Source organism: Hibiscus syriacus, unplaced genomic scaffold, assembly GCF_006381635.1.
Source record: "Hibiscus syriacus cultivar Baekdansim isolate YM2019G1 unplaced genomic scaffold, ASM638163v2 tig00113719_pilon, whole genome shotgun sequence".
NCBI lineage: Eukaryota > Viridiplantae > Streptophyta > Magnoliopsida > Malvales > Malvaceae > Hibiscus > Hibiscus syriacus.
In genome coordinates, this window is record NW_024063467.1 from 377,412 (window position 1) to 628,275 (window position 250,864).

Below are 250,864 nucleotides of genomic sequence, written 5' to 3' on the forward strand. Positions count from 1 at the left end.
TCAAACTAAAATTAACTGAGAGTCAAAACAAAAGCAGCGGATTGACCTTAATTAAAGCCTTAACAAACAAGCTAAACAAAGGATCACTTCAAAATGAAACAAAATTCGAGAGAAAAAAGAAATAGTAAATTTTCCTGGTTTCAGAGATCGATCGAAGCAGAATCAAGCTATGACAATTATGAAACTATTTCAACTAAATGAAAAATCGAGGAAGATCAAGCTACTAACCTCAAATAGCGAGCTGGAACCAAACAAAAAAAAGCGGAACTTTACTCTTTCTCTCTCTAATTTGTACACTTGAATTGAAAACCTGGAAGAGAGAGGGATTTCGAGGAAATCAGTTTATATACCAAGCGGGAATGGCCTCGATGGTATTACCGGCAGCGCCGGTAATTTTACCCTCTTTCAACTCAACGACATGTGTACGTCCAGTGTTGTCCCGATAAATCGGTGTTAGATCTCGCAGTGGCGAAGCGAGCTCGTCGATGACGTGGCAAGACTTGATTCGTACGATAGACCGGGTAGCATCGTTTAGGGAATGGTTAGCTGCAGATATGACGTAGAGTAAGGATTTTGGTTTGGCACCGTTTAATATATATTTCTCGAAATGGCACCCTTTCGGTTGAGCTGGCGAATCCGGGGACGCGTTTTACCCGTGTTTTCGTTGAGTTGGATGCCACGTGTGGAAGGCGCATCCCCGGGGACACGTCTTCACAGACTCGACTGCCACTTGTGGAAAGCGCATCCCCGGGGACGCGCCTTCCATTAAATACCATAAATATCCCCATCCGTTTTCCCTAACTACCCCCTCCTCCCCTATATAAACCCTCTCAACACTCCCTCATTCTTCACACCAAAATCATATTCTCCTCTCTTATATAATTCAAATTCTCCAACTATTTGAGTTTTAAATTTGTTATTAGTGGTAAGAAATTTATTTTTATGTTAGTATTTTTTTAAATAGTTATTATATTTTATATTAGAGAAAATAACCTCAGTGACCAAAAATCCCATATAATATACGATTTTAACCAACTTTTTTCGGATTTGCCAAAATGACCAACAAAATCGCAATGTGATCGCTAATTCGCAACGCGATCTCCATTATCGCAAATTCGCGTTGTGATAGTTGAAAATCGTGTTGCGATTGTCTACAGTGTCGTTGCGATTTTCCCAATTCGCAAGGCGAATAAGTAAATCGCAACGCGAATTGGGAAAATCGCAATGCGATACTGACTATCTCAATACGATACTTACTATCGCAATGCGATAATACAAAATCGTAACGAGATACTGACTTTCGCAACGCGATACTGACTTTCGCAACGCGATTCTGACTTTCGCAACGTAATAATACATAATCGCAATGCGATTTTCTAAGCGTCATTAGTATCCTGGCCAAGTATTTTATTTTTAAATTCCAAACACGAATATTAATATATTGGAACACTGAACACTCCACAGTATATCCCGTAATCGCAACTCATAACCTAAAACCTAAAATCACAACTTAGTCCCATCTCCATCTCTCACTCTCTCACCCATCTCCGACGAAATCCGTACCCATCTCAGGCGAAATCCGTCTATCTCCATCTCTCAGAGCCACCCTCACAATCAGAAATGGAAAATCAACCAAATCAACCAACGAGGGTTAGTTTTTTTAATTATTTTCTTTTTGAAATTTTTGCATTATTATTAGGTTTTTCATATTGAAATTGATGATAAGTTTACTGGTAATTTCAATAATAGATTAACCATTTCACTTAGATTGCTTATTAAATCAACTGAGAATCGCAACGCGAAACTAAAATCGCTTGCGATAGTCAAATTCGCGTTGCGATAGTCATTTTCGTATTGCGATTTTCATTTTCAGAAACTATCCTTCTTCTGCAAATTGAAACTTGAATGAATTGCATTACTTCAACCAAAAAACAAAGACAAATACGAAATTCACAGTGTTGCAAATTTAAGTTTGAAGAATAAACTACTACTTTATGTTTATTATTGTTTTTGGTATATCTTCACAGTGTAGTTTTTGGTATATCTAACTTAGTATGTTTATTATTTTTGTAGAACTTTTATTCGGCTCAATTGACCTTAAGAAATAAAGTCAGCCTTGCCAAAACAATTGCGTCGAAGCTTTCACCTGCACAAAGAAAAATGTTTGAGGATACATGCTTCGGGCCATGGCTGAAAGTACAACATCCCGGTGGAGATGCGATGTTGACACACCTGTTTCTTCAAACCATGACTAGCGATCTACCAGAGACTATACAACGTCGTGAAGAGAATATGGTTTGATTTTCCACCGGCATATATGTGTTTTGGGCGGGAGGAGTTTTGCTTAATCACCGGTCTACGCTTCAGACACGATGATGTAGGTCGGTATACTAGACACATTACCCGCCTATCATGGCTATCCCGGGTTTTTCCTGAGCTGGAGAGGCCGAATCTACACGTAGAAGACCTGATAAGATTGTTGAATAAGAAAGATGGTTTTACTCGGATGGATGACGTCGACGTTGTCCGAGTATGCCTTCTAATTCTTTTGCATGCCGGATTTTTAGGCAGAGAGGCCAGACAACATATTCCAAATGATCTAATCAAATTGGTAGAAGACCTAAATGCGTGGAACCTGTTTCCGTGGGGCTCGTATTTATGGAAAGCTACATGGAATAAGTTATCGTCTACCTTGGATGATCGAAAAAGTTTGCATGGCGATGGTTCCAAATACACTTTGACAGGCTTTATTTGGGCCTTTAAGGTAAGAATTTTTATATAATGTTTCCAAAATTATAAGTAATTATTTAACAATTACTAATGTTTGTTATTATATTGTTTGTAGATTTGGATATATTAGGCCTTTCCCGCCATGAAGACATATGCAATAAAAACTTCAAATGATATTCCCAGGGCTATTTCCTGGAAGAGGAAACGGGCCTTGCAATGGGAAGATTTACTACGGTATACGACAATAAATAATGTAAGTTAACATAAATACTACCATATGTTTATAAACAGTTATTACTAGTACACGTTTAACTTGTTTGAGCTTTTATATTGTTAGGAGGCAACACTCCTCTACAGAGGCTGACACCCACGGAAGCTGAGCTTGCCACTGATTGGTGGTAAGCTAGTAAGCGTTTTTTTGATGGAACGGTTGATGAGCAGCCTCCACTTCGGGAGCCATCACCTCACCCAGAGCCATCATCTGATCGACCCGACTATACACCTCCACAACGACAGCCATCACCTATTCTGTCACATCATCGAGCCTCTTCTCCACCATCACCACAAGATAGGCGATCGGCAAAGATGCCACGACGTTTATTCTCCCTATTCTCCACCTCAACGGATGAGTTAGGGAGTTACGTGATGAGTCAATGCCTTGCGTGAGGAGGTCGGTACTTTACGCAAGACGATGGTGGCGGGTGTTGAGGTGTCTACATTACGCGGTGAGGTAGCCGCTCTACGTGAGATGGTAGCATCGTGTAAAATGAGGTTCATACTCTACGCAACGAGGTAAGTTTAAGATTTTTCATACTCGTAATTCATTCGGTTGCTGCCAATACTGTTAAAACTGTTTTGTTAGTATTTGTTTTTGGTTTTGTTTTTGTCTTTTGGTTGAAGTAATGCAATCCATTCAAGTTTTAATTTGCAGAAGAAGAATAGTTTACTTTCGCAACACGAAAATGACTATCGCAACGCGGAAATGGCTATCACAATGCGAAATGAAATCGCAACGACAAAATCGCAATGCGAAATGAAAATCGCAACGACAAATCGCAACGCGAAATGAAAATCGCAATGCGATTTGTGTTTCGCGTTGCGATTTTGTCGTTGCGATTTTTCATTTCGCATTGCGATAGCTTTTCCGCGTTGCGATAGTCATTTCGCGTTGCGATTTTAAGTTCGTGTGCGAAAGTAAACTACTCTTCTTCTGGAATGTTTATTATGTTGTCCTTTTAAATGTTATATAAGTGCTTACTTCTGGAATGTTATCTGAGCATTTTGTGAACTATGATAGAATAATGACTTGGGTGAATACAATGCTAGTTTGAAACATATTTGTCTTTGTTAATATCATGTCTGTTTATTTACTGATTTATGTATTAATTTTTTAGCGGCCCGATAAGGTGGATGCTTTACGTCGGGTTTTCCTTGCACGACGGAGTTCACGCATCAGACGGCGTGGACGTGCTATTACGTCTCCGTTCACCCCAATGGTGCGAAGACTCCGTAGAAAAGCATGACTCACCTGTCATCCCTCAAGAGTCCCCTCCAATCGTTCAAGGGCCCCTATCCTCCCTCAAGAGTCCCCCCACCGTTCAAGAGGCCACGTCATCGTTGAAGAGGTCCCTCCCACCATTCCAGAGCCCAATTCACATGGGGTAATATATCGAAGTATTGAGAAACCCCCACCGGTTCCGGAAATGATGGATGAGAATTGGCTCTCGTATGAGTTACCGGCTAGTACCCTTCCGGTATCTAAAGTGGAGATGAGACAACTACCGGAAATAATTGTGGATAATACCCTTTGGGCTAAGACCGCAATGATTTTTATCTACATGAGCGGAGCCAAGGGTGTTACACTGACATAAGCAAACTCAACGATGAAATGTTTTTGTTGCTTGATCGGTCGGGTGGGGTGTGCTATTAGGGGTTGAAGACAGTGGCTATTTCGATGGGGAGGTAAGTCTTATATTTGTCTTATATATGATTTTGATTAATTTTTTTAAAAATTAATGTAATTCACTAATATATGTATTTTTTTGTAAAACAGCATATCGATGCGTGGGTGTCACGTCTAATAATAAGGAAGCTTAGGAAAAATAAAAAAAATTCGCGATATACAATAATGTCGGCGGCTTTTCACGCAGTTCACTTGAAGAATCAACGAGATGAATCATTTTGTGGGCAATGGACAAGCTAAACTTTATCCTGCATGGTGGGAGGTCGATAAGGTTAGTGTTTATTTTTTAAATTTTTTAAAGGTGTTCATAAATAAGTGCGCAAATAAATGATTTATTACTTATGATTGCAGGTGTTTATCCCTGTTTTGGAACGTCGTCATTGGCTTATCGTCCAACTTCAGCTCCCATCCCTGAAGATAATAGTGTATGACAGCATGATAAATTACATATCATTGTCTGATTTGAGAGATATGATCAAGGGATGGAGCTCTCATTTGGCTAAATTCTTGGATGGGATTAATTATTGGACTCATTCTGGACACAAGAAGCCAAAGAAGTTCAATGTCACAGTTGTCAGAGACGAGATCGCGCCACAACAATCGCCGGGAGCCAGAGGGGATTGTGGTCCTCTCGTATGCTTGTGCTTGGCGCGTTTGACGACGGGAAGCACAGAGTTTCTACCTCCCACCGATAGAGATAGAGCTGCAGTAGGCTTGTGGTTTCGGTATTATATGGCTAGAGCAATATATTCGAGACGCTGCCTACCTGCATCCGCCTTATGAAAGTGTCCATTGTTAATTGGTAAGTCAAATGCAAGTTTTGTTAACATATATACTCCTTTTGGTTTGAAAATGTTTGGTTAAGTACCTAGAATTCAATAATTTGCTGTTTGTAGGTTTTAGATGTGTAGGAAGTTTTGTTTGAGCAAATGTTTGATTTCTGCAGGTTAATCCTTAAGTGAGCTGCGTGAAATGGATGTACGGGGTCACAAAGTTGTTGATTCATTGATTCAATTATTTATGAAGAAATAAGAATTATTATTTTTTTTTGATTGTTTAATTGATTTGTAAAAGATGATTTGTAAATGTTAATTTGTTTAATTGATGTGTACATAATTCTTATTTGTGCTTGTTTAATTGATTGAAATGTAATAGTTGATTTGTTGATTTTCAATCCGCATTATGTTGAAGGCAAAACAGACTATCGCAACACGAAACTGACTATCGCAACGAGAGAATCGCAATGCGAAATGAAAATCCAATGCGAAATGAAAATCGCAACGAGAAAATCGCAATGCGATAGCCATTTTCGCGTTGCGATAGTCAAATGAATGTCTAACACCATGAACATTCTCCCATGACCCTCCAAAATACAAATCTATCCAAACATGATCAACATTAGATGATTTCATGGTTGTAAATTAATTTACTAAACAAACGAGCTGCGAAACTAAAACCTGTTGCCGGATGGGGAAGGATGTAGGAACGGATATAGGAACGGATGTCGCCAGAGAGAGTGAAAGATGGAGATGGAATGAGTTGCGATTTAAGGATTTAGGTTATGAGTTGTTGCTGCTGCGTAGATATATACCCAAAAAATTTGTGTTGCGAAACTAAAACCTGTTGCGAACTTTGAAAATCGCATTGCGATTCTGTATTATCTCGTTGCGAAAGTCAGAATCGCGTTGCGAAAGTCAGTATCGCGTTGCGATTTTGTATTATCGCATTGCGATAGTCAGTATCGCATTGCGATTTTCCCAATTCGCGTTGCGATTTACTTATTCGCATTGCGAATTGGGAAAATCGCAACGACACTGTAGACCATCGCAACGCGATTTCAAACTATCGCAACGCGAAATGCAACGGGAATTTGCGATAATGGAGATCGCGTTGCGAATTAGCGATCGCATTGCGATTTTGTTGGTCATTTTTGGCAAATCCGGAAAAAATTGGTTAAAATCGTATATTATAAGGCATTTTTGGTCACTGAGGTGATTTTCTCTTTATATTAATATATTTATGTAAATATTATTTTTTTTATTAAAATAATATTTATATAATTATTATTTATTTAGAATTATTAATTTTTTGTGCTAATTATATTGTTTTGTCTACAGTTATAATGGAAAACGAAATGCTGTTGCGATTGGATATTGATCATATCTCCAGACATTTTAGCGATATGGTAATATTTTTTATAATTAATGTTAATATTTAAATTTATTTTTATTTTAAAGTTATTATGAATTTATATTATTTTTTATTTTTTATAATGTATATTATTTAGGATACTGATCGTATTTTAGAGACTTTTATTAAAACTCCACGTATACCGACACCGGAACATATTTTGCCATATTTGGCTTCTGCCGGGTTCGGGTATATTGCAACAATTATTGGCGGTTGCAAACTCGAACATGTCCTAATTTCTGCACTGATTGAGAGGTGGAGGCCCGAGACACACACTTTTCACCTTCCATGTGGAGAGGCCACAATTACATTGGAGGATGTCTCTATGCATCTGGGGCTTCCCGTTGACGGAAATATGATGTGTGGTATGGCGGATGGTGATTGGCAGTCAATGTGCATTGATTATCTTGGAGCTGCTCCACCAGAGTTTAATGGAGGTAGAATAGTTTTTATCTTGGTTGAAAGCTAATTTTGAGGTTTTAAATGAAAATGCTTCAGAGGATCAAGAAAGGCATGTGCTCGGACATATATTCTACGAATAATTGGAGGAATATTGATACCCGACAAATCTCGCAATCAGGTTCATTATATGTGGTTGCGGCATCTGATCGATTTTGATGAAGCTGGAAGATATAGTTGGGGCACTGCAGTTTTGGCATTTCTCTTTAGAGAAATGTGTCGGGCGACGAATTATAAGAAAACTGCTATCGGTGGATGTCTTCTGCTTCTACAATCATGGGCGTGGTTCCGCATGCCTTTCTTATGCCCGATCATGAATGAACCATACGTATTCCCCTTATTATTGAGGTAATTTTTGAACTAAATTTTGATTTAAATATTTTCAATTAAATATGGTGATATTTAGTTTATATTATATTTCATAGGTGGTCGATGAAAAGAAAGGACCATAAAAGTATACCTACTGGTTAGAGGAAATTCGTTTACTTATTAATACGAAAGCTGGGTCTGAGGTATATTTTTAAATTTGTTTAATTATTAATATTTTAATTTAAAAGGCTAGATATAATTAGAATATTTTATTTATTTTAATTGTATATTTATATTTCAGTTTCAGTGGATACCTTATGCGAGCGATGAAGTGAAAGCTTGCATCTCACCCCACCTTAGTGGGTCATTAGAGGTATGGATATCGGTTATACCTCTTATATGTTATGTTATTATTGAGTGGCATCCAGTTGATCGCGTGCTCCGTCAGTATGGTTGTACGCAATATATTCCTGGAGCACCTAGGAATTTAGACGACGTGCATAACATAGATAGACGAGGAAAGAAAGATGTTAACTGGGTGGTGAGACACAGAGATTGGATTGCGCTTTGGGAGAACCGATATACACTGTTGGCCCCTCGACAATATTACGCTGAAACTGGTCATATGGTTATGGATAACTATATGGACTGGTTTAATGAAAATGGGAAGTCGTTTCTACTTTCGGCGGAAGCACGAGGGGTTAACATTCCTAGGCGCCGAGAAAGACATCAACCGTCTCAATATCATCGTCCCCCGACGAGTGGACGGAGAGAAGGCGCTACCGGTTTTGCATCAGTCCCACCACAACATCCTTATCCGTCGATGCCGCAGGGGTACATGCCCAGCCCTCCACTTCATATGTCAAACCCACCAGTTTATATGCCATCTCCGCAGGGTTACATTCTGAGCCCGCAGGGTTATATTCCGAGCCCGCAGGGTTACATTCCTAGCCTGCCAGGTTACATGCCTAGCCCGCAGGGTTTTATACCATATGGAGATGCATATACGACTATGTTTAATGATCCAGCATATGGTTCATATGCATCTTATTTGGCTGGTGGTGCTTCTCTGCAGACACCTCAATCTCCATCAGGATCACAGACATTGATGCCAATGTTTCCACAGTTTTCACAGTTCCCGGGGAGCGGTAGGATTGTTACTAGCACTCCTCCAGGGTCGTTATTTTATACAGACCCTTCAGCCACTTCAGCGTCATCTACACCAAATGAAGAAAATGCTGCTGATGATGATAGTGAAGATGAGGAGACTGAAGAACAAGTTCCACGAAGAAATCCTCCACGAAATATACAACCACCGCCATGTAGAACTCATTCGAGAAGACAACATCGGTGATCCAGTTGTATTTTAATGTTATTTAAATAGTTATATTTCAGAATTTTATGTAATTTGGTTATGTTATTTAAATGTTTCATGGTTGTTACATACATATTTTTAATGTTATTTTTTATTCACATTTAACATTAAATGTTTGATAAATGTTTTTAAAATACAAATTACATTATTCGAAATTTAAAATAAAAATAAAAATAATATTATTCGAAATTTAAAATTAAAATATAAATTATAGTATTCGAAATTTAACATTAAATTTCAACTTAATATTCCAATTGTATTCGAAATTAAAAGTTATATTCCAATTATAGTTCACAATACTTAAATTGAAATTAAATTTATCCATACATATGATTTTATCATTAACATATATATTAAAACGTATACATTAAAATCAACTTATCACTTCACATTTATTCATAAAAACATCTCGATGCTCATTCCATACAATTTCAATGTCACAATCAACTTATCACTTCACATTTATTCAATTTATCCATAACATTTTATCTAATTTATTCAAACTCCACATAACGTTTTAATTTAAGTTATTCTTAACTTACTGAACTTTCAAAAGAAGTTAAATTTTGGTTATAATTTACCTGATTTCACAATCCATCTAGTGTCCCCGAGGGACATGAGTGACATAATAGGGCAATGATAACATATTATCTGACAAAATAATGGAAGGCGCGCCCCTGGGAACGCGCTTTCATGTCCCCTGAGAAATAATAGGTACTGATATATCTAGTGTCCCCGAGGGACATGAGTGACATAATAGGGCAATAATAACATATTCTCTGACAAAATAATGGAAGGCGCGCCCCCGGGAACGCGCCTTCAAGTCCCCTGAGAAATAATAGGTACTGATATATCTAGTGTCCCTGAGGGACATGAGTGACATAATAGGGCAATGATAACATATTATCTGACAAAATAATGGAAGGCGCGCACCCGAGAACGCGCCTTCAAGTCCCCTGAGAAATAATAGGTACTGATATGAATAGTATCCCCGAGGGACATGAGTGACATAATAGGGCAATGATAACATATTCTCTGACAAAATAATGGAAGGCGCGTCCCCGGGAACGCGCCTTCATGTGAATAGTACTCCAATTATAGACACTATTATATGCAACATATTATAAACTTTCAAAACAAACTTCAGTTCACAAGCTTTCAAATTCTCAAATTCTCTGAAAATGAGTCGTCTTTCTGTTGTTGTTTTGTATGATGGAGAAATTAAGGAAGCTGAAGAGGGGGTTGTTTTTGAGTCAGATCATTATATCCCCTTAACCTTGAAGAGAAACATCACAATTGAGGAGTTAATCACAAAAATTTCGTTAAAGATTCATGTAGCAGGCCAGAGAAGATTATCTTCACTTCAGTACAGATTTCCTACTGAACGTTTTTCGCTCACGTATACATCATTTCAGCTTTCAAACGATGATGATGTTTCTATGATGGTTGATGCTCATATGGGGAGTTAACAATCTCTTATTGAAATGTATGCCACTTTTATTGAGGTTTGTGCAACTCGTGGTCTCTCATATTCCTCTCACTTTGGCATTGCATATCAAGCTGATCAAGTTGATAGCCCGACACAACTGATCTGTAATGATTTCACATCATTAATGGCAGATCCAACGCCAGATACCATGCCATCAAGTTCAATAGGAAGGCATTCATCTGCAACTGCTTATGATCTCAACCCACGTGGCTTCACCAATAATCCATATGGCAACATCTCTTCTACTTAAAGGGGCAGATATTCATCTGCCAATGTTTTCGACTTACATATAGAAATGCCAACGAGACGACAGTCTATCCACATCCCACATGATACAATGGCCTCAAGTTCAAGGGGAGGACACGCAAGCGGGAACTTATTTGACCTCAACATTGGATTATCGGATGAACCCTCATCTCCACCAGAAGAACCTCTTCGGGAGCCAGGTGCAGATGGTGCTGAAACGAGATTATTCGTTGAAGCTGACTCACCACAGTTTAACATACATTCTGATGATGACGAGGATGACGTTCCGATAAATACAACACCAGCCGAACTTCCTGTACATATGTATGAGGCTGATTATGATGCAATGTATGAGCCTGAATTTCCAGATCTTCCTGATGTTGGCAACTATGGACTTCAATCATTAGTCAATGACGGTAATTTACATATTGGAATGGAGTTCGCATCGAAGGAGGAAGCAATGATGGCAATAAAGAGTTACAATATTCGTAACTTAGTTAAGTCTCGAGTTGATCGATCTAACACGGAGAAATATGTCTGCTACTACGTCCAACGTGACAACGGATGTCAATGGATGGTCTGTGTATCAAAGAGGAAGAGGAATAACAACTTATGGGAACTAACCAGATACAACGGTCCTCATACATGTTGTGCAACAGGTATAAACCAGGATCATCCCAACTTGGATCCAACATTATTTGTCAAGCAATCATGCCCATTGTGAAGCAAAGCTCTCATATAGCTATTGCAGTGTTGATTTCTGCTATACAGTCACAATATGGGTACATTGTCTCATATAAAAAAGCGTGGTCGGCAAAACAGAATGCCATTTGCAAACTTCATGGCGAATGGGATTCATCTTACAACGAGCTGCCCAGTTGGTTTTATGTTGTGCAAAGACTTAATCCCGGGACAATTGTTGAGTTCGAAACTCAACATCATTACGTGAATGATCGAATGGTTCGCGATCGCTACCAATTTTACCGTGTCTTTTGGACTTACCCTCAGTGTATTAATGCAGTCAAGTACTGTAAACCAGTTGTCCAAATTGATGGTACTTTCTTGTATGGGAAAAATAAGCAAGTTTTATTATTGGCTGTGGTCCAAGATGAAAACCACAATATTCTTCCTGTTGCGTTTGCCCTCGTTCAAGGACAAGACATGAGTCTTGGGCTTTTTTCCTTAAAAATTTACGTTTACATGTTGTCACCAGGGAACGAGTATGCATTATTTCAGACCGAGGAGCTGGGATAAAAGCAGCAATGGACTCTTTGGGTACAATGTATAGACCTCCACATGTTCAACATCGTTATTGTGTCCGTCATATTGCTGCAAACTATTACGGAAAATACAAGAAGAACAATGAACGTCAGTTAGTCGTACGGATGGGTATGTTACTTTTTCCCAAATTTTCTATCAATTTCTTATTACTTATTTATACTTCATATTAACTATTACATATTCTTAATGGCTTAGGTTACGAACTCTTACCTCAAAGGTTTGAGTCGATGCTACAAGAGTTGTTTGGCAAAAATAAGAAGGGGTGCGAGTACATTATGGACATCAGCAAAGAAATGTGGACAAATGCATATGACGGGGGGTATCGCTATGGTCATATGACAACAAACTTGGCTGAAGCAATAAATTCAACCTTAAAGGGGGGCGTCATTTACCAGTCACGGTGTTGGTTAAAACGACTTATTTTCGTTTGGGTCAACTCTTTGCAAAGCTCGGTGGACAAGCTCTTACTTGGATGCAAAACGAACATATTTACCACCCAAGACTAGTAGTTGATTTACAGAAAAAAATGGTTGCGTTAAATGGGATGTTAGTTACAAATTTTTCTCGCACCCGTTAATTGTTTCGTGTAACCGAAATGCCACGTCCGCTGCAAGGGATTGGAGCTAACTCTTTCAGAGTTAATCTGCAAGAGAGGTGGTGCGATTGTGGTTTCTTTCAAGCTTTCAAATATCCATGCTCTCATGTCATTGCTGCTTGCTCACATTCGCATTTGGACTACAAAAATTATGTTGATCCCGTATACCAGCTTTCACAAGTATTCAAGGTATATGAATTTGAGTTTCCGCCCATAGGAAACGAAAGAGACCCAAATGAGATTCAAACTTGGCTTACAATTGTACCAGATCCATTGCTATTGAGGGACTCAGGTCGTCCAAAATCTACTAGAATACATTGTGATATGGATATTCGGGAGAAGTCAACAGAACAAAAACGATGTGGGCATTGTAGAAACATCGGGCACAATAGAAAAAAATGTCAATCTCTGTTATCATCATATAACCGTTAACTCTTATGTAATTAATATTGTATTTAAATGAATGTTTTTATTTCTAATAATTTAATGTTATTGCATTTATATAATTTGTCAATGTATGTACACCTAAATAATTTTTTTTAACTTTTAAATACATAAATATTTTTAATATATTTATTTAATATAATAATTAATATTATTAGTTATACTTTTTTTTAAATATAATAATAATTCCGCCTTCTAAGTAGAGAAAAATATTAAATTAAGCAAATTAAAAGTTATTAAAAAATTTATGTATACGATGACACATTTCATGTTCTGATTGGAGGATTAAATTTATTAAATTAAATTTTCAATAAGACTAATTTCATAAAATATGTAAGTCTTGAAGATTAAATATGTAATTATACTAATTTATTAACTTATACATCAATATTTTCGTTAAATATTGATAAGAGATGACTAGATTGATAACATTTAAATAATTAACTGATAAAATTAATAGATCGATAATCAAAATCAAAAATAATAATATAACCATATGTGTAATATTATAATTTCATACATTTTTCCTATAACTACAATAAAGTCGAAACTGGTTTTCATATATTGTTCTATCATATTAATGTAGATAATTCACTCCACCTTTAACACACATTAACAAAATACATTTGATAATTCTTACATTATAATTGAAACACTTTACATAATAGATTATTAATTTACAATAATAATAAAAATAAAATATTTATTATTAAACAAAATACGTGGCAGTCGAGCTGGCGAAAGGCGCGTCCCCGGGGACGCGCCTTCCACACGTGGCGTCCAACTCAGCGAAAACACGGGTAAAGCGCGTCCCCGGAGATGCGCCTTTCGCCAGCTCAGCCGAAAGGGTGCCACTTCGGGAAATATATACTAAACGGTGCCAAAAAGATAAATATTCATTAAAATGTGTCAGTTTGGTCAAATCGCCATGATTTTGTTTGGTATGATAGAGTTAAAGTTAGGGATGATAAGTGAACGATTTGATTTGGTAGAATTTTATTTTTTGAGAAAAAAAACCTGTTTTGAAATGGGTCAGATCGAATGTTTTAGGAGATAAAGTCGGATCGGTTTTCGATGAAGAATGAAAAATTTTGATTCGATATGAAAATAATAATGTAATTTTTTTAAAAAAAATTATTATTTTAAATTAAATATTTAATATATATCGGGTCATGTCAGATTTATACACACAAAAATTGGGTTGGAGTCGAAATCCAGTGAATGATATATATTTTTTGGGTCGAATCAGGTCAAAAGTATAATATAAAATTTTCATGTTATATCAAATTTGGGTGGAGGGTTTATATTTTCAGGTCAAGTAGGATTAATCAAAAACCTGATCCTAACTCAGTTACCTAGGTAAAGTCATGAGAAAATATTGCGTGGCAGTATTTGATTGGAACGTGAAATTAGGTGTTTTTAGAGATGTGGAACTGTAGGATCGTGAGCTCGGGTTTGACCATAGATATTAACAAATAATTAATTTATTAGTAATAATTAGTTTATTATACGGTTAAGGATAGGGATGGATCCTGATACCGTTATGTGTAACAGAAGGTTCGCAAATAAAACAAACAAACCCTGTGGGTTTGCTGGTTTTCGTTAGAGATTATAACGGGTCGGGTTAGATTAGGTTTAAGATTATTTAAAGATAAAAGATGTCATATAAGTTAGTGTACTTTCGAGGGAAAAGCAATGTGATTCTTGTAATATTTTTTTTTAATACAAGCCTCTAGCTTAGAAAATAAATTCATTATAGCCCTTTGACCAACGTTTTTCATCGTTGACTGTTACAGTATCGACGTGGTAGTTCACGGTGTTAACGAGTCAGTCCATGGTGACATATTAAAGTGACATGTGATATGGTGGATGAGCTAAATTGGTAACTTAAACATAACAGACAGACTGTCACATCAGCACTGTGAACTACCACGTCAATACAGTAACAGTTAACGAAAAAAAACGTTTGTCGAAGGGCCACGATGAATTTATATTTTGAGTCACGTTAAAAGAAAAAATAATATAAGGGTCATTATTTTTCTTTAAAAGTACATGATATCTGATGACTTTTTTTACCTTATTTAAACAGTTTGAGTATAGTATACTTTTATTTGCTATCCGATTTGATTTGAGTTTAGGGAAGTTTAATATAACTCGATTTTCAAAGTAAAAGTTTTGTACTCAATCATATATGACCCTACACAAATGTTTATAAAAAATATCACTTTTATCAAATAAAATAAGTATCTAATTAAAAATATATAAAGATAGGATATTATAAAAATTATTTATCAAATCATAAATGTCGATTATAATATTATTTATGGATTAGAACAATATTTTTTTTACTGTAAACTCAAATATTAAATGTATATTCATCTTTAAATGTATATTTGATTTAGCTTATATAATGAATATAAAATTTATATATGTATAGCCTGATATTGATTTATAATGAAGAGTGATATTAATGAATATGAATGTACCAACACGGATTGATTCAAGTGGTAAGCAATTTGATATCACTTAAGTAATGTCTCATTTTTGAGTCTTTGTGTATGCAGAAAATCCCTACAAACCTAGGTGAACGAAGCGGTCGATCCGGATTAGTCAAAATAAAATATTAAAATCGGGAGAGAAACCAAAAAAAAAATAGATGAAGGTGGTGTGGGACAATCAATGATCCTATTTTTGTATAACTATATGAGTTGGTGAAACCTTGAACAAATGTCTTATTGGATCTATTGACCCTAATGTCCAATGATGCTCAGTTGGTATGGTCCCCTTTACACCGTCCAAAACATGTCCTCGTTACCAGGATGGTCTGCTGCATAAGGGGATTGTTATTGATGTGCCCTGTCTCTTTTAATTTACTAATATGGTACATGAGTTTAATATTTTCACATTTGAGGACATGATAATTTACTTATTGAATCAGGGATAAACCGAGAGGGTCAATTATCATATATATTTTTTTATATTAAAAATCTATTTTTTTCACCCTAAAATTTTATAAATTCATTCCTTTCGAAAATTTTAAAAAGTTGTCCTTTACATAAATTCATCTGTCCCAAGTAGGGCTGTAAATAAGACGAGACAGATCGCGAGCTATTCGAGATCGACTCGATCAAGGCTCGATAAATACTCGGATCGAATGGACTCGACTCGAGTTCTTAACGAGCTGAAACGAGCTACTCGATATTCGACTCGAAAAGCTCGTGAGCAGCTCGAAAATATAATATATTAAAATTTTATTTAAAAAATAAATTAATAATAATAATAATATTTATGTTTGATTTTTTTTTAAATACAATAAGATTTCATGTATTTAAGGTTCATGTTCGAGTTTGAGTTTGAGGCTTCAATCGAGTTAAGTTTAATTTTTTTTTTCATTTCGAGCCTTGGTTCAGGATTTCAAGTTCGAGTCGAGCTTGAAAATTTTAAACTCGCGAGTTTTCGAGTCGAGTCGAGCTCAGCAATACTCGACTCGTTTACACCCCTAGTCCCAAGACATGCAAGCAACCCAAATCAAACCATGGACAGGCGGTGGAAATCCAACATAAAAGTCCACAGAACCACAAATGAAAAAAAAGCCTACGATTAATACCCAAATTTGAAACCCTAGTCAATAGGGTAGATTGGGTTAAGTTTTTAGTTCATTTAAATTAGATTTAAGTGTAATATTCTTTATATGTTACTCGATTCAATTCGAGTTTAGAAAATTTATATTCGACTTAAAATCTGGTCTGATTTTTATGTTAAAATTTACTCGATTCGATCTATTCTAACTCAATACATGTATAATTTTTATTTTTATAAGGTAAATTAAGGAGCTAACTAAAGTATATATAGAGATATATGTATTACAACAATTACCTATCAATATATAAAGTTCGGTTATGTTTATTATTCTCAAATTATGTCGAATATTTTTACCATAAACTATAATATAATACGAAAATAACCTTATCATTCAAAAAAATTACCCAATTAGACCTAAACTCAAAATTAAAAAAAAATCATATGTCCATCCCTGTTTGAACATACATTTTACCAACTCGATCGAGACTCGATTGATCTAATGAAAGGAAATTACAATCCAATCCTTGGTTAGAAGGACTAAATTCAAGGCCAAAATCTATAAATATCCTTAAAACTCACTAATATAATTTAATTTAATTGTGGATGTCAATTATCACGTATTTCAAAGTGGTTGAAAGAGCATTGTCAATGGCGACAAAAGAAAAGCTGGCCTAATAATATGAGTTGAAAACTAGTAATACATGCACTTTATGTTCAAGAGCTGCTGTCAAATTACATTTCCAGTCCCTCTGAAATTTAATCTATTTTCCTTTTAACTATTGAGGTTCACTTCATTTAAGTTCGATCGATAACATTGTTAATCGAGTTCCGTTAGATTTATATAGCTTATACAATATTAAAGTTTGAATTTTGATATTATGAATGGAATAAATTAGATCAAAAAGGTCATTTTAATAATAGACATCTACGTAACTTGAATTTAGATTAATTAACTACTTAATCAAATGTTATATATTTATTAAAATGGGTAAAGTACACATATGATTTATAGATTATAATGTATTGTTTTATTAAGTTTTTTGACTATTAAAGTTATAAAATAATCTTTCGATTATAGAAGGTTGCTTTATTAAGTCACTCGACTATTAAAAGTTACAAGATGATCATCAAATATTTATTATGTTCGAAACTCGTCATTTTACGTTAAAAAATTTATGGTTGTCTAAGATGGATGTTAACATGATGACTGAAATATAATAGTCATTTGAGATTTTGAGATCATATTTTATCATATCACAATCAATAGGCTAACATTCACTCGTAATACCATCAATTTTTAACAAAAAATTATGAGTTCAGAATATAATGAATAATCAGAAGTAAAAAATATATGAATAAATTTTAAAAGTACGAAAAGTACGAACATTAGGGACATAATTGATTTTTCCCCTTCATTTAGACAAATAATGTGTGCCGATGCTTATAGGCTGGTCATGTGTCGGTAAATAGATCGGCACATTGTGTTGGTTGTGAGCCATTTGCGTCGGCAGCACCCCATGGCCGGTCCCTGCCACTGAGTTAACTCATTGCCTGGCTCCGAAAACCTTAGTGAGTAGTGTTCCATCTTTTTCATTGGCCCTATTTACCTTGTATACCATACCATAAATCATTTGACGGTGGGATCGAGTTTCACGGTGGGCAATTCATAATTTGGAGGTCTCCCACGGAAGCTGCTCTCAACCTGGCGTTGAGGTAGCTTATTATCCTATCTCCCCCTTACCCCATTACATATGGGAATAAGGGTCAGCTAATTTTCTACATCAATAATTTAATATTATTTTTAGGATAAATTACGCATTTAATACCTAAACTATAAGTTTTGATCATTTTTAGTACATAAACTTTTAATTTTTTCAAAATCATATATAAAGTTTAGTTTTTTGTTTCAATTAGTATACTGCTAAAAAATCAACGTTAAGTTTTGAAGAAAAAAATAAAAGTTCAGGTACTAAAACATACCGAAATTGATAGTTTAGGTACTAAAGAAGTTAAGTTTTTAACGACGGAATACTAAAATAAAAAAAAATTAAACGTTAGATATGATTTTGAAAAATAAAATAAAATTTTAGATACTAAAACGGCCAAACTGATAGTTTAGATACTAAATTATAATTTACCCTATTTTTTATTATATTTTCATTATTATTTTAAAAGTTAGGTCAAATACTCATTCACTATATACACCCAAATTCCTATTTTATTTATTGATAATTTAAAAAGTGGTTAGATTTTCATTTCATAAATTAATAAAATTAAGTTGTAATAAAGTGACCTTCCACCACCCCTTAGTTCTTTGGTAAGTTAAAGGATTGCCATGTTTAGAAAATATAATAAAAATAGGATAAATTACACATTTAATACCTAAAATATCAATAATTATGTGATTAAGTTATCTATTTATTGTATTTTAAAATTTGCATCAATTAAATCTTTTAACTAACAAAAATTATCGTTAATTGTTATTGTGTTTATGTGGCAGTTAACGAAAATTGACATAAATGTTAACAATATTGTCACGATCATCAAATGTGAATGATACGACAAAGAATTTAAATGATTTTTCATAAATTTTGAGGGTTAAATTGATTTTTGTTCAAATATTAAATGGATCTCTGAATTTTCTAAAAATTCAATGAAGTTATTTTGACACATAATCATTCACATGTGGATAATATCTTAATATTATGGGTTATCACGTTAATACAATTAGCTGTCATGTCAGTACCGTAATAATCAACAATAATTTTTATAGGCAAAATATAATAATAATATAATTCGAGAATCAAAGCAACATTAATATAATTAAAAATGAGTGACAAAATTAATAATTTTTTATATTACAAACTTAACTATAATTAGATTGAAAACAATGAAAGCTATTATAATTATAAATAGCTAAAGAAATATTCTTTGTGAGTTTGGACAAACCGATACAACAAGAACAGCAACAACCGCTCCTTTCTTCAACTGTTATTGGTTCGGTCGAGAGTCAAAACCAAGTGGGTTGCACCGTCCCAATCCCAAACCTAAGCTACTAGGCGAGGATGGTAATTTAATCCAAAATCAATCGGTTTCTATTCAATCTAATTTGATAGGGTCGGTTTTCTTTTAAAAAAACTAAAATTCAAATCGAGTTGGATTAAATTTTTTAAAAGAATGAGATCGGGTTATATGATATTTGAGTAGAGAATGAAAAAAATCTCGATTTGACTTAATTTAGGTATAAAAAATATAAATTTTAAAAAATATTATTTATTTAATCAAATCATTATTTTACACTAAATTGAGTTGAGTATTGTCGGATTTATACTCTAAAAATTTGAATTATATCAAAGCCAGATAACTGATATATATTTTTCAAATCAAGTTAAATTTAAATTTATATATATAATTTCAAATCGGATTGATTAAAATTCGACCTATCCATTGTCTTCCCTAAACTAAGGGGTTGTTTATTTGACTCTGAATGGAACCATTCAACGCTGAATATTGAACCGTTCATCATTCAGCGTGTTTTTTTCTTACCTCTGAATGATTCAGTGCTGACTGATTCAGTAAAACAATGTTGAATGATTAAACATCAAAGTACATTTTGAATGATTCAGAGCCATTATCAAACAGTATATCAGCTAATTCATACAAAATCTTTGAATCATTCAATATTTAAATCATTTAACGCTTAATCATTTTGAAATAAACAAATAATCCCTAAATCGTGCACCAGAATATCCCCATTCCTCACCTCAAGCTCACACGTTCTACCACGTGGGTATCGGCTTAGAAAACGCCACGCATATATCTCGCACTCGCGATCCTCACACGTGTGAAGAGGTGTCGGTGGCTAACAACAAAGTCAGACCTCATCAAATGGTGGCAGCAAAGTGAAAAAGCTGCAACTGCAGTTTGGGTAAGGCCATTAATTTGACACGTACCGTAACCTTTTTTTTTACCGCGAGGGGTTGTTTTAAACGTGGTGAAATATTTTTTTAAGGTGAATATATATAATCGAAGAAAATTGAAATATCAAAAGTGTGTTCATTTTTATCAAGATGTGACTTTGAAATTTGTGATTATAAAATAAAATATATTTAAAATACTCTTAATTATTTAATATTAAATATTTAATCATCTTATTACAATTATTAACTCGTAATATTTAGAAATAATAATATTTTTTTAATCACTGAAATAAGTTAATTCGTATCATGGGTGGGCATTTTTAGTCGAAAGAACGACGTCGCTTTGATTTGGTAAGAGTTTCTCCTACGATGCGAGACAAACCGTTTTGGTGAAATTTTGCACTTCTGGTAGTAAATGACAACCCCAATTCCCACTCGGAAAGCTACTTCCAATCTTCCTTCATTTATGGTGCTTTTTCAATATTAGTATTTTAGGTAAAAAAATGTATTACCCTCTATAAAATAAATAGATAAGTCTAGTTAGGTTTTTTCCCATCTTTTCCCCCCATATTTTGTTTAATAAATCACTTCATTTTTAGTGAAAAATAATAGATGTTTTAAACAATATAACTAAACTAAAAATATCCTCCTGATAGTAAAATTGAGAAGGAGAGCACCAGCACGAATTAAACGATTTCAGTGATAAAAGAATTGTTGTTATTTCCTAAGATTTCGAGATTAAACATTAGGGATGTTAGAGGTGTGAACTTTCAGTTATCTATGAATAAATAATACTTTATAATTAGTCATACTAATTAAAAAATATAGAGGGAGAGCACCACAAGTAGAGATGGGCATGGGTCAGGATTCGATCAAGTTTCAGTCAATCTAATCCGGCCCAAAAAATATACACTCTCCATCTCATCTGAAATCGACCCAACTTTTTGAAATAAAATTTGAACTCGACCCGACCCAAAATAATATATTTTATTTAAAATAAATATTATTTTATTCAATAAAGTGTTTAGCCTAAACGTCGGTTAACTGTTATATGGTTATGATATTTTTTTAAACATAACCTAACTATTAAGAAACTGTTAACTGTTATTAACAGTTCGGTTAACGGTTAAATTACTACAATTATTTGTAAAAAAAATTCATAATTCATACTAAAAACAATGTAGCACTTAACACATGGTTACATCGATGTAACCATGTATATGTCTTAATATCTTGATACCTAACAATAAACACATAATTATATTGATGTATGTTTTCGTATTTACATAGAAATAAAAAATAAAAACAATAAAATTATTTATTAAGTTATTTGTGTACAAGTTTATTATATATATATATAATTAATTTATTAACATTTAATAGTTGGTTAACTGTTTATGAAGATTTTTAATCGTAACTTTAACGATTAACCCTTATTTTTAACGATTCGAATAATCGAAACCGTTTAATATTAACGATTCGATTAATTAACCTATTAAATATGACAATTATATCAATTAACGATTACGGTTTTTCTAGCACCCATGATATGATCCGATTAATATTTGTATTAATACATATGTTCGATCTTCATTTTTTTTTTTTTACATAATATTTAACTATTTTAAGCCAAATATACCGGTTAATAGTAATACCATACGTGTGACGTGTCTAACCACCAGCATCCAATCCCATGCTTTCATTCCCTAAGCCACGCCGCAGCCGAACACTACCCCAGATCCATAGTTGATAAAAACCGAAAGACCTAAATTTCGTGTCTGTTTTCCCGTCAAAATTTCACACGCTTTGGCGGCTTCCTTTGTTTGTAATTGTTTCCTTTTTCAAAAGATTATTATTTTACGTATTAAAAAAAATAAAATAAACTTCTCATTTCGGATTTTTTATATAATAATTTTGATTCTTAACTCACAACAGCAGCTGAGTTAGTTGTCCACTCGTTTTTTTCTTCTTAATTCAATTTCTCCTCTCCTCTTCTTCCCCGAGTTTTCCAGAGCTTCAACGGAGGGGACAGAGAGAAGGAAATTAAGGTTTCTGGTTCCTTTTGATTGTATATTTTCCCTGTGATTTCTCGGAAAAGTCGCGAGAAAGAATCACAGATCATTGGAAGCATTTGTTTTACGCTTGTTAATTTGGAGATTTTTTTGGTTTACATTACGGTTGAAGAGATCTGGGAGTTTGCGGGAAAAGAATCAGAGATTTTGCGTTTCTTCTTCTTCTTTACATTGCCTTTGGTAAGGCGTGGTGAAGGTGAAGAGTTTCCGTTTCTTTTTTTTTTTGTTCATTTCAAATTTATTTGTAAATCGCGTGAACGTTGAAATCGGGCTCCTGTAATGCTGGGATCGGAGTCGTAGAAACGTAACGTTTTGTGTGGAAAAAGGATACAGATCGCCGACTTTTCTAGAGATCTAAAACAATCCTTCATAAATATTCAACGTCCTTGTTGTTAGTAAAAAGATAAGATGATGAGAATGAGGACTAAAGCAACAGGGCTGTCACCGGTGACGAATGGAGGAGGCTCGGCTTTTGGCGGTGGCGGTGAACCGGTTGCTCAAGATTGGGAGCTTAGGCCCGGAGGAATGCTGGTTCAGAAGGACTCCGGTCGAAACTCCATCCCGCCACAGACTATTCGAGTTAGAGTCAAGTACCGGTCCATCTATCATGAAATCAACATCAGTTCTCAAGCTACATTCGGTGAATTTTTATCGAACTCTTGTTTATCACTGGATTCATTAAAATTTGAATTATTGACTTCGGGTTAATTTTGAGTGTGTGTCAGGGGAGTTGAAGAAGATGTTGACAGGGCCAACTGGACTACACCATCAGGACCAGAAGCTGTTGTACAAAGACAGAGAGAGGGATTCCAACGCGTTTCTCGACATGGCTGGTGTGAAGGACAAATCGAAACTCGTTTTAATCGAAGACCCGATTAGTCAAGAGAAAAGGATATTGGAGACGAGAAAGAATGCTCAAATGGAGAAATCTTCTAAATCTATCTCTGAAATCAGCTTGGAAGTCGATAGACTTGCCTCTCAGGTACACACATTATTCAAGTTTTCTACTAATGAGATTCTTGATTCGTGCTTTGAATTTATGTAGTTATGGGATATTGTGTTAGGTGTCAACCCTTGAAACAATCATTTCTAAAGGTGGGAAAGTAGCAGAGAAAGATGTGATTAGTTTGATTGAGCAGTTTATGAACCAGTTGCTTAAATTAGATGGGATTATGGCCGATGGAGATGTTAAATTACAAAGCAAAATGCAGGTATCTGAAATGAATATTTGCTTTGCTTTGCTTTGGTTTTTTGATAGTGTAAAGAATCATGTATTTATCTGTCATTGTTGTTGCAGGTGAGAAGAATTCAAAAATATGTCGAAACATTGGATATGTTGAAGATAAAAAACGCTATGCCTAACACCAATGGAGGACAAACAGAAACTCAAAATCAAAATAAGCATTCGAATGCTCGGAAACTAGCTCCGGTACAAGAGCAGCAATCTAGGCGCTTTAACGGACAAAAACTGACACCAATTCAAGAGCAGCAATCAAGCAATTCAGTTGCCCATTTGCCTGTACATCAGCAATACCAGCAACAGCAGCAGCAGTCAACATCGGGGTCGGTCGTAGTCACCACGAAATGGGAGACATTCGATTCAACCCCGGTATACACATCTACATCAACCGCCAATAATTCAGCCCCGCCGAAGTTCCCTTGGGACTTCGACTAAGCAGTATGCTACGTCTATGTTCTTTTCTTCTTTTATCCTGTGTGAATGTGCTTTGGGTTTGCTTCTTCCTGTACTTAGATTTTCTCGAGCAACCCTCTATTTTCCACCCTTTAATCTGTCATTAAGTTCATAAAAATAAAATGGGGGCTTCCATCATTATAATTAAGAACCTCTTATTCGTATCCTATTGTCGTTGAATTCATTTCCCAGCTTGTGTACTGCTCTCCTTTTGATGGTGACAAAACATATGTATATTCTGTAGGCTTTGTTATTTGAAATGATACTAGCCTCTAGGGTTTTCAAACCCTTGTTTGCCGGCTGAATTTACGAGATAATGTTGTGAGAAAAAAAAATTCACGAGGTAACGCTTTCCAACAATTAATTGTTGAGATAAAGTATTTATTACAGGTCGAATGAAGGTCGCCGGGTGGTCTGGGCGACTAATGTTGGGCGTCATGTGGGTTTGGGTTGTTTTCACAAACAAAATGTAGTGTTCTCATCTTAGTCAAACACTAGTTGTTTGGGTTAAATGCAAATTTGGTCCTCACAACTTTACACTCTCATACGTGTGTTTTAATATTTAGGGGATAATAGTATTTTCGATCCCCTATGCTTTGTAATCTATTTGTTTAATCATTTAGTGACATTTTTAATGTTTTGTTTCAGGCATGTATATTTTAATAATTATATTTTAGTCACTAGTTGTTTATTCTGTCAAGTTTGTGTATGTTTCATTTTGATCATAATATTTTTAGTTATTTTATTTTAATCACTGATTTCATGTGTTTTATATATTTTCCTTAATTTTCGAAATTGGCCATGAAATTTGTAAACATGTTATTTTAGCCACTGTTTAGTATTTATGTTTAATTATAATTTAGTCATACATGTTTCTTGTTTATCCTATTTTAGTATGTATTTATTTCTCCCTACCAACGATATTATTTCGCAAAATTTTCCAATATAAAATAAAACTAAAAAATAGTGAAAAATACTCGAAATAAATAAACGTAGAACAAATAAAAATTATTGAATACAAAACAAGATATCCCAATAATCAATTTTAAAATAAATACATACTAAATACAAAACAAGATATCCCAATAATCAATTTTAAAATAAATACATACTAAAATAGGATAAACAAGAAACATGTATGACTAAATTATAATTGTTTGTGACTAAAATAAATACATGTATGAGAGTGCAAAGTTATGAGGACCAAATTTGCATTTAACTCAAACAATTATTGTTTGATTGTTTCTCCCAAACTGCATGGCGACCTTCATTAGTCGCCCAGACCACCCGGCGACCTTCATTGGTCGCCCAGACCACCCGCGACCTTCATTCGACCTGTAGCAAACACCATATCTCAACAATTAATTGTTGGAAAGCGTTACCTCGTGAATTTTTTTTTTCTCACAACATTATCTCGTAAATTCAGCCCTTGTTTGCCTAATGAATAATCTCCGTATCTAGCCAAATGATAGCCTTTGATATTTATTCATTACAAAGAGAACTATTTTAGGTTATATATATATAAATATAAATTGTCTCGTATTTATCTTATATTAATAAAAAATGTTATAAAGAGAACCACTTTGGGTTATATGGACCTTGTTTATATTTGGAGTCAGATTAGGTTGAGCCCTTGAACCAAAAATAAAACTAACGTTTTCTTGTCATAAAACTCGAACCGATTTAACAAGATATTTGTAGTCCAAGTCTATACCATTGCTTGATGTGGGGTCTAGTCCACTTGAGTAGCTGGGATTTGGTTCAAGTGTGTGTTCTAAGTTCAGTAAACCTTCTTTATTTGGTTCAAATCGCAAGTGTTTGGTGTTTGAGGCTATGATATTACCCATTACCAGCCACAATGTATAGGGTAGATTAAGATGGAGTAAAAAACCACAACACTGAGCTTAATGAAACATGATTGGGATATGATTGAGTACTGTACTTTTTGTATTTATTGGTTGAGGAGGGTAGATTTTGATTCATCGTTGGAACTTGGAATGTTAAAGTCAAAAGATGGTTGATTGGGCAAAAATGTTCAGGTAGAGCGGTGGAAAAAATTATTGGCTCGTATGGTCATGTGTAATTTATTTTCTGATCTAGTGTGAATATTATAGTGCTCGTTGGGAGACGTTGGGAACACAAAGCATTTTCGAGAAGACACGGCGACCACAATGCGTCTTCTACTTTGTTCCTATGGTAATAATCTAAGCATTCCATCTTCATGAAAAATAGAAGAAAAAAAACACATTGTGTTCATGGTGTCTTCCCGACACTGTAATGATCATACCATCTCCAGAATAATATGCTTGAATATTTGAATTATATATATTTAAAATGATAAAATCAGATAATATGAATTAACTCTATGATTTACACATAATATATAAGTTTTTTTTGTATAATCATTGGTATCCTATCTATTAATTGATTAATTCGGATTGAATACTGCAGAGGTAAATGCGACATTTCCAACCCAGTTTGCTCAATTCGCAATCGTCATGATTCAAACCCCTAATTTTATTTAAGGTATCTAATGTCTTATCGCACTAAGCCAACTGGTTGTTGGTCGCATAATATATAAGTTAATAACTTAATTTAATTTAATAAATTTAATATTATTGATTAAATAATGATAAAAAAGTTAAGTATGAGTAAATTAGAGTACCTACTTCGATACCTTATTTTATAGGGTTAGTACAAGGACTAATACAACAAAAAAATGGTGTTGGTTTAAAGTAGGTAGTTGTTTTATTCGTATAAGATAGTTGTCGGCAATAGCTTATGTTCCACAAACTTGAAAAATGAGCGCAAGTGCTTAATAAAGTGTATTTTTTCTATTAAATTAAGGTGACTATAAATAGGGATGGATTGACGGGCACGGTGAGGTAGTCGTTCACCCTAAAATTTTAAAATTATTTATCTCTCTCATAATTTTAAAAATATAAGTTCGCCCTCTTAAGATAAAATATTGTGCCCGTCTCTGATTATAATATAGTATGTATTTTAAATACACACAATCATTAGACAATGAACAGTTAATCACTTATATTGTAATCTGCTCAAAGTTGAAACCTTTAAAGATTGCAATAATTTCTTTAATTACTGTAGTAATTTGATTCGTTTCATTTTACGATGATTTAATCATTAGAACAATAGACAAAAATAAAAGCCTAGTCAGAGTTGGTGCCTGGCAACTCATCTTAAGCTGCATAGACGTAGACCCAAACCTCTCCCCATAGAAAGGGATGAAAGCAACACAGGGCCCCTTTGAGTTGTAGATATACACATAATTTTATATTAAGAATAATGAATTTGAATTTATAAAATTTTAGGGAGCGAACTTGAAATTATAAAATTCTATGAAGATAACAACACAATATACATATATAGTAGCGTATTCATAGCTTTTTGAAGCTTATCCATAATATATTTTTTATAAAATTTGAAATTACAAAAGATCTACGAGAATTTTTTTTATCAAAATTCATTATGAAAAACGATTAAAGATATTGTCAAAATCTACGTTTATAATTTTCTAAGTAATTTTCTTAAGAATTAAATGAAGAGTTTATCTTCCTTTCGAATATACATATCGTTAGATCATAAATATTATATATGAATGGATCTAAATGATATTTATGTATGAATTTTTAAAATTTTAAAACTCGTTACAAATTATATTCTACGCTTGTTATTAGACAGATACGTGAACATAATTTATAGAGCACTGTATGATCTGTGAGGTGAACAGAGAGGGTGTCAGATTCAAAGATGGTGGGTTCCATTGGTCATAGTTTTATTATTGCCCACTAGCAATGGAGGTCCAATTAATAATGGTCAGGCCAACAAGTTTTAATAAAAAAATAAATTTATTTTATAATTTATTAAAATTTATATAATGATTTTTCGACTATAGAATGTTGTTTGGTTAAGTTATTCAACTAGTAAAAGTTACAAATCGATCACTCGACTATTTGTTATGTTTCAAACTCATCATTTCTCATTAGAAAATTGGCGGTTGTCCAAGTTGGACGTTAACACGATGACTGAAATATGATAGTCTTTTGAGATTATGAGATTAAATTTTATCATATCATAGTTAGCAGATTAACGTTTGACTCATAATACCGTCAATTTTTAACGGAAAATGATGATGTTGAAACATAATAAACAGTCGGATGATCATTTTGTAATTTTTAATAGTCGATGGACTGACCAAAGCAATACTCTATAAGTTATAGGACCATTTTAATAACATTCGATAGTCGAAAGACTTACTAAGACAATATCTTATATAAAATACATAAAAAAATTTAAAATATATAGTAATTTTAAAATTCAAGGCGACTATACCACCCACCGTCTCGGTTCATCCCTGTGAATAACAATTAGGTAATTGTAATAAAAATCTTAGCTTTCAAAACCATCATCTATGATTCTTTTGCCATCTTTCCTAAGCCCATTCTTTTAATTTGTTTCAGGCCCTTAATTCTTTGTATATGGACTTCAACTTCAAACCATCTTGACTAGGGATAAGCATAGGTCGGATTGGGTCGAGCCTTTAATCAACTCTATCTAATTTGAAATAAATATATTTATAAAAGTTATTATTATTTTTCAATAAATATAATTAAAAATATATATACATACTTGATTATTATTGTAATTATTCATAAATATATAAGGTAAATTTATATTATTTTTCGGGTCAGGTTAGATATTTTCATCATAAATCCGAACTCATTTTTTTTAAAACTCGATCAGGTCAGAACCCATCTGGTTTGGATCCCATGCTCATCCCTACTATTGACAGTAGCGCTTGACTAAGGCGAAAAGAGTAAGATCACGAGACATGAATGGGCCAAGAAAGAACAGGTGGGAACAATCTTCTTTTTTTAAAATTTTAAATTATATATTTTAGATATTTTTGTATTTTCTATTAACAATTTATTTTCACTTCTAAATATTATAAGTTCGTTCCCTTAAAATTTAAAAATTCAATCATTTTGACATAAAATCATATAGAAAAGTAATAATTAAAATAAAACAGATTAGAGTTTAAATTAATCAGGACAAAGCATGCATGGCTTCTTGCTGTAAGAGGATATTGCATGCATGGCTTCTTCGTAACGTAAATGCATGCATGCATGGATTGGCCATGCTAAGCAAGCACGCCCAGGTAATCTTAAATACATCTAAATTTAGATGGTAAAGCATATAGACTACACTTGAACAAACCACTGTAATGATAACTGATTTGTTTAAGTTTTCCCATCTCATTTTTATATTTCCTTTTATTTTTTTATTTTTTTTCTTACGTCGAAAAACAACTTGAAATAATTATTTGGGTAAATTACGTGTTTAGTATCTAAATTATCAGTTTTAGTCTGTTTTACTACCTAAACTTTTTTTTAAACCACGCCTAAACTTTAGTTTTTGTTTCATTTTAGTACACCATTCAAAATTTAACGTTAAATTTTGAAAATTTGAAAGTTTAGGTCCTAAATAGGACCAAAATTGAATGTTTAACGTGTTTAGTACCTAATGTTCAAAGTTTAGGTACTAAAACGCGTTAAAATTTTAATGACGGAGTACTAAAATGAAACGAAAACTAAACGTTAGGTACGATTTTGAAAAAAAATAAAAAAACTTAAGTACTAAAATGAACCAAAACTGATAATTTAGATATTAAATGCGCAGTTTACATTAATAATTTATTAAACCTACTTTTTGGATTTAAAAAATTTACCCTTAAGAAAGTGGAAGAGATGAAGTTTTCATGCAGGTCTAACTCATTGAGAAATTTAAGGTTTTAACATTTAATATAATATCTCTAATCAAACCAATGTAATTAATTAATTAATTTTACCCTAAGTTATGTTTGTTGATGTCACGACAAATTTCGCATGTTTATGCATTAATACGACACAAATTTTAAGATCTCGTGAAGAATTTTCCAGTTCTAGGCTCAATAAACTATATACATTAATTCTTCATTTAATTATGGATTTTATCCTTTTATATTATGAAAATTAAAAATTGGTCCCTTAATCATAATTTAGGGAAAGATCAAGGTAGTAATTAGACGTTAAATCTTGCTCTAATCATAATTTTCTTCGGAAGACTTTCCCTTAATTGGCCCCTTTTTAGCTCAATTTTTGGGGCATCCTAACACTTCTTCTTCCTTCTTTTGAGAGACAATTAAGGGCTTAAACTTAAAAAAATAATTCATTATGGGCCTGTTAATTTTTCATGTTTATAGATCGTATGACAGTATTGGATACAAGTTGTGCGGCTGAATATTTAGAAAAAATGGCAAGTATAATAGTGACGGATCCAAATATATTTTTGGGCACATATGTTAATAACATAAATTTTTTAAATGAATAAGTATAAATAAAATTTCAGGCAGTATCTTTCGTAAAATTAGTAACTAATCGAATAAAACTTAGATTTTAGGGTAGATATTTAATAAAATAAATAATTAATCGAAAAAAATTTCGATTTCAGGATAAGCATGTACCCACCTAGATCAAATTGTGTCTCCGCCACTGCGTAGAATATGCTTAGTTAATGATGGTTGATGGTTGATTAATATACCGAAAATTCCAAAACTAATGAAATTGGATCCTAATCCTCTCTTAAGCTATATAAGATAAAAAAATATTAAACTCGAAGAACAAGAAAAAATGTTGATTAAACGAGGCAATAATGATCCAAATCACCTAATAAAGAAGACGAATCCTCCTTGATTTCTGCTTGGATTGGTGTTTCTTTACTGTCATCGACGGCCGGTGGAGCTCCGGACAGCTTCTTAGCCCTTTCGGCCTCAAATTCTCAATCCGTTCCGATCAGAACCACTAGCATGGTCACCATACACGACACTTGAGCTGCCAACATTCCGAGCCATAGTCCCTTGAAATCATATCCAGCGAAGAAACCAAGCCACACCGCCACCGGCACACCGACGAGGTAAAAGCAGCCGAGGTTTATGTTGGCGCCGTCTTTTGGCCTTCCCGTGCCTCGTAAAATGCCGCAACCGGTCGTTTACAAGCAGTTCCCCAGCTCGCATAACCCGATTATCGGCAAAACAAGTGATGTTAATGCAATGATCTCTTTGTCTCCCGTGAACATGCTAGCCCACATGTTCCTCACAATTGTGGCAAACAATAGTTCTGATAATCCCAGTATGAATCCACAACAAACGCCTACGAAGGCAGCGAGCTTGGCCTTTTTAGGCCGGTTTGCACCGATCTCGTTCCCGAATCGAGTCGACACACCGAAGCTTAGAGATGACGGAAATATGTAGATCAACGCCGTCGTTTGGATCAAAATCCCCATTGAAGCGACGTTCACCGTCGAGTTTGACAACAATCCGCATAGGAGAATCATGATCTCGTACCACCACCATTCGAGGCAGACCGAAATGCAGCTCGGGACGGCCAAATTCAACAGAGATCTCCATTCTTTAAAACACTCGACGACCGAGAACCCTCCCCATGTCCTTTTATGTACACCAAATAGAGTACATAGGTGATCAATGAGGCCACAATATTGAAATTTGTCCACACACCACTAAGAGCAACACCCTTGATGCCTAGTTTAAGATATGAAACTAGAAGATAATTGATGGGTATGTGGAGAAGAATCGATAACATGGCACAACATGTTAAAGGGAGAGTAATGGATTGTGTTCGAAGATAGATTCTCAATGGATGTAAAAGTGATTGGGCTAAAAGATCAGGGACCGAATAAGCAAGATACCATTGTGCTTCCATGGCTATAGTTTCATCCTGGCCGTATAGTATCAATATTCTCCTCATGTTGATCCACAGGAGAGAAATTGGAACCGAAGCAACGAGAAGCAATAGCACCGTTCTCCGCAACGTGATGCCGAGAACGGTGTGTCGTTTTGCGCCGAACGCCTGACCACAAATTGATTCCATTCCCATGGCGAGACCGGAGAGGATGGAGTACCCGGTGATGTTAGCGAAGCTGATGGCGAGCGATCCAACCGCCAAGGCTATTTCACCGAGGATACCAAGAAAAAGCATGGAAAGCAACAACCGGGAATATACATGAGCCCGGTTAGTATCATAGGGACAGCGATATTGGCTATGGCAATGGCTTCCTTGATTGCAAGAGAAACAGAAACGGCCTTGTCTACCTTCTCGTTAGGGATGAATGGTTCATAAATATTCGACGACCCTTTCGGGTCGTCGATCGGTAGAAGGTAAGGGACGTCGGAATCACATTTGCGGGAGGATTTGAACTGGCACATCTTGCTGTATATGAAAAATGATACTAGTGATTGAAATAGAGAGATTGTGTTAGGGAGGGTTGTGGAACGGGGGACCAAATGGGTTTTATAGTGAATTTTGAATGCTTATAAACACGGCGAGAGAAAAATTATTACATGAACCTTTTATCGAAATTTTCAGTACTCGATAATTGTATAAAATCTCGATCGTATTCGTATTCGACACCCTCAAGGGGGACTTAAAGTTCATATTAAAGATGATATCGTGTAGGGCAAAGGACAAGGAAATTGTGGCATGTACTTGGAACCCATTTTAGGTTGTCTTGTCTCTCAATGTTTGGCAAATTAAACCCAAAGTCAAAGTCAGCTTTATGTTGGAGGCGGCCCTGGTTTTTGCACTACAAAGATCCTATAAACCAAAGAGCATTGGTCACATTACCTTGGCAGTGACAGTTCCACATATAGGGATGGGCACGGGCTGAGGCCGGCCGGTTTTTTGCCGACACGATCTCGACCCGAAAATGTATTGCTTATATCTGACTCGTCCCGTCTCGAGTTTTAGACTAAAATCTTGATCTTGACCTGACCCGATCGGAAATATCTATATTTTAAAATAAATAAAATAATATATTTTATTTATTTACTATATTTTCTAATAATTAAATAACATATTTTAACATTATAATGGAAATCTTAGAAATTATATATATAATCGGGTCGGGTCGGTTCAATGATTTTTCACTTAAACCCGGTTCCGCCTATCTCAAATCTACCAATTATGTAACCCATCTCGTCCCACCCCACCCCGTTCTAGAAATTAAAAAACCATCTCTATAAGATCGAGTCGGATCAAAATCTATCGAATTCGGGTTACTATCCCTATCTATGTATAACTGGGGTTGGTTTGTTTTAGTATTAAATGAGCAAATCTCAACTTTTAATTTAATTAAGATTTTGGATCCGATTCTTCATAATTTTGATAATATTAATTATTTTATATAAATTAATTTCTTTTATAATATTATTTTATTTAGTAAAATAAATCTTTATTTAAATACTTAAATGAATAAATAAAAGATATCCGTAATTCAAAAATACGATTAGAGCAAAAGAAACACTACGTGGTTATTAGAAAACGTGTGGAAAATCCTTTGAATGGGAAAATTGCAAATTTTGCATGTGTTTAGCTTAATCTTTCTTTTATACCATACTTGACTATGCGAGAATCGAGTTCCCAGTTCTTTCTGCGTTAAATCATTCGACAATGAACGTTCAGTTACCTATGTTAGTAGTTGTTGGTGTTCGAACCCAGAATCTTTAAAAACAACACCATTCTTTGTCATTGAAATAATTTGGTCAGTGCATTCATAATTAATATCTTAATGTGTTGATTTATTAAATCAGTAGTGTACCGACAAAAGATATTATTTTAATCGTAATTAACATTTATTTTAAACTCGATTCAAACTCGATTTTGATTGATGAATTAAGTGCTCGGTTTGAACACTTGGGTTTTTTTATTTATTTATTCTTGAGCGTTCAAATGAAGGATGCTATGGTTCCTTTTTTGTTTTCACTTTTTGAGTGATCTTTGTTAAAGGCCAAACCATTCTTTACTTTGTCTTTGCTTAACTTTATAAGAACCCATATTCCCATTTGGCCTCTACTCCCAGCATGGAACACAACATACATGGTTCTTTATTATTTATTAAATTAAGGGTTACGACCCACAGTAAATTAATTTAGTGGGACGAGATTTTGGATTATTTGAAAACATTGAATTCAGATATTATGAATAGAGTAAATTAGATTTAGAAGATTACCTCCGGAATAGACTTTTACAATACAGGTCCATGAAATTGTATAAAATCAATGCAACCATCCATTTGGGATCCTTCGTAAGCATCCCCAATAATGCATAACATCAGACAGATAAACATAAAGACTGCTTAGGAAGCACTTTCAAAGATTCAATTACCAAGCATGGGGACAAAAACATCAAATCCACAGTTTGTCTACAATTACAAATATTCATTGAGATCAATCGCAGAGGAAGATAAGAACAAAATATAGATGAAATACGGCATCCCCCAAGAATTATCTTCCAGGGTAGTTAAAGAAAAATGAAAGGAACCATAATTCATAAGCTTACTATAATGCAAGCAATCATGGAAACATTATAGATATTAGATGTACTGCAGTAATGGTGTAAAAAATCAAACTTTAAGTAAATGTGTTCAGTGAAAGGAGAAGAAGGGGAAGGTACCCTTCCGTTTGCAGAGAGAGAGAGAGAGAGAGAGCAAAAGAGGGCATAGATCCAATGATAAGCTAGGACTGACAATTCTGAAACCCTCTTTTTAATAACCTTTCTTCAAGTGATGAATGTAATGATTTAGAACATAGTGACTGAATCTTAATTTATTTGAAACCTTTTAGATGCCATAGTAGATTTCAATCAAATGAATCGACCATCCAACAAAACTATGCCATATTCATTAAATGTTCATTTAGAGGCCACGTATTGGGCCAAAAGTGGAGTAAATGGGAGTTATTTTAAAAGGGTGATAAGAAGAATGATCTATGATGTTTTATTGTCTTTTACTAGGGTTATTTGGTACAATGACTGAACATGTCATTATCCATCTTTTTCATCATCATATCCTTCTCGTTCTTACCTTCATCTTCTTCCTCATTTTCCTTTAGTTTGAAATCTTTTCAAAGGAGATGTATTTCTGAAAACCATTGCTCCTTCCATTTCTGTCTCTTTCCCTGAGCTTCTAGATGAATTCAAAAGCTCTAAAAGTGAGGATTTTTTTACCAAAACTAGATCTTTGTTTTGTTGGTGTAAGAAGGAAAGTTTTTACAATACATTTTCTTTTTCATTTAATTCCTTAGTTTGTTTTCTCGTTCTAGGGCAGGCTGATGCTGATGCTGATGACGCAATGAGTTGTGGGCAGTGAAACATGTAAACATTCTATTATAAGAAACAGAATATGTTCCCAAAGTTTGTTCAATAGATTACATTTGCAAGGCTTGAAACTGAAAATGCTTAAAAAAGAAAGCAAAAAAGAAAAGGGGAAAAGGAAATTGATAGCTAAATCCCTACTGAAAGCACAAAGCAAGTGTTGTCACAACAATGCCATATTGAAGTGGTCGAGAAAGATAAAACAATGGGAAGAAAGGGCAGCAGCTATGTCCAATGCTCTATACAACAATTTGCTCCATTACTCACCGAATGGGAGAGCCCTTAACTGGGCCACATAATGTTAGTCATGCCTTCCAGTCATAATCATCGAGTTCACTGTTAAAAAACCCACTATCCAAGAACTCTTGAGCTATATCCGAAACTATATCATCCTGCAAATGGAGACTCCGAGGAAAATCAGGTGCTCTCTGGTTGCCACCAGCGGCTGAGGAGTCGCTGTTTGAAGCGCCTTTAAAACTGTTGCTTCGACTCGGGGCAGCCCCAGCTGCACTTCCTGATACATTAGAGGTGGCTGCAGCTGGTTGAGCAGTGGTGTTGCTACCAAAGCCCAATAAGTTTCTTCCCGAATTGGTATTCTCATTCTGCCCACTCAGGGACTGCTGTTGCTGTTGCTGTTGTTGATCTCCGGTATTGTAATTAGACATCTCATGGTACAGCTGTTGAATCATTTGTTGTTGTAAAACCTGGTTACCCTGAGAGGGCTGCGAATGGTTCTTTTGGATTATGTTATTACTGCATACTGTAAGCTGCTGCTGCTGCGGTTGAGTTTGTAAATGGGGACTCGATAAGCCACTACCAGGCAGGATCTGCATGGATCCTGATAACAAGGTAGCAGGTCCTTGGAAATTTGAAGATGGACTCTGGTTATAATTATTGAAGGAAGAAGAGGCTTCCTGATTGAGTGAGTGAGGGTTTGAATTCATCGAGTTCTGCCTACCGAGCATATTCTGGTAGTTAGAAAGTGCCATAGCAGCTTGTGCTGAACCGCTTAAAGCTCCTCGACCAACCATCTGCTGCTGGCTGCTACCCATTGGGTTGCTTATTCCAGGATGTAGTGCCATTAGCTTATTGAAGGTATTCCTGTCAGTTGGCAGACCCTGTGCATTCGCTAACTGCTCCATTTCCTGCATCTTTTGCATTTGGTGCTTGGCTGCACTGGCATGTCGAGGATAGTTTTTCAAGCCATCTGCAAATATGGTTTTTAAGAAAACAGATGGTTAGGATCAAAGCTATAAAGTTTCTCCCATTTCATATAAAATAAACTGTTGTCCCCAACCAATAAATAGATGATTAAAATGAATCATTTTGACCAACACCAAAAGTAATTTTTAAAATAAATAAATGGTGACATGATACGTGTACAATAACCAATATTTGCATGTTATCATTTTGACTAACACCAACCCACAAAACTGGTATAATTAAGGAGCAAAATTTTTGTATTAACCCAAAACAAATATGAAACACTAGCACGAGGCAGCTGAAGATCATCTCATGCTACATGAGTAGAGTTAAAAGCATGGAATTATTATTTTCTAGACATTAATAAAACAAGAGAGCATGCCATATCATAGTTAGAATTAAAAGCAGTTGCCAGTTAAATACAATTCCATAATTGTGACCACTTGATGTGATTTTTTTTTTTTGATAAAAGACCACTTGATGTGATTTTTTTTTTGATAAAAGACCACTTGATGTGATGAACAAAATAAAACTATCAAAACGTCAGAGGTCAGTAAGGCAAATGCACAACTTACCAATAGGCCCAACCTTGTGTTCTCGACAAAAATCTATTAGATCTTTCATGCTACTTACAACCTCGGCAATCTATAACAAATTATGCAAAAGTTGTAAGGAAACTCAAAATGAATATCTATTTACTGCAAGTTCAATGCACAAAGCTAAAACTGTACCTGCAAACACCGGACATATCTTTTCGAAAAACCCAAGTCATTCAGCGACTTTAACTCCAAACTCTTCACAAGCTGCCGTCCAGCTGTCAGGACCCTAAGAGAAAGCAGCCATGTAATCATGTTGAATCAGCAAAGTTCTAATAAGTAATAACCATGTAATAGCAAAACTACTCACTTTTTTTGGTAAATAACAACTCAATCCTTGGTTAAAAAAAAATAAATAAAAAGTATAAGGTCTCGTCCTACAACCAAAATTTCAACTGAAACAAACAGTAATATTTCAAGACCCTGCAAAATCACTTTTTGGTGCCTCTCTGGCTTAATGGCACTCAAGGGGGGTAACTATCAGAAAAATCGTATTTCCACAGTTTCTGAAGCAAGTAATCTCTTGAAATCTTAAGGGCCCTAACAAAATGGATCTGATACGTGACATTAGTTTCAATTAACTCACATATTGCTGTTTGTTTGCAAGTCCTGCAGAGAAACCCCCTCAGATCCACCTTCAGAAATTGTGCTCTGGCACTTCTGTGCTATCTGAAGTAACTGGTTTACCTACATGATTTACAAAAGTCAGGTTATATCAGGTGTCGTTAAAGAACTTAAAACAAACAACATATGATCAAATATGTTAAACCAAATATGATTTATGAAGTTCATTTTCTTTATTCTTTTAAGATAGAATAATTAAATTTCATACACATGCCAAAGGAATGTAAACTTAAAGATTAAAACAAAATGAAAGCAATGTCGACCAAGCCTGTGGTGTATTGGCAAGGGACATCGTTTTAATCATTAGGCCTCAGGTTCAATCTGCGGCAACCTCTCCCCCTCATTAAAAAAATGAGGAAAAAGAAAAAAATGGAAACAGAAAAAACACTTTATTTTTACCCTGTTCTTTAAAGGATAACATCAAGTGGATAACATAATTTTGGCCTTCCTTGTTATGATCCCTAATACTATCAACGCATTCAGAGCAAAATTTACAGCATGTTGGGATGTAATGGGGATAAAATAGAGTAGAGCAGGAAGGAGTAAAGGGATTAACCTACCTTGTTTGAATTCTATTATCCCTAACCTGCAATACATGGTCAAAATCCTCATTTTGGAAGTTACCTCAATTGAAAGGGTTTGTATTAGAGTACTTGTAATCCTTTCGCGACTCAAAAACGTATTTTAGAAATGATTTATATGCAATGTAATAGCACATAAACTCTCAAGTTTTCACTACTTCACTCTTCAATTCTTTCACCCCATTTACTCCAATAACTTTTACCTTCAGATCCCAAACAAGTTGCAAGGAAACTTCAAAAACTCTTCATTTTACTTTTCATAGGAATTAATTACAATTGAATCTTAAAGGTTAATTTCCCCAGGGTTTCCTCTCTCAATTTCCTTTGTTCATCCCTAAATGTTTCTGTCTATTCTCTCTCATTCCCTTACCTGTTCTTCTCAATTTGGTATCAGTGCTATGCAAATCTAAATAAAGAAAACAAGGTGGGAATAAAATAACGCCACTTGTGGATTACTTGAGTAAATATGTCAGCCATTGTAAGTGACTTTCAGTTGTCCTAAATGATCTCTCATCTTTCATTAAAAGTGTAATACAATTGTATGTACTATCATACATGATACAACCATAATTAAAGAAATAACATTATACTCCTTACAAAATGCAAGGAAATAGCAAAGGAGTGACCGTGTATTTGCAGAAAAATCGGCAACAGGAAGTTAGAGCTAATAAGGTGCAAATTTTAGTACCTGAGGAGCAATTAAACGGCGCGGAAAAAGTTCTTCATGTCTACGTGCACAAAATTCCCAAGATAATATCTGCAAAAGAGAAGTGGCAATAGGTTATTCCCTAAATAGAAGAAATAAAAACTGCAAAATGTGAATAAACTTTTGTTAACCTTCAAGTCCTGAGTGAATATGACACGAAGCTGCCCCTCACGAACAACACGAAGCTGCTCATATACACTCTCCTGGACTGCTTTTCCATACTCCAACATCATTATTCCAGAAGGGAATCTACACTCACGTGGCAAGTCCAAAAACAGAAGCTCATCAACCACTCCACTACCAAATTTGATTTCATTAAGTCTGGGGAGTACTTCAAAAGTTGCTTCTGTAAACATGAGAGCATTTAAATGGGTTAAAATCAAGCGGTCAGATGTCATGTACCATTCGATATGTCAATATAAGGAGAGAGAAAAAGGATACTATACAATCACGGAAGTGTGACTGAGATAAAAATCAAAATCAATGAAGACCATCTTTTTTTTTCATACTGTACTTTAACATGTAATTCCTACCAAGATGAATATTCTATACAACAACGCAAAAGCTCATAAATCTCTTACCAAACCCCCTTCCAGATTTAGACCCACAAATATCACAATGCCAGGCATCCTGAAATTTACATAAAGAAAATCAGAATTATACTAATATAAGACGAGCAAAAAATCAAGAACCCAACTGATGGATATTATTATTCATGCAGAAGTATGCATGCAGGATACCAAATCAGTGCAAACAATTCAAGAAAAAGGCCTAAACTTCATGATATTAAGATAATTTTCATATGCTACAAACTAGAGAAAATAAGCATAAAGACTAACCTTAACAGCTTGAGGGAAAACACCAAGTGCATGACTCCCAGCATTATCATACAGTGACAAACACCATCTTTTCTTTGCACGAGGAGAATAATACTCTGCAACAAATTTCCTCCAGTATGCAAAAGTATTATCCTACAAAATCAAGGAGACATAACAGGATTCTCAGCGATAACCAAGTTGAAAATGAGTTGATGTCAAGTCTGTGACGAGAAGATAGTCGAGCATTCATAGGAGTATATGGTAGATTTCTATACACAAAAGGGGGGATGATAACTTCATGACTGCAGCAAGGTAACTAAGCTTACATATTTCCACAAAAAAATGCAATCTTCAAGAGCAGCGAAACCATTAACTGAAACCAATTCAGATTCGAGATATTTTGCCACAAGATGTAGAAAATAAAAAAAAACATAAACTCACAGGAGGCCTTTGCCGTTGGTGATATAGGTGTTGCATTAGGCGGTTAGCACATACACCACCATCAAAGGGACGCTTCATTCCAGCTACTTGCTGCATGCCCTGTTGTTGCAATTGCTGCCTCAGCTGCATTTGATACTGCTGCTGCAACTGTGCTCTCTGCAATGGTGCCATTGACTGCAAAATTTGTTGCTGTTGCCTAAGTCTTTGCTGCTGGATCAAAGCTTGTAATTGGGGGTTTCGAGATTGCAACTGCATAGAATCCTGTCTTTGCACCAACTGTTGCAACACCTGCTGCTGCAGAATGTCTTCTTGCTTGATGTCTAATCGAGGTTTCTTCTGCACCTGAGATAGATTATTAGGATCTTGCATGAAGGACCCTAGAACTCGTGGACCCATGGGAAGTGAAACTTGCCCGGTTTGTGACGCAGGCAAAGATGAAGCAGTTGAGGCCCCTTGCTGCAGCAGCTGGCTGTTCTGCATTTGAACACTTGGGTCTTGATGAGAGCCCTGCTGGCCTACAGAAGATCCATCAGCTACCGATGAACCTGATATGCTTATATTGTTGGAGGAAAAAGACATGGGCGACGCTGGTAAGCGCACATATGACTCGGTATTAAAGCTAGCACTTCTCTGCAAGTGAGGACCTCCTGACAGCGCCGAATTTGCATCTGTGACCAAAGAACTTTCCCCAACACTAGGTCCTGAGGTTGCCACACCATTCAACACCGCACTGTTCATATCGCCCAAAACAGGGCCAAGAATAGGATACCCAGTTCCGGGAACTAAATCAGATGAGTTCTCATAAGGTGATCTCAAGCGAGAATTAACAACAGCCTGAGACTGCCAATCTCCTTGGAAGAAAATTCCAGAACTCGAGGAAGATTGGGTTAACCCCCCAGTCACCCGATAAGGTGCCATTGGAGGTACTGCCCCCTGCTGGCTGGTGTCTAAATAGCTATCCAGAGCCAGACCTTTATAATGATAAATACACCCTCAACAATTTGATTCAGATATCGAAACACGATATAAGTTGGGAAAACATTAAAAAAAATTGAATTGCACTACTTCAAGAGAACAAAGTTACAACCTTTGCTAACATTACTCCACTCAGATAAGTCATTGAATACTAGAAACACTGTGCAAACAAGTCCCAAAATCTTGAAGATTAATAAACAACCAAAAGAAAACCTAATTTTGAAACCAACTCAATAAACCAATAATGTCTAACTAGAATAGTCAAAACCTAAAATCTTTGCACTTTAAGAGCACATATCAGCTATCAAATCACTAAATACGCAAAACAAAGTGCAAAACAAAGTACAAATCAAAGTTCGCCCCAACGTGATCACACGCGTACCCATATCCCGAAGTGCAATCCAATTCAAATTATAAACAAAAATGAGGGTCCAAACAGGAGCAACTACAAATTGACCTTAATTAAACCCTTAGTAGCAAGCTAAACAATAAGATAAGAAAACATCAAGCAAGAATCACTTCAAAAAAGGGCACGGAAAAAGCAGTAAACTTCCCTGGCTCTAGAGATCGACCAAAGCAGAATCGACCAGAGAACTTTTTACACTATTTTAATTAAACAAAAAGGATTAAACAGATGAATAAAGAAGAAGAAGGGAAGCTATTAACCTTAAATCGCGAGCTGCAGACAAATAAGAAGAACACAAGCTAAACTTTACCTTTGTTTACTTTTTTTTTCACTTAATTTATAAAACTGGGAAAATGGTAGATAAAGATAGAGAAAGGGAGATTTCATGGAATCTGTTTTTATACCTAGCGGGAACGGCAGTGAAGGAGTTACCGGCAGCGCCGGGAACTTTATCGTTCGTTTTTCGAGTTTGTGTCCCTCCGGTGAAAGCCCGATGAAATCGATGTTAGATCTCAGTATTGCCGATGCAAGCTCACGATTAATGATGTTAAAATTATCCGGTTTTGATAGGTTTATATTTGACTTAATTTTTTAAAAAAATGATTTTTTTATAGGATGAAAATATTCATACTTATTTATGTTTTATATAAGGAAACAAAAGTGATAGAGATGAACATGGGTCGAGTCGGGTTAGATTTTCGGTTAACTTGATTTGATTCAAAAAATTTAAATCTTTCATCCGACCCAAACTTGACCCTAAAAATATATATATAACACTCACAACCCGTATTCGACCCGGATACGAGTCTGAAGTGCCACATTGACTTTTCAAACTTTGACTCTTTAAGAAAATTAATGAAATTTTAAACTTTCATTAAGATAAAAAATTTTATTTTACATAAGTTTACCAAAATAATACAAAATCGATTAGAGCATTCGTAACTAACACATTTCTTACATGTCAACACACTATATACAACAAAATACATACTTTATCAGTTACTTTTTATCTGATTTCTAGTAGTGATGTTGTCCTTGTCACTCCTATTTTTGCTCTTCTTGTTTCTTGGTACCTACGTGTAAATCACTTACACGCTAAGTCATAGACTTAGTGAGGCATAATAATAAACACATAGCAATAAAATCATGAACATGTACTACTTTCAATCTATTATGACATTGTAATGCACATGTAAATATCACATTATGACATATATAAACATGATATGCACGAATGAACATTTACGTCTTATAAGAGTTTTCATTCAATTTATCTTTGGATGCCCATGTATATTATTGAGAACAAAAGGTACGTGAGTACACTGATGTTGTGCACAATATTGTCACCACAACTCGAATAAAAATCCCACTAGAGGCACTGAATATTTGTCCCAAATGACCACTATGTCCCGAAGGACCACTAATAATTCCTCGACTCTTGGCATGCCAATTATACCTACAACTATCATATTAAATAACATGGGCTTAAATATGAATCTACTTCTCATTTTCATATCTACTTTATTACTTTTCATATAAACACATAATTCACTTCACATGCACTCTTATTATCACTTCCATTATTTCACACATCTGGATTGATTATCTTATCATGGCATTCATTCATACAATATCTTATTAAAACATGTATGAATTATGCATGAAATCACTATAACAATAATATACATATATATGCATGTGCATGAATATAAAATCATAAATTCAACTATAAGATATAGACTTATCGCAAGTCTTATCTCCATACAATTCTACCTAGGTATGCACTCACCTTAGCCTTGTTTGATTTGACTCGATCCTAATCCTTTGATTGTTCCAGAATATGATTACATTTTATATCTACATAATAATACATAGATACATATCAGTATTCTAATTGGTATACTTTAATCTTTCATTTATTAGGCTAAAGGAAAGGTAATCTCATCGCTTATTTAAAGTAGGTATCGGTACCCTCTATAAGGTATCGATACATCCCTCAACTGAGGTATCGGTACCCCCTAGGTATCGATACCCTAATTACATTATGTAAAATTTTACTTTTGAGGTATCGGTGCCTATTGAATGGGTACCGATACCCTTAGCCCAGAATTCACATTTTCAACACGAAAATTACTTCATTTCAGCTCAATACTTCATATTTCACCCCTTTAATAATCCTAACTTACATACACATGCTTAACCTCACTAATATTCATTTATCCCATCTTTAACCTCAATATCCTCTCCTCTTTATGAAATTCAAGAATCATACTCAAATTTCAACATGTTCTAAATTCAATTATAGCACTTCTTATGTCTTAACTAGATTGACAACAAGTCAAATCTAACTTCCAATTCTACTTATGAACTCTATTTCAAGATTTCATTCAAGAACTCCTAATCTTTCATCTTTCTTAACTCCATCATCTTTTGATCTTAAGATAACTTAAGCTTTCCTTAAGCTTAGTTATCATCTAATGATCCTAAACCAACCTTGAATTCAACAAGAAACCAACTAACTAGAAAACTCACATTTGTTTTTGGCTCTTACGCATGAAGAAAGAAGAAGATGAAGAGAACTCTGGAAGCTTGTTTTGCTTCCTTCATCTCCACGTGGTTAATATATAACCACAACCCAATTAAATTATTTACTTACAAATGACCATTTTGTCCTTCAATTCATCATTTCTTATAATTTGATCCTACACAACCTTTCCATATAAGTCCTTAACTATTCAATTATTACACTTTAATCACCAAATTCTAAAACTTTACAATTTAGTCACTAACCCGATATTGAGGATATTACAATATCATTTCCACCTGATCTAAATCCGATCAGATTTTTTGAGATAAAATTCAAACCCGGTCCTGCTTGAAATAATATTTTATTAAAAAATATTGTTTTTATTCAATAAAAATAGGGACTTAATTGAAAGAAAATAATATATGAAGGGGTATTATTGCAATTATCGATAAATATATAAGAAAGAATTATATTTTTTTTATTCGGGTCAGACATTTTTCACCATAAACCCAAATGAACACAACTTAAAAAAAAAACTTGACATGACCCGACCCAATTTTTTAAAAAAGATTCGACCTGATCGGATCGGATCGAAATCCGTTGAGTTCAGGTCTCGTACCTATCCCTGATTAGGGAGTTTATTTTTTCATGTATGATAAATGTTACATTATTTTATAAAAAACGATAAGAAAATACGACATCTTTAATTTTTATATATACTTTTGAAATTGTAATTTCTCTAAAAAGCTGAAAAATGTCGTATCTTTTGGATTTTTTTTAAAATTATCATATTTCTTAGGTGACTTCTATATATCACTGTAATATTTATTATAGATAATAAAATAAATTTTCTCAAAATATTGTCCGATCAAGTTTATCATTATAATTTTTTTATTTTTATATACTTTTTAAATTCGTTCCAACTTTTTTTCAATTATTCTAATTATTATTTGGCTCAATATTATTACACTCCAATAAAAAAATACACATTTATTATTTTTTAATTATAAATATTCAGAATGTGACTCAACTTTTTGTCCATCAATTTTATATGTTTTTATAATTATTTTATTGTTCAAACCAGGGATATTTAAGATATATCAGTCTTAATATACGGTTAAAGAAATACACTATCGGTAGAGATGAGCCTGAGATCCGAATCCGACGAGTTTTGACTCGACCTGACCCATCTAAGTATGTATTTTTTTAATGTGATGTTCTGGTCCGGATGGGTTCGGTTGAAAAATACACGACCCGACCAAAAAAATATATAATTTTACCTTATATATTTATGAATAATTACAATAATATCATCTATATATTATTTTTTTTAAATCAAGTCACTTTTTATTGAATAAAGATACTTTTTTATTATTTTGGGTCGGGTTGAGTCTCGGGTGAAAGATTTATTGTTCTCTGGTGGAAGATTCTTTGTTCTCGGGTGGGGTCGGGTGGACCAAAAACCCGACCCATGCCCATCCCTAGCTACCGAAAATGTTAATATTTTTCTAACATTTTCGATAAAGCGCTACCTAAAACATTTTTTTACCAGAAAAATTAATATTAGGCGCTATTTAAAATACTATTTTTCTACTGGAAATTAGGTAGTAATATTTCGGTAAAAAATAATGTTTTAAGTAACACTTTATCGAAAATATTAAAAAATATTAATATTTTCAGTAAAATCTTTTTAATCGTATATTAAGACTATCGTATAACAAAACTACCCAATATTTGTCTCTATCAAATTTATTTTTCTTACAATTCTTATTTTTCTTCTCTATATTTGGATGTTTTTATTTTTGATTTTTGGATATTTTTACAGTATATTGGTCGGATTGGCGGATAGTACTACTCATCCTGTTTCAGCTCTTTGTCTTTGTGTTTTGGTAGGAAGGATTATAAATAAATCGAGTTTGAATAAATAAGATTATATTTATGTTTGTTTATTTATTTTTAAAGGTGTTTATTTATTTATTGTTCACTATCGACTTCACTGAAAACTTAGTGGATTAAACCCTAAATCGATTATATATTGTCTCTATAATTGAAAATTGAGAATTCAATTTTATTTAATTGACGGTTATTTTGATTTTTTTTCAATTCTTTTATTATTTTTTATCATTTGTATATTAATGTTTGTATTTGAGTGATTTTCAAATATTGAAAATTTGGATTCACTTTAGTTCAATTTTTATGTAGTTGTTTGTCAAAGGTTTGATAATTTCTCCTCACACACGACACTTACATTATATAACATAAGCTTTATACTAGAGTTCTTTCACCTTTAAGTGGTAGTGAAAACGACATCTTCGTGAGAAATAAAAAATATAAATATACACATGGACTAAAAACAATTTAAGGTGTTTTAACTTTATTTTACTTAATAAAATCTATACATATATTTTTTTAAACATGATATTTTATTTCGTTTGAAAGCCTCATAAGCATAACTCAACCGATTACATAATTTGATTAAAGATAATATTTATTTATTTTAAAATATTAAGAAGGGACAATCTTAAAATAACTAGATGTCATTTTTTGATGTTTTAAAAAAAATAAATATCCCACTAGGAAGACCAAAAAAATTGATTGCATTAAAATTAATTAAGTTTGAAGGGAAAAGGAAATATTCACTTATTTAAACTTCTCGAGACAATTCGCCTAATTTTATTAGGGATTAAGTCTCGATATTTTTAAATAATTGAATATATCTTATCTTTTCTAATGATGTAATTTGGATTAATTGGCTTTTTTTTTATTTGGTCGACTAAAATTATTTTAATCTTAAATTATTGGAAGAAATTATTATATTCTTTTTATTTCAGTTGGAAAGATAAATATTTGTCCTAAAGTATTTTAGGAATTATTTTCTATTCGATTTGAAATATTATAATATTTTCTATTTCTCCTTAGAATTTCCCGTTAAATAAAAATTGTATGGTTGAATTTGGAGTAATGAGATCGTAATTTAAATTTATATTTGAATTATTAGATTTTCACTATTAGAGACAATTTATAATCGATGGGGTACCAATTTAGGGCGTTGTGGGGTGTTTATCCTTCCCACACGTAATCGATCCCCAAATCTTTTTTATTAAAAAACGAATCTCTGATTATACATACGCATACTGATTTATCTTTTAAAATGATGTTTTCTTAAAAATACTTTTAAAATAAAATTTGTAGGTATTCGACATACCTAACCAAAAAGGTCGATGACGACTCCAAAATATATCAAATATTTTCAAAGAAAACCCTTAAGTCTTACTAAGTTTTTCCTCGCCCGGGTAAAAAACGATGTCGACATTCACCAACGTGTTTGTTTATATGTTCGTGAGCATATTTGTTTAGCGTTCGTTTAATGTTCGCAAACACATTCGTTTATAATGTTCACGAACATGTTCATTTAGCATTTATTAATTGTTCGTTTAACGTTGTTTTAATGTTTGTTTATTGTTCGTTTATATATTAGATTTTTAATTTCATTTGCTAGCTAAAGAAAAATAATAAAATTACGCCACTGATACTTAAATTCCTTAAAATTAATAGTTTCAAATGTAACTTTTATCATGTGTTATATTTAATCCTTATATTCATTAATTTTTAAAATGTAAGAAATAAAAGGAAAAGGAGAATAAAGTAAACGAGTTTGTTCATGAACATAAATAAACGAATTGATAAACGAGTTTGTTCGTGAACATAAACGAACTGAACACACCTATATTCGTGTTCGTTTATTTATTAAATAAATATAATTTTTTATTCATATTCTTTATTTTACTTAATAAATAAATATTATATAAAAAATTCATTCAACGCTCTATTCATTTACGCCGGCCAAGACGTTCCTATGCATGCTAGTTCTCACTGGTCCTATTTAGTCTTTTCTCTTTCATTAATTTTTTTTTAGAGATCCCACACCGACCACTTTGGGCTATCAAACGGGGGACACGTGTCGTTGAACTCTAACGACAAAGGGTAAAGCTACCGGCGCTGCCGGTAATTCCGCTAGGTATAAAAACTGCTCCCATGAAATCCATCTCTTTCTATATCTACCATTTGATAAATTAAGTGAAAAATTTTGAAAAAAAAGAAGTAAAGTTTCGTTTTTTCCCCTTTTTTCCCCCCGATTGCAGCGCTCGATTTCAGGTTAATAGCTTCCCTTCCTTTCTTTATCTAGTTCGATTCTGCTTCGATTGATCTTTAAATCACTCTGTTTTTCTTGTTCGTTCTATTTTGAAGTGATTATTGCTTGCTGTTTTTTGATCTTCTTGTTTATCTTGTTATCAAGTCTTTAATTAAGTTCAATTTGTTGTTGCTCCTGTTTGGACCCTCATTTTTCATTTGTTTCTAATTTGAGTTTGATTACACTGCGGGATATGTGTATGCGCGCGATCACTTTGGAGCAAACTTTGATTAGTAGTTTTCTTCTTCTTCTTTTTATTATGCGGAGTGATTTAATAGCTGATTCGTGCTCTGAAGGTGCAAATATTTAGGTTTTGATTATTATATTTAGACAGTATTGGTTTAATGAGTTGGTTTCAAAATTAGGTTTTCTTTTGGGTGTTGATTACTCTTCGAAGTTTCGTTTCTAGTTTTGATTAGCTTATCTGAGTGGAATAGTGTTAGAAAAGGTTGTAACTTTGTTCTCTTGAAGCACGCGCTATTCAAATTCTAATTTGTCATTTGGATTTTGGTCTTCCTATCGGATATTATTTTTAGATATCTGCATCAAATTGTTGAGGGCGTATTTATTATTATAAAGGTCTGGCACTGGATAGCTATTTAGACACCAACCAGCAGGGGGCAGTGCCTCCAATGGCACCTTCTCGGGTGGCTGGGGGGTTAACCCAATCTTCCTCGAGTTCTGGAATTTTCTTCCAAGGAGATGGGCAGTCTCAGGCTGTAGTTAACTCTCGCTTGAGCTCACCTTATGAGAACTTATCTAATTCAATTCCTGGAACTGGGCGTCCTAATCTGGGTCCGATTTCGGGTGATATGAACAGTGCACTGTTGAATGGTGTGGCAAACTCGGGACCTAGTGTTGGGGCAAGTTCTTTGGTTACAGATGCAAATTCAGCGTTGTCAGGAGGTCCCCACTTGCAGAGAAGTGCTAGCTTTAATACTGAGTCATATATGCGCTTACCGGCATCGCCCATGTCTTTTTCCTCCAACAATATAGGCATCTCAGGTTCATCGGTAGTTGATGGATCTTCTGTAGGTCAACTGGGATCTCATCAAGATCCAAGTGTCCAACAAATGCAGAACAGTCAGCTACTGCAGCAAGGGGCCTCCACTGCTACATCTTTGCCTGCATTGCAAACTGGGCAAGTTTCACTTCCCATGGGTCCACGAGTCCCAGGGTCCATGCAAGATCCTAACAATCTATCTCAGGTGCAGAAGAAACTTCGATTAGACATCAAGCAAGAAGACATTCTGCAGCAGCAAGTGTTGCAAAAGTTGTTACAAAGACAGGATTCCATGCAGTTGCAAGCTCGAAACCCCCAATTACAAGCTTTGTTCCAGCAGCAGAGACTTAGACAACAACAACAAATTTTGCAGTCAATGCCACCATCGCAGAGAGCACAGTTGCAGCAGCAGCAGCAACAGCAAATGCAGTTCAGGCAGCAAATGCAACAACAGGGTATGCAGCAAGTAGCTGGAATGAAGCGTCCCTTTGATGGTGGTGTATGTGCTCGCCGGCTAATGCAATACCTATATCATCAACGGCAAAGGCCACCTGTGAGTTTATGTTTTCTTTTTCTACAGACTACATCTTGTGGAAAAATATCTTGAATTTTAAGTGGTTTCAGTTATCGGTTTCACTGCTCTTGAGGATTGCTTTTTATTTTTTGTGGAAATATGTAAGCTTAGCTAACTTGCTGCAATCATGAAGTTATCCCCCACCCCTTTTTTGTGTGTAGAAATCTACCATATACTCCAATGAATGCTCAAGTACCTTCTTGTTACAGACTTGACAATAACTCATTTTCAACTTGGTAATTTCTGAGAATCCTGTTATGCGTCCTTGATTTTGTAGGATAATACTTTTGCATACTGGAGGAAATTTGTTGCAGAGTATTATTCTCCTCGTGCAAAGAAAAGATGGTGTTTGTCAATGTATGAAAATGTTGGGAGTCATGCACTTGGTGTTTTCCCTCAAGCAGCTATGGTTAGTCTTTATACTTCTTTCCTCTAGTTTTTAGCATATGAAAATTATCTTTCTATCATGAAGTGTAGGACTTTTTATTGAATTATTTGCACTGATTTGGTATCCCTCATGCATTCTTATGCATGAATAATACTATCCATCGCACGGGTTCTTGATTTTTTTCTCGTCTTATATCAGTAGAATTCCGATTTTCTTTATGTAAATTTCAGGATGTCTGGCATTGTGATATTTGTGGGTCTAAATCTGGAAGGGGGTTTGGTAAGAGATTTCTGACCTTCTGCTTTGTTGTAGAGATTTTTTTTAGTTTATTTTGATAGGTATTACATTTTAGAAGCATGGTACGGGAAAAAAAAGATGGTCCTGATTTAATGTTTGTTATAGGATGCTATCTGCATTATATTCATTGCTTTCTTTTCTTTGATTTTCATTTTTATCTCATTCACACTTACGTCATTATAGAATATCCTTTTTTTCTCTCCTTACTTCAAAATATTGGATGAAAGAGAGAAATGGAATTTCTTTAATTTTTAGGGTTATGGATTTCCTGATATTCTTTTTCCAGCTAAAAACTCTACTCAAATAAGGTCTTACCATTTCTTATTTTCTCAATTAGACAATATATTATATTCAAATGGCGTGAATTTAATATGTATCAACTCATAATATCTATGGATTTATGGACTCCATTGTTTATTCTTGTTTTGTCTCACTAGTTAGAGAACATAGGCTCCATGCCTGCAGCTTGAATCTAAATTTTGCACTTCAGAAGTCACTTAATCACTTTTTCTACTTGGCATCTGAGCACTTGATTTTAACGTAAGTAAATTGTCTCATGTTTGCAGAAGCAACTTTTGAAGTACTCCCCAGACTTAATGAAATCAAATTTGGTAGTGGAGTGGTTGATGAGCTTCTGTTTTTGGACTTGCCTCGTGAGTCTAGATTTCCTTCTGGAATAATGATGTTGGAGTATGGAAAAGCAGTCCAGGAGAGTGTATATGAGCAGCTTCGTGTTGTTCGTGAGGGGCAGCTTCGCATCATATTCACTCAGGACTTAAAGGTTAACAAAAGCTTATTCACATTTTGTAGTTTTTATTTCTTCTATTTTTCTGTTGCCACTTCCCTTTTGCAGATATTATCTTGGGAATTTTGTGCGCGTAGACACGAAGAACTTTTTCCCCGCCGTTTAGTTGCACCTCAGGTACTAAAATTTGCACCATATTAGCTCTAAGTTCCTGTTGTTGATTCTTCTGCAAATACACAGTCTCTCCTTTGCTACTTCTCTTGCATTTTGTAGGAAATATGATGTTATTTCATTAATTATGGCTGTATCATGTATAATAGTACATACAATTGTAGTTACGTTTTCTATGAAAGATGAGAAACCGTATGAGTAGGACAACTGAAAGTCACTTACAATGGCTGACATATTTACTCAAATAATCCGCAAGTGGTGTTATTTTATTCCTGCCTTGTTTTCTTTATTTAGATTTGCATGGCACTGATACCAAATTGAGTAGAACATGTAAGGGAAAGACCGAAAGAGATAGAATAGACAGAAACACTTGGGGATGAACAAAGGAAATTGAGAGAGGAAGCACTAGGGGCCAAAACCTGAAAGATTCAATTGTAATTAAATCCTATGAAATGGAGGAGTTTTGAAGTTTTATTGCAACGTATTTGGGATTTGAATCCTGAAGGTAAAAGATTTTGGAGTAAATGAGGTGAAAAATGAGAAAAGTATAGCAGAGAAAACTTGAGAGTTTATGTGCTATTACATTGCATATAAACCATCACTAAAATAAGTTTTGGGAAAGGATTACCAGTACTCTAATACAAACTCTCTCAATTGAGGTAACTTCCGAAATAAGTATTTTGACCATATATTGCCAAGTTAGGGATAAAATTCAAACATGGTAGGTTAAACCCTTCACTCCTTTCTGTGCTACTCTATTTTATCCACTTTACATCCCAAGAAGCTGTAAATTTTGCTATGAATGTGTTGATAGTATCAGGGATCATAAGAAGGAAGTCCAAAATAATGCTATCCAGATGACGATAACCTGAGACCTAATGTCATCCAGGATTAAAACGGTTTTTGCTGCTTTCATTTTATTCTTTTTTTATATGTACGGAGGAGGGGTCTCCACAGATCAAACCCAAGACCTAATGTCATTCAGGATTAAAACTATGTCCCTTACCAATACACCACAGGCTTGGTCGACACTGCTTTCCATTTATTCTAATCTATAAGTTTGCATTCCTTTGGCATGTGTATGAGGTTTAATTATTCTATCTAAAAAAATGAACTTCCTAAATCATACAAGGTCATATGCTGTTTGTTTTAAGTTCTTTAAGGATGCCTGATACAGCTTTACTTTTATAAATCATGTAGGTAAACCAGTTACTTCAGGTAGCACAGAAGTGCCAGAGCACAATTTCTGAAGGTGGATCTGAGGGGGTTTCTCAGCAGAACTTGCAAACAAACAGCAATATGTGAGTCAATTGAAACTAATGTCACGTATCGGATCCTTTTTGTTAGAGCCCTTAAGATTTCAAGAGATTACTTGCTTCAGAAACTGTGGAAATACGATTTTTCTGATTGTTACCCTCCTTGAGTGCCATTAAGCCACAGAGGCACCAAAAAAGTGATTTTGCAGGGTCTTGAAATATTACTGTTTGTTTCAGTTGAAGTTTTGGTTGTAGGACGAGACCTTATACTTTTTATTTATTTATTTTTTTAACTAAGGATTGAGTAGTTATTTACCAAAAAAAGTAAGTAGTTTTGCTATTACATGGTTATTACTTATTAGAACTTTGCTGATTCAACATGATTACATGGTTGCTTTCTCTTAGGGTCCTGACAGCTGGACGGCAGCTAGTGAAGAGTTTGGAGTTACAGTCGCTGAATGACTTGGGTTTTTCGAAAAGATATGTCCGGTGTTTGCAGGTACAGTTTTTGCCTTTTGCATTTAACTTGCAGTAAATAGATATTCAATTTTGAGCTCCCTTACAATTTTTGCATAATTTGTTATAGATTGCTGAGGTTGTAAGTAGCATGAAAGATCTAATAGATTTTTGTGGAGAACACAAGGTTGGGCCAATTGGTAAGTTGTGCATTTGCCTTATTGACCTCCGACGTTTTGATAGTTTTATTTTGTTCATCACATCAAGTGGTCACTATCATGGAATTGTATTTAACAGGCAACTGCTTTTAGTTCTAACTATAATATGGCATGCTCTCTTCTTTTATTCATGTCTAGAAAATAATAATTCCATGCTTTTAATTCTAACTCATGTAGCATGAGATGATCTTCAGCTGCCTTGTTCTAGTGTTTCATTTTTGTTTTGGGTTAATATGAAAATTTGGCTCCTTAATTATACCAGTTTTGTGGGTTGGTGTTGGTCAAAATGATAACATGCAAATATTGGTTATTGTACACGTATCATGTCACCATTTATTTATTTTAAAAATTACTATTGGTGTTGGTCAAAATGATTCATTTTAATTATCTATTTATTGGTTAGGGACAACAGTTTATTTTATATGAAATGGAAGAAACTTCGTAGCTTTGATCCTAACCATTTGTTTTCTTGAAAACCATATTTGCAGATGGCTTGAAAAACTATCCTCGACATGCCAGTGCAGCCAAACTCCAAATGCAAAAGATGCAGGAAATGGAGCAGTTAGCGAACGCACAGGGTCTGTCAACTGACAGGAATACCCTCAATAAGCTAATGGCACTTCATCCTGGAATAAGCAACCCAATGGGTGGCAGCCAGCAGCAGATGGTTGGTCGAGGGTCTTTAAGCGGTTCAGCACAAGCTGCTATGGCACTTTCTAACCACCAGAATATGCTCAGTAGGCAGAATTCCATGAATTCAAACCCTAACTCAGTCAATCAGGAAGCCTCTTCTTCCTTCAATAATTCTAACCAGAGTCCATCTTCAAATTTCCAAGGACCTGCTGCTGTTTTATCAGGATCCATGCAGATCCTGCCTGTTAGTGGCTTATCGAGACCCCATTTACCAACTCAACAGCAGCTTACAGTAAGTGGTAATAACTTGGTCCAAAAGAATCATCAGCAGCCCTCTCAGGGTAACCAGGTTTTACAACAACAAATGATGCAACAGCTGTACCATGAGATGTCTAATAACAATACGGGAGCCCAACAACAGCAGTCCGTGAGTGGGCAGAATGGGAATGCCAGTTCGAGAAGAAATGGATTGGGCTTTGGTAGCAACACCACCGCTCAACCAGCTGCAGCCACCTCTAATGTATCAGGGAGTGCAGCTGGGGCTGCCCCGAGTCGAAGCAACAGTTTTAAAGGTGCTTCAAACAGTGACTCCTCGGCGGCTGTTGGCAACGCTGGATTCAACCAGAGAGCACCTGATTTGCCTCAGAGTCTCCATTTGCAGGATGATATAGTTTCGGATATAGCTCAAGAGTTCTTGGATAGTGGGTTTTTTAACAGCGAACTCGACTATTTTGACTGGAAGGCATGACTTAACATTATGTGGCCCGGTTAAGGGCTCTCCCATTCGGCGAGTGATGGCGCAAATTGTTGTACAGAGCATTGGACATAGCCTGCCCTTTCTTCCCATTGTTTTATCTTTCGCAACCACTTCAATATGGCATTGTTATGACAACACTTGCTTTGTGCTTTCAGTAGGGATTTAGCTATCAATCTCCTCTCCTCCCCTTCTCTTTTTTGTTTTCCTTTTTAAAGATTTCCAGTTTTCAAGTCCTGAAAGTGTAATCTATTGAACAGACTTTGGGAACATAATCTGCAGGACGTTTGAAAAAGATTAGAAAAAAACACTTTTCGGAGTAACTGGTATTATCTGCCTTGATTACTTAAATCTCATCCTAAACTCACTGGGGTATATCAATACAGAATCTACACAAAGGCCTCCTTTTGTATGCGTACAATCTATTTGCATCATCGAAAACTTGATTTTCATCGAGGAATTCGAGCTGTTGTCGACAACAAAATCAGCCATGTGGTAATGAATCCATTTACCGGGTTCATACAGGTAGCACTCGGATGATGCTTGTTGGCTTGTCGAAGTCGAGAGTTGGGTCCACCCATGAACTTGATCGATGTTGCACACCCGTCGACCGAATCTTCTCGAGGGTTTGCCTAGGTGCAGCCCAAAGAATACACTATATGATCCCAGTGGAAACTCAAACTCTAATTCGCCGACCACCTCAAACCACCAAATTTGTTGAAGATATACAATTGTCCCAAATCTATAAACACATTGAATATAATTAATATTTAATTTTTTGTTTAAATTATCAATTAAATTTCAAGTGTAGTGACAAAAGTCCATTACATTTTACTTTTTAAGACTAGACAATGTTAGCTATACAAGATACTAGGGGTCCATAACTTTCATACATACATACATATATATATTACCCCTAACATTGTTGTATTACCTGGATTCTTCTGTTGGAATGTGATTCCAGTATCTCCGATCATCTATCCCTGTTTTTTTCAGTGCCTTGGCCGATACCGACGAGCAAAGCTCGCCGCTCCTTTTATCCAACCACACGTACACGAAATAAACAACAATCCATTTTACTCAACAGGTTTTGATCGATCAACAAGCTAAGAAGAAGGATCAAAGCTACCTTGGTGCCGCCATCAAGACGATTAGGCCTGCACAGTCTAGCAAAAGTCTCTTTCTTGCTCAAAGTATCCGGACTCTGACCAAGAACATTCTCCACCAGGTACCTGTAATTCGATGGCAGCTTCTTTTCCCACACGAAATCGGCCGACGAAGCTCCACGGAAAGCCCTGTTAAGCGCCGCCAGTCTGCAAATCTCCGGTGGATCCAAGTGTATGTATATGGACGATAATGCAACTCTCGGGCACATCATCAAGACCGGTCCTGAACTGAGAATCTGCAACTGCAAGACCAGAAGCACCAGCCCCCATAAAAAGGAAAACACACGTACAGCTGAAGAATATAATTGACGAAAGCAAGTGTTGTTGTGTCTCAAAAGAGGGGAGAAATCAAAGGAAAGGGTACCAGTTTCTTCATATTCAAGCAGATCGAAGAATTTGGAGTCTTCGAGGAGAGAAAAAGGAAAGGGATAAAGGTGGAGTGATCAATATTAATATTCTCCACTTGACGAAAGGTGAAAAGGGTACGTTTTTATAACGAGTGTGCATGGATAACGTGTTTGCGTATATATATACACACGTTATTCCAAATACAACTAATAAGATTGTGTTTAGGATCAAATATAAAAAATTTAAGTGTAAGGATTCAAATAATTAAAGTACGAATCAAACGATTTCGATGGTTAAGGGGATAATCGTTATCTTTAGAGGTCATGTGTTTAAGTACATATCTTTAGGGGTGTTTGATCATTAATTATCAAATGGTCGAGTCTTTCAAATTGATATCATCTTATAATCATCTTAAACTGATAAAAAAATAAATTGAAGTATATAAATTAAAGGTTTAAGGGTAACTTTTACTCCTGTAGTAAACTTAATTTATTATTTTTGCCCATATTGTATTTTTACACCAATTTAGCCCTCAAAATTGTTTAATTGCATCATTCTATATCTTATTCTAACTTAATATAAATCTCAAGTTAGAGTTTAGAGTTTAGGCTTTAAAGATTATGGATTATATTTTAGGATTTAAGTTTATAATTCAAAGGTTTAAGTTTATAATTTAGAGTTTTAAGTTTAGAGTAAATATATAATAATACAATTGAGCAAATTCGAGTGCTAAATTGATGCGAAAATACGATAGAAGTGAAAATGATAAATTAGGTCTAGTACAAAGTAAAAGTTACCCTTTTGCCTAAATTAAACATATATCATATGTATAGTGCAAGATTTGAAAGAATAAATTGTCTTAAAATGTATATTTGATAGATTGATTGAGACTCTAATTATCCAACAAAAACAAGTTAAGGACATTATTTAAATACTTGAAACTTTAAGTATTGTCATTTTCAAATATAACCCTTTTTAATTCACTTTTACTAACAATTAGAGTTAAGGCCTTACACATTATTCTCATGTTAATGTTAACATGTGTCCTTTTTCTTTAAGTCAGACGCTTTTCATGAAAGAAATTTTTTAATTCCAACCAAAATTATATCCATGCAAAACGTATTTATCAACTACAATAAAATTTAGGGTAAGATACGCAAGGATTCCCTGACTATATGATACCTTAGATATTTAAAGTTACAAAATTGCCCTTCAATTTATAATATTATTTTGTTAAATCCATCGACCACTAAGAATTACAAAATTATCAATTAACTATTTATTATATTTTAAACTCGTCATTTTTTATTAAAAAAATATTGAGTGTGATTTAAATTAGACGTTATCATGATGACTATAATATGTTTATACTATTATGATCATTTGAAATTCTGATATCAAATTTTGAATTTCACATGAGTTACAATTAATAATAATTCAAATGAAATCCAACGGGTTGACGGGAGAAGATACATGGGGCATCCTAGTCCCTTATAAATTGAACCAAATAAGGTTGACCACATAAACCATGTTCAGCAACAGTACAAATCCCCGAGGATGCAGCCCTAGACCTGGCACTGACCCATCATTCAACAATACAATATAATTAAGACCCACAATTTATGTTCACATGAACAAATTTTTATTAATCTAGAAGTAGTTTTGATCTAAAAAATCTCAAACATTTATTTCACAATGATTGTTCAAATACCTTACAGCCATTGGTGCTCGAACCCGAAACCTCAAAAGATAACAATCATCCCTTTAATCACTGAGGTCGTTTGATTCATATATGAATTGAAATACCTGTCGTGCTTTACATTATATATATATGGTCTAAGATCCAATTACATAGTGTAAAACTAAAGTTTCACCTTTTTAGGATCATTATATGAGAGAAAATCAATCGCTGAGATTAACAATAGTAAATAAGAAGATATTCACTAGAACAAATAAGTTAATCTCAACCTTTTATTTCACTTCGTCCAACTATCCTTAAAGGGTGAAAAAACAAAAAACTAAACATGTTTTTGCTTATCAAAAATCAAAACCTAAACAAATATTCCTTCTAGTGAGAACTAATAAACATGCATTCATTTAGTCTGAAATGACAGCCTACATATCTTTTAATATAATTGTCCATATTTGACTTAGATTGGATGACCTTCCCAACTAAAGATGACAACGGGGAACAGTCGAAGCAGATCTTTGATCTGTCCTGACCTAATCTGACACTAAAATAATGAAAGCCAAACTGATCCGGCTTCACCTACAAGCATTTTAGTAACACCACCAAATAATTTAACTGAGAAATATTGGTCATTTCGAATATATCCCTAAGCATACAACCCCATTAAAGAGCACAGCATAAAGGTATCTTAAGCATGTAACCTCATGTCACTGGAAAGCATAAAAATAAGAACTAATTTGCTTACGAACTTCAAAATGCCATTAAAACCGGGTTCGTTTTGTTTCGAGCCAAAGGCAGAACAGGCATTTCAACCAGTCGGATATATATAAAGTTTGAAAGCCATCATGCAAACACTTTTTCCCCTTTTTTACATCTAAGGACCTAATATAAAAGATACAACACCATGGCACACCAAACCTGAAAATGAGACATTATATTCCTCCATTGATGGATGATCGATAATCAATCACCTCCAACTTGTCTCTTCCATGAGTCTTCCACGATCAACTCATCAACTCCCCAATCTTCATAACTGAAATATTATACTACCAAAGGTTAATCCATCATAAATGCATCAAAACACGGTGAGTAAATGAAAATACTATCACAACCCAACCTCTATGCCCCAGACCTTAAACTACAAAGCAATAGCATCAGCTAAAGCCTGATGATCAATTATATACAAAGTAAATACTAAATCCCACCTTCCATCAGGCAAGTAGCGCCTAATAGTGAAGGGTATCTTCCGCTCTCTAAGTTCTTTCATGGCAATCTATTATAAAAGCCAAAAAGAGAGTTATAGTGAAGTAAAAGCAATATATAACAGGATGTAGGATAAATAATAGAGAGCATTAGCACAAATCATGCAGCTCAGTATGTGTTACAGGAATGTAAAAGTAAAAAAAGAGTACAAACTGCTTATGACTTTCAAATGTAGAGGTGATGAGGAACAGCAGTGGAGTTGCGGGTATTCTAAGAGATGAGGAAGGTCTTATTCTAGGATCTTTTAAGGAGGCCACGGGTCCAGGTCCACCTATTATGATGGAGCTAAGGGCTATTCAGAAGGGCTTAATTTTCTTTGATTCAGTGAAAGGAGGTATTAATGGTCGTTTGTTGTTAGAATCAGACTGCAAATTGGCAGTGGATTGGGTTAAGAATGGAACTTTCTGCCCTCAGATTTTTGTCATTCTTGTAAGGAACATAACAATTAAGCTAAAAGAAGTTGAGGGTGTTATTAGATGGGTTGCTCGGACAGCCAATATTGAGGCTGATGGGTTGGCTAAATCCGCCATTGGCTAATTCCAGTGTGTCTTAGGGGTATTTTATGTTGGGATTTTCAAATTGTTGTAAGGGGCTTATCTTCTTGTTGTAATCTTATGTATTTTCATTAATGAAGTTTAAGGCACTCTTTTCCTCCTTCCTCTGATGAAGGAACTCATTATAAGTTCCTTTTTCAAGAAGGGGGTTTTTAATGAGGCCTACAATTCCTATCAAAAAAAAATGTAGAGGTGATGCAAGAAGTGCTGATATTAAACATGACACGACATGATTAAATAATACACAGCACAAACAAATAACTAAAACATGACAAAGAAAAGAACAAGACAAAATAGACAAAATTAGCTGACCCTATTCTCATATGTAATGGGGTGAGGGGGAGGTAAGGTAGTAGGTTGCCCCCAACGCTAGGTTGAGAGCAGCTTCCGTGAAAGACCTCCGGCAGTCAGAATTATGAAATGCCCACTGTGGGACTCGATCCCACGACCATAAGGTTAAGAGCCTTGCGCTCTACCAATTGAGCTGGATGGGATAGACAAATGTCTCTAAACTCATACAACACAAGAATTAACATATCAAAATTATATGAACATACAACATCTTAAATGCAATTATAACACTATAATACACGAATACAATATGGATATACAAATTGTCAAGTCTAGGTGAAGCAGGCGAAGGTGGAAAGAAAGCAGGCAAATGAAGTAAAAGAGATAAGTAAAAACTTGTGAAAATCAAGGAACTGCCGAACAAGGAATAAATAAGATGCAAAATGAGATCGATAAAACCAGGGCCAAACCATTAATGTTTACCTGGCTAAGGGATTATGATATTTCACGTCTTATCCCATTCAGCATGCAAAGTGTTAAATGTAACATGCATCTAGGAATCATACTCTCATATACAATCTAAAAACTTCTTTAGACCATTATGAAAAGAATGAAAAAGAGAACTAGGTCCAGTTTACAAATATCTTACACATAATATCGATCGTCAAACAGTTGTAAGTGTGGCAATCTCATATAAGTATTCAAACTGCTAGTGCTTTAGCATCACACTCGTGCATAGTTTGATCGATTTTTCAGAAGGCAGAATATAACAAAAAGAGCATAACATATGACAAAATAGTCAGAGTATAATCTTACCTCGAGCGGGTCAGTCTCGCCCTCCAACTCAACCATAACTGGAGCATTCATACTGTTCAGGGAAAAATCATTATACATCATATAAAACAATTGAAACCATAAACCCCACCCCCTTTGAAAATAAAGAATCTAAAGGTTATCAAGTTAAACCTGATTTGCAGGGCGCGGGTGCCCAAGATTCTAGCACGCTCATATTTGGTCATGTATTTCGATGTTTTGCGAGACGCTTTGTTTTTGCATCCTGGTCATCTTTTTCCTCAGTCTCAATAGGTTCCAAAGGAACATCATCATTGTTATTGTTTCTAAATCCTCCTCGGCTCCTTCCTGTCCACCATAAAAACAACCAATCACACAACAAATAACTTTCATCACTTACAGATGATTTCTTTCACAAAACAGAATTACTTACTTCAATCTCAGGCTCCGGGGCTCATCCTCGTAACTGTAGCAACAATTTCAACAACCCACAGTCAATTTTTGAGCAAAAAAAAAAACAAAAACAAAATGCTTCAACATTAATATTAAAGACGAAAGCAATTGAAAAAGAAAACCCAACAGTACAATCGAAGAACTAACCCTAAAAACCCACTCTTTGAATTTCCTTTATTTATCACAACTTTAACAGAAACTGAAATATAATCCGATTGTCGAACCAAATGCATTGAAAAGAAACAAAATACAGAGAAAAATAATATATAAAGAGGGAGAGAAAGAGAACCCCATATCCATATCATTATAGTCATCATCCGCCATTGGAAATTTAGCTGAAGGAACTTTGCTGACAGTGGATTCTTGAAGGCTATTGCTCAAAGCTTCACTTCCCGCCTCTGCTTACCGCGCTCACAAACCCTAACCAAATAAAGAAAGAAAGAGGTTTTCTAATGTAGTAGAAATCCCATTATAACTAGACTTGCGTTTACTTAATAAATATAACTTACTACCCTTGACTTCTACAAAATATCTTATAAGACCCCTGTTTAATTTTCTTTTTCTCAAAAAATATTGAGTGTATTTAGACACCATAGAGTAATTACAATAACCTGCGAGTAATTGTTAAAATAATAATTATATGCACGAACCAAACAATTTTAGTAGTTAAAATGATGATTAATATTTCTAGAGGTTTCGGATTTGAGTATGATGTTTACAAAGAATGTTTTAGCGTTTATTGTTGAATAGTTGAAATCTGGACTTGTGGTTGTACCAGCCTTCGATTAGAACTTAAATAGCTAATTTGAAGTCAATTTTCTTTGATTTTGATACTAATTAGCAGATGCATGATGAACAAAAACCAGGGTCCAGAACTGAATGCTGATTCTAAGTTCTTTACTGGATTTGGCCACAAATTACAGGTAAGATGAGTAATTAAGATATTATTCTGCATTTAATGGTTCGACAAGTAGTAGTATTGTACAAATCACAACAGTGTTTAGTCGGACGGTGACAGGACGGAAAGGCCGCTAGACAGCCGGGACCGTTGTTTTCAGAGGGCTTCCATGTTCGAATCTCGAACAAAAACTCCAATGAAGTTGCCAGCGCTAGAGTACTTTGTTGGGAAATAAACCGAGTACAAGTAATTTCCCTATAACCAGATTAGTGAGAATGTGAAATAAAAGATGAAAAATAATACCCGAAATTGATAACGGAGTTCAGCCAATTGTGCTTATGTCTTCGGACTGCTGCAGATCTTTTACTAAGAGATAAATTTTACAGGTGTTTAAAAAACACCCACTACTCACAAGAAAACTCTCTAATATTGGGAGAAAGAAATGATTTTTGGGATTTTGGGATGATTTTGAAGCTAAATGAGTTAGGGTATTTATAGTTGAAACTTAGGGACTAATCTTTGAAAATACCCTAAAGTGCAATGACGAAAGTGAATTTACCCATTCCTATTTTCAAGAAACATCTACCAAACTTTGAAAATATTTTTTCAAATAAACATTTACCAAACTTTGAAAATAAAATTTAAAGTTGGTTGCCAAACTTTGAACTAACTTTTAACAATCTCCCACTTGAAGGCTGATTTTAATCTGTCTTCACACCTCGATCAATATAGCAAAATTTATGGTCTTGTTATTCTAGCATGCCAACTGAAGCTGAACACAACTTCAGTTTGTCCGTACTCACCGTCTTTGTCAACATGTCTGTCGGATTTTGAGCTCCACTAATATATTCAAGTTTCAAAATCCCATCTTCCAGAAGAGATCGGATAAAATGATATCTCAATTGTATGTGCTTCGTCCTAGAATCAAAAGACGGATTCTTTGCTAGATGGATAGCACTTTGACTGTCGCAATACAAGACATTGTTTTATTGTTTCTTGCCTAACTCTTCCAAGAAACTTTGGAGTCAAACCATCTCATTGCTAGCTTCCGTAACAACGACATATTCTGCTTCAGTTGTGGAGAGAGCAACTATCTTCTGTAGTTGAGAAACCCAACTCACTGCAGTTCCTCCTAGAGTATAGACATACCCTATAGTGCTTCTTCTGATGTCAATATTTCCGGCTAAGTCAGCATCTACATAGCCTGTCAATATCGTATCTCCACCTTTGAAACAAAGTGCTTTGTTTGTGGTACCTCGCAGATATCTGAGGATCCATTTGACTGCTTCCCAGTGTACCTTGCCCGGATTATTCATGTACCTGCTAACAGCTCCCACTGCATGAGCAATATCTGGTCTGGTGCATACCATGGCATACATCAGACTTCCAATTGCTGAGGCATACGACACCTTTACCATGTGTGCACGTTCTTCCTCCGTCTTTGGTGACTATTCTTTAGAGAGTCTAAAATGAACACCTAAAGGTGTACTTACTGGTTTAGCATATTGCATGTTGAACCTGGAGAGTACTTTGTTGATGTACTCAGCCTGTGATAACATCAAAGTCCCCGACTTTGTGTCTCTCTTGATCCTTATCCCAAGAATCTGCTTTGCAGCACCCAGATCCTTCATAGCAAATTGCTTCGACAATTTTTGCTTCAAGTGTATAATCTCTTACATGTTTGAGCCTGCAATCAGCATGTCATCAACGTACAACAATAAAATAATGAAGCTATTGTCGAACCTCTTGATGTAGCAACAATGATATGCTTGGCATCTGGTAAAACCACTACTACCCATGAAGCTATCGAACTTCTTGTACCACTGTCTAGGAGCTTGTTTTAAACCATACAAGCTCTTCTTCAACCTGTATACCAGGTTTTTCTTGCCTGCCTCTATGAAGCCTTCTGGCTGCCTCATATAGATTTCTTCCTCCAAATCACCATGAAGGAAAATTGTCTTTACAGCTAAATGCTCAAGATGTAAATTTTCTGCAGCTACAATTTTCAACACTAATCTGATTATAGACAGTTTTACAACTGGAGATAAAATTTCATTGTAGTCAATACATTCCTTTTGCTGAAAACCTTTGACAACCAATCTTGCTTTGTAGCGTTTGCTCCCATCGTGCTCTTCCTTGATCCCGTAAATCCACTTGTTGTGGAATACTTTCTTGCATGGTGATAATTCAGCTAATTCCCACGTCTGATTTGACATAAGCGAGTCCATCTCATCTTTCATGGAAGACTCCCACTTGACTGGATCCTCCACATGCATTGCTTCATCATAGTACTCTGGTTCACCATTGTCAGTCAACAACAAGTATTGCAAAGAAGGAGAATAACGTTAGGTTGGTTTAGGAATTCTGGAGGAGCGTCTTAGTTCTGGTGTGCCTGGTTCTTCTTGAACTGCTTTAGGACTGATCTGAACATCATTTCTAGAAATCTCCTTGAACTCAGCAAATTCCTTTGTTTCAGCTTTGGTATTTGTTGGGATTTTCGGAAGCTCGAATCGACAACCGAAACGGTTTGCAAAGAGGGGTCGGAATGGTTTTGTGTTTAGGGAGTAAGGAGATTGAAAGATAGAAAATTGCACAGCGATTTAGAGTGGTTCGACTTTATCAACCAAAGTCTACATCCACTAACTTAGCTCCTCACCAAGGATTTTCCAACAAATTCACTAATTTGTTCTTTCTTTTGAGGAAAAAGAGATAACCTTACAACTCCCTAGTTTTTCCGGGCTAAACTAGAACCTTTCCCTAGCTTTTACACGGGCTAAGCTAGAACCTTTCCCCTTTACAAAAGGATAAAATAAGTAAACAAGAAAACCTCTCTAAGGTAGGTGTTTACAAGATTGAGCTCACAAGAACAAAATATATACAAGAGAAAGATGAAATAAGAATGAAAAATTCTTCTCTTGTGTTTGATTGCTTGGATAGTTGTTCTCTTTCTTCTTCAAGTGTCCTCAGCTTGTATTTATAGCTTGGAATGAGTTTGAAGTCGTATATAGTCGTTAGGGATGTTTTGGAGCCGTTTGGGGATGATTTTTATACTCAAAAAGGTTGCCCAGAATAGAGGGAATCAGTACCTCTTCATAGGGAATCGATACCCCTTCATAATATTCAAATATTATGACCGTTGGGCTGTTGAACAGGGGGGAATCGGTACCCCTGGGGGGAATCGGTACCCCCTGGACATTCTGTTTTTGAGCTTTAGACAGGGGGGAATCGGTACCCCCTGGGGGGGTATCTGTACCCGGGGTATCTGTACCCCCTGGGGGGGAATCTGTACCCCCTGGGCAATCTTGAAACCCCTTAAAATATTTTTGGCTCAAATCAGAATTTTAATTGACTTTGAATTATTTTTGAAACCTTTTAAAAACTTTGAATAAATTCAATTAAGTCCAAAAACATATTGTAAATTTAATTCAAGTCCAAAAACCATTTTGTCTTAAATTGTTATATCAAAACATAGTTCAACAATCTCCCCCTTTTTGATATAACAAAACATTTGAAAAATTGTTTTTGACAAAACTCCCCCTTAATAAAATGTTTAATGAAAAAGATACTAATTGTTGGAAAACATATGAAAATGTTAAGCTCCCCCTTTTTCATTAAGAAATTGAATTTTTCAAACCAAACTTCTCCCCCTTTTTGTTATATAAAAAATAATTCGATCTTTGAAGTTTAAAATAACTTTGGAGAGTAAGTAGTAAATTTTACATTTAAAATCATTTGAAAAATCAAAAGCTCCCCCTTAATAAATGCATTCCAATCAAAATTTAGCTTTTAAGAACTTGACACTTAAACAAAATTGAATTTCAACAAAGAATAACAAACAAGTTAGTAGTACATGAAATTCAATTTATCCAAGACTAAAATACTTTATGCAATACCAATTGTTGAAATTTGATATAAATACCAATTGTTAAAATTAAGTGCATTTGCATAAAGTTTTCCAAAAATGTTATGCATTTAAAAAAAAATTGATATCAATTGTTAAAGAGATATCATTTTCATTTAAACCACATGCATAATCATTTAAATTTAGGTCAAAAATTAAAATTTATAAAATCAAAGCATTTTAAAATTTGATATCAATTGTTAGAGAGATATCACTTGCATTAAACCAATTTTGACCAAATTCATTATGATGAACTAAAAATTATGAAAAATCATTAAAACTTTAAAATGTTCATCATAAAACCTTCTTAACATACATGAGATTAAAACAAACCAAAATCATTCAATATCAAAACTCATGCATGCTTCAAATCAAATGAGCAACCAAATAATCAAAATCAAAAACATTAAGCTTAGAGGTTACCCATTCCTTTTCAAGTGTGGCTAGAGCATCTTGAATATCATCATTTTCATCACCATTGCTCCAACACACCTACAAGAGACATTTATTTCGATTTTGGTATCCAAATTGCTTTGGATCCTTGAATGTTAGTTTCAATGCCCCTTGTTCCTTTTGGAACCCATACTTGCCTAATTTAAAACGTTTTCCTTTCTTCAAAGGACAAGTATGTTCCTTATGACCATGATAATGACAATGTGAGCATACTGTCATTATTGAACTAAATGAATTATTTAAAATGATTTCTTTTTCTTTTGTTAAGCATTCAAACTTAACTTTTAAATCAAAATTTTCTTTTTCAAAACTTTCAATTTTTATTTTTGAAAGCTCTAAATCCTTTTTCAAAATTTCATTTTGGCTTTCAAAATCTATTTTTGTTTTCAAAAGAAAATCATTTTCGATTTTAAATTTTGAAATCATTTTCTTATATTTGGAGTTCATGGTCTCAAACTCCGAATATAACCTATTAAAAGCATCTTGTAACTCATCAAACGTATATGAATTAAATTCATTTGAGTTAGAAGATACCTCGGGCTCTTCATAAGCCATTAGAGACACCACCTTTGTTGGTTCTTCTTTCTTGTTTCCATGGATTTCCTCGAGCTTATTCCAAAGCTCCTTGGCATTTGAACATGAAGAAACCCCTTCATAGATTTCATGACCAAATGCACAAAACAACATGTGCATGGCCTTGGCATTAAGTTGAGCTTTCTTCCGTTCTTTGTCACTCATCTTCTTCTCCTTCTTCTTTGGAGAAGAGTAGCCGTTCTCGATTATCTCCCATGCATCAAGATCATTGGATTGGATGAATACTTTTATTAATTTCTTCCAATGATGATAGTTGACTCCATTGAAGTATGGAGGTTTGTCGGTTGGTAGGGAGTCTTCCATGTGGAACGAGCCGGAAGTGGAAGCCATCTTCTCGGTTGTGTCGGGAATTGGTAGAGCTTCTTCGAGGATCGTCTCAAGGTGGTTAAACCTTCTTAACGAGTTAGGCTCTGATGCCAATTGTTGGGATTTTCGGAAGCTCGAATCGACAACCGAAACGGTTTGCAAAGAGGGGTCGGAATGGTTTTGTGTTTAGGGAGTAAGGAGATTGAAAGATAGAAAATTGCACAGCGATTTAGAGTGGTTCGACTTTATCAACCAAAGTCTACATCCACTACCTTAGCTCCTCACCAAGGATTTTCCAACAAATTCACTAAATTGTTCTTTCTTTTTAGAACAAAGAGATAACCTTACAACTCCCTAGTTTTTCCGGGCTAAACTAGAACCTTTCCCTAGCTTTTACACGGGCTAAGCTAGAACCTTTCCCCTTTACAAAAGGATAAAATAAGTAAACAAGAAAACCTCTCTAAGGTAGGTGTTTACAAGATTGAGCTCACAAGAACAAAATATATACAAGAGAAAGATGAAATAAGAATGAAAAATTCTTCTCTTGTGTTTGATTGCTTGGATAGTTGTTCTCTTTCTTCTTCAAGTGTCCTCAGCTTGTATTTATAGCTTGGAATGAGTTTGAAGTCGTATATAGTCGTTGGGGATGTTTTGGAGCCGTTTGGGGATGATTTTTATACTCAAAAAGGTTGCCCAGAATAGAGGGAATCGGTACCCCTTCATAGGGAATCGATACCCCTTCATAATATTCAAATATTATGACCGTTGGGCTGTTGAACAGGGGGGGAATCGGTACCCCCTGGGGGGGAATCGGTACCCCCTGGACATTCTGTTTTTGAGCTTTAGACAGGGGGGAATCGGTACCCCCTGGGGGGGTATCTGTACCCGGGGTATCTGTACCCCTTGGGCAATCTTGAAACCCCTTAAAATATTTTTGGCTCAAATCAGAATTTTAATTGACTTTGAATTATTTTTGAAACCTTTTAAAAACTTTGAATAAATTCAATTAAGTCCAAAAACATATTGTAAATTTAATTCAAGTCCAAAAACCATTTTGTCTTAAATTGTTATATCAAAACATAGTTCAACAATATTGGAGCTGCTTGATTCTACGGTTGATCTGTCTTTGTACATCACATTCTCATTGAAAATGATATTTTTGCTTCTGATTATCTTCCGATTTTCATAGTCCCAAAACCGGTAGCCGAACTCATCACCACCATAACCAACAAAGATACATTTGTTGAACTTGGCATCAAGTTTAATTCTTTCAGCAGAGTTTATGTGTACATAAGAAATACAACCAAACACTCTTAAGTGTGAAATACTTATTTCTTTTTTACTCCAAACTTCCTCTGGTATTCTGTCATCCAAAGGAACTGGGGGCCCACGGTTGATCAGGTAAGCTGCAGTGTTGATAGCTTCAGCCCATAGAAATTTGGGCAATCCGGCATGTATCCTCATATTTCTGGCACGTTCATTCAGAGTTCTGTTCATGCACTCTGCTATGCCATTATGCTGCGGTATCATGGGAACTGTTATCTCCATCTTGATCCCATTGTTTGCGCAGAAATCTCTGAATCTTCTATTTTTGTATTATCCTCTGTTGTCAGACCTTAACCGCTTGACTTTCAAACCAGTCTCATTTTCCACCATGGCCTTCCATTTTCTGAAGGTATCAAAGACTTCTGATTTTTTTCCAGAAAATAAACCCATATCTTCCTTGTAGAATCATCGATGAAGGTGACATAATATAATGAGCCTGCAAGAGATGGAACTGGAGATGGTCCCTATACATCAGTATGAACCAACTCTAACTTTTCAGCCTTGGGTGTCTTACCAATCTTTGCAAAGCTGACTTTCTTTTGTTTGCCAAAGATGCAATCCTCGCATAGTCCGACATCTACATTATTTAGATCCGACAACTTCCCCTTTGACAAAAGTGTCTTCATCCCTTTCTCGCTCATATGGCCAAGCCTTTGGTGCCATAGGTTTGATTTTCCATCAGCATCTACTACTGTAATGATATTCTCTAAATTTGATGTTACATAGAGAGTACCGACCTTCTTACCACGAGCAATGACGAGTGCTCATTTGGTAATCTTCCATTCACAGCCTGAAAAGGTTGTGTTATATTATTCTCCATCAAGTTGTCCTACAAAAATAAAATTTCTTTTGAGGCCAGGAATATGTCTCAAGTGGTCTGATTTGGCAACTTTAATCGGATGTCTCCTTTTCCGACGATTTTCAAGGTTTCATCATCAGCTAGATGAACATTCCCAAAATCACCATTGACATAGTTCTCCATGATTTCTCGGTATGGGGTGGAGTGGAAAGATGCCACTGAATCCAATATCCATGATTCAATCAGACTGTTGACGCTTAGAATCATGGCATCACCTGTCTCCTCTGTCACGTTGGCAGATTCCTGTACGTCGGTATTTTTCTTCAGTGCTCGGCAATCTCTTTTAAAGTGACCATTCTTGCCACAATTATAACAGGTAAAATCTTTCTTTCCCGTTCTGGATTTTCACTATCTGGACTTCGATCTGCCATGATTTGAATTTCTGTCTGAAGTTCTCTCTCTAGACTCCGTGTGCAAGGCTGAGGAGGTTGATGCTTCACCCGATTCTCTTCGTCGAATTTCTTCGCTCAGTACCAGATCTCGAACATCGTCGAATTTCAATTTACTATTTCCCGACGAGCTGCTAAATGCTGTAACAGTAGCCTTCCAACTGTCTGGTAGAGATGATAAGAGAATTAAAGCTCGAACTTTATCATCGAATTCAATTTCCACTGAACTCAACTAGGTTGTGATTGTGTTGAGTTCATTTAGGTGTTGTGACATCGATGCCCCTTCCGTCATCCGCAAATTGAATAATCGCCTCATCAAGTGCACTTTATTTGAGGCTGATGGCTTCTCATACATATTGGAGAGAGCAGCCATAAGACCCGCCGTGATCTTTTCCTTTGCTATGTTGAAAGCAACATTGTGGGATAACGTCAGTCGGATAACTCAGAGGGCTTGTCTGTCGAGAAGAGCCCAGTCTTCATTCTTCATGCCCTCTGGTTGCTTTCCTGAGAGAGGTTGATATAGATTTTTCTGGTACAGAAAATTTTCAATCTGCATATTCCAAAAGCCAAAGTCCGTACCATCGAACTTTTCAATTTTCACATTCTCTTCGTCTGCAGCCATCGCTCCCACTCGAATATGGTTTCGTTTGGATCGTTTCTGACAATTCTTGCGAACCACCGTGCATTAGAACACCTCCGTCGACAAGCTCGTATCGCCGACAAAATTTTTACTATTCATGAAATTCACTATTCATGTGAATAGTAATGAATAGTTACCTCGCAAAAAATTTTGACAAAATTTACAACCAAAAGCTCTGATGCCAGTTGTTGGAAAATAAACCGAGTACAAGTAATTTCCCTATAACCAGATTAGTGAGAATGCGAAATAAAAGCAGAAAAATAATACCCGAAATTGATAACGGAGTTCAGCCAATTGTGCTTACGTCTCCGGATTGCTACATATCTTTTACTAAGAGAGAAAATTTACAGGTGTTTACAAAACACTCACTACTCAAAAGAAAGATCTCTAGTATTGGGAGAAAGAAATGATTTTTGGGATTTTGGGATGATTTTGAAGCTAAATGAGCTAGGGTATTTATAGTTGAAACTTAGGGACTAATCTTTGAAAATACCCTAAAGTTCAATGACTAAAGTGAATTTACCCATTCCTATTTTCAACAAACATCTACCAAACTTTACCAAACTTTGAAAAACATTTTTTCAAATAAACATTTACCAAACTTTGAAAAAACATTTTTTAAAGTTGATTGCCAAACTTTGAACTAACTTTTAACATACTTGCCATCATGGAGTTCTATATATATATATATATATATATATATATATATATATATATATATATATATATATATATACAACTGGTGATTATCAAATGTTGGTATCCGGTAATCTAGCATTTATCATAAGAGATTAAAAGATATACGAGTTGCAATCGGTATCCGGTTCGATGGTGAAGCCGAGTGGAACGCCACAAAAGCCAGGCAACATAGCGATCGCAGTGGAATTGGGTTTGTTAGCGGTGATGAGCCCCATTAAGCACCCGCAAAACGATCTCCGGTCATCGGTGGAATGAGTCATCAAGCTGAGGTTGGTTATGGCCTCGCAACAGGGTGAACCGTAGGTGATGAAGGCGGTGCAGACCGAGATTAGGTACGTCACGGTGGTGCAGTCCACTGCTGCACCTATTGAGGCAGAACATGAAAGCAACATCAACATTGGCATGATAAATCTGAGTCCTCATTTATATATGTTTTTTTGGACCTTATCACTGCTAGTCTTGCAGGTAAGTATATCCTTGATTTAAATTTGGGTCGTTGTGCAATGAAAAGCGTGTGTGGTTCATAAAGGTTGAATGACTATCTGCATAATGAATTTTTGGGCACATTACACATTTAATACCTAAACTATCAGTTTTTATCCATTTTAGTACCTAAACACCAAAATGCTGCAAACAGATACAATATTTAACATGTTTTTTAGTTGGATATATAAGATCACTACTTTAATCTATTGTTTGTGAATTATTACAAACTAGTATTTGTTTTCTTTGTTTGTAATAAAGGCTCCATCATATACAGACATAAGCACAACATCAATCCAGTGTTCTGATGATCAAACAAAGCCATGATTGAAAAAACACACAGCGCCCCTAAGCTCTGACAATGAAATGTCAAATTGAATGTAAAAAGAAGATTGAAGAAGATGAATGTTATCCATCGGCCCGGTGTTAGTTGTTTCGGTCGCATTCCCATCTAGACGTGGGGACACAGCTGAGGTAATGGCACCAGCTGCAATATTTGTTTCCGTCTTCTCGCCGAAACAGCACCGTCAGTGCAACTCCGAGCCTGGGTTATGAAAGGACACATGACAATATTAGAACTCATCATATCGAAATCATGTTCAATCTTAAAGTGACATGATTATGAATGTTTGGTTGATTTCTTACCCTGCAAGCAACAGCACCATGGAAGCCACCCACAGGACATATTGGTAAGGCTTGTACTTCGATTTCAAACGAGTCCCGACCGGAACATTCCGGCTCTCAAACCACCCTAACTGAGGACGAGGTAGTAGGACGAACCCTAGTAGAAATCCAGTTAAAAACCCGCCAATATGTGCGAAATTGTCTACGTGTGGCAGAATCCCGATCGCGAGGTTAATTGCAATGATGACCAGAAGAGTAAGCAAAGCTGAAGCCTGCGGAATGCATCAACAACGGAAGTAAGGAATAGAAAAGGCCTAGTGGTTTCAACATTGTACTTTACATGTGATGAAACAGTTTATAATGTGCCACCTTGTTTGTGTATATGGCCCAATTTGTGATTAGCTCGGAAAGCATCGCGCCGAGAAGTCCAAAAAGAGCACCGGAGGCACCGACGGAGATGCTGTTTCGGATAAATAGAGACGATAACACGCTTCCACTGAATCCCGACAAGAGGTAAAGGATTCCAATCCGAACTGCCAAATTGTGAAGTAATAACAACAAACACATATCAGATATGTACAACTAAGAACTAGCCTTGATGTAAGGTTCAAACAGAAGACGAAACATACCAAACCCGAACTGCTGTTCGAGGCGAATTCCGATGAAGACGAGGCTCAACATGTTCGCTAAGAGATGAATGACACCGGCATGTAGCCAGATGCATGTTATAAGCCTCCATCCCTGATGGTTTACCACAACCTTGCTCCACTCAAGAGCTCCCAATTTCAGCAATCTGTAAGAAAGTGAAAAACAAATCTTCATAGAACAGAAATTTCAACAATTCAATCCAATAAACATTGCAGGGTGACCAGAAAATTTACGTAGAAGAAGAGGGACCGAAGAGAGGGTTCTCTCTCAAGGGCTGAAAAGAGAAACGACCGAGAAACCTCGCCACACAGGGGCCGCTGACAGGCCTCGTTCGACTGTTCTTCGGACAATCGTTGAGATACATAACGATTATAAAAACAGCAATATTAGCCACCACGAACATAGGCACCAACCACGATGTCCATTTACTCTCGCCATCTTCCATCATGTAAGTCGATGAAGCTACGTTAAAGCCATTGCTGTTTCTCTTCGCCCTTCCTCCTCTGTTCTCCACATCATCCTCTTCCATTTTCACCCCAAACCAATACAAGAAACAGTAAAAGAACAGAAAATAAAAAGCAGGCGGCCTTTTGGATTTGGGGTTCTTCTGTATATCTAGAAACTGTAGCTATATGATTTGTTTAACAAAAAATATTAGTTTTGTATGGAGTTGGTTGGGTTGAGAGCAATTGGGAGGGACACCCTACTAGTTTTGTTCCTTTTCTGGTCTTGTGTTGTTTTTGAGGTTGATTTAAACTGTCCCAGTTTGCAAGGAAATCGGGTGTCGTAGAAGACTCCATGTGATCATGTTTGATTGGCACGTAAAAAGCGTAAAGTTCGGTCATTTACGAGAAGAGAGGCGATTGGTTGTTGGGGGCTCCTAGTTAGTTGTGCACGCTAGCTTTGACAGTTACCTCATCTTTCGGTTTTGGCAGTTATTTTAACCCAACCCTCCTCTTGTCATGTCTCGTTTGCTTAGGGTGTTATATGTAATTATCGAATATATATATATATATATATATATATATATATGAAGCTTTTGTCGAAGAATATGATGCTTTTAGTTGTTTCGCACTGATATTTTCAGTGCTCAAATTCGTTGACGACAAAGATATGAAAATAAAGAACTCGGCTTTCACATTAGTAGATTCGAACCAATCCAAAACGCATCATTCCCCGTCATAGCTTCATCGGAGATGAAACGATTCGATCCAAATACCGACACTCTACGAGCGGATCATCGATTAACCGAGGTCAACAACAGTTGGAACTCGACAACGGTAGAATCGACGGTGAAAGTCCACCACCTAACCTACTTATGGATCACCAGCGAAGCTGGTGTATTGGTTGCGAGCGTAAGCAATAGGGCCTACATGAGGCAAGTGATGGAGGTGTCAGCTTGCCTACTCCATCTGCTATTTCCTACCAGCAGACGCAAAGCATACAATATTTAGAATGAAAGCAATATTTTTCCTCACCATTTCACAATTTTTATGGGCAAATTATGCATTTAGTGCCTAAACTATAAATTTTATTCCGTTTTGGTATATGAACTTTCAATTTTTTTTAAAATCATACTAAAAGTTTAGTTTTTGTTTTATTTTAGTATCACCGTTCAAAATTTGACGTTAATTTCTATTTTTTTTTAAAGTTTAGATATTAAAACGGACCAAAACTGATAGTTTAGTACTATAAAGTAGTATTTTATTGAGTCATTCAACTATTAAAAGTTACAAAATGATCTCTTGACTATATGAAGTTACTTTATTAAATTCATCGACTATTAAAAATTACAAAATAGTCATTCGACTATTCAATGTGTTATAAACTCGTCATTTTTTATTAAAAAAATTGATGATAGTTTGAGATGAACATTAAGTTGCTGACTGAGATATGGTAGTTATTTGAGATTATGAGTTCATGTTTATCATATCTCAGTCAACATGTTAACGTCCAACTTAGTCTGACATCGATTTCTTAAGGGAAAATGATGAGTTTGGAACACAATAAATAGTCAGGTGATCATTTTGTAAATTTTAATAGGCGGAAGACTTAAAAAAGCAACGTCTTATAATTTAGAGACCACTTTATAACATTTAATAGTCAAATGATTCAATAAAGTAACACTCGATAGTTGATGAACCGTTTGTATACTTCATCCAAAAAATAAATGATAAGAAAAAAAAGGCAATAATGGGCTAAAACATCTGCCCGACCACCATCGTCAAACGAAGGCCATAGTAGTTGGTTCATAAGAGACAAGCTATTTTGGCCCATTAGGGCAGACGGGTTAACTGTTTAGTCTAATATCGCACAAAGCAAATATTTAAGGATTTACGGTATTTATTATCGTAACGTGTAGGGATGGTAAAAAAATTCGTACCCGACGGGAAAAATCGAAAATCGAATTAAACAGGGACGGAGAAAAATCGTTTATGTTAAACGGGGATGGGGAAAAATCGTTTATGTTAAACGGGGACGGGTTTAGTAATCCCCGCCCAGATTATCCGGCCCGATAAATATTAAAAATAATTATTATATATATATAATATTAATAAATTTAATTTAAATTAAAAAATATATAATATTTATATATTTAATTTAAATATATATACCCGGCCCGATACCCGTTTAAATAATCGTTTATGCTAAACAGAGATACATGTTTCCCCGCGGTTTTCCCTGATTACCCGATGGGGATCCCCGTTTAAATCCCTACGGTTTTTTAAGCGGGGACGGGTACGCGTTTTTTAAATGGGGACGGGGACGGGGGACCAATACCCGGCCCAAACCCGGCCCGTTGCCATCCCTAGTAACGTGATGAGTTTTTAAAAAAATATTCAAAAAAATTATTTTGATGTGACAAAACCTAATAAAAATATATTTTACTAAAATTCGTTACTTCAACGTGACGAGTTCGAATAAAAATTATTATTTTAAAAGTTTATCATAAGGGCGTGATGAGTTTTTTCTACACCGTAAAGTATATCGTAAATCCCAAATTAATTTATGATATGACTAAATAATTATCCCGTCTGCCCCGATGGGCCAAAAAAACCTCATAAGAGACACACTAAAAACCGGCCCAACCGCTACCGTCAAACAAAGGCTGTATAGGATTGTAGGAGATATAATGGCCCATAACCCATTTACGAATCCCCAAAAGTCCCGCCAAGACACACGCGCACAAATTCAGCGCGTGGGAGTAAAGTAGGGCGGGCATCCCGAACGCCGATTTTGGGGGCAGCGAGTGAGGCCCACACCACACTGTACTAATATTGAAGCTCTTCGATTCTTCTCTCTAATCCAGTTCTCCGACATGATTAATTTCTTGTAAGAAAGAAAATTAATAAAAAAAAACCAAAGTTCAATACTTTATTATATAGTTTCCTCTGTCCTTTGACTCTGCAACAGATCCCAACAATTCAAAGGAGAAAGAGGAAGAAAAAGGTGGAGAGAAAGAGAAGTTTCCAAGGATCTGAATACCATGTAATCTTTTATTATTTTTTCACACACTGTTTAAAAAGGGTAACTCTAACATTTTTTTTTAATCACTGTCAGTCCCTGTAATGGGTTTCGGGTTCTTGTTTATGTGCATTTATTGCTTACAGCCTGTTGTTTTTTCCTACCTCCATTGCCGAAGGGAGAGAAAGAGGTCAACTGGGTGTTGCTTTTCATTGGTTAGGAGTGTACAGTGGTGTGAATGAGAAAGTTGTAAGCTTTGCCTTTGTTGTGTTCTTTGTTTTTTTCATTTTTTTTCTGTCAAACATATTGACAAAGAGTTGGTCAAGCATGTTGCTGGGAAAAATTAGGGTTTTTTCTTTGTCGTTTTAGTCATAATCTTCTGGAGTTTTCAGTGATTTTCCCAGGTGAGACTTTTAGCTAGAAAGGGGATCAAAAGAAGGTGTGAACTATTTTCGACTCTTTGTTTATATTATAAGATAAAAAAGTGGACTTTTTTTTGTCTTGTTCCACCGCTGTTTTTTTTTCTCTTTCTTACTTTCTTTAGAGAGAAAAACAGTAAATGTCTTCTAGAAAAAGAGAGATACATTGCAGTCATGCATGGGCGTTAACGAGGAGAGGGTTTTCTTTTCTTTTCTTCACCATTTGAAGAAGATGAAATTGTTTAAAAAAATTGGGACTTTGTAGAGAAAGAGAAACAAAATTCAAGAATTCTTTTTCCTCTTAATTTAATGAGTTTTGGAGGTTTGATCAAGAGTGGTAGTACTACTGCCAGCTGCGACGGTTTTGATATTGTCGCAAGGATACTTGTGGCTGATATTGTTCCGTACAGCAACATGCTAAGTGCTGGTGGTGGTGATGCCATTTTTGAGCTACCACCACCTCTTCTCACCCAACATATTCCCTTACCTATGCAAAGTTCCCCTTCCCTATCTCTCCCCTATGTACTCTCACTCTCTGTCCATGCATTCTTCTTTTATTTAATTCATCACCTACTTTATTATTGTTTGTGTTGATCTTTTGCTTTGTGACTTTGTTTTTTGTTTTTTTTATATTTAAAGATGGGGTCATCTAATTCGGGGTGACTTGGTTTTGGTGCAGAGAACAATGGATCAGTTGGGGGGAAATTTTGATCCTGGTTTAGTTGGGAGGATGAGGGAAGATGAAAATGAGAGTAGGTCCGGAAGTGACAACATTGAAGGTGCTTCCGGTGATGATCAGGCTGCTGATGGACGGCGGCCTAAGAAGTACCATAGGCACACTCCACATCAAATACAAGAGCTTGAATCGTATGGTTTTGTGTATCTTTCATTTCTTTGACTGAATCTTTTATAAGTTATCGTACTTTAAATCTCTGTGTTTATTGTGTTTGTTGTCTAGTTTCTTCAAGGAGTGTCCTCACCCTGATGAAAAACAAAGAATGGAGCTTAGCAGGAGGCTTGGCTTAGAGATCAAGCAAATCAAATTTTGGTTTCAGAACAGGAGAACTCAAATGAAGGTCAGTTTATGATGAACTTTTTTGTTGTGTTAGTGTTGATGTTGTTGAGTTCTAATCTTCAGTTTGAGGTTGCTGATGATGGAGTTTATTGTTTAAATTAGACCCAATTGGAGCGCCATGAGAATGTGATTCTTAGACAAGATAATGATAAACTCCGAGCCGAGAATGATTTCTTGAAGCAGGCCATGATTAGCCCGGTATGCAGCAGTTGCGGTGGTCCAGCGGTTCCTGGTGAAATATCGTATGAGCAGCACCAACTCAAGATTGAGAATGCTCGATTGAAAGACGAACTAAGCCGGGTTTGTTCTCTAACAAACAAGTTCTTGGGCTGGCCAGCCTCTTCCTCGGCCAGTCCTATTGCTTCCCAAGGCTTAAACTCCAATTTGGAGCTTGCAATGGGAAGAAATGGTTTTGGTGGCTTGAACAATGCAGGCACTTCATTGCCAATGGAATTCAACTTCTGTGATGGGGCTATGTTACCGTTGATGAAATCTAGGTCCAATGAAATGCCGTATGACAGGTCAGCCATCGTAAATGTTGCTTTGGCGGCTTTGGATGAATTAATTAAGTTGGCACAGATGGACAATCCTCTTTGGATCAAAGACCTGGATGGTGGGATCGAAACGTTGAATCTCGAGGAGTACAGTAGATCTTTCTCGTCTTGCAGTGGCATGAAACCAAGTGGCTACACAACTGAGGCTACAAGGGAAACTGGCCTGGTTTCCTTGGGTGGCTTGGCTCTTGTTGAGGCATTAATTGACACGGTATGCCACCCCATTCACTTGTTCCAAGGTTTTTATAGTTTTGTTGTTAAGCATAACTTCCCATCTATCGTTATGAACAATCAAATCTTAAAGAAAGTACTATTGTTTGAAAATTGTTGTTTGACACGGTCTTTTTCTGCTACTTTATGAATAGACTCGTTGGGCAGAAATGTTTCCTTGCTTGGTTTCTAGAGCAGCAACCATCGATGTGCTATCCACCGGTACAGGTGTAGCAAGAGACAACACATTGCAAGTGGTATTTTTTCTCCTACCATCTATCTTTGTTTCTTTAGCTGCTTGGCCAGGCCTTATGAAAATCATACTTTGCAGATGGATGCTGAATTCCAAGTTCTTTCTCCGTTGGTTCCTGCCCGTCGAGTGAGATTCATCCGGTTCTGCAAACAGCATTCCGAGGGTGTGTGGGCTGTGGTTGATGTTTCAATCAATACTACCCAAGATGCCGCAAATACACATACGTTTATCAACTGCAGGAGGCTTCCATCTGGCTGTGTCATCCAGGATCTGGACAATAAGTACTCCAAAGTAATTGCTAATCTAAATTTTATTATGTTCTCTACTTATTTTTCTTTTTTTTAAATAAAAACAGTGTACTTAATATGTTGATTCTCATTGAGCTTGCATCGTATCCGTTTTTCTCCTAATAGGCATTAAATAAGGTAGCTGTTATAATTACAACTTCTGAGTTTGGTTGAGACCACATGGGGGTGAAATTATATGCACTGACTTTGGTCTCCACCCCCCTTGACTTCTGCTTTGTCAAATTTAATGCTCGGTTTATAGCTCACCAGATTTCCTTCCTCTTTGATGGGGTAGCTAATAAGACATATGACAACATCACCTAAGAATATGAAGCTTCAATCAATTATTTGTCTACTCAAGAAGATGCTTACTTGTTTTAAACCATTTAAAGGTTTTTCAGTTTCAAAGCAAACTCTTTATGTGTACACTTAATTAGTCCACCGCTACTTGCAGAGTTGAGCAAATCAAGGTTACAATCACTGTTTGATATTTGTATAATCTTTTGAGCATACCTTAATAGTAATCTATTTATGCAGGTGAATCCTTGGAATTGTCGATCAGTGTTCCGTAAATTATAATATGATGTTTCTATTCCTCTCTCTCCTTGTCTGTCATTGTACTTTTAATTGTCAACAAGTTGATACAATTTGGAATCTTTAATCTTGAGAACTGCATGTTATGTTGTCCTTGGTTTGTTTTATTTTATTAAGGTCATGACGCATATGCATAGATGTATACCTTTATGTATGTATAACCAATGTTTTTTTTCTTTCTGAAATCAATTTTTAACCTAATATAGAAAGCCATCTTATTTTATTAAGGTCGTAACGCTCGTGTGCTTTTATGATCTTATAAGAAGTGAATTTGGATAATATGATGTTCTTTCTATGTTGTGGTAATGCTTATGCGATTTGATGATCTTTTAAGAAGTAAATTAGGATCATACGATGATCCTTCTATGTTGTCGTAACCCTCCTGTTCTTTTATGATCTTTTAAGAAGTGAATTATGATATTATATTAATCTTTCTATGTTGTCGTAACACTCGTGCTTTTATGATCTTTTAAATGAATTAGGATCATATAATGATCTTTTTAAGTTGTCGTAACGAACGCCTGTGTTTTTATGATCTTTTAATAAGTGAATCTAGCACCCTCCTTTTTAGTTGCTTTACATTTATGTCCCATTAATTGGTTTGATTTTTATTACAAGAGAGTATGCTTACAAAAAGTTCAAAGCAGGTTACTTGGATCGAACACTCGGAATATGATGAAAGCTCAGTTCACCATCTCTTGAGGCCATTACTCAGTTCTGGTTTAGGCTTTGGTGCACACAGGTGGATTAGCACTCTCCAAAGGCAATGTGATTGCTTGGCACTCCTGATGTCCCCTGGTATCCCCGGTGAAGATAATATCGGTATATTTTTTTTATTGACTGCTACATTGTTCTTTCATCTTCCACAATAACGTGTGGAATCGTCCCCGTCTTATACGTGATATCGTGCTATAGGAATAACTCCAGCTGGGAGGAAAAGCATGCTAAAGCTTGCACAGCGTATGACAAATAACTTCTGTGCCGGTGTTTGTGCTTCAAGTGTGTTTAATTGGGAAACGTTTAATGGTGGTAGTGTGATTGAAGATATGAGAATAATGAGCCGGAAGAACGTAAATGATCCTGGTGAACCTCAAGGGGTTCTGTTGTGTGCTGCTACTTCTGTTTGGATGCCGGCAGCACAGAAAAGGTTGTTTGATTTCTTGAGGGATGAACGGATGCGGATTCAGTGGGACATTCTATCCAACGGTGGGCCAATGCAGGAGATGGTCAATATTGCCAAGGGACCAGGTCATGACAACTCGGTCTCTCTCCTTCGTGGCAGTGTAAGCATTCACACCCTGACACGTTAGACCTTAAACTGCATGTTTCTTAGATTTTCTCATCTTGTACTTTTTACGATTTATTTTCATGCTACGTCTCAGGCCATTAACGCAAACGAGAACACGATGCTAATTTTACAAGAGACATGGTATGATGCCTCTGGTGCATTGGTAATTTATGCACCCGTCGATATATCATCAATGAGCATAGTGATGAATGGTGGCGATTCAGCATATGTAGCACTCTTACCATCTGGATTCGCAATTCTTCCTCATACATCACCTAGTTATCATGGCCGGCAAAGTAACTCCAACGGACAAATGGTAAAACCGGATGACAATGGGAGCATAAGCACCAGTGGATGCATACTTACAGTTGGATTTCAGATTTTGGTGAATAGTGTTCCTACTGCTAAGCTAACAATGGAGTCGGTTGAAACCGTTAACAATCTCATCTCCTGCACAATTAAGAAAATCAGAGCTGCGCTTACGGTAACATAGCCCGAGCCATCTCGGCAAGGTACCCCCATAATCAATTTACATATATATACATTGTGCTGTGAAAAATAAAGAAGATAAAAGCGGGAAGTATAGAAGATACAGATAGAATGGGAATGAAATGGAGCTCGAGAAGAAGGGTTTCGAGTCAAGAACGAACCAATCTCATGTGGAGTTTTGGTCTGGGTATTGACTTGGTCGACCTCTGAGATGCTTGGCTGTTGATTCTCTCACAGTCGGTAAGCCTCTTTTGTTTTATTTATTTATCGTCAAGCCAGTGAAGCTAATAGAGAAACACAGGACGAGACATAGCAAAACCGATCTTAATTTTCGTGTTCCGAGTTTAATCAAAATCGTGGACCGGCTGTATCTTATATCAGTACATGTACTTGTTTACAGTTTGGTTTGGTTTGTTTATTTCTTTAATCCGAATCGACATTGGAATCTTTTTCTTGTGTTTTCAATGTTTTATGTGGCGTTTAAGCTTTGGTCATGTGCTTCGCTTAAAATTGAACTACTTCCAGGCTGGTTTATGCTGTGCACCAGTCCTTACTAGTGAGTAGTTCAAATGGCTTGGCTTTAAGATAGAAATGCCAGATTTTAACTGAAGTTACCGGCTTTAACTGTTTCGTGGTGGAAGATGTTAAAACTCTACCGGAAGGTCTAATTCCATTTACGACTCATTAACACGTCTAGTATTGTATTCTCGAGGTGTTTGTGTTCGATTTTGCTCGAGGTTTCTTTTCCCTAAACCAAGTGAACATCTCGAGAATACAAAATCGGACGTGTTCTTCAGCACAACATTGATAAGTAGGGAGTTTTTCTGTCCCTTTTTGGCCCACCAACTTACCAAAAAGCACACCTGAAAGCATACTAAAGTGTAAAGGCTGCTCGAACAGCACTAGTGGAGGCTTTCTCTGCTAAAGCCATTGACCATAGCAATATTACATCAGGACCCGCATGGTAGTAGCCCCTTCCGCGTCAGAATTTTGGGACGGCAATTTCATTTGGTTCCGACGAGTTCCAACTCGACTCGAAATTGTTACATCTTTTTTATATGAAAATTTGAGTTTGGGTCATGTCGAATTGGGTTTTTTAAGGGTAAGGTTGGGTTTTGTTGGGTTTATGGGTAAAAAAAAATCCACTTGACATAATATTATAGTTATTCCTTATATTTTTTTTGGAATAATTATAATAATACTCTTTTATATTTTATTTTTTAAGGGTTATTTTTGCTCTTGTAGTATACTTAATTCATCATTTTTGCCCCTATGATCTTTTTTTCATCAATTTAGCTCTTGAAATAGTTTAGGGTATTCATCCTAGTCCTTGAAGTTTGTTGGCCATTTTGATTAACAGAACTGAGAGCCTTCTATTTTTGTGGATTAAGAGATTATATTAAAATATTTATTAAACACAATGATTAGAAAAAAATCTCAAAATTTTATTATTTATTCCAATGAGATTAAAGGGTAGTTCAAATTTTTTAGAATTTTTTCAACCGTTGTATTTAGTAAATATTTTATTATTTATTTTTAATAAATATCACGTCATTATCAAGTCATGTGAGTAATATTGACTGACGTGAAAATTGTTAGCATTGATAAACGTATAAGACTAACAATTATGTTAGTGAAAACGAACTTCGAAAACTAGAATAAACACCCTAAGCATTTTTGGGGGTTAAATTGAAGGGAAAATTATATGGAAGAAAATAATAAATTAGATATACTACAGGGGAAAAGTAGCATTTGAACCTTTAATTTTTTTAGTTAGATCTTTATTTTACATAATAAAAAAATAAATTATAAATTCATATAAGTTGCATCGGGTGTAGGTTTAACCTAAAAAATCAAGCCGATACTAAGTTTAGAGGTGGCAAACAGGTCATTTGAATTGGATTAGGGTCGAGTCATTTTGGTCTAGATTATATTCGATTTAATTTTATTCGAGTCTAGTTTAGATTTAGTTCGAGTGTATGGTAAATTGGGTCGGGTCGGATAGCGAGTTAGGTCAATTTTTGGGTCGAGTGACTATCAGATCGGTTGTTTTCCAATTTGGATCAATATTGGATCGGTTTATTTTTGGGTCAGATTAATACCAAATCGGTTAGATTTTGGGTTTGATCAATATCAGATCGATTGATTTTTTATTTGAGTCAATCTTTAGATCATGTTAATTCAAATTGAATTTGTTATAAGTCTAATCAAGTATATGTAGAACTGTTGATATATTATTGTAAAAATATGTTTTCGTTTGTCAATCTTAACATTTAAGCTTAATTTGTTTATAAGTCTAATTAAGTATATGTAGATTTTTTGTTCATATTGCTTTTGATTTCAGATGAGATTAAATTCGGTTCGGGTTACTTTTCGGTTCGAATTAAATCCAGTTTTGGTTGTTTTGGTTCTAGTTATTTTGGTTCTGGATATTTTTCGGTTTGGGTTGCTTTCGGTTCAGGTTAATTTCGATTTGGGTCAAATTGGATATGAGTCCATATTGGGTCAGCTAAATTTTTGATTGGGTATAGTTCGGTCAAGTATGGTTTGAGTTTCGAATCAAATTTGATCATCATATTCGGGTTAATATCAAGTATTGGGTTGGATAAATCAGTTCGAGTAATCGGGTTAGGATCAAGTTTGTCGGGTCTAACTAGGTTTAACCTAAAAAATCAAGTCAGATAAAACTCTCTTAAATCCGATTTGGGTGCCGGTGGAGACGTATAAATTTTGGTAGGATTCAAATGAGTTAAAAATCTAATCTGACTCGACCCATGTCTATCCCAAAATCCGATCACACATCAATAAGGCTATTCATAATACTAACACCAATTGAAGTCGCATTCTATTGTTCATATAAAGCTTCCCCATCACGATTCTACCATTGACAAACAATTGGAGCATGAAGACAAGATGATTGTTAAAGAAAGAGCAAGAAGAAAAGAATCCTAGAAAGTGGGTGCAAACTGAAGGCGACATCTGCTCTGTCTTTATTTTAAATCTTGTTATTAGTTTGTAGGTACAAATCATTGTCGGCATCTTTACAACAATGGTGTCACGCAACACACACACACATATATATATATATCATTTAAACATTAGTTTGTTGCTTTACAAAGCTTGTATTTATAATGGTATTTTGTTGAGTTCATTAACTATTAAAAGTTATAAAATAGTCACCCGATTATTTATTATGTTCCAAACTCTTCTTTTTCTGATACAAAATTGATTGTATTATGATCTTAAAATTAATTTGTTGACTGTGATATGGTGAAATCTGATCCTAAAATCTCAAAAGACTATCACATCTCGGTCATTGTGTTAACTTCCAGCTTACACAACTGACAGATTTTTAACTGAAAAATGATGAGTTTAAAACATAATGAATAGTCAAGTGACATTTTCTGTAACTTTCAATAGTTGAGGGACTCAATAAAGCGACACTCTATATTTTAAAGATCATTTTATAACTTTTAATAACTAAATGACTTAATAAAATAGTATCCTCTAGTGGACCATTTACTACACATTTTGCTCATTATATTAATTTTATAATAATTCGTGGAATCTATCAAACAATTTTAATTATAAAAATGTATTATTATACATAAAATGTGTGCGTTGTCATTATATTTTATGTAGTAAGTACCACTACTCTTTTTATCTATATTTAAATAAATATTATGCTGAATTATTTAATAGTATATAATTTTAAGATAAAGTAAACAAATGGTTCCTCGATTGAATGATACTATTTTATTAAGTATTTCGACTATTAAAAGTTATAAAAATGATTCTCTGACTATAGAGTATAACTTTGTTGAGTCAATTGACTATTAAAAGTTATAAAATTGTCACCTGACTTTTCATTATATTCTAAACTCGTCATTTTTTGTTAAAAAATAGACGGTATTCTGAGCTAAACATTAACCTGTTGACTGTGATATAATAAAATTTGATCACATAATCTCAAACGACTATCATATCTCAGTCATCATACTAACGTCCATCGATTTTTGAACAAAAAATAATGACTTTAGAACATAATGAATAGTGAGTGATCATTTTATAACTTTTAATAGTCTGGAGACCTAATAAAGTAATATTCTATAATTCAGAGACCATTTATGTACATTACCCATATTTTTATACATAGTGATTTAATAGCAGTATACTATGACACAATCCCCACCAAACTTACCTAATCCATGTATAACTTTGATGTGACTAATCTTCTGGTCTGCTCACCCGTTTTCATGTGAAACCATTCGTCCATCTATCATCACGAGCCGTTAGATCATCATCAAGCTGTTCAAACCGGAAATCATCAGTAGCTGTGCGTGTCCCACGTGTATAATCTTCGCTAGTTTTGGATTTGATCATGTTTACTCACGATATCTGCAGTCCTGGTTATCGTGATTAGTCAGGTAGAAGATATTTCCCCCCCACTTTTGGCAGGTTCGAGAACGCACGGGCTGCGCTATCGGTCAACATCGGGTGGCCTTAGCATGATCCCCGTGGCCGAGCCATATTCATTGGCAACCTTTTGAAAGCGAGTATATAAAGAGTATCAAAAAAATAGGGTAAACTACTAAACTATAAGGGTGTATTCGGTTCGGTTCGGTTTTTTTATAAAAAATTGAACCGAATCGAAATAAACTGTTTTTAAAAATTTAAACTGAAATCGAATGGTTAAAAAATTGAAAAAACCGAAATCGATTTTTTCGGTTCAGTTCGGTTTATCGGTTTTTCAATGAAAAAATCACTTGAAACTATAATTTTTTTTAAAAAAATTGCATATTCGGTTCAATATGGAACAAATGGATTCCATATGAAAAACCCGAACCGAACCGAATCAAAAGAATTGAGACTTTAAACCGAACCGAAAACCGAACCGAATAATGTCAAACCGAACTGAATAATGTCAAACCGAACCGAACCGTTTTACTCGGTTCATGTCGATTTTTCAATTTTCTCGGTTTCGTTGCTCAACCCTAGTAAACTATGCATTTACTAATTAAATTATTAATTTAGATTAATTTTGGTATTTAAACTTTTATTTTTTAAAATCAACGTATAATTTTTATTTTATTTTAGTATTTCACCATTAAAAACTTAACGCGTTTAGTATCTAAATTTTCATTTTTTTGAAAACTTAACTTTAAATTTGAACTGGGTACTAAAATTAGGGGTGTTCAAATTTCGGCTAAAACCGATTTAATCAGCCTAACAAAAGTTTTTCGGATAACCGATCGGTTAATTTTAAGTTCAGTTATTAAAAAAATTAATACATTATATATATTATTTATAATTAGAGTTTTTTTTTTGAAACGGGAAGTCTTGTATGTTATTCAAACCGATCTAACCATACAAATCTATACAAACCAAATGTGAAACTTCGATTTCAACTGAATAAACCAATCAAATTAATTGAATTAACCAAAAATATAAATTATTTAATATAAATTATTTATAAATTTTAGTTAATTCGGTTAACCGTCCGATTAACCAAGCTTTGTTCGGTTTGATTAACGGTTAAAGGGAAAATTAGTTAATGAAATTTTGGAAGTTTGATTCGGTTCGGTTGGTTAACCGAACCGACTAATTGACCACCCATAACTAAAATGAAACAAAAACTAAAAGTTTTTAGCGACATGCACTAAAATGAAACAATGCTAAATTTTAGATATGCTTTTAAAAGTTTATATTATAAAACTGATAATTTAGATATTAAATACATAATTTACTCCAATAATAATTCAATCTAGTTTGTGCATTAATCAAAGTACCTATAGAGTCGTTTTTTTTATAAAAAATCGAATTTATGTTGGATTCAGTATTTTAGAAAATAATATCATATTAAATGAAATTTAATTTTAAAATAAAATTTATCAATCAAAAATAAAATAATAGGGTAAATTATAAATTTCATCACCAAACTTTGTTCTCTCCTATTTTGGTCACTCCACCGTTAAATAATTAATTACGTTAAAAACGACGCCGTTTTGAGAAAACAAAATTTCCATCAAAACGACGTCGTTTTTCATCTATATAACTATTCATTTTAATGTCATTAACTATTTAACGACCAAGTGGCAAAAAAAAAACAAATGTATTAAGTTAAGTGAATAAATTAAAAAGATTTAAAGTACAATGAGTAATATAGGAGAGAAAGTAAAGTTTGGTTACCAAATTTGTAATTAACCCAAAATAATAATATAATTATCTAAAATAATAATTTAGTTAGATCTTCTTAGAAAATCCAATCTACACTCACATTTAATACCAACAATAATTCAATTTAGTTTGTGCATTAGTCAAAGTAGTTGGTCTTCATTGACGTGAAAGTAATTGGTGTTAAATATGTAATATAAATCTAATATTAAAACTTAAAATAAGATTTAAAAAATTATTGTTGTATAATTTTGGGTAAAGAACACAAATAGTCCCCAACTACTAGGTACTACTTTATTAAGTCCTTCTACTATTAAAAATTATAAAATAATCACCCGACTATTCATTATGCTTTAAATTATTCTTTTTTCATAAAAAATATATGATATTGTGAGCTGAACATTAACTTGCTGACGATGATATGATAAAAATATGATCCCAAAATCTTTAAAGACTATCATATCCTATTCATTGTGTTAACGCCCAACTTAAATAATCGTTGTTTTTTTTAACTAAAAATGATGAGTTTGAAATAAAATGGATAGTCAATAGACTAAACAAAGCAACACTCTATAGTTGGATAACTATTTTATAATTTTTAATAGTCAAGAGACTTAATAGATTAATACCCTATATCGGGGGACCATTTGTGTATTTTTCCCCTATAATTCTATGGTATCCGTCAGACTTGCGATATCGCTTCAATGATTCTGTTGAAGTCAACAAATTGTTTCATGTCGGAAAATTAAAAAAAAAATTAATAAAACTAAGAGTTAGTTTAATATTTTTTTAAAAAAGTATGATAAAAATATATTTTATAATTATATAATAAAGGGTAAAGAATACAAATGGTCCCCGATTATAGGGTACTATTTTATTAAGTTCATTGACTATTAAAAGTTATAGAATTATCTTTCGACTATATATTTGTTGTTTTGTTAAGTATCCGACTATTAAAAGTTACAAAATGGTCATCTGACTATTCATTATGTTCGAAACTCGTCCTTTTTTGTTAAAAGATGGACAATATTTTGAGTTGAACTTTAACTTGTTGATTATGATATGAAAAATTTTGATTTCAAATCTTAAACGACTATCATATACTGGTCACCATGATAACATATAGCTTAAACACCAGTCATTTTTAACAAAAAAAAAGACTAGTTACAACATAATAAATAATTGGGTGATAATTTTTGTAACTTTTAATAGTCGACGACTCAACAAATCAACACTCTATAATTGAAGGATCATTTTGTAACTTTTAATAATTGATGAACTTAATAAAACAATACCCTATAGTCGGAATATCATTTGCGATCTTTACCCTATAATAAAAAAGTTATAAGTTAATATAATTGGGAGTTGAAACTAGAGTGTAGCTATATTAAGTGTAGTGATCAAATAAAAAAAATGAAACTAAAAATGAAAATTTAGTATTATAGTTGAAGTATTTAAATATTTAGTACTATGAATGACATAATACCTAAAGATGAGGGGTATATTATAAAATTTACCTTTATATCAAGTGTAATGATAAAATAGAAATATAAGGGTAAGGTACACAAATGATCCTCTGACTACAGGACACTATTTTGTTGGGTCTCTCAACTATTAAAAATTATAAAATGGTCTAGAATATAAAAAGTTGTTTTTATTGAGTCCCTTGACTGTTAAAAGTTGTAAAATGATCAATCAACTATCCTTTATGTTTTAAAGTAGTCATTTTCTATTAAAAATTAATAATAGATTAAGTTCGACGTTAATTTACTAACTGAGATATAATAAAATCCGATCTCATAATCTTAAACGATTATCATATCTTAGTTAACATAATGAGAAAGGATGAGTTTGTAACATATTGAATAGTCAGGTGACCATTTTATAACTTTTAATAGTCGAGGGACTCAATAAAGTGACTCCTTATAATTAAGGGACTATTTCATAAATTTTAATAGTCAAAGGACTAAACAATATAATATCTTATAGTTAGGGACTATTTGTGTACTTTAGAAACAATAACCTTAAAGCTGATGATATTACTGGAAGGGAGAGGGATGAAAGGAAGAAAAGCCAAAAGGAAAAGGAGAGGACTAAAGAAAATCCTCTCTGCAACCATTTTATTATTTCATTTCTAATTTTTATTTTAATTTCTGTTCCACGACAGTTGACCTAATTTCAATTCTCATACAGAAGAGGGGAGTTCTACAGTGCGGCACCTAATATAAGGCTAAAATAAGGCATCGAGGAGAAATCAGGGGAGATAATCAAAATGGGAAATTCATTTGGGTGCTCGGCTTCAGGTGAGAGATTAGTGTCGGCGGCGAGAGATGGGGATTTGGAGGAAGCTAAGATGCTTTTGAGTTGCAATCCATGTCTTGCTAAATATTCCACTTTCGGTGGCCTTAATTCTCCTCTCCATTTCGCTGCTGCCAAAGGCCACAATGAGGTCTCTTTCTTTCTATCTTCCTTCGTCATCTTCTTCTTTCTTTCCTTAAAATTTTCACCTTGGCTGTTACCCTTTGGCTTGTAAAATGTTTAGTGTTTGCCTGTTTAATTTACTTGCTGGGCTTTCATTAGATTGTTGCTTTATTGCTTGAGAATGGAGCTGATGTGAATTCCAGGAATTACTGTGGCCAGGTAACTGATGATTCATCTTCTTATCTGGGGTCCTTTTCTTTTCGTTTTAAATAAAAGTATATTGCTGATTGTTTTTATTTTTGAAGTTTCCCAATGTTTATGGTCGTGCTGTATTTTTTGGTGGGATTACTTCTGTTTATAGAGCTCCCTTGAAGATTCTAAATTTTGGAAACTTTTTGAATTTGATTATATCAATTTGGGATTTGGAGTTATTGAACATATTTTGAAAGAATTCTCCTGGTCGGCTGCCTTCCTAAAGAATAGAGTATATTGTTTTTGAGAATTTACTGAACATGAGTTTAGATTCCAAATCAGCAATCTGATTCTGTGGAAACCCAAAGCCAGGCTTCAAGATGTACCACTTGAAATTCTGCTCTCTTCAAGCAACAAACAGACCCTATTTGCATTATAGCTGACTTTTATGTCTTTCTGTGTGTTTTGAAATGAAAGACTGCATTGATGCAAGCGTGTCGATATGGGCGCTGGGAAGTTGTACAGAACCTTCTGCTTTTCAGATGCAATGTAAGTTCCATTTTTCGGTTAAACGATTACTCACAAAATACGACTATGAAATAAGTTCTTAGTTGTAATGGGGTTGGATGCTATGTTCTCTTGAGATCATTGTTTTGCTTTTAATGAATTTTCCTAATTTTGTTATGAACTTTATAAACTATCAAATGTATGTCGATTAATTGATGTCTAATGTTGTTTTATTTCCTTTTTAGGTCACGAGAGCAGATTATCTAAGTGGGAGAACAGCTCTACATTTTGCTGCCGTAAATGGACATGTGAGATGCATAAGACTGGTTGTTGCCGATTTTGTTCCTAGTGCTCCTTTTGAAGCTATAAACAACCAAATAGAAGGTGAAAGAGGGGATGGTTCTGGTGTGAGGAGCAAAAACGATCAAAGGTGTGTATTCCGTTACTTGACTCAATCAGCATGTTTCCCTACTGGCTTTGAATTCAATTTAAATGAGAATTAGGTCTGGATCTTTTACAGCAGAAATTTAGTTTTGGCATGTACAACTTTTTGATGCTCATCGCAGACATTTTCCCCTGCGATCTCAATTGCTGTGGAATTACTCAGCCTCACATGCGAAAAGTGATAGTTGTTGCTTTTGTGTTAATTATGTAACTTTTTTACTATGCAGTGCACTGTCGAAGTTTGTAGATAAGGCAGCTGATGGTGGGATTACCGCTCTTCATATGGCTGCATTAAATGGGTATTTTGATTGCGTACAACTATTATTAGACCTTCAAGCCAATGTCTCTGCCGTCACATTTCACTTTGGAACATCAGTGGATTTGATAGGTATGTTTTTCTTTTTATCATTCCATGGATGGTTGCCTTCTGATTTAAACTTCTGGGTGATGTGGTTATTGTTTTTATGGGCAGGAGCTGGAAGCACTCCTTTGCATTATGCTGCTTGTGGGGGAAACTTGAAGTGTTGCCAGGCAAGACTTACAAACTATGGTTTTGGATCCAATTTTTGTATGTATCGAATACAACATAATGCTATTCTTTTTGTCTGTAGATCCTTCTAGCAAGAGGAGCCAGTAGAATGACTTTGAATTGCAACGGGTAAACTTCCTTTTTGATATTGTTTTGCTCGTCAGTTCAATCTTTTAGCATGGTTGTTGTTTATGTTCTGAATTTATCATGACTAAAAGACAGCGTTATATGTATTTTCTCAGGTGGCTGCCACTTGATGTTGCCAGGATGTGGGGTCGTCATTGGCTTGAGCCCTTGTTGGCTCCTAATTCGGACGCAACCATACCTAGATTTCCTTCTTCCAACTACTTGTCCTTGCCCCTTTTGAGTGCACTTAACATAGCAAGGTAATCAGATAATTCCATGGTCATAATTGAGAAAGGCTCAGATTGCTAGTTTCCGTCACTTCAGAACTGTTGTTAGTTCATAATGTTGCTTTGAAAAAGGAAAACAAAAAACTTCTTTGATAATTTTAAGTTGGTCAAACTTGAATGGAGAGCTACATCGGTGGTTGATATAACAGCGATTCGATATACTTTAATCTTTTGGTTTTTAACATTCTTATAAATTATTCAAATATTTCAGTTGGCTTTCAGCTCAGTACATAGAATAGTTGGATGATTTATGTTTATCGATTCGGTGCATAGCCTTCATTTTGACTATTGTTTGCAGAGAATGCGGGTTGCAGTCCTCAACAACCTCTTCAGATGATTCCGACACTTGTGCCGTCTGCCTTGAGAGAGCGTGTAATGTTGCTGCTGAAGGTATGCCATCAACCAGCCGTTTTTGTAATTTGGGTTATGTTTTCCAATTTGCAGATGTAAGGTTGCCCTATGTGACCAGAAGGTCACATGTTTGAGTCATACGAATAAACTGTTGTATTTATCTGTTTTTTAAACATCAGGATGTGGGCACGAGCTATGCGTAACGTGTGCACTTTATCTATGCTCAACAAGCCAAATTCCTTCCAATATGGTTGCTCCAACTGGGTCTATTCCATGCCCTCTCTGTAGACATGCCGTTCTCTCCTTTGTGAAATTGCCGAGTTCACCAGTGAAAGAAATTAAGCTACAGCTCTCTTTTGGTCTCTGTACGCCATGCATGCTTCATCCCCGTGATGCTGATTTCCCGTCACCGACTTCAGAGATCAGAAAGGCTCGTGTTTCATCAGTTTCTTCTGATATTTTCTGCCCGGTTACCTGTAGTCCATTTCCTTCCGTCGCCATCTCTTTATGTACCTGCAATGACAGTCCTTGCCCCTCTTTCGAACATCGAGACACAACGGAAGCACAAGAAGAATCTCCGAGACGTTCACAAGCTATGTCAATGGAGCAGGAGAAAATCGAAGGACCGAGACTGGAGAGAACAACATGTTCAAGCATGTTTTGGGGCAGAAGGAGCTGCAGTAGAGAGCATCAATGTAATTCAGAAATAAATGCTTGATTGTGGTTTGATCTTGTATTCTAGGACAAGAGTTTCAGTGTTAGATTCCATTTTGTGTCCTCAATCGGAGATGGATTTACAATGGGGGTTTTGCATTGTATTATGTAATTATTGCAAGTCTGAATTCGAAATACGAACGAGTGCATTTTGTAAAACGGTGTCCGATTGATCCAGAGATCGAAGCACAAGTACATGTCGACCAATAAGTGAACTAAACTGAAACAAAACATCTGAGTTTTCTTGCTGCATGTATGTTCCATTACAACATCTCGGCAAACATATGTAATCATCTGTTACAGGCAAAACAATCTGTATCCAAAATTAGGCAAAAATTCAAAGCCAAAAAACCGAGTTTTATCAGAAAACATACAAAACACCGCGTCGGTAGAACACCAGACTCGCTGAAGTGATAACCGACCAGAGGAATACGATCCACCAAGCCATGAACACGGCCACTTCTTTAGCGAAAGCAGAGCAAGGCAGTAAACCACAAACAAGGATGTATTTATCAAATGAAATAGTGTCAATTTGAGATAAGCCAAGGAAGAGCAGTACCAAAACCGATGGTGCAAAGAATTGCAGAACTGCAAGGCATAGGTAGTGATTGTGCAAGAAAACCTTGGCTCGGCTGAAATCAAAATCCGGGACCTTGCTAGCATGCAATCTTTGATACCAAGACAAAACCTCTTCGTTCAAAAACATCTGCAGGTTCGAACGTACAGCGACAATTTGTGCAATTCCGGAGAGCAATAAGCAGAGAAGCCTAAACCTGGTGAATTCCGATTCCGAAAACCCCACATTTCCAACAAGTTCCTCCTCAGCTGATCCGCCATGGAAACTATTCTTGTTAACAAAGATTTCAGCAAATGGATTGATCCAAAGTAATGCAGTGAACATGGTTAACATGTAATTGGCATATAGAATCATTCTATCGAACCATCAACAAGAAATTATGGACAAATTACATCTAAGCTGATCAGTCCCAAGCCAAAAGGACCTTGCATTTTTCCCAGCAGGCATATACAGAAACCCAGCAATCAGTCCCATGAAAATGGCAATAAGAATCCTCCAAGACCCTTCGATCGAATCGAAATGGAAATCGAGAACGAGGGTACAATTCCAGAACAGATCACAATCCCTATAACAAACCCTAAAACACCAAAAATGGCACTAAATTGCTTCTCCGACCTCTTGGAAGCAGATCTCTCAAACGATATCTTGGCAAGAGCTAAAAAGGATTTGGTTAAACCAATGAATCACAGAATAACCCGAACCCTCAGAGCTACCCAAATACATGTAAAGCAACAAACAGGAAATACCCACAAAGGAGAAAAGAAAGGAATTGTGGTAATCGTTGAAGAAGAGCCTGGTTTGAAGATCTGGTTAAACCAATGAATCCCAGAATAACCCGAACCCTCAGAGCTACCCAAATACATGTAAAGCAACAAACAGGAAATACCCACAAAGGAGAAAAGAAAGGAATTGTGGTAATCATTGTGGTAATCGTCGAGTTTCTGCCTGAAGATCTGGGCATTGTTTTCATCGAACTCGAACTTCTTGTCTTTAGATTTGTTCCTCTTTTTGAGCTCCGCATTGGTACTGGACGACAGGGTTTGGTAACCATCGAGTCCGGGACCAGAATCCGAGTCAGTAGGTCGACGAATGGCGGCTCTGACGCCGGAAGATGAACCGCTGTTCCCTTGCCCGACGTTTTCAGGGTGAATATATGTGAACAGACCGTGAAGAAACAAAACGGGGATCTTGAGGAAAGGGAGGAATAAGGTGAGGGAAACACAGAGTAATGTTTGGAGAATGAGATTCTTGTGATCTTCAAAGAAGGGTAACATCGTTTTCCGATTGAGAGATCGAAGAAAGATCGTAAAGGTTTAAGCTTTGGAGATTTGGGACGTGTCTTGTATTGGGGAAAGTGAAGTACTTTAGCAGAGTTTGGTGTTTGGGTCGTTCACCTTGTTGTTTTTCTTCTGTTCTGTCAGGCTTGACTTCAATGGAGGCCTTGTATAACATTTTATGAAGAGGTACGAGTAGATTTGACATTTTTTGACAGAAACTCTTCAAGAAAAGGTATGGTTCTAGGCAGCTCTCATTGGGTGTCCACGATGCTCCAAGGGTGCCCTTCGATGAAGAGACATGTCTTTTGGTGAAGGGACGTGACTTAAGATAAGCTTAAACATAAGCATGTGGATTATATAATATATGCCTAGTAATTATGTAATATGCAAAGTACAGGGAGTATTGAACGGAAACATATATCCTACCACATAATGCATAATACTATATATAATCATGCCATGAATATAGAAGATGTGAATAGTATGAAAGACTAAATGTGAAATGATACGATTAATATGATGTACTAAGTATATTGTGATACGAATATGAATATGAATCACACTTATGAGTATGCATGCTCAAGATATAACATAAGTAAAGATGAGTAAGGATAGCAAAAGCTCCCTCCACTTTCATCCTTATGAATGAAGATAAAAGAGTAATGATTCTGAAAGTGGATTTCTGGAAGGCGTACGATTCGGTAGATTGGGATTTCCTTGGGCTGCTTATGAGGAAAATGGGCTTCAATTCTAGATGGAGGAAATGGATCAAGTTTTGCATCTAGTCGACATCCATATCCGTGCTAGTAAATGGCTCGCCTACGAGAAAATTTAAAATAGAGAGGGGGCTGAGACAGAGCTGCCCGTTATCGTCATTGTTGTTCAATCTCGTGGGTGAGGCTCTCAGTACTTTAATTAATAAGGCGATTGATGTAGGTCTGTTGGAAGGTGTTCCAATTGGTAATAGTGTTAAATCAGAGTTTTCTTCGATTAATTTAAAATTTTATTCGTACTCATTTTATTTAAAAATTATATATTGTAAATGGATGAGTGTCATTCTAAAAAATATTTATGATCCATCACCGGGACATGATTTGTGAGAGACATGTACTCTTGCCTTGTCGGATGTCTAATTCAACTGTTTCTTTTCTATTATCATACATTTAGTATCTAAACTCAGTTTTAGTCTGTTTTAATACTTAAATTTTTAAAAAAAAATTTCAAAATCATATATAATATTTAATTTTTGTTTCGTTTTAGTATTTGTCATTAAAAACTTAACGAGTTTAATACCTAAACTATCAATTTTGGTCCGTTTTAGTACCTAAATTTAAAAAAAAAATTACAACTTAACATTAAATTTCAAACGTGATACTAAAATAAAACAAAAACTAATTTTATATATAATTTTAAAAAAATTAAAAACTTAAATACTAAAACATATTAAAACTGATAATTTAAATATTAAATACGTAATTTACACTAATCTAAATTTGTCAAAGATTTCGATTAAATTGAATAATATGATATTTAGAAGAGAAAATGCTCATATGAAGGGTCAAATCAAGAAAGTAGGTAAGTCCACAACTTCGGCTTGCTTTTTAACTTTACAAAACATAAAACTCAAATTACGACTTTCCTTAAATATTTCTTTCGATAGCGACACAATTTTTAATGTTAATTGTTGATTTTGATATTTTTATTATTATTTTTTATTTTTTTATTTTTAATAAATTTATCATTGTGATTCTTTTTTATATGTTTTTATGATAGATGTTATTTTGTATTTTGGTACATTTTTCAATTGTTTGAACGTTGTTTTCAGTTATCTTTTTTTTAAGAGTTGATTTGACATTATCATGATTGATCAAGATGACACTTATATATTATATTATTGACCTTCTCTGTTTTGGGCCTTCATATTAGATTTAGATACTTGTTATGTGTTTGTAGATATCTTTTCACGTCACTCGAATCTGATTTACAGTTTGTCGGTAGTTTTACAGTAGCTTGATTTTAGTTCGTTTGTCGATTTCATTAAATCTGTTTGTATCTATCTTTGTTCGAGTTTTTTTAGTTTTGTTTTAATCTTTTCTCGTATAGTCCTTATATAATCTTAAGTTGTTAGTTTTGTTTTAACGATTATAGAAAATTATCTTAATTTTATGCTTAATTTACGATTACAATTGTAAAATTTTATTGTAATTGATATATTTACTATTTTGAAGAAAAAAAACTAATTTATTTAGTACTTCAGCTTTTATAAAATTTGTTATAAAATTTGTTTAATCAATACACTCAAATAAGTTGAAACTATAATACTATTTATTATAGAATTTGTTTCTACATGATCATGGAAGAGGAGGGATGCTTTGCTCATGTCGGAAGAAGTTTTCGGGATCAACTTTCGTCTTCACCTGCACCAATCTGTCGAAATTGTTGTTGAAATATTTGAGACCCCAGATCTTGGCTTTTTCGTAGTTGTTCTCGTCGTCGTCGTTGTCGATTTTGTTAGCCCCGATATCAAGATCTCGGTAATTAACGTACGCTTCTCGTGGAGATTTCGAAACGAATGGAGCCATGTAATCGTAGAGTCTCCTCATCCAATTCATGTACTTCTCGGAGTTTGCATTCTCGTCTTCTCCCCAATTCACTACGTATAACACGGTGTAGAGGTTGTCAGCTCGATGGGGAGATGGAGTTTCGGTCTCGGGGATCTCATCCATTATCCCTCCGTAAGCCACGAATACGATGGTCGCCGATCTCGCTTCTTCCACGTAAAGCTTGGACCACAATCCATCGAGTGCCGACACTGGGATCGGTTGTTTTACGAAGTCGGATTTTGCCTTGAAGAACGATTTCGAAAGAGATGATACTTGTGTCCTATTGAGTAGGAATTCCAATGGCAATCCGGTTCTGAATTGGGTAGCATAAATAGTAGTTTGAGCCCAACTCATTTCCAGGCAATGTTCTTTCGATAGTCCGAGTTCGGGGAACTTCACGCTCATCAATGGAAGAAACTCGTCGGTGGTTCCGAGAAATACCGAACCGAAGGTTGCTTGGACCATCATCTTCCCGTCCTCACTCGAATTTGCCCGTGATATGGCGAAGCTCGTGTGTACTTCTTTAGGAAGTATGTGCCCGACTGACTGCCATTGATGGACGAGTTCGGTCGCGTTTTGCTCCAACATTTTGGTGACCGAACACGAAGTGAGATTAGCGGGAACCGGGACCAATTTCACTTTCCAAGCAAGTACTATCCCGAAGCTACCACCACCACCTCCTCGAATCGCCCAAAACAAATCTTCTCCCATCGATTTTCTATCGAGAATTCGCCCTTTGACATCGATTAAACGAGCGTCGATAACGTTATCGGCGGCAAGACCGTATTTTCGAAATATATTACCGTAGCCTCCCCCACTCAAATGTCCACCGATACCTATCGTGTGACCAATTCCAGCCGGAAAGGCAAGAGTTGCACTTCTCCGAGCAATCTCATAGTACAATTCACCAACAGTCGCACCGGATTCAACCCACGCCGTAGCTTTCTCGACGTCAACCTCCACCGATCGAAGGTTCGCCAAATCGAGCACGACAAACGGAGCTTTATAAGCCGTGGTATAAGAAAGACCCTCGAAGTCATGACCGCCGCTTCGAGTTCTGAGTTGCAGTCCGAGTTTTCTGCAGCAGTAGACCGTTGCCTCGATGTGGGATGCGTGGAGTGGTGTTATAATGGCCAGAGGTGCAGGAGTAGACGGCGTTGTGAACCTGAAGTTCTGAGCAGACGAATCCAAAACGGAAGAGTAAGAAGAATTATGCCGTGTGTAAACGAGGCTTGCAATGGAAGAAGAGTTGCGAGAACGAAGGGAAAGACATTGAAGAAACTCCCCGGCAGGCTGAGCTGAAGCACTGATTCTCCATGGAAAGGAGAGGAGGAGGAGAAGAAGAAGAAATCTGAGCATGTTAATGGAAACGAAGTGAGAAAACTAATTTCGATTCTGGGCGCATGTAGAACCGTGTAGCGATTAAAGTATTAATAAAGCCAAGTTTGATGTACTGGGTCGTATGCTGCATATGAAAGCAGCGTTAAACAAGTCAACCCTAGCTGCTTGTTCTCGTCATTTTGGACTGTTCATAATGTATTCTTATGTGTGAGGATGAATTTTAGGAGATTCGATGGGAATGTTTGCATTATTTATTGGATAACATTATCGTGTACACAATTATATGTTTATCGATAATTTAGTTATTTTTTAATTTTATAAAATATGAAAATATATTTTTTGAAAATAAAATAAAGGAACTAACATCTCCACTTTAATAAAATAATAATAAAGGAACTAACATCAAAGTTTGACAAATCAAAGGTCAGCATTGTAGCCGTCCATTGCTCAACTTGCCATTGAACACGACTTCTATACGCCATTCGGGCAAAATTGTTCACGTAGGCCAAAGAAAAATAATTATCGGCTTTCGTAAGATTTTGTCGTAATTATTTTTTGATTTAGTGTAAATGTTATCCTACTCGTCGAGAGATGTCAAAAATATAATACGTTTTTTAGAAGACTTATGATCCTATTACGTCTTTTTCTTTGTGTTTGTGGTAATTTTGATATTCTAACTACGAGAAAAAAAGAAAGAAAAAAGTGATGAAAACATATTGTATTCTCGACATATTTTCTGATACTATGATAATCACACCATCTCAAAAAATAATTCTTCCAAAATCCTATTCGAGACAAGCCGATTACTTTTTCCAACGCCCCATGTAAGTAATTTTGCCCACGACTCCTATTTTTAATGTAATTTTAGTTTCTTTTATATCTTTTTGCATAGACTTGATATTAATTTAAATAAATATATTTAATTTGATTTTAATTTTGTATTACAAAATAAAAAGATTTTAAATAATTAAATAATATTAATTAATTTCACCGAATAAAATTTTTGGATGAATTATACGTTTAGTACCTAAATTATCAGTCTTAATCTCTTTTAATACCTAAATTTTTAAAATTTTTAAAACTGTGCCTAAAGTTTAGTTTTTATTTCACTTCAATACTCCGCCGTAAAAAACTTCAATTTTTGTTTCATTTTAGTACCCGTTCAAAATTTAACATTAAGTTTTAAAAATTTGAAAGTTTAGTTATTAAACACGTTAAGTTTTTAACGGCCGTGTACTAAAACAAAAACAAAACATTAGGTATTATTTTGAAGAAAAAAAAGTTCAAGTATTAACACATAAAAACTAAAAATTTAGGTACTAAATACGTAATTTACCCTAAACAATTTATTAAATTTGATTTGACTTCATCCGATGTTTACTTTTATTCCTCACATTGATGAATCGTGATGTAGCTTTTAGCATTTCTTATCGACCAATTGACAGAACACACACCATTATGGCATAATTGAAAAGTGAAGTAATAAACACGTTTCATTGGGCTTTTTTTTATTCTTTTAATTCTATGGTTTTTTTTTATTAATCCGAATTGATTCGTCTTACATATTTGATTTTATTAAACGAGTCTCTCAATAAAAAATTTCTACAAACTTACGTACACGAGAACTCAAACTCAAGACATTGCTCCAAAACACATTTCATTGCTAACAAAATAGTATTGTTCTAAATTTAATATCACAAGCTAAATATAATCAACTCATTTTTTAAATTAAACTAAGGTGATTATAAAGTAATAATATTCTAAATACTCTCAACCATGTGACAATAAACGTTCAATCACCCTGTAACAGACAGCAAGGGATGGCAACAGGTTTGGTTAGGATCAGATTTTTGATCAACTCGACCCAGCTCAAAAATATATACCTTTCACCCGACTCCAAACTGACCCAAAAATTTTATATCCTACATCCGACCTTACCTAAAAAAAATATATATCGATTTACTTTTCTAACACATCTCAAAATGTTTCGGATATCGAAAACTTATGTCTCAACACATATTCTTAATAATTATGAACTTTTTTACTGCACTATTTCACTAAAACAAATATATTTTTCTGTCTTGATTTTCCGATGTCCGATCGGACCAAAAAGTTGAAAGCATCTGAATTTTCCAGTGTCTGTGTCAAAGACAACAAAGTGGCATCATGATACTGAAATGTCAAAAACAAATTTAAATCCATAACAGGGCAAAAGGTTACAACAAGGTTACTAGTCTTTCTAAATTCCGGCTAGTTTCCTGAACTATATACACAGCTTCGAAGTCGGTAGCCTTCGGTTTTCACGGCCACTCTCCGTTGCGACGATGATGACTGTAATTATATATGGGATTTCTACTGATACCATGTTCTTTAGTCCTAGACTTACCTGCGACATCGTATTGTTGGCGTATGAAATTGGCTTGCGAGAATTTATCCATACCCACATCTGGCAAGGTCGAGTGATTAACAGATTGGTGCGGGGCAGAGATCGGCTGCTGCTGAAAACCATGCTGATTGTCGAGACCGTACTCGACTGGAATTGCCCCAGTTAGAGTTTTTATTGCGAATTCAATACACGGGTCTGCCCAGATATCTGCCAAAGGCGTCTCGAGGGATGATCCGACACGTTCTTTCCGAATAGTCGGGTAGGTCGGAGGCATATTGATACCACATCCTTGTCTTTCAACAATCTTGTTTCCGTTTTCTTCCCTATCGGAATGAGCTTCTGGAGTTGCTGGAATCCCTGGAACTTTACCACTGTTTGACTCGGAGATATTCGGGATGTCACAAGGAATTCCGGTAAGAGTTTGAATGGCAAAGGCAATGCATGGATCTGTCCATAAATCTGCAAGAGGCATATCAATATTGGATCCCGGCACGTCACTAGCATTTCCATCACCTTCAAGCTTTCCCAGAGGCAAAACACTTTTGTCTTCGTCGACATTAGTTTTTGTTTCTAAATTTCCGACGTGACCATTCACGGCTAGCCTGTCCCCAGAAGGAAGCATGTTACTTGTTTCCGGTATCGGTTCTTTACTCTTAGAAGCATCAAGGGCACAACTTGTTTCCAAAGAAGAATCGGGTAGATCGGGCTGTTTGGAGGTCCTATTGATACAGTTACCAAGAGAAGAATTCTCCGCTCCATCAGGTACACTTGTTTGGTTAATCGAAGATCCACGAGCTCTAGTAGCTTTTAGTTCTGGAGTTGGATCAAGTGCAACTCCAGCAAGTCGCTTTGAGGCTCGTCGAGGAACACTAACATCTTTCTTAATCTTGGTCTTGCCTTTTCCTTGTCGGGTTTTTTCAGTTTCGTCTTTTCTATCGTCTCCAAACTGTTTATCCGAGAGGACTCCAACGGCATTTCCCGAAGCATGCACGCCTTCTTCAGAATCTTTCTGTTCCATCTGTTCTGATCCCTTAGCTTCAGACAGGTTCAAGCTGCTCAACTCAGCACCTTCTCCAGCTGAGGCATAAAAGATAAAATCAGATCAGATCCATTACCCTATCGTATGTCATCAATAAGCATATCAGTAGAATCCAACGCCACAACTTTCATAATCAAACAGTCCGTTACCAAAGATTAAACAATAGATTCGGGGAATTGCAACACGAAGATTGACGAAAAAAAGATAGATTAATATGAATGAAAACATTAACCAAAGCTTCAAGGGATTGCAAATTTAAACCTTTACACTGATCCGGAGTATGTTTAGAGAGGGATGTCTGTTCTCTGGTACTAGCAGAAGTAAGAATCTCTTCTTCCTTTGTTATCCCGCTTGAATTCGAAACATGTTCCGCAGTCTGCCTCTCTATTTCATCAGTTGTTCCATTCACAGCTACCGGCTCCTAAGGGACATGAAACAACAATCACGAACCGGTCAACGTTTTGTGTAATTTGCATCAACATAGACCGCCTGCGAACAATTCCTCAAGGGAAGAGATGATGCATGCTGTTTCATGCACTTAGGGATGGCACCATTTAACAAATAAGACAGATCTTTCAAGCATATTCATCCTATATGTAGAAAGAAAATACACCCGAGATACTAGACATGCATACCGGAATAATAATCTGCTCGCCAAGAGAAAGAAAAAGGAAATGACACGAAGAATTTCACTTTTACGAAAATCTGTAATAAGACAATATGAACTCTCGATCTATAACTTCATATTCGCTAAGCGAAATGCAAGCACTTATATCAAGAGTAGCATCAACTATGTGTACGCTAACTTTTCTAGAGCCGTAGTGTGCATGTCGATGCCAATTTCAATCAGGAAAGACGGAATTGCTGATAACAATATACAAAAGACTAACAAATGTAACCGGGGAAATTAAATTTGATCACCTAATGTTAGCAAAGTTTTATATGGTATTAAACGAGAAATGCAAATAAAGAAGCTCGGATAAATCAAACATGATTACATTTACACAGATATTATCTTCTTCCAAGTCCTCATCGATGCTGCCTTTCTCCTTAGGCTTCGGCTTGATAGCAAGCTTTCCAAGCTCCCCGGTTTCAACATAACGAAGGGCATCCTTCATGGAACGAAACACATATCCACTCACAGGATCAGTGTAAAACTGCAACGAAGCACATATCAATTAATGTAACAACGATCAGTGTAAAATTTCACTAGAAAGCAAAGCACATACAAAAAATGTAAGGAAAAAGTTCAGTACAGGATCTTTTCTAACTCTATTTCCAGTCTTTGTTATCTTGACTTCCTTAGTCCATCCCGGAGGTAACCCTTCTGCCTCAGCCTTCTCAACCGTAACCTATATTGCTTGAACAATCAAAAAATTTATTGTTTAGTCGAACAAATTTCGGCAAAAATCAACATATAAGAAGATCAGATGTTATCAACAGACATTTTTCGAATATTGCTTTCCCGAGACTTTGTCTTTCTCTTCTGCTTTAGAACCATGCTTTTCAAGATAGCGAGTCACCTCCGTCCTGGAATAGAATCTAAGTTCACCACAGGGAGCATAGTAACACTGCAATAAACCCAAACGTCGTGTAAGCATTGAAATGAATCATCTCGTATTCAAAGTTGTTGCCAATGAGATGTTTTATTTGTTTGATGCATCCACCATAAATCTCAACTAGTATTCAAAAGCCAATCAAGAGAATAAATTCGAGAAAACTGCTATAGACATTCAAATACATTAACATAAACACTACGAGCGTTACCCTCGTCTAAAGAGAATATTGTTAAATCTCCGACTCTCCGTTTTATTTTCCAATAAGAAAGCTAATACAAATTCTCCTTGTTCTGGTTAAGGCCCTTCCCAGAAAATGAGAATACATAGCTAGAATTGTTAACCGAGATGCACCCTCGAACATGCATGAGGGTTAACATAATCATATTGCAAACATTTACTTTCTGATGATTCCGTTTTCCCTCGGACGACTCGGAACCTTTTTGCTCACAAGTCCAATTTTCAATGATCTCAATGATTTCACAGCCCAGCTAAGCTTTACACAAGAACCATCGGTTTCGTTCGAACACGAAACTAATTAACATTAACTAAACATCTCCATTACACAATATAATCACTGCATGATCATCAACCCTCCAACAACAACAAAACCAAATGGATAAAGCAGCTGTAGCATCCTCCAAGAACTCAAGTAAAAGGAGAAATTATTTCCTCGTCTATCCTAATTCCTAGCCATAAAAAGACAATAAATAAACATAAAAAGAGATAATTACAGCAGATTTAACAGTTGAAGCTAAAGATCTTATCTTTAACATGCTACAAAACTAGTAATGATGCACAAAAAAACATAAGCCATAAAGCAAAATAAGGTAAAAACAAACCAAGGATCTTACAGTTCCAAAGCTAAAACCTTGGAAAAGAAAGCAAAATTCTTGAAAAAAGGGTGTTGTTTGTTAACAAAAACTAACCGATTTAGAACATACCTTGTCTTCTTTACCATTCCTTCTCTGCCTCACCTCTACTTTCCAGCCGGGTGGCAGCCAGTCATCACTCTTCCGGTCCTCCATTTATTTACGACTCCCAACCCTCAATGGAGAAAAACTTCCGGCGACGACGGCGGAGGCGATGGGGAAAACAAGTGGAAAGAAAAAAGGGGGGGGTGTGTGTGTGTTTCAAAGCCCTTGAAGACTTTAAGATGGGAAAGTGTTGAATTCAAACCAAAGGGTATTGCTTTCCTCAGAAACCACGTGTTGCCGAATCTCACAGTGCTTCAACTGAAGGTAAAATAATGATGAAATTAATTGCTTTTCTTTATTAATGCACTAAGAACGAGAGAACCTCTTTCTTTCTTCACGGTCTACCAGTTGGGTCGAGTTTCGTATAGGACTGTAAAAGAACAGCAGCATATTCTCTACCTCACCTTTTGGTTTTATTAGTATTAAATTGTTTCGGCTTTGATCGAAACGACGGTGAAATGATTTCTCTTTGACGAAAATATTGAAATATTTATTAAATAGAAAGAAAGAACAGTGAATTGTGAAAGAGATGAAAAAGTAAGAACTACGTGACATGTGGTCGCGGCTTTGCTTGACACTTGCTTAGTTGGGTCCTTATATTTTTTTTGAGCTATTAATTTAATTCATTTATCATGTCATCTATCACGTTATCGATCATTATAGATTATCATTTTAGTGTTATAGATCACCACGTCAGTCTAATAAATTATCATGTGTAATGATCAACGATATAAAGCATTGATCAAATAGTCAAATTGAGTTTATTTCTTGGGTTGGAGGGGATATTGAGAAAAAAATAATACGAAAGTCATATTGATTTTTTTAAAGTATAGGGACCTCTGATGTATTTTTACCTTTTTTTTATAACAGTGTAGTATATGTTCTAAGACATCTTTCCTACAAATAAATAAGGAGTTAATAGTTATTTAGAAGTTACTTTGAGATGGATGAATCTTATTGATTGAGACTATAGATGATTTGGTGAATCTGTCCATCAAATAATTTCTCGTCGACAAGAGAAAAAGTTATGATTTGATTTTATAAAATCAGTAAAGTATGCAAATGGTCCCGACTAAACGATGTTGTTTGTTAAATTCTCTGACTATTAAAAGTTATAAAATGATTATCTGATCATAAGATGTTGTTTTATTGAGTTTTCTGAATATTGAAGTTACAAAATTATCATCTAACTATTCGTTATACTTTAAATTTATTTTTCTCGTTAAAAAATTGACAGCAGATTGAACTAATATCAATGGGTTCTCTTGAATATATATTAAAGCTAGGGCAACTCCAAAAGTTAGACTGTGACCTTTTTCATGTAAGATCATATGTTAAGTAAAATTCAAAGTGATTATTCGATTAAACGCTAGAGATATCTTTTAATATTATTGTCAAATCTTTTATTACATTCTTTACATACTTTCTACGAAGATCGATGTGATCAATTTTTTTAGTATTCTCCAAGTATTGGACCAAGTCCGGTAGTTTAAATAAACTCAAAATATGATTCAGAAACTCATTAGCAGCTAATTGCACACTAATGTGAGGCTTCAACTCACCGTTTTTGACATTCTCTATTGGGTCAAAATTAACTATTTGTAGCAAATGTCGTATATCTCAAAATTAACTTTTATATGTTCTATTTGTATCAAAAGATATAGGTTTATATACATTTTTTACCCTCAAACTTTTCAAAACAATTCATTTTAGTCTTTAGTTTTTCCCGGTCTCTTTTTGTCCTCCAAGTTTTAATTTTTCATCAAATTGAACCAACTGAAAGAGAAAGGCAGTAGATTTATAAGCTGATGTAAGTTATTAGGTACAACACTCATTTCCAATACAGATAACATTAATCTTCCTGTAATTGAAAAAACAAACGCTTGAGCCGAAACCGATCAATTATGAATCGGGTTCGGTCCGCCGGGGACGAGCCGATTCGAAACTATGTGAACCGGAGCGACCGTCTCGGTGCTGCCGGTCTTCCTGAGGCTACTGTGGACGGAGGCAAAGCTTCTCAAGAACATGGGAGCAAACTTGTCTCTCAATCTTTGTCCCATTTCTTCACTGCCGTCTTGTTTAATGTGTCTGCAACTGGTGAATCCAATAGATCCCAGAACGATGAGAAAGCTGAGTAAGAAGAGCAAAGAGCTTTGAGTTCTCATGGCAGAAGAAAGGTTTGTATGAACAGAATTGCAGAATTTGTCTTATGTATGTATGATCCTCATGTCTTGTGGTTTTATAATCAATGCTTAAGTTGGATTTAATAAATGTTTTTAAGTTTCTTTTTGATTATATGCTATCCATAGCATCTATTTATTGCTGAACGTTTTAGTCGATGAAGATGATCAATGCTTAAGTTGGACTTAATAGATGTTTGGGTAAATTATGCATTTAGTACCTAAACTATCATTTTTTGTATGTTTTAGTACTTAAACTTTCAAGTTTTCAAAATCATATCTAAAGTTTAATTTTTGTTTAATTTTAGTACCCGCCGTTAAAAACTTCAGTTTTTATTTCATTTTAGTTAGCATTAAGTTTTGAAAAAATTGAAAATTTAGGTACTAAAACGTACCAAAACTGATAGTATAGGTACTAAACAAGTTAAGTTTTGACGACATGGTACTAAAATGAAATGAAAACTAAATGTTAAGTATGATTTTAAAAAAACTGAAAGTTTAAATACTAAAACAAACCAAAACTGATACTTTTAGTACTAAAGGCATAGTTTACCCTATATGTTTTAAGTCTATTTTTAATTCTATAGTATGTATAGCATCCATTGGTTTTTTTTTTAAATCATCCTTTAGAAGATTGAATTCGTTCTCATATGTCGTGAAGTCAATGCTGCAGTAGACTTCCTAGTAAAATCTATCGTCGTTACAAATGATCAATCATGCATATACATAGATCCTCCCCAGGAGATAATATCTCATCTTGCTCGTGATCTTCATGGTCCTGCTTTTATTCGCACTTAGTATTTCATTGTAATAGACTTCTTTTAATTAAAAAAAATCATCCATTGCTTTACAAATAAATTTATTTATTTAAACGTTATTCCTAAAGTATTTTAAAGGATAATTAATTCGTATTTTCCGATACTCATATTAAACATGTATTTTGAATAGATATTATCTTATATTTATCTCAAATTAATAAAAAAATATCTTTTGAAAAAAAAAATATATTCTCTAATATTAAAATGATCATATGATTTTATACATTCCAACGAAAGAACTAAATAGGTCGATAACGTATATTTTATCATATATATATTTTTAATTTAATCATACATATTATTTTGAGGAATAGAATTTTAGATAAATGCATAATACCTAAAGTATTAATTTTGATCCATTTTAGTGTTTAAATTTTCAATTTTTTTAAAACCATACCAACGTTTAATTTTCATTTCATTTTCGTATCTCACCGTTAAAAACTTAATGCGTTTAGTACCTAAACTATCAGATTTTATTCGTTTCATTACTTAAAATTTTAAACTTATTCAAAATTGAACGTTAAATTTTGAACAGAATACTAAAATCAAACAAAACTAAAGTTTTTAACAAGAGTACTAAAATGAAACAAAAATTAAATTTTAAGTATGATTTTGAAAAAACTAAAAGTTTAAGTACTAGAACGAACCAAAATTAATAGTTTAGGTACTTAACGCGTAATCACCCTAGAATTTATAGGGAAAAAGAGAAATCTAGACAGTGATTCAAGTATGTTTTAAAATGTCAACAATTCCAACATGCATAGAGAGACCCACAATATCTCTTTTCATAGCTCATTGTGCAGGAACAACAACTTTTAACAGAAATTAACATCCCAATTTATTTTTACGGAACTAAACATTTAGGCAAGTTTGCTACTAGAGTATCTGCAGTAACTTAAGGTTTTATGTTTATATGGAATTCGATTCACATTCGAACAACGTAACACCGTCTCTTCTGGCACGTCATGTCCAGTAGAAAGACCGATCACCTTCTCGAAACGGACACAGCTAAGTCCGAAGTTGTTACTCGTCCTTAGTATCTGCAGGATAAGCCTTTTCCTCCGTTTCGACAACCGGACTTTGTGATGGACTGTCTTCAGCTGGCTTAGCCTCACTTTCTGCAGCTCCTGAGGCTTCACCGTTGGCATCTCCTTCGGTTACTGGAACCGTCTTCTTGATGGTTCCAACCTTGACATACTTGCTCATGAACTTGTACTCCCAGTCCTGCAATGCGTCCAATTCGAATGGACCGAGACCCGAAATGTCCCCTGTTAGATCTTTCTCTTCGAAAGACATCTTTGCAAGAGCTCTGCTCGCGTCTTTACCAGCAAACAATGCGTAAGGTCCACCAGGACCATAAAACATTCTGCAAGAAAGATAAACATATCAGGTAACAGCCAAGAACGCGCGATTCTCGCATAGATATGACTAATCTAGCCTCTTGAAAATTCAACAATCATAAAGAGTTTCAGCACAAATTACAATAAAGATCACTTAAAATGTGATAAGTACTCCCAACACATTACGAAAGGTTCGAATACGACAAAATAGCAAACCAGTATGGACTACAGAATCACAAAAAAAGGCTCAATGCTCGAAATAAAGTACTACTGTTGTACATAATGCACATTACTATAAAACTATGTCAGTTGATTACCTTTTCTGAGATTATTAATTGAAGTTTAATAATCCATCCAACCAAATAGGAGAAAACAGGAGCATAAGTAGTTTGTGCCTTAGAAATAAACCAAAACACATCGGATAGGACTAAAGTCGGGTGAAATGAAAACAACATATTAAGCTCAACCAAGTTCAAGCTTACCTCAAACTCAAAGTCTTTTTTTCTCGATCCGTGTTAATTTCATGCATGCTGGTTACCATATTAGAGAAAGGGAAGACAAGCAAGACACAAGACAGAGGTGTTATCCTATATAACTACTGAAAAATAGTGCTCTAACTATTAATTGGAGAGAAACAAGGTTCACATACAAGACAATTCGGTCTCATCTCTTCGCTTAATTGAATCGAGTATATACTAGTATTCGAGAATCAAACAAACTTGTATCAGAAAAGATACAAAAGCATGCTAACACCTATGATCATAGAACCAGATTAAAGGGATGGCACCATATTATTCAATTTTCATTCTTCCTCAGTCAAAACATGTGATTCAGGGTCAAAGTCTTGGACTTTTAATTAGACAAGCAAAATCAAGTAACAGAAAATTACTTGCAATGAACTACTTTGATTAAATTTCATATATGATTTTATCATATTCATCTCACAATTTGTGAACTGATCACCCAATCTCAAGAAATCAAATGCAAACTTTCACTGTAATTACATGGAGCAACTCATATGTTGGCCAAAATCATATGCTATAAGATTATTAAAAAAAGACAATTCTAAAATCAATAAACTAAAAAGAAATCAGCAGAAAAGCAAAAGGCTGCAATCAAGAAAGCTTTCCAGTACAATCATGAGCTAAAAGCAAGTGAAAGGTAATGATATAAAGATAAAAAATTAAGTAATTTCTAGAAATAATGAAAAAACCCAAATTTCACAGAAAAATTTAAGAAGTTTTAAACCTGCTTTGAGAAACATCATAGATCTGGCTCTTGATAGCCATGAGGAGTGGTTTCTTAGGATCCGACCCATCATACTGCTTAAGTTCCTCCTCAGTAATCTCGCCGAGCTGAACCGGTGGCGGGAGCGGCTCCATCTGCTCCTCCTCGAAAGCCCTGGACCGTTGGTGGTGATGATCATCGGATGACCTGAATAGACCGGTTGCTACATAGTAAACGGCCCACAAAAGAGCAAGAACCGTGAAGAAAGTGGCCGGAGATAGACCCGTATAAGCAGTTATCACCTCCTTCAAAGTCTCCCATACCTGCAAAGCCATCGCTTTCGATTTCCTTTAGCGAGTTTCGTCTCGACTCAGTGAGTCTGGTCTGAGAACTACTGAGTAGAGATAGCTTTGTCGCTCTTACCTTCGGTGTTTTCTGTCTGTAGTTATTTAAACCCACGTTTCTCCCTCAGATGAACCAATTTGTAAATCAAATTTTGCAAGTCCCTAAACCGTAATTAATTAATAAAATGAGATGTAAATTGTAATTAAATAATATAAATAAATTATAAAATTTAGGATTTTATATACTAAATTAAAAATACCAGGATTAATTAATTGGTTAACTAATTAAATATGCTTCCAGATCATTCAACAAATACAATTGGCGAAAATACAGCAGAGATCCCTATATTTTTTAAAAAAATCAATATAGCTCTTATATTTTTTTTTCTTAATGTGACTATATCACTTAGAAAATAAAATAAATTTAATGTGATCTTTTAATCAAAGTTTTTCGTCATAATTGTTACCGAGTTGACGTGACAATTCACTGTACTGATGTGACGTTTAGAGTGTTGATATGATAATTCACGATGATTGATAACATAACAGATGACATAATAGATTGATTAAATTAGTAACTCATACATGACAAATAAATTGTCACGATTGTACTATGGACCGTAATATCAAGACCTTAAACTACCACGCTAACATCATAGCGGTCAAAGACGGAAAAATATTGATCAAAGAGTCACATTAAGTTTTTTTTGAGTTAGATAGTCACATTGAGACGAAAAATAACACGATGACCACATTAAATTTTTTTTCAAAGTGCAAGGACCTCTTATGTTTTTTACCAATTAATATAATTATGTTTGGTAAATCTAGAATATTGAATTCTCCGCCACCATTCTGGACTGAGGTCATGCCTGTCGAAATGGAATACTATAGCAGACTTGCAGTATTCAACATTTACAATTATTGATGGCTGGCCAATTATATATATCATGCCATGTCAGAATCCATTTTTTCATTAATTTCAATTTTATATATTAAATTCTTTAAAAAATAAATAATATATATTTAATATAAATACCTTTTTACCAAACCATTCCACTTCTTTCCATCATCTTCCTCTAGAAAATCAATCTAAAATCAAAGTCTGTTCATTTCAACACTTAAGATGGAACCCATGAAAGCAGTACTATTTTTAATGAAAACATAATCAGTGTACTACGAACAAGTGGTGCCGGAGCCGGAGCCGGAGTCGGGATCATTTCTTCCCGACGTCTCGACACTCGATAACATACCCATTTCCCCAAATCTTACCTCGATCTAGAATCGGGTCATTTCTTGGAGCAGAAGTAAATAATATTAGGTAAGAAACTGATGGAGATATCAAGAGTAAGTTGGCTGCCATTTGACCAAGTAAGCGTTACAAAAATTACAAAACTTCCTCAGATACAATGGTATTCTATTCACAAAATCGACGGACGGATCGAACAACCAAAGGCATTCGTACAAGTTACCTGTGAAGCATTTACCTGTTTAATAATTCCCTTGCAACGCCTCTAGCCTCTTTCAACAGCCGAAAGCTTTCTTCAAGGTCATCATCCGTTGTTGCAGACTTCAATTTCAAAAGCACGTCCCCGAAAGCACTAACGAATTCTTCCGGATCCTCTGTCCTTCCACTATGGAAGCCAGCAGTAGATGGTAATATGTTCTCTTGTCGCTGCCTTTCTCCTGATTTTTCTCCCACTCTGCTGCTTTCAATTGTTTCCAGTCTTGTAGCCATAAAGATTGCTTTATTAATGCATGATGAAGGCAGCTGCATCATATGATAAAGTATTAAAACAAGATATGAAGTTGTCGAGAATAGAATGTTCATTCGTATTCACAGATGGATGCCAGAACTGGCCTATCTTGGTAAAATAGCAGTGAGAATGTCGAATGTTGTCAAACTGATGTCTAGCAGAGTTCAAGTTTCAGCTTAGATTGTTCGGTTTTCTAGTTTACATTCAGAGAGAGGGATACCTGTGCAAGCTGTGCAACCTTGAAACCAAAACTCCGAGCAGAAACACCAGGGACGAGCTTATATAGGTAAGTTACATCATGATCAGATTTTGCTTCGGGAGTACTCTCGTCATTACATGAGGTCAGATAAGAGACGTGGTATGCCTCCACAGACCCAGGAAATTTAACTTTAATGTCGGCAATTTTAGGGTAATGGGTCACGAAGAGGACCATGCATTTTTTCTGATCCAGCAGATGATGCAATGTAGCATAAGCAATAGCTACACCATCATGTGTACTGGTTCCTCTTCCAAGCTCATCAATGATAACAAGCGACTTTGCAGTGCAATTCCGGAGTATCTGAGAAGCCTCACTTAGTTCCTCCAGAAAGGTACTTCTCCCTTGTTGGATACTGTCAGACGCACCTATGCGCGTGTAGATGGCATCTAACACGGGCAGAGTGGCTGATTCTGCTGGTACAAAGGACCCAACCTAGAAAGATCAGTAGGCATGTTTCAAAACAGCAAGCGTTATTTCAAGAAACACAACGAAATGGGAGAAACTCAACATCAGAGGGATCATTTACTTAAAAATGGAAGGTGACAGGAGAGAATTTGATAAATTCACCCATCTCATTGCATAATGTGAGACTATGAAAAAGAGCTTGTGAAGAGAACAAGATCAACACCCAGCTTAACATTATCACATGTACTATAATCATGCCTTTGGAAGAGTGAATCTTGAACTTGTAATAAATGAGAAATATATTTATATATCTTTCTTTTTGGGACAAGTGCACATGAACTAACTAAAGCAAATATGCATAAATGAACTTAGTGGTTAAAAAAAATGAGAGACGTTACATTGACGAGAAGCAAGGAGGGGAGGAGAGTGGGAAGAGAGAAGCAATATAGTAAGCTCATATTCTACCTGAGCCATCAAAGCAATTAGAGCAACCTGGCGAATGTAACAACTTTTCCCACCCATATTAGGACCCGTAACAATCTGACAATACTCTCCATCTGCACGCAATATTGTGTCATTCGGAACAAAACTGTCTTGTAAGATGGTCTCCACTACCTGATGGAACATACCACTCAGTAAAAAAACACCCCACAGCAATATATCTACTATAATTTATACAAAGAACTTAGTTTTAGGTTAAACATCATCAACATCAATCATGGTGGTTAATAAGGCAAAATAATGCCATGTCAGCATTGGATACATGTGGAATGTCATGTAGCATCCACATCAGCAAGTTAACAGTTCCGTTAAATTTTTCATCCAATTCTGTTTTATATGACAAAAAAATAAGCTAAAAGAGATTGAAAAAAGTAAAAGAGCCAAAATGACCCCTTTTTTCGAAAATTTTGAAGGTGAAAAAATCATTCTGCCTAAAAAAATCCTTCAAAACTTTCCAAATAGGTTCGGTTTTAAGTGAGTCGAGATGGATTTAATGTGTTTCAAACTTGAGCTTCAATAGTTCAACTTACAGGGTGGCGGCCAGCGTGGATTTGTATTTGAACAGGTTTCCTGTCCTCCACAAAAATAGGACGGACATAATTCTGTAGCAAACAATTGAAAATATAACAAATATCAACTTAGTCAGATCAAGAACAAAGCATTAAGGTTCACCAAGTAGGTACCTTATTTCTTGAAAGAACGGCAAGTGAGTGCAAACAGTCCAGAGCAGCAAGTGCTTGAACAGCAGCGTAAAAGTCCACATAATATTCTCCAATTTCCCTAAGAAAGCTGTCCCATGCAGCTCGACAGATAATGGTGAGCTCTTCATTTGCCAGACTTAACTGGTCTAGAGCAGTCAATACTTCAGGTGGATGATACCTTATTGTTTTTTTGGTACTGTTTACCCTAACCCAGTTTGAAGGTACCTTGGCATCTATAGGCAGCTGCATAGACATTGAAGTGGTTCAGAGCCACATAAACCAACTAGGGGTGCAAGAAAACAAAACTGCATGGAATATTATTATAGCTGTCTGGAGTACTTATTATGATATTCCTGTATATACAAATAAGCCGACCTCTACCAAATGTGTAGTTCCTGCCACACATGTAAATTCCAAATTGCGATTCCCAAATTGTTTTCTGTATGATCCAATCATATTATCCAGTTTGACCTTTGCCAACTGAAGTGCTCTCCGAGCGGTAGCAACCTGCACTAACCAATCAACCCAACAGGATTTGAAAAGGCAACAAAATCGATGATACAATAGGAATAAAAAGAGTAAAATTTTAAATTACGAGATCTTGACTTCATCCAAGATACAAACCTCAGGAAATTGGTCTTTAGATATGATGATTAAGTCTGTAAAATCCCCTTTATCAGCTGCTTCTTTGTTTAGGGTAGAAAGTAGTTTGACAGCAATGCCAAGTACCTTGGATGATGAAGCAGTCAAAATCAACCTTTTCAACAGAGTAGACTGCACAGTTGCAACTCCAACTTTTTTGCAGCCATGATCCTCATATTCTTCATCAATATGAAGCCGCTTAAGTTGCTTTCCAGCAGACAAAATAGCTTGAATAACTGCAATGAACTATACAATTGAATCCTTAGGAATTTAAACAATAGCACCCACCATTAAATCTAGGTTGTAGCAAGGAAGCATAGCATTGTTATCAATGGCTTAAATGCAGGAGAAAAAAAGAACATCAAGTTACTAGTTGCAAATTTAAATTTAAAATTCATCTCCATCATTAGTAAAAATCCTAAACATGCTGCCAATCAACAAACTTAAGAAATCATAGTGCCAAAACCCAACTGTAAAATTACACATTTACATATAAAGAAAACAAAAAGGGCTTCAGCCAAAAAGAAAGGAAGAGCCTTGTGAACCTGGTTACTTGAGTAATTGTTGCTTCCCTTAGCATACACAACAACAAAGATAAAGAGGATGACAATACCTCTGTTGGGGTGGCAGTTCGATGGAAGATTCTTGTTATTCCACGTTGAATGTCAGGTGATCTTCCTAAGAAAGTTAAAACTGAGGAAAGCAAACATGACAATTCTGTTTGCATAGTAGTCAAGTCAGAATCTTCCCCCTTGATCTCAACTATACTCTGAGAGTCTTTATAAGACCCCATGGACAGAGCGATTTCAGAAACAGCATCCAGTCGAGCAGATATCATGTTTCTATCACATAATGGGTGAGTAATCTGTTTAATGAAGCAAAAGTCTAAGGTGAAACTGAAATCATACATTAGGAAAAAATATGGAGAAACCACCAGAAATCAGACTATGTTTTATCTCAAATACCCAGTGTCTTAAAAGCCTCGATCCATAAGTAGTGAGAGTATGATTCATGATTCCAAGCAATGAGCCAGATTCAGAACCGTCTGAATTATTCCTCAAAATCTGGAGATAGCAAAAGCATGTGTTCAGAACAAGGTTTTGAAAGAGAAGCAGAAAATTCTGATAATTTCAAAGGAATCATTTTGGATCTCACAGTGATAGGTACACTAATTGAACCTCACAATGACCACAAATTGACACTACGACAACCATTAGCTGATCACAAACGCTTTATGCCATTTTGTGGTGGGAGAGTCAAAAGGAAACTTGAATACGAGTAACTAGGCAGTAAATGAACAGATAACATGGAAATCTCGGGAACAGATATATACACAAAATAATAAAACAATTACCTCTAATTGTTGAAGTGCATTTGCTGAAAGGTTCATCTCGATCCTGCTTGATAAGGAGCGGAATGAAGCTCCAAAGCACAAAATTCTTTCAAATCCAAATTGCTTGAGATGCTGAATAGTTAAGGCCAATGCTTGCAAAGCCAAATCTGGCATGTCCATGACACCCTTGAAACCAAAAGTCAAGAAAGTTGATTGATACATTAGAACAAGATCAATAAAAAACAATGGTTTAATGATAGAAAGAAATCAGCTTAGTATTATTACATGGGGAAAAGGTAGACAAGAAGTCATAGTTGCTATCTATGCTAACATATTTAATTTTTGCAAATTAAAATGTGTAAGATTGACAATACAAATTACCAAAGAGGTTACATAACAAAGAGCAAAACAAACCCCACAAGAAACCATACTTTAAATGCAATGGTTATCAGTGCGCAAAAGTTGCAATCAATACCACACCTGAATCAAAGAGTGAGAGTTTCCCTGTTCTGTAGCCTCTGCTAACTGATGCACATTATCTGCTAAATTATCTTCAACCATCTTCTCATAAACAGATATCAAATCCTCACGTGCACCACCATCCTTGAAACAATCACAAGTGACATGCTCCAGGCGAACATTCGAGGCAGGTCCAGCATATGCCAGTAGCAACTGATACATGTATCTTATTATCAGAAAACTTTTGGAAGAAAGGGCCTCTTAATAGTGAAATGGTTCATCTATAGAATTATTCTACAAGATACCCCCTTTTTGTTTTCATTGTTGAATGAGCTAGATGCACTGGCCAAAATTCTAGTTAATATTCAAATTTAGTGTTAAAAATGAAATGTCCCCGTAAACATGCAACTTCATAAACTATAACAATAATAAAGTAGATACCTTTTCTGTTTGTTTTGAAAGTGCTTGTCCAAGCAATAACTCGGCCGGAGCCAAGCTCAAAACCACAGCTTCAAGCTCACTCCTCATAACCCCGTCATCAAACTCACCGTACACGACATCCCCGGTTGAAATCTCTACTCCAACAATTCCAATCCTCACATGAGCCCCACCCAAATTCGAAACCGACCCAGATAAATCCAAACCTTTCTCTACAACACAAACTAAATAATTACTCTCTGCACCACACCCTTCCTCCTTCCCTCCCACATCCTCCGCCGCCTCCAGCGTCGCCTTAGTGTACAATGCCGACAACCCTCTGCCAAACGGGCCAACCCGGTTGGAACTGTGCGCCTTAATCGCAGCTGTTTCTGTCTGTTTCACCACCCCAACCTTGTACCCGGCAGTAACCAGCCTCCTCACATGAACATTCAATCGAAAAGTTGGCACACTTGCTGTTAAGAAGTTGCGATCAACATGGGCGTAAATTCCCAACACTTTCGCGGCTATCTCCGCATCTTTCCCGAAGAACCGAAACCTGTAACCAACTTTCACCATGAGGAGAACATCCGGGTACTTGTTTTTCAAATCCACAACTTGCTGTTCCAATGGAGTGTAGCTTTTGTGGTCGGATTCAGAAGGTTCGATGGAACGTTCCGGAAGAGGTGGTGAAGATGGTTCGAGGAGTTTCTGTAGGAACTTCTGGTGGAGGGAAGGATTAGACTGAGGAGGAACCGGGTTAAGCGTGTGGGGGGGAAAGCGTGGTTTTGGGTCTTTTAGGAGTGGAAGGGAGGTGGTCAGAGAGAAGCTTGCGTTTCGAAGGAGAAAAGGATACCGTTGTTTTTACGTTAGGGGATCGAATCCGCGGCGCCGGCGGAGGAGGAGGAGAGGACGACGATGGGTTTGACGGTGGAATTCTGGGCTTGGGAGCAAAGAAGCGAGAAATCACTTGTTGCTTTTGCTTGCCCATGTTTTGGCAATCAATCAACTGATCAACTAAAATGAGCAAAATTTCAGAGAGATGATGAATTTCGAATAGATGGAGCCATTGAAGTGGAGGGTTTTCTTCATTTGGCGCGCTTTACACTCTGCTTGATCAACAAATCTGCATAAAACAACGCCGATCGGCCGACCCGAGGCGCAAAATTGAAATCGTATTGGGCCTTTGATGAAGGTCATCAGAATCTGGCTTAGGTTAACGGATCTTTTCCATTAGGGAACAATTTGAGCCTAATGGGCTTCTGCCCTTTTAGTGCAATTAGGAAGTCAATCAAAATCTCAATATTATTACTAGTATTATGTATAAAATAATACTTTTTATTAAAAAATATTAAAATATTTTTAAATGTAAATATAGAGGATGTTACTGAAGTTTAAATGGTGTATCGTTTATACCTCTGAACTCTCAATGGTAATATTGAAACTGAAATTTGATTTTTACTTTAATTATATCATTAGATCGTTAACTTGACAACATAATGATAATATAAATAACGATTGTTGACATGGATATCACACTAAAACGATGTTATTATATTAAAGAAACTTGAGAAAAAATAGCGAACGTTCTCCGTGGGGCTTTAATCAGGATTGTTTTAATGTGACATCCACGACGACAGCTATGGTCTACATCACTACACCAATAATGATTTAGTGATATAATTAAAACGAAAAATAATATTTTACATTATAATTAAAACAGTTAAATATCTGGTGTATAAATAATACACACTTAAAATTTAATGGCGCCTGATATAATTTATCCTGAAAGATTAAATCTTAGAGAATCTATAAAATTTAGATTCATGTACATCCTTAATTACGACTATATATTTTTGGGTAAAGTACATGAATGGTCCCTGATTATAGGGTATTGTTTTATTAAGTCACGCAATTATTGAAAATTATAAAATGGTCATCCGACTATAGAGTGTTACTTTGTTGAGTCCCTCGATTATCAAAAGTTACAAAATGGTTACTCGACGAATGTTAAAAACATGTCATTTTTTGTTAAAAATTTGGCGGTATTTTGTGTTTAACCATTAACTTGCTGACTGTGATATAATAAAATATGATCCGAGAACCTCAAACGACTATCATATATGAGTCATTATGTTAACGTCCAACTTAGACAACCACCAAATTTTTAACGGAAAATGACGAGTTTGAAACATAATGAATAGGCGGATGACCATTTTGTAACTTTTGATAGTCGAGTGACTCAACAAAGCAACAATCTATAGTCGGAGGACAATATTACAACTTTTGATAGTCAAAAGACTTAATAAAGTAATATCATATAGTCGGGATAATTTGTGTACTTTACCCTATATTTTTATAGTTAAAAAAGTTTTTTCAGTCAATTTTAATCACCAATATGTCACGGTGACAAGGCTTGATTGTCAATTCATGGTACCGACATGTATATATACATACATACGTATAAATAATACGATGTGGACATAGGGTTTGTAATATACGGATCTGATACGGTCGTGGTAGCTACTCGATCTGCTGTCGTATTCCTCCCAATACTCGTATCATAGAACCTTCCATTCTGGTCGTCGCTGGTTTAGGTGAATCATATAATATATATTTAATTTAATACGTATATCTTTTTTAAACAATACTAATATATTCCCACATGTTTAACTATTCATCCATGCATCATGACATCTTTTAGAATATCATTTGTACAATTATTTTAGATTTTTGTTTTGTACAATTAACATTAGAATAAAGGGTAAAATATGACTTTAGTACTTAAACTATCAGTTTTGATCTGTTTTAGTACATAAACTTTCAATTTTTTCAAAATCATACTTAGCGTTTAGTTTTTTTTTTCATTTTAGTATCCTGCCGTTAAAAAACTCAACGTGTTTAGTACCTAAATTTTTAGTTTTGGTCTATTTTAGTACATAATCTTTCAAAGAAAAAAACTCAAAACTTAATGTTAAGATTTTAACAGGGTTATTAAAATAAAACAAAAAATAAACGTTATGTATGATTTTGAAATAATTGAAAGTTTAGGTACTAAAATATACCAAAATTGATAGTTTAGGTGTTAATTTACCATAGAATAAATTATGTGAAAATAATTCAAATAAAATATTATTATAAATATATTATTTTATTATTAAAATTAAATAAGATGTTAAGTGTGATTAATTTAATAATAATGTAAGATCTTAATCGTATATATTTTATTAATTTAGTCATAATTTAATAAATTTAATCATTTGTTATTTAAAAATATTATTAGTTTAATATTGTTTACAATATTCTTAAATCAAATGAGTTCGTCAAATTAAAACAACAATTGAATAATTACACTCTATTGCAAAATATCAATGAGTTACTATTAAATTATTATATTACGATACGGATAAAATAAAATAATATTTTTAAAAAAATAAAAATATTAAAGGTTAGTTCGACTCGTGATAATTTTATATATTTTATATCATGTTTGATAATTCTGAAAATAATAATTATTAATTATTAATTTTATATTATCTCAATAATTATGATAACTTTGTTCACTAATTACTTAATTATTGAAAATTAGCTAAACTAAAAATGCGTGACACTTATAATATATATGACATATCGCGTGTACGCTGTCACAATTATTTTTTGTCTCTAAGGAAATAACATTGGTGCGTGTGACATGCCATCTACCGAACCAGCTAAAATAATTAAGATGACCAATTAATATAATATATAGATCTAAATCCAATTATTATTTTATTGTTAATACAGATATTTATTTATGAACTCGGCCTTTTCTTATTGTGCTTGTGTGATTAGTATATAAAATTAATATATATTAAGAATTAAAATTTTATATATATATTAAAAGTCGACCATGGATGGGATTCTAATCGATTTATGTGCCTAGGGCACAAAGGCGGTAAATTCAAAAAATATGAAATTCATTAATTTATATAATTTGGGGTAAATACAAGGTAGTATCTGTTAATAGATAACTCTCAATCTTTCGATAATGAACGTTCATACCTCTATCATCTATGGTGCTCGACTACGTGTATGTATGTTAGGTTAGGAGCAGGAACGGACCTATGTGCCCCTCGAGGTAGCAGTTGCATACCCATTTTCCTTAAAAAAAAATATCAACACTTAATACACTATATTAAAACTTCAAAATTCTCCACACCTTTTTTATTTTATTTTTTACTTTTATGCACATTTGTAGTTGAAATTTGTGCTCTTTTCTGCACACTTTGTTTTGTAGTTGAAATTTGTACTCGGAAGTTGTCAATCTATTCCATATTTTCAATTAAAAAACTAATTAAAATAATATGTATCATTTTAAAATCGTTCATTTTAGCTATTACTAATACTAAAGCTTCTGTTTTGCGTGTTCAAACCCACATACTCCAACCCCACTGCTATTCAATTCTCATTTCTCAGCCTTTTTTTGTGCCTAAACCACCCGCCACGACGTCGTTCACCAGCGATTTTTCGGTGAACTTCCTCAATCAAGTCGTCGGTAAGTTGTTGCTCATTTATTTTGGACCCCCATTTTTTAATTCCTGAATCCGCCACTGGTTAGGAGATGTATGAAATCCTCGTATTTTAGAGAGAAAAATTAATTAAGTCTATATTATTTTTACATCTAATTAAAATTTAAAATTAAGAAATTAAATTAATTAATTTATCGAATTGAGAAATCAACATTTAAGTCGTTTAATATATTTTAATCATCGAGTTTAAACAATTTTTTAAGATATTACAATCACGCGACATATTGTGAATCTATCATGTAAGATTTATAATTTTTCAAATAAAAATTTTAAAAATATTAAAATTCTAAAATTTTATAAACCATAAACCCTATTTTTCATTTTTAGATTTAACAATCAATATCAATTAAAGAAATTAATTGATAAATTTTTAAAGCATACAAAATTTAATTAATTGTAATTTTTTTTTTAAATATTATTGATTGTTTTAATAATTCCTATTTAGGGAGGAGAATTTTTGTTTAATGAGTATTGAACGCATAATTAAAATAAAAGAAAATATGTCAACCGATAATTTTTTTTAAAATGTTTGAGGATTATAAAAAATTCAATATGTGTATTTATATTTATGAATAAATTGAGAACTTATTATTATTATTATTATTATTATTATTATTTTGTTGAATATAAATATTTGTTTTGTTAGGTCGTTTATAGTAATAATTTGGTAAAAATAACTATTTTGACTTTATGTATTTGTTCTTTTACGAGTTATTAGACAAAAATAATAATAATAAGAATTAATGTTCAAATAAATATTTAAATTATACTTTTATGTCAAATAAGTGTCTATATTTTTTTTGAATTATGAGGGTGCCTAACATTACAAACGTCAGCACTTTAGGTGTTCGGGCTGTCAACGACATTAATTTTCATTGTTAAGTGACACGTGTCATAACCTGATAATTTTAAAATTTATTTTTTAAAATATTTAAAATATTATTATATTTATAAAACAACCCTAACTTTTCTTATATTATAAAAGTCCCAAAACCATAAAAAATTTCAATGATATCTGATATCCTTATTAACTATGTTAGAATAATAGTTTGGTCATTGAACTTTCAAAAACTATAAAATAATTATTAAAGTTTTAAATTATAATAAAATGATTATTAAATTTATAAATTATAATAAAATAATTATTAAATTTATAAATTATAATAAAATTTATCAAAATATTACCCCAAAAAATAACCATTAAATTTATCAAACTTTTATAAATAAATATAATATCATAATAACCAATTTATAACAATTTAATAAACTTAAACAGCCCCGATAACTAGGGATGAACAAGAGTAAGGTTTTCGGTCAACCCGTCCCGACTCAAAAATATATAACCCAAAAATTGGTATATATATATATATATATATATATATATATATATATTATATTTTTAATTAATAATCTATTTTGACTATTTCTAAAACACTATAAAACTGTTTTTTCTTAAAATTTTATAAGTTAATCCTTAACGTAAAATCTTGGTCCGTCCCGACAGTTTTTTCATCGGTTTTTGTTCGGAAAAACCTTGTTGGAAACCGGTGCGAGGGCTGACACATGACACCGGCTGGTCTAAGCCACCAACCCCAAAGTCTTCCATCTTGGTTGGGTTTATTAATCTACCAAACCTGCTTCAATGCGAATGTTGTAATTGATCTTTCAAATATTAATCAATTACTTAAGTTTCATTCTAACCCTCAACCTAGAATTAAATGTTAGCTCAAGTTCAGTATAAATCATATGTTATGCCTTAATTCAATCCGTGGAATATACATTGACCCGTAAAAGTATATGTTAAAATTATTTTTAAACCCCTAAAGTTCCGTAAGATTTCATCGATATGAAGTATATTTTATGCGATGCAGGAACCAACTTACCTTAGTGGTTAAAGGAATCATTGTTGTTCTTAGAGACTACGAGTTCGAACACCAACGACTACTGCAGGAGGAGGGTGATTAAACTAATTTGATATTTAGTAAAAAAAGATATAATCTTTTCAAATTTTAATAACTTTTTGATATATTATATATAAATTGATTATATCACCGTATGACACATGCATACATAATATTTGATTGCATATTTTAAATTTGAGTAAATTACGCTTTTAGTATATAAACTATAAGTTTTAGTCAGTTTAGATTTTGTTTCATTTTAGTATATCGTTTAAAATTTAACGTTAAATTTTGAAAAAAAAATGAAAGTTTAGGTATTAATACTAAAGTGGAATAAAACTGATAGTTTAGGTACTAAACACGTTAAATTTTTAATGACGAACGACTAAAATAAAATAAAAAATAAACATAAATGTGATTTTGAAAAAATAATGAAAATTCAGATATTAGAACAGACAAAAACTGACAATTTAATTATTAAGTATATAATTTACTTTTTAAATGTTTGAATGCGCATGTAACGTAAGTTTACACACACACAAAAATGTTTTATCAATTACGTCTTCTTCAAAATATATATATATATATATATATATTCCGTTATTTACGCTTAGTATGATTATTAATTTAAGCAGTCGCGGATTGATAAATACTTTTTGGGTGAGTATATTTATATATTAATTATTAAATTCTTTATATGAGTGAGTACTAATAGAATTTAAGATGGGACATCATAGTAAAATAAACGACTAATATAAAGAATGCTAAATTATAAGTTTAGGACATAAACTATCATTTTTTATTCGTTTTTAGTACATAAATTTTTAATTTTTTTTAAAACAATATATAATATTTAGTTTTTGTTTCATCTATGTACTCGTCGTTAAAAACTTAACGCATTTAATACTTAAACTATCAGTTTTGGTAAGTTGTAGTACCTAAACTTTTAATCTTTTCAAAATTTAACGGTAAATTTTGAATCAGGGTATTAAAATGAAATAAAAATTAAACTTTAGGTATGGTTTTGAAAAAATTAAAAATTTAGGCATTAAAACGGATAAAGATTAATAGTTTATTTACTAAACGCATAGTTTACCCTATAAATAAAGAAATACGTCAGTCATTTATTCATTTTTTAATATAATTCAAATGTTATTATTTTGATAAATAATCAAAATATTATTTTTGATATTTTATGTGATATAAAGATAATTTAGTACAAAAGGCAGAGGGGGTGGGATCAAGAAGGAGAAGATAGCACGTGCAACAACGTGCAAATTGGCGGGGATTTGACCTACAGGAAGGCGCCCCAATAAAAAATGTTGGGTAAATTACAATGATCATCATTGAACTTTATTTTCTCTCTTATTTCATTCATTTACTTTAAATTCATTCAATTTTATCACTGCATTTAATACAATTAACATTTTTTTATCACTCAACCATTAAATATTTAACGTCATTAAAAATAGGTCGTTTTAGAAAAACAAAAATTTCACCAAAACGACATCGTTTTACATATATATAACAACTCATTTACAACATCGTTTAGTGAGAAAACGGATGAGTGACCAAAAATGTTAATTGTGTTAAATTCAGTGAGAAAAATTGAATGGATTTAAAGTACAATGAGTGAAATAGGAGAAAGAATAAAGTTTACTGATGATTGGTGTAATTTACCCATAAATGTTAAGACCTTTTGGTATTATCCATTACAAAACCAACTAGAAATCCCACTCCTAATATTTTTTTGTCAAAACATGGTTTAGTCATTTGGAGGTTACAATAATGTCATAATTAGTAATAGAATTTTTATCTAATTACACCCTACTAAAAAATGTAATTTATAATGTTTTTATTCAATTTTATAAGAGACATTTCGATAATTATATTATTTAAAAAAACTTAATTATATTAAGATATTTCAATAGTTAAATGAATGATTGTTATTTTCAGAGATCTCATGTTCCAACACCAATGACTCGATTATCATCACTAGTTAAGATCGAATAAAATAAAAATTTAACCCACCCGACCCGATTGCCGTCGCCAGTTTTGATGCAACGGACACTTTCAATTTCAAAATGCCTTATGATTTGAGCCGTGTATTAATGTATCCTTATTTTTTATTAGGGTAAAGTATAGTAATGGTCACTGAGCTTTTCTAAAGCTTTCATTTAGGTCCTCCAACTTTTAAAACTTGCAATACAGTCCCTCAACATTTAGTCTGTTTGCAATATGATCCCCCAACGGTTACGTCGGGGACCATATTGCAAACAGACTGAATGTTGAGGGACCATATTGCAAATGGACTAAATATTGGGGGGATTATATTGCAAGTTTTAAAAGTTGAGGGACCTAAATGAAAGATTTAAAAAAATTCAATGACCATTACTATACTTTACCCTAATTTTTATATTATTCCAAACATGCATGCGTTCGACTATCCTAGGATTAGCATATATTTTATGGGGGAATGAAATTTATAGTAATTGCACACATAGTTAATCTTATTCATTTTCAAGCATTTATTTTATTTATATTTTTAATTAATGTATTTTATTATCTAAATTTGCATTAAAGTTTACTCGATTCACTTACAATTACATTTTCTTTGCATTTTGCATGTGTTGTCTTAACATAAATTATTTAAAAATTTTGACTTGTTTATAACGTAAGTTTATATCTCAAGATAATATTTGTGAACCAAACATGAGAGTATTATGTTAAAATGTAAGATGACTTAAATCAAATGATAAAAAAAGATTTAAAAATAGTGGGTTTAATTGTAGCAAAAATAGGCTGAAAATACTTAAAATTTTCATTAAAAAAGAAAAGAAAACAAGAAAAAAATAAATGTCAAAACAGAGAAAACAATTTTTTTGGGTAAAGTATAGTAATGGTCACTGATTTTTTCTAAAGCTTTCATTTAGGTCCCCAACTTTTAAAACTTACAATATAATCTCCTAACATTTAATCCGTTTGCAATATGGTCCCTCAACATTTAGTCCGTTTGCAATATGGTCCCCGACGTAACTGTTGGGGGACCATATTGCAAACGGACTAAATGTTGGGGGACTGTATTGCAAGTTTTAAAAGTTGAGGGACTTAAATGAAAGTTTTAGAAAAGTTCAGTGACCATTACTATACTTTACCCTTTTTATTAAATGCTTTAAAAACTATTAATTATTTTCCCAATATTTAAAAATACCTTAAAATATAGAAAAGGAAAATGCTTTAATGATCGATGAGCTAATTTTTTTTGTTAATAAGGTAATTAATCTTTTAAATTTGTAATAAATCACTAACTATTAATAATTAATAATTAACAAAATTGTTGATATTTTAATTAAATAAATTTATATAATAATAATTTGATATTGTATATTATGGGAGACAAATTCTCTTATAAAATTGGATATCTTGTTTTACCGTAAATTATTAACAATTTTTCAAATCAATCACAATGTGGGAATAAAAATTGAAACCATGTAACCATAAAATATAAATATCTTATCACTGATATATTTAGTACGTTGACGTACGAATAACCATAAGACTACCACAAGAGTCTTATATTTGCATCATTAGACATAATTAGTGTAAATCCTTCTCAATTATGAGAAGAAGGGGTTTCCCTTTCCCTTCTTGTTCTCTTTTCCTCTTCATTTCATCCTACACAAATAGTATATCGACTCACGATCGTATTATCACTGGTTGTAATTCTCCGTCTAAATTAGAATGGGCGAATCATCCACGATTATAGATAGTGACGGGACTCGGTGATATAGTTTAAAGGGGTCAACTTAAAATTTTTGAAAAAAAGAACTTTAAACTAAATTTTTTAAAAATTTTGAAGAGATCAATTTAGAAAAAAAAATGAATTATAATTAAAAAATTTAAAAATTTAAAAATTTGAGAGTCTTAATGAGAATTTTAAAAAATTATGGTTGATGCTTAGTTAAAAATATTTTTAAAAAATAAAAATCAATATAGATTTCTAAAAACTTTACGGGACCAAATTAAAATTTTTAAAAATTTAAGACCTAAACTTTAATTATCCAAATTTTAATGGTTTGGCCCCCACTAGTTTTCATTATCTTCCACCATTTATTAGAAGACAATATCTATTTGAACGACTCTTACTCATTTAATAATGGACATTTAAATACCCCTTCAAATGGTGTGATCAAATCTGAGATCTATAGGGATAAAATCACTCTTAAACCATCGAGATCACTTTCATCGTAAGAGAGTTTGATGACTATATTAACAAAAGTTTTAGTTCAGTGTGTTAAAACAAAATCTAAGCAATAGTTCAGTGACCTTGAAACTAGTTTACCCAAATTTCTATAACCATCCGGCAAGGTATCGCACCTCGTGCCTTTCTGCAAACAAAAGGAAACTACTTTCAAATCCTGAAGCATTAATTACTTAGGATTATGTGGTGGATCTCTTCTGGCTAATTATTTTATATGGAAGCTTCATTATTCGCTGTGTAATGCACTGTATTGATTGTTGCAGGGTTCTTCTAAAGCCGGGTTTCTCGGCGAAGCCTCGATCGATTTCTCCGATTTTGCAGCCGAAAACAGCCTGTTACGGTCTCCCTGCCCCTTAAGTTTGCAAACTCCGGTGCCATTCTACATGTTAGTTCCAAGCATTTTAATTCTGTTGATTTTGAAATCTAGTATTGGCTTCAGTGTAACTTGGTTTTGAAATTCATGGTGATCCATAGGTGACAATTCATAAAATTGAGGGAGCTGAAGATCAGAGGTGATACAAGCATTAATAATCCGTATCTGTAGCCATTCACTATGTACCTTTTTGTTTTCTTCTACTTACCTATATGTAATTCGATTTCCAATATCAGATACGTCGGAGATGGTGAAGATTCGATCATTTCCAGAGAGGGAAGCCTGCACAGACAAGTCATGGATTACAGTGACAATGTCCAAAATTCAGCAGAAGTAAGTTCGAAATCCCAACTTGTGTTGTTTTAGTATAGTTTAGCATGAATGATTTGGTTAAAAGCATACTGAAATTATTACACAGGATGGGGATTTGGACCCTGCCGAATTATTTTCACCTCTACAGCAAAATTCGATGCCTCGGAGAGCGGCGGATACTGCCACGACTGAAAGGAAGATGCACAGGAGAACGAACACGGATTGGTCGGGCAGTTCAGCTTCAGATGGGAGTTTAACTGAGCTAGCTAATAGCCCTGATGACATCCCAAGAGAATGGCACAAGGGATCGGATCCTGTCGAGAAACTCAGAAGTGAAAACACTATGTTATTGAGGCAACTAGAAGTATCCGAATTGGAGTTGCAGTCTCTTAGGAAACAGATTCTGAAGGAGAACAATCGGACGCGGGATCTGTCGAGACAAATTACCAGCCTTAAAGAAGAAAGAGATGCAGTGAAGATAGAGTTCGAACAACTCAAGTCGAAGGAAGTATGTGACAGTGGATCAGAAGACGAAAACGAGGGATCAAAGGCTCTGCTAAAAGAAATTAGGCATGAGCTGGAGCATGAAAAGGAGTTGAATGCCAATCTCCGGTTGCAGCTGCAGAAGACGGAGGACTCGAATTCTAATCTAATTCTTGCAGTTAGAGACCTCAATGAAATGCTAGAGCAAAAGAACATCGAAATAGCTCGCCTCACCAGCAAGATCGAAGCAAGTACGAGTATTGAAGAAGCACGACACAATACCGATGAAGTACACATGATGAAGCAGACGATCACAGACCTGAATGCAGAGCTGGAGTTTTACCAGAAACATAAGGAGGAGTTAGAGATGCATATAGAAGAATTGAACCATGAAAATGACAAAAACCAGCTACAAGAATCAATGAAGACACGAAATGAACTCGAATCACAAGTGCAAAGACTTGAGGATGAAATCAAGCAGCAATCAGAAGAATACTCGGAGTCCTTAATCGCCATCAACGAACTCGAAACTCAAGTGAATGAATTAAACAAAGAACTGGAGAATCGAACACAAGGGTTTGAAGAAGAGCTCGATGCCATTATACATGCCAAAACCGAGCAGGAACAGCGGGCCATCCGAGCAGAGGAGGCCTTAAGAACAACAAGATGGAAGAATGCTGCCAATGCCGAGCGGGTTCAGGAAGAATTCAAAGAGCTCTCTGTTGAAATGGCTGGTAGGCTCGATGAAAACGAAAAGATGACAATGAAAGCAGTTGCAGAAGCGAATGAAGCCAATGAAGAACTCAGGCTACTTAAAGATCAGACCGTGATCGAACTAGACAACCTCAAGCACCAACTAGGTCTCAAAGAAGAACAAATAGCAAACATGTCAATGGAACTCGATGATAAGACTTCAAAACTTCAACATGCACAAAAGCAAGAGAAGGAAAACCAGGAAGCCTTCTCGAAAGAAATTCGAATGCTCAAGACCGAGATCGAGAAGCTCGAAGAGCAGAGAAACCAATTTTCTGATCAGGCAAAGCAAAGTGATGAAACCAGAAAAATGCAGACATCAAATGAAAAAACCGAGATTCTGATACAAAGATGGAACAAAGAAAGAGATGAATTGGAGAGAAAAATCGCTTCGGCAAAGAAGGAAACAGAGAAGGCACAGAAGCAACTGATTAGTACAAGGTCATTGAAGGATAAAAAGGAGATGGTGATCTCAAATCTGCAGTCAGAAATGGATAACATCAGAGTGGAGTGTAACGACTTAAAACACAGCCTGCTCCAAGAAGAAAGGGAGAAAGAACAGCTGAGAAAACAGTTGTCCCAATTAAGAAACGACCTGCAAAAGAAGGAAGACGAAATCAGCTCTATAGCAGTACCAGTTGAAAGGTATGAGCATAAGCCAATCTTTTTGTTTGAAGAATTACATCTCCTATGGAATTCATCGACTAATCATCCATGTTTTTCCTTCTTATGAAAATCAGCAGTGATGCTACTAATCTCACCGGTTTGCTAAGTGAAGCGGAGGGTCTCAAGGAGAGGAATAAAGCTATGGAGCGTGAGCTTAAAGACATGGAAGAAAGATATTCAGAAATAAGTCTCAGATTTGCAGAAGTGGAAGGTGAAAGACAGCAACTCGTGATGACTGTGAGAAACCTTAAGAATGGCAAGAAGAACTAAACAACACAAAAAGGAAGAACTTGTGAAATAGCATAAGCTGCAAATTTGGGTTTTTGAGGTTTTAACCGAATAGTTAGGAACCGATTTATTGCCTCCGTTTTGATGTTTTTAATTTTTTGTCATGTACGTTTTTTTATTAAATAAATAATTTTTTTAATTTTTATTAAAATTTAAATATAAAATAAGTGCTCAAATTATAACGTTTTTCACGAATATGTGTTTAAATTATTTTTTGAATGATCTCGGTACCTAACGTTATAAACATTATTATTTTAGGTGTTCGAGCCATTAATGATGTTAATTTTTTTCGTTAAGTGATACGTGTCAAAATCTGGTAATTATTTTAAAAATATTTAAAATTAAAAATTTAAAGTTATAATTAAAGAAACACAAAAATTTTGAAATAACCCAAAGACTTTGAAAACCTTCATTTCTACCATTAAACATAGGTCGTCCACTGCCCTTTGTCGTCGACGAAACTCCACCCGACCTTAACTTCCCGTGGTGACTAATTGTTGAAAACATTTTTGATATTTCGATATAACAAATTAAGTTAAATGAATTTTAAGATTTCACAAATGATTTTACAAATTCGATTCAATTAACCGAATATCAAATTATTACTCCAAGTTTTTCAAGATCAATTTTAATCCTTACTAAATGTGTAAAATTGTGATTTGTACTTAAACTATTTTTGAAACAATTTTCACAAAGTATTTTGAACCAAAAACATGCCTTAAATCAATTATTCAAAGGCATGCACCGATGCATCAGTCCATGCATCGATGCATCGATGAATTAATTGAACATCGAATGCATTCCATGCACCGATGCACTCTCCATGCATCGATGCACTCTGAATATTTTCAAAACATCGAATGCATTTGATGCATCGATGCACAAGCCATGCATCGATGCATCAGGCTATTTTTCAAACATCGAATGCATTTCATGCATCGATGCACACTTGGTGCACCGATGCATCAAGTGTTCCAACGGTCAAAATATTTGAATTTTACACGAATGCACCGATGCATACTTGATCATGCATCGATGCATGAGACGCTCCACCTAGAAAAATTAATTGTTTTCACACTTAAACGGCTCTATTATCCCCACTAATTATCACCAACGTTCATAATTGATTCAAGGGGTATTTAAACAAGTTCTGGAGCCATTGATCAAGAACAAGAAACATCAATCAACTAGAATCAAGAGAGAATCAAAGAGAAATCATCAAACCTCAAGTTTGAGTATTTCAAGCCTATTTTTCATCCAATATTCATTTGCTTTCAAGAACACTTTTGTACTCAATTGTATTTATCCTTGAGTGTTCTTTTCTTTGTTCTAGAATTGTGCAAACATCTTACTTTGTGAGGTTTTCTTGTAAGTTTGCAAATTTGTAATCTTCTCTTTGGGAAAAAGAGTGTTCTCAAGAGTTGGGGTATACTCTTGAGGGATTTTGTAAGGTTATCTCTTTGGCCCCAAAAGAAAGAACAAATTAGTGAATTTGTTGGAAAATCCTTAGTGTGGATAGCTAAGGTAGTGGACGTAGACTTTGTTTGAGAAAGTCGAACCACTGTAAACCGTTGTGCAATTACTTTAAATTTTCTGCAAAAGCTTCCACGAAATTTTTAATTGCCAATTCACCCCCTCTTGGCCGATTCCGTAGATCGATTAACTCAATAATTTGTATCAGAGCCTCACTCATTTGAAGGTTTAATCGCCTCTTGAGTCGATTCGGAAAGAGTTACATCGATTACCAAGTCATCAATGGCCTCCACTTCAAATTACGACTCCGGTCTTGATTCGATGCCCGTCAACAAGCCTCCTTTCTTCAATGGAGCTAATTACGCCTATTGGAAGAATAGAATGATGTACTTCATTCAAGCAAGTGACATGGGAGCATGGAATGCCGTAGAAGAAGGATACATCAAGCCTATCACTCATCCAAGGTTGTGGAGTGAAGGATAGACAAGAATGTTCCAGCTCAACTCCAAAGCCATCCATATTATTTTTGTGCTCTTGGACCAGATGAATACGAAAGAGTTTCATCGTGTACAACCGCCAAAGAAATATGGGACAAGCTTCAAGTCACACATGAAGGTACATATGAGGTAAAGAAATCAAAAATTAGTATTCTAACGCATAGCTATGAAAATTTCAGGATGAAACCAAATGAAGACATCAAAGCTATGATGGATAGATTTTCAACGATTGTCAATGGTCTCAAATCATATGGAGAGATCATCTCAAATGAAAAGCTTGTGAGGAAGTTAGTCTACTCCCTCCCAAAATCATGGCAATCAAAGAAGACGGCAATCATCGAGTCTAAGGACCTATCGTCCTTAACTCTTGAAGAACTTATCGGTTCACTCCTCACTCATGAGATGATGCTCGAAGATGAGGTGGACCTTGATAAAGTTGAAGAGACACCAAAGGAAAGGAGAAGAAGAAAAATATTGGAGTTGCTCTCAAATCCACAAAAGATGAGAGTGATTCTAATAATGATGATGATGACGAGGAAATGGCATTGTTTGACAAACGGTTCAGAAAATGATGAGACCTTACCAAGGAAGAAAATTCAACGAAACAAAGGCCTCAAAAATGAACCAAAAGAGAAGGACCCAATCATTTGCTATGAATGCAAAAAGCCGGGGCATGTCAAATATGATTGCCCACAATTGAAGAAAAAAAGTCAATCAAAGAATAAGCACAAGGCTCATGTGGCTACATGGAGCGATGAAGAAAGTTCCGATGAAGAGGAACAAGAAGTAGCAAACTTGTGCTTGATGGCATTCGGGGAAGATTCTAAGGTAACCTCTAACTCATCCGATTTTGATGATTTATCTTATGATGAGTTATTTGAGGAGTACAATGGGTTGGCTTCGGATTATGAGAAATTGTTTTTTAAAATATAAAATGATGTTTCAAAATTGAAAAATGAAAACAAACTCATATCCAAAACCAACAACGATCTTGAAAGTAAAATCAAAGATTTGCAAATCAAACTAGAAGAGTTTGAAAAGAAAAAATTAGATTTGCAAAATTTACTTTCAAAGATCAATGATGATCATCAAAAGAAAATTGATGATCTTAAAACTTCTTTTGATAAAGTTGGAACAAAACATTTTGAAAGAGGTGGAAATTCAAAATCCAACTTTGTTAGAAAAAGTTTTAGAAACTACAATCATAGAGGTCCCCAAAGAACCTCTAATGGAAAAATCATTAGAAGTATGTGGGTTCCTAAAGAACTCATTACTACTAAAGATAAAAATATCCTACACAAATGGATACCTAAGGGGACTAGGATTTTGGAAACTAATGAATATGGACCCAAAAGAATTTGGGTACCAAAAATAAAAAATTAATCTATGTTTGTAGGGAAAGGAGCATTGCTACAAGGCACGGGAAACAAATTCAAACTCATGGTACCTTGATAGTGGATGCTCAAGACATATGACCGGAGACAAAGCCGGTTCATTGAGCTTAACGCCAAAAATGGAGGAGAAGTGACTTTTAGAGACAATTCAAAAGGTCACATTGAAGGTATTGGTACAATAGGTAATACCTCTTCCATACAAATTAAGAATGTTTTATATGTGAATGGATTAAAGCATAATCTTTTGAGTATTAGTCAATTATGCGATAAAGGATTCAATGTCTTATTTGAAATTAATGGTTGTAAAGTTATTGACATTGCATCTAATCGGATTATGCTTATTGGTCATAGAATAGGAAAAATTTACATGGTGCATTTAGATTCTATTGATATGACTAATTTATGCCTAGTTGCTAAGGATGAGCATGATAGTTGGTTATGGCATAGGAGACTAGGTCATGCTAGTATGAGTGTTTTGCAACGGTTAATTCAAGGAGACTTAGTAAGAGGGTTGCCTAAGCTTAAATTTGATAATGATAAAATCTGTGATGCTTGTGCTAAAGGAAAACAAAAACGAGTTTCTTTTAAATCTATTAATGATGTATCAACTAGTAGAGTATTACAATTGATCCATTTAGATCTTTTTGGGCCAACTAGAACTACTAGCTTAGGAGGAAAACAATATGCTTTTGTCTTGGTAGACGACTATTCTAGATACACTTGGGTTCTATTCTTAAGTACTAAAGATGAAGCATTAGAAAATTTTATCACATTTTCAAAAATAATCCAAAATGAAAAAGGTTACTCTATAACTAGTGTTAGAAGTGATCATGGAACTGAATTTGAAAATCTTGGATTCATTGAGTTTTGTAATTCTAATGGTATTAGCCATAATTTTTCAGCACCTAGAACCCCTCAACAAAATGGAGTTGTTGAGAGGAAAAATCGAACTTTAGAAGAAATGGCTAGAACCATGCTTTGTGAAAATAATTTGCCAAAATATTTTTGGGCGGAAGCCACAAATACCGCTTGTTATGTTGTAAATCGAGTAATGATTAGGCCAATTTTAAAGAAAACTCCATATGAAATTCTCAAAAATAAAAAGCCTAACATTAGCTATTTTCATCCTTTTGGATGTAAATGTTTTGTTTTAAACAACGGTAAAGAAAATCTTGGCAAATTTGATGCTAAAAGTGATGAAGGAATTTTTCTGGGTTATTCCTTAAATTCTAAAGCTTATCGTGTATTTAATAAAAGAACTTTAGTTGTAGAAGAGTCTATACATGTTGTTTTCGATGATAATCCCCTTCCAAGGAATGATTCTTCTGTTAATGATGATGTAGGTATTGTACAAGCAAATGACGTTAGACATGACGTTGGAGAATCATCATCAAAGGAAGAAACAAAAGATGAGGAAACTCATGATCCCCTCGAGAATCCAACCATTGAAGAAAGGGAAGTATCTTTTCCAATAGAGTACAACTATGTCAAGGATGGTGAAATTATAGGTGATCCATCAAAAGGGGTAACTACTCGATCTTCTCTTAGAAATATCTGTAATTATGTTGCATTTATTTCATGCATAGAGCCTAAGAACATCAAATAAGCATTAAAAGATGAACATTGGATTATGGCTATGCAAGAAGAATTAAATCAATTTGAGAGAAGTAAAGTATGGACATTAGTTGAAATGCCTAGTAATAAATCTACTGTAGGTACTAGATGGGTTTTTAGAAATAAACTTGATGAAAGTGGTAATATAGTGAGGAACAAGGCTAGACTTGTTGCTCAAGGCTATACTCAAGAAGAAGGCATAGACTATGATGAAACATACGCTCTCGTAGCTAGGATGGAAGCAATTAGAATGTTATTGGCATTTGCATGTTTCAATGAATTTAAATTATATCAAATGGATGTTAAAAGTGCATTTTTAAATGGTTTTATAAAAGAAGAAGTGTACGTGGAACAACCTCCAGGTTTTGAAGATTCAAATTTTCCGGATCATGTTTTAAAATTGACAAAAGCTCTTTATGGTTTAAAACAAGCTCCTAGAGCTTGGTATGAAAGATTGTCAAATTTTTTAATTGAAAAAGGTTTTTTAAAAGGAAAGGTTGACACTACATTGTTTTTAAAGAGAAAAGGTAAAGATTTATTAGTAGTTCAAATTTATGTTGATGATATAATATTTGGTTCTACTAATGATGTTCTTTGCCAAGAATTTTCTAAGCTAATGCAAAGTGAGTTTGAGATGAGCATGATGGGGGAGCTCTCATTTTTCTTGGGACTCCAAATCAAGCAAAGAAAAGATGGCATCTTCATTAATCAAGCTAAGTACGTCAAAGATATGCTCAAGAAGTTTGGACTGGAAAATGGGAAACCTCATAACACTCCAATGAGCTCTTCAACAAAGCTTGATTTAGATGAAGGAGGTAAATGTGTAGATGTTAAATTATATAGGTCAATGATTGGCTCTTTGTTTTATCTAACTGCAAGTAGACCGGACATTATGTTTAGTGTTTGCTTATGTGCTAGATTTCAATCATGTCCTAAGGAATCACATTTACTAGCTGTTAAGAGAATCTTTAGATACCTTAAGGACACTCCTAGTTTAGGACTTTGGTATCCTAGAGACTCTAGTTTTAGCTTGCATGCTTTTTCTGATGCGGATTATGGAGGATGCAAATTAGATAGGAAAATCACCTCCGGTACTTGCCAATTCCTTGCAAATATGCTGATTTCTTGGTTTTCAAAGAAACAAAATTGTGTTGCATTATCTACCACTGAAGCCGAATACATTTCATCTGGTAGTTGTTGTGCACAAGTTTTATGGATGAAACAACAACTTTTTGATTATGGAATTGAAGTAGGTACTATTCCTATCAAGTGTGACAATACTAGTGCTATTTGTCTCACTAAAAATCCCATCCAACACTCTAGAACTAAACATATTGAAATAAGACATCACTTCATTAGAGACCATGTCACTAAGGAAGATGTAGTTCTAGAATTTGTTGATACTTTGCACCAATTAGCGGATATTTTTACAAAACCCTTAGATAAAGAAAGATTTTGGACACTTAGAAGAGAATTAGGTTTAACTGACCTATCTTCACTTAGTGTTTAAAATAATTTAGCACTTTTAATAAATACTGAAAAATGCTTATAATAATTTTTGATTGTATTCTTGCTATTAGTTAGGGGGAGTTTATGATTCTTAATAAAAATTAATTTTATGTTCAAATAAAGTTTGAAGATTAATTTGATTGATTGAACATAATTAATTTTTGATATATATGAGTTGCCATTACCATTAGAGCCAAATTATTTAGCATTTTAAGTGTTTAAAATGGATTTTTGACATTTTTGCGCTTCATGCACCGATGCATTTAACAATGCATCGATGCATAAGACCATGCACCGATGCATCCGTCGGGTTTTAGGTTTAAAATCTTCATCTTCTTCATTTTTCTCAAAACCTAAAACACAAACTCTCGGCCGTTCGTCCCCCTCTCACCTCAAATCTCTATTTTTGCTCAAAATCTTCAGAAAAACATCGGATTCTTCAAGTTTTTCATCCTACAAACCTGCTACACTCATTAAATCGCACAAAACATCTCCTCATTCCCGTCAATCCGAATTTTTCAAGGTATTTTCACAAAAACTCTATTTCATTAAATTTTTGAACTTAGGACTAGTTTAGATTAGTTCTAGTTTGAAATAATTATCGGCCATTGGCTATATGATGATTCTAAACTAGTTTCTACAACGAATTTCATCAAAAACGCATAATTTTTCAAAATTATTTGGAAATTTTGAATTCAAAAAAAAAATTTATTATTATTATTTCAAAAATTATTGATTCAATTGTGTTGTTTTCATGAAAACTATGCGTATTATGATATTAATTTTAAATAGTTTTCAAAACTTTGCCCATTAGGATTATGTTAGAGAACCTTGAAATATTGAGGACTCATTTGAGTTTTGGGATTGAATTTTGTGCATACATGTGTTTTTAAATTGCAGGTGATATTTCTTTTCTGATTTCCCTAACCATGTCTAATCCCAAAAGCCCTAGATCATCCTCGAGTCGGTCTTACCAAAACCGTCCTCCCGCTCCTAGACCTCAAAATCCATCCAATATTCCTTCATCCCTCATTAGTACTTGTTTTAACATGCCTGAAAACCGTAGGGATGAATTGTACTCTAGGTACATGAACTCCTTCCAATCCTATCGTATTAGGGAAGAGCGTATTCCTTCTCTACAAGCTATGATAAAACTTGAATTTGAATACCTCTCAATTCTTCGCCGATGGAAGTTTGATAAACTATTTTCTCTTCAACCCATCGTCTTTCACCAACTTGTCCGCATCTTTTATTCCAATGCGGTTTGTATTCAGAACACAACTTAGTGCGGTACTATAGCGATTAGATCCTATCTTTTAGGACAATATATCACTATTACTTCTGAATCCATCGCATCTCATTTTGGTTTAGATGACGAGGGTTTATTTAATGAGAAAGAAGATGTGGAATATCCATATCTTCCTAATGATAGTGTCAGTACCTTTAGGTCTCACCACGATCGATTTTTTCACTTAATGATCTCTTGGTGGTTTAGACCATCCGCAGGTCGGTACTCCACACTACGTACTACAGACTTATGGTGGATGCACTGTATAAAGAACAAAAAGAAAATCAATTTTCCACATATTGTATTTAGCGCGCTTGTCGATATCATAAACATCATTCCCTCAAAGCATGTAGAAACCCTACCTTATGGTTGTCTACTAAGCAATTTGTTTATCAAACTCGGCCTAGATGTCTCCCTTGACAATCCTATTCCGCTCCAAAACCCAATCAATATCACATCCTTAAAGAAATCGGATTGGAAATTGGATGAGAACACCGGACTATGGTCTTTTCGACCCGGTAAGCAAACCCCGGGAGCTAGTTCTTCACGAGCTGCTCCTAGTTCTTCTCGTGTTCCTCCTCCTCCTCCAGCTCCTGACGCTGATAATGATCCAGAGCTTCAAAGGCTTATGAGAGATATTGACGAGGAAGTACCAGCTCGGCAAGATGATCAAATGCCACCTTATTTCCAATCTTTTCTAGAGTCGTTTGATCTGCGTTTTGCTTCCATGGAGTCTACGATTACTGAGTTTCAGAGGGAGATGCGTGATCGTATGGATGCTCTTACTCTTGAAGTTAGAGCTCATTATCCTCCTCCTCCTCCCGATTCCGCTATGGATGATTAAACGTTATTTGATGATATTTGGTTTTAAACTTTAAGAACTTGGATTGTTAAACTTTTTGATTTGAATGTTTATGTTTGTTTGGATGCTTGAATGTTTGAACTTAATTTTAATATATTTGGTTTGAATTTTATTCATTTTGCATCATTAGATATATGACCAATTATGCCATTTCACATTTTATTATGAATATTGTTTATGAAAACTAATAGCTAATCTCTCTTTTGATTGTGATCTTAGCAGCTTATTATTAATAAATAAATTGGCTAATGTTTTTCAAAATTCTTGTTTAAAACGTTTATATAGAGTCTTTTTGATTTAACAAAAAGGGGGAGAAAATTTAAGATGTTCGATAGATGTGCTATAGTAAGGGGGAGTAAGTTTTTCAAAATCGATTTCAAAAATAATTTCTTAAACAAATCTTAAAATTATTCAAATGTTTTGTTATATCAAAAAGGAGGAGATTGTTGAAAACATTTTTGATATTTCGATATAACAAATTAAGTTAAATGAATTTTAAGATTTCACAAATGATTTTACAAATTCGATTCAATTAACCGAATATCAAATTATTACTCCAAGTTTTTCAAGATCAATTTTAATCCTTACTAAATGTGTAAAATTGTGATTTGTACTTAAACTATTTTTGAAACAATTTTCACAAAGTATTTTGAACCAAAAACATGCCTTAAATCAATTATTCAAAGGCATGCACCGATGCATCAGTCCATGCATCGATGCATCGATGAATTAATTGAACATCGAATGCATTCCATTCACCGATGAACTCTATATGCATCGATGCACTCTGAATATTTTCAAAACATCGAATGCATTTGATGCATCGATGCACAAGCCATGCATCGATGCATCAGGCTATTTTTCAAACATCGAATGCATTTCATGCATCGATGCACACTTGGTGCACCGATGCATCAAGTGTTCCAACGGTCAAAATATTTGAATTTTACACAAATGCACCGATGCATACTTGATCATGCATCGATGCATGAGACGCTCCACCTAAAAAAATTAATTGTTTTCACACTTAAACGGCTCTATTATCCCCACTAATTATCACCAACGTTCAGAATTGATTCAAGGGGTATTTAAACAAGTTCTGGAGCCATTGATCAAGAACAAGAAACATCAATCAACTAGAATCAAGAGAGAATCAAAGAGAAAGCATCAAACCTCAAGTTTGAGTATTTCAAGCCTATTTTTCATCCAATATTCATTTGCTTTCAAGAACACTTTTGTACTCAATTGTATTTATCCTTGAGTGTTCTTTTCTTTGTTCTAGAATTGTGCAAACATCTTACCTTGTGAGATTTTCTTGTAAGTTTGCAAATTTGTAATCTTCTCTTTGGGAAAAAGAGTGTTCTCAAGAGTTGGGGTATACTCTTGAGGGATTTTGTAAGGTTATCTCTTTGGCCTCAAAAGAAAGAACAAATTAGTGAATTTGTTGGAAAATCCTTAGTGTGGATAGCTAAGGTAGTGGACGTAGACTTTGTTTGAGAAAGTCGAACCACTGTAAACCGCTGTGCAATTACTTTAAATTTTCTGCAAAAGCTTCCACGAAATTTTTAATTGCCAATTCACCCCCCTCTTGGTCGATTCCGTAGATCGATTAACTCAACACTAAAGCTCCTATGAAATCACGATCAATCAACGAGAAATCGACGTTTTATACCCTGTGAACCCTATGATGAAAATTGTGATCCTACACGATTCCAAGGGCCAATTGGCGACAACTACGGTAGTGTATAACTAGGAGGATGACAAGGACTGCGTCAGTGGTGTTAGTTGTGACCAGAAAGGGTGACGACGAGTTAGGGTTAAGATTTGAGGATTTTAGAGATTTGAGTTTTTTTGTAATTTAAGAGAAATTAGTTTTTTATAAATATAATAATATTTTAAAAAAATAAATTTCAAATTTATCAGATTGTGATAAATGTCATTTAACGGAAGAATGAACGTCGTTGACGGCTCAGACAACTAAAATGATAATGTTTATAATGTTAGCCACCAAGATTTGTATATATAATTATATTTTACAACTATAAATTATAAATATAGATTTGTATATTTATGAAATTAGGATGATTATATGTTTAGTTCACTTGGATTATATTTTTGATATACTCAAATATTTTCTCCATCCCACAATTTTAGAAATATTTTATCTGATAATTTGATTGGATATAAATATATGTTTTAATTTTACAAAAAAAAATAAATTTAATTAAAAAATAAAGAGATTGATCTAAATATATAAAAGTTAATTGAATTATTATTTTTGAATTGAGTAATTTTATTTAAATTTGATTCTAATTTGAACTGAATTTTTAAAAATTTTAATACAACAAAATCAAATTAAATCACATTTTATTGAATAATTAGATTATTATTTATATTAATAAAACAAAACAAAAACGCCATATTAATAAAATAAAAACAAAAAATATATCACGAACCAGCCTAAACCCAAATTTCGAAACCCCGTATCGGATCAGGACACTCAGCCCATTAAAATGCCCGTTTCCGTCACCAAAACGGCAGCAGCAATAACGCGCCGTCGCATAAACCCTGATCGAGATTGAACTCCTTGATTAGTTCCTCGCATATCGGCATCTTCTTCTTCTTGTTTGTCTCTTCGCCTCTACTCTTTTAGCAGCAGCAAAATCTCTAACCTCCTCAAAAGCTTATATAATCCCTTCATCAGCCTCTTTGATCCCAGGTAAGGCCCCCTTCCAATCGTTCAATAGGAAACTGTAGCTATTCAATGAACTTGTCTCATCCCAATAAACCGCTACCGTGCAATTGGGTGTTTTCAGCTTAATGGGTATTTATCAACTGGAGTTTTCCAATTCGCTGGGTTTTGTAAAAATTCAAAGATAATTGGAGTGACCCATTGCTTAATTGGTTCTCAAAATGAACTCTTTAGCTCTATTCCGTGCAAGGAATGTTTATAAATCATGTGGTGCCCTCATTTTATGGAGAAAGTTATGTAGCGGTAGTAGTTTTGATGGCTATAAAATTGATAGTGATTTTTATTGTTCGGATGAACCCTTGAGGAGAATGTGGAAGGGTCCAAGTATTGGTTCTGTTTTTGATGAAACTCGTGATAATTGTGGGGGTTATGAAAGCGGCTCCGAGGCCCTGTTTACGGCTAGAAAAGGGTTTCTCGAGAGTGGAAGGGATGATGCTAGGAGAATTCTTGAGGTTTTAGAACGAGATGGGCCAGGATTTGATGCAAAAGCTGCTATTAGTGAAATGCAGGTGAGGGTCTCGGGGTTTCTTGTGAGAGAAGTTCTCAAGGGAATTCTGAAGAACATAAATTATGCGAATAAGACCAGGTGCGCGAAACTCGGATACAAGTTTTTCATGTGGTCTGGTCAGCGAGAAGCTTATAGGCACACTGCAGACTCATATCATTGGATAATGAAGATATGTGCAGAGTGTGAGGAATACAAGGCAATGTGGAGACTAGTCGATGAGATGACCGAGATCGGCGTCCCTACAACTGCCAGGACATTTAATATTTTGATATGCACATGTGGGGAGACGGGCTTAGCTCGGAAAGTTGTGGAGAGGTTCATCAAGTCAAAAACATTCAATTACAGGCCATTTAAGCATTCATACAATGCCATTCTGCATACACTTCTTTCTGTGAATCAATACAAGCTAATTGAGTGGGTTTACCAGCAGATGATAGCTGATGGTTTTCCCCCCGATATTCTTACTTACAATATCCTTATGTATGCAAAATACAAATTGGGGAAGTTAGATCAATTCCACAGATTACTTGATGAAATGGGTAGATGCGGATTTTCCCCTGATTTTCATACATATAACATCCTTCTGCATGTTCTTGGCAAAGGGGATAAACCACTTGCAGCACTTAATCTATTGAATCACATGAAAGAGGTGGGACTAGACCCAGGTGTTCTTCATTTCACGACATTGATAGATGGCCTGAGTCGTGCTGGAAACATTGATGCTTGCAAGTACTTTTTCGATGAAATGATAAAGAATGGATTCGTTCCTGACGTCGTCTGCTACACTGTAATCATTACAGGATACATTGTGGCTGGGGAGCTGGAGAAAGCTCAAGAAAAGTTTGATGAGATGATTGCCAAGGGACAACTTCCGAATGTATTTACATACAATTCGATGATCCGTGGTTATTGTATGGCCGGAAAGTTTGAGGAGGCATGTTCCATACTTAAGGAAATGGAGGCGAGAGGATGTAACCCAAATTTTGTTGTGTACAGTACCCTAGTGAGTCATTTGCGGAGAGCTGGAAAGTTTTCTAAAGCTCATGAGGTAATAAGAAGCATGGTGGAGAAGGGGCAATATGTTCATCTGGTCTCAAAGATCAAGAAATATAAAAGATGCTAAGCAGTAGATTGTACAATATAAAGATTATTTATTGTAACTTAAATGCCAGTATACTCATTGGTTAAGCTATGTCAGCTTTCAGCTCCACGTACCTGCTACTTGTAATAGATGTCAAGCTAGATGTCAAGCAACTAGAAAGGGTAGGTATGCACATTCTTCTTTCCCTTTTCATCTTTTGGTATTCAATTTGGTTGAAATGATGGAACTATGGAACTCAATGGAAAGCCAAATTAATTCATCATCTCCCTTCTTAGTCATACTTTCCATTATGCTCGATTGCCCTCTGGGTGCATGTTAACATTGATTTTTTTCCCTTCTTTATCTTATTGTTCTTTAGTTTTATTTTTCTAAGTTGTAACTATTAACCTAATCCAGTGATTAGGCAAATTAAATGATAATGGTAAAAATAATCCTTTTCCTTTAAGGAAAGTGCACTTGGGGTAGCTCGGTATTGACTTGCAGGATTGTCCTTTTCCTTTATGAATCATTTGTGTTCTTGAGACCTTCTACCGAGGAATGTACCTTATGATTCATGAATCAAAAGGTTCGATTTCATTCAATGAACACAAATGCAGTAAAGTTATACATAGTTTCAGTCCTTTTTTAAGCATGGCTTCCACTTCTTTATGTTGTCAATTTCAGAAGATATACCTAAATGTTTTCACTCCCTTGTTAAGTTCTGTATCTTATTCAAATATAGGCGGCGCCTGCAATTGTTTTAATGATTATGTTGTTCATAGTCAAGCACCTTGGTCTCTTAATTTTCCCTGAAATTACTTGAGATTAAAAAGAATCATTTCCTTAGAGAAATAGGACAATAAACTGATAATGCTGCTCTTCTATTTCCTTGTCCTACAGGTATCATACGTTCCATGCATCCCTAACAATTTTTCCCCATGATTCCATCTATAGATTCACCCGAAACGTAACCTGGCTGGTGTTTCATTCCATTTGTAACCTTCTCGGCCTCCCCGGCTTTACTAGGCTGCTCACATCAGTGACTTTTTTTGCCGAGACCGTATTGCTCATCAGATTTAATCCAACATACAGAGGTGAAAATCTTGAATGACCTGACAGGCGAAGGAATGATGTTTCATTGCCGTCCTTCATTTAGAGGTGTAGAACTAGTCAACTGAATAAGGTTTCATTCTTTAAGCTTTAGGTATTTCAACAAGGAGAAACATGTGCTAGGTTATTTTAATTCATATTTCTTTCTATTATATATAAACTCTTGTTCTTGGCAATTCTCAAAGTTCATTCCTCAGTCATGTACTCCCAAACATCGACTTAGGGAAGATCAAAGACGATAGTCGTTTATATTCTCGATCTCCTATTACCCGGTCCTTTTCTTAGTCGTTTTCACTTCACCGAGGCCCGAAAGTGAGAACAATGATATAAATTGTGTTGATGCTAAAATGTGTCTAGGAATTTCAATGTTGATACTTCTCTGGATCAGGTTTGGTTGAGTTATTGAAAGTGCCATGTTTACGCTTAGGAAACCAGGGTTATTGCAGCCTCCGGCATTGAGAAACAAGTTCTCCTTTAATGCATGGCAATACAAAGGAAAAAAGGGTTATGTACGTCACATGTCACTGAACTATACTCAGATGATTATTTTGATCATTGAGCTTTCAAAAGTTATAAAATGATCACTAAATTTATCGACTGTTATGAGATGGTAACCAATAGTTCGATAGAATTAATGACCGTTTTATAACTTTTGAAAGTTCAGTTACCTCTTAATATTTTAATGACCGTCATTAAATTTCGCGGACGGGATGCGAGACAATAGCAATGCAAAGCATGCCAACAATGGAACGATTTGGTGATTTCATCATCATACGTGTAGTTTTGTATTTACGAGGCTTTCGCTTTCAAGAATATTAAAGCCGATACGGGGCGGGATTTTAATTAAAATGAGATAATAGATCTCTTAATTAAAATCAGAACTTCGAATTCTGACGATTATAAACGAGTAAATTAGATTAGGAAAATTGTTTTTACTTCTACAATATTTGATCCGGATTATTTGATCAATAGATTGAATATCGGTTACTATATCAAAAAAGTGTTGCTGTATTAAACTGATACGGCAACACTTCAATTTTTTTAAGAGAAAATAACCTCATTGACCAAAAATGCCTTATAATATACGAACTTGGACTATCGCAATGCGAATATGTAAATCACAATGCGATAGTCCAAGTTCGCAACGACTGGTAGTATTGCATTTGTTTCTTAAGAATTTTCTCTAAAAAGATAGTATTCGCGCGGACGTGTCGAAGACACGTATTACCACGACCACGACCATGAGACGGCGGCGGCGGCGCGCGAGAGTCCCCCTTGTTCTCTATCACTCAACAAGGAAGTGGGAAAGGCAAGACTTAAATACCATTCCCAATAATGTTTCCAATACTATGTGGGATTGAGCATTACCAACACTTGTTTCCAATACAATGTGATTATTCAGGAAATAATTAACAATCATGCACCGTAAAACAACTGAATCAACAATCAATTGCATTAGTATTATACGATTAAATATGTCATAATTAAAAGTCAATCTACAATCAATCGCGATTATTACAATTTTAAGCAAAACATTCAAAAATAATATAGCTATTTAAGGCTCAATCCCACATAGTATTGGGAACAAGTGTTGGTAATGCTCAATCCCACATAGTATTGGAAACACTATTGGAAATGGTATTTAAGGCTTGGCTTTTCCACTTCCTTGTTGAGTGATAGAGAACAAGGGGGACTCTCGCGCGCCGCCGCCGCCGCTATCTGTCTCGTCTCGTCTCGGGTCGTGGTCGTGGAATAAATCGCAACGAATTTGGAATAAATCGTAGCGCGAACTTGGAATAAATCGCAACGCGAACTTGGACTATCGCAATGCACATATTCGCATTGCGATAGTCGAATTTTGACAAATCCAAAAAAAATGGTTAAAATCGTATATTATAAGATATTTTTAGTCACTGAGGTTATTTTTCTCTTTTTTTAATTCAAATTTATATTTCTTTTTTAAATATTTATGTTACATACTGACAGTGACTAAAATATTGCAACGATCACTTGGTAATAGTCTAATAAACAAAATCATGAACAATTTAAGCAACGACGTATATTAACTGATCGCACTAACGACTCCAACACCAACCATGGATATATTAATCACATAAATTTTTATACTAGATGGACACAACTAAAACTTTAAGCCGGATATAATTATTAAAATATGTAATTATTTGAAAAAAATAAAATTTTAAGATGAATATATGTTCACCCTAAATCTTTAATGGATCCGACACTAGATTTATTAGTTAAAATTTGGTGTATGTGAATATATATATATATATATATATATATATAAATAAGTAGAACTCATTAAGGGTTTCATTGCTTAAAGAGAGTGTTTGTGTATTCATTTATTTATTTTAATTGCTTTTAAGTTGTTTAATCGTTTTTTTGTATAATTTTTTTATTAGAATTAAGGACTTTTCATATAATTTTTTAAAGGATTAATAGCTAAAGAAATACATAATTATCTAACAATCAACCATCTAATTTTAGTATGCTAATACAAGAAACCAAAACCCTTTTCACATGGTTCATTGGGATTTAGCTCATTTATTCTTCTTTAACTAAAAATTAACTTTGTCTTCAACCTTGCGATCCACAGATTTTTTTCCATCGTTTAGCTATTTCTTCTCTTCCTTCTTCTCCTCTTTCTTCTCTTCCTTCTTCTCCTCTTTCTTCTCTTCTTTCTTCTCCTCTTTCTTTTCCTTCTTCTCTTCCTTCTTCTCTTCCTTAGCAGGTCCGATCGATATGATATCCACTTTGCCAACTTTCTTCAGTTTCTTCACCACCGCCACCGCATCCATTTCTCCGATCACCGTCAGCTTCTGATCCTTCAGATCCGCCGCTATTGAGTCAACTCCTGTCCACATTCAAAAAACGAGTTCCGATTCGTAATAATATCCATAAAAAGTTGGGCATAGACGAGCGAGATCTGAATTTTTTTGATATTGCAGACAAGGTGTTTGATAGAATACCAAAGATATCTGCAGCAGCTTCTATGGATTTTTTCTTGGTTTTTTCATCCGTCATGGTTAGAACTTTCAATACCACCTTCTGCTATAACAGTGAAACGAGATTACTACATACGATGGGGAGGAAAAGAGAAAGGGAAAGAAGAAGAATAACATCAACATGATAAATAAATAAGTGGCGTTCTAGTAGAATCGTTAAGAACAAAGTTGGGAAAGGATCACCTGAGCCATTTTGCTGCGCAAATTGAGCTGATTAGAGGAAGTAATTGAGTTTTTGAGGACCAGTTGGCCTTTATAAAGTGTGAAATTTGTGGTCCACACTCTGGTTTACATGGCAGACTTTTGATCGAATGAACACATTTGCTTTGAAATTGAGAGTTTATAGATGAAAACATAATCTTAACTGAGTTCAAGTGCTCAAAATGTACCGTTTTTAGGAGTGTAAAATTATAAATATTATCATTTTAGGTGTATAGACCGTCAACAGTATTAATTTCTTTCGTTTCGTTTAGTAACACTTGTCATAATTGGGTGATATTAAAATTTAATCTTTAAAAATATTAAAATTATTATTATAGTTATAAAAAAACATCATTTTCTCTTAAATTATAAAAAAGTCTCAATCCCATAAAATTCTCAAATCCTAAAATTAACTCGTCATCGCCTAAGTAGTTCCTGTCATCCTTCTATTCATACGTCAAAGTAGGTACCGCCAATTGTTCATCAGAATTGCGGAGATTGCGATTTTCATCACAGGGTTTACAGGGTATGAAACATCGATTCACTATCAATTGGTCATTGACCGGTCACGATTTCATAGGGATTTTGGTCGCCTAGGGGAGGTGAGGAATGGTGGAGCTTCGTCGACGGTAAGGGGCGATAGTCAGTATGGATTTAGGGATTGAAATGAAGGTTTTCAAAGTTTTTGGGTTATTTCAAAAATTTTATATTTTTTAAAGCATAAATTTTTAAATTTTTAAATTTTAAAATTACCTTATTGTGACACGTGTCACTTAACGAGAAAATTAATATCGTTGATAGTCCGAGCACTTAAAATGGTAATGTTTGTAATTTTAGGCATTGAGATAAGTCAAAAATACTTTATGCTCCTATTCGTAAAAAACGTTATAGTTTGAACACTTATTTTACATTTAAGCCTTATATAATTATATAAATTTAATTTTTAAATAATATTAATTATAAAATAACTCATCTAACAAACTCAGTGGTTAAAACTTAAAAGGATTGTTTTTATTAGAGGTCCAAAGTTTAAACCACTGTGTTTTAAAAGTGTATATACATTAATATTTTTAAAAAATATAAACATATATTATTTTATAATCTCTTAAACTATTAAAGAAAACAAAACTTGTAAACTATGATAATTATTACAACATATCGTAATTATGTATTTCCGAAGATTTTGATAGTTAGATTTTATAATAAAGATTTTCTACAAACATAAAGACTCAAATTTAATATCTTATTTAAGCGATATATTATTTTTCTTTATTTTTAGCTATAGATTTATAACTTCAATAGAAAATTTGTCCTTTTATCTTTATAATATTGGAATTTGAGAAATAAAGTACAGTAGAGGGTCCACATATTGGTAGGCACTTTCCAATTTTCTATTCTCCTTTTCTCAACAAGTCATTTTCAAAAATTCTGGATTTATTGTGAATGAATTATGAAGTCAAATTGAAGGGTTGTGGTTATGGACAAGTTGGAAAGGGAGGCTTTCCTATATTATTATTTTGGGTAAATTACATCATTTAATCATCAATCTATTACCTTTTTTTATTTCGGTGATCAAACTATTTTTTATCTGAAAAAAACATTATTAACCTTATGTTTTTTTTCCTTATTTTTATTATCAAATTATTAAAAATTAATGGAGATATCGACATAAAATCTTTATTTTCTTTTTTTTTTTTAATTTTTCATGTCATTTTCTCTCATCGCTTTAAATTTTTTATTTCTTTGATAAGATGGTATCGTGGTGACATGTGTCACTAATTTATTGGTCCAAATAAAATCATTAAAAAGCGGCACATAAGTTGTTAATAAGGAGAGAGAAATTGACTTGAGAAAATCAAGTTAATATCGTTATTAATTTTTTGACGATAAATGATGAAAATAAGAAAAAAAAACTTAATATTAATTATATTTTTGTCAAAATAATATTTTGTGACAAAAATAGAAAAATGATAATAGTTTGAAGACTAATGAAAAAAATTTACCCTGTTATTTTTAAGATTCCTCCATTCAAAAGTAAGAGAAGCAGACATGAAAAAGTAAAGAAGACAGAATTTTAATTAAAGTGAGGATGCTTTCCTTGAATATCCCCACTCTGCCAGGTCAGCCCTATCATCTACATGCAAAGCAAACACTCAAAAAGCAAGCAGCGTGGATAGCAACTCAAACAAAAATTGAGGTTTCAACACACATTTAGTACAAAATAAAAATAAAATATAAAAAAATATTTTTAAGGATAAAGTACATAAATGATCCTCTGACTATATGATATTATTTTATTAAGTCTCTGATTATTTAAAGTTACAAAATTATCCTCCGATTATAGGGAATTACTTTATTAAATCCCTTTACTATTAAAAGTCACAAAATGGTTTTGATTATTCATCATGTTCTAAACTTGTCAGTTTTTGTTAAAAATTTGACGACAACCTAACCAGTTGATTGAGATATGGTAAAATATTATCTCATAACCTCAAAAGATTATCATATTTCAGTTAGCATGTTAACGTCCAACTCATATTACCGTTAATCTTTTAACATAAAAAAATGAGTTTTGAACATAATTAATAATCAAATGACCATTTTATAATTTTTAATAGTTGAAAAGCTAGACAAAACAACACTATTTTATAACTTTTAATTGTAAAATAACTCAGTAAAACATTATATTATAGCGGGATTATTTGTGTATTTTATCTTTTTAAAAAATAAAACTTGCAATATATAAATTTATATATGAAGGTTCATATGATAGAGTAAGCATGTGGATTATCGTCGTTGAAAAGTGAGGCAACAGCCTCATCGGAAGCAACAGCAACAGAGTAAAGAGCTGGTGTATGGAAGAAAGTGTGAACACCATTAATGGAACCTTCACTCTTGTAGTAGTCATAGTAATGGTTCACTATATAAGATGGATACTTGTAAAACGATGCGTAGTGGGAGTATCCCGGAAACGGCCACGCCTCCTCCCGTTTAACGGCTTTCAGCACCTTCTTCTCTTCCAGGGCATAGCCTCGTACTGTGACTTTTTGGATCTCCATTTCTACTTCCACTTCTTCAACCCCTACAAAATGGGGAAAAATGCATGTGAACCCTACTTAAGATCATACCAATGAAGTGCATAAGTTCATGAACCAAAAGGGTTATTGTTATCGATGGTGCGCTCGACTCCTACAACCGAGCGCACCATCAAGACCATACTGGTACAAGTATTCAAATTCAAAAACCTTCAATGTAAGGGAGTACCTTTGAGCTTTGAGAGAGCTTTCTTTAACTTGGAAGCACGGCCCTCACAATCCAGATTGGGAACTCTGACTTGAACCATCTACAACAAAGTTCATCCACTTTATATCAGCACCTGCAGAAAACATTATTAACAGATGACAACAAAGCAACAGAGGAAACTCACAGCAGCCATTGTTGTAATACGAGGATTATGGGAACAACAAGAGCTCTATGTTTTTATTTTGCAAGTGGTGGGGGTTTTAAGAGCTGTGATGAAGGAGGAGCCTTTGGGTTTTGAAATTTGAAGGCATGAAATACCATTCACGCGTGGGATTGGGAAAGCCTGAATTTCTTTCTTTTTTTCTCTCTTTCTCAATGTCAAACTCTCCACGCTCTCTTTCTGGAATGATTATCAACACTCACAAATCTAGGGCAAAACACAATGGTATGAATGTCCCGGCATGTCCTTATTCACTCAAGTATGTTTTATTAAGGGTAAGCTACATAAACGGTAACCTAACTTTTAGGTCACTTACATTTTGGTCACCTAACTTTAAAACTTACAATACAGTCACTAAACTTTTAGTTCATTTCTAGTAAAGTCCCTGATGTTACCTCCCGTTAGTTTTATCTAACGTGACATGTTACTTCCTGTTAAACCTTCTTCATCTTCTTCTTCTTCTTTTTCGAGCGACCTACATATCCACTTAATTTGTAGTGACATTCTTGATATTGATAAGGAATATATCACCTATGTAAAGATGATTTGTGGGAACATGGCCACGACATAACTCTTCTTCACCAGAGTAGGTCCGCACTTGCCCTTTGTTTTTTTCTAACAAATTGCCAAACACGAGGAAGAAGAGAGAAGACATAACAATTGTCAATTGTTTCTCGAGGAAAAATTATCAATTCCCTACTGCCAATGTAACTAAAAATTATTACAAGGTGTCGCGACTGTCTTTCGGGTGGTTCCAGAATTTGGCTTCGACTTGGAATAAAAATATTGTAGTCACCACCGATCATTTATTTTTCGTAAAAAATTTGGTTGATCGGATACCATCTTACCTGATCTGCGTTTTACCAGAAATATGTCGGATTCGAGAGTCGGTTACAGTAAAGGAAGGATTAGCACCCTTGAACTGCCCTTTCGGTACCATTTAATTTATCTTAATTACGAAAATAACAATTTAAATTAAAATTTAGAGATTCGATTCAAATTACTTACCATTAATTGATTAAAATTATCCTAAAAATCATAAATAAAGTAAGAAAATAAAACAAACAAACACAAAGAGTTAGCATTAAGATTGAAATAAAATAAATAAATAAAAGGAATGAAAAAAATCAAATTAAAAATTAAATTGGAAACAATTAAAATTTATGGGTCGAATTAATCTTAAGAACGAGCTGCAAGAAAAACAAAAACTTAAGGGATTAAATACCAAAAATAAAAAAATAAAGTACTAAAATAACACAAACGAAAAATTAAAGGATTAAAGTAGAAGGATCTAATAAATATATATGAACAAATAAGATCCTCAACAATCAATTTAAAATAAATACATGGCCTAAATTGTAATAAAATCTAATTATGTAGATTAAAATGCAAAACATAAAATAATAATTAAATAAAAAAATAAACAAGGATCCAAATGAAAAATAAAATAAAATAACAATGCTAAATAAAAAACTAATAGTGACTAAACTAAAATAAAAAAATAAAATAAATATCATAATCAAATGATACAATAACTGATGCTACGGGGTCTAAATTAAAATAAATGTAAACATGATGTCCTAAATAAAATACCATAAAACATATAAATGACTAAAACAAAATAAGACATGATATGTAGCCCAAATTGAAATAAATAACAAAAATGCCAATTTTAGTGATCTAAATAAAACACTACAAGAATCTAGGGACCTAAAGGATGTTTACCCATGATTTAATGCTCCAAACGTTACTTGGGCTAAAGAAAAGGACTCATACAGTGATTTAGCCTTAACTTAGTGACGAGAATAATATGTATTTACTAAATTTAGAGGACTTATGCGTGATTATACCATGAGTTAGTGATAAAGCATGAAGCATCTTTAGAACCTAAGGACCTATTGCCAAATTTACCTAAAAATTAAAAAAAAACATAACCCCACCTTTATTATTTCCAGTACACGCTGAACCAAAACCAAAATCAGCTCTCCCTTTTCCTATTTTCAATTCTGCCCTTCTTTAATCCCTAGCCTTCTGCTTTCTTTTCACCAGCGCGACAGAGCAGCCATGGCGACCAAATATCCAGTGAATCCAAGAGTCACACCGACCACTCGACTCTAGACTCAATGACGGTGACACCACTATTACGACGAACACCAAAGTAAGGTAACCTAACTCCCTATCTCTATTTTAATTATTTTTAAGAACTCATGGAATTTACGTTAACTACGAACAAAATTACAAATTAAAATTCTTATTATTAGCTGCATTCGAATTGAACAAATAAATTAAAAAAAAAACTAAAATATAAACTGAAATACCTTAGGATTGCTGAAAAAAATATGTATTTTATTGCTATTTTCCTTGCTGAAAAACCGAGAGCAACTGTCCCCTACAATTGTTTCCCTTGGTTTCTGTTTTTTTTCCTCCCTTTCATACATGCATTCCACTTTTTTTTATAACCAAATTTACATTGATTTAATATTTTAAAATCGTGCAACTTGGTTGGTGTGATGATGCTTTAATTTTTTTAGCTTATCTTCTAATAGTGGGTGACAATGACAACGGCAAGTGGGCATAGGATGGCTGGCAGCTTCACGTGGGCATGGGTGTAGTGTTGTGAATGAGGACAAAATCTGGAGTCTACACGGATTACAAAGAATTGTAATGTAAAATTGTTAGAAACTAGTGGTAATATACATTTATAACCTTTCTCCGGTGGAAGCAAACTTGCTGAAGTAGATAGTGTTCTTCATTTCTTCTACTAGTCCTTTTTCTTTGGTTCTTTGAAAAAAAAATCGATATGCAGATTTTTCAAAGCAATCACGACTGTCATAATCAACGGTCTCATAATTGTTTCAACTATGAAAGGGAGCAACGTTATTCCATTGACGATGCTAAGCCCCACAAGATACACATTTTAGCCGGGTATATTATCTTGAATTTCAGTGACACCATAATTCGTAAGTAGAATGTGAACAATGAAAAAGATGACGGCTAGTACGTGTCGACTTTTCAACGGTAATTCTATAACTGCAAGCTTCGTGCAATTTCTCAAACCAAGGCGAAAAGATCGACAACAAGGGGATGATGAAAGCAAGCACAATTTTACGAGACCAGTGGCAATGGTTCTCTCCAAAACCCAACAAGATTGCCCTCTGGATTGACCTAAGATACTCTTGCAAGAGCTTGCAAATCGCATAGTGAAGGCAAGGCAAGAAGAAGAAGAAGAAGAAGATAATGGTTAACGGGAGATAACTTGCCGCATCAGATAAAACTAACTGGATGTAACCCCGTAGACTGGGGTCGAACTAAAAGTTCAGTGACTTAATTGCAATTTTTAAAAGATGGATGACCAAAATGCAAGAATCCTAAACGTTTGGTGACCTATTATGTAGTTTACCCTTTAATTAATTTTACTTACCCAAGCTTTGGTAGTATGAGACGTGGTCTATAGGAAAGTAGTGGTAGTAATCTTTTGCCATTGTTGTAGCTTTCTTTTGTGTGGTGAGGCCCGCAAGACACAGTTTTCAGTGAACAGAGAGTAGAAAGTAACGGAACGAAAAACAACTCAGCTTTACTGAATCAACTGCGAAGAAAGATAATTCCCACTCTCTCACAGTAAAAGCAAGCACTGTGTCTGTCTGCTTTCCTACCAACGAAAACGAAAAAGTCAGCATGTTTCGGACAACATAGAGATACTCTGTGACATAACTTACCGATAGTAAAAAAATTATTATTATATTTTAAAATTTAAATTTAAATATTATAAATATTAAGAGTATTAGTGTGTCATATCACATAATTAAAAATTATATTTGAATAAATATTATCATTTATTTCTTCTAAGTTAATAGAAATATATATTATATATTTATATTAATAGAATCTTAATTTTAAATAAACATATCTCCAGTTAGGAATTACCCGTTCAGTTCAGTTGATAAAACGCAATGCTCATAACCTTGTGATCGTGGGATCGAATCTCACGATAAACAATTCATAATTATCGAGGTCTTTCGACATCCTACTACCTTACCTATCTCATTAAATATGAGAATAGGTCAAGTAATAATATCTCCCGCTAGAAAGCTGCAAAGTATAAGACGAAAGAAAGCTGAAGAGACATGTCAGTCCCCTTGTCTTCTTTTTCATTATTTTAAAATATTAAATAGTATCTCCCTTTTATCAATCTCTTCGTACATGAATAAAGGAAACTTTAGGGTGTAGTTTGTTGGGATTGTTTGGAGCATAATTATCATAGTTATAATGTTTTTTGAAATTATAAATGACATCCAAATAGCACTAATCAAACGATTTCTACAACAAATGAATTATTATTATTATTTGAGATCTTGAATTCGAACACTATAGATGTTATGAGTGTGAGTGTTTAATATTTAAAAATTGAGATTAATCTTTAAATAAACATTATCTTATACTTATCATAAATTAATAAAAAAAATGACATCCAAATGAAATTATTTGGGAAAGTAATACTTTTTCAATAAAGACGTTTTTATTGATGTGGTAGATTTTTGAAACGAAGTCTATCAACATTAAAATAAAAGAAATAAGAATAATAAATAAAAATATTAAAAAAAATTACTCTAGCACGAGTCAATCAGATCACAACGAAACACATTGATATGTCTTGTATTCAATCATCCAATTAATATATATTAAAAATCACATATAAATAATATAAGATTTGAAAATCTCACGATCAAATTTATTAATTTTGAATTGTCAAAAATTATATTCAATTTGTTTATTTTATTTACAAATTTTCTCCAAAATTTAATATCAAAGTACAAAATGACATCAACGTGTGAATTTCACAGTGTATCAATATTTAAATATTTGATCAAGTTGATGTCAAGAATTATTAAGATGTTAAATTAATTAGAAATATAAAAAAACTAACTTTTTAAACAATAATAAATATAATTATAGTGATTTTCTAAATATCTTAAATAAAAAAATTAAAACTATCAAATTAATATTGAATATAAAATCAATAAGTGTATAAATAAAATATTTAACCCTTCAACTATTATATTTTATTGAATAAAGTATTATAAAATATTTAATATTTACTGAGCTACTGGTTGTAGGCTCGAGTTAAATCAAAGGCCCAAATCTATGGGTTGCTCAAAGTAGAAGGCCCAACACCTATTTAAGATTTTCGGTGACATAACAGAAGTACTTTAATTATTTCTTGAATTCGATTACACGTGGTAAAGTATACAAATGATCTCTAACTATTGGATGTTTTTTTGTTATTTTTTTACTATCAAAAGTTATAAAATGATCATTTGACTATATAATATTTCTTTATTGAGTCCCTCGACTATTCAAAGTTATAAAATGATCATCTGACTATTCATCATGTTTTAGATGTCATTTTCTGTTAAAAAATTAATGGCAGTATGAGGCTAGATGTTAATATTCTATTTAAGATATGATTAAATCTGATCCCAAAAATCTCAAACGACTATTATATATCAGACAACAAATTAACATCCAACTCAAATTATTATTAATTTTTAACAAAAAAAGGACTAGTATAAAACATAATAAATAGTGAGATGATCATTTTGTAATATTTAATAGTCGAGGGACTCAAAAAATAATATCATGTAGTTGGGAGATAATTTTGTAATATTTAATAGTTAAAAGATTCAGCTTCATTAATATTTTAAAGATTGGATTGTTTGAAAATTCACCAAGGACATTAAAATATAACAATTAATTTTGTTTAAATATTAAATATAAAAAGCATACTTCATAAAATAATTTTAAAATAGCATAAATCGGTTACTCCTCGTTGTATAAAGAACAAGCAGAGAAGAGGTGAATGCATTGAATTATCGTTATAGAAAACCTCTTAAAAGCGAGGCCGTGGGCAGCGCACTGCTGCCATCGCCGATACCCGAGCTCTATATAAATTGAATTTTCATCTTTCACTGTTCATAATTAAAGATTTGGGGATTTGTTATCCGAATATCATCAAATTTGTATGAATTTTCCTATCGACTACAGTCCTGTTTTGAAGATTTTTTTTTTCATTTTAGTCTTCATTCAATCTCCTTTCCTTCACTTTCCCATCCCCCAATCAAACTTTTCCAAATTTCAATCACCTTCCGCCATTAAACTAAATTAACCTTTGGTTGCTTAAGTGCAGAACAGTGTGGAATTTGCTTTCCAAGCTTCACGGGATTTTTCTCCTCTGCTCGCCAATTTTTTTTGAAGCAGAAAAAAGGAAAAACAATTCGAAGCTCTTCACTGCTGAGCTACATAGACGGAGTGTACGTACAGATCTTTGCAGCGGAGCGACGGAGGCGGGAAGTTGATTAATCAGAGATGAATACTGACGTTATGCGGGCAAACGGGAAACAGGCGATATCAACGGACACGATCTGGCGGACTTTGACGAAATCAACTGGCAGATCTGTAGGCGTCGTATCCGTCCTGCTACTCGTCGGCGCGTTGATCTCCACGCACTTTCTCGACACTACGGTAGGTAATGTGGAATTCTTTATATTTTCCGACTTATACTGCATCGTTTAGCACGAAATTGATTCGATATTTACCTCTTTCGTTCATCGAGAATCTTAGAAAACTAGGTCGAAAACCGTGAATCGAAGAAGCGTCGCGAATTCCGTAATTAGAGTAGAAAAACAATTAAATTTCGTAAGGTTTTGCCTTAGGTGTCGGTCAATATTAAAAAACTTCATTCGCGAGAGATGGTCTCAATCAATTACTCCGGTCCGCGTGTCACGGTTCAGCTGGCCCGACACGTATTAATTATACCCGTTTGATTTCTTCTTGGTGTCCTGCTTTGATTTTGTTTACCATCCCATACCTAATTTTTCAAAATTGTTTGTTGGTTTTGGACATTTTCAAGTTGACAAATGTGGATCCCCCCAACCCTTGGGTTTTAAATGGTTTATGCCACATAAAAATATTTATGCTAAACTATGCATTTAGTACCTATGCTATCAATTTTAGTCAATTTTCGTACGCTTTCAGTTTTTTCAAAACCATACATAATATTTAATTTTTGTTTCATTTTAGTAACCATTCGTTAAATTTTAACTCATTTAACACATAAACTATCAGTTTTGATCTGTTTTAGTACATAAACTTTCAATATTTTTCAAAACTTAATGTTAAATTTTGAATGTAGGTATAATATGAAACAAAAATTAAATTTAGGTATGATTTTAAAAATTAGAAGTTTATATACTAAAACAAACTAAAATTAATAATTTAGATATTAAACGCTTGATTTATCCAAATATTTACTTCATTAACATCTATGACTGTTCTTTAGCTGATAAAAATCATCTGTTTCCTTTCTAAAATAGATTCTAACATGTATAAATAAATAAAAATATGCAGAAAATATAATTTGTACAATGTTAAATATTTACTTCATTTTGATATGTATTTTATTAAACGCTTTAATCCTCAACATTTCAATTTTAATTTAATTTTTTTAATATAAATCATTAGTTGACTGAATATCATTGTTACTTATTGACGTGATACTTTTATATATTTTAATTATTGACATGATATATATTATATTATTAAAAAAAATGACATAACATATGTCACTTAAACAGTGGCAGAACTTGATAGAGATTGGGGCCAACTTAAAACTTTAAAAACATTTAGAAATTAAAATTAAAATTTTCCAAAATTTTGAAGGGTTCAGTTATATTTTTTTCAAAATTATTAGGGTTTAACTAAAATTTTTGAAAATTTGAGAAACTTAATTAGATTTTTCTTAAATTTATGGGAGCGGATTTAATTGAGAATATTCAAAAACTTTAAAATTTAACCTAAATTTTTAAAAATTTTGGGGGTAACAATTTTTTTTGAAAATTTAAAGAGTTGAGACTATAATTTTTTAAATTTGGGGGTCATGGCTCCACTAGCCCTAGTTATGTTCTGCCGCACTTAAACAATACGTGTAAAAATATCATATCAGTAACAAGTGATGGTTGTCATTCATCTAATGTTTTTAATAAAAAAATCATTTTTGATATAATGTTTTTAACATTACGTCAATGTAATTACATAAAAATCAATGTAGAGATAATATAATTTATTTAATAATAAAAATGCACTAAGTAGCTAGGTTGTTTTTTTTCCCATTAGAACTACATCAAATAGAAGTCAGTATAAGTGTTATAATTCATTATAAATAAAAATTTAATAATATAATTTGATGAAATTGAAGATTTGAGATTTATGTTAAAACCTAAAGTGGATAACTTGTGTAGTAATTTATCTTTTCTGGTAATTGCTTTTGTGATCCCTCCTTACTATCTTTATTTATTTCTAATTTATTTCGTTTTTAATTTTAAAAAACCGGGCGCCGTCTGTTTTAGACTCTCGTCGGCGGCTTAGCTCAGATATCTCCGCTAAGCTCAAAAACAGGAGCTTCCAGCCGCAATAAGTCCGGACAGCAAATCGAAATCGCACTCAACTGCAGTGAATACGAGCTCACAGGAACCTGCCCCAAACACTACCCGACAACCGTCGAATATGAAGCTCCCAATGCAGACGCCACGTGTCCGGAGTACTTCCGTTGGATCCACGAGGATCTAAGGCCGTGGGCCTACACGGGGATCACACTGGACATGGTGGAGAGAGCTAGACCGACGGCTAATTTCAGATTAGTTATAGTGAACGGGACGGCGTACATGGAGAAATACCAGGACGCGTTTCAGACGAGGGATGTTTTTACGCTGTGGGGGATCCTACAGTTGTTAAGGAAGTACCCGGGGAAAATTCCCGATTTGGACCTCATGTTTGATTGCGTTGACTGGCCGGTCATCAGAGCCGTCGACTACGGTGGGCCCAATGCCACTACACCACCTCCTCTGTTCCGTTACTGCAAGGATGATGAAACTCTCGACATCGTTTTTCCAGACTGGTCCTTCTGGGGATGGTTAGAACAATTAGACCCTTTCCTTCTCACTTAACTTTTCCTCAGCTCCCTAAGTATGCGTTTTTGGATTTAATTTTAGGGTAAATTGCATATTTAGTACCTGAACATCAGTTTTAATCAGTTTTAATATCTAAACTTTTATTTTTTTCAAAATCATACCCTACATTTAATTTTCAATTCATTTTAGTACCCGTCATTCAAAACTTAATGCGTTTATTACTTCAACTATCATCAGTTTTGGTCCGTTTTAGTATCTAAATTTTCTTTCCCCCCAAATTTAACGTTAAATTTTGAACATGAGTAATAAAATGAAAAATTAAGGTTTTTAATGGCGGGTGTTAAAATGAAATAAAAATTAAATTTTAGGTAGAATTTTAAAAAATTAAAAATTTAAGTCTAAAATGGATTAAAACTGATAGTGTATATACTAAACATGTAATTTAACCTAAATTTTAGTATAAAAATGGCTGTCCCTTTTTCCCATATGTATGGGGTAAGGGGGAGGTAAGATAGTAGGCTACCCCCAACACCAGGTTGAGAGCAGCTTCCGTAAAAGACCTCCGAATTATGAAATGTCCTCCGTGGGACTCGATCCCACGACCTCAAGGTTAAGAACCTTGTGCTCTACTTTTAGTAAATGGACTAGGATTTTGAAAAACAAATAGTATAGGGGCCTTTTATAAAATTTAACATATATTATAGAGATATGATAACTTACATGGTGCATGGCACCTACTTTGTTTTTTCTTTTCTTTTATGTGATTGAATCAGGCCTGAGATTCGCTTAAAGTCGTGGGTGCCATTGTTAAATGACCTAATGGAAGGCAACCAAAGAGTTAAATGGGAGGAAAGGGAACCATACGCATACTGGAAAGGAAATCCCGAGGTTGCCGAAACCAGGCAAGACCTCCTAAAATGCAACGTTTCCGACACACATGACTGGGGTGCCCGTGTCTTTGCCCAGGTGACAACCAACCATCGTCTTTCCTTTTTAGGTTCTAATTCAGTTTCTTCAGATTTACTCTTCCAGAATCAAGCTAACAAGGGCATCTGCAGAACTGGACAGAAGAAAGAACACAAGGCTACAAGACATCGAACTTGGCCAGCCAATGTGCACACAGGTTAAATTATCAAGTCCCTTCGCTTTCTGGATAAATTATGAGTTTAGTACTTAAACTACCAGTTTTGGTCTGTTTTTGTACCTAAAGTTTTATTTTTTTTCAAAACCATATATAACATTTAGTTATTGTTTCATTTTAGTATCTCACTATTAAAAACTTACAAGAACTTTTAGAACTTGGCATTCTTTATCAGTAAATTACATCATGCATCACTCAACTATCTTCTCACTCATATTTTGGTCATTGAAGTTTAGTTTTTAAATTTAATTACTTAACTTTCAAATTACTCCTAATTTAATCACTCTACTTTCAATTTTTTTTATTTTAATTGTATATTAATAAAATAATAAAAATATCATGTCACAAAATATTATTAATAAAATAAATTAAAGTGATTAAAACATGAGTAATTTGAAAGTTAAGTAGTTAAATTAAAAAATTTTAAACTTTAATAACGAAAATATAACATTTAGTTATTGTTTCATTTTAGTATCTCACTATTAAAAACTTACAAGAACTTTTAGAACTTGGCATTCTTTATCAGTAAATTACATCATGCATCACTCAACTATCTTCTCACTCATATTTTGGTCATTGAAGTTTAGTTTTTTAATTTAATTACTTAACTTTCAAATTACTCCTAATTTAATCACTCTACTTTCAATTTTTTTTATTTTAATTGTATATTAATAACATAATAAAAATATCATGTCACAAAATATTATTAATAAAATAAATTAAAGTGATTAAAACATGAGTAATTTGAAAGTTAAGTAGTTAAATTAAAAAATTTTAAACTTTAATAACAAAAATAGGAGTGACAATTTAGTTAGTGATGAATGATATAATTTACCCATAAAAATATCATCCGTTAAATTTTCAAGGACATGATATCAAAATGAAACAAAAAGTAAATGTTATGGACGGTTTTGAAAAAATTGAAAGTTAAGGTGTTAAAACAGACTAAAACTGATAGTTTAGGTACTAAATGTCAAATTTACCCATTTTTAAATCAAGCTCTGTGTTCTGAGTGCACAATTGTTGTAGGTTTAAGATATACGTTGAAGGGTCTGCATGGTCCGTGAGTGAAAAGTACATCCTGGCTTGTGATTCTGTTACCTTGCTCGTAACACCCCGGTACTTCGATTTCTTCACCAGAGGTTTGAAACCATTGCATCATTATTGGCCCATTAAGCCGGATGATAAGTGCAGATCTATCAAGTTTGCAGTTGACTGGGGCAACTCCCATCTTGAAGAGGTACTAATCTTCTTTATATATTGGGTTAATTTCATGCAACATCTTTAAACTATAGTGTGAAATTTAAATAGGGTAAACTAGCATTTAGTACTTAAACTATCAATTTTGGCCTATTTTAATACTTAGACTTTCAGTTTTTTCAAAACTATGCCTAACGTTTTAGTTTTTTTTTTCATTTTAGTATCGTGCCGTTAAAAATTTAAAGCGTTTAGTACCTAAACTATCAGTTTTGGTCTGTTTTAGTACCTAAACTTTCAATATTTTTCAAAATTAAGGGGCACTAAAATGAAACAAAAACTAAACTTTAGGTATGATTTTGAAAAAATTAAAAGTTTAAGTATTAAACATATAATTTACCCTTTTAAATAATTATAGTATTAAAAATTAAAAGTTTAAGTATTAAACATTTTAGGTCTTTGTTAGTTTAAATATTAGTCAAATAAGGCCTTTTAATTTTTAGATTTTAATACTTAATAGATTTTTGCCCCTCCTAATGTTTGGTCATAGTTTTGTCTCTGCTAACAGTAAGCTTGGACATCAAACGTTGACTCAAATCTGATGTATATTACATTTAAAGCACATAGTTCAAATTTTGGACGTATTTGTTCATATGGCATGAATAGCTTGAATCTACACTTTTGACATGCAATAGTTAGGCGGATGTTAGATTGGTGGAAGAATCTGACTAATATGATATTTTGATGTCTTGAGGATTCAATTAGAACGTTTTAGAAGTTCAAAGACCAATTTAGAATCCATTCTTACTTTAGGTATGCTTGATAGAATTAACCCTTATATACATATGTATTGTTTTCCCCCTCATTCCATTTGTTTGCTCAGGCAAAGGCAATGGGAAAGGCAGCAAGTGAGTTTATAAAAGAGGATTTAAAGGTAGACAACGTGTATGACTACATGTTTCATCTCTTAAACGAGTACGGTAAGCTGATGCTATACAAGCCCACCGTACCCGAAAAAGCCGTCGAGTTATGTTCGGAATCGATGGCTTGTCCGGCCAACGGAGCAAAGAAGGATTTCATGATGGAATCACTTGTGAAGGGTCCCTCGGTTACGAGCCCCTGCACCATGCCTTCGCCGTACGATCCGGCATCACTACACGCTTTCCTTAGTGAGAAGGAGAATTCGATGAAGCGAGTAGACGAATGGGAGAAGAAATTTTACGAAAAGCAAAGGTAAGCAGACGAACAGATGAAAATGAGAAGATTATTTGGTATGTTATTTACGGCAACCTTAGGCAGAATGCATTGATGCATCAAAATCATTGAGTTATTCTTTTTCACGACCATTGGTTCTTATTTTATACTAATAGTAATAGGAAAAAAAACCCGATAAAAGACATGTGTCATCGGATTTATGATCGTAATTATATTATCAAGAATAAAATAATATATATTTACGGATATCTAAGAAACACATTCTTCGTATATGACGTGTTCTAATCTAATTTATTCAGTAATCTGAGCATGTCGATTTTGAACTATTTTGAATTTAAAACTGATATGAATAAAAATATATTATCGTAAAGTAAAGAGAACTGAGGAGCTACATTAAAGCTACACAATGAGTGGTAAGAAAAACAAAACACAAAACCACACACCAGAAGATGAATCCTTTCAGGCAAGAAAACACACACAAAATAAGGGATACTCGGAGACGGTGATGGCCATGGCCATGGCCGATCAAATGTTTTGGGGAGAAGAAGAAGAAGACTAGGCAAACAAAACGACAGCGTTTAAATTGCACGGCATTTAATGATGTCGAAGCTCATTTCACTAGGATCTGTTGCCTGCAACTCCACTTGAATGCCATCAAGTTCCCTCTTGAATCTGTCCTTGGAGCTTGCGTACACCATCTTGCTTCTCACCCTTGATGTATCGGGCGACCTGCAACTTACTTGAACAAAAATGAGACTCGAGGGTTATAGAACTCCATTCGTTTTTTAACCTATAATAAACTCTAGGCAGAAGATACGCAAAGCCTATGTACTTTTAGAAAGAAACCAATGTGGCTCTTCTACTAGTTTTTCTCTTAATGTAGTCTTCCAACTAAAAAAGAATCTAATTTTATGTTTTGACCAATGTTTTCCGTCATGGACCAACAATTAATGTAAGTCCTTCGTCATTATAATACTCTAAGTCAACAATAAGTTTATGCAAAATCCATGATTCTTTTTCTTCCCCTTCAATAACTGTTCATGCAATTGGAAACTAATTATTTTCATCTATACCAACATCCACAAACAATATTCCCTTCATAACAGATTTGAGGAAGCATCCACAGCAGCAGGAATTAATGAAATCATTGGTCAATGACGAAAAATATTGGTTAAAATATCACATTGTTTTCTTTTGAGTTAGAGGACCTCGTTAAAAGAAAAAAAATAGTACGAGAGCCACTAAGGATTCGTTTTAAAAAAAGTGCATGTGTACCCTTTTGCTTAAACACTAAGTGAGGTCTCCGAAACAAGCAAAACTTAGTGTTCCCAAGTTGCAACTAGTGTTGAATGAATGGCCTAGAGGTGTATAGATTAGGGTTACCATGCAATGAAGAAGATTTTGCTTTTCTGGCAGTTCTCATCGGTGGTGAAATCAAAATCAAAGACGGCGTATCGGCACTCGTCGGTAGGCAGGGATGCCGTGAACTCCTCGTAACTCGACGCCGGGTTCCCGACTTTATCGACCACCACTTGTTGCTCGTGAATCTTGAATATGATGTACCGGTAGTTCCTCTTCGCCTTTAGCTCCAAGAATTTCAGCTTGCATTCGTCGTCGACAGCCATTCCGGACGCCGCGTTCGCCTATATATGAAACCAAGAACAACAAAATACATATTAACCGAATATACGTACGTCGATGGGCACATATATCGAATATAAATCCGATAAGTATACGTCGGAAAAGAAACCTCACCATGTTGTTGTCCAAAGAGAAGGAGAGGCTTTGTGGGAGGATGGAAAGTGAGAAGAATGGAAGAAAGAAATGTAGTATTGGATACGATATGAGTAAGAATGAATGGTGAAGAGAAATTTGAGGGCGGAAACAAAGGCTACATTCATTCTTACTCATATCCCATTTCCTCTTGTTCCCTATTTTGGGAACCGGTCACCTCTACCAAAGTTTCCATGCCCCAATTTCTCTTGTTCCCTATTTTTATCAGGCTACAGGTTTTGGCATTAGCTTCTCATATTTTATTCGGAAAAATAAGATCGATTTTGATTTTAGAGTAAATTAGACCGTTTCTCTTTGAATTTTACTCGCTCTTATTTTACTCACTGTACTTTTTATTTTTCTATTTTGCTCACTAAACTTTACATATTGAATCATTTTGCTCACTATGCTATTAGCTCTCTAACGTGTGATGACATGACACAAGCATCAAAAAAGACGTCGTTTTGAAAAACTCAAATATACACCAAAATGATGTCATTCCGAATCCTCTTCTTTGCAACTAAGTTGACCGGTTGCGGCTGCAGCCACCATCATTCTGGCCACCATCTACAGTCATTGATGGTGGTCGTTCGGTCTCAAAATTCATGGGTCGATTCATCTCGACCCCCTAAGTCCAAATCTAGTGGTTGTTTCACTGAAAATGTCACAAAATCCGTGAATCTCGATTCAAATATTTCGTCTTCCTCACTTTTAATCTCCAACTTGTGGATTTTGGAGCAAGTTCCGACAAAATGGAGGTCGGATTCGGACCCAATGTGTCGAGGCGAAAAAACCCGTGAAATTTGGGACCAAACGACCACCATATACGACGGTCGACGGTGGCATCTAGCCACCTTCTGTTTGTATTTTATAGTTGGGTGAACAAAATAGGAGAGAGAGTAAAGTTCAATGAGGAACGGTGTAATTTACCCTTTATATTTTCAATAATTTTATATTAAAATAATAATAATAAATAACACATCATCACACCGTTAGAGAGTTAACGGTAGAGTGAGCAAAATGATTCAATATGTAAAGTTCAATGAGCAAAATAGAAAGAAAAAAAAGTACGGTGAGAAAATAAGAAAGAGAGTAAAGTTCAATGATGAACTGTATAATTTACCATTGATTTTATCTTGATTTAAGTCCATTTTATATAAATTATGTCCGGATTTATTCTAGTATACAGTCCAGATATATTTTGATTATTAGATGATTATTGACAAGATAATGACATTATAAACAAAAGTGAGATGGATTGTAATGTCTTACAAGGATAGACATGAACAATCTGTCAATTGAAAGAGGGGTAAAGTACAATTATTGAAATGTTACAATGACCAGTTTTTAATGGTTCAAGAAGCTTAATGACTATTTTATAAAATATTTGAAAATCCAGTGACCAAAAAGAAATATTTGAGCATAATTCAGTGACCTCCGAAGCACACTACTCTTGAAAGAATTCATTCAACTCTATGTTAAGCAATGAATTGAGGGGAAAAAGCAAAATTCCCAATGCTATTCCAAGCAGGACCAAACATAGAAATACAATAACCAGTGCTGGTGTAAGGGGAAAATCCAAATACTAAAACAGGGAGAAAATAGAAACATATTTGAGGGAACAAGAGAATTTTCATCCTACAAAATTTATTACTTCAGGCCCTTGTTGTTTTTCAGAATTTATCTTAGCATCAGAAGCATTGTTTGTTGACTGCTGTGTTACAAAGTCGTCCTCGAGTTCGTCTCCGCTGACAAATTTCGTCACTTGCATAACCCTACATCGTGTGATTGCGCATTCAGAAAGAGCAAAAGTACAAGTTTTTAGCAGGTCAACTAGATTGCTAGCAGATTGCTAGCATGTTATTTGCTTTCATCATAAAATAAGTTGACAGATTAAGCTACCAACACTGAATCTTTCATGCTATCCTCAAAGTCGAGGTTTTTTTTCCCGAAAGCAGTTGAGGTCAATATAAGCAGAGGTTTACATCTTAGAAGCATTATCACAACTGCTCCAGTCCCAAGTTTGTACATCTATCTTATCGTGTAACTGAAAATAAAAACTTCAGCTTAACGGAGAAGAGCATTGCTTGCAAGCTCAAAGGACCAAAATTCATCTCCTGATAAGATCGTGTCTTTATTTTGTCATTCAACTTCTTATCATTACTTAACAAGAATAACATGATCGAGAACCCAAATTCACCGAGAAACTTTTGAAAGATACTTGTTTCCTCTTCCCTATTCAACCTAAAATAACTAAAACAAGATTTTCATGGTTCTTATTAAAACCAGATATGACACGTACATCTTGTCCTCAAACAGCAATAACTTATCTTGGGGTACTGAGTACTTAGAGAAGTTCACTAATTGATACAACACTTGTAAAAGAACAGCGGGTTTCATTCGAGGTAAATTTAGGTTACAGTTACATGAATTATTCCAAACAAACAGCAGAACGTTTGGGATAAATCCCCAAGATTGGTAGTTAAAAATCTTACATGTGTCTTCTCCATTAGCTGCAGAAAATGCTCTTTTGCCTTTATCGGGACAATCTTTGGCCAAATGGGTTACACCGCCACATATTTTGCAACAACCGCCCTATAGGAGATCAAAAGATCAAGTGTCAAATTGGTGAAGAGAAAGAATGCTGAAATAAATCGAGACATTTATCAATCAAAATCCACATCATAAACATGATGTCTGCTCCCCCAAAACACATAAGACACTGCATTACATAAAAAAGCTACAAATATGATTTATTCAAACATACCTTCGGATAGATTCCATGAGTGTTTTTGGGGCAGTTTTTGCTCAAATGTCCAATTTCCTTACAGACAAAACATTGGGCAAACTTAGTCCCCCCTGCAACAAAAAAAGATTTTAATAATCGACATCCATAGCAATAAATGATGAACAGCTCAAACACAAACAAACCATAATTGTGACTTGTGAGCGTGAAAAAAGTATGTTTACGTAGAGCTTCTCCTCGATGAAATCCTCACAAACAAGCCTGTTCGAGAACAGAAATTCCGAAGGTCTAAATCATATCTTATGCTACAAGGTAAAAGCTACCACAACTAAGCTAGAATCAAATTCATTTTAAAGTAATTGTAATCACAATGGTAAAAGAAACCACTGTAAAGCATTCGAACATATAGCATCGATACGAGCAAATTACCATCTTGAAGAGGTTGAGGACATTTCGAAAGCGAATGTCCGGTTTCTCCACAGTTGTAACACGTCTTTTTATCCATTACATCAGGGCAGTTCTTCAGACAATGTCCACGTTGACGACAGTGCAAACATATCTTTAAACATCAAAAGTAAAAGGAAAAAAAAAAACTCATAAAAAACCACAATTAAACCAGGAAAAGAAAGGGGGATGAAAAGCCTGAAATCAAAAAGAAAATCTAACCATATGCTTCTCCCATTGAGCTTTTTGAGGGCAAAGCTTGGCAATATGATCATTGGCTTTGCATATATAGCAGCTTTCACCAGGCCTCATGCCAGGAACTCTAAGCGGGTGTTTTCTAATCCACTTTTTGTAGCCATTATTGGGGTCTTTGGGTCCTTCCTTTTTGCGCTTGAACTTGCTGCTTTGATTCTTCTTCTTCTTCTTCCTCTTGTCTGGGTCTTTCGCGGGGGTTGGCTCCGGGGTCGGAAACAGCTCGAGGTGCGCTTCTTATAGAGACAAAATATGTTCTAACTTGACGCAATAAAATTGTTGGCTTGTTGCTATTAAAATATATAGAGATTAAAGCTTACTTTTGTCTTTATAGTATTCAATTTATCATTTTCGTCTCTATAATAATTTTATATTAATTTAACCCTCAAAGTTATTTAATCGTGTCGATGTTTAAAATATTTATTATTATTTAGGATTTTAAATTAGGATTTATGGCTTATATTTGATGGATAAGGGTTAGGAGTTAAGGTTTTAAGTTAAGGTCTAAACTTTAGAGATTTTAGTTAAAGTTTAGAATTTAAGATTTAGGATGTTATAATTAAATAATTTTGAGGATTAAACTGACGAAAATACCATAAGAATGATGAAATTAATAAATTGAATATACTTTAGAGACAAGACAAGTACTTAATCCAATATTTATTATTATAAAACGAGAATCACACTAATTTTCTTTAAAATATAAAGACTTGGTGTATTTTTTTACTCAAAATATTTAATAATAAGAGAAGAATCCATGTCCGACTTGAAGGCAACTCGGACCCATTTCTACAGCCCAACCAAGAATGCCGAGTAGAACAGACGTGGCCTTCATAATTAAGACATTCATGTTGGGCTTTTTGGCCCAATATTATACATGGACGAGCTTAAAGGACATTTATGTGTGCAGTACGTAAATTTTAGGCTATGTGGCGGATCACATTCTACACTTGTCATTGAACGAGTTTGACGTTTATTGTCAAATGGTCGATAATATATTTTTTTGTTAAACAAAGGAAGAACACACTAAAGTTGAAGCTTTTAAGGGTTGAAAAATGCAGCAGCCTCCTCTTGGCAATAGAGACCGAATCACAGTAGGAGGATTCAAGAACCAAGTAAGTTCCAAATCCTGTTGTCGAGCAACCTTAGTCATAGCATCCGCCACCTTGTTCCTTTCACGATTAACATGTTGAAGATCAACTGTCCAATTTTGCTGTAACAGTGCCGAGATATGAGCTAGAATCGTGCGCTGAGCAGAGCTAATACCGTATTGCTTGATCATCCGAATAGTGTCCATACAATCACATTTCTTAATCACGTGTTTAAAATTGAGTTTCCAAGCATACGAGAGACCTAGCAGGATTCTCTAAAGTTCGGCTTTCACAACTGAACATATATTATTTTATAATCATTTTAGTTTAATAAAAAAATCTTAATGCTTTATTGAATTTATTAGAATTAGATAAAAGAATAGGTTTGTCTGCATGACGAATGGATATGATTTTAAAATTTATTTTTTAATTCACTCGTGATAAAATATTTTCACTATGTTACACCGGATAATAATCCGTAAAAGAAATTGGAATTTGAAAGTAATAACGTTAATATAAGTATATTTATAAAGTTTATAATTATGTTTTTCACACCCATTACAATAAGCAAACCTATCTAAGAAAGTAGCATCTTATTGGATTGAACACAACACGCTCATGGCTCACAGCATGCACGAACCAAATGACGATGGTCCGAGCACTTGAACCCGGCTTGCGAAACCACCCTAGCTAGTGCAACTTTCATTTATTTTATACTATGATTGAACACAATCATAGTTTTAGTACGGTGGAAATGCTGGGGCAACTCCCATGAACTTCACACCGCCGACGGGCCCCGGTGCGACCAAACCCGAGCTTTGGATCTCCGACATTCCTCTTCGCACGTTTCCCCGTTGTGCCTCGCATAGTTTCGGAAGGAAAACACCTGCCGAGAGAAGACGTCAAACATTTTTAAATCCGGACCATATGGACGTTTGATGCAATTAACACGGATATTATACCTTCCCCGGCGGCGAGGTTGAAGTAAAGGTCGACGATGTTGGGGCAGCCGTTGTAGCATTGAGAGGAGCAAAGCATTTCCGTGAAGCTAGACTCGAGGAGCGAATCCGACGATATGCCGAACGAATTCCGGTCGATGCCGCAGGCTTTAACGCATTGGTCGGTCTCGATCCAGTTCCTGATCTTGTCGGCTTCGATTTCGGACGTGCGGCAAGTGTATTCTTCTTCGCCGCTCCTCTTGACGTGCTTCTCCAGCACACAGCGCTTGCCCGTGGATGCCACGGCGTAGGCGCAGCTGTCTTGGTCAAGGTGTTCACATGTTATTTCCCCTACAAACAAAACAAAATTAGTCATAATAAACCATCAAATATAACGCAAAATTAACGTAATTAGGGAGCAAAAAAAATGATTCGAGAATTAACCTAGGGTGGCTTGCAAATTAAAGGCGAACAATGCAAGAACAAGGACAGCTACTGTCTTGGAAGCCATGGGATTGTAATGGACCGACAAAAAGCCTAGGATTTTGCTGTGTTTTTTTAGCAACTTTGTGCCTTGTTCAATGCAAGAGGAAGGGGTGTTTTTATAGTTGGTTTTGGCTTGGCAGTGTGGAAAAAATCAACAAACACGACAGTAATGGTGGTCATGTGGAGCCCTACGGTGACCGAGTAAGCTTTATAGGTTTTCTATGTCGTATGCAAGAAGAATTGATTTCTTTGATGGTGCCTACTCGTGCCTTTGAATACTTTTGCTTACAGGTGTCCAGAAATCCTGGATTTACATTCCATATAGTTAGAAGGAAAAAACTATTAGATATACTCGATTCACCTCGTTATCTGTGGTCTAAATCACTGAAATCAGTAAAAAAAATTATCTCATTTTTATGGTAAATCTTCATTTCTTTCCTACGTGTAAAGAAAAAATAGACACTTATTTGGGAGTTATTTTAAAATTAATGGATGTGATTCACTCGGATAATAGATGACGTGGTGACTTAAGACAATGAAATAATTTCTTGTTATGAGGATAATATTTTGTAGTGTAAAGTACATATTGAGTCATATATATTCTCGTTGTTCTATTTTAGTTATTTAAGTGTTTTTAAATTATATTTAATTTTATATTTTTGTTTCGTTTTGATCATTTTCTGTTAAGAAAAATAAATAGAACCACTGACGTGATAATACATTATTATGACACATCAACATCATCGTTATCTTTTTAACGTCAAGTGATCCGAACGGAATCAAAACGTAATATTAGACGTGATTTTATTAAAGAATAGGTGGATAATTATATACGTAATTTGCCCCATTTTTAATAATAATATGTGTTTAAATAATTTATTTATTAATTTATATTTATTATTGTAATGTCTCGTTACTAGAACAACATTTTTTATTTTATTTTCTTATTTATAACATATTGATTCTGGTAAGTAGTTTCATATCACTTAAGTAAGATTAAATTTAAAATTTTACGTATGTAGAAAAATTTTACTAAGAGACTTATCTATCAAAATCAAATGTGCGATGAAGATCATTCTAAATTAATCGGGATGAAACCCTAAAAACCCTAAAAATATAGAGGAAAAAGAGTTTATATATGCTGAGTTTCAGGAAGAGGAGTGTTAGGCAAGGCTTACGTTTGAAAGACAAATGTGCCGAATTTATTAACGGGAATTTAGTTAGTACGATTTTCCAAGCCATAACGAGAATTGCCTACCATATGGGGGAAAAAATGGGCTTCAACTCAATTCCCGCGCACTGATGACGGCAAGAGTTTTTAAAGGTACAAGGCGTATGGGAGCACAAAAAATTCTTAAAATTTAGGTGTAAGACGTAAGTGTGCGTTTTTCATACGTAAGCCGTACATTTTATGCTAAAATGTTTATAAATCAATTCTAAACAATATCTATCCCATTATTTTTTTATAACGTAGGACCTCCCAAGGCTAAGTTGAAGAACCCGACCCTACAAGACAACCTCCGGAGATGCTCAAAGAACCCCACACTCTGTCCCCCGTTTTTTTTCAAGATTATCAGCTAGTGCGATTCGAACCTAGGACATGAGACCAATTTATAACCCTAAGAGCCCTTGCTTTGTCAACTGGGCTACGCCTGTGGTGGTATCTACCCCATTATTCACAGTTCACTAGTGAAACACCCAAACTCTTTCCCACACTTATTTCTTCACCATCGCCTATATGCACCTAGATTCATGCATTATGTAGCTTAATTTGTTTATTAATGTATGAATCCTCGAGTCATGATTTAATGAAATATATTAATCCTAGATTCATGCAAAACTACTCTTTTGTGCAGCTTATATGACCTATATTAATGCCTTAACTCGAGTCATTTTATGCAGTTTTACACCAATCAACCTACTCTTTTTGTCTGCTAATATACACTTAGATTCATGCATTATAGAACCCAGAATAATGTCTTAAATCCATCCATTAATGTGGCTCGTGTATTCACACTTCACTGTTGGATTCCTGCATCATACAACCTAGGTTAATGCCTTGATTCCAGCCATTAAGGTGGCTCGTGCGTTCACGCTTCACTGCTGGATTCATGCGTCGTACAACAAAGAAATGTGTGTAATTTCCTCGCATGAATCAACGCCTTAACTTCTGCTATTAACGCGACTCACGTATTCACATAATTTCTACTCAATAGATCTATTTGTTTATACTGTTTCAGCTCTTTTTCTTCTCCTTCCACTGTATTGTCTCATTTAACTTTGTTTCTTTGGCTTTCTTTAATGTATAAAGTTTTAATGATTTTCGGTTGTTAGTACTTTTATCACAGCTTATCCCTAAGGCAGAAATAGCGCGTGTTTATTGCACTCGCCTAAAACTCATAAGCACGCGCCTGACGACACTTTCTGTAAAATGCCTTGCTCTGATCATGGCGGGTGTTCCCTTCATGGCTCTTTGTACCTCGCGCCTAAGCGCGCTTAGGGTGCAATTTTGAAAACCCAATTCTCAAATAATAACTTTTATAGTAAATATTAATTATAATAACAAAAAAACATTATATTTATTCTAAAATACATATTAAAAAAATATCACGAATTTCAAATATAAATCAAATAAAAAACAAAATATGTTCTAACTTGACCCAATAAAATTGTTGGCTTGTTGATATTAAAATATCTAGTGATTAAGGCTTACTTTTGTCTCTATAGTTGACTCAATTTATCATTTTCGTCTTTATAATAATTTTACATCAATTTAACCCTCAAAGTTATTTAATAGTGTCGATGTTTAAAATATTTATTATTGTTTAGAATTTTAAATTAGGATTTATGGCTTATGTTTGCTGGATAAGGGTTAGGGTTTTAAGTTAAGGTCTATAATTTAGAGATTTTAGTTAGAGTTTAGAGTTTAAGGTTTCGGATTATATAATCAAAATAATTTTGAGGATTAAACTGATGAAAATACCATAGGAATGAAATTAATAAATTGAATATACTTTAGAGACAAGACGAGCATTTAATCCAATATTTATTATTATAATACGAGAATCACTTTAATTTTTTTAAAAATATAAAGACTTGGTGTACTTTTTTTACTTAAAATATTTAATAATAAGAGATGAATCCGTGTCGACTTGAATGCAACTCGGACCCATTTCTACAGCCCAACCAAGAATGCCGAATATAACAGACGTGGCCTTCATAATTAAGACATTCATGTTGGGCTTTTTTGGCCCAATAAAGATAACGAGTTTTTTATTTAAACCATTAGGATATCTAGGTTTATATTTTGAGATCTACGATATTTTTTACAGTGTTTATTGAACTCGTCACATCAAGGTAACGAATTCCAATAAAATATAACTTTTTTATTAAAATCTTTCACTTCGAGATAAAAAGTTAGAATAAAAATATTTTTTATTGAAACTCATCACTTCGACGTCATCTCAAAATAAATTTTTAGTTACCCTATTAAGCTAAATAAAAAACTCATATACCATACTTTTAAAAGCCCCCCCCCAAACTCCTTTCCCGCAAATTTTATCTCGTATCTTCTTATAGAGATACCATTTACAATTACTTTTAATTCAAATATCTAATTTTTATTTTATTGAATAATTTATAATAATCGATTTAAAAACAAATAATATAAATTTTGTAAAATCTATTGTATTTTCGAGACGATACCATCATTATAAATTACATGTCTCGAGAATCAAATGAAAAAATTATTTTCTCTGAGCGTAAATATCATTAGACCGCAAATATTATACATGTGCGAGTATAAAGGACATTAATGTGTGCAGTACGTAAATTTTAGACCCTGTGACGGATCACATTTTACACTTGTCATTAAATGAGTTTGACGTTTATTATTTTATAATCACTTTAGTTTAATAAAAAAACTTAATGCTTTATTGAATTTATTAGAATTAGATAAAAGAATAGGTTTGTGTGCATGATGACTGGATATGATTTTCAAATTTATTTTTTAATTCACTCATGATAAAATATTTTCACTATGTTACACCGGATAATAATCCGTAAAAGAAATTGGAAATTTGAAAGTAATAACGTAAATATAAGTATATTTATAAAGTTTATAATTATGTTTTTGTCACACCCATTACAATAAGCAAACCTATCTAAGAAAGTAGCATCTTATTGGATTGAACACAACACGCTCATGGTTCACAGCATGCACGAACCAAATGACGATGGTCCGAGCACTTGAACCCGGCTTGCGAAACCACCCTAGCTAGTGCAACTTTCATTTATTTTATACTATGATTGAACACAATCATAGTTTTAGTACGGCGGAAATGCTGGGGCAACTCCCATGAACTTCACACCGCCGACGGGACCCGGTGCGACCAAACCCGAGCTTTGGATCTCCGACATTCCTCTTCGCACGTTTCCCCGTTGTGCCTCGCATAGTTTCGGAAGGAAAACACCTGCCGAGAGAAGACGTCAAACATTTTAAATCCGGACCATAGGGACGTTTGATGCAATTAACACGGATATTATACCTTCCCCGGCGGCGAGGTTGAAGTAAAGGTCGACGATGTTGGGGCAGCCGTTGTAGCATTGAGAGGAGCAAAGCATTTCCGTGAAGCTAGACTCGAGGAGCGAATCCGACGATATGCCGAACGAATTCCGGTCGATGCCGCAGGCTTTAACGCACTGGTCGGTCTCGATCCAGTTCCTGATCTTGTCGGCTTCGATTTCGGACGTGCGGCAAGTGTATTCTTCTTCGCCGCTCCTCTTGACGTGCTTCTCCAACACACAGCGCTTGCCCGTGGATGCCACGGCGTAGGCGCAGCTGTCTTGGTCAAGGTGTTCACATGTTATTTCCCCTGCAAACAAAACAAAATTAGTTATAATAAAACCATCAAATATAACGCAAAATTATCGTAATTAGGGAGCAAAAAAAATGATTCGAGAATTAACCTAGGGTGGCTTGCAAATTAAAGGCGAACAATGCAAGAACAAGGACAGCTACTGTCTTGGAAGCCATGGGATTGTAATGGACCGACAAAAAGCCTAGGATTTTGCTTTGTTTTTTTAGCTACTTTGTGCCTTGTTCGATGCAAGAGGAAGGGGTGGTTTTATAGTTGGTTTTGGCTTGGCAGTGTGGAAAAATTCAACAAACACGACAGTAATGGTGGTCATGTGGAGCCCTACGGTGACCGAGTAAGATTGATAGGTTTTCGTATTCAAGAAGAATTGATTTCTTTGATGGTGCCTACTCGTGCCTTTTGAATACTTTTGTTTACAGGTGTCCAGAAATCCTGGATTTACATTCCATATAGTTAGAAGGAATAAACTATTAGATATACTCGGTTCACCTCGTTATCTGTGGTCCAAATCACCGAAATTAGGAATATTTTTTCATCTCATTTTTATGGTAAATCTTCAATTCTTTCTTACGTGTAAATAAAAAATAGACACTTATTTGGGAGTTTTTTTTTAAATTAATGGATGTGATTCATTGGGATAATGGATGGCGTGGTGAGCCAGGACTATAAAATAATTTCTCGTTAAGAAGATAATATTTTGTAGTGTAAAGTACATATTAGTCATATATCTATCCTCATGGTTCTATTTTAATTATTTAATTAATTATAAATTATATTTAATGTTATATATTTTTGTCATCACTTTCGGTTAAGAAAATAAACAGAACCACTGACGTGGCAATACCTTATGATATCGTATCAACATCATCGTTATTTTTTTAACGGCAAGTGATCCGAACAAAATCAAAACGTAATATTAGACATGATTTTTAAAAAAAAATAATTGGGTGACTAAAATGAAACCACGAGAATAGGTGAATGATTATATACATAATTTGCCCCATTTTTAATAATAATATTTGTTTAAATAATTTATTAATTAATTTAGATTTATTATTGTAATGTCTCATTACTAGAACAATATTTTTTATTTAATTTTCTTATTTATAACATATTGATTCAAATATCTAACTTTAGCTATACGTTCTGCTTCACGAATTAAATCAATTAATAATTTAATAGAGTAATAATATCTAATACTTTTTTTTAATAATTTTAAATTTAATTTTAATTTTAAAAATACTAATATTAGGGTGAATAGTTATATACCATCAATGTATATATTAAAATTTAAACAGTGAAGATATATAATTGTATATTTTATTAATAATATGTTTTTGAAAAATATTATTAAAGAAAATGGGACAAGAAATGGAGAGGGGATATTGTAGTATATCTGGTCGATGGGTCGACTGAGTCAACTCTTGCCGTGATAAGTGCGCGGGAATTGAGTTGAAGCCGATTTTTTCCCCATATGGTAGGCAATTCTCGTTATGGTTTGGAAAATCGTACATACTAAATCCCCGTTAATAAATTCGGCATATTTGTCTTTCAAAGGTCAAGCCTTGCCTAACACTCCTCTTGCTAAAACTCAGTATATAAAACTTTTTTCTCCAGATTTTTAGGGTTTCGTCCCGATTAATTCAAAATGATCATCGTCGTATATTTGATTTTGATGGATGAGTCTCTTAGTAAAATTTTTATACATATATAAAAATTCAATATTAAGACATGCTTAAGTGATATGAAATTACGTACCACTTAAACTAACTCAGTTAATATGGATGTTCATTTTTCGACTTTAACCTAATTAACCGACCGAACTGAATTAGTTCGGTTAATTAAGTCGGCCACCGTATTAGTTCGGTCGAAAAACGGTTAATATTTTTTCAATATTCAATTAATAATTAATTCGATTTAAAATCGATTAATTAACCTAAATAATCAAATTTATTAAATATTATATATATTAAATACATATTTTAATTTCAAACCCATTAAGAATTAAAATCCAGTTATTTTTTAACCACACTATACTCATTAAATTATAAATACTTCTATTGTATTCAAAATAATCTAATTAAAAAATAATTATTTTTTTAATTATTCGTTAACCAACCTTTATTCAGTTCGATTGATTTTTTTTTTAAAAAAAATTAATTCAATTAACGGTTAAAAAATCAGTTAATTCGGTTATTAAAAATTCAATTCAGTCGAGGACTGAATTAATCGTTTAAGCACTCCCATCGATGGATTAAAACTCAGCATATTATACTCTGAACGATTTGAATTAAATTCTATTGTTGGTCGGTCGTCACATGGATTTGGCGGTAGCTGGTGGTTGAGTAAAGAGTTTCGTTTGATTCCAGAAAATCAATCTAATTTATTTTTTTATTTTTCCAAGAAAAATAAAAACATTAATATATATATATTATTGAAATTTTGAAATTTTGAAATATTAAACCTCTAACCCTGATTTAAAGTATATTTAATTAAATATTTTTAAAATTTTCAAATAGATTATTTTTATTTTTATTCTTAAATTGATATTAACTATATTTAACATATATTTGAAATTAAATTAAAATTTAAATTTTAAAAGGAAGAAAATATTGAATTAAAACTCTCTTGAGCCCAGCCTTGTTTGGACTTTTGCACTTCCCATGATTGGGGAGTAAATAGTGGGCTTTAGATCCGAATTTTCAGCTGTTTTTTGACAAACAAAATAAATTAAACAAAAGACAGGTCCTAAACTTTTTGAACCATGTTATCATGATTTTCAAAGTTTAAACTGCTTTCATTGACTTACTAATTGAATTCTACCATTTTTCACTTTTTGTATTGTTGTTTGGGTCTCCTTCATTGACTTACTAATTCAGATTCGAATTCTACGTAAGTTTATTACGATAATAATTCTTTTAAGATTTATAGATCATATTTGATTCTGTAATAGACTCAATTTATTGTTTTTGTATCTATCAGATTTTCTAATCAATTTAGTCATCAAAGTTGTTTAATTACATCTTTCTATACCTTATCCTAACTTAAAACCCTAAATTATAAAGCTTGGATAAGGATTTAGGGTATAAGATTTATAATTTAGGGGTTGAAGTTAGGGATAGAATATATAATGATGCAATTGAGCAACTTCGAGGGTTAAATTGATATGAAAAAACGATATGAGCAAAAATAATAAATTTGGACCTTTACATGGGCAAAATCACCCTTTGACCTTCTTTTAATATGTAATATTTTCAATTTGATTTGCTTCGTTAACCTATCGACAACGCACACACATTAAGTCATTTAAAAATAATAACATTTTCTTTTAACAATAAAAGCATTCAACGGATTCGACACATATTTATTTATTAATGAAATATTAAACTCATCAAGTATTATATTAAAAACAATTATAAAAAATTATTTTTGGGCTTGAGGGTATTTTTTTCCCTGTAATAAATCAAATCTATTATTTTTGTCCCTATAATATTTTCGCATTAATTTAGCCTTCGTAGTTATTCAATTACATCAATGTTTAAAATATTTACTATTGTTTATGGTTTTAAGTTAGTGTTTAGGGATTAGAGTTTAAGGGTTATAGGTTAGTGTTTAGGATATAAGATGCAATTAAATAACTTCGAGATCTAAATTGATGTAAAATTACCATAGATATGAAAACAATAAAATAGGATGATTATTCCGGTTAAGTTGAATCGAATTCGAAATTTCTTAAAAATGTGTTGTACATTCGAGTAAATTTTTTTGAGTTATTTGAATTGACGCATCTTTTTTTATAATTTAAAGTTTACTTCAAATTTTTTCGAGTTGAGTCAAGTTTGTAAAATTCGAGTCAAGTAGAATCGCATTTTTGACTTTATGTTTAAATTTATATGTACATATTTATAATATTATAATATTATTTTATTTCAGTTTAAATGTTTTGTTATAACCATATACAACTAGGGGTGAGTGAAAATGATCATCCAATTCAGTTGGTAGAGCATAAGGTTCTTAATCTTGAGGTCATGGGATAAAGTCTCATGGAGGGCATTTCATAATTTGGAGGTCTCATATGGAAGCTGCTCTCAACCTAGTGTTGGGGGCAGCCTTCCCCCTTACCTCATTACATATGGAAACAAGTAGGGGTGTTTAAAATTCGGTTTTAACCGAATTAACCGACCGAACCAAACTAATTCGGTTAATTCGGTCGGCCACCGAATTAGTTCGGTCGGGGAACGGTTAAGGTTTTTTTGGATATTCGGTTAACGGTTAATTCGATTCGAAATCAGTTAATTAACCGAATTAGCCCAATTAACCGAAATAAAATTTTAAAATTTAAATATATTATACATAACATATGGGCTCAGCCCAAACCATTTAAAATTCAATTAATAATTTAAGATCCAATAACTTTTAAACCTAAATCAATATTAATTAATTAAAAAATTTATATAAAATTTTTATTTTATAATTATATATTATTTAAATTAATTGTAAACTATTTTTTTGAATTAAAAAATATTAAATATATTATATATAACATATGAGCTTAGCCCAAACCATTTAAAACCCAATTAATAATTTAAGATTCAATAACTTTTAAACCTAAATCAATATTAATTAATTAAAAAATTTATAAAATTTTTATTTTATAATTATATATTATTTAAATTAATTATAAACTGTTTTTTTGAATTATAAAATATTTAATTTTTATATAAATTAAAAAATTTAAAAAAAAATTGGTTAATTCGAAAATTAATCGAATTAACCGAAATTTATTCGGTTCGGTTAATATTTTCGAAAAAAAGTTCGGTTAATTCGAAAATGGTAGTTCGGTCGGTTCGGCCACCGAATTAACCGAATGAACACCCCTAGGAACAAGGGACAACCATTTTTTTTAATTAGGGGTGAGCATTTGATAGAGTCGAGTAAAAAAAATTCGAGTTGGCGAATCCTATTTTATATCTCGGAGTTGACTTGAAATTTTTTCGATTCGAGTCAAATTTTCGAGTTGAGTCAAATTTTCGAGTTTGTGTTTAAATTTAATTATAAATATTTATAATATTATGATATTATTTGATTTCAATTTAAATAATTTTTATGACCATATACAATACATATATATAATAATCTATTCATGTGTGACTTTTGATAAAAAAAATACAATGCATATATATTTATTTCATATGTGATATATATATATATATATGTCATACAAAATAGAGGGATTCGACTCAAACTTAAAAATTCATCCACTAGTTGCTAAAAGTTTTGAGTTATTTGAGTTGTATTTTACAACTCGATTTGAATTTAAAAAATTTTCGAGTTGAGTTGAGTTTATGAAATTACAACTCAAAGTAATTTCAAGTCGAGTCGAAAAAATCAGATTTCGACTCAAGTCGAGTTTTTCTCACCCCTATATACAATATATATATATATATATATATATATATATATATATATATATATATATATTTCTTCATATTTATTTTCATATGTGATATACATATATCATAAAGATAGTGACTCGACTAAAACTTGAAAAATCAATCTACTAATTTCTAAAAATTCCGAATTACTATTCGAGATAGTAGAGTTGTATTTTATTACTCGATTTTAAGTAAAATAATTTTTTTAATAAAGTCAAATCGAGTTTATAATTTGTTTTATCATTCCACTAGTAATTTTATCTAGATCGATCTTACGAATGATTTTTAAGGGTGAAATGAAAATCAATCAACACCCATAAGCCATAGGAATTTAATAATAGACTTGACAGTGTAAGCAGGTTTCTAGCCTGCAACTGTGAGCCTAATTTGTAGTCCAGAGGCCTTAAGGATCAGGCAGTTTGCTGTCCATTAAGGCCCGTAAGTAATATAAAAATGAAAGTTTAAGGTGGTGTTTGTTTTTGAAGAGGTAAAAGGTTTACAGTCTGCGAATCACATCTGCAGCAGAAGAGGTGAACCAAAAGTCTGCACTCTGCAAGAAGAAGATTGTTTGTTTTTTAACGTCTGCAGACTGCTAAAATAAACTGAAATATAAAATAAACTAATTTTTTAAACTTAAAAGAGTTTTGCAATACTGAAATTTAAATAATTTTAGTTTTATAAAACTGAAATTTAAATAATTCATACAACTACAATAATAAATTTTTTAAAATAAATCAATTCATATTTAAAATAAATCAATCTATATTTTAAAATAAATCGATCTATATTTTAAAATAAATCAATCCATATTTTAAAATAAAATTTTCCATATTTTAAAATAAATCAATCTATATTTTAAAATAAATCAATCCATATTTTAAAATAAATCAATCCATATTTTAAAATAAATCAATTTACATTTTAAAATAAATCAATTCATATTTTAAAATAAATCAATCCATATTTTAAAATAAATCAATCCATATTTTAAAATAACTTTTTTCATATTTTAAAAGAAATCAATCCATATTTTAAAATAAATCAATCTATATTTTAAAATAAATTTTAAAATATATTTAAATGATTTTAATTTTTCCGCATACCTTTGAAAATCTTTGAAGACATAAAACCATGTCTGCACAAAAAAAAACTCGCGCAGTCGTTTGAAGAGCTTTTGTCTTCTAAAAAACAAACGGTATGCGAAGCCTAATGTATGCGTGTGGTCTGTGCGGCGCAGACATAAGAGATTTGAAGAGATTGCACAATGAAAACAAACTAAGCCTAATTATTGAATTTATTAAAAATAATAGTTTAGATATTAAATTAATAGTTCCCAAAAATAAAATTTAATAGACTTTAATTTTAAATTTTAATTTACAGAGATTAATGTGACTGCTTAAATTTTAAATCACTTGTGCCTAAGGGTCGTGCTTCCCCTGTTGGTAAAATTGGCCTAATAGGTCAAGCGGATAAAATAATTGGTCTATTAGATCATTTTCAAAATTAATTTGTGATTTAAGATATTTACTATAATGTTTTTTTTAATAATGACAACTGAATTTTATTAACAAAATTAGAGGAATCAAAATTACAATGCATCTAAAGAGAAATTTGGGGATAATAATCACCAAAAATTCATACATAAAATAAAAATATTAAACCCAAAGATACGAAGAGGTTGAAACCTTCCAAACATCAAAACAATCAAGTAACATTCAGAAAACTCATTGTCTCTATTGAACGAGTCGCTTTACGATATGATAAAGGAGTGGTGATCGAACCAAACAATTTGACAGGTTGCTTCGCCACACAGTTCTGATTATATCGGCAAATGATCATTTACAAAAGAAGAGATCTGACAACAAATGACCACCAACAAGCTAATCAGAAAACAAATACCGTGAGGAACTTTGTGGAAGCACCAAAACGATCGCAAAAGTATGTGAAAAACTTACTGAAAACCATAAGGAACGTGCCATAAGAGCAGAGAAAAAGTGTACCACATTAACATAGAAAAGTGTCACAAGGATAGCTATTCTTATTTAAAAGTGAAAAAACTAAAAAAAATAACAAAGATATAATATGAAAAAAGAAAAGAAAAATAATAATCACCGACGGTTGACAACTAATATTAAGATTAATATCGCCGTTGACTAAACAAAAAACAAAAAAAGAGAAGAAGACGACACATGAATATTGAGAGAGAAAATTAAGTTTCTTCGATAGATATGCTATATTGGTTTTTACTATAATGAGTTAAATTCTCATATAGTGAAATATTTTTTAGAGAAAATAACCTCAGTGACCAAAAATCCCATATAATATACGATTTTAACCAACTTTTTCCGGATTTGCCAAAATGACAAACAAAATCGCAATGCGATCGCTAATTCGCAACGCGATCTCCATTATCGCAAATTCGCGTTGCATTTTCGCAATGCGATAGTTGAAAATCGCGTTGCGATGGTCTACAGTATCGTTGCGATTTTCCCAATTCGCAATGCGAATAAGTAAATCGCAACGCGAATTGGGAAAATCGCAATGCGAATAAGTAAATCGCAACGCGAATTGGGAAAATCGCAATGCGATACTGACTATCGCAATGCGATAATAAAAAATCGCAACGAGATACTTACTTTCGCAACGCGATACTGACTTTCGCAACGCGATAATACATAATCGCAATGCGATTTTCAAAGCGACATTAGTATCCTGGCCAAGTATTTTATTTTTAAATTCCAAACATGAATATTAATATATTGGAACACTGAACTGTCCACAGTATATCCCGTAATCGCAACTCATAACCTAAAACCTAAAATCACAACTCAGTCCCATCTCCATCTCTCACTCTCTCACCCATCTCCGACGAAATCCGTCCCCATCTCCGGCGAAATCCGTCTATCTCCATCTCTCAGAGCCACCCTCACAATCAGAAATGGAAAATCAACCAAATCAACCAACGAGGGTTAGTTTTTTTAATTATTTTCTTTTTGAAATTTTGCATTATTATTAGGTTTTTCATATTGAAATTGATGATAAGTTTACTGGTAATTTCAATAATAGATTAACCATTTCACTTAGATTGCTTATTAAATCAACCAAGAATCGCAACGCGAAATGCAAATCGCAACGCGATTTTAGTTTCGCGTTGCGATAGTCATTTTCGTGTTGCGCTTTTCATTTTCAGAAACTATTCTTCTTCTGCAAATTGAAACTTGAATGAATTGCATTACTTCAACCAAAAAACAAAGACAAATACGAAATTCACAGTGTTGCATATTTAAGTTTGAAGAATAAACTACTACTATTTATGTTTTTATTGTTTTTGGTATATCTTCACAGTGTAGTTTTTGGTATATCTAATTTAGTATGTTTATTGTTTTTGTAGAACTTTTATTCGGCTCAATTGACCTTGAGAAATAAAGTCAGCCTGGCCAAAACAATTGCGTCGAAGCTTTCACCTGCACAAAGAAAAATGTTTGAGGATACATGCTTCGGGCCATGGCTGAAAGTACAACATCCCGGTGGAGATGCGATGTTGACACACCTGTTTCTTCAAACCATGACTAGCGATCTACCAGAGACTATACAACGTCGTGATGAAGAGATATGGTTTGATTTTCCACCGGCGTATACGTGTTTTGGGCGGGAGGAGTTTTGCTTAATCACCGGTCTACGCTTCGGACACGATGATGTAGGTCGGTACACTAGACACATTACCCGCCCATCATGGCTATCCCGGGTTTTTCCTGAGCTGGAGAGGCCGAGTCTACACGTAGAAGACCTGACAAGATTTTTGAATAATAAAGATTGTTTTACTCGGATGGATGACGTCGACGTTGTCCGAGTATGCCTTCTAATTCTTTTGCATGCCGGCTTTTTAGGCAGAGAGGCCAGACAACCTATTCCAAATGATCTAATCAAATTGGTAGAAAACCTAAATGCGTGGAACCTGTTTCCGTGGGGCTCGTATTTATGGAAAGCTACATGGAATAAGTTATCGTATGCCTTGGATGATCGAAAAAGTTTGCATGGCGATGGTTCCAAATACACTTTGACAGGCTTTATTTGGGCCTTTAAGGTAAGAATTTTTATATGATGTTTCCAAAATTATAAGTAATTATTTAACAATTACTAATGTTTGTTATTATATTGTTTGTAGATTTGGATATTTGAGGCCTTTCCCGCCATGAAGACATATGCAATAAAAACTTCAAATGATATTCCCAGGGCTATTTCCTGGAAGAGGAAACGGACCTTGCAATGGGAAGATTTACTACGGTATACGACAATAAATAATGTAAGTTAACATAAATACTACCATATGTTTATAAACAAGTTATTACTAGTACACGTTTAACTTTGTTTGAGCTTTTATATTGTTAGGAGGCCAACACTCCTCTACAGAGGCTGACACCCACGGAAGCTGAGCTTGCCACTGATTGGTGGCAAGCTAGTAAGCGTTTTTTTGATGGAACGGTTGATGAGCATCCTCCACTTCGGAGCCATCACCTCGCCCAGAGCTATCACCTCACCCAGAGCCATCATCTGATCGACCCGGCTATACACCTCCACAACGACAACCATCACCTATTCTGTCACATCATCGAGCCTCTTCTCCACCATCACCGCAAGATAGGCGACCGGCAAAGATGCCACGACGTTTATCTCCCTGTTCTCCACCTCCACCTCAACGGGATGAGTTAGGGGAGTTACGTGATGAGGTAAATGCCTTGCGTGAGGAGGTCGGTACTTTACGCAAAGACGATGGTGCATGGCGTGTTGAGGTGTCTACATTACGCGGTGAGGTAGCCGCTCTACGTGAGATGGTAGCATCGTTGCAGAATGAGGTTCATACTCTACGCAACGAGGTAAGTTTAAGATTTTTCATACTCGTAATTCATTCGGTTGCTGCCAATACTGCTAAACTGTTTTTGTTAGTATTTGTTTTTGGTTTTGTTTTTGTCTTTTGGTTGAAGTAATGCAATCCATTCAAGTTTCAATTTGCAGAAGAAGAATAGTTTACTTTCGCAACACGAAAATGACTATCGCAACGCGGAAATGGCTATCGCAATGCGAAATGAAAATCGCAACGACAAAATCGCAACGACAAAAGCGCAACGCGAAACACAAATCGCAATGTTTCGCGTTGCGATTTTGTCGTTGCGATTTCATTTCGCGTTGCGATTTTGTCGTTGCGATTTTCATTTCGCATTGCGATAGTCATTTCCGCGTTGCGATAGTCATTTCGCGTTGCGAATTTAAGTTTCGTGTTGCGAAAGTAAACTATTCTTCTTCTGGAATGTTTATATATGGTGTCATTTTAAATGTTTATATAAGTGCTTACTTCTGGAATGTTATCTGAGCATTTTGTGAACTATGATAGAATAATGATTTGGGTGAATACAATGCTAGTTTGAAACATATTTGTCTTTGTTTAATATCATGTCTGTTTATTTACTGATTTATGTATTAATTTTTTTTAGCGGCCCGATAAGGTGGATGCTTTACGTCGGGTTTTCCTTGCACGACGGAGTTCACGCATCAGACGGCGTGGATGTGCTATTACATCTCCGTTCACCCCAATGGAGCGAAGACTCCGCAAGAAGAACCCCGACTCACCGGTCATCCCTCAAGAGTCCCCTCCAATCGTTCAAGAGGCCCCCTATTCTCCCTCAAGATTTCCCCCACCGTTCAAGAGGCCACTGTCATCGTTGAAGAGGTCCCTCCTACCATTCCAGAGCCCGATTCACATGGGGTAATATATCGAAGTATTGAGAAACCCCCACCGGTTCCGGACATGATGGATGAGAGTTGGCTCTCGTATGAGTTACCGGCTAGTACCCTTCCGGTATCTGAAGTGGAGAGGAGACAACTACCGGAAACAATTGTGGATAATACCCTTTGGGCTAAGACCGCAGTTGATTTTTATCTACATGAGCGGAGCCAAGGGTGTTACACTGATATCAGCAAACTCAACGATGAAATGTTTTTGTTGCTTGATCGGTCTTGGTGGGGTGCGCTATTAGGGGTTGAAGATAGTTGCTATTTGGATGGGGAGGTAAGTCTTATATTTGTCTTATATATGATTTTGATTAATTTGTTTAAAAATTAATGTAATTCACTAATATATGTATTTTTTTGTAAAACAGCATATCGATGCGTGGGTGTCACGTCTACTAATAATAAGGAAGCTTAGGAAAAATAAAAAAAAATTCGCTATATACAATAATGCCGACGGCTTTTCACGCAGTTCACTTGAAGAATCAACGAGAGGAATCATTTTGTTGGGCAATGGACAAGCTAAACTTTATCCTGCATGGTGGGAGGTCGATAAGGTTAGTGTTTATTTTTTAAATTTTTTAAAGGTGTTCATAAATAAGTGCGCAAATAAATGAATTATTACTTATGATCGCATGTGTTTATCCCTGTTTTGGAATGTCGTCACTGGCTTCTCGTCCAACTTCAGCTCCCATCCCTGAAGATAATAGTGTATGACAGCATGATCAATTACATATCACTGTCTGATTTGAGAGATATTTTCAAGGGATGGAGCTCTCATTTGGCTAAATTCTTGGATGAGATTAAGTATTGGAGTCATTCTGGACACAAGAAGCCAAAGAAGTTCAATGTCACAGCTGTCAGAGACGAGACCGCGCCACAACAATCGCCGGGAGCCAGAGGGGATTGTGGTCCTCTCGTATGCCTTTGCTTGGCGCGTTTGACGACGGGAAGCACAGAGTTTTTACCTCCCACCGATAGAGATAGAGCTGCAGTAGGCTTGTGGTTTCGGCATTATATGCCTAGAGCAATATATTCAAGACGCTGCCTACCTGCATCCGCGTTATGAAAGTGTCCATTGTTAATTGGTAAGTCAAATGCAAGTTTTGTTAACATATATACTCCTTTTGGTTTGAAAATGTTTGGTTAAGTACCTAGAATTCAATAATTTGTTGTTTGTAGGTTTTAGATGTGTAGGAAGTCTTGTTTGAGCAAATGTTTGGTTTCTGCAGGTTAATCCTTAAGTGAGCTGCGTGAAATGGATGTACGGGGTCACAAAGTTGTTGATTCATTGATTCAATAATTGATGAAGAAATAAGAATTATTATTATTTTTTGATTGTTTAATTGATTTGTAAATGTTGATTTGTTTAATTGATGTGTATATAATTTGTGTTGAAATGTAATAGTTGATTTGTTGATTTTCAAGCTGCTTTATGTTGAAGGCAAAACAGACTATCGCAACGCGAAATGGCTATCGCAACGAGAAAATCGCAATGCGAAATGAAATCGCAATGCGAAATGAAAATCGCAACGAGAAAATCACAATGCGATTTTCATTTCGCATTGCGATTTTCTCGTTGCGATAACCATTTTCGCGTTGCGATAGCCATTTTCGCGTTGCGATAGTCAAATGAATGTCTAATAAGTGATGACAACTGAACAGATCATAGCAATGTTCAAACTCAAGTTACTAATACATGCCTAACTGAAAATGTTAAAAGTGCACACATAAAATACACATAATGCAAGTTTTGTTAACATATATACTCCTTTTGGTTTGAAAATATTTGGTTAAGTACCTAGAATTCAATAATAATTGTTAAAAGTTTATGCATGTTAATCCTCGTTGCCTTTTTCATTTCGCATTGCGATTCTATCGTTGCGATTTGCAGTTCGCATTGCGATGGTCAAATGATTGCCTTTCGCAACGCGATTCTGACTTTCGCAACGAGATAATACAGAATCGCAATGCGAGTTTCAAAGTTCGCAACAGGTTTTAGTTTCGCAAGCCAATTTTTTTGTGTATGTATATATACGCAGCAACAACAACTCATAACCTAAATCTCTAAATCGCAACTCATTCCATCTCCATCTATCACTCTCTCCGGCGACATCCGTTCCAATATCCAACGACATCATTCCCCATCCGGCAACATGTCTTAGTTTCGCATCTCGTTTGTTTAGTTACAACCATGAAATCATCTAATGTTGATCATGTTTGGATAGATTTGTGTTTTGGAGGGTCATGGGAGAATGTTCATGGTGTTTTACAATATATGCCTTTACCCATGAATCTTCAACTAAAACTGTCATTAAAGAAGTTAACTTATGAAACCCTAATGTTACGTGTTTCAAAGAAATTGAATTTAGAGCCCTAAGTGGATTTAGGCTATCTTATCAGAGAAATGGTAAAGTTATTTGTTAACCGACAATGAAGATGTTGAACGATTCATTGCTTATATTAATGTTTCAAGTGATGATGTTACATTGTATGTTGTTGAACCTAGAAGTAGTATTGTTGGGTCAGTAGCGGGTAGTAATCAACTAAGTGGGTCTCAAAACCCACAGCCTTTCTCTAATCCAAATCCAAATCAACTTTCAGCACCAAATTCCGGTTTTCGTATTGACCAATTAGACGATGATGAGCCAAGAGAAAAAATTGTGAGTACTAGTCAGTATTCGAAATTTGATCTTGGTCAATACCCGGACTTTGATATTGGTCAATACACGATTTTGATGATGTTTCAGAAGAAGAAACATACCCTGCGTGTAATGATTTGATATTGGTCAATACCCGAATTTTGATGATGAAACACCCGTTGCCGAGGAAGATATTGTTGATGATAATGAGGAGGAAGTTACGACTGTGAATGAACATGTTGAACATCCATTCTGTAATTCATATAATCCTGAAGAAGAAAAAAAGAAGAAAAAGTCCCCGAAGAAAAAAAAATGCCACGGGAGTATAACTGGAATATGCCAGAATTACTTCAGTTACCGGAAGAAGAGTTGGCAAAGAAAGCAGTTGATTGTTACACAAAAGTTATTCGTATCAAGAAAGATGATTGTTTTGATACAAAGGAAGACTTGAAGATAGCTTTGTATATGAAATGTGTGGAAGATGGCTATCAACTAAAAGTTAACAAATCAAGCAAAGATCGTTTCGAAACAATGTGTACGATTGACAAAAACTATACGTGGCGTATGATTGCAAAGAGGATAAAAGATTGCGCAATGTTTCAAGTTAGGACTTTATTGATAAACATACATGTTCAAGAACCCAAGTTTTTCCTCACCATAGACAGGCAAACAAAAAGGTGTTGGGTGGTTTTCTGGCTGAGTTAATGTTTTTGAATGGCAGGGTATATCGGGGACATGAAATTAGGACTGACATGAATGCTCGGTTCAAGATTAGTATATCATATTCTCAAGCTTGAAGAGCCAAATGTTATGCCTTGGAATTGTTGAGGGGGTCGCCAGAAGCATCGTTTGCCCAACTGCCGGCTTATTGTCACAATTTAAAGCTGAAAAATCCTGGGTCGGTAACTCATATCAAAACAGATAGAGATGGACGCTTTGAGTTGCTGTTTATCGCCATTGGTGCTGCGGTTAGTAAATCAATATAATTATGTTGACTCATTTCTGTTAGTTACATGCATTTCACATTTAAATGATTATATTTCTTGTGTATATTATTTTGTAGATTAGTTCGTTTATTACTTGCATGCGCCCAGTTATTATAGTTGACGAAGCACATTTGAAAGGTCGATACCTTGGAGTAAACTTATTAGCAGTAGCCATGGATGCTAACAATGAGATATTGCCAATAGCTTACGGGGTTGACAAATCTGAAACCTCTGATTCATGGATATGGTTTATGGGGCATCTTAGGGATTGCATAGGTCCTATTAGCAACCTGACAATCATATCCGATAGGGCAAACTCAATTGACAACGCTGTTAGAAGGTGTTTCCCATATGCTTTTCATGGACTTTGTAGTGTTCATTTGTATAGAAACCTAAAATCAAGGTCTGCTGGTATAAAAAAGCACAAATGGACATACTGGAAGGCTGTAAAGGCTTATCGGGAAGTGGATTTCAATAAGCATATAAACTGTTTAAGACGTGTTTTGCCTCAGTGTGCTCAAACACTAGAAGATGTCGAGTTTGAAAGATGGTCAAGAGTACATCAACTTGGAGCAAGATATGGTTTCATGACGTCTAATAGTGCAGAATCAATTAACGCTCTAAGTCGTCATTCCCGGAAATTACCATTACTATGTTAATGGAGTTTTTCGAGCCTCTATTCAACAGTGGTACTACAAGAAAGAAACCATGCAGGTATTATTTCTTTGAATTCGTAACTTATCATATATTTTACTAAGTATTATTTATTTAAATTTACAGGAACATTGGAATATCGTGTTACACCATGGACTGAAAAAAAGATAACGAAACTTGTTGTGAAGTCAACGTCATGGAGAGTTGAACCATGTTCAAACACTTTGTTTGAAGTACTGGATAATAACTTAAATGGGCTTGTCGATCTAAATGCAAGGACGTGTAGTTGTATGAAATGGCAAACATCTGGTTATCCATGTGGCCATGTTATAAAAGTTGCTATTCATCTAAACCAAGATGATTCAAGCACATACGCTATGGATTGCTACACTACAGAAGTATATCGACAGACTTATGCCGAGATTGTCTACCCTATTTCACATCTTCTGAGTGGGACATACCAGATGACTTACAAACAATTTTGCCACCAGTCATGGACAGAAGGCTACCTGGCCGACCAAAAAGTCACGATCGTATACCGTCTAAGGGTGAAGAGAATAAGAGATCGACATGTAGTCGGTGCAAGGAAATTGGTCATACAAGGTTGACATGTGGATCAACAGTGCCATCACAATCATATTTTCCTCTACCAAAATATGGATCATCATCAAAATCCAAAGCTCATATGGTGTCAAGAAAAAGGCAATCAAAATCGCAATCATCTTTAAAATCCCAATCACAACTGGCTTCACCTTTTGAGACTGTTAACTTAGGTGATTTTTAAATGCAAACGTTGTATTATGTAGATTTTATGTGTGAACTTTTAACATTTTCAGTTAGGCATGTATTAGTAAATTGTGTTTGAAAATTGCTATGATCTGTTCCAGTTGTTATCACTTAATAGGCAATCATCTTAATGTCAATCGCAACGCGAAAATTACTATCGCAATGCGAAATGAAAATCGCAACGAGAGAATCGCAATGCGAAATGAAAATCGCAACGCTAATTTCGCAATGCGAAATGAAAATCGCAACGAGGGAATCGCAATGCGAAATGAAAATCGCAACGCAAATTTAATTTCGCGTTGCGATTTTCATTTTGCATTGCGATTCCTTCGTTGCGATTTTCATTTCGCATTGCGATAGTACTTTTTGCATTCAACATAATGCAGATTGAAATCAACAAATCAACCATTACATTTCAATCAATTAAACAAGCACAAATAAGAATTATGTTAACATCAATTAAACAAATCACTTTTACAAATCACCTTTTACAAATCAATTAAACAAACAATCAAAAAATAAGCAATAATTATTAGAGAAAATAACACTTCTACTATTGAATCAACTTTTGCAGCCATACATCATTTCACGCAGCTCACTTCTGAGATTAACCTGCATAAACCAAACATTTGCTCAAACAACACTTTCTACACATCTAAAACCTACAAACAGCAAATTATTGAATTCTAGGTACTTAACCAAACATTTTCAAACCACAAGCCTATAAACATACCAATTGTTTATGGACATTTTTATAACGCGGATGCAGGTAGGCAGCGTCTCGTATATATCGATCTAGCCATATAATGTCGAAACCACAAGCCTACTGCAGCTCTATCTATATCGGTGGGAGGTAGATACTTTATACTTCCTATGATCAAACGGTCCAACGCCAAGCATACGAGAGGACCACAATCCCCTCTGGGTCCTTTCGTTTGTTGTGGTGCGGTCTCGTCTCTGCTAACTGTAATATTGAGCTTCTTTGGCTTCTTGTTTCCATAACGAGTCCAATAATTTATCGCATCCAAGTATTTAGCCAAATAAGAGCTCCATCCCTTAATAATATCTCTTAATCAGCCAATGATATGTAATTTATCATGCTGTCATATACTATTGCCTTAAGGGATGGGATCTGAAGCTCGACGAGAAGCCAATGGTTACGTTCCAAAACAGGGATAAACACCTGCAATCATAAGTAATAATTCATCATTTGCGCACTTATTTATGAATACCTTTAAACTCAATCTAAAATAAACACTAACCTTATCGACCTCCCACCATGCAGGATAAAGTTTAGCTTGTCCATTGCCCAACGCAAATGATTCATCTCGTTGATTCTTCAAGTGAACGGCGTTAAAAGACGTCGGCATAATTGTATACCGTGTATTTCTTTTATTTTCCTTAAGTTCCTAATTATTAGAAGACGTGACACCCACGCATCATATGCTGTTTTACAAAAAATACATATATTAGTAACTTACATAAATTTACAAAAAAATAATCAAATGAAATATAAGAAAAATATAAGACTTACCCCTCCATCGAAATAGCCATTGTCTTCGACCCCTAATAATACGCCCCACCAAGACCGATCAAGCAACAAATAGATATCATCATTGAGCTTGCATATGTCAGTGAAACACCCCTGGCTTCGCTCATGTAGATAAAAATCAACTGTGGTCTTAGCCCAAAGGGTGTTATCCAGAATTGTGTCTGGTAGTTGTTTCCTCTCCTCTTCAGATACCGGTATGGTACTGGCCGGTAACTCATACGAGAGCCAACTTGAATCCATCATGTCCGGCACGTCAGAGGGTTTCTCAAGAATCCTACATATGACGCCATGTGAATCGGGCTCTTGAATGGTGGGAGGGACCTCTTCAACGATGACAGTGGCCTCTTGAACGGTGGGAGGGGACTCTCGAGGAATGATAGGGGTCTCTTCAACGATAGGAGTGGACTCTTGAGGGATGATAGGCGAGTAGGGCTTCTTCTTGCGGTGTCTTCGCACTATTGGGGTATACAGAGACTTAATAGCACGTGCACGCCGTTTGATGCGTGAACTCTGTCGTGCAAGAAAAACCCGACGTAAAGCATCCACCTTATCGGTCCGCTAAATAAAAATACAAATATCAGTAAATAAACAGACAAGATATTTAAACAGTGAAAACAAAGATAAATATATTTCAAACTTTCAACCAAAAGACAAAACAAAGACAAATACTAACTTCACAGTGTTAAAGTAAAAAGTTTAGCAGTTTTGGCAGCAATCGAATAAATTTACTAAGCAATCTAAGTGAAATGGTTAATTTAAGTGAAATTACGAGTAAATTTATCATCAAGTTAAATATGGAAAATCTTAAACTTACCTCGTTGCGAGAGTATGAACCTCATTCTGCAACGATACTACCATCTCACGTAGAGCGGCAACCTCACCACGTAAAGTAGACACTCCACACGCCATGCACCATCGTTATCGCGTAGAGTACCGATCTCCTCACGCAAGGCATTGACCTCATCACGTAACTCCCTTGACTCATCCCGTGGAGGTGGAGAACAGGGAGATAGAAGTCGTGGCATCTTTGTCGGTCGCCTATCATGAGATGATGGTGGAGAAGAGACTCGATGATGTGACGGGATAGGTGATGGCTCTCGTTGTAGAGGTGTATAGTTGGGTCGATCAGGTGATGGCTCTGGGTGAGGTGATGGCTCTCGAAGTGGAGGAAGTGGAGGCTGCTCATCATTCGTGCCATCAAAAAAACGCTGACTAGCTTGCCACCAATCAGTGGCAAGCTCAGCCTCCGTGGGTGTCAGTCTCATTAATGGAGTGTTGGCCTCCTAAAAATATAAAAACTAAAACAAAGTTAAACGTCTACTATTAATAACTTGTTTATATATGATAGTATTTGTGTTAACTTACATTTTTTATTGTCGCATATGGTATTAAGTCTTCCCAATCCAACATACGTTTCCTCTTCCAGGAAATAGCCCTAGGAATATCATCTGAGGATTTTAATGCATATGTCCGGATGCTGGGGAAAGCCTCGAATATCCAAATCTACAAACAATATAATAACAAACATTAGTAATTGTTAAATAATTAATTATAATTTAGAAAACATTATATAGAAATCTTACCTTAAAGGCCCAAACAAAGCCTGACAAAGTGTATTTCGACCCATTGCCCCGCAAACTTTTGCGTTCATCAAAGGCAGACGACAACTTAGTCCAGGTAGCTTTCCATATATACGAACCCCACGGAAACAGATTCCATGCATTTAGGTCCTCTACCAATAATATTAGCTCCTGAGGAATAGGTTGTCTGGCCTCTCTGCCTAAAAAGCCGGCATACAAAAGTAGTAGAAGGCATACTCGGACAACATCGACGTCATTCATCCGAGTAAAACCATCTTTCTTATTAAACAATTTCTTCATGTCGTCGACGTGTAAGTTCGGCTTCTCTATTGACTCATCAGGAAAAACCCTGGATAACCATGATGGGCGGGTGATATGACGAGTGTACCGGCCTACATCATCGTGTCCGAATCGTAGACCAGTGATTAAGCAGAACTCCTTCCGCCCAAAACAAGTATACGCCGGTGGAAAATGAAACCATATCTTTCCTCACCACGTTGTATACTGTCGGGTAGATCGCTAGTCATGGTCTGAAGCCACAAATGGGTCAAACTAGCATCTCACCCGGATGCTGTACTCTCAGCCATGGCCCGAAGCAGGTTTCTTCAAACAATTTTCTTTGTGTAGGTGAAAGCTTCGAAGCAATTGTAGTGGCTAGGCTAACTTTATTCCTTAATGTCAATGAAGCCGAAAAAAATTTCTACAAAAAAACAATAAACATACCAAGTTAGATATACCAAAAATTACACTGTCAAGATATACCAAAAACAAAAACAATAAACATAAATAGTAGTTTATTCTGAAACTAAAATTTGCAACACTGTTTTTTATCTTTGGTTGAAATGAAAATCGCAACGAGATAATGGGAATCGCAACGCGGAAATGACTATCGCACGCGAAATGACTATCGCGACCAGACAATCGCAACGCGAAATGAAAATCGCAACTGCGAAATAAAAATCGCAACGCGAAATGAAAATCGCAATGCGATTTTGGTTCGCGTTGCGAATTTTTATTTCGCGTTGCGATTATCTCGTTGCGATAGTTATTTCCGCGTTGCGATTTTCATTCTCGAAACTATTCTTCTTCTGCATTACTTCAATCAAAAGACAAAGCAAAGACAAATACTAACTTCACAGGCTAAACAGTTTAGCAGTATTGGCAGCAATCGAATGAATTTAATAAGAAATCTAAGTGAAATGGTTAATCTATTATTGAAATTACCAGTAAACTTATCATCAATCTCAATATGAAAAACCTAAAATAATGCAAAAATTTCAAAATAAAAATAAAAAAACTAACCCTCGGAGGTTGATTTTCCATTTCTGAATGATTGTGAGGGATTTTTTACTGTGAATGGTTGTGAGGGATTTCGCCGGCGATGGGGACGGAAATCTTCGGAGATGGGGACGGATTTCGCCGTAGAGAGTGAGAGATGGAGATGGGGCTGAGTGTTGTGTTTTTGGGTTTGAGGTTATGAGTTGCGATTACTGTGGACGGTTCAGTTTCCGATTTATTAATAAAAAATTCGTGTTTGGAATTTGAAAAAAAAAAACGCGTCAATACGAATGGCGCTATGTAAATCGCGTTGCGAAAGTCAGAATCGCGTTGCGAAAGTCAGTATCTCGTTGCGATTTTGTATTATCACATTGCGATAGTAAGTATCGCATTGCGATAGTCAGTATCGCATTGCGATTTTCCCAATTCGCGTTGTGATTTACTTATTCGCATTGCGAATTGGGAAAATCGCAACGATACTGTAGACCATCGCAACGCGATTTTCAACTATCGCATTGCGAAAATGCAACGCGACTTTGCGATTATGGAGATCGCGTTGCGAATTAGCGATCGCATTGCGATTTTGTTGGTCATTTTGGCAAATTCGGAAAAAGTTGGTTAAAATCGTATATTATATGGGATTTTTGGTCACTGAGGTTATTTTCTCTATTTTTTATTGGAATTTATCATCTTGATGTGATGAGTTTGATAAAAATATATTATTTAAATAAACCGTCATTAAATGTAAAGAGTTTATTCTGTACTATAACATTTTTTCGTAGATCCCAAAATAAAATTCAGGTTTATTTAATGACTAATTTTTTTACCCATTTAATTTAGCGGGTCAATTTTGCCGTTTAGTTGCGAAATCTCAAAACAACGTCGATTAAAATTACAAAAACATGAAAATATTGGGGGCTTTCTGCAAATTAACTCAAAATCTCATTTCCTTAGCCTCGCACAAGAAAAAAAGAGACCTTATTGATTATAATCAGAGCGTAGAAAGTCCTCTCCAAAATATATCTTTCCTTAATTTACAATTTATCTTGTTTTATCTACGTTTCCTTTGCCCAGATCTTTGCTCATCGCCTGTATGTAGATCAAATCTTGTCTCTACTATTTTAGAATATTGTTTATGAATTTATTTTATAGATTTTTTTAGTAATTTTTCACTCTCTAGATTGTTAGCCGTTTTATGGGGTTCTTGATCTTCCTTGTGTGATTTTCTTATATTTATATGAAAATTGAATTTTTAAGGGAATTGCATACAAATTTACGGAAAATAGACTTGAGATGTAAGTGTAACTGGTTTCTCTAGAAGGAAATGTAACTCTTAGTTGAATGCGACTGGATTAAGGAATTGAATTAGTTTACTTAGAAAATTGTTGAATTGTAATCAACCTGTTTTAGCTTTACATCTTTTAGAAAATCATTTAGTTAAATATTAATTAGGTTTAAGTTGTTTTGGAAGAATGTTTCCCTTTGTGTTTCTGTTTGTATTTTGTGATTTTCCATGTAAATAAGAGGAAAGAATGTTATGAAAAAGAAATTAAAGTAAGATGGGGATACTAGGGTTATGTAGACTCATGAAATGGATTGCTCATCTTTTGCTTTTCTAGCTTACCTTTGTTCAATTTAAAGTTCCTCATTAGGGATTTGTGATATAGAAAGTATCAGTTATAACACTGCAATGAAATTGAAATCTTTTCTCTTGTACATCTTCCTGATTCCATTTGTTTTTTTTTTAAGAAAGCATGATATATAATATCTGGGGGCTAGAGTTACTTCACTTTTCGTTGATCTAGCTACTAATGTTTCTCCTGTTTTGTTATGTATTTTAATAAATCTTGTGTGGTGTAATTGTTTTGCAGGTTGCATTGATTTATCTGCTAATAGTGTTCATTAGAGAAATAGTGCAACTTTGTTCTCGAGATTCATCTTGTATTGTATTCGATTTAGGTGCATAAGACACGCTTCAGATAATTGATCAAAAAGAGTTGTGTGCTTAGTCATGGATTCTTTGTGGAAACTTTTATATTTACTTGAGCCTGCCCCGCTTACTCTTATACTTACGGCGGTGGCTGTGACATTTGGATCTGCATTTTGTGCTCTGAATTATGGGAAAGAAATGGAACGGAATCATGACTTGTCAGAAGCATCAATTACTCTAGATAAGTCCCAAGCACTAATGATCCCAATAATGAGCTCCTGCAGCTTACTTCTGATGTTTTACCTTTTCTCTTCTGTCTCGCAACTCCTGACCGCATTCACAGCAATTGCATCTGTTTCATCCCTATTCTTCTGTCTATCCCCTCACGTGCCTATTGAAGTCACATTTGGTTTGGCTGACCCATTTGTGTCTCGGTGTTGTTCAAAGTCATTTACCAGAATACTTGGCTTACTGTTATTGGCATGCACCCTCACGGTTGCATCTTGGCTTGTTTCAGGGCATTGGATTTTGAACAATTTGTTAGGTATCTCCATCTGTATTGCATTTGTCAGTCATGTGCGTCTTCCAAACATTAAAATATGTGCGATGCTTCTAGTATGTTTGTTTGTGTATGACATATTCTGGGTTTTCTTCTCTGAAAGATTTTTCGGGGCCAATGTCATGGTGTCAGTAGCAACACAACAAGCTTCAAACCCAGTTCACACTGTTGCTAATAGTTTGAGTCTCCCTGGCTTACAATTGATCACAAAAAAACTAGAACTGCCTGTAAAGATTGTTTTCCCAAGGAATTTGTTGGGTGGTGCATCCCCTGATGGGAGTTCAGCTGACTTCATGATGCTTGGTCTTGGTGATATGGTATGAAAACCTTTCTCTTCAGTATATGAAAAAGTAGTTTTTGTCAACTTTTGAAGGTGTTTTATTTTATAAAATCAGTAGTTATCCTTGCATTTCATTTGATTTTGATCTCAGTTCTTTTATGAATTAACATGGAGAATATTCAGATCGGTGTCTCCTATGTTGTTCAAGGATTAATCACTTGGGCAAGTTCACTGGGCACAGTACTATTTTTTATGCATTGAGATTCTGTTTAGAGTTTAATTTTTTTTGAATCCGTTATTCTCTTTGCATATACCCATGCTATGCATCATGCAATGCACTTGAATATTTGCACGTCCGTTGTTACACTTACTGGACAAGCATTTAACCTTAAACCGTCATCTTCAAGCTTGAGAAGTCTATTTTTATTGTCCATGTTCCCACCATGATTGTTATTGGAAGAACTAACAAGCATTTCCTCTCAAACAATTCTGGTTTGCAGACCACACTTGCATTCTTGCACAAGGGAGATCAATGTTCTCTGTACTTGTCGTCCAACCAGCATATTATTTCAATTCGTGTGTTTTTAGAGACTAACACTCCAACATATGCACGTGACTTCTTGAGAATAACATTGTAGCAATGTGTACCAGTTCCACACTACTTTGTTGGCTGGTGTCATCTTTGTTTTTGTATCATTAGAGTTCCTAATTGCTTTGTTTACTTCATGTAGGCCATTCCTGCCATGCTGCTAGCATTAGTCCTCTGTTTTGATCATCGAAAGAGTAGGGAAACAGTAAATCTTTTAGATTTACATTCCTCAAAGGGGCACACATACATATGGTATGCTCTTCCTGGGTATGCTGTTGGACTGGTAACCGCCCTTGCAGCTGGCATTTTGACTCACTCACCTCAACCCGCTCTTCTTTATCTGGTATTTCGTCATTACAGCTTATTGAAACCTGTTGTTTACTCTAGCAAAATTCGACTAGGTTATATTAAAGCCGTTAACAATTGTTAATAGTTTTTTTGAGTTCATGAGATCCCTGTTGCACCTCCGCATTGTTTTTGACTTGCATCCTCGGATCTTTTACACGTAGGTACCTTCAACGCTGGGACCTGTAATTTTCATCTCGTGGTTAAGGATGGAGCTACTTGAATTATGGGAAGGAACCATGCCGAGTTTCAATGACAAGGCTAGGCAAATAGAAGTCTGAGCCGCTTCTCCTTACGGCACAAGCCCCAGTTAGGTTGCGTCGTGTGACGGTCCATGGAACCTTTTGGCTGTATATTCCTTTGGATGTTCCGTCGACGAAAAGTATCGTAATTTATCAACAATTCAATGTTTCACTTTATGAAATCCGACTTTGTCAATATATTTGCCCAATGAAAGCCAGAAAACAAACTTGGCGAGCCTAGCGTTTGAACAAGAAGCAGATTAGTAGACGAACGATTTGCTCTAGTACGCTTCCTGGTCTTCCATTTCTGCCTTCCCCAGTTGATGGTAAATTATTAGAGAGCTATTCATCCTTTTCTCTGCTATATATTAAAATTAAGTTCAAATTAATAAGTTTTACTACTGTAGATTATATCCTTTTATTCACCATGTTATTGGAAAGTTAAATTTATTAAAATATTTATAATTAAAATTAGGATTAAATTGAGAAGATGTAAAAGCAATAAAGATTAAATGTGTCATTATGCAAATTTAAAATTAGAATCAAAATAATAGAATTTTTAAGTAATGAAAACTATATCTATTATTGGGTAAGCTACACAAATGGTCCATTGACTATAGGGTAATATTATATTGAGTTCCCTGATTATTAGAAGTTATAAATCTATTAAAACTTTTAATAGTCAGATGACTTAATAAAGTAACATCTTATAGTCGGAGATTATTTATATATTTTAATAGTCAGATGACTCAATAAAGTAATATCTTGTAGTTGAGGGACAATTTATACTTTACCCTATATTAATATACAAATCGATTAACTGCCAAGTCAATAGTTTAGATCATTAATAATGAGTGATTTGATTGATATTAGATAAAAATCTTAATGACTTATTTGAAAAGAAGAATTATTCAGTGTTCAGAATAAAATTGGACGCATAATTTTATTGACAGAAGGGTAGTTTTTCCTAAAGGAAAACATTTAAACGGCGCCGTTCCAACGACTTTCAGACTTCAAATCGCCTTTCACTAGAACGGCCGCTCGCGGCTGAAACTCAGCTTTCTTCGGTCTTTGCCCTGAATCTTCTGTTTTCGTCCTGTAGAACCGAGCTAGAAATGGGGACGTCGGTTCAGGTAACCCCAATCTGTGGAGTATACAACGAGAACCCTCTCTCCTACTTAGTCTCAATCGACGGCTTCAACTTCTTAATCGACTGTGGCTGGAATGACGTCTTTGACCCCTCCCTTCTTCAACCCCTCTCCAGGTTCTTCTTCTTCTTCAACTTTCGAAATGCCAATCGATTAACGACTTTAACGTGCTGTAGCTTGTTCTTTTTGCAGGTTTGCTTCGACGATTGACGCCGTGTTGCTCTCGCATTCCGACACGCTTCACCTTGGCGCTCTTCCGTATGCCATGAAACATTTCGGACTCTCGGCTCCGGTTTATTCCACTGAACCGGTTTATAGACTAGGCCTTCTCACTATGTACGATCAGTATCTCTCTCGCAAGGTGAAAGTTATCTCCGTTGGCCGTCGCTTTATTTATATATTTATTTTCGGAGCTTATTGAGTTGGAATTGCGTTTTGAATCCTCAATGTTTGTTGTACTAATTGTTGAAATGCTATGTTGTCTCCCAATTTCAGCAAGTATCCGAGTTCGATTTGTTCACCTTGGATGACATGATTCTGCTTTCCAGATCGTAACTCGGTTAACCTACTCGCAGAACTATCATTTATCTGGTAACTTTCTTTGGCTAATAATTATCTCAATTACATTATCCGTTGCGCGGAACTATAGTAACCTTAGTTTTATATTAATTCATCAATGAAAGTTGAAGATAATTGTAGGTCGCAAGACTTATGTTTGGAGGAATGTCATGGCCTGATAACGTAGTCCTATCATTTAAGATGTTACTTTCTCATTATATTGTCTTTGTTTCTATTACAATCTTCTAGGAAAAGGTGAGGGTATTGTGATTGCTCCTCATGTTGCTGGCCATCTATTGGGTGGTACTGTTTGGAAGATAACAAAGGATGGAGAAGATGTCATATATGCTGTAGACTTCAACCGACGCAAAGAGAAGTATATATGCTATCTTTTATGTGATCTTAGATTGCTGGTTTCTTAGCATTTACTTTTTAGACTCAGATGAATTGGTTTTATCAGGCATTTAAATGGAACTGTTCTGGAGTCTTTTGTTCGACCTGCTGTTCTTATAACTGATGCCTACAATGCTTTGAACAATCAACCTCCTAAACCGCAAAGGGAAAGGGACAGAGAATTTGTTGGTAATTTGAATATTTGATGTTGAATTTATTGGGTTATAGTGTAATTCAATTTGTCCATCCTATAATCCTTTCTACCTTAATTCACTCCAACACCTGCACTTATGGACTATGGTCGCGCAGCACACATCATACTTAATTGCGAAATTTATGCAGACATCATTTCAAGGACTCTAGAAGGTGGTGGAAATGTGTTACTACCTGTCGATACTGCTGGTCGTGTCTTGGAACTTCTCTTGGTTTTAGAAGAGGTCAGTAAGGATAATTGATTAATTAAGTGGGTTCTTTTAGTCTTCTGGTTAGCTATATTATTGATTGCAAAGTCTGAATCATTAACAGCACTGGTCATTGAAGTTTTTGAACTTCCCCATCTACTTTCTGACATATGTTTCATCAAGCACGATTGATTATGCAAAGAGCTTTCTTGAGTGGATGAGTGATGCTATAGCTAAATCCTTTGAAACTACACGTGACAATGCCTTTCTCCTGAAGTAAGTACTTTCTTTCATATAGACACTATTGATACTTGCTAGTGTCCTATTCTTTTATTTTTCTTTATATTTATTCCTCAATTTGTATCATTTATATGGCGTGAAAAATATAACCAATTTGAGCTGTAAATCATGTATATCTGTATTCATTTGGTGGAGAATTAAGTACAAGGTAGTTATGCCGACATTGCAGGCATGTCACACTTTTAGTCAGCAAGAGTGAACTTGATCAAGTTCCAGATGGTCCTAAGGTTAGTTGATTGCACCACTCTTAAATAGGAAATCTAAATGATCCTTCTCAGCCTAATATAGTTGACTGTTAGCTTTTATTTCTTTTTTAGGTTGTACTAGCATCCATGGCCAGCTTGGAAGCGGGATTTTCTCATGATATTTTTGTTGAATGGGCAGCGGATGTCAAAAATCTCATTCTATTTACTGAAAGGGGGCAGGTGAGTTCTTTACTATGTAGGAATTTAAATTTAGTTGAATTCATGCAGATTTTAGATGTTGATAAGCATCTACTTTGTGGCCAATAGAGGTTATTTACTCAAAGACCAAAGGTTTTACGCCCTTTGTCATCAATTTGAATTATTTTGTGCTTCATGGTTGTCCAAGACTCCGAGTTCCCAAGACTCCGAGTTCCCTTTTTTTCAGCATCAGGTTTATACCGTAACAATTTGTAAAACTTGTGAACCTGACATGTAATTACCATTTTGTTTGATCAAATGGTTATCTTACCTCTTCTGCCTCATAATATAGTTAGTGATACTTTGACCTGTATATGTAGTTTGGCACATTAGCTCGTATGCTCCAGGCAGATCCACCTCCAAAAGCTGTTAAGGTCACAATGTCTAAGCGGGTTCCTTTGACTGGGGACGAATTGATTGCTTATGAAGAAGAGCAAAACCGGTTGAAAAAAGAAGAAGCTTTAAAAGCTAGTCTCATCAAGGAGTAGGAATCTAAAACTTCTCATGCGTCTGATAATTCAAGTGATCCAATGGTTATCGACACTCATATAAGCATTCTTCATTAGATGGTATACTTCTTCCATTCCCAAAACTACTCAGTCTAATTGTCTTTTGAGAACTGATATACATGTTGGGGTTTTGAGCATTCAATAAACTTTTATTGTTGTGCATTACTTGTTTTCTTGTGTATTTGAATGGTTAATTCTTCTTCAAATTATGAGGGAGTGGGGTGGTTTGGTGTTTCAAAACAAAGAGAACACCAAAGTGATATTCCGACATATTGATTGATTCAAAAAGGTCAGGTGGTCTCCTGAATTGCTAAAATGCATTTAGATAAATATTTCCTTTGTGTCTCCATTATCTGTTTACATTCTTACAGTAGAGCCAACAAATAAGTTCATGTATTTGAATGGTTATTAACTATAATTCCCTTGTCATTCAACATAGAAGTTCCCTCCGTTATGTTTACGGTAAAACTAGTGAGGTTTTGTCTATTTTCATTTATTCTTGATGATATGCATTTATTTTAGAAGGAAATAGATTCCAATTATATTTCAGATGTGATAATTATAATTTATTGTTTTCGGTTTATCTCATTGAGAAGTTTCTCGCCAACCTGATGAGATATCCTTGTGTGGGATATTCATGATCCATCGTGACAGTTTGATGTATCTTTTACCTCCCCTTTTGTATCCTTAGTTATTATCTTTTATCTGCTTGTACTCTGCAGGGTTAGGTCAACATGGTGGCAGATTCCGTGATGTTCTGATTGATGGATTTGTACCCCCATCCTCTAGTGTTGCCCCAATGTTTCCTTTCTATGACAATACTTCTGATTGGGATGATTTTGGCGAGGTCATAAATCCCGATGATTATGTAATAAAGGATGAAAATATGAACCAAGCAGCTATGCGTGTTAGTGCCTGTTTCTTTGTGGCATCGGCTTGATTACTTTAGAATGTTATGTCTCTATATCTTTAATCTACCGACATTTGGGTTTGTTGAAACCGTTGTCAATTTTATGAAATTGTTTTACATATTCATCTCAGATTGGTGGGGATATGGATGGAAAACTTGATGAAGGCTCTGCTAGTTTGATACTTGACACAACGCCTTCAAAAGTCATATCTAATGAGTTAACTGTAAGTAGAATTCTTGCTCAAATCATGGTATAATCAGCTTGTTTGCTCTTCCGATCATAAGTTACTGGTATTTTGGGTCTTACTGATGATTCTGTTGATTTTGTCTACAATGATAGAAAAGGCACCCTTGTCCATATTATCGTTCGACTAAATTTCATCTACTTTCATTGTAAAGTAGTTTGAAACCTGGAAAATGGATTTCTAGTCTAGGATCATAGAGAGGATTTATCTTTTCATTTCAACTAGTAGTCTAGTATTGGTCCTTTCCGGATTGTTAGATGCCTTTAAACCTATGTTATTTGGACTCAAGTGTAGGGGTCGGACACGTGTATATATCGACTCGGGTATGGTTAGATTTTTCTAAGTTTTTTCATATATTTGGAGGATCCTTAGAGGTCATATCTCCATATCCATGTTTCGGACACGAGTGTCAAACACGAGAACTTTAAAAAAAATGAAGAGTCCGAGCAACATAGCTTTCAACTTTAATAATGTCATTGTTAACTTCTATCTTTTTTTCTATCCCAGTCATTTTTATTTTGGTTTATATGTTGTACTTACATCAATACGAAATATGTTGCTTTATTATTATTATTATTATTTTGTTTCTGAACCGAAATTTGGTTGTGAATTGATCCATGAACATTTTAGAAATTATGAGTTTGTGCTGTTAACTGCAGTATACTGAATTTTGCTGTTTATTGAACAATGTTCTGTAATGATGGTTAGGTCCAAGTGAAGTCTTCACTTATTTACATGGACTATGAAGGGCGTTCGGATGGTCGGTCTGTCAAATCAATCCTTGCTCATGTGGCTCCATTAAAGCTTGTAAGGATATTTCTTGAGGCAACTTTTTAGAATTCCTGGTTGTATATTTGCCTCATCATCACTATGGGCTGTCCACGTAAATGTTTCCTTGCACAACATGCTATTAATTGCCATGCATTTATGGCGTCCTATATGTGGATTTCCCCATCTATTCCCTGAATGTGAGACGTTCCTGTGTGGTGGAACATGCATGAAATGCACTAATAGTTGTCGAACAGTCGTAGACAGAACTTCCCTCTATGCATCTATTTAAATGTCTCTTTATTATGCTATCTCATTCTTCCATATAATTTTTTGGGGGTTTGATCTATTTTATGTGGGTGCCTGATTTGTCGTCTATTTTTTTTAACTCAGGTCTTGGTGCATGGATCAGCTGAGGCAACAGAGCATTTGAAGCAACACTGCACGAAACACGTTTGCCCTCATGTTTATGCTCCCCAAATTGAAGAAACAATTGACGTCACGTCTGATTTATGTGCTTATAAGGTATAACTCAAGAATATGTTTTCGTTTAACGTGAGGCAATCATTTCCAAAGAATTCATAATTCATTTTCTGACCTTGTGTGTAATATAGGTACAATTATCTGAGAACCTGATGAGCAATGTGCTCTTTAAAAAGGTATCTAATAGAATTTATCTTGTGATGCTGATAGCCGCCATCATTGAGTTATATTCAATCTCCATCGCTTTGTCTAAAATAATTGCAATATCAGTTGGGAGACTACGAAATAGCTTGGGTGGATGCTGAAGTAGGAAAGACAGAAAATGACATGCTCTCTTTACTACCTCTATCGACGCCAGCTCCACCACATAAATCTGTGGTCGTAGGCGATCTAAAAATGTCGGATTTCAAGCAGTTTCTTGCCAGTAAGGGTGTCAAGGTACTGCTAAACAAGTCACAGAAGAAATGGAAAAGACCTCAAACTTTCCTTATTTAGAGACCGAAATCTCAAAAAGTATAGCCCTCTTTTGATATCTGAAGGTACTTTTTTACAGGTAGAATTTTCTGGTGGGGCACTGCGATGTGGTGAGTATGTGACATTGCGCAAGGTCGGCGTTGCAAGCCAGAAGGTAAGCAATTTGGCATTTTAACTCGCTGTCTGGCAAGCTAACGAGACTGACTAGCATCCTTTACATCATCTTTTACGGACCATGATACGTTTTTTCACTCCCTTTTGTTCCCCTTAAATTTCGTTCCGTCTTAGGGTGGTGGTTCTGGTACACAGCAAATTGTAATGGAAGGCCCCTTGTGCGAGGATTACTACAAGATACGGGAATATCTATATTCCCAGTTTTATTTAGTTTAGATTGTGGAATGAATTATACAACGCGACGGCGGATGGGCTTCGCTCGTTCTCCCCCTTATTTTGCGAGCTCTGATTTGAACAACTACCCCTTATTTTGTGAGCTCTGATATCGAACGACTTCACCTTATTCCGGGGGGGCTTACGGAGGGCGGAAAGCATGGCGTTTGTGAGGCGCAGAAATTAGTTACTTTGTTTTCCCCTTTGTCTCTTCCTTAGACGGTAGAGGCATATATATGTATTTTCGGATATTTCTTTTGTTAAGACAGAATTATCAGTGACTCGATTAAAAGATTGTATGAATTGACTCGATTATTTAACAGAGAATTAAGCGTTTTTGTTAGTATCGTTAAAGTTTTAAATATAGATATATAGAGATTGATTTTGAATAAATTAGAATATAAAGATTAAATTTATAATTGTTGTATAATATATGGATAAAATTTGACCTTATCTATACTATTTTTCGTGCGTACCATATCTACTTGCACTAAACGTTTCTGAACTATGATTAAAATTAGGGTAAATTAAACTAATCATCAGAGCCGGTCCAATGAATTTTAATGCCTTGGGCGAAATAATAATTTTATGCCTATATACTTGTACCGTATAATAAACCATCCAACTTCCATTAATTTTTTTAGATTTTCGAAGGGAGAATTGATTAAGCACCGTATGACGTCTGCACTTCCAAGGGAGAATTAATTTTTTTGAATCTTCGTTGCCTACCATAAGCCTTCCATCGACCAATCAGGTGTTTTAGGCTAATTTTTTTGGGCCAAATATATATATACACACTATAAACACTAGAAAACTGATGCCTCCCTCAAGCATGCTGCCCTAGGCTAAAGCCCATCTGACACATGTATTGGGCCGGGCTTGCTAATCATCGTTGAATTTTACTCTCTTATTTTGTTCATTGTACTTTAAATTCGTTCAATTTCCTCATTGAACTTAATATATTTAGTTTTTTTTTTCATTCCACCGTTAGATAGTTAACGGCGTTAAAACGATGTCGTTTTAGAAAAACAAAACTTTCACCAAAATGACGTCGTTTTGCATCTATATAACAACTAATTTATAACGCTGTTAGTAAGAAAACGGTAAAAAAAATTCAAAGAGAAAATTGAACGAATTTAAAGTATAATGAGTGAAATAGGGAAGAAAGTATTAAATTTATACTTTGTACAACAGTTCAGATGTTAAATGTATTCAAATCCATTTTCATACTTTGACCCCCACAAAAAGCTTATAATTTCATCTCGAAACCCAAAGCACTGACATTACCCATGTTTACAAATTTGATCCACACATGTGTCCACGTTTCATGTTATCATAAAAATATTTTATGTCGGATCCGAGCTTACTTTTATTGCTCAAACATATTCTTCAACTAACAGAAAGGCATGAATGAAACCATATTGATAGTTTAAGGACTTAATTAAAATCTTTTAAATTTTAAAACCAATTAAAAATAAGGTAAAATGTGTATTTAATACATAAATTATCAATTTTGATTCATTTTAATACTTAAACTTTCAATTTTTTTTAAAATCATACCTAATATTTAAATTTTATTTCATTTTAGTACCAACCATTAAAAACTCAACACATTTAGTACATAAACTATCAATCTTGATCCATTTTAATACTTGAACATTCAATTTTTTCCAAAACTTAACATTAAGTTTTGAACGAGAGTACAAAAATGAAACAAAACTAAACTTTAGATATAATATTGAAAATATTGACAATTTAATCACTAAAATACTAAAACAAAACAAAACTAATAGTTTAGGTAGTAAACACACAATTTACCCTTAAAAATACAGACATTAAACTTGAAAATAGTTTGTATAATTGTGCATTTTATAATAACAATGGCGATAATAATAAATTGAAAAAAAAACAGCATAAATTTAAAGTAATTACTCCTTCCAATCTCTCATACCTAATTCGAATAAACAAGTTTTCGAAACGCAGATTTCAATCTCGAACAACGAAGAACAAAACATATGCAAAACAAACCACTGTCGGCTCGTAAAAGCGAACAAGCGATTAGAGAGAGACCGAGAAAACAAAGGTTTATTTCTTCTTTTCTGCACCTCCGCCATGGGCCCTGCAAGCAACATCACACAAAGAACAATATTTATTACCATTCGCAGACAATAAGGCTCCCCGAAACACACGACGATATGTTATGCTTTGCTTGTGTGAGATGTAGTATGATATTACCTCATCTTGCGAAGAACACTTGACATCTCTTCACGCTTCTTCTTTGCCCTTTTGTGAGTCCCCAACTTCCTTTTAGCTACCTTGAGAGCCCGCTTGTCCTTACCGACTTTCAGAAGCTCGGTGATCCTCTTCTCGTATGGTGCAAAACCAGCAACTTCCCGGATTAAGCTCCTAATGAAATGGACTCTCTTGCTTGTTTTCTGGAAAAAAAATTAACCAGTACAGTGACTTCTCGGACGAAACAAGCATTTCGAAAATATAGATAAAAAAGAATAAGAGATCTAACATGGTGATTTACTCCTCAATACATCTTGTCCAAGACCCTACCTCCCATGGAACACCCTACGGTTCCTCACCCTCCAAACAAAATAAATGAATGAGCACCGAGCCAGTTGCAAAATAACAGTGAGCAAGTAAATCCCTTTCAGCTTCTTCGCAGCCCAAAGGAACTCCAAATGCCAACCAAGGACCCCCTCTACAAGCCACACAGTCTTAGAACAGTAATTCAGACCTCTCTGGGGAATGAGCAACCAAAGAAAATGTGGTCCCTGAATTCGTTCCACACAGCATACAAGACCCTTCTACCTGCATCTGAAAAGCCTGCAGTCTATCCTTTGTTGAAAGCCTATTAAGAAAAACCATCTAAAAAGTGCATGGAAATGAGAAAAACATGCCAAACCAGCCTATGCCACGACACTTTCCCCTTTTCAGCCTGATAGCATTCCAGACCTTCCTCAAGGTCACCCTTGAGTCCATCACAAGGCCAGCAGTGACAACTGCCTTCAGCTTAAGTAGTGTCCTCCAAATACAACTATGACTGGGACTAGTCTGTACCTGCCAAAAGTCAGCTCCCCACAGGACATACTCATGAATCCAGGTCACCCAAATAGACCTTCCCCCCCCTGTAGGATAGCCTTAATGAACAGTATCAAACACGCATTATTTCAGGTGTTCAAATCCTTAAGTCCCAATCTCCCTCTGACTTGTGGCTGTAGATCATCTTCCACCCAACCCAAACCCTTTTAGCCCCAATGTCACCATTCCTCCAAAAAAATCTGGAGCAAAACTACTCAATACGGGTAAGACCGGACTTAGGAATGACCAACTATCGACTCCAGTAGTTCTGGATACTGGACATCACCACTTGAATCAACTGAGCCTTCCCCGCATATGAAATATTCCGAGCAACCCAAGTATGAAATCGAACCTCAATTCTATCCACTAAAGGCTTGCAATCAACCAACCAACAAGAGTTTCCTAGCAACCAAGGGAACCTCAAAGTATCTCACTTGGAGCCTTCCAATTTCATTACAGTCGATTTATTCCATGAATGAAATGATTGTCGGTCAATATCAAGAGAAGGATTTGTTTAGTCAGAAGATTAACACATTTTGATTTTAAGTTGATCTAAAATATAAAAAAGTTTTAATTTTTAGTTTCTAGATCGTTGTCTCCTTTCGTCATTGTTTCTATCGTCATTCAATAGTTTTCTCAATACAAAAGATCGCCAAACTACTCATCTTCTTCATATCTTTATTTATTTAGTTTCAACTTATGAAGAAATCTTCTAATATCCTTAAATCTCAATCGAAACTAGAAGATAAAATTTTATGTTTACCACTTTCAATTGTTGGATCAACTTGAAATCAATTATGTTATCTTTTCGGTTAACTACTTCAAATACCACAAACTTTTGCTGACTCGTTTATATCACAAACGTTTTAATTTTATTAATTTTAGCACCAATTTTTACGTTTAAGTGTAATTATACCACTTTGTGGTTAATAGTTTAATGAGACAATGACATGATAACGATATGCCTAGGCGTTGCTAATGTGGATGCCACATCTAAACGACGCCATTTTGACGTTTTTATTTTAATGTTCAAAAAACTCAAAATGATGTTGTTTTACTTAAACCCTAATTTTTCTAGGGACTAAACTCAAATTTTATCATTATTTTTTCTCTTCTTCCTCATCTTCACCTGCATCTCCTTTTCCATTGTTTTCTTGGCAACAAACCAGATGGTTACCAAAAATTCAGAGCATTTTTGAATACCCAACTTCAAACTTGCTTTTAATCACATTAGCACCGCCTATATACTTCCCCTGATGAAAACCTTGGGCAAACTCTGTCTTCTGTTTCAAAACACTTTGCAACTCTTTCTTGTAAGCAGCATCCATGGAAATATCTCTCTCATCAGCCCAAACCCCAAACCCTCTAAATATCATCTTGACAGCGTAACAATCCTCGTAAGTCCTTCGAATCCCCCCTAAGTTAGTTAAATAAACAACGATTCGATCTTCTGTTCCCGGTAACCTTATCAAAGAGTTGTTAAGGCTTGAAGAGAAGCAATACACACTTGATTTCGAGGTTCTTAAAGCAACCTTGGGAGAAATTTCCTTAGGACTTGCCGAGTTCGATGAAGACTTGGCGGATTTGAACAAATTGCAGAGCTGTTTAACTTTGCCTTTGATGGAGCCGAGTGAAATGTAGAACTTGGAAATTGAAGCTGCTCGATTAAGAGACGATGGCTATTGAGAAGAAGATGAAGTTTGGGGCTTTTCGACTCAGCTCCCATCGGGTTCATAGTAAACGAGCGGTTCAAGAACAACGGCCTTCAATGTTTTGAATTTTTGGTAACCATCTGTTTGGTTGCCAAGAAATTCATGGAAAAGGAGATGCAGCTGAAGATGATGAGGAAGAAAGGAAAATATAATGGGAAAATTTGAATTTAGTCTCTAGAAAAATTAGTGTTGAAGTAAAACGATATCATTTTAGATCTTTTGAGTGGTGCTGTAAATGAGACGAGATAGATCACGAGTTATTCGAGATTGACTCGATCAAGGCTCGATAAATATTTAGATCGAATGGACTCGATTCAAGTTTTTAACGAGCCGAAACGAACTACTCGATATTCGACTCGAAAAGCTCGTGAGCAGCTCGAAAAAATATTATATTATAATTTTAGATTTTTTAAAATTATATTATTAAAAATATATTAAAAATACATTATTGATAATTATAAAATTTTAAAAATATATTAAAAATTCTATAATACAACTAAACCATATTGTAATGCATTTAATATTAATATAATATATTGTACTTACCTCATAAATCGATACCAAATTGATTAATTAATGTATTTGTAATGAACCCTAAACCCTAAACTATAAACCCTTAATACTAAATCATAAATCCTAAACCCTAAACCCTAAATTCGATTATGTGATAGGAGTTAAGTTATGCACATGAAGGTAACATACAAATTATGCAAAATGATGTTATGTGACTCCTAAATAAATCATGTGCATACTTATACATAAACATATCAACATGCAAAATAAATATAGACAACTTGCTGATTGAGACATGATTTTATCATATCTTAATAATAACTATCGACACCGTCATTGCTTTCAAGCACTGACTCACAAACATAATATTTCAAGAACTGACTCGACGACATAATGTAAACGGAGGTTTGATGTACAAATACAACTAAAACGATGTGATCATATTTTATAATACCATAGTCAACAAGTTAACATCAATATCATGCAATCACCAATTTTTTTTAATAAAAAATGACGAGTTTGAATCATATGAATAGTAAAGGTAAATACATGATAGGATTATGATATATATAATTATAAACAATTAAAGCGTTTTAGAATGGAAGTAGAATTTGGGATAGTTATAAAGTAATATATGTTTAAAATTTTCTTTATCAATTAACAATGCTCACACATCCTAGGATGGTCCATCGTAGATGGTGACTATTCGATTTCAAATTTCATGAGTCGTTTGTCTCGACCCCAAGTCTGAATCTAGTGGTTGTTTCACCATAAAATGTCTTAAAACCCATGCATATCAACTGAAATGTTTGGCCATACATTTGGATCCATGTATTCTGGTTTTAGTTCGGATCAGTTTCTTAATTAATGAAAGGTTGATTAAATTAGAGCATCTTCAAGACTAGAAACTACAACAAGCAATGGAATGGTGAGAACTCAAACAAAGAGTACACAACGAAACCCAGTTCAGTACAAAGGGAACACAATTCATTTATGCACAGAATTTTCATCCTTGTGGGACATACATATTCAAGGTAAGAAAATATGGAAAAAGGGTTGCAAAAATTAGGGGACACGAAATCAAAACGACAACTGTAATGTGTAAGCGGTCATGGCGAAACCCGAAATAGTTTTCAAGCAAAGAGGCCATTGTCATGGCTTCATCGAATACCATAATTTAGGGTTTTCTTGCCGCCTGGCAAGTTGTTTTCTATTTATCCAAGATCGGGTTTTCTTGTCGCATGGCAAGTTGTTTCTGTGAGTGTTTAGTTTTTGTTTTCCCTGTTTTAACTTGCGTTTTTACTGTCCCTCATTTGCTCGTAAGGGTGATTTGGAGAGGGGTCTGAAAGAATTAAATTTGGGGATGAGGAATATGAGAGTTTGGTGCTTGATCACATCAATGTAGAGCCGCTTGTTTCGTTCGAGAATTGTCTTGCAGGGAGGTTCCATTTACAACCATGGGAAAGTGGTGGATGAACAAAAGGAAGAGGAAGGTATGTATTGATCCCAGTATCCCACATCGGTAGGTTTAGGTAAGCTTTGCGTTGGGGATATTATAAAAGTCGAGGATACGCATGTCTAAGGTAGATTTGCGTTGGGGGCAATGACGTAACTCATTCGGTTCTAATCGAGTCATGTCTTTCAAACCCCCTCTTAGGTTTCGATCTTGGCTCGAGTTTGAATCGAGTTCAAAATCGAGCTTTAATCAAGTTCGAGTCTCGAGTTTTAATTGAGCTCTTGATTTTTTTTTAGTTCGAGCCTTTTCGAGTTCAAGTTTGAATATTATCTTTCGAGTTCGAGTCGAATTTGAAAATTTTAGGCTTGTGAGTTTTTGAGTCGAGTTTACATTTAAAGTTTTCGAGTTTGAGTCGAGCTCAGCAATATTCAAGCTCGACTCGGCCCGTTTACACCCCTATTTTTGAGCATTAAAGTAGAAATATCAAAACGATGTCGTTTAAATGTGACATCCACATCAGAGAAGTCATAGTATGTCATTATCCTGTTAAACTATTATCGACAGGGTGACATAATTACACTTAAATATGAATGTTAGTGTTAAAATTAATAAAATTAAAAAATTGATGATATAAACGAGTTAATGCAGTTATTAGTATTTAAAATATAACTTACATTTTACCAAACAAAGTCAAATCCACCATTGAGATTAACATAAAAGTACAATCCCCTCTCTTTATCGAAAAAATAACTTTTGCTATGGTTAATAGTGGATCCATTAAGGATCTAACAAATATATATAGGGATGGCAATGGGTCGGGTCGGGTCGGGTTTTTGGGCCACCCCACCCGACCCGAGAAGAAAGGGTTCTCCACCCGTGACCCGACCCGACCCGACAAACTTAATGTTTCACCCGACCCGACCCGAATATATGACTTAAAAACCCGACCCGACCCGACCCGAAATAAAAAAAAAATTAATTCAATGAAAACAGTGACTTAATTGAAAAAAATTATATATGGAGTGATATTATTGTAATTATCCCTAAATATATAAGATAAAATTATATATATTTTTCGGGTCGGGTCGGATTTTTTTACCCTAAACCCAACCCGACCCGACCCGAACAGTGTATTAAAAAAAAAACCCGACCCGACCCGACCCGAACCCAATTTTTTTTAAAAAAAAATCCGACCCGATCGGGTCGGGTCGAAACCTGTCGGATTCGGGTTTAGTTGCCATCCCTAAATATATAAGTGATTAATATATAAGTGCCTACATTGAAATTTTAATTATGATCATCATGTATAAAAAATTTATGTGATTATTACATAAATGTCTTACCCTAAAAGTTATTTATGGATCTATCACTCGAAAAGATATTAATTTAAAAAGTTTATTTTTATAAAAAAATTAAAGTCATGTCAATGTTTATTAATAACAATGACTGTTAAATTAATTAAAAATTTAGTTAATAAAGTGAAATAATTTTAAAAGTTTTGGTGATATTGTGATATTAATTTTATCATTATAAAACCGACAAATGATGAGCCTTGTCTTACTACACTGACCTTTTTCCTTGTCAGTTTAAATCTTCATAATACAACTCAGCATTACCCAATCTCTACCTAAACCTTCCATAAATTAAAGTCCATCCATGTCGTTTTTGTTATTTTCTTATCAACGATCGTCTGCACATGGAGAACAAAAATTTCGAAATTACAACTCCATTTGTTGTAGTCTAATAACTCTTCTTCTTTCTGCTCTAAATTTTTCTTAATCATTTGCACATGGTTCTTTTTGTTATTTTTTTCTTCAGATTCAGTGATAAATTTGTGATCACTCGGTAGCTCATGACGTTGAAACCCTAATGCTAGAAAGACCCAGATCGATTTAACGATACAACTATCAATTCATGCAGTTTTTTCTGTAGCCATCGTTTACTCTCTCCTGGTGAGTGCTTCGTTTTTTTTTACCCTTCACATGGTGCTGTGTAAGTAATTCTAATTTATTGGCCTGACTACTGTTTTGACTGTTTCTGTGTTCATATTTTATAGTGATTTTGGTATATTCAGTTGATGGTGCATCTTAGAGGAACTGTTAAACTCACATTCTTGTGCTATTCTGTTCTAAATCTTATCGCTTCAATCATTTTCTGCACTTGATCTCATCCGATTTCTAGCCTCGGTTTGCATATGGCTGGCAATCGATTCGATATGCTGAATTCGAATACTCGAACTTAGTAGTTGAAATAGATGATACAGACTCAACATAGTTATGTTGCCTTCTCTTTGAATTTCTTTGTTTAATTGCTCCAATTGTTACAGTTGTTGTTGCTTTAACAGATATGGATTTGATATCTCATCCATTTCTCAAATCATTAACATGTTTCAATATTCTAGGTTCTTGTCTGGTATTTCTTACATTGGGGGACCTATTGTTTCGACGCCGTTGCATGCAAAACATCGATGTTTTGTGTTCTTTGTTGTCACTGTTAGAGGGTAGGCATCAATGTCAATTATATGTGGCCTGCCGCTAATCGAGTGCGTTTACTGTCTGGCTTGTGCACGCTGGGTGTGGAAAAGGTGCCTTCATACTGCTGGCCATGACAGTGAGACATGGGGCCTTGCAACCGCCGAAGAATTTGAGCCTGTTCCTCGAATGTGTCGCTATATTCTAGCTGTTTATGAAGATGATATTCGGCATCCCCTTTGGGAACCCCCGAGTGGGTATGGGATCAACCCTGATTGGTTAATTGTCAGAAAAACTTATGAAGACACTCAGGGACAGGCTCCTTCGTATATACTATATCTCGATCATGATCATGCTGATATCGTCCTTGCCATTAGAGGTCTTAATTTGGCGAAAGAAAGTGATTACCAAGTGCTTTTGGATAATAAGCTGGGTAAAAGGAAATTCGATGGTGGATATGTTCATAATGGACTCTTGAAAGCTGCTGGATGGGTTTTGGATGCTGAGTGTGATGTTTTGAAGGAACTTGTGGAGGAGTATCCGAATTATACTTTGACATTTGCAGGACATTCTCTCGGGTCAGGCGTAGCAGCCATGTTAGCGTCGGTGGTTGTCCGGCATCAGGATAAACTGGGAAACATTGACAGGAGGAGGATCAGCTGCTATGCTATTGCGCCTGCAAGGTGCATGTCGTTGAATTTAGCAGTCAGATATGCAGATGTCATCAATTCTGTAGTTCTTCAGGCAAGTTTTTTTCCACCCTTTAACATTTGGTCTTATGTTTCGCTGAAAATAGAGCTGGAAGTAGTCATGAATTATGTTTTTAGGTGTGATAATGTCCGATACAGTGGCATAGATACCGGAAGGAATCGTGTTATAGGTTAGATATGTACGATATTAGTCCAAGTGGCTATGTAAAGCTTGAATCTGTGTTCTTTGTACATAGCATCACCTAATGTTGAAAGCATCTTGTTAAGAGTATGTTACTTGGTGATATGATATAATTGAGAATCATAGTATTTGAAATCTGCGAAATGTTTCCGACTATTCGTCTTTAATTTGAACTGTGGATGGTGCTTCATCAGGATGACTTCTTGCCGCGAACAGCCACGCCTTTAGAAGACATTTTCAAGTCACTTTTCTGGTATAATTGCACTTCACCATCCATTTCAAACTTTTTTATTTTGCTTATAGCTGATAGGCTTCTGGTGTCCGTCCTAAAATGCTTTCTAAAGGCAGTCACATGCCTTGTCCTCCGGTTTCTCCCTTCTCCCCGTAAACAATGCCTATTGGCAGGATATGGAAAACGAAAAGAGAGTTATAGCTTCGTTATTGTTGTTCCTAATCAAAGTATGCTTACGTCCGGTTGTTTTCTTTCTCGATTTAAACAGTTTGCCATGCCTTCTATGTCTGAGATGCATGACGGATACTTGTATACCAGAGGAAAAAATGCTTAAAGATCCAAGGAGGCTATATGCACCCGGTCGCCTCTATCACATTGTTGAGCGAAAACCTTTCAGGTATAATGAGGAACAACTGGTGCCTCTCTCTATATTTCATCGTAGTGAAAAGCTGCGCTCGTTATATGCATAAGAATTTTTATCTCTCTTGCAGATTAGGAAGATTTCCTCCGGTTGTGAGAACCGCAGTTCCTGTGGACGGAAGGTTCGAGCACATAGTTCTTTCTTGTAATGCCACCTCGGACCATGCTATAATATGGATCGAGAGAGAAGCTCAGAGAGCTATGGATGTAAGTTTAAAGGTCGGAGACCGTATGCATTTATATATACATTCTCCGAGTCTTTGAAATTAAAACTCTGCACGCCTCTTGATTTTGCTTTAGTTAATGCTGGAGAAAGATAGGATCATGGAGATCCCAGGGAAACAGAGAATGGAACGGCAGGAGACATTGGCAAAAGAACACATTCAAGAGTACAGAGCCGCACTGCAAAGGGCTGTTTCATTATCAATTCCCCATGCTTATTCACCTTCCAAATACGGAACTTTCGACGAATCCGAGGAAGGCGATAACTCCTATAAATCAAGTAGCGAGTCGTCGTTTGGATCATCGAGTAGAAGCAAGAACAAAGAAAGCTGGAACGAATTGATCGAAGGCTTATTCGACAAAGATGAATCCAGGCACAGGGTGTTCAAGAAATCACATACCAATCACTGGTGATTGTAAATTTTAGGAGTAACACCAATATAAGACTTGAAACAGTATGATGTTTGCAATGAACAACATTCATTGATTCATTCGTATTCATTCCCCATCCTTTTAGATTGACCAAACAAAACTAAACTCTATGATTCATAACAAAAATGGGAAAAATTCGAACTGGGTTCTTGCCCAGATCCCAAATTTCTTAAATTACAGAGCGGAAACTAAATCTTAAAAGATCAACAGAGCTAAAAAGGCAACACTGTGAAGCGAGTATGGGTTACGATCAAAATCGATGGATTTACCTCTTATCAGACCAGGAATCAAATGCTTCGGCTGTTACTCGCGGAATCCGCGGAAGGAACTGATTTCTTCAAAGAACAAGAAGACTTGAAAGCTTCGATCTGAGATTGACATTTGACGTAGTCCCCGTTGTTTTCTTGCAAGCACTTCTTCAAAGCCTCAACGTCGCATGGGGACTGTATCTTCTTCACCCCTTTATCATCTCCTTTCTCGCCCATCTTCTCAAAATCCCTTGTTTGTAGGTTAAGAAAACTGTGGAAACGCGCAAAGAGAAGAGATAGGGAAATGAAATTGGGTTTATGTTAGTTTTAAGAAAGTGTTTTTCCTTTGGGATAAAGCAAAATTAGGTTAATATAATTTTTGCATCGATGTGCAATTAAGTATCAAAATTGTTTTAATGGTACAATTAGATACCAAAATTTTGAATTATTTTTTTCAGATAATAATCTTTTGTAACATTCAAGAGGTTTGGAGACTATAAATACAAGTCAAGAGTGTTCTTTTTTTGAACGATAAGTTTTGAGTGTTCTTACATGCATTTGACTTGAACACAAGTTGGGGACTATGAATAGATTTATGTGTTATAAAATTTAGGGTAAAGTATAAAAATAGTCCCCCGACTATAGGTTACTATTTTATTAAGACATTTGACTATTAAAAGTTATAAAATAATCCTCCGACTATAGAGTGTTACTTTGTTGAGTTCATTGACTATCAAAAGTTACAAAATAGTCACCCGACTATTCATTATGTTCCAAACTTATCCTTTTTCGTTAAAAAATTGGTGGTTATCTAAGTTGGATGTTAACATGATGATTGAGATGTAATAATCATTTGAGATTACGTGATCAAATTTTATCATATCACGGACAACAAGTTAACGTTCAACTCATAATACCGTTAAATTTTTAATGGAAAAAGATGGGTTGGGAACATAATGAATAGTTGGATGCCCATTTTATAACTTTTGAAGGTAGAGGGATCAATAAAGCAACACTCTATAGTTGGAGGATCGTTTTGTAACTTTTAATGGTATAGAGACTTAATAAAATAGTACCCTATAATCGAGGGACCATTCATGTACTTTACCCTAAAATTTATAGTTTGTATGATAAATTTATTTTTTTAACTTTTTTTATACTAAGATCAATTGATTGAAAAAAAAATAGTAAAACGTATAAAGTGAAAACTTTACTATTGTCCTTAGGCGACAACCGTCGGATGCGGTCAGGAGGGTAAAGTCGATTATAGTCGATGATGCCAGAAGGAGAGGTCGACCAAGGAGGAAGTGGGTAGACTGCTTGAGATATGATTTGAAAGATTTAGTCCTTACCGAGGACATGACCTCTGACAGAAAAACATGAAGACTTAAGACTAGGGTAGCCGAGTAGTGTGAGTCACAACAATAGGGTGTAACATCTCTGTCTTCTTTTTAAAGCATTTGTAGTAATTTTCATGACTTCTATTTTTTATACGTTTTTGTCATTTGAATTTATGAAGGCTTAGAAAAAGGATAACGGAGTAGTGTTGCTTTAGTTTAGGTTTTAATCCATTTAACTTTATTCCTTCTCGTAACTTGCTATCGCTGACTATTGTATGTCATTCTCTTCATTGTTTCCTCTTTTTAAATTTAGCCCGGACTTACGTTTCTGTCTATTTGCAGAGATTTTTACGTAGGGATTTATTTGCAGGGATTACTTCCCATTACAGACGCGCATATGTAGACTGCATATGAAGATTGTTCAACTATGTATTTATTTATTTATACATGCATTGTATATTATCTTTATTTTTTTAATTGTCTGACTGTCGAGGTCTTCCACGGAAGTTGCTCTCAACCTGGCATTGGGGACAACCTACTACCCTACCTCCCCCTTACCCCATTACATATAGGAATAGGGTATTGTTGTTGTTGTTGAAGATCGTTGAACCATTTGGTTATTAAATTTTAAAAGATAAAATATTCAAAAAATTAGTATTTATTATAAAATGATATAATAATCATAAAAGTTTGATGAATAATGACAATTTTATAATAATTCAATAAAATTTAATAATCATTTTATAATTTAAAAGTTCAATAACTAAAATAATCGTATAGAATAGCTCAATCACCTCTAGCGTGCTTTGCCCTTTTTTTTTGGGTTCTAAGTCTAAACGCAGCGTTTAAGAAAAAGAAAAGCGTAAAAGAGAGGAGATGAGCGCCCCAGCGCCAGAACAACCAAATTTGAAATCAAACCTAACGGCCGATTCCCTCCCTTCTCTTTAAACGTCTTTCCCTCATTTAAAAAAAAAAAAAATTAAATCAAAGCCTCCAATTCTCTCTACGCCACTCTCAAATTCTTCAGCTTGAAGAAGAAATTTCAGTGAGCAAAAGATTGTTCTTCTACGATGGGACCAAATCAAGGTCGAAAGGCTCGAGTGATAGCAAAAATCAAAGGCTTCACAGATCTAGAACAGGAAGCCTCCGGAAAATGGATTTCAGTTCACAGAGGAGATGATTCGGGACCTGTTACGCTTTCTTTTGGAGATGAATCGACAAGGTAATTATTTTTTTTAAATTTATAGTTGAATGCAAGAAAAGTATGCTAATAGTGTTTCCCCCCCCCCCAATTTTGTTGATAATTTGCAGTCGGAAAGAGTCGTACGAACTGGATTATTGCTACGATCGGAGCGAGGGAAATGATTTAATTTTTCCGAGGGAGGTAAAGCCACTTGTTGAAGATGTTTTTAGTGGTTGTAATGCCACAGTCATTGCTTCTGGAGCAAGAGGCAGTGGAAAGACTTTTACAATTCAGGTAATTTTTTCTTCTTCTTCTTTAAATTGCTATTAGGTAGCATTAGTGACTTTAGATTTTAAATTTAGATTTGAATCTAGAAAATGATGTAAATTGTATTTTTCCAATCTATAGATTTGTTGTATGGCTGTCAAGCAGTGAATTTGAAATTTCCAAAGAATATATGAATTAGATAAATTCATTCTTTTTTATAGGTTTAAAATGTATATTACATTAAAACCTAACTAAGTTATCTACAAGTTAAGCATTTCATTTTTTGATGTAGAAAATGAAATTCAAATCCAAAATTTCAAATTCATTCTCCCAAACATGACATTAGGTAGTTATGTATATATATATCTGATAATGTTTGAGTATATTTTTTTCATTTATGAAATTTTAAATTTTGAAGGGTTGGGAAGCAAAACCGGGTTTAGCTGTACTAGCCATGGTTGAAATCCTTTCGATGGCAGAGAGAGGTGGCAAGTTAATTTCCATATCATGTTATGAGATTTTGAAAGACCATGCTTATGATCTTTTAGATCCAAATAGGCATGAAGTTTTAGTGTGGGAGGATGTTGCTCGTGGCAAAATTCAACTTAAAGGACTTTCTCAGGCAAGTTATAATCTATGTTGTTTTTAGAAGCAAAGTTTCTCTAATTTATTTAGCTTACCTTTAGTTTCATAAGCTGATTCATTTCTTTCTACAGATTCCTGTGAAGTCCATTGAAGAATTTCAAAAACTATATTTTTCGAGTCAGAATTCACATAAACATCTTTCGAGCCAAAATTCACACAAACAATCTGAGAAGATGATCGCTGAACCTCATCAGAGAAGTCACAAAGGCTTAATCATTCATGTATTTCGGGACGAGCAATCTTATGCACTTCCTCTTGGGAAGATGAATTTTGTTGACTTATCAGGTTTCAAATTTTGATTATATGGTCAATTATTTTGTTATATTTTTCCTGTTATGACTTAAAAGTATCCATTTTTATTCTCTAGCTGTTATTGGATTTACCAGGTTATGAGGATGGTAGAAAGAAAAGCACCGATGGTGTTAATCTCCAAGAGAATAATATAATTAATAAGTCCATATATGCCTTACATAATGTTGTTTATGCTTTAAATGCCAATGAGAGCCATGTCCCTTATCGTGAAAGTAAACTAACTCGAATGCTGCGCGACTCGTTGGGAGGGATGAATAAGATATTGATGATCACTTGCTTGGTGAGATTTTCAATTTCAGATTTGTTAAAAGAACCTCTTGCTTTTCTCATAATTTGTTTGCAATTTACATTGACATTTTAACTTCTTTGAGCGTAGAATTCATCCTATTGCCAAGATTCGTTGTACATGGTAAAATTGGCTTCTCGTTCTTATAAAGGCGCCAATAAGATTATACCCAACTCCACAAAGAAAACTAAAAGCATGGTAGAACCTACAATGCTTTCTTCTTCAAGCAAGACAGCTTCTGCAATCAAGACAAAACAAATTGGAACACGATCGAGATTTTTGGCAAACAAAGCAAATGTCAAGGCTTCAACTATCAAAGGAAGGTATGTGATGATATATCTCTTTCTATAACATTTTCATAATTTGAAGGTTTCATCATTTTGTTTTTTCTAATTTGAAGGAAACTTTTTGATGAAACATGCAATTCAATCAAATCTAAGAAGGCATCTCAGGAGGTATTGTATTTCGTATTTGCTCAGCTCACACTAGTAAAATTAAGAAAATAAAACATTTAATATGATGAAATTAAGGTTCATTTAATAATAAGGCTCCTAAATCTGAATGCAGGAAAGCTTGACATTAGAAATTGTCTCATCTGTTACTGAACATGCCAAGCAGGAAGAGGTAACATTTTTCGTATTCATTAATCTAAGAATGTGAATCATTTTCTAAACCTTTTTCTGATTGGTAATCTTTCTTCATATTGCGCAGGAAAGGCAATCGTCAGGTATTTCAGAAGCAGTAGGATCTTTTACAGAGGTAAAACTCTTTCTTAGAACTTTTTGGTTTCTTAGTTTATTAGACTTTTAACATTTAGAATTGATAATTAGTTCAAATCTTATTCCTTGATATCAATGATATTTTTTTTTCGTTTAATAGTTTTTTTCTCCTTTTTAGGATCATTACCCCTTGCAATTTTCTAGTGCAGAAGAAAGTGATATGCTAGTTAAGGCTACAAAAGAAACCATGTTACCAGACAAGGTGATTAACTAGAAATTGTGTTTAAATGCTTGTTTAAATGGACAAGGAGGATACTTACTGCTGAAATTGTTATTTAATTCTAAAGGTTAATGTGACTGATGAGAATAATCATGATAAAGCTACTCCAAAAATTGATAGCAACTGTGAGGCACTTTCTTTTGTTGGAGCAGGTAATAAGCTTGTTAAGTTGAAAAATTGTTTTCATAGACAATAATAAGGATAACACGTTATTGTGCATAACTCGATTCGTTTATTTAACAGATTCAGCCAAAGACAAGGAAAATACCCTTGCACTTGTTGACAAGGATGAGAGCAAGGATGAATTGCCCCCGATTAGCACAAGATTGCAGGAGTTGTCTAAAAATCTGAAATTGCTTTATTCCTCAACTCCGTCGAGCATAGATATTCTGTCAAAAATTGATATTCCGTCGAAAATTGATTTTCCAACTGATAGTGAAGTCCCAACAGAAATTTTGGAGCCGGAAACTCCGAGAACTCCAGAACCAAGATTACTAGCTAATGACAAATCAGACATTGCAATTAACAGTTGCAGTCCGTGGAAAGCATTCAGTGCTCGTAGTTCTAGAATGAAGGTAGATTCTAACGTAATGAAACTTTACTATCTATATAAGCTTACTGATTTTCTAATTACTCTTTTTTATCGCAGAACTCTCTTGTCGATGAATATCTTAGATTCTTAAACACAGCTAGCAAGTAAGTACATTTTTTGAACTTCCATAAACAATTGGCTAAAACTTTCTAAGTGATCCTTTAATTATGCAAGGTTTGTGATATTACCTTTAAGTTTGTAATTCTTGTAGGTGTCTCTACTTGTGTTTGAAAGACTAAGTTGTACAATATGATATGTTAGAAGTCGATGCAAATCCTAAAGAAATATATTACACCCTTACACCCACTACTTTTCTCTTGTCTACCTCTAAGTTAACTCACATTTTTTACACTCTTTTCCCACTTTTCATTCTTACTACAATGATAAAACTTACCTCTATTTATAAATTCTAGTGGTAATTGGATTGTTGATAACATCTTAGTTATATATATATATATTAAGAATACTCTATAATAATATATAAATAGTAGATTTGTAGAAATATCCATAAAAAATCTAGATATTATAATATTTAATATTTATTATTTGTAATGTTAAATGATTAAAAAAATCTAATTTCTACTATATTATTTGAAATTCACTTTCAATATTATTGATAAACTAATAAAATCTTTTTCTTATTTTCCTATCAACAGAGAAGACTTGAAAAGATTGAAGGTGAGAGCATATAATTATAATCCTAATTTGATTTGCAATTATGGTAATTAAATTAATTATGAGTCTCTTTCTTTTTTATTATATTCAAGGGAATTGGAGAAAAAAGAGCTACATACATTCTTGAACTTCGTGAAGAATCACCAGAGCCTTTTCAGGATGTAAGAACCACCGTCAATAGCATTAAATCAATTTTCATAGTTTATTTTGCGGTAGGATTGAGTAACGAAATCGAGAAATTTAATAAATTGATTCTAGATCAAAATGTACAGTTTGTTTCATTTTTTTTTATTTTGTGGTTAAGTTTTAGTTCGGTATAGAAATCTTACTTCACAATTCGATTCAGTTTTATTTTTAAAAATTATGTATAGTATGATTCGATTCATCTTTTAGGAAAAACTCCAACCGAATCGAATACATCCTATTGGCTGGTTTATGGCTTGTTTGTTATATTTTGAAAAGGTTTATTTTGCAATTTATTTACTTTAATAACTAAAATTATTATTTCTCAGCTTGACGATTTGAAAGAAATCGGCATGTCAGAAAAACAGGTATATTTCCTTTTTCATATATATATATATATATATATATATATCTTTTGTTTGTTCGATCTTTCTTTATTTGTCGTTTTTCTTATATATTCAGATCAAAGGAATAATAAGAAAGGAAATGGGAGGGCTGTTCAGTTAGCCTATCAAGGATGGATTTCAAGTTTCAGCATGCAACTTGAAGTTGCCAATTTGCAAAATCCTACCTGTTCTGTTATTATGAGTATTTTACTTTTACTGTGCTTTTCACTCGAATATTCTTCTTTACACACAATCGTGTGACAAGATACATCTACAATTAGCTGGTGTTATTAAAGCAAAACCTGCATTTCTTGCGGCATGTGTTTAACATTCTGAGCTCTAGTATTGGTATTGTTGGTGATATTCAGTTTTAGGACTTGCCACGGCCAGCAAAAGTGCCTCAGCTTCCGGCGGATCCTTTCTTTGCCCTCTGCTTCTTCTAATTGTTTTGTTAACTCCTCCATCCGCTCACGAAGTCCAGCGGCTCTGCTTTCGGCCAGCTACAGAGACTGCTCTGCAGCTGCCTGTGCAGCTATAACAGCAGCTGCAAGTTCTTCTTTCAGCTTTAGCTTGCCATTGGATATTCCCAGAGCTTTGTTTTGTCCAATTCTTGCTTCAAAGTGACAATCTAATCAAACATCAATGCTGTTGGGTTTTATCTCAACAAACTCCAATTAATTTCGATGTCATTTTTAAGAGTCTATTTAAGATAGAAATAAAGATGATCTATGCTACTCTCACAACTATATATATCAGGTCAGGTACCCAAAAATTAAGTCATGTTTTGGATCGGGTGAAATCATTTTAAACCCAATCGAATAGAACTACGTACCAGTTTGTCCCGCTCTTCAACCTCTTTTTTCCAGCTTCTACAAGCTTGCCTCCATCTAGCAACATCTGCTTCGGTTTCTTTTATTTCCATCAAGAGTTCCTCGACCGTATAAAGATTAAATTTTCATGAAAATAATAAGGCAAGTACATATGAAGAGTAACAGATCCAATGGAAGCAGAAAAAAAGGCAGATGCTAACATGTTTAGCTAAAAAAAATTCTCCTCTCTTCCAATTCTTTAATGTACAGTGTGTTTTCTTCGATTTTTCTTGCTTGTTTCTCTGCAAGACTATGAAGTCGCTCATTATCGGACCTAACATATCGGACCTAACATAGCAACGAAAGAATAGGTAATCATATTCTCGTATTCATATCAGGATATTTGCTGGACGCAAATCTTTTAAAAATTAGTTGGACGACTAAAATAGAATTGCGGGAATGAGTGAGTGACTAAATACGTAGTTTACAAGAAAATTAAAAGTTAGGATAACATAAACAATAGTTGCAAACATTAATCAAATACCTAGATTCCTCCAAAGATCTTCGTAACTGAGAAATTTCAAGTCTTAGATTCTTCATTATCTTCTCCACCGTGGAGGCCTGTTGAAGACAGAAGTTACGACACTTTGCTTGTTGCAAATTTATCTATCTATTGTACAAATGCATTTTAAGTTTGAAAATCCATGAAAATTAAGCTTTCAAGCCGCATGACAAACAAGTTAAGGATCATGAGTTCTTGATCCGTATGAATTTTAGGTTCAATTGAACTGCTAAATTGAAGCATCCATGTGAACTAATGTGTCAATGCAAACGAGATATAGTGAACTTGAACTTACCAGGCTAACAATCTCCTCTTCGCACTCACTATTATCTGATTTAGTCCCCGGAGTAGTAGTGGACTAGTGGTACTAAAGGCCCCGGGACCGGAACTCTCGATGGCGTGGTCGTTGCTTCCGCTTCCCATCATAAACCCGAACCCGAGTCTCTGCAACCCTCGTTCTGCATTATGTAAAAATGCCACCCTCTTTTGCTCATTGTTCCCCTTTAACTTATTCAAACTCTTCTCCACTGCCTCTTTCTCCACCAATGCGATCCTCAACAAGCTATTGATGTCTCGTTTCTCCTCTGTTAAGCTCACGACGTTGCTCTCCAGTTCCCTCTTTTCCTTCTTTCTTGCTTCCTTAAACTCATTTGCATCGAGTCAGCTTCACTCGCAAGCTTCAAAACAGAGGTAATTTCTCTCGAAAAAACCCTCAGTTCTTCATCGTCTAATTGCGTTTTCTCGTTCTCACTATCAACATTCACCGTCACTTTCTTTCCGTCGTTCAAAATTTCGATAAGTTAGACCAAAATTTCCTTCACCGACCGGATTGAATCCAAGCTTTTTACAAGTACCTCATTTCTGACTTTAGTTCCGGATTCAAACTCTTCGATTTCCCTTCTAGAAAGTTGAAGCTTTTTCTCTAGTTCTAGCTTTGCTTCCGATTACTTGTCGATCTTTCGAACGAAACCTTCTTCGTTTTCTCTCAAAGTGACGTCGAATTCCTCGATTTGACGCCGAAGAAAGTCTCCCTCGAGTGACAAGTCGTGGACTTTCTCCGTTAAAGACTTGAGCAATGACTTCGTCTCTTTGTTGCTGGAGGAGGCGCAGATTCTCCTCCATTGATGAAGATTTGGATCGGAGAGATTCGAGTTGGGCGAGGAGATCATGATCGGAGATCGGTGAATCGGAGGAATGTTAGGAAAATAAACCGAGTGCAAGTAATTTCCCTATAACCAGATTAGTGAGAATGCGAAATAAAAGCGGAAAAATAATACCCGAAAGTTGATAACGGAGTTCAGCCAATTGTGCTTACGTCTCCGGGCTGCTGCAGATCTTTTACTAAGAGAGAAAATTTACAGGTGTTTACAAAACACTCACTACTCACAAGAAAGCTCTCTAGTATAGGAAGAAAGAAATGTTTTGGGATGATTTTGAAGCTAAATGGGTAAGGGTATTTATAGTAGAAACTTAGGGACTAATCTTTGAAAATACCCTAAAGTGCAATGACTAAAGTGAATTTACCCATTCCTATTTTCAACAAACATCTACCAAAATTTTACCAAACTTTGAAAAACATTTTTCAAAGAAACATTTACCAAACTTTGAAAAAAACATTTTCCAAAGTTGGTTGCCAAACTTTGAAACTTTTAACAATCTCCCACTTGAAGACTGATTTTAATATGTCTTCACACCTCGATCAATGCAGCAGCATGTCTGGTCTTGTTATTCTAGCATGCCAACTGAAGCTGAACACAACTTCAGTTTGTCCGTAGTCACCGTCTTGTCAACATGTCTGCCGGATTTTGAGCTCCACTAATCTTTTCAAGTTTCAAAATCCCATCTTCCAGAAGAGACCGGATAAAATGATATCTCAATTGTATGTGCTTTGTCCTGGAATGAAAAGACGGATTCTTTGCTAGATGGATAACACTTTGACTGTCGCAATACAAGATATTGTTTTCTTGTTTCTTGCCTAACTCTTCCAAGAAACTTTGGAGCCAAACCATCTCCTTGCTGGCTTCCGTAACAGCGACATATTATGCTTCAGTTGTGGAGAGAGCAACTATCTTCTGTAGTTGAGAAACTCAACTCACTGCAGTTCCTCCTAGAGTATAGACATACCCTGTAGTGCTCCTTCTGATGTCGACATTTCCGGCTAAGTCAGCATCTACATAGCCTGTCAGTATCATATCTCCACCTTTGAAACAAAGTGCTTTGTTTGTGGTACCCGCAGATATCTGAGGATCCATTTGACTGCTTCCCAGTGTACCTTGCCCGGATTATTCATGTACCTGCTAACAGCTCCCACTGCATGAGCAATATCTGGTCTGGTACAAACCATGACATACATCAGACTTCCAATTGCTGAGGCATACGGCACCTTCACCATGTGTGCACGTTCTTCCTCCGTCTTTGGTGATTGGTCTTTGGAGAGTCTGAAATGAACACCTAAAGGTGTACTTACTGGTTTAGCATCTTGCATGTTGAACCTGGAGAGTACTTTGTTGATGTACTCAGCCTGCGATAACATCAAAGTCCCCGACTTTGTGTCTCTCTTGATCCTCATCCCAAGAATCTGCTTTGCAGCGCCTAGATCCTTCATAGCAAACTGCTTCGACAATTTTTGCTTCAAGTTTATGATCTCTTGCATGTTTGAGCCTGCAACGAGCATGTCATCAACGTACAACAATAAAATAATGAAACTATTGTCGAACCTCTTGATGTAGCAACAATGATCTGCTTGGCATCTGTTAAAACCACTGCTACTCATGAAACTATCGAACTTCTTGTACCACTGTCTAGGAGCTTGTTTTAAACCATACAAGCTCTTCTTCAACCTGCATACCATGTTTTTCTTGCCTGCCTCTATGAAGCCTTCTGGCTGCCTCATATAGATCTCTTCCTCCAAATCACCATGAAGGAAAGCTGTCTTTACATCTAACTGCTCGAGATGTAAATTCTCCGCAGCTACAATTTTCAACACCAGTCTGATTGTAGACAGTTTTACGACTGGAGAGAAAATTTCATTGTAGTCAATACCTTCTTTTTGCTGAAAACCTTTGACAACCAATCTTGCTTTGTAGCGTTTTCTCCCATCATGTTCTTCTTTGATCCTGTAAATCCACTTGTTATGGAGCGCTTTCTTGCCTGGTGGTAATTCAGCTAATTCCCAAGTCTGATTTGACATAAGCGAGTCCATCTCATCTTTCATGGAAGACTCCCACTTGACTGAATCCTCCACCTGCATTGCTTCATCATAGCACTCTGGTTCACCATTGTCAGTCAGCAACAAATAGTGCAAAGAAGGCGAATACCGTTGGGTTGGTTTAGGAATTCTGGAGGAGCGTCTCAGTTCTGGTGTGTGTGGTTCTTCTTGAACTGCTTCAGGATTGATCTGAACATCATTTCCAGAAATATCCTCGAACTCAGCAAATTCCTTTGTTTCAGCTTCGGTATTACTTGATTCTGCGATTGACCTATCTTTGTACATCACATTTTCATTGAAAATGACGTCTCTGCTTCTGATGATCTTTCGATTTTCGTAGTCCCAAAACCGGTAACCGAACTCATCACCACCGTAACCAACAAAGACGTATTTGTTGGACTTGGCATCAAGTTTACTTCTTTCAGCAGAGTTTATGTGTACATAAGAAATACAACCAAACACTCTTAAGTGTGAAAGGTTTATTTCTTTCTTGCTCCAAGCTTCCTCTGGTATTCCGCCATCCAAAGGAACTGAGGGCCCACGGTTGATCAGGTAAGCTGCAGTGTTGATAGCTTCAGCCCATAGAAATTTGGGCAATCCGGCATGTATCCTCATGCTTCTGGCACGTTCATTCAGAGTTCTGTTCATGCGCTCTGCTACGCCATTCTGCTGCGGTGTTATGGGAACTGTTGTCTCCATCTTGATCCCATTGTTTGCGCAGAAATCTCTGAAACTACTGTCTCTGTACTCTCCTCCATTGTCAGACCTCAACCGCTTGACTTTCAAACCAGTCTCATTTTCCACAATGGCCTTCCATTTTCTGAAGGTATCAAAGACTTCTGATTTCTTCTTCAGAAAATAAACCCACACCTTCCTTGTTGAATCATCGATGAAGGTGACATAATATAGTGAGCCTGCAAGAGATGGAATAGGGGATGGTCCCCATACATCAGTATGAACCAATTCTAACCTTTCTGCCTTGGGAGTCTTGCCAATCTTTGTAAAACTGACTTTCTTTTGTTTTCCAAAGATGCAATCCTCGCATAGTCCGACATCTACATTCTTTAGATCCGGCAGCTTCCCTTTTGACAGAAGTATCTTCATTCCTTTCTCGCTCATATGGCCGAGCCTTTGGTGTCATAGGTTTGATTTTCCATCAGCATCTGCTACTGCAATGATATTCTCTAAATTTGAGGTTACATAGAGAGTACCGGTCTTCTTACCACGAGCAATGACGAGTGCTCCTTTGGTAATCTTCCATTCACAGCCTGAAAAAGTTGTACTATATCCTTCTCCATCAAGCTGCCCAACAAAAATCAGATTTCTTTTGAGGCCAGGAATATGTCTCACTCCTGTCAGCTTCCAGGTGGTCTGGTTTGGCAGCTTTAGTCGGATGTCTCCTTTTCCGACGATCTTCAAGGTTTCATCATCAGCTAGATGAACCTTCCCAAAATCACCACTGACATAGTTCTCCATGATTTCTCGGCATGGGGTGGAGTGGAAAGATGCCCCTGAATCCAAGATCCATGATTCAATCGGACTGTTGATGCTTAAAATCATGGCATCACCTGTCTCCTCCGTCATGTTGGCAGATTCCTGTGCGCCGGTATTTTCTTCGGTGCTCGGCAATCTCTTTTGAAGTGACCCTTTTTGCCGCAATTATAACAGGTAAAATCTTTATTTCCTGTTCTTGATTTGCCCCTTCTAGATTTTGATCTGCCACGATTTGAATTTCTTTCTGAAGTTCTCCCTCTAGACTCCGTGTGTAAGGCTGAGGAGGTTGATGCTTCACCCGATTCTCTTCGTCGAATTTCTTCACTCAATACCAGATCCCGAACATCGTCGAATTTTAATTTGCTGTTTCCCGACGAACTGCTGACTGCTTTAACAGTAGCATTCCAACTGTCTGGTAGAGATGATAAGAGAATTAAAGCTCGAACTTCATCATCGAACTCAATTTCCACTGAACTCAACTGGGTTGTGATTGTGTTGAGTTCATTTAGGTGTTGTGCCACCGATGCCCCTTCCGCCATCCGCAAATTGAATAATCGCCTCATCAAATGAACTTTGTTTGAGGCCGATGGCTTCTCGTACATACTGGAGAGAGCCGCCATAAGACCCGCCGTGGTCTTTTCCTTTGCTATGTTAAAAGCAACATTGCGGGATAACGTCAGTCGGATAACTCCGAGGGCTTGTCTGTCGAGAAGAGCCCAATCTTCATCCTTCATGCCCTCTGGTTGTTTTCCTGAGAGAGGTTGATATAGATTTTTCTGGTACAAAAAATCTTCAATCTGCATCTTCCAAAAGCCAAAGTCCGCACCATCGAACTTTTCAATTTTCACCTTCCCTTCGTCTGCAGCCATCGCTCCCACTCGAATCTGGCTTCGTTTGGATCGTTTCTGACAATTCTTGCGAATCACCGTGTATTAGAACACCACCGTCGACAAACTCGTATTGCCGACCGAATTTCACTATTCACGAAATTCACTATTCACGTGAATAGTAATAAATAGTAACCTCGCAGAAAATTTGACAAAATTCATAACCAAAAGCTCTGATACCAGTTGTTAGGAAAATAAACCGAGTGCAAGTAATTTCCCTATAACCAGATTAGTGAGAATGCGAAATAAAAGCGGAAAAATAATACCCGAAAATTGATAACGGAGTTCAGCCAATTGTACTTACGTCTCCGGGCTGCTGCAGATCTTTTACTAAGAGAGAAAATTTACAGGTGTTTACAAAACACTCACTACTCACAAGAAAGCTCTCTAGTATAGGAAGAAAGAAATGTTTTGGGATGATTTTGAAGCTAAATGGGTAAGGGTATTTATAGTAGAAACTTAGGGACTAATCTTTGAAAATACCCTAAAGTGCAATGACTAAAGTGAATTTACCCATTCCTATTTTCAACAAACATCTACCAAAATTTTACCAAACTTTGAAAAACATTTTCAAAGAAACATTTACCAAACTTTGAAAAAAACATTTTCCAAAGTTGGTTGCCAAACTTTGAAACTTTTAACAAGGAAAAATCGAGACCGTTGATAGAGATTTCCGATGAAGGACCTGCGGTGGCTTCCATGGTCCATAGACAGAAGAAACTTAGGGTTTGTGGTGAGAAAGGGAGATGGATCAGGAATGGAGGGAAGCAAGATTCTTTAAAAGCTACCAGTCAAACGGACACTTCAAAGGAGGTCAGGTGGGAGAATAATACATGGAGACCGGGTTTTGGCGGGGATTAGTTAAATGTCACTATGTTTAAATCCATATTTGCCCCCCAAAGTTGGCAACTTTTCTCACATTGGCTCCTGAATAATAATTTTAATCAGTTTGATCCTTGAAATTTTAAGAAGTTGTCACTTTTTAGTCCACCATTATCCTTCTCCGATAACGTTAAAATTACAAATTTACATTACAAAATGTAAAAAATAATCAATCTTTAGTAAAATAAATACCACAATTTGATTTCTTTTTTCAAAAAATAAATATCGTGTAATGAACTTAAGTATGATTGTGAGCTAGGTTGGGTTTATAGTCCACTCAAACTTGATTTGAATATAACATCTTTTCATTCGTGACTCGATCTGGATTTAAAGAAGTTTAATCTAACTCAAAACTCAATTTAATTTTAAAAGTAAAAATACTTACTCAATCTTACCCGAATATATAAAAAAATTCTCATTTTTATTATGTAAAATAAATATATAGCTATAACAATTATTCCTAAATATATAAAAGTCAAGTATACTGTTATTTTCAGGTAGGGTTCGATTAAATATTTTTCCCAAACTTATCTTTAAAAAATTTAATTTGACTCAAAATTAAAAAAAAAAACCTATCATATTAGGTCAAGTAAAAATACTTATCCCTAAGAAAACTAACCAGACCCAAAGTTATATTTCAAAATGGCCTATTAATCTACTAGTGTGAATATGATCTATATAAATACATAAGGTTCTAGTAGCTGATTAATATATGAAAGTGCATACCATTATTCGTTTGTCTATAATATCTCTTTTTATATATCGAGTTCTGAAATTACTATAACAATAACAAATAAAAACAACAATCCATGAAACATATACATGTTTATACCGGTGAGACATAACCATTTGGACACAAGATAATATAATTATGGATATCAAACGGGTAGATGTGAGACGTACGAATCTAAAGTGGGTAACTTATTATCTACTCACTATCCATACAAGATATAATTTTTTACATTTATACTTGTCTCCGACTCATTAAATTTATATCCATCTTCGCTCGGTTGAAAGGGTACAATGTAGAATCTGCGAAAATGTACCCATCTATCATCCCTAAATATAAATAAATTATATATCAATTGTGTGTCAACCAGATCCGGATGTAAATTGAATACTTTCATACAACGATCTTGACATAACGATTTGAGCACTAATTAAAATATTAAATTTTTTATTATTTGATTTATAGTTGATGTTTTTAACATAATATTTTTAAATAAATTATATGTTCAGTATATGAACAATCATTTTATAAATAAATAAGATAAATATATTTTGAAATAAGTTTGAAATAAATAATATTGAGTGTGGATTTTTGCCTTGTTTCTCAAGTTCGCGTCCCTCGACGATCAATTGCCACAAAAATATTCCACGTCACCTCTTAGTATTTAGGCTATTTTTTCGGTATATCACTGATGATCGGTATTATTATTGATCTAATATCGGTCAGAGTATATTTTTCGATCTAACACCCTTATCAGGAAAGCGCGCGCCCTGCACCGTGCTATATGTTGATTTGGCGTCACGTGGGTATAGCGCTCCCCCTGATCCGTGATATACCTGGATATCTGACACGTGGGGTATAGCGCGGTGCAGGGGGCGCACTATACCCCTAATTACCAACCCTTCTCGTCTCCATCCTCCCTATAAATACCCCCATCCTCAATCACTTTTATCACATCAAATTCTCTCAAATTCTCTAAATTTCTCTCAAATACTCTCTTTTTAAGGTATATTTTATAATATTTTTACTATTATGTTTTTACTTTATTTAATATTTTGCTAATATAATTCTTTTGCAGATATATAATGGAAGGCAGTCTACTTCGTTCGGATAGAAATCATATATCTCTACACTTTGCTGATACGGTAACATTTTAATGTTTTAATTTAATTTAAATTATTAGTAATATTTAGTTGATTTATTTAATGAATGATTATTAGATTAAGAATTAAATATCTCGACATTTTGTTGATACGGTAACATTTTAATGTTTTAATTTAATTTAAATTATTAGTAATAATTAGTTGATTCATTTAATGCATGATTATTATATAAAGAATTAATTTTTGTAATTATTTATTTTTAGGAGAAGGACCGTGTATTAGATCATTTTATTAGGAATCTTAAATTAGTGATACCCAGTCGTGTCTTGCCGTATTTAGTAGAGGCTGGATTCGGTTACATAGGTAGATATCAGGGTCACTGTAAGATAGAGCCATACCTGATTTCTGCCTTCGTAGAGCGGTGGAGGCCGAAGACCCACACATTTCATCTTCTGTGCGGAGAGTGCACAATCACGCTTGAGGATGTTTCTATGCACCTGGGGCTTCCGGTGGATGGAGATGTGATATCGGGGATAGCTTCCAGTTCTTGGAATACTTTGTGTCGGGATAGTCTAGGACGTGTCCTGGAAAATTTTATCAGAGGTAGGATACCGTTAAATTGGTTAGATGCCAATTTTTGGGAGTTGAGCGCAGACGCTTCTGAGGATGAGGTTAAGATGTATGCACGGGCATGCATATTGCAGCTGATAGGAGGGTTGCTGATGCTGGACAAATCGCGCGGCCTAGTTCACTGCATGTGGTTGCGACATTTTAGCAACTTTCGTCTCGCCGGATAATTCAGTTGGGGCTCGGCAGTTTTGGCTTTACTGTACAGGGAGATGTGTGAAGCCACTGACTACAGGCGTAATGCTATCGGCGGATGTCTCCTGCTGCTGCAGTCTTGGGCATGGTATCGATTGCCCTTTTTATGTCCCGTTGTGAAGAACCCATTCGTATTTTCACTACTTCTGAGGTAATTATAAAACTGATTTTGTATATTAATAATTTTATACAACGTATAACAAATTTTTTTCCTTTAATAGGTGTTCTACTGATAGGAAAAATCATCAGGAGCTACCTGATGATTTAGAAAAAATTAGGGTGCTAATCGATCAGAAGGCTGGCACACAGGTATGAATTTTAATGTTTAAAAATTGATTTTAGATTATAGTTATATAATTAGATTATTATTTTGATAAAAATTATATATTATTTGTTTTAGTTTGAATGGGTGCCATATTCTACTGATGATGTGAGAGCGGTGATCCCACCTGAGTTGAGGGGTTCATCAGATGTTTGGATGGCGATGGTCCCTCTGATCTGTTATGCGACCGTCGAGTGGCACTCCACTGATCGCGTGCTCCGGCAGTTTGGTTGTTTTCAACCAATTCCGGATGCACCTCGCAATATGGTCGAGTTGCATAGCTTAGATAGACACGGCAAGACAGATACAGATTGGCTGGTGAGGCATCATGAGTGGGTCGTGTTGTGGGAGGATCGACATCGGCACCTTCCACGTAGAGAGCCCATTTTTACTAACTTCTTGATGTATGCTGAGGATTATTATGAGTGGTTCAACAGTAACGGGAAACCGTTTCTACTTCCCGATGATGCACGATGGCAGACCTTTCCATGACATTGACAGAGACGTTCACCGACACAGCACCATCGTCCCCCGACTCGTGGACTGAGAACAGGTGCTTCCGGTTCATCCTCAGCTGCACCAGTAGGACCTTCCCAGCAGCCACCGTAGCTATATATGATATCACAACCATATATGATGCCACATTCATATGATGCCGCCATCGCCTTTCCATTACCAGATGCCACCGCCGCCGCCTTCACCTGGTTTTATGACCCCGCCACCGTCACAGATGACCCCTCCTGGAGGCTATTATGAGTCTATGTTTGTAGATCTGACTTGAGGTTCATATACTGGATATTTGGCAGGTTCATCCTCATCACCCATGGCCGCAGTACAGACACCTCCTGTACAGTTTTCACACTCAGCGATGTCTGGGTTTTCCCAGTTTTCGCATGCCGGTGGGATAGTCAGTCATACACCTCCAAGGTCCTTATTCTATGGAGGTGCTTCATCGTCATCAGCTCCTCATCAACCTGATGTACCTGCTCAGGACGACGACGATGACGACGACGATGATGGTGACAGCGAGGAGTCAGAACCAGTGATACGAAGAAATCCTCCTCGAGACCGACAGCCACCGCCATGCGGAACACATTCGCAACGCAGGCATCGATAGATTTTTTTTTATTATATTTGTATTTACTTTATTTTGTTTAATTATAATTTTTTATTATTTCTCATTTAATACTTACTTTATTTTGTTAAATTTGTTGGATTTTTTTTAATATGTTTTAGTTAATTTTGTTTATTATCATTTAATATCAGTTATTGTAATTTGGTTATCATTTACCATTTAATTCTTATTGTAAGTTTGTTGTATTTAAATATCAAATTGTTATTAGTTTGATAAATTTTAATAATTGTGTTCGTTTTTTTAATCTTCATCAGCGATTATCGAATGACATTAACTTGAAGTAAATGTAAATTAAAATACAAGAATTATTATTTGATAAACAAATACATCATTTCCTCATCAATTGTTACTTGATGACAATAGAAGTGGACATGTTTTTCTAGTGTGTCTTGGGTTTCTACAATGGATGCATCTTCTGTCTTGTCTAGATCTTTCTCGAATATCCATATCGCAATGAATTTGATTGGATTTTGGACCACGCTCCCTCAATAAACTCGGATTTGGTACAATTGGAAGCCAATCTTGAACCTCATCAGGGTATTTGTCATTACCTATGGGGGAAACTCAAATTCGTATACCTTAAAAACTTCAGATAGTAGGTATACGGGATCCACAAAATGGTTGTAGTCTTGACGTGTATGCGAGCAAGCTGCTATCACATGAGAGCATGGATACTTCAGAGCTTGAAAAAACCCGCAGTCGCATGCTCTGTCCCTTAGATTTACTCTTAACGACACAGCTTCAATCCCTTGAAGAGGTCGGGGCAACTCTGTGACACGAAACATTTCATGCCTTCTAGAGAAGCTTGTTACAGACATTCCATTTGATGCAACAATTTTTTTCTGTAGATCTGCAACTAATCTAGGGTGATAGATATGACCGCCTTGCATCCAGGTTTGAGCTTGTCCCCCGAGCTTCGCAAAAAGCGCCCCAAACGAAAATATAGTTTTTACCAAAGCCGCTACAGGTAAGTGACGTGCACCCTTTAAGGTTGAATTGATTGTCTCAGCCAAGTTGGTCGTCATGTGTCCATATCGATATCCACCATCATATGCGTTCGTCCACATTTCTTTATTGATGAGGCTGATGTAATCGTATCCTTCCTCGTTCTTCGCCCGCAAATCTTGAAGCATTGATTCAAACGTTCGAGGAAGTAGTTCGTAACCTGATCAAAAAATGTATAACTTACTAACTTGCTTTCTTTGCAAATTTAAAATGATCAAAAAATGTATAACTTACTAACTTGCTTTCACTTACCCATGCACACAATTAATTGACGCTCATCATTCTTCTTGTACCTTCCATGATAGTTCGCAGCAATATATCGGAGACAATACCTATGTTGGACAAAGGGTGGTTGCCACATTGGACCCAAAGACTCCATTGTTGCTTTGATCCCAGCTCCGCGATCTGAAATGACACAAATTTTTTCCCTCGTGATAACATGTGCACGTAAATTTTGGAGAAAAAAAGCCCAAGAATATGTATCTTCTCCTTCTACAAGAGCAAAAACAACTGGAAGAATGTTGCGATTGCCATCTTGGACAACTGTCAATAATAAAACTTGCTTGTATTTTCCATACAAGAAAGTCCCGTCGATCTGGACCACAGGCTTGCAGTATTTGGCAACATTAACACACTGTGGGTAACTCTAAAAAACTCGATAGAATTGACATCGATCGCGAAGAACTCGATCATTATGGTATGCATAGGAGGTTTCGAAGTCCACAATTGTCCCAGGATTCAACGTCCGCACCATCCTAAACCAACCTGGAAGTTCGTTGTAAGATGCATCCCATTCGCCATGAAATTTGACAATGACATTTTGTTTTGCCAACCAAGCTTTTTTATAGGAGACGGTGTACCCATACTGTGATTGTATAGCTGAAATCAACACTGCAACAGCTATATGGGAGCTTGCTTTTACCATGGGCATGATGGCTTGACATATCACTTCAGAGTTTAAGTTCGGATGATCTTGGTTGACCCCTCCAGCATAACATGTGTGAGGACCGTTGTATACTGTTAGTTCTCATATGTTGTTTTTCCTCTTCATTTTCGATACGCGAACCATCCAATTGAATCCGTTTTCGCGTCGGGCACAATAGCATACATATTTTTCAGTCGTCGATCTGTTGACTCTGGACTGAACAGAATTACGGATATTGTAATTTTTGATAGCCATCATCTCTTCTTCTTTGCTTAAAAACTCTATGCCTAAAGATAACTCACAATTATTTATTGATGAGTAATATCCATAGTCACCGAGATAAGGCATATCCGCAAATTCTGGCCCTTACATTGCACCATAGTCAGCGTCATACATGTATGCAGGAGGGTCAGTTAGTGCCACATTTCCTGGAACTTCATCATCATCGGAGTTGAATTGCGGTGATTCTGGGTGAATGAATAGTCTAGTCTCAGCACCATCCGCACCAGGCTCACGAAGCGGTTCTTCTGGTGGAGATGATGGTTCCTCCATGCTCTCCACATTTAGGTCGAAAAACCTACTATTTGCACGCCTTCCCCTTGAACTGGAAGGTATATCGACATTGAGATCGAAAAAGCTCACAGTCGAATGCCTCCCCCTGGAGCTTGAAGCCATCGTGTCAAATGGAAACTGCACAGATGGTTGCGTCGATGGCATCTCCATATGGTCAAAGAAATTTGCAGATGAATGCCTTCCCCTTGAATTGGACGCGGTGTTACCATACAGATTGTTCGTGGACCCACCTCGATACATATCGTAAGGAGTTGCGGATGAATGTCTCCCCATTATGGCATTAAAATCATTACACATTATTATAGTCGAGCTGTCAACTTTATCAACTTGTTCAGCCAGCCCATAGTGTGAGCTTAAAGATTGACCACGAACAACACGCACTTGAACAAAATGTGCATATATCTCAATAGCGGCGTCTGAATAATTACTTTGAGCTTCAACCATCATTTGAACATCATCATTGTTCGAAAGTTCGAACGCTGTATAAGTTAATAGCAACAATGATGTTGGAAATCTGTACTGCAACGACGACATTCTTCTATTACTTCCAACATGAATCTTCATCGAATCTTCGTTATTAGCTCCTCAAGAGTTATGTTTCTCTTGAATGATATTTTAACACGCTCATTTGATACGAAAACAACGTCGGTTTCATCTTCTCGAATTTCACCATCATAATAAACAATAGCTTAAAGTCGCGCCATTCTTTGAGTTTAAAAGTGCGATAATATTATATCTGCAAAAAAAAAACTTAAACAAACATGATTAAATAAATTATATATGAACGAAAATAACACAATAAATTTTTACACATTAATGTAAATAATTTAAATAATATAATTTTATATTATTACCTGAGGTGCAAAAATATTTCGACGTATGCTCCCGCTTTTCAATTTTACAAACATAAAATTTAATTGAAAATAATTAGTATAATATTTTTTCAAATAATGATAATAAACAATAAGTATAATTAAAAAATTATAACAAAATTACCTTATAACGAAAAATCGCACAACTTCTAAATCAAATTTGAGAAGATTGCGAGAATTATTACTCGTTAACGGAATTGTTGTATTAATTTATAAGAGAGGAGAGATGTGAGCCGGAGGAGTGTATTTATAAGCATATAAGGCGCGGTACCTGCACCGCGCTATATGTAATTATTCAGATAAAAGATATAACGCGGATCAGAGACCGCGTTAAATATAATTTTGGTACGGTCTATAGCGCGGCCCCTGATCTGCGCTATACACCTACGTGGCGTATAGCGCAGATCAAGGCGCGCACTATACCCACGTGACGTCAGATCACCGTATATCGCGGGGCAGGGGACGCGCTATACCCACGTAGTGCCAAATTAGCATATAGCGTAGTGCAGGGGACGTACTTTCCTGCTAAGGGTGTTAGATAAAAAAATATAATCTGACCGTGTTAGATCAATTATAATACCGATCACTGGTGATATCCCGAATAAATAGCCTCGTATTTATTTACTTCTTGTAACTATGATTCCTCTCTATATATTTTACCATTTTTTTCCTCATAAAATCACTGTTGAAAAGGGTTCGGGTTTCCACATTTATATGTTTCTCTTACAATTTTGCTGCCTCGAAAACTCTGTTCTTTATTCTTCCGCAACAATTTTCTCGGTCGATCACTTCCTTGTTTTTTTCTCGGTGATTTTCCCTCCCGCCAAACACTCGCCAATCTCTTGCTCCTCGACTCTAAATTCTTGCGATCGCTCGAGAGTCTGTCTCTCTAACGGATCTCTCTTCCTCTCTCCCTTCCACTCATTCATTGGTACGTAATCGATCGCTTCACTTCTTCGTATATGTTGTTTTTGTTTTTTACGTTCAATAACGTGAACGTGCATTTATCGCAAATCGCATGACTCGGAGCCCTAACCATATCTTTTCGTTTAATTTATTTTAAATGTTTATTTGTTTTGTGTGGAATTTAATTGTTAATTTGCGGAATCTGTTATGAAATTAAACTTGAAAGTCGGATTTTGAATTTTACGTTGGGTGAAAAACGGAGATTTGGCAAAACTAAGTTCAATGGTTATATTTTGGCTCAGTAGAAGTTTCTAGAATTTTTTTTGGAGGACTCATGATTCGGGAAGTTATTTATTTATTTTGTTTTACTTGTGGACAATGGTGATAGAACTTTTTTCTTCTGTGATCTTTGGTTCTCGTTGTTATTGAGTTATGGTTTAGTTAATATTTTCTTGTAAATAAAATTGATACATTTGCTACCTGCGTATGGAGTTTAGAATTAATTTCTATGTCAACTATTTAGTTGTTTTGCTGTGAAAAATAGCTCCAGGATGAGTATTCAGGTCGTTGTTGATGTTGTTGGCATAAGCTGCCTGCTATTTTATGATGGATATGGTGCCTGGTTTTGCACAATGTGAAAGTCCTCGGACATTACTGTTATCAAGAATTTGGTGCACTCTATATGAATTTAATTTACTTAAGATATTTCTGTATTTGATCTTTGCATTTGGCTGTCATTTCAGAAATAGTAAGCACAAACATAAAGTTATCGCGTTCCTGTCTAGCTTTATCCAATGGCATGCAGGCATATATGTATATTGGGTATTTTAGATGGGATAATGGTTGTAGATAACACCTCTTGACTTATTATTTTGATAATTATTAAGCAGGCAGATGTCTTTCACTATTATGTTAATCCCTCGGGATGTTTGGTTGCAACTAACATGTTCACACTTTGATTCCAGTGGAGCCACATGATTGTATGATGATATTTTAGACACTTACCATTATATAGGCGGCCCTAATGTGTGGAAGGGTAGCATCAATTTTAAACATTGTCCAGTGTTCCGAATTAGGTAAAATGATCTAGATGCAGAATGATACCTACCTTTTTGGATAATGAACTGGTTATTTAACCACCCTTCTATCTAAGTAATTGACTGGCTAATAAATAGATTGATTGGAGTGGCATTCTTTCCTGAATCATTGTCAAAGTACCGTGATTCACCAACGGATAAGTCGTGCACTTTAAGATTTGTTCACGATCTTAATTTGTCTTTCTCCTTTTAGTTGCAGTGGCACCTCTGAGTTAGTAGTAGTTGTACTCTATTTGCATGCATAAATGCCAATTGCAAAAGCAGCCAATTCCGCAAATGTAATGAAATCAGAGGATCCAAATGATTCTTTGGACACCTTCATCAGACATGCCATTGGAAAAGAAACTTTCCTTCCCTTCTCAAGGGCTGGGGACAGCCCTGTTCAATGGATTCAATTGCTTCATGCCTTAGATCAACAAGGTACTTCTAAATTATTTGATGGCTTAAATCATTTTCCTGGAAAATACTTTATAATGCTACATTATTTCTTGATTTTCTTGCCTGTATCTATTACAGATATCCCTGGCTGGCAGTTACTCACTCCTCTGAAGGTGCAGACACAAAAGTGTGATAAGTGTTTGCGAGAATTTTATTCAACCATTAACTATAGAAGGCATATACGTGTGCACCATAGGTTGAAGAAACTTGATAAGGTTTTCAATTCCTTTGAACCATGATTAATCAATTAAGTTCATTTTTAGAGTATCTCCCGCAATTTGTTTTTCTTCTGCTGCTTAATGATCTTAGCCTCTTGGAAATTTGAGATTTCTCTTTCCTAAGCTATTTTTATATTCTCGTAGGGCTCCTCTAAAAGATATTGTTTTATATATTGTAGGATTCTGCTAAAAATAGGGATCTATTAGCAGCATTTTGGGACAAGGTATATCTCTCTCCCCTTTGTCTTTTTCTTATGCAGGTTTTCATCTTTTTCTTTTCTGTCATTCCTCATTTATATTATTTCCAGCTCTCAGAGGATGAGGCGAAAGAAATCTTATCGTTCAAGGATGTGTTACTGGAGGTAATTTTTTATTTTTTCTCACCTGTTTACTTGTTACATCATTTAGTAACAATTTTTTATAATTTCTCACCTGTTTAGTTCTGGATACTTCATTTAGAAATTTTCAAGTGACATCCTGATCTGGTTTACAAACCATCGATTTATAACTTGTTAACATTACCTTGTGTCCAAATGGTTATTTCTCACCAGTATAAACATGCATATGTTTCATGGATTACTGTTTTTGTTTGTTCTTGTCTCTGCCTCGTAAACAATTGCTTCCTTGCTAACTACACTTTCCAGGGAGTTCCGGGATCTTCAGTTATAAAATCGTTGACTACACATGTAAAGATGTCCCTTTCTGCTTTGCCACAAGTTTGCTTGAGAGCAGGTTCTGCTCTTCTGGTAAGGGATGTATATTCTTGTTTATTAAATGTTCTGGTTAGATCTGAAAGATGCTAATACTTTCTTATCCTGTGAATTTCATATGTCCTAATTCTTTTCAGGACCTCGTGCAAGCTAGACCTTCAATATTTCCAATATCTTCACAGGAATTATTTAGAATCCTCGATGATGCAAGTGAAAGGACTTTCCTTTGTGGTGCAGCCATGTCAATGCAAAAATACATTTTTGATGGGGAAGCAGGAAAGATTGGTCTTGAAACCAAAAACTTGGTTGCTTTTACCAGTTTTTTGGTGGAACAGAAATTGGTACCTTTTTTTGTTCTGTTCTTTCTAGGTTGTTTTACTTAAAAGTTTTCATGCGTACACATGCATAATTTGGTGGTGAAGTAGCAGAACTGTTGGATAAGAACTTGAACTTGTCACATTTTTATATTCTTCCATTTATTATTTTCTTATAAAAATAAACTGTGTTTTATTTTCAGGTTAAAGCATGGCTTGCAGATAAAGATGCTGAAGCTTTGAGGTGCCAGAAGTTGCTGATGGAAGAGGAAGAAGCCGCCCAAAAGAGGTGCGTATCACTAATTTTCCATGTCTAACAGTGTTTTTAAGAAAAAAAGGGGGGGGGGAACTACGATATTTGACGTGGAAAAAGGTTGGCCAATTTAAATTCCTATCTTTCCTTATTTTTCTATGAATCTTCTTTGAGTATTTATGTCTAGGAGGAAAAAGATCAGAAAAGCATTTTGAGAAATTTATTCTTTCCTTCGAGTATTAAGAGTAAACCCCACTATGTGGTATAGTTAATAATTTGCTTACAAAAGATGTAACACAAAAGAGGGGGAAAGTGAAGACGTTGATAAGAAATGTTTTTGAGTTTCTTGAAATGAAATGTCATAATTTGTAGGAAGAAAAGAGCTGGGTTTAAAATTTAAAATTGCAGAAATTGTTTTTCCATTTCAACAATCAAAATCTTTAAGGATAAATTCACTGGACAAGGAAGAATGTTGGCAATTGTCTTGTCAATTCTAGTATTCTAAAGTTCAGTCTTAACTTGTGCCTTTTAGTTCCTAGATACAACCTCATCATGTGATACAGGTAGGTCCTAACACCTAAGGTTAGGTTTATTGATTATTGACCTGCATGTGGCTTCTTTGGATACAATTCTTGAACATCTTATAGAAGGCGAAATTGAAGAAACTTTTAATATTTGATTTATTTCTTGATCCTCCACTGTAGGCAAGTTGAGCTTCTTGAGAGAAAGAGACAGAAGAAGCTTAGGCAGAAGGAGCATAAAGCAAAGGAACAAAGACACTCGGATTTGGAAGAAAGTAAGCAGACCATGGATGACTCATCGGAGGATAACACTCCCGCTGAAGCATCTAGTCCTTCAGCTGTTGATTCTGATGGACAAAATCCTGCCATATCCACAGATCAAATTCTCCCATCTGTAGAGCCCACTGATTTTTCCAAGCTGGAAGAGGATGTAGATTATGAAATTCATATGGGGTTTAGCAATGGCTATAGTGATCCAGGAACTAGTCATAATGTTGAAAGACGAATGGAGCAAGTTGGTGGGCGTTGGCAGATAGTTGTTGCTCGATGGCAGAATCCACATACTTCACAACGAGGGGTGCTTAATGGTTTCCATGCCAGTCAGAATTCTCACGGATTTAAGTGTGGAGGTTTTAATAAGCATGGAACAAACAGGGAAAGGTTTGGTGCAATGGGTAATGGTAATAAAATTTGGAGCCAAAAACCTAAAGCAGTAAAGGAAGGGGAGAGGTTGAAAATTAAAGAAGAGAAACAAGCAGCTAATCAAGTGAATCAAAATAAGATCCATGAGCTTTTAATTGGCTCTATATCTGTCATGATTGAAAATTATAGCAGTCATGATGGACACAATACAGCTGAAGCCCGTGACAGGAGCCTGGCTGAGTGTCAAATCTCAAAGAACAATGTTCAGGAGAAGTCCAGCAAACTTGATCCTGTTCGGGGTGTTTCAAACCGATCAACCATCAAGTTTTGGAGGCCAGTGAGCCGACATGAAAGCAAAAATTCACAACCAGTACAAAATGGTGTTAGTGAATTTGAAGTGGAAGTGGTTGCTGAAGAGGATGTAGTGCATACCGCTTCCAATGAAAGCTGTTCAAGGTCCTCTTTGACAGATGGTGGTGATGGCGTGGGAAGCGTGAATCTCTCTTCAACGCTTGTGCAACCTGGGAGTTTACAGTTCAACAGCGATACTGCCAAGGCCATTCTTTCTCAGAGTAAGTTGTGGTGTTTGATAATTTTATCTATCGAGCACTATCACCACAGAGCTGTTGTCACCGAATTATCTCGTAAACAATCTGATGGGCTTTGCAGGGTGGAAGGAAGCTATTGCCGGCGAACATGTGACATTGGTTCTCTCCCCAAGCCTTGATCCCCCAGGGTGCTCTGATATCGAAAACGATTCATTAGAAAAGTTTATTGTTAAGGCAAGGGCTTCCGAGGCTTCAACTACCGGACCTGCCCACCGCAAGTTCAGAAGGAAGCCTGAAAAGGGTGCGAAGATAAAGTACATTCCGAAACAAAGATCTGCCACCTAAGAGGTGAGATGGGAATTCTTTTGTTGTTCTTTTATTGAGGTATGCACAGTTTAGCGAATCATCGTTATATTCTTAGCAGGGGTTCCAGTTTTACAAATGGTCTTCTGTTGGAAAATGTTTTCTCATTCAGTCTTCTTTTCCCCCTTAAGGTGGTATAGCAATTTGACTAGTCTTCTCTGGTTCTGCAAATTACATAATAGTCCAATTTTTTGATGTAATAAATTGGGTTTATTGCTGTTACAAAGGTCCTTTTTTCGCGGGGTCAGAAGTGGAGTTTCAATCTTGGTTTTTCTTGCTTCTGTTCCCTGCAGACATTTTACAATTTTTTTTTTCTTTTTTAACATATCAAAATTCTTTAGTAATTTTGCTTGATTTGTTAACTTACTTTGCACTGTTGAGTAGGGACTAAACAATTTTTAGTCTTTGAACTTTATATTTTTTTTCTTATATTAGGTCATGTAGCATAATATTACACGTTTTTAAAAACATTAAAAAGCAAAATAAAAAGTTGTCTAGTCCGGTGGTTGATATAGACAAAAATGAAATTTAATGTTTATGCTATGTCATACCTATTTCACCGGTAAATAAGATGATATTAACACTTAAGCATGCACTTTTTTAACATATGATTATTGATGTAATGTCTATAATATTTAGACCCATCTCATCTATAAATTAAAAGATATTAATGTTGAAGTATGTACAATCTTACATTTTCCTTTGTAATGTGCCAACGAGAATATCGATAGAATTAAACTTAATAGACTTATAATTTTTATGAATTTAGATGTTGTAATAAATTATTTAAGTCTTAAGGGTCATCTTTGTCTCTGTAGTAGATTCAATTTATTATTTTCTTCTCTATCGTATTTTCGCATCAATTTAGCCCTCAAAGTTATTTAATTGTATCATTATATTCCCTACTCACAACTTTAAATTGTAAAGCCTATGTTAGGGTTTAAGGTTTAAAGTTATGGGGTTATGGTATAGGATTTAAGGTTTATAATTTAAGGTTTTAGGGGTAAGATATAGAACGATGCAATTGATCAACTTTGAGGGCTAAATTGATGTGAAAATACGATAGGAACAAAAATGATAAATCGAGTCTGCTACAGAGGCAAAAGTTATCCGTTTACCATTATTTAACAAATTCAAATTTGATATAATGAAAAATGAATTTATATTTTATAACAAAAAAATATATTCTACATTTCATTCGTCGTAAATGTCATTCTGCTCATAGAATACGAAACTGCGTAAGCTTAAACAGTTTATGGAATTGAAAATTTAACATTTCTTAATAGTAATTGTCCACATAAATAAAGTAATTAAATAAAGGATTGTGGTTCAATTATAAATTCCATTTCTCTACTTTACGAACATTGGAAAAATAATCCCGCTATTTAATTTATCAGAATTTGGTCTTTACAAAATTAGTCCAGTTAAGATTATTAGGTTCTCGTATTCCATAAACCTGTTCATCAGGAATAAGTTGTTTACGGCTGTTTTCGCGTACCATTGTAAAATATTAGTGCTCAATGCCACAACACTTTTCCTCTAATACCGTCATGTACACCTTAGGCAATGTTTCGAAAGCTCATTTGCACTGTTGACAGTGACAAAAGAACTTATTATCAAATCTTCAGTTGACATTAGTTCCGAGTTCGATGCAAATCGTTGTAACCATCTCGCTCCCTTACCGTCATTTAACCCGAGATATGTTAAATCTTTCACCTTGGATTCAGAGTAATAGAACTTGAAAGCTTTGGGAGCAAGGACTGATCCAATGTAG

At 34.9% G+C, this 250,864-nt stretch overlaps 24 protein-coding genes, 1 long non-coding RNA gene and 6 pseudogenes across 32 annotated transcripts; 13 read left to right on the plus strand and 18 right to left on the minus strand.

The window, feature by feature from the left end:
• The first annotated feature begins 22,547 nt into the window (after nucleotides 1–22,547).
• On the plus strand, nucleotides 22,548–24,510 carry LOC120186655 (BAG family molecular chaperone regulator 1-like). The gene is made up of 4 exons (XM_039190532.1): nucleotides 22,548–23,295; nucleotides 23,381–23,637; nucleotides 23,720–23,866; nucleotides 23,953–24,510. Exons 1-4 carry the CDS (start codon nucleotides 23,064–23,066, stop codon nucleotides 24,328–24,330), a joined length of 1,014 nt encoding a protein of 337 aa, XP_039046463.1. The 5' UTR covers nucleotides 22,548–23,063; the 3' UTR covers nucleotides 24,331–24,510.
• Nucleotides 24,511–31,044: 6,534 nt separating this feature from the next.
• On the minus strand, nucleotides 31,045–32,629 carry LOC120186740 (annotated as a pseudogene).
• Nucleotides 32,630–35,565: 2,936 nt separating this feature from the next.
• Nucleotides 35,566–42,422, minus strand: LOC120186654 (probable transcriptional regulator SLK2). The gene is made up of 10 exons (XM_039190531.1): nucleotides 42,328–42,422; nucleotides 40,543–41,513; nucleotides 40,123–40,254; nucleotides 39,865–39,913; nucleotides 39,415–39,629; nucleotides 39,266–39,334; nucleotides 37,959–38,059; nucleotides 37,508–37,601; nucleotides 37,352–37,421; nucleotides 35,566–36,780 (listed from the first exon to the last, which is right to left on the minus strand). The coding sequence occupies exons 2-10, from the start codon at nucleotides 41,458–41,460 to the stop codon at nucleotides 35,879–35,881; spliced, it is 2,550 nt and encodes an 849-aa protein (XP_039046462.1). The 5' UTR covers nucleotides 41,461–41,513; nucleotides 42,328–42,422; the 3' UTR covers nucleotides 35,566–35,878.
• A 6,141-nt stretch (nucleotides 42,423–48,563) lies between these two features.
• Nucleotides 48,564–55,133, plus strand: LOC120186692 (probable transcriptional regulator SLK2). Its single transcript, XM_039190569.1, has 10 exons — nucleotides 48,564–48,606; nucleotides 49,179–50,198; nucleotides 50,497–50,628; nucleotides 50,838–50,886; nucleotides 51,471–51,685; nucleotides 51,758–51,826; nucleotides 53,021–53,121; nucleotides 53,482–53,575; nucleotides 53,663–53,732; nucleotides 54,239–55,133. Exons 2-10 carry the CDS (start codon nucleotides 49,275–49,277, stop codon nucleotides 55,129–55,131), a joined length of 2,547 nt encoding a protein of 848 aa, XP_039046500.1. The 5' UTR covers nucleotides 48,564–48,606; nucleotides 49,179–49,274; the 3' UTR covers nucleotides 55,132–55,133.
• A 315-nt stretch (nucleotides 55,134–55,448) lies between these two features.
• Nucleotides 55,449–56,600, minus strand: LOC120186693 (annotated as a pseudogene).
• Nucleotides 56,601–59,048: 2,448 nt separating this feature from the next.
• LOC120186687 lies at nucleotides 59,049–62,173 on the minus strand (annotated as a pseudogene).
• A 10,311-nt stretch (nucleotides 62,174–72,484) lies between these two features.
• On the minus strand, nucleotides 72,485–74,216 carry LOC120186627 (RHOMBOID-like protein 2). Its single transcript, XM_039190508.1, has 6 exons — nucleotides 73,748–74,216; nucleotides 73,496–73,659; nucleotides 73,236–73,399; nucleotides 72,888–73,138; nucleotides 72,650–72,786; nucleotides 72,485–72,558 (listed from the first exon to the last, which is right to left on the minus strand). The coding sequence occupies exons 1-5, from the start codon at nucleotides 74,041–74,043 to the stop codon at nucleotides 72,669–72,671; spliced, it is 993 nt and encodes a 330-aa protein (XP_039046439.1). The 5' UTR covers nucleotides 74,044–74,216; the 3' UTR covers nucleotides 72,485–72,558; nucleotides 72,650–72,668.
• Nucleotides 74,217–77,707: 3,491 nt separating this feature from the next.
• LOC120186698 (homeobox-leucine zipper protein ANTHOCYANINLESS 2-like) lies at nucleotides 77,708–82,502 on the plus strand. The gene is made up of 9 exons (XM_039190575.1): nucleotides 77,708–77,920; nucleotides 78,078–78,265; nucleotides 78,357–78,474; nucleotides 78,576–79,238; nucleotides 79,393–79,494; nucleotides 79,569–79,781; nucleotides 81,019–81,193; nucleotides 81,287–81,654; nucleotides 81,754–82,502. The coding sequence occupies exons 1-9, from the start codon at nucleotides 77,708–77,710 to the stop codon at nucleotides 82,150–82,152; spliced, it is 2,439 nt and encodes an 812-aa protein (XP_039046506.1). The 3' UTR covers nucleotides 82,153–82,502.
• Nucleotides 82,503–90,389: 7,887 nt separating this feature from the next.
• On the plus strand, nucleotides 90,390–108,129 carry LOC120186676 (E3 ubiquitin-protein ligase XBAT33-like). 2 transcript variants are annotated; one of them, XR_005522221.1, is made up of 12 exons: nucleotides 90,390–90,771; nucleotides 90,903–90,962; nucleotides 91,413–91,484; nucleotides 91,688–91,872; nucleotides 92,114–92,274; nucleotides 92,359–92,417; nucleotides 92,498–92,544; nucleotides 92,658–92,801; nucleotides 93,127–93,218; nucleotides 93,359–93,915; nucleotides 93,949–94,020; nucleotides 108,112–108,129. XR_005522221.1 is itself a non-coding variant. In XM_039190556.1 (11 exons), the coding sequence occupies exons 1-10, from the start codon at nucleotides 90,595–90,597 to the stop codon at nucleotides 93,895–93,897; spliced, it is 1,536 nt and encodes a 511-aa protein (XP_039046487.1). In that variant the 5' UTR covers nucleotides 90,390–90,594; the 3' UTR covers nucleotides 93,898–93,915; nucleotides 93,949–94,021. The 2 variants fall into 2 exon arrangements, 1 of the variants encoding a protein (XP_039046487.1); XM_039190556.1 differs by lacking the exon at nucleotides 108,112–108,129 and having other exon boundaries at nucleotides 93,949–94,021.
• On the minus strand, nucleotides 94,101–95,847 carry LOC120186678 (annotated as a pseudogene).
• LOC120186675 (berberine bridge enzyme-like 18) lies at nucleotides 98,058–99,740 on the minus strand. Its single transcript, XM_039190555.1, has one exon. It carries the CDS (start codon nucleotides 99,707–99,709, stop codon nucleotides 98,099–98,101), a length of 1,611 nt encoding a protein of 536 aa, XP_039046486.1. The 5' UTR covers nucleotides 99,710–99,740; the 3' UTR covers nucleotides 98,058–98,098.
• LOC120186674 (methyl-CpG-binding domain-containing protein 13-like) lies at nucleotides 101,841–106,026 on the minus strand. Of its 2 annotated transcripts, XM_039190553.1 has the most exons (6): nucleotides 105,617–106,026; nucleotides 104,562–104,687; nucleotides 104,373–104,468; nucleotides 104,115–104,273; nucleotides 103,378–103,537; nucleotides 101,843–103,154 (listed from the first exon to the last, which is right to left on the minus strand). In XM_039190553.1, the coding sequence occupies exons 1-6, from the start codon at nucleotides 105,698–105,700 to the stop codon at nucleotides 101,992–101,994; spliced, it is 1,788 nt and encodes a 595-aa protein (XP_039046484.1). In that variant the 5' UTR covers nucleotides 105,701–106,026; the 3' UTR covers nucleotides 101,843–101,991. The 2 variants fall into 2 exon arrangements, with proteins under 2 accessions (XP_039046485.1, XP_039046484.1); XM_039190554.1 differs by lacking the exon at nucleotides 105,617–106,026 and having other exon boundaries at nucleotides 101,841–103,154; nucleotides 104,373–104,476; nucleotides 104,562–104,653.
• Nucleotides 108,130–109,435: 1,306 nt separating the features above from the next.
• LOC120186673 (membrane steroid-binding protein 1-like) lies at nucleotides 109,436–120,113 on the minus strand. Of its 2 annotated transcripts, XM_039190552.1 has the most exons (3): nucleotides 120,098–120,113; nucleotides 111,236–111,605; nucleotides 109,436–110,013 (listed from the first exon to the last, which is right to left on the minus strand). In XM_039190552.1, the coding sequence occupies exons 2-3, from the start codon at nucleotides 111,547–111,549 to the stop codon at nucleotides 109,671–109,673; spliced, it is 657 nt and encodes a 218-aa protein (XP_039046483.1). In that variant the 5' UTR covers nucleotides 111,550–111,605; nucleotides 120,098–120,113; the 3' UTR covers nucleotides 109,436–109,670. The 2 variants fall into 2 exon arrangements, with proteins under 2 accessions (XP_039046483.1, XP_039046482.1); XM_039190551.1 differs by lacking the exon at nucleotides 120,098–120,113 and having other exon boundaries at nucleotides 111,236–111,649.
• Nucleotides 112,716–119,209, minus strand: LOC120186672 (DNA mismatch repair protein MSH3-like). Its single transcript, XM_039190550.1, is given in 13 exon segments — nucleotides 112,716–113,326; nucleotides 113,533–114,003; nucleotides 114,442–114,591; nucleotides 115,008–115,079; nucleotides 115,161–115,421; nucleotides 115,554–115,685; nucleotides 115,803–116,066; nucleotides 116,434–116,685; nucleotides 116,786–116,884; nucleotides 117,175–117,339; nucleotides 117,634–117,825; nucleotides 118,054–118,803; nucleotides 118,805–119,209. Coding segments are annotated over 13 exon segments (3,312 nt in total). The 5' UTR covers nucleotides 119,021–119,209; the 3' UTR covers nucleotides 112,716–113,038.
• An 8,892-nt stretch (nucleotides 120,114–129,005) lies between the features above and the next one.
• LOC120186690 lies at nucleotides 129,006–129,446 on the plus strand. Its single transcript, XR_005522223.1, has 3 exons — nucleotides 129,006–129,144; nucleotides 129,234–129,271; nucleotides 129,369–129,446. It is a non-coding gene; the product is annotated as an uncharacterized LOC120186690 (long non-coding RNA).
• Nucleotides 129,447–129,550: 104 nt separating this feature from the next.
• On the plus strand, nucleotides 129,551–131,644 carry LOC120186691 (myosin-6-like). The gene is made up of 2 exons (XM_039190568.1): nucleotides 129,551–131,325; nucleotides 131,424–131,644. Exons 1-2 carry the CDS (start codon nucleotides 129,602–129,604, stop codon nucleotides 131,614–131,616), a joined length of 1,917 nt encoding a protein of 638 aa, XP_039046499.1. The 5' UTR covers nucleotides 129,551–129,601; the 3' UTR covers nucleotides 131,617–131,644.
• An 11,175-nt stretch (nucleotides 131,645–142,819) lies between these two features.
• On the plus strand, nucleotides 142,820–145,840 carry LOC120186716 (pentatricopeptide repeat-containing protein At3g60050-like). Its single transcript, XM_039190596.1, has 2 exons — nucleotides 142,820–144,798; nucleotides 145,513–145,840. The coding sequence occupies exon 1, from the start codon at nucleotides 143,185–143,187 to the stop codon at nucleotides 144,652–144,654; it is 1,470 nt and encodes a 489-aa protein (XP_039046527.1). The 5' UTR covers nucleotides 142,820–143,184; the 3' UTR covers nucleotides 144,655–144,798; nucleotides 145,513–145,840.
• A 2,381-nt stretch (nucleotides 145,841–148,221) lies between these two features.
• LOC120186718 (heavy metal-associated isoprenylated plant protein 39-like) lies at nucleotides 148,222–155,647 on the minus strand. 3 transcript variants are annotated; one of them, XM_039190600.1, is made up of 4 exons: nucleotides 155,626–155,647; nucleotides 154,731–154,735; nucleotides 148,713–148,816; nucleotides 148,222–148,597 (listed from the first exon to the last, which is right to left on the minus strand). In XM_039190600.1, the coding sequence occupies exons 3-4, from the start codon at nucleotides 148,765–148,767 to the stop codon at nucleotides 148,359–148,361; spliced, it is 294 nt and encodes a 97-aa protein (XP_039046531.1). In that variant the 5' UTR covers nucleotides 148,768–148,816; nucleotides 154,731–154,735; nucleotides 155,626–155,647; the 3' UTR covers nucleotides 148,222–148,358. The 3 variants fall into 3 exon arrangements, with proteins under 3 accessions (XP_039046531.1, XP_039046530.1, XP_039046529.1); XM_039190599.1 differs by lacking the exon at nucleotides 154,731–154,735 and having other exon boundaries at nucleotides 148,713–148,819; nucleotides 155,627–155,647; XM_039190598.1 differs by lacking the exons at nucleotides 154,731–154,735; nucleotides 155,626–155,647 and adding an exon at nucleotides 148,932–149,041 and having other exon boundaries at nucleotides 148,713–148,791.
• On the minus strand, nucleotides 151,712–158,147 carry LOC120186717 (heavy metal-associated isoprenylated plant protein 31-like). Its single transcript, XM_039190597.1, has 3 exons — nucleotides 158,139–158,147; nucleotides 152,214–152,292; nucleotides 151,712–152,031 (listed from the first exon to the last, which is right to left on the minus strand). The coding sequence occupies exons 1-3, from the start codon at nucleotides 158,145–158,147 to the stop codon at nucleotides 151,712–151,714; spliced, it is 408 nt and encodes a 135-aa protein (XP_039046528.1).
• A 540-nt stretch (nucleotides 158,148–158,687) lies between these two features.
• Nucleotides 158,688–165,059, plus strand: LOC120186715 (O-glucosyltransferase rumi homolog). 2 transcript variants are annotated; one of them, XM_039190595.1, is made up of 7 exons: nucleotides 158,688–158,931; nucleotides 160,815–161,377; nucleotides 162,149–162,341; nucleotides 162,434–162,498; nucleotides 163,546–163,756; nucleotides 164,597–164,924; nucleotides 165,004–165,059. In XM_039190595.1, the coding sequence occupies exons 1-7, from the start codon at nucleotides 158,776–158,778 to the stop codon at nucleotides 165,006–165,008; spliced, it is 1,521 nt and encodes a 506-aa protein (XP_039046526.1). In that variant the 5' UTR covers nucleotides 158,688–158,775; the 3' UTR covers nucleotides 165,009–165,059. The 2 variants fall into 2 exon arrangements, with proteins under 2 accessions (XP_039046526.1, XP_039046525.1); XM_039190594.1 differs by lacking the exon at nucleotides 165,004–165,059 and having other exon boundaries at nucleotides 164,597–164,950.
• A 376-nt stretch (nucleotides 165,060–165,435) lies between these two features.
• Nucleotides 165,436–166,565, minus strand: LOC120186652 (actin-depolymerizing factor 7-like). The gene is made up of 2 exons (XM_039190530.1): nucleotides 166,312–166,565; nucleotides 165,436–165,657 (listed from the first exon to the last, which is right to left on the minus strand). Exons 1-2 carry the CDS (start codon nucleotides 166,551–166,553, stop codon nucleotides 165,507–165,509), a joined length of 393 nt encoding a protein of 130 aa, XP_039046461.1. The 5' UTR covers nucleotides 166,554–166,565; the 3' UTR covers nucleotides 165,436–165,506.
• A 1,583-nt stretch (nucleotides 166,566–168,148) lies between these two features.
• On the minus strand, nucleotides 168,149–171,440 carry LOC120186741. Its single transcript, XM_039190611.1, has 7 exons — nucleotides 171,209–171,440; nucleotides 170,114–170,379; nucleotides 169,877–170,006; nucleotides 169,469–169,560; nucleotides 169,004–169,296; nucleotides 168,356–168,476; nucleotides 168,149–168,286 (listed from the first exon to the last, which is right to left on the minus strand). The coding sequence occupies exons 1-7, from the start codon at nucleotides 171,438–171,440 to the stop codon at nucleotides 168,149–168,151; spliced, it is 1,272 nt and encodes a 423-aa protein (XP_039046542.1).
• A 529-nt stretch (nucleotides 171,441–171,969) lies between these two features.
• LOC120186651 lies at nucleotides 171,970–172,730 on the minus strand. Its single transcript, XM_039190529.1, has 3 exons — nucleotides 172,617–172,730; nucleotides 172,197–172,523; nucleotides 171,970–172,120 (listed from the first exon to the last, which is right to left on the minus strand). The coding sequence occupies exons 1-3, from the start codon at nucleotides 172,681–172,683 to the stop codon at nucleotides 171,975–171,977; spliced, it is 540 nt and encodes a 179-aa protein (XP_039046460.1). The 5' UTR covers nucleotides 172,684–172,730; the 3' UTR covers nucleotides 171,970–171,974.
• A 4,063-nt stretch (nucleotides 172,731–176,793) lies between these two features.
• On the minus strand, nucleotides 176,794–177,757 carry LOC120186633. The gene is made up of 3 exons (XM_039190512.1): nucleotides 177,627–177,757; nucleotides 177,206–177,532; nucleotides 176,794–177,130 (listed from the first exon to the last, which is right to left on the minus strand). The coding sequence occupies exons 1-3, from the start codon at nucleotides 177,691–177,693 to the stop codon at nucleotides 176,985–176,987; spliced, it is 540 nt and encodes a 179-aa protein (XP_039046443.1). The 5' UTR covers nucleotides 177,694–177,757; the 3' UTR covers nucleotides 176,794–176,984.
• A 22,312-nt stretch (nucleotides 177,758–200,069) lies between these two features.
• LOC120186610 (signal peptide peptidase-like 1) lies at nucleotides 200,070–202,446 on the plus strand. Its single transcript, XM_039190495.1, has 3 exons — nucleotides 200,070–201,038; nucleotides 201,733–201,933; nucleotides 202,100–202,446. Exons 1-3 carry the CDS (start codon nucleotides 200,244–200,246, stop codon nucleotides 202,214–202,216), a joined length of 1,113 nt encoding a protein of 370 aa, XP_039046426.1. The 5' UTR covers nucleotides 200,070–200,243; the 3' UTR covers nucleotides 202,217–202,446.
• Nucleotides 202,447–203,231: 785 nt separating this feature from the next.
• Nucleotides 203,232–209,484, plus strand: LOC120186629 (annotated as a pseudogene).
• Nucleotides 209,485–213,470: 3,986 nt separating this feature from the next.
• Nucleotides 213,471–214,102, minus strand: LOC120186742. The gene is made up of 2 exons (XM_039190612.1): nucleotides 214,076–214,102; nucleotides 213,471–213,965 (listed from the first exon to the last, which is right to left on the minus strand). The coding sequence occupies exons 1-2, from the start codon at nucleotides 214,100–214,102 to the stop codon at nucleotides 213,471–213,473; spliced, it is 522 nt and encodes a 173-aa protein (XP_039046543.1).
• A 3,545-nt stretch (nucleotides 214,103–217,647) lies between these two features.
• LOC120186778 lies at nucleotides 217,648–220,711 on the plus strand. Its single transcript, XM_039190631.1, has 6 exons — nucleotides 217,648–217,919; nucleotides 218,369–219,182; nucleotides 219,524–219,582; nucleotides 219,830–219,958; nucleotides 220,053–220,188; nucleotides 220,282–220,711. The coding sequence occupies exons 2-6, from the start codon at nucleotides 218,478–218,480 to the stop codon at nucleotides 220,615–220,617; spliced, it is 1,365 nt and encodes a 454-aa protein (XP_039046562.1). The 5' UTR covers nucleotides 217,648–217,919; nucleotides 218,369–218,477; the 3' UTR covers nucleotides 220,618–220,711.
• On the plus strand, nucleotides 218,175–227,960 carry LOC120186780 (kinesin-like protein KIN-10C). Its single transcript, XM_039190632.1, has 19 exons — nucleotides 218,175–218,204; nucleotides 223,122–223,124; nucleotides 223,256–223,445; nucleotides 223,535–223,700; nucleotides 224,092–224,295; nucleotides 224,390–224,603; nucleotides 224,705–224,910; nucleotides 225,007–225,239; nucleotides 225,317–225,371; nucleotides 225,484–225,540; nucleotides 225,628–225,675; nucleotides 225,814–225,897; nucleotides 225,983–226,067; nucleotides 226,159–226,490; nucleotides 226,565–226,611; nucleotides 227,164–227,185; nucleotides 227,275–227,343; nucleotides 227,695–227,733; nucleotides 227,828–227,960. Exons 3-19 carry the CDS (start codon nucleotides 223,294–223,296, stop codon nucleotides 227,870–227,872), a joined length of 2,058 nt encoding a protein of 685 aa, XP_039046563.1. The 5' UTR covers nucleotides 218,175–218,204; nucleotides 223,122–223,124; nucleotides 223,256–223,293; the 3' UTR covers nucleotides 227,873–227,960.
• Nucleotides 227,961–227,972: 12 nt separating this feature from the next.
• LOC120186779 lies at nucleotides 227,973–235,510 on the minus strand (annotated as a pseudogene).
• Nucleotides 235,511–243,769: 8,259 nt separating this feature from the next.
• On the plus strand, nucleotides 243,770–249,389 carry LOC120186620. Of its 2 annotated transcripts, XM_039190504.1 has the most exons (11): nucleotides 245,106–245,200; nucleotides 245,277–245,503; nucleotides 245,600–245,736; nucleotides 245,919–245,963; nucleotides 246,048–246,101; nucleotides 246,384–246,485; nucleotides 246,587–246,790; nucleotides 246,967–247,052; nucleotides 247,721–248,751; nucleotides 248,849–249,075; nucleotides 249,152–249,389. In XM_039190504.1, exons 2-10 carry the CDS (start codon nucleotides 245,329–245,331, stop codon nucleotides 249,070–249,072), a joined length of 2,058 nt encoding a protein of 685 aa, XP_039046435.1. In that variant the 5' UTR covers nucleotides 245,106–245,200; nucleotides 245,277–245,328; the 3' UTR covers nucleotides 249,073–249,075; nucleotides 249,152–249,389. The 2 variants fall into 2 exon arrangements, with proteins under 2 accessions (XP_039046434.1, XP_039046435.1); XM_039190503.1 differs by lacking the exon at nucleotides 245,106–245,200 and adding an exon at nucleotides 243,770–244,011 and having other exon boundaries at nucleotides 248,849–249,389.
• Nucleotides 249,390–250,864: the final 1,475 nt, after the last annotated feature.

Bases quoted from the DNA above. Each gene is read 5' to 3' on its own strand.
- LOC120186741 (XM_039190611.1), bottom strand. From the start codon at position 171,440: ATGGACACTATTCGGATGATCAAGCAATACGGTATTAGCTCTGCTCAG. The intron at 170,380-171,208 runs GCTGCTGCATTT...TGTCTCTATAAG, and splicing joins GTCTCTATTGCCAAGAGGAG to AAGCGCACCTCGAGCTGTTT. The intron at 170,007-170,113 runs GTTAGATTTTCT...TGATGTTTAAAG, and splicing joins CTCAATGGGAGAAGCATATG to ATATGTTTGCACTGTCGTCA.
- LOC120186691 (XM_039190568.1), top strand. From the start codon at position 129,602: ATGCCTCGGAGAGCGGCGGATACTGCCACGACTGAAAGGAAGATGCAC. The intron at 131,326-131,423 runs GTATGAGCATAA...GAAAATCAGCAG, and splicing joins ATAGCAGTACCAGTTGAAAG to TGATGCTACTAATCTCACCG.
- LOC120186675 (XM_039190555.1), bottom strand. From the start codon at position 99,709: ATGCTCAGATTTCTTCTTCTTCTCCTCCTCCTCTCCTTTCCATGGAGA.
- LOC120186717 (XM_039190597.1), bottom strand. The intron at 152,032-152,213 runs GTACTCCCTTAC...CCCATTTTGTAG, and splicing joins AGCTCTCTCAAAGCTCAAAG to GGGTTGAAGAAGTGGAAGTA.
- LOC120186676 (XM_039190556.1), top strand. From the start codon at position 90,595: ATGGGAAATTCATTTGGGTGCTCGGCTTCAGGTGAGAGATTAGTGTCG. The intron at 92,418-92,497 runs GCAAGACTTACA...TTTTGTCTGTAG, and splicing joins GAAACTTGAAGTGTTGCCAG to ATCCTTCTAGCAAGAGGAGC. The intron at 93,219-93,358 runs GTATGCCATCAA...TTTAAACATCAG, and splicing joins GTGTAATGTTGCTGCTGAAG to GATGTGGGCACGAGCTATGC.
- LOC120186716 (XM_039190596.1), top strand. From the start codon at position 143,185: ATGAACTCTTTAGCTCTATTCCGTGCAAGGAATGTTTATAAATCATGT.
- LOC120186610 (XM_039190495.1), top strand. From the start codon at position 200,244: ATGGATTCTTTGTGGAAACTTTTATATTTACTTGAGCCTGCCCCGCTT. The intron at 201,039-201,732 runs GTATGAAAACCT...TACTTCATGTAG, and splicing joins TGCTTGGTCTTGGTGATATG to GCCATTCCTGCCATGCTGCT. The intron at 201,934-202,099 runs GTATTTCGTCAT...TTTTACACGTAG, and splicing joins AACCCGCTCTTCTTTATCTG to GTACCTTCAACGCTGGGACC.
- LOC120186718 (XM_039190598.1), bottom strand. The intron at 148,598-148,712 runs GTATTCTATCAA...GAATGTGGACAG, and splicing joins AGCTGCTGCAGATATCTTTG to GAGTTGACTCAATAGCGGCG.
- LOC120186715 (XM_039190594.1), top strand. From the start codon at position 158,776: ATGAATACTGACGTTATGCGGGCAAACGGGAAACAGGCGATATCAACG. The intron at 158,932-160,814 runs GTAGGTAATGTG...CGTCTGTTTTAG, and splicing joins CGCACTTTCTCGACACTACG to ACTCTCGTCGGCGGCTTAGC. The intron at 162,499-163,545 runs GTTAAATTATCA...CAATTGTTGTAG, and splicing joins GCCAGCCAATGTGCACACAG to GTTTAAGATATACGTTGAAG.
- LOC120186651 (XM_039190529.1), bottom strand. From the start codon at position 172,683: ATGGCTTCCAAGACAGTAGCTGTCCTTGTTCTTGCATTGTTCGCCTTT. The intron at 172,524-172,616 runs GTTAATTCTCGA...TTTTGTTTGTAG, and splicing joins TAATTTGCAAGCCACCCTAG to GGGAAATAACATGTGAACAC. The intron at 172,121-172,196 runs GTATAATATCCG...TTCTCTCGGCAG, and splicing joins CAACCTCGCCGCCGGGGAAG to GTGTTTTCCTTCCGAAACTA.
- LOC120186627 (XM_039190508.1), bottom strand. From the start codon at position 74,043: ATGGAAGAGGATGATGTGGAGAACAGAGGAGGAAGGGCGAAGAGAAAC. The intron at 73,660-73,747 runs GTAAATTTTCTG...ACTTTCTTACAG, and splicing joins TTCGGTCCCTCTTCTTCTAC to ATTGCTGAAATTGGGAGCTC. The intron at 73,400-73,495 runs GTATGTTTCGTC...ACAATTTGGCAG, and splicing joins CGAACAGCAGTTCGGGTTTG to TTCGGATTGGAATCCTTTAC.
- LOC120186633 (XM_039190512.1), bottom strand. From the start codon at position 177,693: ATGGCTTCCAAGACAGTAGCTGTCCTTGTTCTTGCATTGTTCGCCTTT. The intron at 177,533-177,626 runs GTTAATTCTCGA...TTTTGTTTGCAG, and splicing joins TAATTTGCAAGCCACCCTAG to GGGAAATAACATGTGAACAC. The intron at 177,131-177,205 runs GTATAATATCCG...TTCTCTCGGCAG, and splicing joins CAACCTCGCCGCCGGGGAAG to GTGTTTTCCTTCCGAAACTA.
- LOC120186674 (XM_039190553.1), bottom strand. From the start codon at position 105,700: ATGGAGGACCGGAAGAGTGATGACTGGCTGCCACCCGGCTGGAAAGTA. The intron at 104,688-105,616 runs GTATGTTCTAAA...GGTTTATTGCAG, and splicing joins GGAATGGTAAAGAAGACAAG to TGTTACTATGCTCCCTGTGG. The intron at 103,155-103,377 runs GTTTAAATTTGC...TTTATGCCTCAG, and splicing joins TACTCCGGATCAGTGTAAAG to CTGGAGAAGGTGCTGAGTTG.
- LOC120186742 (XM_039190612.1), bottom strand. From the start codon at position 214,102: ATGAATTTCTTGGCAACCAAACAGATG. The intron at 213,966-214,075 runs GTTACCAAAAAT...TCTTCTCAATAG, and splicing joins TCTTGGCAACCAAACAGATG to CCATCGTCTCTTAATCGAGC.
- LOC120186655 (XM_039190532.1), top strand. From the start codon at position 23,064: ATGATGAGAATGAGGACTAAAGCAACAGGGCTGTCACCGGTGACGAAT. The intron at 23,296-23,380 runs GTGAATTTTTAT...AGTGTGTGTCAG, and splicing joins CAGTTCTCAAGCTACATTCG to GGGAGTTGAAGAAGATGTTG. The intron at 23,638-23,719 runs GTACACACATTA...ATATTGTGTTAG, and splicing joins TCGATAGACTTGCCTCTCAG to GTGTCAACCCTTGAAACAAT.
- LOC120186692 (XM_039190569.1), top strand. From the start codon at position 49,275: ATGGCACCTTCTCGGGTGGCTGGGGGGTTAACCCAATCTTCCTCGAGT. The intron at 51,827-53,020 runs GTACTAAAATTT...TAAATCATGTAG, and splicing joins GCCGTTTAGTTGCACCTCAG to GTAAACCAGTTACTTCAGGT. The intron at 53,122-53,481 runs GTGAGTCAATTG...GCTTTCTCTTAG, and splicing joins TTGCAAACAAACAGCAATAT to GGTCCTGACAGCTGGACGGC.
- LOC120186654 (XM_039190531.1), bottom strand. From the start codon at position 41,460: ATGGCACCTTATCGGGTGACTGGGGGGTTAACCCAATCTTCCTCGAGT. The intron at 37,602-37,958 runs GTGAGTTAATTG...GCTTTCTCTTAG, and splicing joins TTGCAAACAAACAGCAATAT to GGTCCTGACAGCTGGACGGC. The intron at 37,422-37,507 runs GTACAGTTTTAG...AATTTGTTATAG, and splicing joins GATATGTCCGGTGTTTGCAG to ATTGCCGAGGTTGTAAGTAG.
- LOC120186620 (XM_039190503.1), top strand. From the start codon at position 245,329: ATGCCAATTGCAAAAGCAGCCAATTCCGCAAATGTAATGAAATCAGAG. The intron at 245,737-245,918 runs GTTTTCAATTCC...TATATATTGTAG, and splicing joins GGTTGAAGAAACTTGATAAG to GATTCTGCTAAAAATAGGGA. The intron at 246,791-246,966 runs GTACCTTTTTTT...TTTTATTTTCAG, and splicing joins TTTTGGTGGAACAGAAATTG to GTTAAAGCATGGCTTGCAGA.
- LOC120186780 (XM_039190632.1), top strand. From the start codon at position 223,294: ATGGGACCAAATCAAGGTCGAAAGGCTCGAGTGATAGCAAAAATCAAA. The intron at 224,296-224,389 runs GCAAGTTATAAT...TTCTTTCTACAG, and splicing joins AACTTAAAGGACTTTCTCAG to ATTCCTGTGAAGTCCATTGA. The intron at 225,372-225,483 runs GTATTGTATTTC...ATCTGAATGCAG, and splicing joins CTAAGAAGGCATCTCAGGAG to GAAAGCTTGACATTAGAAAT.
- LOC120186652 (XM_039190530.1), bottom strand. From the start codon at position 166,553: ATGGCTGTCGACGACGAATGCAAGCTGAAATTCTTGGAGCTAAAGGCG. The intron at 165,658-166,311 runs GTAACCCTAATC...AGTAAGTTGCAG, and splicing joins AAAATCTTCTTCATTGCATG to GTCGCCCGATACATCAAGGG.
- LOC120186673 (XM_039190552.1), bottom strand. From the start codon at position 111,549: ATGGCTTTGCAGGTATGGGAGACTTTGAAGGAGGTGATAACTGCTTAT. The intron at 110,014-111,235 runs GTTTAAAACTTC...TCTTTCTTGCAG, and splicing joins TATGATGTTTCTCAAAGCAG to AATGTTTTATGGTCCTGGTG.
- LOC120186698 (XM_039190575.1), top strand. From the start codon at position 77,708: ATGAGTTTTGGAGGTTTGATCAAGAGTGGTAGTACTACTGCCAGCTGC. The intron at 78,266-78,356 runs GTATGGTTTTGT...TTTGTTGTCTAG, and splicing joins CAAATACAAGAGCTTGAATC to TTTCTTCAAGGAGTGTCCTC. The intron at 79,239-79,392 runs GTATGCCACCCC...CTTTATGAATAG, and splicing joins TTGAGGCATTAATTGACACG to ACTCGTTGGGCAGAAATGTT.
- LOC120186778 (XM_039190631.1), top strand. From the start codon at position 218,478: ATGTCAATTATATGTGGCCTGCCGCTAATCGAGTGCGTTTACTGTCTG. The intron at 219,583-219,829 runs GTATAATTGCAC...CGATTTAAACAG, and splicing joins ATTTTCAAGTCACTTTTCTG to TTTGCCATGCCTTCTATGTC. The intron at 220,189-220,281 runs GTAAGTTTAAAG...ATTTTGCTTTAG, and splicing joins AAGCTCAGAGAGCTATGGAT to TTAATGCTGGAGAAAGATAG.